General features: G+C 43.6%; 3 protein-coding genes and 1 long non-coding RNA gene across 5 annotated transcripts; 2 read left to right on the top strand and 2 right to left on the bottom strand.

The window, feature by feature from the left end:
* Positions 1-6,055: 6,055 nt before the first annotated feature.
* SLC41A2 (solute carrier family 41 member 2) lies at positions 6,056-139,112 on the bottom strand. Of its 2 annotated transcripts, none has more exons than XM_077265668.1 (11): positions 138,895-139,112; positions 107,955-108,523; positions 105,127-105,234; positions 102,064-102,135; positions 91,027-91,171; positions 84,877-85,023; positions 65,788-65,935; positions 57,886-57,965; positions 35,658-35,789; positions 34,710-34,858; positions 6,056-8,941 (listed from the first exon to the last, which is right to left on the bottom strand). In XM_077265668.1, exons 2-11 carry the CDS (start codon positions 108,483-108,485, stop codon positions 8,756-8,758), a joined length of 1,698 nt encoding a protein of 565 aa, XP_077121783.1. In that variant the 5' UTR covers positions 108,486-108,523; positions 138,895-139,112; the 3' UTR covers positions 6,056-8,755. The 2 variants fall into 2 exon arrangements, with proteins under 2 accessions (XP_077121783.1, XP_077121782.1); XM_077265667.1 differs by lacking the exon at positions 138,895-139,112 and adding an exon at positions 111,131-111,247 and having other exon boundaries at positions 6,428-8,941.
* Positions 139,113-139,382: 270 nt separating this feature from the next.
* On the top strand, positions 139,383-159,940 carry NOPCHAP1 (NOP protein chaperone 1). Its single transcript, XM_077265669.1, has 4 exons — positions 139,383-139,581; positions 154,256-154,342; positions 158,792-158,925; positions 159,140-159,940. The coding sequence occupies exons 1-4, from the start codon at positions 139,398-139,400 to the stop codon at positions 159,335-159,337; spliced, it is 603 nt and encodes a 200-aa protein (XP_077121784.1). The 5' UTR covers positions 139,383-139,397; the 3' UTR covers positions 159,338-159,940.
* Positions 159,941-184,304: 24,364 nt separating this feature from the next.
* On the bottom strand, positions 184,305-277,853 carry ALDH1L2 (aldehyde dehydrogenase 1 family member L2). The gene is made up of 23 exons (XM_077265670.1): positions 277,685-277,853; positions 258,815-258,959; positions 234,823-235,057; positions 234,341-234,506; positions 233,093-233,194; positions 231,551-231,640; positions 231,324-231,458; positions 229,968-230,093; positions 229,706-229,797; positions 211,430-211,574; positions 210,878-210,997; positions 210,605-210,732; positions 209,939-210,089; positions 204,573-204,643; positions 200,003-200,108; positions 199,817-199,904; positions 198,426-198,519; positions 198,210-198,309; positions 192,803-192,901; positions 189,227-189,392; positions 188,899-189,004; positions 187,837-188,036; positions 184,305-185,162 (listed from the first exon to the last, which is right to left on the bottom strand). The coding sequence occupies exons 1-23, from the start codon at positions 277,730-277,732 to the stop codon at positions 185,107-185,109; spliced, it is 2,769 nt and encodes a 922-aa protein (XP_077121785.1). The 5' UTR covers positions 277,733-277,853; the 3' UTR covers positions 184,305-185,106.
* On the top strand, positions 198,250-229,558 carry LOC143776361 (uncharacterized). Its single transcript, XR_013215810.1, has 3 exons — positions 198,250-198,357; positions 203,959-204,036; positions 229,479-229,558. It is a non-coding gene; the product is annotated as an uncharacterized LOC143776361 (long non-coding RNA).
* Positions 277,854-288,358: the final 10,505 nt, after the last annotated feature.

A 288,358-nucleotide genomic window follows, 5' to 3' on the forward strand; every position in this document is an offset into this window, starting at 1 on the left:
ACCATTAATGCAGCGGTACTTGGGCCTACGAAATTATGCAGAAAGTAAACATTGCACAGAGTCCACAACAGAACCATGTAGCAGAGTAACCCCACATAAGCTGATTAAAAATGTTACTCACCCCCATGACAATGGGGCACAGTACCCCACAGAGGCTGATTAAAAATTTCACCCACAGAACATGGGACACAGTACCCCAACAGAAGCCGTTTCCAATTTTACCCACAGAGCATGGGGCAGAGTAACCCCACAGAAGCTGATTCCAATTTCACCCACAAAGCATGGGGCAGAGTACCCCCACAGAATTTCATGCACTCAGTGAGTGACTGTTTGGCTGCCCTGTGGAATCTGGATCATGCTGAGTCATCAGTCTTTTGATTGACAACTCGGCCATCCAGTCTTGTCATGGGTGTGCTGAGTTGTCAGTACTTTGATTGGCTGTCACATTTTACAGTTACCCCACAGAAATTGTTACCTTCAGTAGCATACAATAGAGCAGCTGCAGATAAAAAGCTCATGGTTTATTTCTGCATAAAGCTGGCGGTCCACAGTGAAGCTTGCTTCCGGCAGACCCAGCCTCTTTGCCTTGGGATGCCTCCTCAATGCTGTTGCCTAAGAGTCTCAGATGCCTGAAGTGTTTACCTTGAAAAATAAAAAAATTATAGTTGAAAGCAGGAAACCATGTCTTAGTGCTCCAGCTAGGAATAATGGAATCATCCTCTGCTTTGTCGGAACTGAGACCATGATTAAGAGGGGACCCGATGTAACACAAAGCGAAGGAACTGGAGGTACTCTCTGCCGACCAATCTCAAACTGTCTCTACTTATTCTGCCCCTCACCATTAGTGCAGCAGTACTTGGCCCTACGAAATTACGCAAAACGTAAACATTTCACATTGTACACATGATTTTGGCCACATTACCATGGGGCAGCATAACCCCACAGAAGCTGATTAAAAATTTCACCCCCGGACATGAGGGTACATTACCCCCAAAGGCAGGGAAACAGAGCACTCACAGTGACTTAAAGGCACAGTACTCCCACAGGCGAGGGTGCAGAGTACACACAGCGGCTTTTGGTACAGTACTCTCACAGGTGGAGGGTGCAGAGTACACACATCGGCTTTTGGCACAGTACACCCACAGGAAGGGTTGCAGAGTACACAGAGTGGCTTTTGGGCATAGTACTCCAACAAATATGGGTGCAGAGTACACCCAGTGGATTTTTGGTACAGTGCTATAACAGACATGGGTGCATAAGCTTAGAAAAATTGGCTTGCACACACAGTACTATCAGATAGTGATGAGCGAGCATGCTCGAATATCGTGTTATCCAAGTATTTTGGGAGTGCTCGAATAATATGTTCGAGTATCGGCGCCTGCATGTTTCGTGGCTGTTAGACAGCCACAGCACACACGGAGATTGCCTAACACACAGCCATGGGGACTTGAACATTGTATTCAAGCACACCTGACCATGCTCGGACACATGATATCCGAGCATGCTCGCTAATCACTACTATCAGTGACAAGGGTACATAAGAGTACAAAAAGATTGTTTTTACCCACAGTACTATTTGATAAAAGTGCATAAGAGTATAGGAAACTGTTTGTACGAACAGTACTATTACAGACATGGGTGCATAATAGTAGACAAATTTGTTTGGACACACCGTACTATCAGAGACATTGATGCATAAGAATAGAAAAAATACTTTTGACATACATGAGTCGCACCAAAACAGTTGCAGTTTAGAAAAACTTTTGGGTACGCACAGTACTATTACAGACACGGGTGCAAAGTACACAAAGAGAGTGGTTTTGGAAAACTGCGCACGCAATATCTAATACTGTCCCTCACTACAGCTGCGTCCTATCCCTATGCTAAGCAGAGCAAAAATAAAGAATAATAATCTTGAACCAGGAGGAACAGTTCCAAGTGGAGGAGGACGACGATGTGGTGGTATGGTTGGAAGTGGCAAGGAAGGAGTAGTCCAACACTGTTTTTTTTTTCGTTTGGAATTTTTTTTTAATGGAATGGACTTAAAACAACAACAAAAACAATTTAGAACAGGTAGGTTTATGTTCAATTGGTGGAACAGGAGGACATGGAAATATGGGTGAAAAGGCAAAGGAAGTGTAATCCAACACTGTATTTTTTTTGCCGAGGTTGGGGGAGTTGTGAGGGGGCTTTTGGGCAACTGACTCAAAAATACATAGAATGAACCCAAAGTAAACAAATAAGCTACAATCAGGGGCAGTGGTCCAACTAGAGGAGGAGAGGAAGGAGGTGGATGTGGTGGTGTAGGTGGAAGACGTGGTGGGGGAGGTATCCAGAACAGTTTTTTTTTTAGTTTGGAGAGGAGGCACTCAAATGAAATAATTGGCAAATAGAGTTGAATATTGGTTGGGTGCGGCTGGTATAGTTTATCTTGTCATCTAAAGTTATGGACAAATCCTGTGGGGTCCACGCCTGGTACATTTTAAGGAATGTTAGCTTTCCCGTGTTGGATGTGGTCAGGCAGATGCGACTGTGATCACACCCTCTGCCGGGCTTCGACTGTACACTTGCCACATGGCAGGCCAGCACTTCCAAGGCATAAAGAACAAGCTCAGGCATATGTCCAATTTGAAGACCCAGAAGATAAGTGGGGCAGACCCATTAGTTAGTACATGGAGACGTGTGGACAGGTACTCTTCCACTATATTGTTGTAATTCTGGCTCCTGCTATTATGGATGGTGCTGGATGTTGTGGCGTGCTCATAAAGTTTTGCCACATTTCGGCCATGTTAACCAAGCCTTCCAAGGTGCTGGCGGTGGCCCAGCTGTGTTGCTGACTTCCTTCTCTACCTTGTTCTTCCACTGAGCCCCCTGTAAAGAGGGAAAGCCATCAGTAGTTTCTCTACTAACATGTGCTTGTGTTGAGGCATTTTGCACTCCTGCTCCAGTGACGTAATGATGGTACATTGTTCTTGCAGCGAGGATCTAACAGCATGTCCTCCAGTAATCTGCACTGGTGACAATATGGGCAACTTGCTGATCAATGCTTAGGCACAACAGCATGTATTGGCTCATGTGTGCTAGGCTGCCTGGAGGCAAGGACAATCTGTAGTCAGCGGGAGGTGTGTCATCTGGATTCTCTATTCCCCCCAGCAATGCACAAGTGATTCCCTTGAGCTGATCTGAGTGGCACCCTGCTGTGGACACAGTTGTTCCTCATCCTTTTCCTCATCATCATTCTCCCAAACAGTCATCTGGCTGTACAGTTGGTTACTGTCCCAACAGCGGCCAGGTACCCCACCCTCCGAGCCAGGGGCGGACACTCCTTTTCTGGTGACAAAGCTACACACACACACACATATATATGTATATTTACACACTCACAGTTGTGCTCAAAAGTTTACTGTATTTTTCGGACTATAAGATGCACCGGACTATAAGGCGCACCCAGGTTTTAGAGGTGGAAAATAGGAAAAAAAATATTTGAAGCAAAAAAATGTGGTAAAATATTTAATAACATAAATAACATACTATTATATGTGGTGTTATTATATATAATAGTATGTTATTATGTTGGAAGCTGCGGGACCAGTGTGGTGTCTGTGAAGTACTATATGAAGATGCTGGAGGGTGAGTATAAGAATGGGGGCACAGGGCTTATATTGAAAGCACCACTGCAGCACTGCAAAATAACACTGGAGTGCTGCTTTAAAATCCCATGGGAGAACTATAACTCCCAGCATGTCCGGCAGATCCTATGACATGCTGGGAGTTATAGTTCACTAAAGGAGTTGCAGAGTGCTTTATTGTGTTTTGGAAAGACTAACCTCTTAATTGTGGCAGCCAGCCAGCTGTGGTGAGGTGAAAAGCATCCCATGACTGCACACACAGAGCCCTCCCTCTTGTTGCCTTTCCACAGCACAGGTAATGGAAGCCAGCAGATTCTAGTGTTGGAGTCTGAAGGACCTGTGATGATGTCAAGAAGAGGGAGGGCTCTGTGCTGCCATGTGATGCTCCAGCCCGCCCACTTCTGACATCATCACAGGTCCTCCTTGTGCACACTGCACAGCACTCAGCTCCAGCCCAGGAAGGTACCAGCGATCTCCTCTCCCCCGGACCCTGCTGCTGCTGCCTCCTCCTCCCCCGGACACACAGATCTCCCCAGCTGCTGCAGGAATCAGCGCTGAGGAAACCATGTGTGTCCCTGCTTAAGAGCAGTATTCATTTGCTGCTCCTGGCTCACCGCTCAGCTGATAGGTGGGCAGGGAGTAGCTAATGAATATTCACTGCACTTAATCATCGGGACCACATGGTTTCCCCAGCAGCTGATTCCCGGCAGTGGGGACATTTTTCTGCCTCCTGAAGTGGGATAACATTGCGATCCCACTCGCTGCTGCTTCCCCCCTCCCCACATGCTACATCCCTACCATAAGACGCACCCACACTTTCCTCCCAAATTTGGAGGAAAAAAAGTGCGTCTTATGGTCAGAAAAATACGGTACATCTGCTGCACTCTCTTCTTTGGTATACACAGAGCTGAAGAACCCATTTAGCATTTCTACATTTTCTTGATCCTCACTGATCAGCTCCACATATTTGACCGATACTCCAGTCACATCCAGAGCTGCAGCACCCATTCTGCTGTCACATCAGGTTTTATACTTCAGTTACCTCCAGACTCTTAAGCTATTTATTCCTTAAAGTTGGTTATTTTTCTGATTCTTTGGCATTATGTTAAGGGTATGACATGGAAGTGTGTTTTATTTAGGTGACTGGTTCATCTCTGTTAAAATTGTGGTCTCCTAGAGGGCAGGTAGTGAGAGACCCTTACTATATACGGAGTGCAGGTAGAAAGCCACACGCCCTACATTGCATAAAGAGAAGAGACCCCGCACTACATATGGAGGACAAGTAGAGAGTGGCAGACTCCACTCTAGAAATTGAGGCCAGGTAGAGAGAGATAGACCCTGCAATACACATAGAGAGCATATAGAAAGTGACAGACACCGTATTTCACTACGTGGGCATGTAGAGAGTGACAGAGACAGAGAGTGATTATCTCATACTACATAAAGATGACAGGTAGTGAGTATCCTGCCAATTTATTCTGTAACAGGATAATAACCTCAAACATACAGCCTGTGATCAAGAACTATCTTCAGTGCAAAGAAGAACAATGAGTCTTGGAAGTACTGATGATTTGGCTTCTATAAGACAATGATCTCCGCATCAAGTCTTTCTGGGATTACATGAAGAGACAGAAGGATTTGCACAAGACTACATCCACAGAAGACCTGTGGTTAGTTCTCCAAGATGTTTGGAACAATCTCTTTAACGAGTGTTTTCAAAAACTGAGAGCAAGTGCATCTTGAAGAATTGATGAATGTAAGGGTCGGTCACATCAAATATTGATGGGATTTCAATTTTTAATTTGTTCATTCTCTTTTCACTTTTCAACACTTCGATTTTTGAAAGCATTCTTATTTTGAAGCATTTTTTCCAGGACAGGAAAAAGGGGACAGGATGGCTGCATCACATTGAATGGAGGATGGATAGGGTCATGTATTGTGAGATTTCGGCTAACAACCTCCTTCCCTTAGTAAGAGCATTGAAGATGGGTCGTGGCTGGGTCTTTGAGCATGACAATGACCCGAAACACACAGCTAGGGCAACTAAGAAGTGGTTCCTGGAGTGGCCTAGCCATTTGCATTATAGGGGTAAATGCATCTATTTGCAGATAGGGATAAATAGAAAGTATTAGACTTGCAAATCTTTTATATGAAGTGCTGTTTTCCACTTGAAAGTTTTATTTTCCATGTACATAAAATTTCTTTGAGTAAGTAACCACCTAGGACAGAAATTCTCCACTCTCCTACCAGAACAAAATAGAAGCATACTGGGCAGGGAGCCTTCTCCTTGCGTATTAATAGAAAGTCTACATGTTATTTTAACCTATTGACACTTTGCCAATTTTAAAGTGCTGCAAGGTATGTTAGCGATAAATATTAACATTACAATAATTATTGGGTATTAAAAAAAAAAGAAATACAGAAAAGAAAATTAAATCACATTTTATTGAAAAAAAAAAACCCCTCTGGAATCTGTAGCTAGTCCCCCTTATGGTAAAGGAATGGAGAAAAGTGAAAAACGAGAAGTGCAATTGCATCAGGAAATTACATACAAGTAGGTTTAAAATTGTTTTATCCCTCTTCTCCTAAATATTGTAATCCATTATCCCCTTCAATTACACACTCTATGAAAAAAGGAACACTCAAGTTTGCCTACAAGCCTTTGACAAGTATTGCTTTAAATATACGGAAAGAAAATATTACATAACATATTTAAAATGCTACAATGAAGGAGATAAGCGCAGAACTGTGCGACTATGTATAAATCTAAAGAAATAACCCAACATTCAGACAAAATATTCAACATGTCTCACACTTTAATGGCAGACTCGGGCTTTGCGTTGTGTAATAACAAATATATGCTCAACTTTTCTGGTCGCACCAAACCTTTTGATAAACTGTATAGTGAGCAGATTACTTGGCGAACAATGAGCACAATGTTGTACATTGATACATTTGACACATTACATGTCTTCATGAATCCATATAAAATAAGAACATTAAAGTCAATTAAAAAATAAAATAAATGAGGTAACAAGAAAAATGCACAATGGCCCCCTAATACATTTTATTCTAAAATACGCTCTTGCCATGTAGGTTCCATATGCAAAATACAGCACAAGGATCCATATTAAAAATGTAATCACCATCTTCAAAGTGACATATTTTCTTAAGAGAGGGATGGGCATATGAGGCGGACGTGGTAAGTACGCATTGTACACAGAACAAGATAGGATGAGCTTAAACATATACTATATATCTTAAAACAGATTAATGGGACCAATTCTGGGAATGTAAATAGTAGAAAAGGCAAACCTGCTAACGTATTTAGGAATTAGTTTATTACCCTGTTATTTTTAGGATAGATTCTGAACACAGATAAGCCAGCGTGCTCATGTGCTAAAAGAGGATCTTCAGCGTGCTTGATTACTATGTTCGAGTCCGCGGCTGCATGTCTCACAGCTGTTCAACAACCGCAACACATGCAGGAATTGCCTAATAAACAGGCAGTTCCTGGAAGGCAGCGGGTTGTGGCTGTTGAACAGCTGCGAGACATGCAGGTGTGGGGACTTGAACATAGTATTCGAGCACACCAAAAGCACTCGGTTAGCACCCCGAGCATGGTCGGATAACACTTTATCCAATAACTCTCACTCATCACTAATTAGGAACCATTTAGAATCAATGTGCCTTTCCACACTACCTTTTTTGCCATAAACAAGGTAAGATAAGGAGCTTGGTGGAATATAAAGTCACTCTGAGGTCTATTGAAATAGCCATAGACTAATCACCAGCTACAGCGGGAAAAAAAATTTGAGAAGAAAAAAGAGGCTAAAAAATAGAGAAATAAAAAAATGACTTTATTAGGTCATATATCTATACATACATACATACATATATATCACCTTGTTTTGTCTTAGTTTTTGATTCCTATATTTTTAAGCCATTTTTTCCTCTGAAATAACTTTTTTGTCATATCCTACTTTGATCTATGTTTTGGATCAAACTTGCCAATGTAAGTCAACAGCTCTGTGAAAAAAACGAATGTCATCTGGGCACAGTCCGTATTTCTCAGTATATTAGGTAGAAGTTAAGAATTTTTTCATGAGAAAAACAGATGCTACAGGGATTGTAAAAACTGACATATGGACCAAAAATGGGTCCAGCACACTGAAATAAAATGCAGACCATTTATCAGGTATGGGAGATATAATGGAGGCATGAAGCCGGCCTACAGTAAATCTTTGAAAAATCTAAATTAAAGGAGTACCTTAACAAAATATTGTGCTGACTACTATCCCTTTTTGACATGGCACATGTATTTTACTCCAATGTAAAGCCTATTATTTTACAGTGACATCATGGCACAGTGACAAATTAGTCAATAAAATTCTCCTTGGCCTTTGAGGCACTTCTGTAGGAAATATACAACTAAACACTTCACTGGCAAATGCACCAATAATGGAATAATTATGCATACTATACATACATATGACCTTTAAATATATTATCCTTTGCTTTTTATGTAGGAAGTAGTGTCATTTAACGACAATTTGGCAACCTTTGTACAGATGCAACAATGCCAGCCTTTACTCTCAATAGGTGGCATCTTCAACCTTAGAATAGTGAATATGGTAGATTATTTCCATATGACACATGAGTAATACAATAAATTACGTAAAAATATAAAACTCAAGAGTTAGCAATAAGAAAAACATTGGTACCATTGTTATGATTAACGCTACTAAGATCAGTCAAAATGTTACATCAAAGAAAGAGAAAATAAGTACCGCAATAAAACCCAGATGGAGCCACAGTATAGTCCAAGCACATAACTAGTCTCTGGAAATTAATAACAACGCCAGGAAACGTGCATAAGTCAAAAGGTAAAGTGCATTTAGCAAAATACGTAACCCCCTCCTCCATTCCTCTTGAGCCTTAATATTAAAGTTACAGATTGGAAATGTGTAAAAATTCAAGAACTGTCATCAATAATAAAACCTCATCAAAACAAGATTCTCCACTCTAGTTGGTTTTGTATGGAATTGTATATTTCATGGAGGTTCCAGTCTCTAAGGGATAATTATGTAGGCACACAACGAGGCTGAAAGTCCAGGATTTATGTGCTAGTCGCCAACATCGCTGTCTCTGTCCCCAATAAGCCAAAGGATATGGAAACTGATGGCAAGTAACGCAGTTCCTAAAAGATCTCCCAATGCAGTGAGATAGGGGATCGAAAAACTGTCTGGATCCTTTCCTTTCCTCCAAATGTGATGCACCATCCAATCCGCGATCCACAGCAGAGCAAACACCTGAAAGAAATAAGGCATTGAATGAGGAGGCCGTGACTGTGCTCAGTGCCATCACAGCGAGAGACACTGCCCAAACTCACACATTACTACTAAGGGGGAGCCACGCAGGCGGCATACTTTAGGCACATGACTGGCCGTTTTGTCTGCACTTATAGAAACACTAGAAGAATGTAAAAATCTAAATAAATTAATAGAAACCATATACTAAAATACGTCCTTGCTGGACCTCAAAAGAAAAGTCAAGTTTTCATGTAACACACAAGTTTCACATTATTTCAATATAAAATACTTTGGAATAGGTTTTGGAAAGTTTTTTTTCACAATAATTTGAAGAAAAAACTTCACAGAACTAGTTTATTTTTCATGATTAAAGATGTTTTATTCAGATTTTTTTTAATGCATAAAGCACTCCCCAAAAAATTAAAGTGCTAATAAGAGCGTGACCTCCCTTTTACTTGAGTTGGACATTACGTTTATATAGCTTCCAAAGGCTGGTTTGTCCATCAGTCAGCGCCTCTGTCCTGCTCATCTCTTACTCACATTTATGTCACTTGGCATATTGTAAGCTTTTAATACTAGAGTTTAGGACTGTCCCGAACAGGGTCCTCGTGATGAGGTGGGATGGCTTTTATGTTTTTTTTTTATCAAAATAATGTTAACTAAGTACCGTAAATTATCTTTATGTATTTATTTACTACAGGGTATTTGCCCATTTAGTTTTAATCTCAGGTTTTGTCTGTTTAGTGGCCAGTGTGAACATGCGCCTACACGTTTAAACCTATAGTGCTACAGTCCAATTTTATGAAGAAAAAAACAGTCGCATATTTATATATCTAGGACTATATACAGTTATATGAAAAAGTTTGGGCACCCCTATTAATCTTAAGCTTAATGTTTTATAAAAATTGTTTTTTTGCAACAGCTATTTCAGTTTCATATATCTAATAACTGTTGGACACAGTAATGTTTCTGTCTTGAAATGAGGTTTATTGTACTAACAGAAAATGTGCAATCTGCATTCAAACAAAATTTGACAGGTGCATAAGTATGGGCACCCTTATCATTTTCTTGTTTTAAATACTCCTACCTACTTTTTACTGACTTACTAAAGCACTTTTTTTTGGGTTTTGTAACCTCATTGAGCTTTGAACTTCATAGCCAGGTGTATGCAATCATGAGAAAAGCTACTTAAAGTGGCCACTTGCAAGTTGTTCTCCTGTTTGAATCTCCTCTGAAGAGTGGCATCATGGGCTCCTCAAAACAACTGTCAAATGATCTGAAAACAAAGATTATTCAACATAGTTGTTCAGGGGAAGGATACAAAAAGCTGTCTCAGAGATTTAACCTGTCAATTTCCACTGTGAGGAACATAGTAAGGAAACGGAAGAACACAGGTACAGTTCTTGTTAAGGCCAGAAGTGGCAGGCCAAGAAAAACATCAGAAAGGCAGAGAAGAATGGTGAGATCAGTCAAGGACAATCCTAAGACCACCTCCAGAGAGCTGCAGCATCAACTTGCTGCAGATGGTGTCACTGTGCATTGGTCAACTATACAACGCACTTTGCACAAGGAGAAGCTGTATGGGAGAGTGATGCGAAAGAAGGCATTTCTGCAAGCACGCCACAAACAGAGTTGGCGGAGGTATGCAAAAGCACATTTGGAGAAGCCAATATCTTTTTGGAAGAAGGTCCTGTGGACTGATGAAACCAAGATTGAGTTGTTTGGTCATACAAAAAGGCGTTATGCATGGCGGCAAAAAAACACAGCATTCCAAGAAAAACACTTGCTACCCACAGTAAAATTTGGTGGAGGTTCCATCATGCTTTGGGGCTGTGTGGCCAATGCCGGCACCGGGAATCTTGTTAAAGTTGAGGGACGCATGGATCCCTCTCAGTATCAGCAGATTCTTGACAATAATGTTCATGAATCAGTGACAAAGTTGAAGTTACGCAGGGGATGGATCTTTCAGCAAGACAATGATCCAAAACACTGCTCCAAATCTACTCAGGTATTCATGCAGAGGAACAATTACACTGTTCTGGAATGGCCATCCCAGTCCCCAGACCTGAATATCATTGAACATCTGTGGGATCATTTGAAGAGGGCTGTCCATGCTCGGCGACCATCAAACTTAACTGAACTGGAATTGTTTTGTAAAGAGGAATGGTCAAAAATACCTTCATCCAGGTTCCAGGAACTCATTAAAAGCTACAGGAAGCGAATAGAGGCTGTTATTTTTGCAAAAGGAGGATCTACTAAATATTAATGTCACTTTTCTGGTGAGGTGCCCATACTTATGCACCTGTCAAATTTTCTTTGAATGCAGATTGCACATTTTCTGTTAGTACAATAAACCTCATTTCAAGGAAGAAACATTACTGTGTCCAACAGTTATTAGATATATGAAACTGAAATAGCTGTTGCAAAAAACCCAATTTTTATAAAACATTAAGCTTAAGATTAATAGGGGTGCCCAAACTTTTTCATATAACTGTAGCATGACAGAAGCAACAAAGATTGAAAAAGTAACAAACTTTATTTATATATAACATTAAACAAGTGTCATATTTCCAATAAATAGGTGAGATTCACAAAGGATAAACAGAGACAAAAAAGACCAAAGCAGCAAAACTGCACAGCGATAACCACACCACACTAGGTCCTATGAAACAACAGGTCTACGGGGCCTCAATATGAGAATCCATAAGTATGAACAGACACAGCCATGGCTTTAAGTCATTTAAAGTATAAGGCGAGATATGAATGAACCAGGAATATATAATATATATTTATTAGCAAAGTGTTATAGAAAAAACTATTTAATCTTTAAAAGAATAAATGTCCTAGCTCAGTCTCTAGCCTAAAGAGGATAATAGATTTTAATTTTCAAATATAATCACGCTATACCTGAGGCTATGGTTGATCTATGGAGGGTGGGTATCTCCTGCTGCCAGGCACCTCGACGCGCGTTTCGCCCGATTGCCTTCATCAGGAGACTCCTGTAGCACTATAGGTTTAAATGTTTATTGCTGTTCATGAAGCTATAACTTAATTTGGAAGAACAAATTATAGGTTGTGTGTGCCTGCACGTTGCATGTATACCAACTTATATTCCAGTTCATTTCTTTCAGTTTTTCTAAAAAAAATAAATAAAATAGAATTATAAAAAAAAAAAAGTATTCAACCTGATCCCTGTCATTACTCTTAAAATGCAACCCGATTATTCATTTGTCCCCGTGGGTCCACTTCTGGTCAGGATGGATATGTGACCAACAGTGGCCAATTACTGAATATATAGAGAGACCAACTCCTGCACCAGTTGTATAGAAATTTGACAGCTGCAGCCAATCACATACCTGTCTCAGGGGAGAGGAGGATTAATAAGGTCATTGTTTTGTTTTTTAAATAAATAAAGTCAGGTGTGGAAAATCACATTTCATTTAACCACCTGGAAAATCCACTCTGTATTACAGTTAACAAAATTGTGGACGAGTTTTTACGAAATTTCACGCACACACTGAGGACAACCAGCTGCGGCCCAATAGTCACTAGAAGTTGCATTATTTTAATAACAATAATAATCTTTATTTTTATATAGCGCTAACATATTCCGCAGCGCTTTACAGTTTGCACACATTATCATCACTGTCCCCGATGGGGCTCACAATCTAAATTCCCTATCAGTATGTCTTTGGAATTTTACAAAAATTGCAAAAATCTACTCCAACTCATAACAGATGAAAGCTTGTAGCACAAACACAGCCTAAAGGTGCATCCGATTTTTTAAGAGGTGTACTTCTAAATTTGATGCATCTTGTAGTGGGATTTTGATCAAGACTGACATACAAATTGCCAGTCTTGACGATTTCTGCCCTATATTTTTCCCACATACTCTTTATCCCTGAGCAAAAAGATTGATCAATAATTAATGGATTTTAATTTCCCATCTTCTTTTCAAAGGGAAAGAAAATCCAAATAAAGCAGCTGTTGTGTTCTAGCAATCGATTGCGGTCTCATTATGATGTGTTGTTATCAGTGGGGTCCGTGTGCCAAGTCTCACCGTAATATCAGAAAGTCATTGGAACTACAGGAAACGGTAGGCAAAATCAATTTATTAGGAGACTTTAAACCTAATTCAGTCTGTACTAACATGTGCCAAAAACTGGTTACAAAAATAATGCCGTGGTTACTTGTCATTACGGAGTTCCTGATGTTTCATTTGGCCAATGCTAAGTGAACAGCTAGTCGGGGATTGTGCAGCTGTCTGGTTAAGGCGATGGCAGTCTATGGGAGACTATTCTCTTTGGATACTGTGTTGGCAGTGAAATTGTGCCGACTGTCCTAATTGGCATCCGCTCCTAGGCCTGGCTCCTGGTGGCAGCTTTGCAATGGGAAAAAATATGTTTTTCTTTAATGCTGCATTAGATGGAAGTGTTGATTAAAAACGGCCCTGTAAATAGCTATTTAAAGAGTTTTTCTGGGACCTACAGTAAGTATTGAGGACCTGACGGTAGGATAGGTGATTAAAGGGAACCTGTCACCCCCAAAATCGATGGTGAGGTAATCTCACCGTCATCAAGGGCTTATCTACAGCATTCACCGCCCCTGGGTGAGTATAATCTAACCTCTTTTTCTCCTCTTTTAGGTAACATCGGGGGCTTATCTACAGCATTACAGAATGCTGTAGATAAGCCCCTGATGACGGTGAGCTTACCTCACCATCGATTTTGGGGGTGACAGGTTCCATTTACCATCAGTTTGGTGAGAATCCCAAGTGTTGCAGTACCAGGCACAGCCAATGCAAACTACAAAGCTTATACCCGGTCGTCCCAGCACTGTACAGAACACTGTGATCTTCTCAAATAGCAAATTATGGAGGCACCAGGAGTTAGACCTCCACCAACCTAACCCAGATTACCCATCATGAGGTCATGAATACTAAAGTTCCCGAAAATAGTTTTACCTGCTGTAAGAATAGAGAATAGTGATGAGCGAATGTACTCGTTACTCGAGATTTCTCGAGCACGCTCGGGTGTCCTCTGAGTATTTTTTAGTGCTCGGAAATTTAGTTTTTCTTGCCGCAGTTGAATGTTTTACATCTGTTAGCCAGCATAAGTGCATGTGGGGAATCCCTAGCAACCAGGCAACCCCCACATGTACTTATGCTGGCTAACAGATGTAAATCATTCAGCTGCGGCAAGAAAAACTAAATTTCCGAGCACTAAAAAATACTCAGAGGACACCCGAGCATGCTCGAGAAATCTCGAGTTACGAGTATATTCGCTCATCACTAATAGAGAAGTCCTTTTTCTCTGACCAAAGTCTGATTGACAGTTTTTCACGCCTTTTTTATAACTCTCCTTATATACAATTGATAGAAGAGGCCTTTGTGTCATGACGTTCCCTAAACGTAAACAGCTGTTTATGAAAGTACTGAATCCCACCATAGAAAGCTATAAATCTTCTGCTCCAACCTTGCGTTTCACATAGGATAATATATGAGATTTCACAGGAGCACTTTAAAAACGGTTTGTGAGAAGGAAAGTTTAGCATATTCTTGTTACAGATGAATGGATTAGCAGAATACACTACTGATCCGTCTTTCAATCAATCAATCAATCAATAAGCTGTCAAAACCCGGTTCCAAGTATTCTGCGATATTGTTATCCCATTGTCCTTTTGTGTTGAGGCTCCACTACAGAAACTGTCCCAAAAACGCACACATCTCACGTCCCTAAATCTACGTTCCTCTCTCAGTTTTTAGGATACTTTCCATCTTGTAACTTAAATTCTGCCTATTCACAATGTGATATTTTACCTGTATAAGCATACACTGCTTGGACACATCAGCCCCTTCATTGCTTGAGCCCAATTCATTATGCAACCGCTAGGTGTGCTGACCTAAATCCAAAAACAGTGTGTTTACCTTGGAGAACCTTCCCCATAACGCTGACTTCAATCTGTCTTCTCCCTATGTCTATGACACTGCAATATGTCATGATCACAGACCAAGACTGTATGTGGCATGCCTGTCTGGGGACTATATTACAGCATCTGTCATGAGACAAATGCTCTTGAAGAAACAGAAAAATATTTAGAATTGAGAGTCCTCAGTAGTTGATACCTTTTAACAGCTAACTGAAAAGATGGTAACAAATTGCAAGCTTTCGAGACTACTCAGGTCTCTTCATCAGGCAAAGACTAATGAAGAGACCTAAGTAGTCTTGAAAGCTTGCAATTTGTTACCATCTTTTCAGTTAGCTGTTAAAAGGTATCAACTACTGAGGACTCTCAATTCTAAATATTATTCTATCTACTGGCTAACACGGTACAAAGATATATATATATCTTTCTTGTATCTTAAAGAAATATCGATGGCGCCCACTGTGTCAACCCTTTGTGACAGGTGGAAGACATCAACATTTAAAGTGAAGGCAATTGGGTCGTGAAGTTAAGTTGAAGTTAGGTCAATCAAACAAATTACACACAAAAAAGTACTTAAACAAGAGATTAAAGAGAACAATAAACTTCATTTTTCATAGCCCCCGTTTCTCCATGCTTAATATCGGTATTTATACTTAGGACTATATCATTTTTTTTAGCCATTCTGCTCATTGTATAAAGGATTACATAGGAGGCAAATGAATAATGATCAGTAGTGAAGGCTGATCAGCTGCAGACTTCACTATTCACGGCTGTTCTAACGGAAGACTGAAAGGCTAACACCAATCAGCAGCCACTGATTGGCAGCAGTGGTCACCTGCCGGAAGACAGTGCCGAAATCACTGGAAAGGCGCTGGTTTGGTATGTGTTTTTTTCACGTGGATCACAATTAAGAAAGGATTGTCCAGTAGTAAAAAGATGCTCATCTAATATGTGCATGTCCCTTCATGAATCATGCTACAAATCTCTAACTACATGGTATTTTTTTATCCGATAAGATAAGCAAAAGCAATGCCAAACACTATGTCTCAATGTTGGAGGAATTGTGGACAGGATAGCGACATTTTGCACATCTTTTGGAAAATGTCCTAAATTAACAAAATGTTGAAAAGAAGCGTATTCTCTCATTAACCAGCTTCTAAAGGAAGATATAACTACAACTCCCTAGTTTTAAACCTATATTAATCCACTTATTTTTGGTTCTCATTAGCAACTTTATGGAAGAAACCAAATGTCCATAAAATATCGGACATTATTCAGAAGTTGTCACTTCATAAATCCTATGAATATTCCAGTGCCTTAGCAAATAATGCTCTTGAAAAATTAAAGAAAAAATGGGAACTGTGAGAAATTACCTATCCATAGTATGACTAGTAAATAATTCTGTATAATATAAAGCAGAACTAATAGCATTAAGATACCGTTAAATGTTTTAGAAATGTTAAAATATTACCTGTTTCATTATTTTAATGTTCACTTATGTAATTATATATGATTGTTAAATAATGTCAATGCTTGTTGTTATAGCTACGGAAATAAGTTCTCCCTTTCCCCTTATTTCCCTTCCCTTTCATACCTCAACTCACTTTATTAAATTACTTTTTACCATTTCCCTCCCCCGTTCATATATCCTTGTTAATATTTAAAACTAATACAAACTGACAGAAACAAAAAAGATAGTTTTAACAGCTAGCCCCCAATCTCCTGTACTGTATCTCCAATTGTGGAAGGTGAAATGTAATGCTTCATCAAATAATACTTCTTGTTACACAAACTGCTAACAGCAACAAGCACAATCCTCAAGGTAAAAGGGTTAATATCCCAAGAAAGAATAAGTCTCGGTGCACCAGTGGGCTCTGAGCTCCAAGATCTTCTGCAGTCAATGCTGAGATCCAAGATGTTGGCATATAAAGTGCATTAGAACAAGGAATAATGATGGATCGGTTCTATTCTAGAGAACCCTGTAAATCAGCTCTGGAACGCAAACTGCCTTAGCAACAAAATACCTATCAATAAAATCAATGCCGCACACTCTGCAGCTTCGATAATCTGTGAGGGCGATTAAACCCACGATTCCAAGTGCGCCCTGCTCTTTATTGATGTCACTTTGTAAAATGTGGAATCTAATATTGATTGATGTGGCCTGACAAGAGTTCAGCAGCCATCTGTAACAACACAGAGCCGTCCAGGAGATAAACGCCCTGCCTACCTAAGGATAATGATGGGATAGATAAAGAAATTGAGGGATTCTACTGCTAGACAATTCTTTGGTGATCCTTATAGCTTGCCTAGCATACAGATTTTTTTTCTACAGCAAAGAGCTGTTGCTGATTTTTGAAGGAAAAATTTGTACAGTAAAAATATTTATCTTCAGTTAAAGGGAATCTGTCAGTAGGTTTTTGCTATTTAGTCTGAGAGCAGCATAATGTGGGGGGCAGAAGCACTGATTCCAGGGATGTCTTTCTTATTAGGCTGTGTGCTGTACTTTCAACACAATCAGTGTTTTATCTGTAAGAGATTATCACTGCAGGACTTAGGGTACTGTCACACAGTACCATTTTGATCGCTACGACGGTACGATTCGTGACGTTCCAGCGATATCGTTACGATATCGCAGTGTCTGACACGCAGCAGCGATCAGGGATCCTGCTGAGAATCGTACGTCGTAGCAGATCGTGTGGAACTTTCTTTCGTCGCTTGATCACCCGCTGACATCGCTGGATCGTTGTGTGTGACAGCGATCCAGCGATGTGTTCGCTTGTAACCAGGGTAAACATCGGGTAACTAAGCGCAGGGCCGCGCTTAGTAACCCGATGTTTACCGTGGTTACCAGCGTAAACGTAAAAAAAACAAACAGTACATACTTACATTCCGGTGTCTGTCCTCCGGCGTCTCAGCTTCTCTCCACTGTGTGAGCGTCTGCCAGCCGGAAAGCGAGCACAGCGGTGACGTCTGACGTCACCGCTGTGCTTGCCGGCTATGGCGCTTACACAGTGGAGAGAAGCAGAACGCCAGGGACAGACACCGGAATGTAAGTATGTACTGTTTGTTTTTTTTACGTTTACGCTGGTAACCACGGTAAACATCGGGTTACTAAGCGCGGCCCTGCGCTTAGTTACCCGATGTTTACCCTGGTTACCGGGGACTTCGGCATCGCTCCAGCGCCGTGATTGCAACGTGTGACCGCAGTCTACGACGCTGGAGCGATATTCATACGATCGCTGCGACGTCACGGATCGTGCCGTCGTAGCGATCAAAATGGTACTGTGTGACAGTACCCTAAGTCTCATGTGCTGGCCAGTCCAGCTTATCTGTGCAACCCTGCCTACACCACTGATTGGCAGCTTGCACAGTGGACATAGGAAGCTGCCAATCAGGTGGGTGGGCGGGGTTATAAACAACTCAGCATTCTGACCACTGCTACATCTACAAGGATTAACCCCTTAACGACTGCAGAAACATCTTTTAACAGCAGCAGTTAAGGGGCCTTATTCTCCAGAGAACATGATTCGAGTCGGTTTCTACCATCCCCAGTCTTATGATCGCCGTTATTCACCAAAAAGTAACAAAAAGTCAGATTTTCCATTTATTTCTCTTTCCTCTGATATGATGTAGCAGAGGAGAGAGAAATGGAGTCCCTCGAGCCACCCCCTGATACCTCCGGCCCCGTCCGCAGAAATCTGCTGGCCGAAACCCGGCAACAATAGGAGATTTTCCCTATTGGTTCATTTTGATCACTGTGATAGACCCTACCACAGTGATCAAAAAAAAAAAAAAAGTAAATCAAAACCCCCTTTGTCACCCCCTTAGTTACCGTAGGTAAAAATAGTAAAATATTTTTTTTATTTTTTCCATTCTTTGCAGTTAGGGTTACATCTGGGATTAGAGCTAGCATTGGGGTTAGGGCTGGGGGTAGTATTGTGTTGGGGTTAGGGTTGTGTTGGGATTACGGTTGGGGTGATGGGGTTAGGGTGGTGTTGGGATTACGGTTGGGGTGTTGGGGTTAGGGTTAGAGGTGTGTTTGGGTTGAACTTAGGGTGGGATTGGGGTTACGGTGGTGTTGGGGTTATGGTTGTGGTTAGGACTAGGGTTAGAGGTGTGTTTGGGTTAGGGCTGTGTTAGGGTTGGAGTCAGAATTGGGGGGTCCCCTGTTTGGGTGCATCAGCAGGTCTCCAAATGCAACATTGTGCCCGCCATTGATTCCAGCCAATTTTGTGTTAATAAAATCAAATAGTGCTCCCTCCCTTCTGAGCCCTGCCGTGCGCCCAAACAGTGGCTTTCCCCCACATACGAGGTATCGGCGTACTCAGGAGAAATTGCACAAGAAATTTTGTGGTCCTTTTTCTCCTGTGAAAATAAAAAAGTTTGGCTCCAAAGTAAATTTTTTTGTGAAAAAAGTAAAATGTTCATTTTTTCTTTCCACATTGCTTTAGTTCTCGTGAAGCACCTGAAAGGTTAATAAACTTCTTGAATGTGGTTTTGCGCACCTTGAGGAGTGCAGTTTTTAGAATGGTGTCACTTTGGATAATTTTCTGTTATATTGACCCCCCAAACTTACAGGTGTGGTGGTCTCTAAAAAAATGGTTTTGTAAATTTTGTTGGAAAAATGAGAAATCGTTGGTCAACTTTTAACCCTTATAACGTCCTAAAAAAAAAAATTAAGTTTCCAAAATTGTGCTGATGTAAAGTAGACATGTGGGAAATGTTATTTATTAACTATTTTGTGTGACACCGCTGTCTGATTTAAGAGTTTGAAAATTGCTAAATTTTCAAAATTTTTGCCAAATTTCCATTTTTTTAATAAATAAACACAAGTCATATCGAAGAAATGTTACCACTATCATGAAGTACAATATATCACAAAAAAACAGTCTCAGAATCAGTGGGATCCGCTGAAGCGTTCCAGAGTTATAACCTCATAAAATGACAGTGGTCAGAATTGGAAAAATTGGCCCGGTCATTAAGGTTAAAATTGGCTCAGCTACTAAGGGGTTACACCAGGGAAGCTACAGGAAGGAGTCCAGTAAGTGATACATTAATGAAATCGGTGTCTCAGTCCCTACACTATGCTGCTCTCAGATTGCATAACAAAAACCTGCTGACAGATTCACTTTAAAAGTTGCTGATTGATAAAACAGGACTTATAGTATCAGGCTATTAAAAAGATCAATAAAGTGTATCGTATCGTATATTTGTATAATTTTTTTATTAATGATTTTCTAAAAATACAATATGCAGCTGTTCATGGTTTATTGTGAATGAACAGAAAGTGAAACATCAGTCATAAAATAAACACTAAAATGGGTAACAACGTTGGAAAACAAATAACAGAATGTGTAGATTAGGCTAAGTTCACACTTGTGTACCGGGGCTTTGCGGACGGCTGTGTACTTCCCTCCCTGAAGCTCCACCCACTTTCACACTTCTTCCGTTTAGGTCCGCCTACTTCTGCATGCGTCCTGTGCACCTATCTTTAACATTGGGTACGCAGGACATGCAGATGTATGCGGATGCGTCATTTTGGCGTGCCCACTGACCACACGGGAACACAACTTGTTGCGTACATAATACAGAAAGAACAAAAGAGAGAAAATCAGGAGAAGGGTAAGAGGGCAGGCCAAATGGCAGAGACCCACATATTGGTTGCTCAGTATAAGTACACTACATATATAAATGGGTTTTCCAGTCATATGGCAGGTCCCTGGGATAGGCCACCAATATGAGATCGGTGGGGGTCTATCACCAAGAACCCCTACCCATCAGCCGGCATGAAAACATTGTATGGAGCTGCCCTGCACAGCGCCATTCAACATGTACTGGCCATAGCTGGGTACTGCAGATCAGATCCAATTTTCTTGAGCAGGGAATAAATCCCCATGGAATAAGTACAGAATAGAAAAAATAATCTTTTGGAGCAAAATAACCCTAGTAAAAGACATAGGACCTGGATCAACTGTTGGGATAAACTGAGAGGTAATCAATAGGAGTATTTTTTTCCCCACACACAATGTAAAGGGGTTTCTCATAAACACCACCACAACAGGGCATCGTCTACATCAAGAAGAAAGAAGGCATAATCATCATCACAGACCATGATCTTTACTGTAAGAGCAGTGAGATTACGGATCTCTCTGCCACATTATGTAATGGTTGATTCAATAGAAGGAGGGCCTGGATGCCTTTCTTGAAAAATATAATATTACAAACTAGGTTTTGTGATGGGACGGAAATCCAAGGAACTTGTCCGATTGTCGTATGTGGAGGACATAAGGAATATTTCCTCTTAGGCTTGGGTCACAGCAGCGTATAATCTCTCATCCCACATTAAATCACACACTGATCAGAGCTTGGTCAGAGTGTGATCATAGTGTCAGTTGATCTTCTAGGATGAGGAGATGGTAACAAAAAAATTCTTTATTCTGTCAGTCTGTGAAAATCAGACTCCTCTCAGATATCTCTCGAGCACAGTCCTATGTTTTCCACAGACTCATTAACTTGCATGGCCGAGTGCGATTCGATAATCGGATACAACTTGGGTATGCTGTGATTATTTCCTTGTACCGGCTCGGTCCAAGGAAAAAGACTTGTAATTCACCCCATAGAATAACATTGGTCCGAGTGCAATCCAATGTTGTGGTGGATCACACTCGGATTGAAAATAAAGACATGTGCACGATCTCTAATATGGGGCAATTAGCATTGGATAACATGGTAGGCTATGGGTTGAACTTGATGGACTAGTGTCTTATCTCAACCTTAAAATTATGAAACTATGAATAAAAAAATATATAATGACTTTATCAATTTAGTGGGCCTACACAAGACAAAAGGGCAAAGCGACCACATGGTATATCTAATGGTGTATCTAAGCCACAGAATCAAACTTTGGCCCATGGGCCAAATCTGGCCCACATGGTGAGTATATTTGGCCTGTGACACTAAGTGGGTCCCAAGCCCGGCATCACACTTTCAACTGTATAGGCATCCTAGCATTATGTGCAGCCCATGATACTGTATGGAGGGTCCATTATACTGCCTGGATGACTATGTGGGGCCCATTTTACTGTATGGAACACTATGTGGTGCCTATTATACTGTATGGGGTGCTGTGTGGGGATTACAGTTGGGGAAGCATACTGTGATGTCATTGTCGGGTGGATTGAGGGGGTACAGTAGGATCCATCATACCTTGTGTGTGCAGGGTACAGTGGAGGAATTTATAGTGGGGTTATCTTGCTGTGTTTGAGGGACACTTTTGTTGGCATCATACTTTATTATCTGTATTATTCAAGGTTTTTTATATCCTTTATTATTACATATTTAAATTAGGCCATTGGGCACATACTTTTCACTGCTCTTATATACCATATTATATTATTCTAGTTTTTTATTTTAAGATTAGTTAAAATGCACTTTGTTCATGGGACAACCCTTTAAATTTGTTTCTATATAAAGAGTTTTTATAAATATCAAGGTTGACTTGCAATTCTCCAAGCTTTTAATTTTGCCACTCAGTGTAGTTGAGTGTGACATCCGTAATCTAAGCAAAGCAGTTCAAGTGTTCTAACTTTATGGACTTGGCTGCTAGACCTGGGAAGACTTATCTATTTATACAGGGTTGGACTGGCCCACCAGAGAACCGGAAAATCCTCCAGTGGGCCCTGACCTGTTCTTCAGGAGAGTTCATAGTGCAAACCTTGCAGTTGCTATGGGGCTCTTCAGTGGGGGAGAAAGGTGGGCCCTCAGAATCAAATCCTCTGGTGGGCCCAATGTTCTTCAGTCTGACACTGTCCTTAACCTCTTAACGACTTATGACGTACTGTCTGTCATAAGTCGCCTCCCTGCCTTTGATGTGGGCTCACACTTTCTGCATCATTATCTGCCTCTAACAGCGGCGGGTGGAGCAGCGCTCCCGTGATGTGATCGCGGGACGCTGATGTGTTGTCATGACAGCCCCTGCAGCAACAGGAAAAAATGTATTAATAGGCGACTAAAGCATCGTATCTACCCCAAAATGATCTGATGAGCGGATGAGCGGATCTACAGCTGCGGGTCTGCAGCAGCTTTACATGCGTTTACAGTACAATGTAAACCTATGGAAAACGCAATCCGCAGTGCACATGCTGCGGAAAAAAACGCACGGAAACGTTGCGGGTTACATTCCGCAGCATGTCAATTCTTTGTGCGGATTCCGCTGCGGTTTACATCTGCTCCATAATAGGAATCCGCAGGTGTAAAACCGCAGGTGGAATCCGCACAAATTCCGCATAAAAACCGCTGTAAATCTGCAGGTAAAACGCAGTGCTTTTTACCTGCAGATTTGTGAAATCTGCTGTGGAAAAATCCACAGCCCTCAAAAATACGTGTGCACATACCCTAAGGGTGGAAACATGCCAGAAACATGTCAGAATGGGGCCAAAATGGGGCAAACGTGTCAGCGTGGGGCAAATGTGTCAGAGTGGGGCAAACCACGAGTCGGAGTGGGGCAAACCACGAGTCGGAGTGGGGCAAACCACGAGTCGGAGTGGGGCAAACCACGAGTCGGAGTGGGGCAAACCACGAGTCGGAGTGGGGCAAACCACGAGTCGGAGTGGGGCAAACCACGAGTCGGAGTGGGGCAAACCACGAGTCGGAGTGGGGCAAACCACGAGTCGGAGTGGGGCAAACCACGAGTCGGAGTGGGGCAAACCACGAGCCGGAGTGGGGCAAACCACGAGCCGGAGTGGGGCAAACCACGAGCCGGAGTGGGGCAAACCACGAGTCGGAGTGGGGCAAACCACGAGTCGGAGTGGGGCAAACCACGAGTCGGAGTGGGGCAAACCACGAGTCGGAGTGGGGCAAACCACGTGTCGGAGTGGGGCAAACCACGTGTCGGAGTGGGGCAAACCACGTGTCGGAGTGGGGCAAACCACGTGTCGGAGTGGGGCAAACCACGTGTCAGAGTGGGGCAAACCACGTGTCAGAGTGGGGCAAACCACGTGTCAGAGTGGGGCAAACCACGTGTCAGAGTGGGGCAAACCACGTGTCAGAGTGGGGCAAACCACGTGTCAGAGTGGGGCAAACCACGAGTCAGAGAGGGGCAAACCACAAGTCAGAGTGGGGCAAACCACGAGTCAGAGTGGGGCAAAGCACGTGTCAGAGTGGGGCAAAACACGTGTCAGGGTGGGGCAAATCACGTGTCAGAGTGGGGCAAACGAGTCCAAGTGGGGCAAACGAGTTCGAGCAGGACAAATGAGTCCGAATGGGACAAACCACGTGTCAGAGTGGGGCAAACGAGTCAGAGTGGGACAAACCACACATCAGAGTGGGGCAAAGCACTCATCAGAGTGGGGCAAACCAGGCAAAGTGGGCAAATGTGGCAAAGTGGGGCAAACCCGTCAGACTGGGGCAAACGCGTCACAGTAAGGCACACTCTAGGAAACTAGAGATTATTGCATACAAGATATGCCCTGACATTGCCTTCTCTGTCTTTTCCAGTTCAGGTTCACTAGTTACCGGCCTTATATTTACATTATTCTTGTTTATTAATCACCACTGACATATCTGCTATATAATTATGGTTTATCCAAATATCTAAACAATAATAAATACAAATGTAAAAAGGATAATAAATAATAATAATACAGAGAAAGTGTCTTTCTTCTGCAAGATAATTTGTGGAGCTGCAGCCCATGCATATTGAACAGACAGCTAAACAAGCGCTGTCAGATTCATACACTGTGAGGTTACTTTCCCAGAGAAAAGGGAAATAAAATATTGAATGATAAACAAGATAGAGGGTGAAGCAGTCCAGGTGCGTCTCATGAATAATAAAGCTTACACGTCTCTGCAGACCAATGTAAGTGCTACAGTACTTAGTGTGCCCAAGTGAAACATCTCCAGCCTCTAGATCATGGAAATACTCCTTTTCCTAGCAGAAAACCATGGGAGAATTTAATGCTTCTAGCTGCTGACATGAACGGGCTCACTGCCTTTTATATCTCCTCCAGCCGAACGCCTCTCTAGCGATAATTTGGCTGTTTTCATCTAATGTAAAAAATGTAAAATATGTCTAGATCTGAGGTATGAATGCAAATTTTATCAGTGCCACACTCAGATTCTTTTTATCAATATATTCTTAAAGAGTTAAAGGGGTAGTCCCATCTCCAAGATCCTATCCCAATATGTAGTAAGTGAAATAATAATAATATTAGCAAATACCTCCAATTAGAAATGTAGTATAGTTCTTCTCATTTGCTAAGTCCCTAATCTTTGTGCAGGGCATTGAAGTAGCTTAAGCATCCGTGGTTTCGACTGTAGAAGGATGGGCACATTGCCCATGCCCCTTGAGAAGCCTTCATGTAATGTTGTACAGTGTAATGTGTACTGTGTGATTCATAATGTTTGGTGATGTGAAGTATAATGGCCACAAGATGGCAATAACATTGTTATAGTCTGCCCAGCAACAGACAGTGAGTGGGTCAAAATAGGTCCAGAGAGTTGGGAGCTGTGCAGCAGGACCAGAAAGGACTTCCTGGTAGTTAGTCAGAAAGAGCCCAGAGTGTGCAGAGTAAAGACCTTCGGTCCAGTGTGCACACTGCTACATGCAGTGGGTGTCCCTGTGGCAAGAGAGGAACTACCAGATCAAATAGTAAGAGCCTATAATAGAAGAGATAGCAAAGAGAAGCAAGTAGCAGTCCGGAATTGGGACAGAGAAAGTAAGAGAAAGAATATTGGGGCCTGGGGCAGGAAGCCTAGCAGGATGGTATGGAGTCTTCGTTAGAGCAGTAACGGAAGGCAAAAGTAAAAGGAAGTAAAAGGAACAAAAGGAAAAGAATATTTACCATATATACTCGAGTATAAGCCGAGATTTCCAGCCCATTTTTTAAGGATGAAAGTGCCCCTATCGGCTTATACTCGAGTCATTGTCCCAGGGGGTCGGCAGGGAAGGGGAAGCGGCAGAAGTGGCAGCTGTCACATCATACTCACCCTCTCCTGACGTGGTCTCTGCACTTCCCTGCTTCTCCGATGGTGTCCGGCACCAGCAGCTCTTCCTGTGTTCAGCGGTCACGTGGTACTGCTCATTAAAGTAATGAATATGTACGCGAGTCCATTCCCATAGGCGTGGAGCACATATTCATTACTTTAATGAGCGATACCACGTGACCGCTGAACACAGGAGGAGATGCATGCGCCAGAGACCATCTGAAAACCAGAGACCGCACCAGGATGGGGTGAGAATGACGGGGGAGGGTGAGCCATGCGATATTCACCTGTCCCCATTCCACCGCCGGGCTGTGTCTTCCGCATCCTATGGCTGTGACGCTCAGGTCAGAGGGCGTGATGACCTGTTTAGTGTGCGCCCTCTGCTTGAACAGTCACTGCAGAGACCCAGAAGACACAGCGGTGCGCGGCGGGGGAACGGGGACAGGTGAATATCGCAAGTGCCGGGGGCCTGAGACAGTGGCGTCTCCGGGACCTGGCCCCCATAGTGCGCTGGTGTCCCCGCCTGCTCACGACACCGGCACCTCTCCCTCAGCGACGAGAGGTGAGTATGTCTTTTTTTATTTTTATTTTTTAATCGCAGCAGCATATTATTCTATGGAGAATCTTATGGGGCCATCATTAACCTTTTATGCAGCATTATATGGGGCATATTATTCTATGGAGCATATTATGGGACCATCAACCTTTATGGAGCATTAAATGGAGCATTATATTCTATGGAGCATCTTATGGGGCCATCTACCTTTGTGCAGCATTATATGGGGAATATTTTTCTATGGAGCATCTTATGGGGCCATCATTAACCTTTTATGCAGCATTATATGGGGCATATTTTAATATGGAGCATTTTATAGGGTCGTTATTAACCTTTATGCAGCATTATATGGGGCATATATTTTTGTATGGAGAATCTTATGGAGCCCATCAAACTTTATGGAGCATTATATGGGGCGTATTTTGTATGGAGCATCCTATGGGACCCATCATAAACTGTATGGAGCATTATATGGGGCTCCTGATTCAATATTGATATTCAAAAACATTTAACCTACTGATGTCTCAATTAATTTTACTTTTATTGGTATCTATTTTTATTTTTGAAATTTACCAGTAGCTGCTGCATTTCCTACCCTAGGCTTATACTCGAGTCAATAAGTTTTTCCATTTTTTTGTGGCAAAATTAGGGGTCTCGGCTTATACTCGGGTCGGCTTATACTTGAGTATATACGGTATATAATTGTAGCTACTAAGCGTCTACAGTAAAGACTACAGTCGTGTGTCACCATATCAAGACACATCCTCTCCTATGGAGAAATCATAGGACGCGTTGCTACAGGATGGAGTCTATGACTGTGCGGGGCCATAGCGCAACACCTCCACCTGTGCAGTCTCCACAGAGGAAAGGGGTCCGCAGCGTTACACCTTGGCCCATGCGGTTCCCACAGAGGAAAACGGAAGCTCCCAATATAGTGTGCTGGGCTGCGCAAAGAGTAGAGGAAGTAAACAGAGAAGACAGAATGTTTTCAGAGAAGAAGGAGATGTGTGTTCATGCCACTTGTGGTTAAAGACACATCCTTGAAGATAAATGCCTACAATCTACTGTATGTAGTTCATATCAGGTTATTCTTCATTAAAAAGAAGTTTAAATTTAAATGGTGGTCACTTTTCATGAACTGGTTAACATCTGGTCCTGCAATCCTGTGTCATTGGTTACATAGGGCCTGCATGGGCGTACTGCACCTACGACAAGTCGACACACCCAGCCAGGACCCCCACTTTCATGTAATGTGCCGACGCAAAGGAGAGGAGTACCTAGCCCACGGCTACAGTCCCGCGTCACTTTACATGACTATAGTGACAGTTAGTTAGGGGTAGTAATCATGGATACCTAAGCTGCTGCAATGCCAGTTAGTTAGCGGTAGTAATCATGGATACCTAAGCTGCTGCAATGCCAGTTAGTTAGGGGTAGTAATCATGGATACCCAAGCTGCTGCAATGCCAGTTAGTTAGCGGTAGTAATCATGGATACCTAAGCTGCTGCAATGCCAGTTAGTTAGCGGTAGTAATCATGGATACCCAAGCTGCTGCAATGCCAGTTAGTTAGCGGTAGTAATCATGGATACCCAAGCTGCTGCAATGCCCTGCACTGACACCAGAGAGTTCTCACAGCATGCGCAAGGATTCACACGTCTGCAGTCACATAGAGCGACTACAGACTTGTCGTTTTAGACCAGACAACCCCTTTAACAATACAAAATCAATGGCTTAGCTGTGTCTGCAGTGATATCTTTCTAGTTTGTTAAAGAATGGCTACATGTGTATATTCAGATCTAGTAGCTGTCTCTGCAATTAAATTCAGCGCTATTCTGTAGATGCATTACCCGATGACAGCTGGGTAAGTGGGCAGTAATCTCTGCATCTCCTGTCATGGATGTCATTAATATTACTAGTAATCACCATGCAAATATCAAATGTCAGAATCCGGCGACGGAATCCGTTTTTTTTTTAACTGAGCATGCTTTGATTTTTTTAGGATCCAAATAGCTGGATCAGCTAGTCGGATCCGGCGAAAAAACAAATCCATCGCATTAGTTTTTCACAATCTGCGACGGATCCGTTTTTTTTCAAAAAAGATTGTGACTGATGGCCAAAAACTGATGTGTGAAAGCAGCCTTACAGAGGGAAATGCAAAGAAATCTGCAAAATCTACTCCAGAAGCAAGATTACCAGTTGTGCTTTTATCAAACTGACACTGTACTAATAGTATAGGTGAATCTAAGAAACTTTAATATATATTATTAGAGAAACATGCTTCATTATCCACTTATGAGCCATTTCTTGCCCTCCACTCTGTTTCCTGAACTTATCATTCACTTAAAACCTTTTTGGTTAAGGCAAGACAGATTACCAGCAAAGTGAGGTGTCATGACGCAGCACAGAAACACATCATGCTGCAGCTATCTACCAAGTATGTTAGCTTATGCTGGATTAACAGCTACACTGCTCAGTGCTATATAATATAATCTATGCTTTTGCTCCTTCTGTCTACTGCTATTGAGAAATAAGAACAGGAATTCCTCTTTCTGTTTGTGAACAGTATATAGTAGACCAGTTTTGACGATAACACGATATTGAAAACCAATTCTTTCCCTTGAAATAGACGCTAGTCCAGCATTGAAATGCGTTGTGGAAATAAAAACCGTTTAACTCATCTTGATCCCAAGGATTTTTATTACAGCAGCAGAACCTTCTTTTTACTTTCCTTTGTAGCTAAAAGGGTATCACCTGATGGTCTTATGCGCGAAGGGAATGAGGATGTCGAGTCCATATGGGTCGAAATTCATGGAGGGAAAAATGGTAACAAAATTCTCATTGGGGTCTGTTACAAACCCCCAAATATAACAGAAATCATGGAAAGTCTACTTCTAAAGCAGATAGATGAAGCTGCAACCCATAATGAGGTCCTGGTTATGGGGGACTTTAACTACCCGGATATTAACTGGGAAACAGAAACCTGTGAAACCCATAAAGGCAGCAGGTTTCTGCTAATAACCAAGAAAAATTACCTTTCACAATTGGTGCAGAATCCAACCAGAGGAGCAGCACTTTTAGACCTAATACTATCTAATAGACCTGACAGAATAACAAATCTGCAGGTGGTCGGGCATCTAGGAAATAGCGACCACAATATTGTACAGTTTCACCTGTCTTTCACTAGGGGGACTTGTCAGGGAGTCACAAAAACACTGAACTTTAGGAAGGCAAAGTTTGACCAGCTTAGAGATGCCCTTAATCTGGTAGACTGGGACAATATCCTCAGAAATAAGAATACAGATAATAAATGGAAAATGTTTAAGAACATCCTAAATAGGCACTGTAAGCGGTTTATACCTTGTGGGAATAAAAGGACAAGAAATAGGAAAAACCCAATGTGGCTAAACAAAGAAGTAAGACAGGCAATTAACAGTAAAAAGAAAGCATTTGCACTACTAAAGCAGGATGGCACCATTGAAGCTCTAAAAAACTATAGGGAGAAAAATACTTTATCTAAAAAACTAACTAAAGCTGCCAAAAAGGAAACAGAGAAGCACATTGCTAAGGAGAGTAAAACTAATCCCAAACTGTTCTTCAACTATATCAATAGTAAAAGAATAAAAACTGAAAATGTAGGCCCCTTAAAAAATAGTGAGGAAAGAATGGTTGTAGATGACGAGGAAAAAGCTAACATATCAAACACCTTCTTCTCCACGGTATTCACGGTGGAAAATGAAATGCTAGGTGAAATCCCAAGAAACAATGAAAACCCTATATTAAGGGTCACCAATCTAACCCAAGAAGAGGTGCGAAACCGGCTAAATAAGATTAAAATAGATAAATCTCCGGGTCCGGATGGCATACACCCACGAGTACTAAGAGAACTAAGTAATGTAATAGATAAACCATTATTTCTTATTTTTAGGGACTCTATAGCGACGGGGTCTGTTCCGCAGGACTGGCGCATAGCAAATGTGGTGCCAATATTCAAAACGGGCTCTAAAAGTGAACCTGGAAATTATAGGCCAGTAAGTCTAACCTCTACTGTTGGTAAAATATTTGAAGGGTTTCTGAAGGATGTTATTCTGGATTATCTCAATGAGAATAACTGTTTAACTCCATATCAGCATGGGTTTATGAGAAATCGCTCCTGTCAAACCAATCTAATCTGTTTTTATGAAGAGGTAAGCTATAGGCTAGACCACGGTGAGTCATTGGACGTGGTATATCTCGATTTTTCCAAAGCATTTGATACCGTGCCACACAAGAGGTTGGTACACAAAATGAGAATGCTTGGTCTGGGGGAAAATGTGTGTAAATGGGTTAGTAACTGGCTTAGTGATAGAAAGCAGAGGGTGGTTATAAATGGTATAGTCTCTAACTGGGTCGATGTGACCAGTGGGGTACCGCAGGGGTCGGTATTGGGACCTGTTCTCTTCAACATATTCATTAATGATCTGGTAGAAGGTTTACACAGTAAAATATTGATATTTGCAGATGATACAAAACTACGTAAAGCAGTTAATACAAGAGAAGATAGTATTCTGCTACAGATGGATCTGGATAAGTTGGAAACTTGGGCTGAAAGGTGGCAGATGAGGTTTAACAATGATAAATGTAAGGTTATACACATGGGAAGAAGGAATCAATGTCACCATTACACACTGAATGGGAAACCACTGGGTAAATCTGACATGGAGAAGGACTTGGGGATCCTAGTTAATGATAAACTTACCTGGAGCAGCCAGTGCCAGGCAGCAGCTGCCAAGGCAAACAGGATCATGGGGTGCATTAAAAGAGGTCTGGATACACATGATGAGAGCATTATACTGCCTCTGTACAAATCCCTAGTTAGACCGCACATGGAGTACTGTGTCCAGTTTTGGGCACCGGTGCTCAAGAAGGATATAATGGAACTAGAGAGAGTACAAAGGAGGGCAACAAAATTAATAAAGGGGATGGGAGAACTACAATACCCAGATAGATTAGCGAAATTAGGATTATTTAGTCTAGAAAAAAGACGACTGAGGGGCGATCTAATAACCATGTATAAGTATATAAGGGGACAATACAAATATCTCGCTGAGGATCTATTTATACCAAGGAAGGTGACGGGCACAAGGGGGCATTCTTTGCGTCTGGAGGAGAGAAGGTTTTTCCACCAAAATAGAAGAGGATTCTTTACTGTTAGGGCAGTGAGAAGCTGGAATTGCTTGCCTGAGGAGGTGGTGATGGCGAACTCAGTCGAGGGGTTCAAGAGAGGCCTGGATGTCTTCCTGGAGCAGAACAATATTGTATCATACAATTATTAGGTTCTGTAGAAGGATGTAGATCTGGGGATTTATTATGATGGAATATAGGCTGAACTGGATGGACAAATGTCTTTTTTCGGCCTTACTATGTAACTATGTAGCTTTTTGTTCACCCACAGCTTTTATACTACAGTATATACTAGACATACAGTCATGCCCGAAAGTTTTGACACCCTTGAAATTGTTCCAGAAAATTAAGCATTTCTCCCAGACAATTATTCCAATTACACGTTTTGTTTTCCCCTTTTATTTCCTTTGCGTGTATTAAAACAACATAAAAAGAAAAAAGGCAAATTGGAAATAATTTCACATACTGTAAATCCCCCAAAATGGGCTGTACAAAATTGTTGGCTACCTCAACTTAATATATGGTTGCACACCCTTTGGAATAGATAACTGCAGTCAAACGCTTTCTATAACCATCAACAAGCTTCTTACACCTCTTAACTGGAATTTTGGACCACTCTTCTTTTGCAAACTGCTCTAGGTCTCTCATATTTGAGGGGTGCCTTCTCCCAACAGCAACTTTAAGATCTCTCCACAGGTGTTCAATGGGATTTAGATCAGGACTCATTGCTGGCCACTTCAGAACCTCTAGTGTTTTGTTTTCATCTATCTTTGGGTGCTTCTTGTAGGGTGTCTGGAGTCATTGTCCTGCTTGAAGACCCATGATCTAGGACACAAACCCAGCTTCTTGACACTGGGCGTTACATTGCGACCCAAAATCCTTTGGTAATCTTCAGATTTCATGATGCTTGCACACAGTCAAGACACCCAGTACCAGAGGCAGCCAAACAACCCCAAAACATCTTTGAACCTCCACCATATTTAACTGTAGGTACTGTGTTCTTTTCAGCCTCATTACATTTTCAGTAAACAGTAGAATTATGTACTTTACCAAAAACATCTATCTTGGTCTCATCTGTCCACAAGACGCTGTCCTAGAAGGATTTTGGCTTACTACCGTACATTTTGGCAGACTGCAGTGTAGCTTTATTATATCTCTGTAACAGCAGTGGGGTCCTCCTCAGTCTCCTGCCATAGCGTTTCATTTCATTCAGATATCGATGGATAGTTTGCGCTGACACTGATGCACTCTGAGCCTGCAGGACAGCTTGACTTTCTTTGGAACCTGATTGGGGCTGCTTATCCACTATCTGGACTATCCTGTGCTGCTACCTTTCATCAATTTCTCTCTGCTGTTCATGTCCAGAGAGATTAGCTACAGTGCGATGGGTTGTAAACTTCTTGATTGTGTTGTACACCGTGGACAAAGGAACATCAAGAGCTCTGGAAATGGACTTGTAACTTTGAGATTGTTGATCTTTTTGAACAATGCTGGTTCTCAATTCCTCAGACAGTTCTCTTCTCCTCTTTCTGTTCTCCATGCTCAGTGTGGCACACACAGACACACAATGCAAAGATTGAGCAAACGTCTCCCCTTTTTATCTGGTTTCAGGTGTGATTTTAATATTGCCCAAACCTTGCCACAGGTGAGCTTGAACGAGCATCACAAGCTAGAAAAAAAGTTGTTTACCTACAATTTTGGAAAGGTGCCAACAATTTTGTCTGGCTCATTTTTGGGGTTGTGTGAAATGATGTCCAATTTTTCTTTTTTTCTCAGTTTTTTGTGTTGTTTCAAAACACACAAAGGATATAAACACGTGTATAACAAAATATGCATAAAAGCAATAATTTTCTGGGAGAAATAATTTTCTGGAACAATTCAAAGGATGCCAACACTTTCGGCCATGACTGTAACAGCAGCTAGTCTCCATCAAATAGCTCAGAATCAACTGCAAACTAGACAGAGCTTGGAGATGGAAAACTGGGGAACAATGTGGTAAACAAGGCACATAGTGGATAGATACTGTTTAAAGGGAATTTGTCAATGCAAAGAAGACCCAAGTATGAAATTTATGTGAACAAGCTTTGAAGCACAGAACAGTACAGGTAGTGCGGCAGAATAGGACAGGTAGAGCGGCAGAATAGGACAGGCAGTGGGGCAGAATAGGACAGGCAGTGGGGCAGAATAGGACAGGCAGTGGGGCAGAATAGGACAGGCAGTGGGGCAGAATAGGACAGGCAGTGGGGCAGAATAGGACAGGCAGTGGGGCAGAATAGGACAGGCAGTGGGGCAGAATAGGACAGGCAGTGGGGCAGAATAGGAGAGGCAGTGAGACAGCATAGGACAGCAGTGCGACAGAATAGGACAGGCAGTGGGGCAGAATAGGAGAGGCAGTGAGACAGCATAGGACAGCAGTGCGACAGAATAGGACAGGCAGTGCGGCAGAATAGGACAGGCAGTGAGGCAGAATAGGACAGACAGTGCGACAGAATAGGACAGGCAGTGCGGCAGAAAAGGACAGGCAGTGCGGCAGAATGGGACAGGCAGTGCGGCAGAATGGGACAGGCAGAATAGGACAGGCAGTGCGGCAGAACAGGACAGGCAGTGCGGCAGAACAGGACAGGCAGTGCGGCAGAACAGGACAGGCAGTGCGGCAGAATAGGACAGGCAGTGCGGCAGAACAGGACAGGCAGTGCGGCAGAACAGGACAGGCAGTGCGGCAGAATAGGACAGGCAGTGCGGCAGAATAGGACAGGCAGTGCGGCAGAATAGAACAGGTAGTGCGGCAGGCAGCCCCCAATAAACATCCAGGCTCATATGCATAAACTTTCTAACCGGGTTTTCTTGGCACTGCCATGTTGGTTTGGGGTCATTCTGCTGTTCATGAACTTTTATTGCCATGACATATACAGCAATGTATTCAGTTTAGTTACAATTAATGTCCTCACAGTTTCACTTAGACCACCTGTATCTGTTATAGCAACTTATGGGGTCACTTGGTAAAACCTTCAATGAATGAAATGAAGGCTTTGTGATATAGTGCTAAGGTGGTAATCACAGACGCATATATGATTTGTGCAGGAATGAAGCAAACAGAAGATTTTAGACACTTACTGTCAAATCACTACAATGTCACATTTCCTACCTGTAGAAGGGCTGCCAACAAATAAACCATTATAAAGATAGGCGTCAGAGACGTGTGGCCGCTTTTCATTAAATAGATGGTGTATAAAAAAATTAAGTGTCCGGGGATAACAAGGGAAAGAAGAACTTGAGCCGATTTCTTATTCACCCCTGTAGAAGAAAACAAAGTGCATTTATGGATCTGGGGGTCATGAAGTCATTAGCGTAATGAAATCCTGTTCAATAATTTATTGTTAGCATTCACGTCATCAATCATTATGCCTGATAAAACAGCATTTTGGAGTGTCTAATGTCAGTAATTGCCAACCTCTGGTAATCCATCACTCATGGCACTACTCTATTCCTTACAGGTACTTTACCCCATTTGATCCGAGGGTCAGCCTAGTGTCATCTGATTGTCTTGGACGAGAGAATTGTAGAACAGGTGAGGAGATGTACACAAATACATAACCAATCTCCAATTTACAGAGGACCAAGTGGGGCCAGTTTTTCATCTTTGCTTATTCATGCTGCTCCATCGAAATACTCCATTTGTTGTCCTTTTTTAAATCTGCCATACAGTAACAGAGATAAGGGCCTTTTCATTTAGTGCAATATTTATTGTCTTTTTCAATTGGGTGCTGCTCACAAGATAATAATGCAGAGCAGCCTAAAGACATGACCCTGAGAATCCGGTGAGCTTCGCCCCTTGGTAAAAGTCATAAAAATTTGAACTAAACAGAAATGGATCACATCTCCGAAACCATGTGGTGGATTAAACAAAAAAAATGAATACTCGAGGAAGCAGCAGGAATAAAATAAGAGCAAAAATTGTCCCCTTTTGACTTGGCGATAGGTACGCTTTAAAACAGATCTCAAAAAAAGAGATCACTAATGGGCCACTTGATTGATTCCAAATTGTCAAACTTGCAAGCAGTTGTCTGGTCTAGAAGACATATTGTCAGTTTACCTGTACCACAGAACGTCCGGCAGGGGTGGAAACAGCCCGTGGCCTCATCCGGTAGCTCTCCAGGAATGTTGTGTAAATGCAAATAAGTGGAAATTCTGCTGGCCTGTATGGCTACCAAATTTCCTCCAATACCTACATGGATTAAAGAAAGAAAATATCATCATACTGAACAGAATTAAAGTACTAATCACATTTTCTAAAGATTGATATTTAAAAAAAACTGATGCTAAACTATAACAATAGTGCATGATCACTACTGTACAATTATATTACTATAAGATTTTTGCAAGAAAAAGTGTGTACAGGCTCTTAGGCAAAAGGTGAACGTTTCACAAAATTAATCAAAAAGTCCAAGTGACAGGATCAATACCCCACCTAAGTGTTGAATATACGGAACATAGCGCTGAGGGGGGCTGAGTCGTTGACAAGTACCTGGGTTAAAGGGAATCAGCAGGTCTTTGCTGTGTAATCTGAATTCAGGTATGTGTGACTTATCAAGCTGTGTGATGTTTCCATAATATTAATGTTTTATCACCAGGAGATCATCCCTGCCCAGACTAGTTCTCGTGCCAAGTAGTCTGACCATGCCCCTCCTGTGATAAGCAGCTCACTGTCAATAGACAATGGACACAGAAAGCTGTGATGTGGGTGGTGCTAGCTTTCTCAGCTCTGCTTCAAGCTTAATCTAAAAGCTCTGATTGTGTCACAACTGCTGCACCCAGTAATCTATGTGATACATTGTTGAATTCAGGGTCTCTTTGCCTACATTACGCTACTCTCAGGTAGCAAAAACCTGATGACAGATTCCCTTTAAGCGGATGAGTCTCAGTGAGTTTCAACTTCTGAGAAATTATTTTTAGGGTGAATCCAGGACAAGATATAAAGAAAGCATTAAGCAAACAAAACATCCTGAGCACCTATATCACTTGTGCCTCTCATGTAGTGATCTACATGTGCATCTCACAAAATTAGAATATCATCAAAAAGTTAATTTGTTTCAGTTCTTCAATACAAAAAGTGAAACTCATATATCATATAGAATCATTACAAAGTGATATATTCCAAGTGATTATTTCTGTTAATGTTGATGATCATGGCTTGCAGACAATACAAACGCAAAAGTCATTATCCCAGTAAATTAGAATACTTTATAACAACAGCTTGAAAAAATGATTTTAACCCCTTTCTGTCATTGGACGTACTATTCCGTCCATGTGGGGTGTGCCCTACTTCCCAAGGATGGAATAGTACGTCCAGTGCGATCGGCCGCGCTCATGGGGGGAGCACGGCCGATCGCGGCTGGGTGTCAGCTATTGCAGCTGACATCCGGCACTATGTGCCAGGAGCGGTCACGAACCGCCCCCGGCACATTAACCCCCGGCACACTGCGATCAAACATGATCGCAGTATTCAGGCGGTACAGGGAAGCATCGCGCAGGGAGGGGGCTCCCTGCATGCTTCCCTGAGACGATCGGTACAAGGCGATGTGCTCACCTTGTACCGAGCGTCTCCTCCCTGCAAGCCCCGGATCCAAAATGGCCGCAGGGATGCATCCGGGTCCTGCAGGGAGGTGGCTTCACTGCGCCTGCTCAGAGCAGGTGCCGGGAAGCCTCCCTTCTGTGCACGTCAGATCGCCGATCTGACACAGTGCACAGCAAAGTGTCAGATCGGCGATCTGTCACTTTACTGTGATGCCCCCCCCCCGGGGCAAAGTAAAAAAAAAAAATAAAAAAAATCCTAAATAAATAATAATAAAAAAATATATATATTGTTCCAATAAATATTTTCCTTTAGATAAATAAAAAAAACAAAACAATAAAAGTACACATATTGAGTATCGCCGCGTCTATAACGACCCGACCTATAAAACTGTCCCACTAGTTAACCCCTTCAGTGAACACCGTAAAAAAAAAAAAAAGAGACCAAAAACAACGCTTTATTATTATACCGCCGAACAAAAAGTGGAATAACACGCGATCAAACAGATGGAAATAAATAACCATGGTACCGCTGAAAACGTCATCTTGTCCCGCAAAAAACGAGCCGCCATACAGCATCATCAGCAAAAAAATAAAAAAGTTATAGTCCTCAGAATAAAGCGATGCAAAATAATTATTTTTTCTATAAAATAGTTTTTATCGTATAGCGCCAAAGCATAAAAAATGATATAAATGAGGTATCGCTGTAATCGTACTGACCCGAAGAATAAAACTGTTTTATCCATTTTACCAAATGCGGAACGGTATAAATGCCCCCACCCCCAAAAGAAATTCATGAATAGCTGGTTTTTGGTCATTCTGCCTCATAAAAATCGGAATAAAAAGCGATCAAAAATGTCACGTGCCCGAAAATGTTAACAATAAAAGCGTCAACTCGTCCCGCAAAAAACAAGACCTCACATGACTCTGTGGACCAAAATATGGAAAAATTATAGCACTCAAAATGTGGTAACGCAAAAAACATTTTTTGAAATAAAAAGCGTCTTTTAGTGTGTGACGGCTGGCAATCAAAAATCCGCTAGAAAACACGCTATAAATAGTAAATCAAACCCCCCTTCATCACCCCCTTAGTTACGAAAAATAAAAAAAAATGTATTTATTTCCATTTTCCCATTAGGGTTAGGGCTAGGGTTAGGGCTACAGTTAGGGTTAGGGTTGGGGCTAAAGTTAGGGTTAGGATTACATTTACGGTTGGGAATAGGGTTGGGATTAGGGTTAGGGGTGTGTCAGGGTTAGGGGTGTGGTTAGGGTTACAGTTGAGATTAGGGGTAGGGGTGTGTTTGGATTAGGGTTTCAGTTATAATTGGGGGGTTTCCACTGTTTAGGCACATCAGGGGCTCTCCAAATGCGTCATTGCGTCCGATCTCAATTCCAGCCAATTCTGCGTTGAAAAAGTAAAACAGTGCTCCTTCCCTTCCGAGCTCTCCCGTGCGCACAAACAGGGGTTTACCCCAACATATGGGGTATCAGCGTATTCAGGACAAATTGGACAACAACTTTTGGATATCAATTTCTTCTCTTACCCTTGGGAAAATAAAAAATTGGTGGCGAAAAGATCATTTTTGTGAAAAAATATGATTTTTTATTTTTACGGCTCAGCATTATAAATATAATAGGTCAAAGTGCTCACCACACATCTAGATAAGTTCCTTAGGGGGTCTACTTTCCAAAATGGTGTCACTTGTGGGGGGTTTCAATGTTTAGGCACATCAGGGGCTCTCCAAACGCAACATGGCGTCCCATCTGAATTCCAGTCAATTTTGCATTGAAAAGTCAAATGGCGCTCCTTCGCTTCCGAGCTCTGCCATGCGCCCAAACAGTGGTTTACCCCCAAATATGGGGTATCAGCGTACTCAGGACAAATTGTACAACAACTTTTGGGGTCCATTTTCTCCTGTTACCCTTGGTAAAATAAAACAAATTGGAGCTGAAGTAAATTTTTTGTGTATAAAAGTTAAATGTTCATTTTTATTTAAACATTCCAAAAATTCCTGTGAAACACCTGAAGGGTTAATAAACTTCTTGAATGTGGTTTTGAGCACCTTGAGGGGTGCAGTTTTTAGAATGGTGTCACACTTGGGTATTTTCCATCATATAGACCCCTCAAAATGACTTCAAATGAGATGTGGTCCCTAAAAAAAAATGGTGTTGTAAAAATGAGAAATTGCTGGTCAACTTTTAACCCTTATAACTCCCTAACAAAAAAAAAAGTTGGTTCCAAAATTGTGCTGATGTAAAGTAGACATGTGGGAAATGTTACTTATTAAGTATTTTGTGTGACATGTCTCTGTGATTTAATTGTATAAAAATTCAAAGTTGGAAAATTGCGAAATTTTAAAAATTTTCGCCAAATTTCCGTTTTTTTCACAAATAAACACAGGTAATATCAAAGAAATGTTACCACTATCATGAAGTATAATATGTCACGAGAAAACAATGTCAGAATCACCGGGATCCGTTGAAGCGTTCCAGAGTTATAACCACATAAAGGGACAGTGGTCAGAATTGTAAAAAGTGGCCCGGTCATTAACGTGCAAACCACCCTTGGGGGTAAAGGGGTTAAAATCCAAAATGTTGGCCTACGGAAATGTATGTTCAGTAGATGCACTAAATAATTGGTTGGGGCTCCTTTGGCATCAATTACTGCATCAATGCAGCGTGGCATGGAGGCGATCAGCCTGTGGCACTGCTGAGGTGTTATGAAAGCCCAGATTGCTTTGATAGCAGCCTTCAGCTCGTCTGCATTGTTGGGTCTGGGGTCTCATCTTCTTGACAATACCTCACAAAATCTCTATGGGGTTAAGGTCAGATGAGTTTGCTGGCCAGTCAAGCACAGTGATACTGTTGTTTTTAAACCAGGAATTGGTACTTTTGGCAGTGTGGACAGATGCCAAGTCCTGCTGGAGAATGAAATTTCCATCTCCAATAAGCTTGTCGGCAGAGGAAAGCATGAAGTGCTCTAAAATTTCCTTGTAGATGGCTGTGCTGACTTTGGTCTTCATAAAACACAGTGGACCTACACCAGCAGTTGACATGGCTCCCGAAACCATCATTGGTTGTGGATACTTCACCAAAATCCCACAATGACTGTCTGCTATTTCAGCTTTCTTTTCTGCTCGCTTTCTAAAACTGAACATGGACAAAACAGAATTCATCATCTTTCCCCATCTCACTCTGCCCCTCCACGAGACCTATCCATCAATGTCAATGGCTGCTCACTTTCCCCAGTCCCGCATGCTCGGTGCCTCAGGGTGATCCTCGACTCTGCCATCTATTTCAAGCCTCATATCCAAGCCCTTGCCTCCTCCTGCCAACTCAAACTCAAAAATATTTCCCAGATCCATGCATTCATGACCGTGACGACTCTCGCCTACCACGGAAACCTTCAAAGAGAACCTGAAGACCCACCTCTTCCGACAAGCCTACAACCTGCAGTGATCCTTAGTCTGCTGAACCGCCGCACAACCAGCTTTACCCTCTCCTAGTGTATCCTCACCCATCCCCTGTAGACTGTGAGCCCTCGCAGGCAGTGACCGCTCTCCTTCTGTACTTGTGTGTGCCTTGTTTTGCTCATGCTTATTGTGCTTGTCTATATCTGCCACTTTCACATGTAAAGCGCCATGGAATAAATGGCGCTATAAAAATGTATAATAATAATAAAAATAATAATAATTGATGCAGCAATTGATATCAAAGGAGCCCTGACCAAGTATTGAGTGCATTTACTGAATATACATTTCAGTAGGTCAACATTTCGGATTTTAAAATAATTTTTTCAAGCTGGTGTTATAAAGTATTCTAATTTACTGAGATAATGACGTTTGAGTTTTCATTGGCTGTAAGCATCATATAATCCTCAACATTAACAGAAATAGACACTTGAAATACATCACTGTTTTTAATAACTTTATATAATATAGGAGTTTCACTTTTTGTATTTAAGAACTGAAATAAATTAACTTTTTGATGATATTCTAATTGTGTGAGAGATAAACCTGTATTTCAAATGTTTATTTCTGTTAATGTTTCTGATTATGGCTTACAGCCAATGAAAACCCAAACGTCATTATCTCAGTATATTAGAATACTTTATAACACCAGCTTGAAATATGATTTTAAAATCCGAAATGTTGGCATACTGAAATGTATATTCAGTAAATGCACTCAATACTTGGTCAGGGCTCCTTTGACATCAATTGCTGCATCAATGCAACTTGATGTGGAGGCGAACAGTCTGTGGCACTGCTGAGGTGTTATGGAAGCCCAGGTTGCTTTGATAGCAGCCTTCAGCTCGTCTGCATTGTTGGGTCTGGGATCTCTCATCTTCCTCTTGACAATACCTCATAGATTCTCTATGGGGTTAAGGTCAGGCAAGTTTTCTGGCCAATGAAGCACAGTGATACTGTTGTTTTGAAACCAGGTATTTGTAGTTTTGGCAGTGTGGACAGATGCCAAGTCCTGCTGTAGAATGAAATTTCCATCTCCAAAAAGCTTGTCGGCAGAGGGAAGCATGAAGTGCTGTAAAATTTCCTGGTAGATGGCTGCGCTGACTTTGGTCTTGATAAAACACAGTGGACCTACACCAGTAGATGACATGGCTCCCCAAACCATTACTGATTGTGGAAACTTCACATTAGATCTCAAGCAGCTTGGATTGTGTGCCTCTCCACTCTTCCTCCAGACTCTGGGATCTTGATTTCCAAATGAAATGCAAAATTTACTTTCAAATGAAAACAATACCTTGGACCACTGAGCAACAGTCCAGTTCTTTTTCTGCTTGGCCCAGGTAAGATGCTTCTGGCGTTGTCTATTGGTCATGAATGGCTTAACACAAGAAATGCGACACGGGTAGCCCTTGTCCTGGATACATCTGTGTGTGGCAGCTCTTGAAGCAATGCCTCCAGCAGCAGTCCAAAACTTGTGAATCTTCCCCAAATTTTTGAATGGCCTTTTCTTAATCCTTCAACGCTGCAGTTATCCTGGATGCTTGTGCACCTTTTTCTATCACACGCTTTCCTTCCACTCAACTTTCCATTAATATGCTTGGATACAGCACTCTGTGAACAGCTAGCTTTTTTAGCAATCACTTTTTGTGGCTTACCCTCCTTGTGGAGTGTGTCAATGACTGGATATCTGTCAAGTCAGCAGTCTTCACCATGATTGTGGAGCCTACTGAAACAGACTAAGGGACCTTTTAAAACACTTACGAAGCATTTGCAGGTGTTTTTTTGTTAATTACTCTAATTTACTGAGATGACTTTTGGGTTTTCATTGGCTGTAAGCCATAATCATCAAAATTAACAGAAATAAACACTTGAAATAGATCACTCTGTTTGTAATGACTATATAATATATGAGTTTCACTTTTTGTATTGAAGAACTGAAATAAATGAACTTTTTGATGATTTTCTAATTTTGTGAGAAGCACCGGTATTACTAGCACATAAAAACCAGTAAGTTATCTACGTGTAGCAGTTCTATGTTGGAACTTGCATTAAAAAAAACCAAACATCTGTTTTTATGTTTTTTAATGCAGCATTATACATCAGACGCTCTAATATAGAGAACAGATTCAATCCACTGTAGCTTGCAGCATGAGCTGTGTGGAAAAGCGTGGCATTATATAAACCACAGCCTGGCACACTATTCTTTTGAGCACAGACACAATTACATTGAAAGATTCTGCCGCAGCTCATGATATTACGGCATTAAAGGGGCATTAGCCTGTTGTGCTTTTCCCATTGTGGTCAGCACAAATTAATGAACAACTGTTTCTTTGCTCGTTTCTGCCCACATCTTGTGCGTTTTATTGGAAATACCAGTGGTAGGTTATGAAAGAACCCTGCGGGCTTCAAACAATATTGCAAATATCTTCCCTTTAATCCTCCGTGCACAGCATCCTGTTATGTGTGTACAGATGAGAGCGGGTGCCGTCCTTTTGATGCTAAAAGCATCCTTTTTCTCGGCTGTTGTCATCCTAAGCTTTTTATCCTTTTTCATATAGGTCATCTGCCAACCCTGGGTCTAGATCATGAGTAGCCTAAATAAGAAGGCTGGCAGTCTGCCACGGATCCAGGAAACAGGAGGCTGCAGACATGGAATAATGTGTACTGTCTGGCGGATTGCCTCATTGTGTCAGTGGCAGCATGTTACACCTGTAGAGCCAGTGGTTTATTGTACTAAGAAATCTAACATTAATGCACGGCTCATCCAAGAGGCACCTTTTACTATAAGAACGTAGTTACTTTTAATATTTTATTGCGGAAGATGAGAAAAATTCTTTCTTCTGCCAATGCTACGTTATGCCATGTTCACAGCTGTGCCAGAGACTCTGTCAGGACCTCCATTGCACATCGCATTGCTTTTGATGGGGAAAAAAAAGCTATTTTATCTGTGAATATTACAGACACCTTTGCAGAACCCAACAAACCCAATTTATAAATCAACAAAAGGACAAGGAATCATTTCTGATGACCGAGAGGTGCCGAGCGCCATCTCCCATCTATGTAAATATGTAGAGTGCATACATAATTTTAACCTTTAAAGAGCGAATTGGGTGTAGTTTAATGGATGCAATGGCAACTAGTTCCGTATTTAGGACAATGAAGCTAGCGCCTCAATTTTTTAATGACTTTTAATGATGCTAAGGCCCCAATTAATCCATTCTGTTGTCTTGATGAGCAGTGTGCTTCAGTCAGATGTGCCAAATTCATAGTGCATGTGGCCCATCTTTTAGCTGCCATACATCACAAGAAGTGTACTCCATTCTCTTGATAAAGCGTGTGGCGAAACTCAAGCTGGATGCGATCGGCACCTGGGCTCACTATGTATATGCATCATGGTATTACTTTTTGCATTAATTTTGGGAGGTTTGTGATCTGTGCGATTCACACTTAGGTCATTTGGGGTCTGTGCTCGGCCTGGTGGTATGGCTTTTACTCTTTTTTGGATCAAACACAGTGTTGACGAAGTACCCTTTCTTATTTTTATGCACTATTGCTTTTTACTTACAGCAGGGTATATGTTAGTTTTGTTTCTATCTTCCATTTTATCTGTTTAATGGCCAGTGTGAACATGCTCCTACACGTCGCATGTATACCAACTTATACGCCAGTTCACTTCTTTCGGTTTTACTTCAGGTTCTTGCACTGAGTGCACACAAGAGTGTGACCTCTCTTTCTTTGATCTGGGCATTACATTTATATACAGGGTTGGACTGGCCTGGCAGGCCATTGCAGTGGACCTGAGAGAGATGGTGGTGGGAAGAAGAAGGAGTAGAAAAAAAAAGGTCTGCGGTTTATAGGGGCCCGGGCCCTTTAAAAGCGCAGGCAGAGTATGTGCAGGGGAATGCGCACACAGCGTTCATTAATAATAATAATAATAATAATAATTTTATTTATATAGCGCCAACATATTCCGCAGCGCTTTACAACTTATAGAGGGGACTTATACAGACAACAGACATTACAGCATAACAGAAATCACAGTTCAAAACAGATACCAGGAGGAATGAGGGCCCTGCTGCTCGCAAGCTTACAATCTATGAGGAAAAGGGGAGACACAAGAGGTGGATGGTAACAATTGCTTTAGTTATTTGGACCAGCCATAGTGTAAGGCTCGGGTGTTCATGTAAAGCTGCATGAACCAGTTAACTGCCTAAGTATGTAGCAGCACAGACACAGAGGCTATTAACTGCATAAAGTGTATGAGAACATGATGGAGGAACGTGATTATGTTGTTGTTTTTTATTAATAGGCCACACAGGGATAATTAGGTTAATGCGTTGAGGCGGTAGGCCAATCTGAACAAATGAGTTTTTAGTGCACGCTTAAAACTGTGGGGATTGGGGATTAATTGTATTAACCTAGGTAGTGCATTCCAAAGAATCGGCGCCGCACGTGTAAAGTCTTGGAGACGGGAGTGGGAGGTTCTGATTATTGAGGATGCTAACCTGAGGTCATTAGCAGAGCGGAGGGCACGGGTAGGTTGGTAGACTGAGACCAGAGAGGAGATGTAGGGTGGTGGTGGTGGTTCATTACCTGAACCGACGCGTCGCACGTTCCGATGAACACTGATGTGTGCGCCTGACGTCGCCAGCGTATGACATCAGTGTCATGCACCACATGTGACGGGCGTACACAAGTCAGCTGCCAGCCTATGCTAAGTCGGCGGCCATTTTAATATGAGCGCGCCAAATCTGCAGAGGAGGACGCCGCCCAGAGCGCAGGCAGACAACGGGAATATGTTTTTTCCTTCTGGGCGGGGAAAAGGATTGTTATACAGGGGAGGGGCAGGATGGATATATGGGGAGGTATGATGGGGGAGTAGAGCGCCTGTGTATAATATCACTGGTGATCACTGTATTACTTGTACACGGACATGATATACAAAGCTCTTGTATATATTGTCACTGGTGATCACTGTATTACCTTACATTATACACTATATACCGAGCTCCTGTGTATAACATCACTGGTAATCACTGTATTACCTATACACTGACACTATATACAGAGCTCCTGTGTATAATGTCACTGGGGATCACTGTATTACCTGTACACTATACACTATATACAGAGCTTCTGTGTATAATGTCACTGGTGATCACTGTATTACCTACACACTAACACTATATACATAGCTCCTGTGTATAATGTCACTTGGGGTCACTGTATTACCTGTACAATATACACAGAGCTCCTGTGTATAATGTCACTGGTGATCACTATTACCTGTACAAAGACACTATATACAGAGCTCCTATGTATAATATCACTGGTGATCACTGTATTACCTGAACACTTACACTATACACTGTATACTACAGTATATACAGAGCTTTTGTGTATAATGTCACTGGTGGTAATAGTGTTATTAGTACTGTAGTTTGTATTCATGATCAGTATTGTAGTATTCGGTCACTTTGTGGTGGTAATTTGTGATCTGGTCACGGTGCGGCGGTATTTATCCCCTGTATGTGGTATTATTCGTTCACTATGTAGTGGTAATTTGTGGTCTGGTCACAGTGTGGTGGCATTTGTCCTTTGTATGTGGTATTATTCGGTCACTATGTAGTGGTAATTTGTGGTTTGGTCATGGTGTGGTGGTATTTGTTTGTTGTATGTGCTATTATTCGGCCACTATGTGGTGGAATATGTAGTCTAGTTATGGTGTGGCGGTATTTCTCACTGCACATGGTATTATTTGGTAACTATGTGCTCTTTTTATGGTTTGGAATGTTTGTTCCTTGTATGTGATATTATTCGGTCACTATGTGGTCTGGCCATGATGTGGTGATATTTCTTCCCTGTATGTGATAAGCATATTACCCAAGCCCATTTTCCTCACAAAAGGAGTGGGCAACTCTCTAAATTAATTAGAACCATATTGATCCACGGCAGTTAAGCAGCACGAAGATCAGAAAGTGTTTGCACAGTAGTAGTAAAATAAAATACTTTATTTCAACAAGAATTAAACAATTATTTCACAACACATTATAAAAAGGTGCCTCAAAACCATATCACACTAAGTGGGAAGGACCGTTACAGCAATTATAATCAGAATGTTGGTAAATGTATATATTGCAAACGAAATATGCCCTTTCATAAAGCAAGTCTCTTTTTTAGAGACCATATGGCCATATAATGCCGGAACTCATAGAATTGGGTTTGCTATATTATACATTATATTGCATCCCCATGTCTAAGGAAAATACATTTAAAACAATACCCATGTTGGTGTATGGGGGTGCCAATTTGCAATCACCCCAAAACTCAAATCCTTTCCAAAAATGTAAGTTGAATCATGCAGAAAAAGGCTACAAAAGTCTTTAGTGCCTGCAAACATGGGTTAAACTAATCAGATGTAAACATGCTTAAATAAAGTGAATATATGGATAAATTCCACCAGTGAAAAAGAAAAACCCCTGTATGTGGTAGTATTGGTCTTGGTATAGTGGATTATGTTGTGTTGGCGGTCATTTGTTCTTTCGGCTATTAATTAGAAGATTCTTTATTTCCATTAGAAATTAAATACTTGAAACACAGCGACAGAGATGCACTTACAGGGGTTCTCCGGTGAAAACAATAATCGCCTCTCCACAGGATAAGTGATAACTTATTGATTTGTGGGGGTCTCTTTGCTGTGACCTGCATCAATCGGAAGAATGTGGAGCTTTTATTCCTATTAGACTGGAGCGGTATATTTGACTTGATCACTGATCTGTTCATTCTCTCAGTGGCTGCGAGCGCTGCTCTTGTTTTTTTTCTGGAAACCCCAAAGAGAATGAATGGAGCTGTGGTCAGACATTCCACCTGCTGCTCCATTTTAAAATAGGGATAAGTGTCCTGCAAGGCATAAAACTTCCCCATTCTTCTAGTGCAGTTTCTAATGGTTGGACCTCAGCGATCACTTATCCTGTGGAGAACCATGGAACGGTGATATCTTGTTTTAGCCAAAGATCCACTTATAATAATAATAACAATCTTTATTTTTATATAGCGCTAACATATTCCGCAGCGCTGTCCCCGATGGGGCTCCCAATCTAGATTCCCTATCAGTATGTCTTTGGAATGTGGGAGGGACCCGGAGAGCCCGGAGGAAACCTGCGCAAACACAGGGAGAACATACAAACTCCTTGCAGATGTTGTCCTTGGTGGGATTTGATGTTGTCCTTGATGGGACTCCAGCGCTGCAAGGCTGCAGTGCTATCCACTGAGCCACCGCGCTGCCCCACTTTAATGTAAACTAAAAAAATAAAAAATAAATCAAAAAACGTGTTTACTAATTACTCAATGTTAATTATATGATCTATTTTACTTACTTATTGTAGGGTATCCCATATGTCTATTTTGTTTCTATCTTAGGTTTTGACGATTCATTATTTTGCTCAACAACAAGTTTACCTTATTGGCACATATGCTATGAATCTGCCATTTTATTTTTTGATGCAGTAAGTGGGTTTTAGATAAATTGTGACATGCAGTGTGCACGGGGATGTCTACTATTTATATGCAGTAACACTGATTGTGCATTTGGTATTGTGAGGTTCAGGGTTTCTGCAATTCATTCCGCAGGCAGGTGTACTTTGACTCCACCGAGTATTACATTTATACTGAGCACACAGCCATCCATCCACTACAATGAAGTGAAATCCTGGTTATGTGAAATATGCATTTCTATGTATGTTTACTCACCACTACTGATCCCATTTTCTGCTGCTTTTTTCTGCACTTGAATTTTAATCATGCCACAATTAACAATAAAGTATTTTATTAATTTAAATGGAATCAATCACCAGGTTTTTGCTACTTCATGTGAAAGCAACATAAAACGGGCAAATTCCTGATTCCAGCAATGTATCGCTTAGTTTACTGGGTGCATCAGTTGTGAAATAAAATCACAGTTTTCTTTGCTGCCGATCTAGCAGTGTTCTGAATGCGGAGCCCTTTATAACCCCACTCGCATCACTGATCGGTAGCTTTCTGTATACAATGTGCATTGACAGAAAGCTGCTAATCAGTGGTGGTGGGTGGAGAGGTTACAGAGCAGTTGACCAGATGGCACCTAGTTCTTCAGCGATCATCTCCTGGTGATAGTTCACTGGTTTTATTGAAACAACACACAGCCCAGTAAGTAAACCATTGCTGGAATCAGGGTCTCTGACCCTACACCATGCTGCTCTCCTATTACATAGCAAAAACCTGCTTGCAAATTCTTTTGAAAGGGCTTATCAGGACCATTTTATATTTTTTTTCCTAAGAGTTAACAGGCAGGTAGTTGCTAACTACCCGCCTTACATAGCAAAAAGCTGTTGGCGGATTCCTTTTTTGAAGGGGTTATCCAGGACCATATTTATTTTTTTCTAAGGACTAACAGGCAGGTAGTTAGCAACTACCTTCCTTTTCATCCTGCCGCTCCTGTGGCTTTTGATGACATCACGTCAACAGAGTAGCCGCTTCTCTTCCACTCTGCTCTGATGACATGCCAAGACTGCCAATGCGTTACTGTTCGACAGCTGGCTCCCCACTGCATAACTGCAGGAAGCCGACTGTCAATCAGAATGATGCAGGCAGTCAAGCTGGGGCTGGTGTAAAAACACCATAAGTCACTTTATTTTTGTACAGCTGCAAATTGTACCAACAATTTGCAAAAAAGCAAGACAGTTTTACACAGGTGGTACTATAGAGTTTAAGTCCTCTTTTTCTCAGAAGAGGCAATTTGCATACCAGAATTCTGGTGATTGCTGTTTGATTAATCAGTCCTTAAGTATTATTTACTTGACATTGCAACTTTCTATGTCTCAAAGTAGTTGTCCCAACTGTTTCTCATATTGAAGCCACCTCATTGATGAGTGGATTACCATAAGGATTGCTGCTCTAACTTTCAGCTAATATTGCACACACAGTATGGACAGTGATTGAGCCAAATTAGACTAACCCTATAAAGGGGTTCTTCATAACTTTAACATTCATGGTCTATCGTTCACATAGGTAACCAATGCTCGATTTGTGTAAGTCCAAAATCAAAGACTCCTGCCAATTGAGAAAAAAGAAGCTATGTACACAATATCTACTTTATTGTTAATACAGGCACATCAGCGCATCCTTCTGAGCCTTCATAGAATTCACTTGAAAACTAGTGTTGCAGCTCCATCACTGTAACAATCATCGGTGGTGATCATAGTATCAACTGTGTAAAATAATTTACATGAAAAAGGCAACAAATGGCAACATAGAAAAGTGGAAATTAATGGAGTTTTCACGTAGCAACACTGAGCAAGTAAGAAGCATTTATAGGGAAAATGCAACTTTACTCCATCTGTATATGGACAGATGGCCGACAGCTGTCTATGCTCCTGATCTTCTAAACTGTCCTTGACATCTGGCAAACTAGTGAAGTATCTTTTTGCTGCGCCAAACTTTAAAACATTACTTCCCATATTTAGATAAGAGATGTCAAGTAGATCGGACCTAATACCCCACCACTAAAAAAAGGGTCATCTTTCTCTATAGAAAAGCCAAGGATGAAGAAGACCCTGTATTTAATACCATAAGCATTTGATAGGGTCGTCTCAGGAACAACTCAAGAGGTTTGTTGAAAGTCAAACATTTCAGTTTGACATAAGGGACCAGAACAGATGCAAATCCGCTTTGATGCCATGACATTTGCTCCACGTGTCACAGATTTACTTTCAAATATTTACTTGAAGATCAAATGTGGATGACCCGAGAATTGCTCCAGACAGATACAATGGCATATTACGGAATGACACTTGGTAAGTGTATCTATTTAAAGAGAAACTATTTGTAGACTTTTGAAGTCACATTAAATTGAGGGAACCTGTCACTTGGCTTACGTACACTAAATCACCACATTATTCAGTTTGATTACAACTTTCCAGGCATGTCTTTACTTAAACTGTCTGGACAAGGCCGTACTGTGAAGAGTTAAGCAGTCTGGGCTGTAATCATAGTGTTACATGATTGACTTCCTAAAGAGGGTAGATTGTCCACAGAATTGTTCATGATACCCTGCTCTTTCTCCGAGTCCCTGCTTCGGATATATGTGTGAAATGTGTTGGAAGCTGGGGATCAAGTGCAAGTACATCAAGAGTCACCATGTGTGTGCTAGAAGAACACAACAGAGAATGCACGGGATTTTGAGACCATCTCTGGTTACTTTAGACCTTTTTTTTACATTAATCATACCACAATAGGTGGCCTGAACTACATAACTCTTGATGGTAATGGTCCCATCAGAATGACTATTGGGGGGGGGCAATTTGTATAAAGAAACCAACAGATTATACAGTTTTTTACTATATGCCTTTACATGCAAAACATTCTCTTGTAAAGCTACTAAAGAGCATAATAATGTGGTGAGGCGGCTAAGTGAAAGTAAACCAAGTAACAATTTCCCCTTGAAAAACTATTTAACTGGTCAGTGTGTCATTTCAACACACTTTGCGTAAACCAATAGTACAATCTAATATAAGAAACTTTGTAATATATCTGATCAGAGAAATTGGTTTTCTGTGTATACTGTGTACAGAAGTGAACATGTAATACCTTAACAGACTTTTATTAATTCCAATATTCTGGAATTGGTCCTTGCAGCGTCTCTTACTTTGAGAAGTCACGTGACCACCGATGTCACGCAGGTCCTGTCTGTCTCCAGACACCGCGAGCACCTAGGACTCTATTGCGGTGCACACACGCCCGCGCACCATCAGAAAGAGCCGCACGGAGCGCTTGTCACCAGCCGAGACAACGCTCCGGCCTTATCTAACCAACTAGCTGCCGCTAGCCACCCATACGGACTCCAAGGATACTCACAGAAGACTTCACATCCCCTGCTTGCAGACTACTGAGCCGAATATAAGCAATGTATTCACCCAGAAGATCTACTCTGAATGTCTCGGACTAAATATCAAACAATTAACAGCAAAGTCAGCCCTTTAAATCCTAGTAAAACTTAGCATTTATTAATACACCTAAAAATAAAAACATAATTCAAAATTGTATACATAAAGTGCTCATGATTAACAGTGCACTAGATAAAAAATGGCACAATCTCACCCAAATTGTTAGCTGGCCCTCAGATACTGCTCCATATACCAAGAGACCAGATGATGGGGAGAAAGGACATCAAGACCAAATAAACGACATAGGGGGGGAGTGGGGAACACGGGGGCCTCTTTTACCCTGTCGTGCCCTCTGCAATCAGCTCCCGCCCTTACAAGGGCAGTACCCAAGTGTGAGCCTATTTTTCAGTGCCCCTGGTCAGATATAGCCTCCCTGAACAAAAGTGTGTATCTTCCCTACGCGTTTCCCCACCCGTTTGGGGGGTTCATCAGGGGAAGTTTAACCGGGCTAAAGAAAACCGAACGAAGTCACCTGCAGTGGCAGGGTATGACCTCTCTGTATGCCGAGATACTGTGTATAAGAAAAAATGGGGAGACCATTTTTTCTTATACACAGTATCTCGGCATACAGAGAGGTCATACCCTGCCACTGCAGGTGACTTCGTTCGGTTTTCTTTAGCCCGGTTAAACTTCCCCTGATGAACCCCCCAAACGGGTGGGGAAACGCGTAGGGAAGATACACACTTTTGTTCAGGGAGGCTATATCTGACCAGGGGCACTGAAAAATAGGCTCACACTTGGGTACTGCCCTTGTAAGGGCGGGAGCTGATTGCAGAGGGCACGACAGGGTAAAAGAGGCCCCCGTGTTCCCCACTCCCCCCCTATGTCGTTTATTTGGTCTTGATGTCCTTTCTCCCCATCATCTGGTCTCTTGGTATATGGAGCAGTATCTGAGGGCCAGCTAACAATTTGGGTGAGATTGTGCCATTTTTTATCTAGTGCACTGTTAATCATGAGCACTTTATGTATACAATTTTGAATTACAGACTACTGAGCCGCAACCTAGTCAACCAGGGGAAAGGTAACATCCCTTCAGTGCCACTAGCACCTAGAGTCTTGTTTAGAATTTTTTACTGTGATTTCCACATTCTATAACACGCAAATAGCTTTAAAGTATTAACCTAAACACTAGTTGGTCTTAACTACTCCTTTGACCATAATTGCAGATGACAGCAGGTCCTGCTGAGAACTTACACCACTGCATTGATTAATCCAGTGACTAGCTCACGCTGTACGCTGTACTATGTTTTCCTCTAACCCCTTAAGTCTTTTTAGTGACACAGTCACATCACCTAGCCATCGGACTTTCCTCACTTCTAGCTTTGCTTGCTGTACCCTACTTCTAATTCTCTCTAAGGCATTCATAGCGCAAATTTATTGGTATTTCTAATAGTGATTCCTTACTTTTTGACATCCTTGTAGTGTTGTCCTATTTGCAGCGTATTCCTTCCCCATTATACTAGCGCCTCTAACCACTTGTTTTGATATGTTTTATAATCTGATTAAAAAAAACTTTAATTGATGTAAGTTGTGGTGTCTAAGGCTACTTTCACACTGGCGTTTTTTGTCCTCCATCGCAATGCGTCGTTTTGGTCAAAAAACGCATCCTGCAAAAGTGCTTGCAGGATGCGTTTTTTGTCCATAGACTAACATTAACGACGCATTGCGACGAATTGACACACAACACACGACGGTTGCGCCGTGTTGTGGCGGACCATCGGCTGCAAAAAACACTACATGTAACGTTTTTTGCTGCCGACGGTCCGCTTTTTGCAACACCACCAGGTGAGCAGATCCATGTTGGTTTATGTGTTGTTTTAACATTTAAAGCCCTATTGTGCGCTCTTCCTTTTCCCAGTTTGCCTCACTACTTAACACAATTGAGCACCTCTGGAGAGACCTGAAAATGGCTGTCCACCAACGTTCACCATCCAACCTGACAGAACTGGAGAGTATCTGCAGGGAAGTATGGCAGAGGATCCCCAAATCCAGGTGTGAAAAACTTGTTGCATCATTCCCAAGACGACTCATGGCTGTATTAGCTCAAAAGGTGCTTCTACTCAATACTAAGCAAAGGGTCTGAATACTTATGACCTTGTGATATTTCAGTTTTTCTTTTTTTAATAGATTAGCAAAAATAACTACATTTCTGTTTTTTTTCAGTCAAGATGGGGTGCAGAGTGTACATTAATGAGAAAAAATGAACTTTTTTGAATTTACCAAAAGGCTGCAATGAAACAAAAAGTGAAAAATTTACAGGGGTCTGAATACTTTCCGTACCCACTGTAGATGTTTGCCTAATAAGCAACTGCAAAATACAAACCACAGCAAACAAGGTTTAATGTGACATTTGAGCAAACAGACATGTTCCTATCTAAAACCCAATAAAGGAAAAAGAAAACACTTCTATTATCTTCTAGAAAGGATCTTGAGCCAAAAAAAACAAATATAGACAGGACATTTACTCTGAAGGGTAGGTTCATACAGAGCAGATACTGTCAGCTCACAAGGCTGAGATGGGTTAGGGTACTGTCACACAGTACCATTTTGATCGCTACGACGGTACGATTCGTGACGTTCTAGCGATATCGTTACGATATCGCAGTGTCTGACACGCAGCAGCGATCAGGGATCCTGCTGAGAATCGTACGTCGTAGCAGATCGTGTGGAACTTTCTTTCGTCGCTTGATCACCCGCTGACATCGCTGGATCGTTGTGTGTGACAGCGATCCAGCGATGTCTTCGCTTGTAACCAGGGTAAACATCGGGTAACTAAGCGCAGGGCCGCGCTTAGTAACCCGATGTTTACCGTGGTTACCAGCGTAAACGTAAAAAAACAAACAGTACATACTTACATTCCGGTGTCTGTCCTCCAGCATCTCAGCTTCTCTCCACTGTGTGAGCGTCTGCCAGCCGGAAAGCGAGCACAGCGGTGACGTCTGACATCACCGCTGTGCTTGCCGGCTATGGCGCTTACACAGTGGAGAGAAGCAGAACGCCGGGGACAGACACCGGAATGTAAGTATGTACTGTTTGTTTTTTTTACGTTTACGCTGGTAACCACGGTAAACATCGGGTTACTAAGCGCGGCCCTGCGCTTAGTTACCCGATGTTTACCCTGGTTACCGGGGACTTCGGCATCGCTCCAGCGCCGTGATTGCAACGTGTGACCGCAGTCTACGACGCTGGAGCGATAATCATACGATCGCTGCGACGTCACGGATCGTGCCGTCGTAGCGATCAAAATGGTACTGTGTGACAGTACCCTTACTCACACCTTACCCTGCAGGATAATGGGTATGAAGGAAGCCATTTATCAACTGGGCAATGACGGCTTGTAAATCTCACTGTCTAACGCAGAACATTTTAAAAGATTAACAAGAGAAATGCTAAATGTCATCTTATGATATAATATACCCATTTATATAAAGGCATTAGATAAGCACTTTAAAGTCTGTCACCCACACAACACAATTTAAAGAAAGCACATAGTCACATAGGGGACTTGGCCCTATAAAAGCCATACCTGTACTGTACAAATCTATCCTTCTGTTGTGCAAATATGGCTCTTAACCCCCATAAGCTAATTAGGATGCTTTGTGTACCCTTGGTGTGGCCAAGCATTTCAGTGCACTGCTGTGCCCCTTGAATACGAATATCCCTGCCTCCCTTTCTGGTGATGGACAGGGCTGGTTTGCTCAGAGCCAACGTTTTGAATACTGGTGCCTGAGCTCGCCCCCTGGCAGAGTTCCTAGATCAAAGCATGCACGGAGCTCTCTCCTCTCTGCTGTGGCTGCACGCTACAGTATAGTGCAGCGCTGCAGCAGAGAGTAAAGAGCGGTGTGCACACATGCTCTGATCTAGGAAAGCGGACAGTGAGCGAGCTCAGACAGCAGTTTTCACAGCTCTGGCTCTGGGTAAACCAGCAATGTCCATCACCATAGGGGGAGGTGAGGATGTCCAAATTCAGGGGGTGCAGAACAGCTAGCTGAAGTTGCCCGGCCGAGTGTACTCATAAGCAAACGGGAACAGAGAGCGGTTTTTTTCACAACAAAGGAATATGAGAATCCTCATATGAGTATGGGTTCAGTTTAAATTGTATTTTGGGGGTGACAGACCCCCTTTAAGCATTTTTGCTACATTAACAAAAAATCCCCTATAAACAGAATTATTTTCTTTGTTCTCTTTTGTCATTGTGTTACAAAGCCGACCCACTTTGAGCAGTTTTTTTAGCGCCTAGTTATGCAGCGATACATCTCTGGCTCCTGTATCAATACATAATTATTTATTAGTTATTTTACATAACTAGAACATGTCAGACTAAAGGAGAGCCCAGTGGCAATTCCCAAAAGACATGTTTTATGGTCTACATTAACAAGAACTAGCATGTTGTGTTTTATACTTTGAAGGTAAAGAAAAATAATTTATACATTGAAAATTTAATTTTTTTGTTCATAACTTATAATATTTATTGTCTTGGTTCTATTGGGGCAAAACATACAAGTTATCAATTAAACGCATTTGTATAATACACTGAAAGATAATCAAGTTACAACTACTGGTAGTTTCCAGTTTTGCTTCATTAAATTATGGCGGTGTTTTTTAGGCATTATTAGGCAGTGGTAATTTTAGTTAGACACAGAGCTCGTCTGCATCTACATGAAACAACAGCTCCGACATGCCAAGGAGCACACAAAGCCACAGGCTCTATTAAATGGTCTCATGTGGTCTTCTGGAGCACACAGCTCCCCAGCCTCCTGGCTTCTTGCTTGCTGGGGGTGGTGCACTCCTGATGACAGGCAGTTCACACCAGTGGCACGGTTGCTCTGCTGATCTGAATTGTGCTCTCTCTGGTGCTGCAAGTAGAGGCAGCTTTGGAGGACTGCAGTGATACTGAGGCTGGTTGGACAACCTCCTATCAGCGCTTACAAACTGTAATATAAAGAGCTTGGAAGCATTGTGCTCCTTGCTTAGAAGATCAGTCAACACTGACAGACCGCTCAGAGGGCCGGTAATGTAGGCAACAAGTCAAACAATAAAACTAAACAGGAATGATTTTAATAAAAGGTACATTTCACAGTTGCTGGGTTTTTTTTTTAGAAGTACTTTGCAATTTTACCAACTCAATGAAGCACTCTAATCAAAGTTTTTATCGGGACCCTTAAAATATTGCAATCATCATATTATATAGCACTGTGTACTTACAATTGCTCATTTTACCTTTCTACCCAGTTAATTCTTCTCTTTTTTTCTGCTCTATATAGAAACAGGAAGTCTCTTTTTCTCTGATTTTATTATTCCCCTCTTCAACTCCTGACCCAGCTCCTCTTCTCCTCCCCCTGCCAGGGACTTTCCCCTATAGACAACTGACCTCCTGCTTCTACATAGAGCTTAGAAGGATTCAGCTAGTCAGTATTTAATCACATGATGCCATATCCCAAATGGAAAAGAGAAGAATTAGCTGGGTAGAAAGGCAAAATGAGCAATTGTAAGTACACAGTGCTGTATAATATGATGATTGCAATATATTAAAGAGGATAAAAACTTTGACGAAAGTCCTTTTTTAAGAGGATAAAGTTACCCTTTAGCTACAAAGGGCAAATTAACTGTCTCCTTTTCAGAATATCTCTGGCAACTGGGCTTTAAGCTCACCCTGTACATTCACACATCATGCACAATTTGTGTGTTGAGAGCTTAGTATACTGTTACACAACCTAGATTTCCGGAAAGAAAATCATACAAATATACATTTATTAGACAGAATAAAACATGAGTATGTGCTTGCAAAATATTGGTCTCAATTCTAAAAAATATAAATGATGGCAACTTAACTGAATAACTTTTTTGTGAAATTACAGTTTCATCCCATTTTTTTGCAATATAAATTTTCTTAATGGACAGATTGAGGCTTGAGAGTTTAGGATCCAGTTAGCCAGCCCTTTAGAAAACACTGTGCAGACTGTATGTTTTTTTTTCCAGTTTTTTTATGGCACAATAATCACAGTGCGATACATGAAGCTGATGGTTATGAAAATCCCCTCACCAGCTGTGACATAAATGTTATCTTTATGCGTGCGGGAGAGAGGCTTGTAAATCATTTGTGGTAGCTCTTGGAGACATTGAGTTCTTTCACAGGCATATACTGGATTATTTCTCCTTAAATAAACACATAATTGGTAAGCGGGGACACTTCATATACCTACATGCAATTTATAAAACGCAGCAACATATTATGTTAGCAATCATACTGGTGGAATGTCGGAACACTATATTGGCAATAAAGTGGAGTAAATTGCAATCGTACCGTTTATTACTGGCGTGTAGACAACAATCCCAGCCAAATTTGGGTCGGATACAGTTGTGTCTAGTATAAGGCCACCAACACTGAAAAACAAGTTTGATTCGTTTAATGAAGAAGGTTCTTAATCATTTATTTAAACATCTTGATTCTATTTTAAAATGCTAGAAGTTCAAATGAGATGGTAGCTCTTCTGGGATTCTCCGAGCCTTTGTGACAAGCTATGCTACCAGATGTGAGACTTCCTTTGTAGTCCTTCTCGGGGATGTGCCAGTGGCTGCCGGCCTCTTCTTAATTAACGGCTGAGCAAAGCCTTGTAAATTACAAGATAAGGCAGGGAAATGGAAAGCTTAGAAAAAAATGTTTCTTGCAGCTACTATTAAACAATGTTGTTTTAAGAGCAAAATCATGTGGGTGGTCTGGGCAAAAGATGGCAAAAAAATTAAAGCTAGGCATTAAGGGATGGCACAGAAAATCCACAGAATATGTAATAAATAATCTAAATTATGACGTAATGTGATATTTGAAGGTTCCAATTCTATTGCCCAATGAAATGCGCACTAGTCTTTTTTTTGGGGGGGGTTCAATATACGCAACCGATGAAAAAATGGTCAGTTCTTCAAATTCAATATTCTTTATTAAGATCCAATTTTAACACAGTAACATAGCTTAACATTAATAGCCAACATGTTTTAAATGTATTAAATGTTCATATTCCTGGTGTGAATATGTTGGAAAGTGTATACTCATACTCCATACATGTTCTTCTGGCTTTCCTAATTACTTTGTTTTTATTCTGTTAGATAGCAGAAGAATTTTACTATATTGCTTTTTTTTTGCTAGAAGTCGCCCTCTAAGACCCCCGTGGTACACTTTCATTCTTTTCATTTTTGCCTGACCTATAGCTAGAATAATCATAAAACGAATTTCCGAACAGAAAAGCGTACCTTATTATGATAGGTTGCCTGTGCAGTTGTGGAACTGGGTATTTAGGTGTGACTTTCCAACATATTCACACATGCCAGGAATATGATTGTTTTATAAGTTGGTTATTAAAGCACCACTCCATGTTAGTATTCTACTTAAAAGCCGATGCCTCCATGTGTTATCAGCTCAGCTCCGGTCACGCGCCACCATCTTGTGGCCTCAACTTCTGAATGACCAGAAGTCAGAGGTAATGGTCACAAGCCCTCAGTGGAAGGGTATGTGCACACGCTGCGGAAAGGTGTGCGGATTTTTCTGCACTGATTTTGGTAAATCCACAGGAAATCTGCACTGCGGATTTACTACGGAATTACCGCGGATTTACAGCGGTTTTTGTACGGCTTCCACCTGCGGATTCCTATTGAGGAGCAGGTGTAAACCGCTGAGGAATCCGCACAAAGAATTGACATGCTGCGGAATAAACAATGCTACGTTTCCGCGCGTTTTTTTCCACAGCATGTGCACTGCGGATTTTGGTTTCCATAGGTTTCAATGGTACTGTAAACTCATGGAAAACTGCTGCGAATCCGCTGCGGATCCGCAGCAAAATCCGCAGTGTGTGCACACACCTTGTGAGGGCCTCGTTCTGGCTCTCATAGACACAGGTACGATCCAGCAAGTCAAAACCTGTAGAAGTAAAATGCTAGGTACAGGGAACTTAGATTACTTGCACTCCAGTGCTGAAATGAAAAAAAAAACCCACTGGAGTAGTGCATTAATGTTGAACTGTGAACTATTGTGTTTTGATTGGACCTAAAACTATTGCACTTTAACTTCAAGAATTGACCCGGAAGCGGGACCATTTTTTTTATATGTAGCCTATGAGGACATGCTAAGGTGTGCCGGGGTTTTGTATTTCCAAATAATCTCAGATGTTATGGAACAGGTGATCAAGTTCTTCCTCTGGATTTTTCAATATACAGCTCTGGCAAAAATAAAGAGACCACTGCAAATTGTTCAGTTTGTCTGATTTTGCTCTTTATAGGTACCGTATATACTCGAGTATAAGCCGAGATTTTCAGCCCAAATTTTTGGGCTGAAAGTGCCCCTCTCGGCTTATACTCGAGTCACGGTCGGCGGCAGGGTCGGCGGGTGAGGGGGAGAGGGCGCTGAGGCATACTTACCTGCTTCCGGGGCTCCTGGCGTTGTCCCTGCAGACCCACGGTCTCCGGGTGCAGCAGCTCTTCCCCTGTTCAGCGGTCACATGGGACCGCTCATTAGAGAAATGAATATGGACTCCACTCCCATAGGGGTGGAGCCGCATATTCATTTCTCTAATGAGCGGTAACGGTGACCGCTGATAGAGGAAGAGGCTGCGGCACCGAAGACCAGCTGTCCGGGGGAAGGAGCCAGGGACGCCTGGAGCAGGTAAGTATTACATATTCACCTGTCCACGTTCCACACGCCGGGCGCCGCTCCATCTTCCCGGCGTCTCTCCGCACTGACTGTGCAGGTCAGAGGGCGCGATGACGCATATAGTGTGCGCGCCGCCCTCTGCCTGATCAGTCAGTGCGGAGAGACGCCGAGACGGGACGCTGAGGAGCTGCAAGCAAGAGAGGTGAGTGTGTCATTTTTTTTTATTGCAGCAGCAATGGCACAGCTTTCTATGGTACATCTATGGGGCAATAATGAACGGTGCAGAGCACTATATGGCACAGCTATGGGGCAATAATGAACGGTGCAGAGCACTATATGGCACAGCTATGGGGCAATAATGAACGGTGCAGAGCACTATATGGCACAGCTATGGGGCAATAATGAACGGTGCAGAGCACTATATGGCACAGCTATGGGGCAATAATGAACGGTGCAGAGCACTATATGGCACAGCTATGGGGCAATAATGAACGGTGCAGAGCACTATATGGCACAGCTTTCTATGGTACAGCTATGGGGCAATAATGAACGGTGCAGAGCACTATATGACACAGCTTTCTATGGTACAGCTATGGGGCAATAATGAATGGTGCAGAGCACTATATGGCACAGCTATGGGGCCATAATGAACGGTATGGAGCATCTATTTTTATTTTTGAAATTCACCGGTAGCTGCTGCATTTTCCACCCTAGGCTTATACTCGAGTCAATAAGTTTTCCCAGTTTTTTGTGGCAAAATTAGGGGGGTCGGCTTATATTCGGGTCGGGAGTATATACGGTATATTTTTGAGTAAAATGTAAATTGTTCCTTTAGTCTATAAACTTCTGACAACATGTCTCCGAATTTCCAAGCAATAAATTTTGTATTTTTTTCTGACTAAAAAAATGGTCAAAAACAAAACAAAACAGTGCTTTCAGACCTCAAATCATGCAAATAAAACGAGTTCATAATCATTTAGAAACAACAAATCTAATGTGTTAACTCAGGAAGAGTTCAGAAATCAATATTTTGTGGAATAACCATGATTTTTAATCACAGCTTTCATGCGTCTTGGCATGCTTTCCACCAGTCTTTCACACTGCTTCGGGCGCAAAAATGTAAGCAGTTCTTAGTTTGATGGGTTGTGACTATCTATCATCCTCATTGATTACATTCCAGAGGTTTTCAATGGGGTTCAGGCCTGGTTATTGGGCTGCCCATGACAGGGTTTTGATGTGGTGGTCTCTTCATTTTTGCCAGAGCTGTATATCATTACTATTGCATATATTTTTCACATACCGTATTTTTCGGACTACAAGACGCACGTTTTTCCCCAAAAATGTTAGGGGAAAATGGAGGTGCGTCTTGGAGTCGCAATACACTTACAAATCATGGCTCAGCGGCGGCGGTCCCAATGCAGCCTCCCTTCCCATGCTGGTGCTGGTGCGGCTGTGCTGCGGGCAGGGGCTGTGCTGCGGGGCTGTGGCAGCAGCTCTCTGGGCTCAGTGGGGGCTCCGACGGCATTTCGTCAAAGCCCGGAGGCCCCCCCGCTCATAATGGCATGTTGCGGTGGCCTCCGAGAACATGGGCGCCGGGAAAATGGCCGCCGGGCTGGCACACGCTCAGATTCAAATCTCGTCAACGAGATCTCGTCTCCCGAGATCTCGGGGCGAGATCTCGGCAACAAGATCTGTATCTGAGCGTGTGCCAGCCCGGCGGCCATTTTCCCGGCGCCCATGTTCTCGGAGGCCACCGCAACATGCCATTAACGGATGAGAGGGGGGCCTCCGGGCTTTGACTAAATGCTGTCGGAGCCCCCTCTGAGCACAGAGAGCTGCTACAGCCCCGCAGCACAGCCCCTGCCCGGTAGCACAGCCCCTGCCCCGTAGCACAGCCCCTGCCCCGTAGCACAGCCACTGCCCGCAGCACAGTCACTGCCTACAGCACAGCCACTGCCCGCAGCACAGCCCCTGCCCCGCAGCACAGCCACTGCCCACAGCACAGCCCCTGCCCCGGAGCCCAACCACTGCCCCGGAGCACATAGCCTCCACCCCTGCCCAAGCACAGAGCACCAGCCTGGGATGGGATTTCCTGGAGGCCAACGCACCAGCCTGGACCACCGAAAGACCCCTGTGACCACTTCTCCACCTGTGCCGATCCCTTCACTGGTAAGCTGAATTCGGACTGTAAGACGTACCCCCATTTTAAACATTTTTTTTTTTCCTTATTTTTATTCTGAAAATTTGGGGTGCGTCTTATGGTCCGGTGCGTCTTATGGTCCGAAAAATACGGTACCTGCACAGACTTCTCTTATTTTAGGTTTATATTTTGAGGTTTCGTTTACAAAGTTTTGTGGACAGATTTGAAGCCTACCGTAATTCGGCACTGTGGTACCCTGCATTTTATTTTTGCCATATGTATCCTAAGTATACTGTTAACAAACAATTCTTGTTTTGTTGTGTTATTCTGTCTAGGTTTTGATTTTCTGGATAGTGTTCTGTATTACCTATGGGAAGAGTTCATTTTATTTTGATGAACCTGAAACCATGTATGTTTTCAATTGAGAGGTGTTGTTCTTCAGTAACTATTTTCTAGACAATTGTCATTTGTGAGGTTACATTGCATTACAATACCATCTTTTTTCTTTACGTTTTTTTTTCTCACTAATGTTTTAGGGAATTGGTGATCTACATCCTTGTTGGGTCACATAACTGATGGTGCCTATTCTTTCTTATGCATACAGAAGTATTTTCTAACAGGTTTTATAATTAATTTTTTTTTGTAAACATTTTAGCTGTTGCAATGTTACAATACAAGTTTTTTCAACTTTATATAGCAGAGAGCATTGGTGCACGTTGAAAGGGAACCTGTCAGCAAGATTGGATCACGGGTGGAGGAGACAAGAGTGACCTGTCAGTCAGTGACCAGAGGCTGTCGGGTAAAAAAGGAGAGAGGCTGAAGAGCTGACGTGCAGCCCCAGCCTCGCTACACTTGTGTACCATTTGCAAAAACCTGCTGTTGGGCTCCTTTTTAAGTGATCAATCTTAAAACACAATGACCTGAAAATTGCAAAACTGTAACTGCAGCAGAAAACATTTTACAATCCATTCCCCTTCATAGTTGTGTGAAGTAAGGAGAATGACAATCTCTCTAAAACACATCAGAGACTATTAATAGAGGTTGTCACTTTTATGGCCTTCTGGGATGGGAACATGTGCACACTTTAAAATTAAACAGATAACTCTGTTACTGGAAATTCTGTAAGACCCAATGGCTGTGGTTAAGGAAAGGTGGGAGAGAGATGTGTGTAGGAGTGGTGGGTCTGATGGTTTGCTCCCTGACACTCTAAAGGGTTCAAAGTATTTGACGTTCATGTATGTTGTAAAAGGATAACATTCACTGGTGCTGCAGTTAGGTTAGACAGGATTAAATGTAATGGCTGGCCCAGTTTGGGAGGGGGAACTGAATTGGTGTCATAGACAGGAAGTGACAGAGACAGTGAGTGCTGAGCAGGGAAAAGTGACAGGCTCAGGACAGGGGCTGCTAGGGACAGCGTGAGCCCAGAACCTCAGAGCCGTGGATTGCCATGGAACCCCTCCGCAGGAGTCCCTTTGGCCATCCTGCGAACCTCGAGATAGACGTCGGGGCCCAGGGGCACACTCCTTCTGCGAAGCTGCAGGAGAAATTGGACTTAGACCTGAAGAGGCTGAGTGAGATGGAATCCAGGCATGCTACTAGAAAAGGAGAAGATCCCGTAGAGCAAGGGAAGATACTAAAATGGATGTTCTACCTATACCGAGAACCAGGGCTGAAGTTGTGTCAGGTACCAGTGGGAAAGATGGCAACCCATTAGGCCTTATCCTTTATAGCCGCCTGTAAAAACGGCCATTCACCAAGTAAAAGTTTGGTTGTTTTTATGAACCTGGGGCCCCAGGATTGATTGTTGCCCTAGTTCCAGAAGAGGGATTCCTGGAAACACAAGAGACCTGCAGCCCTGAAGTAAATGAGATGCACCTCACACACAGCAGCACACCAGGACTGGGACACGTGTTGTCAGTAGAATGCCAAAACGAGTGGGAACAGAAGCTCATCTACGATTACCTCGCTTGGGCATCTTACACATGGGACATATATCATCTGAGGAGTGGGATTATGTTCTGTAATCAATTGGAAAGGTATCGATTAATACAGACCAGAGACGTTCTCAATTGTTTCTAGTGCACAGGGTCTATTGAAACCCAAAAGCTTTATGTAAAATGAACGTCAGAGTAGACGATCGCTGTCCTAGATGTGGGGAGGAATGAGCTGACTTGATTCATATCTTTTGGGCATGTCCTCAATTGGGTAAGTTATGGGAGAGTGTTGTTAGACTAGTTATGGAGGTCTTTAGCATTTAAATCCCACTTAGTCTTAAATCTGGTGCTTGGCGAATGTTCTTCCCTCTATGGATGAAATAATTTGAAGTCTGAACAACACAATTTTGAAGTGAAATAAAATATATACCAAAAGGGGAGCAATTGCTAAATTTGGGAAACTATTGTGTGATTGGATTAGATGTCCTGCAGTAGGGTCTTACATTTTGGCAAGAGATGCGATTTTCAATTTATTAATACTTTGACAGTTCTAAATTATTCTATTGCCAGGAATACGAGATAGATAGTATTGAATCTTAATGTACTGCTTTTTCCTTTTAATTAGTCCTGACCTATGTTGTGTGCAGCAAATAAAAGGGAGGGGGGTGTTCAGTGGGGAGGGGTGGTTAGAAGCGGAAAATGAATATGGTTCAAATATGTAAGCAAATACTGGGTATACTATACACACTTGCAGTTCATTTGTATGTATTGTACAAAGAAATACTGTTATTACAAAATATTCTGCTGTTAATTCTGTTAATTGTTTTAACAAAAGCTACTTGATTAAAAAAAAATTAAATTGATAAATAAATCAGGGAACAAATTTGGCAAACTTATTTTAGATTCTTATCATTGTATCTGCAATAAACAGTGTTTGCGCTCATCATTCTAAAGAAATACATAAATCTAAATTTTTCTGCTTTCTTACCCTTTATGTATAGTGCATAAACAGTCCCCGTCAATCTGTCACATCATATGACAAATGTACATGACTGTGTGTTTGGAAAAACATCATGGAGAGATTTCATTTGCCTCCTGCTGATAGTTTAACCATATGTTGGGAAATGTAGGATAATATCTCTCTATATATTTATTGACATTCGTCATCTTCCCGAAACGGCGTGAATTGGAGGCATCCTGCTGGGCTGAGCAGAGTTTTACAAAATTGCATGTACTGGTACAGTAAGATATCTAGTAGATAAAAAATATACAAGAAAGCTCCACAAAAATGTTTTCGAGCAACTAAAATGGGCATCAGCCTTTACAGCAATAGTTGGCATATTTTGGATGCTGTAGGGATCACAGCACAGTTTTATAATTGCACCAAATACATCTTCTGTCATTTCACATAAATGAATTAACAAATAAAACGTTACATGTTTGTCTGAAAACAAGAACAGAAAAGTAAAAACAGCAAAAAAGAAAAGCACCAACCTGCTAATAAGCATTGCAGTAATGACTGGCTCCCAGCCAGAGTGCAGAACAGTTTTTGTCGCCGGATGTTTTGATGCCACTACAATCCATATTGGGGTTAGTGCCAAGAAGAAAGAACCAACCAAAGGTGAAACAAATGAGTACGAATCTGGAACAAAGAACAAATATTACCCGTGAGAATTTCCCGCGCCAACGTTCAGCACTATGCAATCAATCACCTAATAGATGTGCGGATGCAGAACAAAGGCGCAAATCTTCAAAGAGACAGTTCAGTTTCACTGAAGAAGTTTGCTCTGCAAATGTGGAGTATATGATAGGGGGCCATTGCAGGTCTAGTATCTCCCTGATTAAGCCTCTCAAGGCTAAGGCCCGCAGATCTCGGAATGCCCACAGCATAATTACAACATTTTTTGGGAATGACACCATCAAGGTTTTTTTTTTATTATTTAATTTATTAATTTCGCAATAAATATTTTTTTCCTTCTTTGCAGCATATAGGAAGCTTTAAGGTAGTGGAAAGGCAAAATCTGCATCTACTTTTTTGTTTGTTTTACAAAAGGGGACAACAATAACAATAAGATTAAAAAAAGAATGAAAAAACAAAACATCACTTTTTCCCATTATAATTTATATACATCCTCCTGGCATGCTTCTCAACTACATGTCATTGAGTGGTCTCAGTTTTCCAAAATGGAGTAAGGAGGTTTTCTACATTCAGATCCCAGTGTTGCACACAATGCTCATTTTTAGGCCGGGATCACACATACACGAGATACGGCCGAGTCTCGCAGGTGAAAACCCAACTCTGGCGCCGGCACTCCGGAGCGTGCAGCCGCACAGCAATACATGGAGCTGCACGCTCCGCTCCGGAGTGCCGGCGCCAGAGCTGGGTTTTCACCTGCGAGACTCGGCCGTATCTCGTGTATGTGTGATCCCGGCCTTAGCGCCGTGTTTAGCGTTTTATGTGAAATGGAGCTCAACATTTCAGGTCCATCTCATCTCAGGGGAGCCGGGTTGAGTCTGTGTCAGCAGAGAGCTGTGCTAGGTGATCTGCCATTAAAAAGAGAATTATACTTACACGTTTTGACTGCACGGGGGCACGACAGCCCTGTAAATCAGGAAGGGGTTAAACTGAAATCCAACTACGTGAACGCTCACATTGGATGTCACTGCCTTTTCTTCTAGGTTTCTAACGAATAAAAGATCAGGCAAATTGTGTAGCAAATACTCCTGAATGTACTAGGTGACAACAGCAAGTCTTATTAGCACTGCTGTCACTCCATCACCACCATGTATTCTGAATTAGGTAATTCCCGTACAGTCCTATATGTACAATGGGCTAGAATTGGCACACGGTTTGTGACATGCGGCCTTTCTTGTGTCACAGCACATCTGTGTATTTCAACAGCAAAGAGATAAAATATCCTAGGTGAATGTTGAGTAATAATTTACCATATCTTCCGGATGATAGGAAGCACCATATATGACGGACCCAAAGAATAAGTAGAAGATGGACCCAAAGTTTAGAAAACATTTAAAAAAAATATTTTACTTCACAATGCAACAGAAGTAGGATGTTATATTACCATATATTACGGAGGTTAAACTCCCAAAAGGTGCCAACACATTTTACTTTGAAAATCTTATACCACAGGGGGAAAAGTACCATTATTTAGGATAAATATATGGTTGGCCAGTTAAATTGGTAATGGCTTTTTACTTCATGATACTTGTAGGCTATGTGCACACATTGCGGATTTTCTTGTGTAAAATTCTGTGCGGTTTCTGCCTCTCTTGGCAGAAAACGCAGTTGAAAATCCGCACGGTTTTTATGCAGGTTTGATGCGGATTTTAATGCGTTTTTGTAAATCCATAGAGCTAAATAAAGATATATTATTAAAAGAAAAGAAAGAAAAAGAATTGGGATGTCATTTCCTTGTTCAAACTCTTCAGCCAGACACCCTCATTAATATTAGGCCGGGGTCACACTTGCGTTTGCAATGTGAGAAACTCGCGTGAGTCTCTCGCATAAATACCCGGCACTGCCGCTGGCACTCGGACCGGAGTGTTCAGCTGCATAGAAATACATACAGCTGAATGCTCCGGTCCCGAGTGCCGGCGGCACTGCCGGGTATTGACGCGAGAGACTCGCGCGAGTTTCTCACATTGCAAACGCAAGTGTGACCCGGGCCTTAAATAAATAAAGACACACACCAGCCAATGTAGGAGCATTAAGGGTATGTCTCCACGGTTAGTAATCGGCAGCGCTTTGGACGCAGCACGTCTGCTCTGTTCAAAGCGCTGCAGGCTTTTGAACGTAGGTTATTCCGCATGTGTTCATTGAACCGTGCAGAATCACCCCGTCCAATACATTGGACTGATGATATTTATAAATATACAGTGGGGCAAAAAAGTATTTAGTCAGTCAGCAATAGTGCAAGTTCCACCACTTAAAAAGATGAGAGGCGTCTGTAATTTACATCATAGGTAGACCTCAACTATGGGAGACAAACTGAGACAAAAAAAATACAGAAAATCACATTGTCTGTTTTTTTATCATTTTATTTGCATATTATGGTGGAAAATAAGTATTTGGTCAGAAACAAACAATCAAGATTTCTGGCTCTCACAGACCTGTAACTTCTTCTTTAAGAGTCTCCTCTTTCCTCCACTCATTACCTGTAGTAATGGCACCTGTTTAAACTTGTTATCAGTATAAAAAGACACCTGTGCACACTCTCAAACAGTCTGACTCCAAACTCCACTATGGTGAAGACCAAAGAGCTGTCAGAGGACACCAGAAACAAAATTGTAGCCCTGCACAAGGCTGGGAAGACTGAATCTGCAATAGCCAACCAGCTTAGAGTGAAGAAATCAACAGTGGGAGCAATAAATAGAAAATGGAAGACATTCAAGACCACTGATAATCTCCCTCGATCTGGGGCTCCACGCAAAATCCCACCCCGTGGGGTCAGAATGATCACAAGAACGGTGAGCAAAAATCCCAGAACCACGTGGGGGGACCTAGTGAATGAACTGCAGAGAGCTGGGACCAATGTAACAAGGCCTACCATAAGTAACACACTACGCCACCATGGACTCAGATCCTGCAGTGCCAGACGTGTCCCACTGCTTAAGCCAGTACATGTCCGGGCCCGTCTGAAGTTTGCTGGAGAGCATTTGGATGATCCAGAGGAGTTTTGGGAGAATGTCCTATGGTCTGATGAAACCAAACTGGAACTGTTTGGTAGAAACACAACTTGTCGTGTTTGGAGGAAAAAGAATACTGAGTTGCATCCATCAAACACCATACCTACTGTAAAGGGTGGTGGTTGAAACATCATCCTTTGGTTCTGTTTCTCTGCAAAGGGGCCAGGACGACTGATCCGGGTACATGAAAGAATGAATGGGGCCATGTATCGTGAGATTTTGAGTGCAAACCTCCTTCCATCAGCAAGGGCATTGAAGATGAAACGTGGCTGGGTCTTTCAACATGACAATGATCCAAAGCACACCGTCAGGGCAACGAAGGAGTGGCTTCGTAAGAAGCATTTCAAGGTCCTGGAGTGGCCTAGCCAGTCTCCAGATCTCAACCCTATAGAAAACCTTTGGAGGGAGTTGAAAGTCCGTGTTGCCAAGCGAAAAGCCAAAAACATCACTGCTCTAGAGGAGATCTGCATGGAGGAATGGGCCAACATACCAACAACAGTGTGTGGCAACCCTTGTGAAGACTTACAGAAAACGTTTGACCTCTGTCATTGCCAACAAAGGATATATTACAAAGTATTGAGATGAAATTTTGTTTCTGACCAAATACTTATTTTCCACCATAATATGCAAATAAAATGATAAAAAAACAGACAATGTGATTTTCTGGATTTTTTTTTCTCAGTTTGTCTCCCATAGTTGAGGTCTACCTATGATGTAAATTACAGACACCTCTCATCTTTTTAAGTGGTGGAACTTGCACTATTGCTGAATGACTAAATACTTTTTTGCCCCACTGTACATGCTGCGGTCTGGAAAGACACGCTGAATGTCCGTCTCCGCTAGGAAGCCGTAGGCGTCTGAGCAAACATAGTGGAGATGGGTTTTCTTGAAATCCCATCCACTATGCTGTAATATCTAGCCGCTGCGGGCTGAACGCTGCGGATGTATGCAGCATCTAACCAGCAGCGTTTACTGACTGTGGGAACATACCCCCACATAATTAACCTATATATGCTGTAACAAAAAAGCAACTGTCAGAAATCTGCGTGAAATGCAGTATGTTTATTTAAAAAAAAATGTAAAAAAAAATTGCGTGGGCTCCCGCATAATTTTAATAACCAGCAGAGGGAAAGCCAACGGCTGAGGGTAGATGTTAATATTCTGGGAAGGAGCCAACCGCCATAAAGGTTCTCAGGCTATTAATATCAGCTCACAGCTGTTTGCTTAGCCTTTACTGGCTAGTTTACTGGGGAACCCCAGAAAAAAATTGACATGGGGTCCCCCTATAAAATCAAACCAGCAAAGGCTAGTCAGACCGCTGCAGGCTGATGTTAATAGCCTGGGAAGAGGCTATGGATACTGGTACCCCCCCAGGCTAAAAACATCAGCTCTCAGCCATCCCAGAAATGGCGCATCTTATAGATGCGCCAATTCTGAAACTTAGCCTCGCTCTTCCCACTTGCCCTGTAGCGGTGGCAAGTGGGGTTCATATTTGTGGGGTTGATGTCACCTTTGTATTGTCAGGTGACATCAAGCCCACAGGTTAGTAATGGAGAGGCGTCTATAAGACACCTATACATTACTAATCCTATAGTTACATGGTAAATAAAGACACGGCCAGAATAAAGTCCTTTATTTGAAATAATCACATAGACTCCTTTATTGAATCTTAATTTACTATACTTACTGAACACTTAATTCCTGACACCCACGTCTCCTGCAACAAAAATAAAATAATAAACCAACATATACTCCCTGTCCGACGTAGTCCATTACCGAGTGTCCCACGACGATCTCACATGTAGAACAGTCGCATCGGGAGATGTGACGACTCTACATGGCCTCCGGCGATACACTGACAGGAGGTAATCTCTCCTGCAGTGTATCACTGAGAGTTCACTGGAGTTCATCAGCTCCGGTGCTCTCATTTACGGAACCGCTGTGTGAGAATTTTCTCATGCAGCGGTGCCGCAAGTGAGTGCACCGGAACTGATCAACTGATGAACTCCGGTGAACTCGTGTCAACTCAGTGATTCACTGAAGGAATGATCATCTCCCGATGCAACACGTGAGATCATCGTGGGACACTCATTATTAAATCGACTACGGCGGACAGAGAGTATATGTTGTAAAAACAAAAAAGAGAAGCCAGCACTGCTTATGGTCAGGACACAATACATGAGGTGCACATGCGCATACTAAATTCTATCTGTATTTCAAATATGAAACATTTAGCAAACAATTGATCAATTCTTTGAGCTACCCCGCCACTTCACGGCATTCTCATAATGGGGCAGTCCTACTCTACGTATTTTATTTACATTGTGCCATTACGGCCTCCTAAATGTATTAAGAGTGAGAAAAAAAAAAAAAAAGGAAAGACCACATATTTACATTGTGCCATTACGGCCTCCTAAATGTATTAAGAGTAAAAAAAAAAAAAGGAAAGACCACATATATAACATTACCATAACATGCAAGCTGTACCTGGAGCATTTCAGAATCACTCCCTTGGTGCCGGGAAATGCAAGCGCAGGTAAAAGCCGATCAGGTCCTGTGTGGACATTTCAGATCTGGCCTGCGCTTGCCCTTCCCGGCACCAAGGGAGTGATTCTGAAATGCTCCAGGTACAGTCTGCATATAGTGGTAATGTTATTTAATGTGGTCTTTCCTTTTTTTTTACTCTTAATACATTTAGGAGGCCGTAATGGCACAATGTAAATAAAATACGTAGAGTAGGACTGCCCCATTATGAGAATGCCGTGAAGTCGCGGGGCAGCTCAAAGAATTGATCAATTGTTTGCTAAATGTCTCATATTTGAAATACAGATAGAATTCAGTATGTGCATGTGCACTTTATGTATTGTGTCCTGACCATAAGCAGTGCTGGCTTCTCCCCTTTTTTGCTTTTAGAGAGTATATGTTGGTTTATTATTTTTGATTGCTTGCAGGAGACACGGGCGTCGGGGATTAGGTGTTCGGTGAATATCTATTGTGTATGTAATTATGTAAATATATATACATTTTTTAAATTGAACACAGGTGCCAGATGATGGGACTACTCTCCCATCATCGGCTCATGCTGTCACTGTTATATCTGACAGCAGACATAGCCGGATGGGAGTAATAGTCACATCAGATGACACCTGGGTACACACACAGACACCCGCAGACAGCCGCAAACAGACACACACACACACCCACAGACAGATGCATAAAGAGACCCGCAGACAGACACAGGGACCCACAGACAGACATGCACATTTTCTCTGCTCACACATATTCTCCGCCCACACACTCTTCCTCCTTCTGACATCATTTCCTTTCTGCAGGGTTTTGGCATGCAAATCCGCAAACTTTTTTACACCTGCGGTTTGGCTGCGGATTTGACTGACTCAATGTAAGTCAATGGGTGCAGAAACGCTGCAGATCCGCAGAAAGAATTGACATGCTGCGGAAAATAAAATGCTGCGAATCAGGACGGAATTTGACAGACCCGCACGTGGATATGCTAGAGACCTGCTTCCAAAGACTATAGCTGAGCCTCCTGCTAAGTGTCAATCAGCTTGTGCATGTGTTACCATTATTACAGCATGATCCGAGCGCAGACATCAGCTGTCCAAACCAGTAAGCATTTCCAGATTATCCCCTTTTCCCCCTGCATGGGGTGCAACGTTAGTCCGCCTCCACGTGGTGCACCCTGGGTAACGCTAAAGGACTAACAATTTTGACGACCAAACAATTAAATTACATCTAGATCTCTTGGTCAATATATTTTACATCATTTCGACTCGGATTTCTGTTCCTTTGTCCCCTTTCAAATCACTGTTTATTGTTTGTTATTTATTCTTATATGATGTTAAAATATATGTTCATACGATTAAATAAATAAATCCCCCTGAACAGACCAGACAGTGCTGAGCTGGGACATAGGGAACAGTTCTCCCACCAGGCAAGTGCTAAAAATGTTTTTAATTGTCCAAAATAGTGGCAATTAATGTAAAACTAAAATCATGTCGAAGAGGGCTAGAAATGTTTTTTGCCACATTTCATTTCTATGGCACAGAAGCCAACTATAACAGTATGCTCGTATGTCACATTTTTGCACTGCTTTTTTTGGGGGGGGTTTCTGCACCAAAAATCAAAGTGGTGGCCAACATATTTTTGATTTTTACTTCCATTTGAAAGCTGAAAGTATTGGAGAGTTGGAAAAATGCTTTGATGGTTATATCTGCAAAGAAAACAAAAAGAAGCATGTGCACGTGACTTCAGAAACCTCATTCACCTTGCTGGGACCAGGTAACGATCATAAGACTGGGGTCCCAAGTCCCAAGCGGTGGAACCAACAACAATCAGCAACTTGTTACCAATCCCGTGCAAAAGATAACAAATTGTGATTGGGGCACAACCCCTGGCTATGAGCACGTATTCGGTGTTTAATTATTTCAGGTGCTTTTAATTACTTGCTACTAATAGATTAGTAAAAAAATATAAAAAAACAAGAAAAAAGGTAAGTTGGAATTGATGTTTTGTATTTTCTTACTTGCTTCCTGTTTAATTACAACACTTAATTATTCTAGTAACACTGCTCTCATTGCTATTGCTGCACTACAATCACACATGTGCGGGTCCCATGGACTGCAGGGACCTCCAGTGGTAGAGAGAGATTTCTACTTCCAGGCATTTTGCCTACATGGAATTCTCTACAAGTGTAATGAAAAAGCACACCTTCATAAAATAAAAAAGATGACCAGCAGCTACAAAAGAGTGAAATAAATGGGCATCCTTTATTTCACTTTGTTTTACTCTTAAACTCTGCAACGTTTCAAAGTAGAAGACAGGTGTTTGTAGTCAGGTCTCCGATTCATGTTACCTGAAGGTCAGGAGGATTAATTTGACAATAAAAAAAACAAACACACATGTTTGTATATTGGCCGCAGTGTTGTATTTGAGCGTATTTAATACTTAGGCTGTGTGCACATGTAGCAGATTTTTCACGTTTTTTTTCGCGGTTTTTCGCTATAAAAATGCTATAAAATCACGAAAAAAAACGCGCACATTAAGCATCCTATTTAATAGAATGCAATCCGCATTTTTTGTGCACATGCTGCGTTGTTTTCCTGAGCGGAATCGCATTGCAGAAAAAAACGCAGCATGTTCATTAAATTTGCGGAATTGCGGGGATTCCACACACCTAGGAATGCATTGATCTGCTTACTTTCCGCATGTGGCTGTGCACACCATGTGGGAAGTAAGCAGATCATGTGCGGTTGGTACCCAGGGTGGAGGAGAGGAGACTCTCCTCCACAGACTGGGCACCATATAATTGTTAAAAAAAAAAGAATTAAAATAAAAAATCGTGATATACTCACCCTCTGATGGCCCCGAAGTCCTCCCGCCTCTCAGCGGTGCACGTGGCCGCTTCCGTTCCTATAGATGGTGTGTGTGAAGGACCTGCGATGACGTGACCGCGACGTCATCGAAGGTCCTGCACACAGCATCTATAGGAACTGGAAGCCGCTGAGGAGATCGGCTGTTTGCGGAAGGTGAGTATACCAATTTTTAAATTATTTTTAACATTCTATCTTTTACTATTGATGCGGTATAGGCTGCATCAATAGTAATAAGTTGGTCACAGTTGTCAAACACTATGTTTGACAAGTGTGACCAACCTGTCAATCAGTTTTCCAAGCGATGCTACAGATCGCTTGGAAAACGCTAGCATTCTGCAAGCTAATTATGCTTGCAAAACGCTAGTTTTCTGCGGGAATATGCATGCCAATTCCGCATGCGATATACCCGCGGCAGGAGCTGCAGAATTGCCGCGGAAATTTCCGCGGCAATTCTGCAACGTGTGCACTTAGCCTTAGGGAGTGCATGAACTTTTTTTTAATGTTTATATTGGGGGTAGGCCCCCCTCCAGGCTCCAGGGCTGTGCACCCTTTATCCACCCATCTATCCCAAAATATTTCATTACAAGCTTAGCCTGGTTCCTATCTTTTTCCCCATTTCACTTCATTTGAGGCGTATCTGGGAACATGTTAAGATGAGGTATTAGAGCTAGGGACCATTCATGGGAGGTCACCGTGTCACGATTGGATGGCTTTTACGCTTTTTGATCAGAAAATGGTAACTAAATACCCCACATTGTTTACATATAGAGCGATACTGGAATTCATGTATTTGTTAATTGCAGAGTGTTGATGCACAGTGAGATATATACGGTATATGCTCTGGCAAAAATTAAGAGACCACTGCAAAATGTTCAGTTTGTCTGATTTTTCTCTTTATAGGTATATTTTTGAGTAAAATGTAAATTGTTCTTTTATTCTATAAACTTCTGACAACATGTCTCCGAATTTCCAAGCAATAAATTTTGTATTTATTTTCTGAAAATGAGAAATGGTCAAAATAACAAAAAAATGCATTGCTTGCAGACCTCAAATAATGCAAAAAAAAAAAAAAAAAGTTCATAATCATTTAGAAACAACAATACTAATGTTTTAACTCCGGAAGAATTCAAAAATCAATATTTTGTGGAATAACCATGATTTTTAATCACAGCTTTCATGCGTCTTGGCATGCTTTCCATCAGTCTTTCACACTGCTTTTGGGTGACCTTATGCCAGTCCGGGTACAAAAATGTAAGCAGTTCTTCTTTGTTTGATGGCTTGTGACTATCCATCTTCCTCCTGATTACATTCCAGAGGTTTTCAATGGGGTTCAGGTCTGGAGATTGGGCTGGCCATGACAGGGATTTGATGTGGTGGTCCTTCTTCCACACCTTGATTGACCTAGCTGTGTGGCATGGCGCATTGTCCTGCTGGAAAAGCATTAAGCTACTTACGGTAGCGGCATTTCTCGGAGGCCCATGACAGCACGACGAGAGGGGATCCGCCCATTAGGAACAGGAAACCTACAGATACAAAAGGGCGGCACCTCTCCCCTGCATCAGTTGTATTTCAGAGCCTTGAGAGGACTACCGCGGTTAGTGGCACACAAAAATATACATTATATACAGTTTATATACAATATTATAACCCATATATTGGAACTGGGTATCATACGTGAGATATATACATTATAGGAGGTGCAACCCCCACGTGAATAGGGAGGGAACTAAGGGTGCTGTCATGGGCCTCCGAGAAATGCCGCTACCGTAAGTAGCTTAATGCTTTACTCGGACTCCCATGACAGCACGACGAGAGAATTACAGAGATGTAACACTACCTTAGGGAGGGACTATAGCTTGCAGCACCCTTAACCCGAAGGTGAGATCAGAGGAGGCCCCTAAATCCAACCTATAGTGTTTAAAGAAGGTGGACGGGGATGACCATGTGGCCGCCTTACATATCTGGTCGATTGATACTCCAGATCTTTCCGCCCAGGATGTAGCCATGGCTCTGGTGGAATGCGCCCTCAGATTCTGCGGAGTCGGACCCCCACCTGCAGTATAAGCCAAAGAGATAGCCTCCCTAATCCACTTCGCTAGTGTGTACTTTGATACTCTGAGTCCCTTTCTAGGGTTTTGGAAAGATAAAAATAACGCATTATCTTTTTTCCATGTATCAGTAACAGAGATGTATTCTAACAGGCATCTCCTAACGTCTAGTGTATGGAGTAGCTCTTCTTTAGGGTTGGAGGGATTGGGAAGAAAGGATGGTAAAACTATCTCCTGTGACCTGTGAAACCGTGATGACACTTTTGGTAAATAGGCTGGGTCCGGTCTGAGGACTACCCTATCTGGCAGAAACTCTGTGTAAGGGGAAATTCTGGAGAGAGCTTGTATGTCCCCTACCCTACGGGCAGATGTTATCGCTACCAGAAATGCTGTTTTAAGGGATAGGGCCTTGATTGAAGCTGATTGTAATGGTTCAAACGGCTCTCTAGTCAATGCTGACAGGACTAGATTAAGATCCCACGGCATAGATCTATCCTTATGTATGGGTCTAGCCCTGCTAGAAGCTTTAATGAACCTTGAGATCCAATAATTATTGGCGATGTTACAGGAAAACAAGGCCCCTAGGGCCGAGACTTGTACCCTTAGGGTACTAGTGGATAGATCTAGCTCTAAGCCCCTTTGCAGGAATTCTAAGATCTGTTTTATAGGAATTCCCTCTTCTAAATTAAAGTCAGAAGAGGCTAGGAATTTCCGCCAGGTTCTAGCATAGATTGTTGTTGTAATCTGCTTTCTACTTTTCATAAGGGTTTCAATCAAATTTGGGGAGAACCCTTTGTCCCTCAGTAACGCCCTCTCAAACTCCATGCCGTTAAATGGAGATTCTTTACTTGAGGATGGCTGATCGGACCCTGGTGGAGCAAATCTGGGATGTCCGGAAGCACCCAGGGGTCCTCCACTGACATGATCCTGAGCCAGGTGAACCAGGCCCTTCTGGGCCAAAATGGGGCAATCAAAATAACTCTTGCCCGATCCTCTCTTATCTTCCTGATTACCAGAGGTATCAAGGCCAGCGGGGGGAACGCATAAGCCAGCCGAAAGTTCCAACTGATCAGAAAGGCATCTACCGCTAGAGGATTCTCCCTGGGATTTAGGGAACAGAATTTTACTGTCTTTCGATTGTCCCTGGTGGCAAATAAATCCACCTCTGGATGTCCCCATTTGTGGACAATCTGGTCGAACACAAGACTGTTTAGAGACCACTCCCCTTGTCTCAGGGTGTTGCGGCTTAGAAAGTCCGCTTTTACATTTTCTTTTCCTCTTATGTGCAGTGCGGTTAAAGATAGAAAATGGTCTTCCGCAGTCTGGAATAGACGATCTGTCACCCTCATCAATGATTCGGAATGAGTTCCACCCTGGTGATTTATGTACGCGACCGCCACCTGGTTGTCCGAGAGGATCTTGACGTGGTGACCCTGCAGATATGAGAGTAATTTTTTAACTGACAGTTCAACCGCCATTAATTCTTTTTGGTTGGAGGAGGCTGATGTTAAGGGGTCCCATAGACCCTGAACTATCATGTCGTCCATGTGTGCTCCCCAACCTGAAGGGCTAGCGTCTGTCGTTACAATACGTGTCGCCTGTGTCACCCAGGGAACTCCTGCCGATAAATTGTCAGTGACTAGCCACCATCTAAGAGATGTCAGTGCTTCTGGACCCAAAGTAATCTGACTTTGCAATGAGCCTTGCAAGATTCTGTCATTAACCAGTACCTCGGATTGTAAGGGTCTGGTGTGAAATTGGGCCCACCGGACAGCAGGAATGCACGAGGTTAGAGATCCTAACAGTGACATAGCCTGTCTAAGTGTCATGGATGGATTATCAGTTGCTCTAGACACCTGTTGTTGGATGTGTAATAACTTGTCGGGCGGAAGACAACACTGTTGGGTCTCTGAATTTAACAACAGTCCTAAGAATCTCTGTATTTTCTGGGGCTGTAATCGGGATTTTTCATAATTCACAATCCACCCCAGATGCTCAAGTTTGGTTGTGGTTGTCTGTAGCTGAGAGAGGCAATGGTCTGCTGAATTCCCAACTATAAGGAAATCATCCAAATAGGGGACAATTAAGATGTCAGACTCTCGTAAGTGCGCCATGACTTCGGCCACTATCTTGGTAAACACCCTAGGAGCCGCTGATAAGCCAAAGGGAAGAGCTCTAAACTGGAAATGACGAATTTGTCCCCCCATTGACACAGCTACCCTCAGGAATCTCTGGAAGTCTTCATGTATTGGGACATGATAGTACGCGTCCTTTAGATCTACAACTACCATGAAGCAGTGTTTAAACAACATTTTTATTGCTGAACCAATTGATTCCATCTTGAACGATTCATTGGTCAGAAAATTATTAAGGCCTTTAAGATTTATGATCGTTCTAAATGATCCGTCTGGCTTCTTGATCAGAAAGAGAGGAGAGTAAAATCCTCTCCCTCTTTCTGATACTGGAATTTCAACCAAAACATTCTTGAAGCATAAGTTTGTGACCTCTGCTTCCAAGGCTGCTTGCTCAAGGGGGGAGGAACGTAAAGGGGTTAAATAAAATTTATCTCGAGGCCAGTGATCAAAGTCCAGTCTTAGACCTTTCGCTATGATGCCTCGGACCCATTTACTGTTTGTAATGTCAAACCAAGCTGATGAGAAAGCTGACAGTCTACCCCCCACGGGGACCGCTAGTCATTGGTCCGGTTTTTTCTGTTCTTTCGAGGAACGGCGAAACATATAGCCCGTACCTCTTCCGCGTCTGTCCTCCCATCTAAAACTCTCTCTAGAGGGTGAGGATCCGCGTTTTTTCCCGCGACCAAATCTCCTTTTAATGAAGGGTCTGCGGTAGGATGCTGAAGATGGATTGGGAAATTTCTTCTTATCATCCCCCGCTTTCTCTAGCAACTCATCCAGAGTTGGTCCAATGAGATATTCTCCTTTACACGGAATGGCGCAGAGTTTAGTTCTGGATTGAATGTCGCCAGACCAGCACTTCAACCATAAAGCTCTACGAGCCACGTTGGAGAGTCCTGCCGCTCTAGCCGCCATCCTGACTGAGTCCACAGATGCGTCTGACAGAAAGGCCGCAGCATTCTGCATTGTTGGTAAAGCCTTCAGAATGGAATCTCTGGAAGCGCCGTCCTTGAGCTGGGACTCTAACTGATCCAGCCAGACCATTAAAGACCTGGCTGTACAAGTCGCGGCAACTGCTGGTCTTAGAGATCCTGCCGCCGTCTCCCAGGTTCCTTTAAGAAAAGCATCTGCCTTTCTGTCAAGGGGGTCTTTGAGGGTCCCCATATCCTCAAATGGCAATGAGGCCTTCTTCGACGCTTTTGCCACCGCCGCATCCAGCTAAGGGGCTTTATCCCATGTTTCCACAACCGGATCGTCGAAAGGGTACCTGCGTTTCAACGCTGGCGGTAAGGAACCCTTTTTCTCGGGTTTCTTCCATTCTCGGAGAATCAGGTCTTGGATTTTTTCGTTCACCGGGAAAGATCTATGTTTCTTACGATCCAATCCGCTGAACATCATATCCTGCTTTGAGGGCTGCGGTTTGGGCTCTTCTATCCCCATTGTGCCTCTAACAGACTTGACGACTTTGTCAATTCTATCCAGGGGTAGACAGAATCGTCCAGACTCCTCATCTGATGAAGAGGAGGAAGGACTTGAGTGATAGGCACCCTCTTCTCTTTCTTCCTCCGAAGAATTAGAGTCCAGAGGGGTCCTATGTTTGGAACCTCCCGCTTGGGACAGGGACCGTAAGGATTCCCTTACTTCCAAACGGATCATTTCTTTCAGGTTAGCCGCACTCACAGATTCTTCCGCTACCTAGGGGAGGACAATATAGGTGATAAATACTATCTGACCTAATGTCACTTCCACCCAACCACTCCTGTAGACCTCACCGTCTGTTGTATACAGGGGGCACATAATTTTTTGGGGCAAGAATCAGGTAAGGGGACCCCACAGAGGGCACATTCCTTATGCCTTGACTTGTCCGTGTTTTTCTTCCCCTAGAATGATAAAGTATAGGGGGCCTGCGTCACAGAGTGAACTTTCACGTAGATCACTTACCCGTGCGCCAAAGTAAATACCGGAATACGAGGGGGTTCTTTCCTAGCCGAAGCTCTGGATCCTTTTGCGGACGAGCTTCTTCGACTGGACTGGTCGCTTCTGTCTTTGGGCTTCTGACGCACCTCATCTAGCTGCTGCTGCTGCTGCTGCTGCTGCTGCTCACCACCACTCTCCATGATGATTTGCGACCAAAAGCAGGGCTCTGTAGTTGTCACCTGCTTAAATCCCCCTTGGATCCGGTCAGCAGATAGGTCAGACGCTGCCCCATTGGCTCAGGATACCGCAGGGAGGCAGGAACCATGTGGGAGAAAACCGGCATCAGGATGCTATGGGCGCCGCCATCTTGGATCGACTGCGCATGCGCAGACACCCGGCGACCCGGAAGCAGCTGCTAACTCCGCCCCCTCACGTCACTGCACCCGGAAACGCTCCAGCACACGCTGAGAGCGGTGCAGGACGCCGGGAACGGACCGCAGCGCTCCGGGAGTTCACCCAGACAGCCCTGACGCCGGCACCCCACATTCACCACACCGCTGCACCACCAATGGGTATACTTACCGGCGCCGACGCTGATGGAGGCAGGAAATCCTCCGGACTCCGCTCCCTGCTGCGAACGCCACCGCGTGCAGTCCAGCCAGGACCACCGTGGCGTCTCCAGGGTTCTCCGCACCGGCCGAGGTAGGAGACCCCCTCGCTACCAGATTCGGTCCGGCCGGCCTGGGCTCCTTTAGTTAATCTGTAGGCACCCGTCCCTTTAGGAACAGGAAACCAACTGATGCAGGGGAGAGGTGCCGCCCTTTTGTATCTGTAGGTTTCCTGTTCCTAATGGGCGGATCCCCTCTCGTCGTGCTGTCATGGGAGTCCGAGTAAAAACAGTCCAGAGAGTTGGGGAACATTGCCTGAGCAGAAGGAATCAACTGTTTATTCAGGATAACCTTGAATGCGGCTTGATTCATATGTCCTTCACAAAAAACAACCTGCCCAATTCTAGCCATGCTGAAGCATCCCCAGATCAACATCTGGTCATCTAATGGTTAGACAGAGACTTGGAGAGGCGTACAAGCCACAGTGTCTTGCACCCACTGTGAAATTTGGTGGAAGATCTGTGATTATCTGGGGATGCTTCCAATACCCAAATAGTATACCCAAAAGTGACACCATTATAAAAACTGCACCCCTCAAGGTGCTCAAAACCACATTCAATAGTTTATTAACCCCTTTTGGAATGTGAAAAAAGAGGAACATTTAACTTTTTTTCACAAAAAATTTACTTCAGATCCAATTTTTTTTGTGACAAGGGTAACAGAAAAAAATTGGACCCCAAAATATGAAGGAGAAATCCACGGTTTGGGTGAACGGCAAAGCTCGGAAGGGAAGGAGAGCCATTTGACTTTCTGAATGCACAATTTGATGGAATAATTAGAGGATGCCATATCTGAGATAATTAGAGACACACCTGTGGATGTATTTTAATGTACACCTGAAATACACTGGTTCTTTTTGTCGCATCATGGGAAAGTCTAAAGAAATTAACCAAGATATTAGGAATAGAATTGTGGACTTGCACAAGTCTGGCTCTTCCTTGGGTACAATTTCAAGATACCTGACGGTGAGTGATGAGCGAATGTACTAGTTGCTCGGGTTTTCCCAAGCACGCTCAGGTGGTCTCTGAGTATTTGTAACTGCTCGGAGGTTTAGTTTTTGTTGACACAGCTGAATGATTTACAGCTGCTAGCCAGCCTGAGTACATGTGGGGGTTGCTTGGTTGCTAAGTAATCTCCACATGTATTCAAGCTGGCTATCAGCTGAAAATAATGCAGTTGAGGCAAGGAAAACTAAATCTCCGAGCACTTACAAATACTCGGAGACCACCCGAGCAATGAATATACTCGCTCATCACTACTGAAGGTGCCTCGTTCATCTATACAAACAATTATACGCAAGTACAAAGAAGATGGGAGTGTCCAGCCATCATACCACTCAGGAAGGAGACGGGTTCTGTGTCCCAAAGATGAATGTGCATTGGTTTGACATGTGTATACCAACCCAAGGACAAAAGCAAAAGACCTTGTGAAGATGATAGCGGAAGCTGGTCAGATTGTGTCAATGTCCACAGTGAAACAAGTACTGTATCAACATGGGCTGAAAGACCACTCTGACAGGGAGAAGCCATTACTCCAAAAGAAACATAATAAGCCAGATTAATGTTGGCAAATTCACACAGGAACAGAGACCTTAATCTTTGGAGACATGTCCTGTGGTCTGATGAAACTAAAATTGAACTTTTTGGGCATAATGACCATCGTTATGTTTGGAGGAAAAAGGGAGAAGCTTGGAAGCCTAAGAACACCATCCCAACTGTGAAACACGGGGGTAGCAGCGTCATGTTGTGGTGTTGTTTTGCTGCAGGAGGGACTAGTACACTTCAAAAAATGGCATCATGAGAAAAGAAGATCACGTGGCAACACTGAAACAACATCTCAAGACATCATCCAGGAATTTAAAGTCTTGGATGGAAATGGGTCTTCCAAATGGACAGTGATCCGAAGCATACTGCCAAAATGGTAACAAAGTGGCTTAAAGGGAACCTGTCACCCCCAAAATGGCTGGTGAGGTAAGCTCACCGGCATCAGGGGCTTATCTACAGCATTCTGTAATGCTGTAGATAAGCCGCCGATGTTACCTGAAAGAGGAGAAAAAGAAGTTAGATTATACTCACCCAGGGGCGGTCCTGCTGCGGTCCGGTCGGATGGGTGTCTCCGGTCCGCTCCGGCGCCTCCCATCTTCATTCCATGACGTCCTATTCGGGTCTTTACGCTGCGGCCTCTCTGACCTTTCCGGCGGCTGCGCACTGCAGTACTTTGCTCTGCCCTCAACAGGGCAGACAAAGTCCGCCTGCGCCGGAGCCGCGGCGTAAAGACCCGAAGAGGACGTCATGGAACGAAGATGGGAGGCGCCGGAGCGGACCGGAGACACCCATCCGACCGGACCGCAGCTGGACCGCCCCTGGGTGAGTATAATCTAACGTCTTTTTCTCCTCTTTCAGGTAACATCGGCGGCTTATCTACAGCATTTTACAGGTGACAGGTTCCCTTTAAGGATAACAAAGTCAATGTTTTGGAGTGGCCATCACACAGCCCTGATCTCAATCCTATTGAACATTTATGGGCAAAGCTGAAAAAGCAGGTGAGAGCAAGGCGACCTACAAACCTGGATCAGTTACACCAGTTTTTTCAGGAATCCAACCAACTATTGTGAGAAGCTTTTGGAAGGATATCACAAACGTTTGACCTAAGTCATTCAGCTTAAAGGCAATGGTACCAAATACTTTTAGTTTTGTAGTAAGTAATAAAAATGCCTTCAAACATTCACTGCCTCTCATTGTTCTGCATTTGGCAAATATTAATAACTAGACTGTGGCCCGATTCTAATGCATCGGGTATTCTAGAATATGCATGTCCCCGTAGTATATGGACAATGATGATTCCAGAATTTGCGGCAGACTGTGCCCGTCGCTGATTGGTCAAGGCAGCCTTTATGACATCATCGTCGCCATGGCAACCATTATGACATCTACGTCGATACTGTGCCCGTCGCTGGCGGCCTCGACCAATCAGAGACGCGGGATTTCCATTATGACATCTACGTCAATACTGTGCCCGTTGCTGATTGGTCGAGGCCTTGAGGCCTCGACCAATCAGAGACGCGGGATTTCCAGGACAGACAGACAGAAAACCCCTTAGACAATTCAATTATATATATAGATTATGGTAATCATAATTGACCTAAAATGGAAAAGATTTATTCTAATTTTGTGTCAGATATTGAGAAAAACATGCATATGTGTCTTTTGATATAGTGATGGAAAACTTCTGGTTTCAACTGTATATATATGCCATGTATGTGTGTATATATATATATATATATATATATATATATATATATATATATATATATATATATATATATATATATATATATATATATACACACACACACATATAGAGTCAAGCTGCCATGTGCTAAGGAAGGTGCTATGCCACTTCATCTTGGCTTCATTGAGAGGGTGCATGGTTAGTCCATCGTTGTCTATGGCCGATCAAGCAGCTGCCTGAAAAGTGCCAGGAAGAGTTTTCAGGTAAAAAATGGGCACAGTAGTTTTCTAGCCACAACACTACTGATTTGCAGTAATGATCGCTGGGCTGGGCAAGATCAGTGGCATGACCAAGTAATGTCTCTCAATGTGTATCCTAATACACCAATGGAAAGAATCTGTCAGATGTCAGTAAAAGGGTCATTTTACAAAGGTCAAAAAAATAAAGTACATGGGTGCTCAAAAACCTGTTTCTTAATTAATCTTACCAATGCAGCTGTAAAGCCCTTGGCTAATCCATGCCAATATGGCAAGCGTGATAAGATCGCCAAAGCTGGCAGCAATAGGTGTGGCGACATTGTCTGGGTTTATTCCAGTTTTCTTTGACCCAACAATCACACCTACCATGATTATACCTAATGTGAGAAAAATAAAGTTATTATATAATGCAAACATAAGTGATCATACAAAGATTTTAATTAACCTCATTTACCAAACCACTTAGGTTAATGGCTACAGTACTTCCTTACTTTAACCAATGCATAAAAGGGATGATTTTTATTCAAAGTTTAATGTTTAGCATCAGATTTATAGTAATATCCATTAAATGCAAAGTTTTTTTCACTTTGCACAATTCTGTTTGTTTCCTTACAGATGAAGTGACCTTGTAAGGTCCCATCGCTGTGACCTCCAGCCACAATCGGGTGGCAAGTGTTCACTTTCCCATCCAGAAATGGCGTGTAGAAATCACTAGGCTATCTGTATCATGCATTGACAAGCTGGGCCCTACAGATCAATGTTATTCTCCCCTCTAGCAAATGAAAGAAGTGCGTGATCATCAAACATACTTGCCCCTACTATTAACTCACAAAGTCCTAATGCTGTAATGGAGAATGTATTTCCTGAAATTGAGAACCCATTAGAGTTAGTGAGATGGATCTTGTATTTCCATTACCCAATGCTGACTTTCTGATCAGCGAATGAGATTGCTAGTTGTGGGAGAGGGTCTCCATAAAATCGGTAAATTAACCCTTTTACCCCGAAGGTGGATTGCATGTTGATGACCAGGCAAATTTTTACTATTCTGACCACGGTCATTTTATGTGATTATAACTCTGGAACGCTTTAATAGATTCCGGTAATTCTGAGAATGATTTTTCGTGACATATTGTACTTCATGACAGTGGTAAAATTTCTTCGGCATGACTTGTGTTTATTTTCTCTAAAAAGTGTACATTTGGCAAAAATTTCGCAATTTTCCAACTTTGAATTTTCATGCCTTAAAAACACAGAGATATGTCACACAAGATAGTTACTAAATAACTTTTCCCACATGTCTACTTTACATCAGCACAATTTTGGAACCACTATTTTTTTTAGTTAGGATGTTATAAGGGATAAAAGTTGAACAGCGATTTTTCATTTTTCCAACAAAATTTACAAAACCATTTTTTAGGCACCACATCGCATTTGAAGGCACTTTGAGTAGTCTATATGATAGAAGATACCCAAAAGTGACACCATTCTAAAAATTGCACCCCACAAGGTGCTCAAAACTACATTAAAGAAGTTTATTAATCCTTCGGGATTCCTTTTGGAATGTGGCAAAAAAAAACAAACGAACATTTAACTTTTTTTTTCTTTTTCAAAATTTTTTTATTTCAGATACCCTTGTTAAAATAAAAAAATTGTAACAGAAAAAAATGGACCCCAAAATTTGTTGTATAATTTCTTCTGAGCATGCTCATGATACCCCATATTAGCGAGAAAACAACTGTTAGGGCGCACGGCAGAGCTTGGAAGGGAAGGAGCGCCATTTGACTTTTTGAATGCAAAATTTGCTGGAACAATTGGCGGATGTTATGTTGTGTTTGAAAAGCCTCTGGTGTACCTAAACAGTGAAAATCCCTCACAAGTAACACCATTTTGGAAACTAGACGGCTCAGGGAACTGATCTAGATGTGTGGTGAGCACACTGAACCCACAGGTGCTTCACATAAGTTTAGAATGTTGAGCCGCCAAAATAATTAAAAAAAAATTGTTTCCACACAAATGTTTTTAGCCCAAAATATTGCATTTTCATAAGTGTAACAGAAGAAATTGCACCATACAATTTCTTGTGCAATTTCTCCTCAGTACGCTGATACCCCATATGAGGGCGCACGGCAGGGCTCGGAAGGGAAGGTGCACCATTTGACTTTTTGAATGTAAAATTTCCTGGAATCAATAGCGGACATGATGTCCCATATGCAGAGCCCCTGATGTGCCTAAAAAGTGGAAACCCCCGCAAGTGACCCCATTTTGGAAACTAGACCCTTCAAGGAATGTGTTTAGATGCATGGTGAGCACCTTGAACCCCCAGGTGCTTCACAGAAGTTTATATTGTTGAGCTGTGAAAATAATAAAATCACATTTTCCTCACAAAAATGTTGTTTTAGCCCCAAGTTTTTATTTTTTATAAGGGCTAATAGGAATTTTTTTTTTTTTTTTACAACAAACCGAGGTCCATTTTTTACTGAGTGTGCCAATACCCTACATGTAACCAGGAAATATTTTTCAGGCACTGAAGACAAGGAGAGCCAGATTTTACTATTATGGATTGCAGGTGCCATAACCAACTGGGAGAGCCCATGAGGTGCCAGAACAGCAAAACCCCCCATAAGTGACCCCATTTTACAAACTAAACCTTTCAATGAATACACTTAGGGGTGCAGTGATCATATTGGCACCACGGGTGAGTGACAGAATTTTATACCATTGGGCATTGAAGAAAAAATAACTACCTTTTTACCATCAAAATTTTGTTTCAGCCCCAGATTTTACATTTTCACACAAGACGTGGGTAAAAATGGCACCACAATTTGTCACACAATTTCTACTGAATGTGGCAATACTCCGTATGTGGCTGAACAGTACCACTTAGCCATACAAAGACTCGGTACGGAACGCTATTTGGCTCCTGGAGTGCAGATTTTCTTAGAAGAGTTTGCAGACTCCATATACAGAGCCCCTAATTGCTAGAAAAGCAGAATCCCCCCTCAAGTGACCCCATTTTGGAAATTATACCCCTTTGGAAATGTATCTACAGGTGTAGTACCGATTTTAACTCCATGGGTGTTTTCCAGAAACAAGCAGAAGTGAATGCTGCCGAGTGAAAATTGCAAACTGCCATTGTAGTGACCAGTACGTTGTAGTGACCAGTACGTTGCAGTCATCGATACGTTATGTCCAGCTCATGCTTCTGGAGACATGCACCCGTAAGTTAAGCTAGCTCATCTCTTCAGAAATGCCAAACATATGGATGCTATATGTGGTTTAGGTACACTGTGGGGCACAGAAGGGAGGGCGCATTTGGTATTTGGAGCACAGAATTTGCAGAATTTCTGTTGAAGACTTATGGAGCCATTTCGCTTTTCTAGAGTCTTTGAACTACCAGTGACGTGGAAGCCCTCTATATTTCCGTTAACAGATGACAGACCTGAGTGGGGACTGGATTTTTTTGTGGATTGAGTTAAAACTTTTATTGGGAACATTTTATACAACGTTTGGGATCACATTTATCCGGCGTTCTACGCTGAGCACTTATATTGGGGTTTCCATCTAAATCTCTTGAGTGACGTGATTCACATGAAACCCCCAAGGGATAATGAGGCAGTAGAGTTATTGTGGACTCTGTCTGGCCTCTGTTCAGTTGGGTCCTTCTTTTGAAAAGTGCACAAAACTGTGGCCGACGGCACTTTTATGAAATCCTAAAAAGACAGACACCATCGGATCATAGGTCAGACAGCATCCACAGTGCCTCCATCTGCCTCATTATAGGGAATCTTCCACCAGAGTTTCTGTATGAATCAGGCATTTCAAAGATTTACACAGAAATCCTGGTGTAAGAGCTCAACGCAGCGAGCAGGATAAATGTGAGTCGAGCCTTACTGCGATCTTTCGGAGACAGAATGAAAATATCAACAGAAGGTGAAGAATTGGTTTTAGTTATTTTTTATGCCGTTCCTCGTGCGGTTTAAGTGATTAAGCGACTTTATTCTTTGAGACAGAGCGATTACAGGATACCAGATTTATATTGGGTTTTCATGTTTGGCTGCTGTCACACAGTAAAAGACTTTTGTTGTTGCAAAAAATTGTCTTTGCATCACCATATATCAGATTTTTGGGAGTCAGAATGAACAAAAACCAGCAATTCAGGATTTTTTTCTTTCTTTTGGGGTGGGGAGGGGGGGGGCTGGGGGGTGTTATGCCATTCAGTGTGTGGTAAAATAGATAAGGCCGTATTACTCTTCGGGACGATACGATTGCAGCGCTACCTCTTTTATATATTTTTTTATATTTTGGCGCTTTTACACAAAAACTATTTTATAGAAAAAAACAATTATTTTTGCATCGTTTTATTCTGAGAGTTATAACTTTTTTTTCAATTTCTGCTGATGCAGGTGTATCGCGTCTTTTTTTTTGCGGGACAAGATGACGTTTTCAGCGGTAACATGTTTATTTATCTTTTTGATCGCGTTTTATTCCACTTTTTGTTCGGTGGTATGATGATAAAGCATTGTTTTTTATTCATTTTCTTTATGGTGTTCACTAAATGAGTTAACTAGTGGGACAAATATTTATTTATGGATACAATATCTTTAGTTTTTTTATTATTATTTTTATATATTTTTACAATTACTTAAAAAGTTAAACTTAAAAGTGCCGCGAGCGGTGCGCGACAGCTCCTAGCACTTAAGTGTCAGGTGTCGGCTGTCAGAATCAGCTGACCCCCTGGCTGCAATTGCGTGTGTGCGCGGGCGATTGCGCGGACATAATAATCCTTCCCTGCTCAGATAGGCCCAGGGCACATGGATGGATTATTACGTTCGGTGTTTATTGGTCTTATTTTACTTTTGCTGCTTCTGAGTATGGCGTTTTGTTTTTTGGGTCTGGTTTTCTGTTTTTTTTTTTAAATACACCATAGAATTCCAGAAATATGGAACTATTTATTTAGTCTTATGTTTTCTGGGCTTTACCAAGGGGTTAGTAAGTGGGGGTAATAATGCAGAACAGCCTAAAGACACATTCCCCAGAGATTCCTATGAGCAACACATCAGAGGTAATGACCTACAAAATTATCACTAAATGAAAAGGCTCTCTGGAGGTGCATGATTAATTTACATAGATAAAAAAAAAAAACATAACAAAAAAACAAACACAGAATATGTAGGAGAGCAGCGGCAATACAATAAGTGTAAAAAATAGCAACATTTGACCTGGTGACTGTCACAGGGTTACCACAGCGGAGCAGAGCCAGAATACAGCAGAGTCTTGATGCTCTTACTCCGGTGCTGAGGCGAAGCACTTCTACGGTTTATTAAATGAATTTATTTCTTCCAGCAGAACAGTGGTTAATCGGCCATGGTGGAAATTCCTGTGTTCAGCTGTGCTCGGCTAGCCACTCCTTTCCCCTATAAAATCTGGGCTCTATTACCTAGTCCTTGTCAGAGTTAGCACTTGCTTCATGACAATAGGAGGGAGAGAAGTTGGTATAAGATTGCTGGAGGAGTTATAAGCGACTGTTTGGTTTGTACATTTGGTAATTCCTTATTCCCTGTTTTGCTTCCTTCCCCTTCCTACACACCCTGGTGGATTATCTGTTATATGCTAGTGAATATTTTGTGTGTGTGAAGTTTTCAGCTTACCCTTGTCTTTGTTACCCTGTTTGTCGGGTTGGTGTACTGCGGTGCACAGTGGCAACCCCTCTTCCCTGGTGGGGGAAGGGGACAGACAAAGGGCTAACTCAGGAGGTAAGGCAAAGGTGGGGGTCCTGGCATCTTCGCCATCTGAATTATCCCGGGAAACAAGGTGAGCTAGGGCGCCCCCTAGTGTTAGCCTGGAAAGGAGCCCCTGGTCCTACGTCACTCGACATTTGTGTCGTAATAGTGACAAGTCTTCTTTAAAGGAACACTCTGGGTAACTGTTTACATGTGCTACCATGGACTGAGATGGCGGTGCATGACTTGGATAGGTCCCCATATTAGGTTTGCCTAGCGAGTTCCCTGAACATGTTCCCAGACTGTAAATATCTGCTATGCAAAGGTACAAAACTTCTACATGTTCAACTTTAAAATTACCAACACTTTTATTCAGTGGCATAACATGAAGCTCATGAGCCCCAATGCAAAAGCTCCAATGGGGCCCCCAATTACTGCAAGTCTTTAATAACACTGATCTTTTTATTTAGGCCAAAGGGACTTTTTGGGCCCCCTAGACTCCGTGGTTTGGTTGCGATTGCAACCCCTGCACCTACTGTAGTTACGCCCCGGCCTCTAGTGCTTTTCTTTTTATGATAAGTGTAGGATGGCGTATTGGACATCATTACATAGTCTTCTGCTGGTATACAGTAAGCATATTAAGTTTGGCTGTATACTTGCCTTGCAGTAGTGAGGCTATGAAGGCAGTGGCTACACTGCTGGAGCAGAGAAGTATGGCGTGGTCCAGGCGGTATTTGCCCTCTGGAATCCAGCCCAATATAACTGCTGCAACGGCCGCCAAAAAGCCAACTACCGTTGCCTGTACCTGCGAAAAGAGAAAACAGCTGTTCATGCCCTGTAGGTAGCAGACAGTTCCTGATAAAGCTACTTGTCTGGTTTACACATAATCAAACAGGTCGTCTTTCTCATTTCTACAGTTTCCAGCAGATCACGTAATACTAGGTGGTGTTACGGATGTAAAGAACTTACAGTGCCTAAAAGTAGTATTCAACCCCCTGCAGATTTAGCAGGTTTAATAAGATGCAAATAAGTTAGAGCCTTCAAACTTCAAACAAGAGCTGGATTTATTAACAGATGCATAAATCTTACAAACCAAAAAGTTTTGTTGCTCAGTTAAATTTTTATAAATTTTAAACATAAAAGTGTGGGTCAATTATTCTTCAACCCCTAGGTTTAATATTTTGTGGAATAACCTTTGTTTGCAATTACAGCTAATAATCGTCTTTTATAAGACCTGATCAGGCCGGCACAGGTCTCTGGAGTTATCTTGGCCCACCCCTCCATGCAGATCTTCTCCAAGTTATCTAGGTTCTTTGGGTGTCTCATGTGGACTTTAATCTTGAGCTCCTTCCACAAGTTTTCAATTGGGTTAAGGTCTGGAGACTGACTAGGCCACTGCAACACCTTGATTTTTTGCCTCTTGAACCAGGCCTTGGTTTTCTTGGCTGTGTGCTTTGGGTCGCTGTCTTGTTGGAAGATGAAATGACGACCCATCTTAAGATCCTTGATGGAGGAGCGGAGGTTCTTGGCCAAAATCTCCAGGTAGGCCGTGCTATCCATCTTCCCATGGATGCAGACCAGATGGCCAGGCCCCTTGACTGAGAAACAGCCCCACAGCATGATGCTGCCACCACCATGCTTGACTGTAGGGATGGTATTCTTGGGGTCGTACGCAGTGCCATCCAGTCTCCAAACGTCACGTGTGTGGTGGCACCAAAGATCTCGATCTTGGTCTCATCAGACCAGAGAATCTTGAACCAGTCAGTCTCAGAGTCCTCCAAGTGATCATGAGCAAACTGTAGACGAGCCTTGACATGACGCTTTGAAAGTAAAGGTACCTTACGGGCTCGTCTGGAACGGAGACCATTGCGGTGGAGTACGTTACTTATGGTATTGACTGAAACCAATGTCCCCACTGCCATGAGATCTTCCCGGAGCTCCTTTCTTGTTGTCCTTGGGTTAGCCTTGACTCTTCGGACAAGCCTGGCCTCGGCACGGGAGGAAACTTTCAAAGGCTGTCCAGGCCGTGGAAGGCTAACAGTAGTTCCATAAGCCTTCCACTTCCGGATGATGCTCCCAACAGTGGAGACAGGTAGGCCCAACTCCTTGGAAAGGGTTTTGTACCCCTTGCCAGCCTTGTGACCCTCCACGATCTTGTCTCTGATGGCCTTGGAATGCTCCTTTGTCTTTCCCATGTTGACCATGTTTGAGTGCTGTTCACAAGTTTGGGGAGGGTGTTAAATAGTCAGAAAAGGCTGGAAAAAGAGATAATTAATCCAAACATGTGAAGCTCATTGTTCTTTGTTCCTGAACTACTTCTTAATACTTTAGGGGAACCAAACAGAATTCTGGTGGGTTGAGGGGTTGAATAATAAATGACCCTCTGAAAAGACTTTTCACAATTTAAAAAAAAAAAATAAACAAAGAAATAACATTCTTTTTTGCTGCAGTGCATTTCACACTTCCAGGCTGATCTACAGTCCAAATGTCACAATGCCAAGTTAATTCCAAATGTGTAAACCTGCTAAATCTGCAGGGGGTTGAATAATACTTGTAGGCACTGTATCCCCTAATATTAATCATCTGAACTTGAGCTTGTTCAGTAAGTTTTCTAATACAGAAAACACTGATAACTTAGCCTAAAGCCGAGTTTTCACCAGCTCACTGGTGGCGTTAGACGACCAACAATTAGAAATAATCAGTAATACATCTTTCTATGTGGACAGATTGCCATTATTCCCGGCAGAACAGGATCTGTTTATACAGGACAATGTGCTACTGAGAGTGATGATCTTTTAACCAAGCAAAAAGATCACTTCCTCCAATAAAAGATCGTTTCGCTAGTTCATCAATGATCGTGAATCAGGAAATCAGGAAATGAGCATTTGCAGGTGGTGTAACTGCACCTTTAAAGGGACACTGTCACCTGAATTTGGAGGGAACAATTTTCAGCCATAGGGGCGGGGTTTTCGGGTGTTTGATTCACCCTTTCCTTACCCGCTGGCTGCATGCTGGCTGCAATATTGGATTGAAGTTCATTCTCTGTCCTCCATAGTACACACCTGCACAAGGCAATCTCGCCTTACGCAGGCGTGTACTATGGAGAACAGAGAATGAACTTCGATCCAATATTGCAGCCAGCATGCAGCCAGCGGGTAAGGAAAGGGTGAATCAAACACCCGAAAACCCCGCCCCTATGGCTGAAAATTGTTCCCTCCAAATTCAGGTGACAGTGTCCCTTCAAGATTGGCCACGATTGTTTAGTTGGTGGGAAGCCGAGCTCCGGCAAGAAGCACAATGAAGGGTCAGGATGCTCACAGTCTTGGGACTAAGACTGTGCAGCACTGGTTGATCGACAAAGGTTGTGTAAAAATTAAAGGTTACCCCAGTGATAAAACACGCTAAGGATTTTACGTACTGGAAACTCCTTTAAATGCAAAGGTGTACTGCCATCTTGTAAAGTGGCAGCATATCACTAGAATACTTACATTTATGATTGGTGAGAGCATTACGTCTGGGAATCCCACCGATGCGAATAATGAAGGGGATACACAGTAACAGTTACTGTAGTAATGCATCTCCTTCACTCTTTTTTGGACAGCGGCATCCAAGCCATCTAATACATAAGGAATGCAGCTTAGTCCCTTACTAAGTAAATGGGGCTGTTTCTCAGTTGCCCAGCTAGATGGAAAGGGAGTACTGGTGTGCAGAAAAAAAACAAACTATAAATGGATGCAGCACTAATATTACATTATTATCAGGATTGGTGTGAATCTGGGATCACTCAAGAATTTGTCTACAAGATGGCCTGGCCGCGCCTGGGCAGTAGCATCTAGCGGTGATCTTGGTGGAGACAATTTTTTTTCCTCTAGCAAAATGGCAGTGGCGCCTGCGTAGTAGCATCTATCGCGTTCCGAATTAAGCTACTTTCACACTTCCGTCTTTTAGAATCAGTCACAATCCGTTAAAGTGTTAAAAAGACGGATCCTGTGCAGATTGTAAAAAACGGATGCACTGGATCCTGTTTTTTGATGGATCCGTCGATGCAGCAGCTGCAGGAAAAATGGGTTAAATTAAAGGAATAGAAATCCTTCCATTTGATTCATTTGAAAAAACTGACCGTCACATCCAAACATAGACTAAGTGTGAACAGGTGCTGAACCTAGAGTCACCAACTCTTATACAGTCAAGCAAATAAGGTAGCACACTGCAGCGCTGAAACATGCAAACATGAAACACGAAAATTAAACTGCATTACTGCACTAGAAATATCAAAAATGAGAGCGTTTAGCGCATAAAAATGGCCAATTTTATGTGTACCTGGTAGCCACTTTACGGCATCTCTCTTATACCAGTTCCTACGCTTTCCTTCCTCGCTGAGAATAAACGTCTCCATCTGAATGGGTACCTATGAAAACCTCTTCTTAAGGCCCCGTCACACATAGCGATTTACCAACGATCACGACCAGCGATACGACCTGGCCGTGATCGTTGGTAAGTCGCTGTGTGGTCGCTGGGGAGCTGTCACACAGACAGCTCTCTCCAGCGACCAACGATCAGGGGAACGACTTCGGCATCGTTGAAACTGTCTTCAACGATGCCGAAGTCCCCCTGCAGCACCCGGGTAACCAGGGTAAACATCAGGTTACTAAGCGCAGGGCCGCGCTTAGTAACCCGATGTTTACCCTGGTTACCAAAAAAAACAAACCGTACATACTCACCATCTGATGTCCGTCAGGTCCCTTGCCGTCTGCTTCCTGCTCTGACTGAGTGCCGCCGTACAGTGAGAGCAGAGCGCAGCGGTGACGTCACCGCTGTGCTGTACTTTCACTTTCACTTTGCGGCGCTCAGTCAGTGTGGGAAGCAGACGGCAAGGGACCTGACGGACATCAGGTGGTGAGTATGTACAGTTTGTTTTTTTTTACATTTACGCTGGTAACCAGGGTAAACATCGGGTTACTAAGCGCGGCCCTGCGCTTAGTAACCCGATGTTTACCCTGGTTACCAGTGAAGACAACGCTGGATCGGTGTCACACACACCGATTCAGCGATGTCAGCGGGACCTCAACGACCAAAAAACGGCCCAGGCCATTCCGACACGACCAGCGATCTCGCAGCAGGGGCCGGGTCGCTGGTACGTGTCACACATAGCGAGATCGCTACTGAGGTCGCTGTTGCGTCACAAAACTTGTGACTCAGCAGCGATCTCGCTAGCGATCTCGCTATGTGTGACGGGGCCTTTAGACTAACATTCTCTCTCTCTGTGGAGGGGTAATGGACCTATTGCAATTAAAACACCTGTGGCTAGGAGGCGGAGTGCTCGGTCAGAAGGCTAAATAATACATTTGAAAAAACTGACCGTCACATCCAAACATAGACTAAGTGTGAACAGGTGCTGAACCTAGAGTCACCAACTCTTATACAGTCAAGCAAATAAGGCAGCACACTGCAGCGCTGAAACATGCAAACATGAAACACGAAAATTAAACTGCATTACTGCACTAGAAATATGAAAAATGAGAGCGAATGTTAGAGAGAATGTTAGTCTAAGAAGAGGTTTTCATAGGTACCCATTCAGATGGAGACGTTTATTCTCAGCGAGGAAGGAAAGCGTAGGACCTGGTATAAGAGAGATGCCGTAAAGTGGCTACCAGGTACACATAAAATTGGCCATTTTTATGCGCTAAACGCTCTCATTTTTCATATTTCTAGTGCAGTAATGCAGTTTAATTTTCGTGCTTCATGTTTGCATGTTTTAGCGCTGCAGTGTGCTGCCTTATTTGCTTGACTGTATAAGAGTTGGTGACTCTAGGTTCAGCACCTGTTCACACTTAGTCTATGTTTGGATGTGACGGTCAGTTTTTTCAAATGTATTATTTAGCCTTCTGACCGAGCACTCTGCCTCCTAGCCACAGGTGTTTTAATTGCAATAGAAATCCTTCCAGGCATGCTCAGTGTAAAAAAACGGAATCTGTTGCTGGATTCCGTCATTTGACGGACAGCAACGGATCCTGCGCCCATAGGCTTCCATTCTAGCCAACGACGGACGCCGCAGGATCCGTCGCTGTACGTTTTTTCGACGCAGACAAAAAACGTTACATTGAACGTTTTTTCCAGACGACGGTCCGCTAAAACATGACGGATCCGTTGCACGACGTGGCCATCCGTCGCGATCCGTCGCTAATACAAGTCTATGGGAAAAAAACGGATCCTGCGGGCACATTTGCAGGATCCGTTTTTTTCCCAAAACGACGCATTGCAACGGATCTGAAAAGACGGAAGTGTGAAAGTAGCCTTATACTGCGCAGACGCGGTCGGCACCATTTTGAGGAATACATTTTTTTTTCCAAAAGAGTGCAAATTTCACAGTTCTACTTTGCGGGCACCATGGCCCACTGGGAAAGCCCCTGAGTTGCCAGACCAGCAGAACACCCCATAAGAGACACCATTTTATAAACTAAACCTCTCAATGAATTCATCTAGGAGTGCAGTGATCATATTAACACCACCGATGTGTCACAGAATTTTTTACCACTGGGCAGTGAAGAAAAAAGAATAACATTTTTACCACCAAAATTTGGTCTTAGCCCCAGATTTTACATTTTCACACAAGAAGTGGGTAAAAATGGCACCAAAATTTGTCCCACAATTTCTTCTAAACATAGCAATACCCGACAATACCCCATATGTGGCCGTACGATACTGCTTATCCATACGAAGAGACTCGGGAGGGACAGAGCGCTATTTGCCTCATGGAGCACAGATTGTCCTTGAATAGTTTGCGGACTCCATATATAGAGCCCCTAATTGCTAGAACAGCGGATTCCTCACTCAAGTGACCCCATTTTGGAAATTATACCGCTGTAAGAATTTATCTACAGATGTAGTGACGATTTTGACTGCATGAGTGTTTTACAGAAACAAGCAGCAATGAATGTTGCCAAGTGAAAATTGCAAACTGCCTTTGTAGTGGCCAGTACGTTGTAGTGACCAGTATGTTATGGCCAGCTCATGCTTCTGGAGACACGCACCCGTAAATTAGCTGGGCTCTCATCACTACAGAAATGCCAAACATGTGGATGCTGTATGTGGTTTAGGTACACTGTGGAGCTCAGAAGGGAGGGGGCATTTGGATTTGGGAGCGCAGAATTTGCTGAACTTCTTTTGAGGATCGAGGAGCCATTTTGTACTACCAGAAACATGGAAGCACCCTATATTTCTGTTAACAGATAACAGACCAGAGCGGTTTTACAACAAAATGAGGTCAATTTCTTTCTGAGTGCGCCAATACCCTACACGTAATCAGGAAATATTTTTCAGGCACAGTGCAAAGCTCAGAAGGCAAGGAGCAAAAGACCCACTGGGAGAGCCCATGAGGTGCCAGAACAGCAAAAAAACCTATAAGTGACCCCATTTTACAAACTCCAACTCTCAGTGAATCTAGGGGTGCAGTGATCATATTGACACCACAGGTGTGTCACAGAATTTTATGTGAAAAAAAATAAGTAAAATTTCAGCTCACCCAAGTTAGGCGGGCTCATCTCTTCAGATATGCCAAACATATGGACTCTATATGTGGTTTAGGTACACTGTGGGGCTCAGAAGGGAGGGAGCATGATCTAGCAATTTGCTAGTTCTGGTGACCCGGATGTGATGACATCAGGTCACCATGGCAATGCCCCGCAACGTTGATCCAACAGGCAGAAGGGCTGTCTTCCCTCTACCTGCTCTCGGAATGCTGTGATCGAGTTCGATCACAGCATTTAGGGGTTAAAGTGTCGGGAGCAGTGCAGATTTGAATGCCGGATGTCAGCTGTCAAAATCAGCTGACACCTGGCAGCGATCACATGCACACAGACCCAGGTCACAGGGACATATGGATATGTCTCAGGTGAGAAAGGGGTTAAACAACAACCACAAGATGGATTTTATCAACCAAGGTATCATTGTAATCAGTATAATAGGGCTAACCTGACACTGTTTGTAGGTTACGCAGCACAATCCTGCTGACAGGTTCCCTTTAAATATACTCCTTTAAACTTCATTCAGACATCCATGTTGCACGTACGTGTTGTATCCGTTTTACTTTACGAATACAATACATACACATTATAATCTATGATGCTACTCACATATCCATGTTTTTTCATAGTCTTTTTTGTCTCTTCAAAATTCATGGAGACATGTCATTTCCGTTTATTTCTGGGATCACGGAAGAAAAGTGCCAATAAAAGTCTATGGGTCTGAGAAAAACAAGTACAGAACACAGATGGCATCCATATACCATCCTTGTGCTGTCCTTATTTAACATTGGAAAGGATAGGAGAAGATTCGTTAGGCCACATTTACACGTTGAGTATTTGGTCAGTATTTTACCTCAGGATCTGTAAGCCAAATTGTTTTTCTTTTTTAATAACTTTGCAAAAATTACTACATTTCTGCTTTTTTTTCAGTCAAGATGGGGTGCAGAGTGTACATTAATGAGAAAAAAATGAACTTTTTTGAATTTACCAAATGGCTGCAATGAAACAAAGAGTGAAAAATTTAAAGGGGTCTGAATACTTTCCGTACCCACTGTATGTCCCTATATTGTAGTTATGTTCCCATCCAGGTCCCCATATTGTAGATATGTCCCCATATTGTATATATGTCCTCATAATGTATTTATGTCCCCATATTGTAGTTATGACCCCATCCAGGTCCCCATATTGTAGTCATGTCCCCATATCCAGTTCCTCATATTGTAGTTATGTCCCCATAATAATAATAATAATAATCTTTATTTTTATATAGCGCTAACATATTACGCAGCGCTTTACAGTTTGCACACATTATTATCGCTGTCCCCAATGGGGCTCACAATCTAAATTCCCTATCAGTATGTCCCCATCCAGGTCCCCATATTGTAGTCATGTCCCCATATCCAGTTCCTCATATTGTAGTTATGTCCCCATCCAGGTGCCCATATTGTAGTCATGTGCCCATATCCAGGTCCTGATATTGTACTTATGTCCCCATACTGTAGTTATGTCCCTATCCAGGTTCTCATATTGTAGAAATGTCCCCATATCCATGTCCCCATATTCAGATCCCCATATTGTAGTCATGTCACCATACCCAGATCCCCATATTGTAGTCATGTCACCATATCCAGATCCCCATATTGTAGTCATGTCACCATATCCAGATCCCCATATTGTAGTCATGTCACCATATCCAGGTCCCCATATTGTAGTCATGTCACCATATCCAGGTCCCCATATTGTAGTCATGTCACCATATCCAGGTCCCCACATTGTAGTCATGTCACCATATCCAGATGCCCATATTGTAGTCATGTCACCATATCCAGATCCCCATATTGTAGTCATGTCACCATACCCAGATCCCCATATTGTAGTCATGTCACCATATCCAGATCCCCATATTGTAGTCATGTCACCATATCCAGATCCCCATATTGTAGTCATGTCACCATATCCAGATCCCCATATTGTAGTCATGTCACCATATCCAGGTCCCCATATTGTAGTCATGTCACCATATCCAGGTCCCCATATTGTAGTCATGTCACCATATCCAGGTCCCCATATTGTAGTCATGTCACCATATCCAGGTCCCCATATTGTAGTCATGTCACCATATCCAGGTCCCCACATTGTAGTCATGTCACCATATCCAGATGCCCATATTGTAGTCATGTCACCATATCCAGATGCCCATATTGTAGTCATGTCACCATATCCAGATCCCCATATTGTAGTCATGTCACCATATCCAGGTCCCCATATTGTAGTCATGTCACCATATCCAGGTCCCCACATTGTAGTCATGTCACCATATCCAGGTCCCCACATTGTAGTCATGTCACCATATCCAGATGCCCATATTGTAGTCATGTCACCATATCCAGATCCCCATATTGTAGTCATGTCACCATATCCAGATCCCCATATTGTAGTCATGTCACCATATCCAGGTCCCCATATTGTAGTCATGTCACCATATCCAGGTCCCCACATTGTAGTCATGTCACCATATCCAGATGCCCATATTGTAGTCATGTCACCATATCCAGATCCCCATATTGTAGTCATGTCACCATATCCAGATCCCCATATTGTAGTCATGTCACCATATCCTGGTCCCCATATTGTAGTCATGTCACCATATCCTGGTCCCCACATTGTAGTCATGTCACCATATCCAAGTCCTCACATTGTAGTTATGTCCCTAGGTTTTAGAGGAGGAAAAAAAAAAGTGAAGCAAAAAAATGTGGTCAATTCTATACTAATATCCCCCATCCTGGTATATATATATGTCCCCAATCCAGGTATACATGGCCTCCTCCCCTTCCGGGTATGCAAGGCCACCTCATCCCCATCATGGTATGCATGGCCCTCTCATCCCTATCCTGGTATGCATGGCCCCCTCATCCCTATCCTGGTATGCACATCACTCTCATCCCTATGGTATGCATGGCGCCCATCCCCATCCTGGTATGCATGGCGCCCATCCCCATCCTGGTATGCATGGTCCCCTCATCCCCATCCTGAAATGCTTGGCCCCCTCATCCCTATACTGGTATGCATGGCTGCTGAACCCCCACCTCCCCACCACAGCAGGTACATCATTTCAATTGAGCATGCGTCTAAGGACGCACATTCAGCTGAAATAAAATGCTGCCGTCGGTGGCTCCCTGAACCGGGCTGGAATGCCAAGGGGTCTACAGTGCCTGCGGGCCGCATGAAGCAGCCTCAGGGGCCACATGCATCCCGCAAGCCTAAAATCTAAATGTGAACAAACACCAATTAGAAAAATACAATAAAAACATACCCCTCCTGCCTGATGTTATCAGTTATACAGCCTGAGACTCCTGAAAAATCTGGTGACTTCTCACCATTTGTAATCGAATGTACTGACTGGAAGAGAATATTCAATCCTGCTCGACCTTTTAACAGTGCGTGATGGTGGTGGGTAGGGGGCTGTAGGACTGTTTAGCAGAGTATGTATATAGTTTCATACTATACAATCACTTTAAGAGCAGAAGAGATTCAATTATATGTTGGTGGACCCTGAAAACAGAAATAAAGTAAGATCTACCTGTATTCTAATTCTGAAAGACTGAGCAATGAAATTGCCATCTGAAGTAATGAGATGAAAAACTATAAGGCTACTTTTCACACATCAGATTTCTTGCATCAGGCACAATCCGGCGAATGTTGGAAAAAACGGATCCGGCGCAGATTGTGAAAAACTGATGCGACGGATCTGTTTTTTCGACGGATCCGATTAGCATGTCCAGATGATTGGATAACAAAAAATTTGGAGCATGCGCAGTTTAAAAAAAAACGGAATCCGGTGCCGGAATCCATCATTTTCCGGGTCCGGCACCTTCCAGCTCCCATTCTAGCAAACAGCTGGAAGCGCCGGATCCGCCGGAGACAAAAAACTTTGCAATGGACGTTTTTTCCAGAAACCGGAAACGGCAGATTTGCCGGATCTGGCGAAAACTGGACAAAACGCAATGTCAACTGGCGCAATGCGGCACTAATACAAGTCTATGGGGAAAAAAACGGATCCGCCGGATACGTTTTTTTTAAAATTTAGCTTGATTGAGCCGGACAGCGACAACCTGATGTGTGAAAGTAGCCTAAGGGTATCAGCAAACACATGGACTAATAAATGATTTATTACCTGTTTTAAAGCCAGATTACCAATTATAAGGTTCCACTTCTCTATAGGAGAATCCATCTTCCCAACATTAACCTAAAATAAAACACAGACAAGTCATCGACTTCATCAATACACGGATGCATCCACAGATTTGTTACTATCCTATTCATCTAAATGGGGCTTACAGAAATTGGGGCAATTACGGCTATGAACTAAACAAATCTGAAGAAACAAGAACAGTGGACACTAAGGAGACGTATTTTAGGCCACATTTACTAAGAAAGGGAATTGCACAGATTTATCTAAATTTACACCGGTTTATAGCTGTGGTGTGTTTTAATACATCTGTCATACATCTACCTCTCATATACAGGATATCTGTATATATTTCAGTGTTTTCCAACAAAACAATCCCAAAATAACTTGGTGTTCTCAGGCTTGTTCACATTGAGTTCATGGAGCAAATCAGCTCCTAATTCCTCCTCTAAAACTGCCTGAAAACACTTAAACTTTTCATATTCATTTAGATGGGAAATCTAAATGTTTTCCTAAAGGGGTTTGCAGCAGATACTGATAGAATCAGTTCCAAACTAAGCAGTATCCAAAAGGTGGCAAAAAAGACATACGCTTCAGGTAAAAACTTTTCAAAACTGCTTTTAGGGTATGCACACAGCGAGACTTGTAGCTGACTTTTTGAAGAATTATGAGTTTGGGGGGAAAATTTGTAGAGTTTATACTGAGTTTCTGCTCCAAAACTCCTCAAAAAACCTTAGTGTGCACATACCGCATAGAAACGGAAAAACTAGTCAAAAAGAGAGGAGTTTCTGAAGCGGTTTCTGCTTGAAAAATTTGTCTGGCTCTAAAACTGTGTGATCATAGCCTAAGAAATCTAACAGTAGACAACAATAGCGAGACCTCTCATTTTTGTTCCAAGGCGGTCACTAGACAGTTACCAAATAATTATGAGCCAGAACTTAGCACTGGATCACTTTGGCCCTTCGAAGTAGGTTCTTTGAGTAAGAGGTGAGGACAAAGAGGAGTTCGGAGTAGGAAAATATTTAGCAAAACATACTAGGTTTTAGAATTCTACACAGATTCACTTGAAAGCAATTGGATGAGAACAGAGGAGTAAATATAAAATTATCTAATTAAATAGGCATAAAAAAAGAATTTCTCCCCAAAAAAAAAAGTGTCGTCCTTAAAGAAGCACTCACATGTATATGTTTCTTCAATAAAGGTGCATACATGCATGTAATGTAGTGCGAGTGTATACTCACCTACCGCCTCCATCTCTGTGATCCAGTTCTGCTTCCCTTCTCTGTGACGTCACCGGTTTGCAGACTCTGGGTCGCATGACCCGGAAGTGTCTTCTACAGCGTAAGCCTATGGAGCGTCAGAACTTCCAGCTCACACGGAGCGTAGAGTGAGCCGACAAGTCTGAATTGCGGTGGCATCACTGAGAAGTGGAGTAGAACAGCACGGAATCACGGAGAAGGCAGCAGTAGGTGTGTTAAAGAGATTGTCCACTACACGGACAACACCTTCTCAATCCCTATGTCTCCCCCTTTAAGATAATAACACTTGTACTCATCTCCAGTGTTGGCGCTGTTACAGCAGTGTCGGCACTGTCTCACACAGCTAGTGCGTACCCGTGTGACGTCGTGCAAACCCTGTGGTCAATCAGCGCTGGCTTCACTCTTGACTTTAGATGTATCACATACATCAAGAGGGAGACACAGCAGCGCTCACTTTCTCCGGATGTAGGCGTTTTGTTGGAAGGTCGGAAAACTGAAGCATCTGTCAACTAGCTGCAAGGTTCGCATGACGTCACACTGTTATGCGTTCTCTGGGAGACACCGTGTCGACACCACTGGAGAGGCGCCGACTCCGGAGGAGTAGAAGTGTTGTTATTTTTAAAGGGGGAAACATGAGGATTGAGAAGGGGTTGTGGAAGTAGTGGAAAACCCCTTTTATACACTAGAACTACACTCCTTTACATGCATTTCATGAAGAAAATTATTCATAGAGTGTTTCTTTACCATTTACTGAATGACTTTCCCAAGAACCTTTCCACCGAACCCCACCAGCAGAGCACAGCAACCCTGAAGAGCGCGATACATAAAATCTGATGTTCCATTCTATACCATAACTGCATTCCTGGGTAATTACTGGATGTCCTTACACCACTTTTACAGGAAGCCTATGGATTATGTAGCGCTGAGCCCTTTGTATAACAGGGTATGCTTTCATCTACCAAACATAAGCCATTACCTCGAGCCTCCACATCCCAAAGTACAGCTTTGTCGTTAAGATAGGGTGCACAGACATTAAGGAAAGAAATGAGCTGGCCAGCATTTGTTACCTAAAAGCAATTAATTTTAGCATTGATTTTCTGGATGATATTTTTTCACTACATAAAAAAAGCTGCACAAATAACATTTTGCCGGGATCAGGTTAGACATGAATAACATTGTGTTAGCATTGAGCAATTTCAAAAGCGTTCTGATTAAATTGCCGGCTTCTGGATTTCCATCCACTATGCCTGCCTTTGTCAGTGTGACCTTGCACAAATCAGTTTTCTGGGATGGCTGCAATGACACTTCATCTCTGCTCAGACTTCAAATAAAAGGGATTTCCAGATGTATACTGCTCTCGTATGCCACTGTATAGGCACACAGCCACATATGTTGTCAAAGACATCTAGGATTAAAAAGTACATTGCGCTGTATAGGCTTTTATTATACTGGGAGCCTAAGCATAAAAAGTGCATTGTACTGTATAGGCTTTTATTATACTGGGTGCCTATGCATAAAAAGTACATTACGCTGTATAGGCTTTTATTATACTGGGAGCCTATTCATAAAAAGTACATCTATGTGACTTGTACTCTAAGGCCAGGCAACCCCTTTAAGAGGACCATGAGTGCAGGTATTTCAACCCATCAGACTGCATCTAAAAAGTTAGAAGATAACTACTACCTATAGGCACTGTAAAATAAGAGCAAAGACTGGCCACTTTTAGCCAGGTCACAGGTCCTCTTACACGTCATAGGTTTAACAGCAGGTTTGAAAAAAAGTCACTCACTGCAGTGGAGAGTCTGGAGGCTAATGTCATTTCCAGGTTTCCTTTAAGGCCCAGCAATGCAGGAACCAAGATGAACACTTCTGTAAGATTTTTAAACACCTCCCAATGCTATTGGAAGGAAAAAAAATGAAGAAGAGGTTATCATCTAAGATTTATTTATTATAAATAAGCATTCTAAGAAAATAAGAAAACAAACAGAAGTATCGAATCTACAGAGTCACCCAAGCCTATGTGCAGAAGTTATCGGATAAGCATTTGTTATACTATCATCTGATGGGACCGGGAGACTGAAGAAGCAGAGCTGCACTTTACAACACGGAGGGGAGGAAAGACGGATTATGAAGTTTGCACATAATAACAATCAGGTTACGGTAAGCCTAGGATAAGTCGCAGGCGTGACAGTAATTCTGTAAAGCGGCCAACAAAAGTAATCATTTTTTGATAAGGAACTAAGACTTGGATTAAAAGGAACTGCCGTTTCCCAGAAACAGCATCATGTCCGTCCACAGGTTGTGTTTGGTGTTGTTACTCACCCAGTTAAAGGGAAACCACAGGCAGCACGGAGCAGAACTTGGGTGAACGATCGCTGCTGCCACTGACGGCCTCATTCACAAGTCACTATTTTTGCATCAGCGTTTGTATGCCAAACCCAGGAGTGGAACTTACAGGGAAAAACCATAACCGAAAGAGTGATACCTGTTCTGGAGACACTCCTGGTTTTGGCATACAAATACCGATACTGATGCAAAAATACTGAAGTGTTAATGAAGCCTTAAAGATCTGGCTGGGGACCAAAGGCAGACATGACACTAGTCCAGCTACCTTCCCCCTACACCGGTCTAGCTGTTTGATAGGTATCTCCCATATGTGAGACCTGTATATCAACTGGAATGGTGCAGGATCTTTAAACTAGGTTTTCTTTAAAACGCCAGAACATTTCAGAGAAAAACATACCACAATCAGTTCTGAATGATGCTGCCCGTGGTTTGGCAGCATGAATTGACTGACAGCTTCCCTTTAAGTGTATGGAGATGATCTCTAAACGTAACCTGTTTATGGTAAAATAAGAATAGTCCCTTATATTCTAGGCCTGGAAAACCCCTTTAACTTTTTACCATTGATCTTTACATACACTAACACTGGAAATAATTACTACAAACAAACTGAAACAATATTGGCCCAGTTTAAAGAATCCTTAGGAATCTATGAGATGGATCAATCCACATAAGCCGTCCATATGGGCGTGTAGGTCATAGGAAGTGGAATAAACTAATACCTTGGTATATGTGAGCCGATGTTTTATTCCAGTGAAATATGTGTTTTAATATGTATATGAGCTGTTAAAGGGAACCTGTCATGTGAAAAAACACTATTAACCGGCAGATATGGGGTTAATCTGCAGGTTAATAGTGTTCTCAACCAGCCTGGAGTCTGCAATTTGAGCCCTGCTGCTGGAAGGAAATTAACTTAATTCCCCCAAGCAAGATTTGGCGTTCAATCACAGGGGCGGTGCTGACATGGGATCAGTCACTGCTCTGTGTATAGAGATCAGCGGTGGTAACGCAGTAACTGACAGCCAACTAATGCTGACCTGCTGTCAGTCAGTATCAGGGGCGCTTTTACAGCCACCTCTCTCTATACACTTAGCAGTGACTGATCTCGTGCCGGCAACGATCCAGTGACTGAATGCCTAAGGCTGCTTTCACACTAGCGTCGGTACGGGCCCGTCACAGTGCCTCGGGCCGATGTACCGACGCATGCTGTGAAATAAATGCCAGACGTGGGCAGCGGAAGCAGTCTTACGACGCTTCCGCTGCCCCATTGCAAGGTCTGGGGAGGAGGGGGCGGAGTTTTGGTCGAAAATGGCGGACTCGACGCACAAAAAACCGTTACATGTAACTTTTTTTTGTGCCGATGGTCTGCCAAAACACGACGCAACCGTCGCACGACGGTTCCGACGTGTGGCAATACATCGCAATGCGTCGGTAATGTTAGTCTATGGGGAAAAAACGCATCCTGCAGACAACTTTGCAGGATGCGTTTTTTTCTCCTGAACGACGCATTGCGACGTATTGCAAACGACTCTAGTGTGAAAGTAGCCTAACGCTGGCGGGAGGCATGAAGTTAATTTCCACCCGGCACTGGGGCAGGTTGAGAACACTATTAACCTGCATATTAACCCCATAATCTGCAGGTTAATAGCGTTTTTTTCACCTGACAGGTTCCCTTTAAGGTCTATGGGCTGAACAAACATTTCCCTGAGAAGCTGCCTCCAGGGCTTATTTTCAATGAAAGGAGGCATTACCAGTGTGAGACATGTAGATCAGGAAAGCAGAGTCAGTTATTAGCTCACACTGGTAATGGTCACTTTTATTTTTCATTATCTCTAGAGGTAGAGTCTTGTTTACATCAGTGTCTGGCCCATATATCTTAACAGTTCATTTACATATTATCTCGGGAGTAAGCCATTGGATCGGGGTATTCAGACTTTCCATTTTCCATTAAGCCCATACCTCACACTGACCAGCGAGCTCAAGAGCAGCTTTCTGAGTGATCGGTGGGGGTCTTAGGACCTGGTCTACAACCAATCTACTACAAGTTAGGTAGCACATAGCTGGAATACCCTTTAACAAAAATGTCAAACATTACTAACCGGAAAAATTATTGAAAATAAAAGAAATAATCCTATAGAAGTCTCATTCTATTGATTCTTGGCATATTATAGTCAATTCATTAAAATGTAGTAAACATTTTTAAGGAGAAACATTCCAGTATATGTTCTGGTAAATTCTTCCTACTTTTAAATATTCCTATATTTCTATACAAACCTGTACAATGTCTAGAACCATTCCAGCTGACACCGTCCCAAACCCTGCTAGCAGGAACGGCACAAGTATTTGGAGGGCCATCGTAAAGCTAGATTCTTTTGGCAGTTTTTTGCTCCCCTCAAGAAGGGCATCAGTGTCCCCATCTCCAGGATTCCTACCATCCTGCAACATTGTATCCGATTCCGAGGCATCCCTCCCTTCACAGTAATCATAAGAGTCATAGTCATAGCTTGTACTGCAAATATTCGAGCAGTGTGGGGCATTTCCAAGATAGCTCGGCTCAGAGAAGTGATGATACTCCAGATGCTGGTCAGCTCGGAGGTTAAAGCCATGTCCTGATGGTGACAAGCCATTGATTTTCTTCAGTCGGTCTTCCTGGCCTTTGTGGCACATTAGAGGAACCATGCTCAGGAGAAGAGATAAGAACTTGTCAGACTGAATTGGTTTCAAGTTAACATTCCAGGCTACTGGATCCGTATTTGTGAATATGGAATAAGGACGGCCATGGCTGTCACTCATCCTGCTGCACATGTTCTTTCAGGAACACAGAAATCCTCTTGGACTGGTTCCTAGAAAAAAAACACAAAAAGATCCTTTTACGTGTGCAAAGTTACACAATAGGTCCATATGCCGGCATTCTGCAGAGGCGTCATCAGTGCAGCATGTGCTATAACCTGAGGCAGCTAATCAAATATTGGTTTTCACCATTTGACTAGATGAACATAAGGAGACAAATAAATGTTTGGTTTTTTTTTACAATCATTCCCAGGATACTGCAGCCTATATGCCTATAGATATGAGGCTGCTACATTAATAGTCCAGACACACTATTGCAGTATTTCCAGTAGATTCCAATATTCTATAGATATGTCTCTCATTAACACTTCTCAGATCTATTGACAAAATTTGACTATTTACATCAGAAGAGTAAAAACTATGGGGTTTATATAAACAGTCAATTTGCTATAACTGCTATCTCCAGAAATGCGCACACCGGCACAAGGGTTGCGTCTTGTATTTCAGCTCAGCTCCACTGACATGAATGGGGATGAGGAGTAATACAAAACGCATGGACATTTGTTTCTGTGACAAAGCAGACATGCAGTGGTAACATAATTTCTACAGCACGTGACCGCTGCAGCCAATCACTGGACTCGGCAGTGATGCCAGAGAAGACAGAAGAAGGCCACTGAGCCCTAAAAGGATCTCTCAGATAGTGTCCTTTCTATGTATGGATGACTTTCTTATTCTATATAGAATAAACATATACTCCATACATACATATGCTCAATTTACACTTGCCAATAATGATTATTATCAGTAACAAGCATTACTAGGATTCTCCGCCCGTCTAAACACGCTGCCAATCAGTGGTTAAACAAGCAAAACCATGGTCAGCTATAATAGGTTTATACTTTCTTATAGATGATCATTTTCGGTAGCACATTGTCCTTTGTAAACAGGTCATGTGCTGCCGAGAACAATTATATTTCATCAGCACAGAACCATCCATATTAACAATTATTCTATGTGCATGGAATTGCAGTCAGCCTATCTAAAACAGGCAACTAAACAACTGCCGCCTACATTTGGCTGGTCAACGAGATGTTTTTGAAGCCATTTTTTTCTGCAGAAAAAAAGTTACTTTTTACTATCCTTAATTGTTTAGTTTTTTTCTCCTGACAGAATTTTAGCGCCGCTGCATTTTCAATATCTGCAGTAAGTCTCTTCTTTCAGCTTTTTTGCAGCGTTCTTCCACCCACAGAAAACAATGACAAAGTGCAAAAAGGCAGCAAACTGGTTTTGCTGTCTTTTTGCTGCATTTTTCGCTGTTATTGATGAATAAAACTGACTTTATTAAACGTTGTAGACAAAATACACATGCAATGGCCGGGGGGGGGGGAAAAGCAGCACAAATGCGCCAAAAAATAATATTTCCAAAAATTGTATTTTGAACACGATATTTTACTGCTAAAAGGGCAGCTTTTGGTTGTAAAAAAACAAATGCTGCAAAAACGCTGTGCGTGAACGTAGCCTAAATATATAGTTATTATCTTTTATACAAACTCCTCATGCTTTCGAAAACCAGTAGTGAAAGACCAAATATTATGTAATTAAAGTTTAAAAATAATACAGGTAAATTTTGTACTAAATTTTGGTAAATCTTTTTCTGCCTTGATAATGCTTTATTGTACATTCTCATTTTGCTGATATATTCTAAGATGTCTATGGGAATATGCTACATGCAATGTAAGAACATCAAGGATGATTGATTACTAGTGATGAGCGAGTTTACTCATTGCTCGGGTTTTCCCGAGCACGCTCGGGTGGTCTCCGAGTATTTGAAAGTGTTTGGAAATTTAGTTTTTTCACCTCAGCAGAATGATTTACAGCTACTAGACAGGCTGAACACATGTGGGGGTTCCCTAGCAACCAGGCGTGCTCAGGAAAACCCGAGCAACGAGTAAACTCGCTCATCACTATTGATTACATCTAAAGTTTACAGTAAGACTAAAAATTACACTGGATCTGACAAATAAGATCAAGGTGAACACAAATAACAAGGGTAGTTTCCAATAAAAGCAAACAGATCTGAACATGGCATAGCTTGCAGATGGAAAATATAAAAAAAAAATTATATTTATGCTCTCTTTTTACGTTTGAGCAGATCTGACATATCTATGTATCACGGTCCGTGTACAGACCAGCCGAGGATCTCCTGACCCCCAACTCAACAGCATCCTATATGCTCAAAAGGTCAGGAGAAAAGTATACTGCTTTTGTTTTTTATTTCCATTATTAAAATTTCCGTGATCACCGATAACTATGCTTGTTGTAAAGATGTACGAAAAATATAAAAACAGTAGGACGGGTATAGACCAATCATTTCAGCTTTCAAACAAGCTTTAAAATACAAACAAAGATCTATAAATCTATATTTAATTAGTGAACACTACGAGAATAAAAAAAGTGTAAAAATATGTAGCAAGGGAATTAGGAGGAGAGGATATAAGGAGGTGTCAGGTGGTAATTGCGGAAGGTGTATGTCGCTCAGGTATGGTATAAATGTACAGCTAGTAACCACAATATAGGAATAATAGGAATTGCAAACAGAAAACCACTGACAAAGTAAACAGAAACATGAACACAAGAAGATCATCTCAAAAGGCACCTACCTAGGTGTAAATGCCACCATGTACCAGAAGCATTGCCAAAAACGTTAAAGTACTCCAGTAGAGAGAATGCATATGCTACATGTACAGCGAGGAGTACAGTGAAACCTTGTACTCTATGCATCCACATAAGCAATTTCCCCATGACCTGTAATCACAATCAGTCTATAAGGAACTGATGTCAATGACAGGAATCATTTTCCAAAGTCCAAGTTATGTTACAACACAGTGCTGCGCCTCTCCCTGAAAACTTCTGATGAACCAGAAAGAGGGGCAGGCCCAACAAATGCCAACTGATGAAAACCAAAGCTCAGAATCAAACCAACTATGGAATTTTAAGAGGACTATCAGCTCTTGAGCCCTCACCATCCCTGAGGCGTAACGGTGCAGTTCCTGTCAAGACCCACTTGTCTCTGTTGAACATCTAGGCTGGGGCTGCATAGGGACTTTGGCTGCAACATAGGTTGTGCAGTCAAAGATCGCTGTATGCTGCTACATAATGCAAGTGGATGGAATCTCATTATGACCCATCAGGTACTGTGACCATGACAATCATACAGCAATCTGAAGCTTGACGTGGCCAAAGTTACCGATAGTCCCGATCTTTTGGCATAGTACAAGAAATTGGTTAACTAATCTTATTCTGTACCAAACTTTCTCAAGAGCAGTAAGTAGATTTTCCTATAGAAACTAGCACATGGGCACATGCCCTGGCTGCCCTACATAGGAACACTTGCTGCAGCTTTACCATGTTTATAGCCTCTTGGGTGATCGATCTCACACTTTGAGCCAGCCAGCTCAGAGCAGGACAGGAGCTTGCTTGTAGAGTCACTCTGAAGCTACCAAAGAACATCCTAGACACGATTCCATAAGGAGTTATGGAGATACTAAACATCCTAGCCGTACATCGTGTATATTTCCGAGATCTCAAATATGGCAAACGCCCCCGGGGTGCTTAGTCCATTCTGGCACCACAGGGAGGAGAGATAAGTAGAATGGATAATGGGAACCTGATAGCCAAGATCTGTTTAGTCTCAAAGAATAGCAGGGGCCCGGCTGGATGAGATGGCGGCAAAATCACTTCCCTAGGACCGTCCATTAAAGAGTTATGACTCATCCTAGGTTTTTTTAGCTGCTAGAGGTAATGGGACGGGATATGGGTTCAGCCCAGAGGGCAGTGACCCAAAGGGTATAAAGGCTAATGTAAAGCCATGTGATCCCTCTCTGTTATGCATGCGTTCCACTTCGGAAGGGGGATCACGTAGAGTAATATGCTGTGAAGGATCTAGGAGCCAGCTAGCAGCCCATGCCCCCTGCGGCTAAGTGCACAAATGGTCGAACATCAATCCAGTAATTGACATGATCCATCTGCTTAGATCTTTTGTCCTATAAGTATTGTATTTGCAACATCTGACCATTGTATATGTATAATCATCGTGTATATAGTGTATTGTCTAGTGTGCCCTTAAGGCGATTAAATATATAATTTAACCATGGGCTGCTCCTTTATCTTGATCCACAAATCCACACATCCGTTTCTCAGCTTAACTTTCCATGCTACCGGGGCTGGTTTCTGGCCCGATATAATTCCGCGCCAGGATTATACCCAACAAGGAGCTGGTGGCAGTCCTACTGGGCTGGTAGTGCTCTGTTTCACTGGTGCTAGTGAGAGGGGCCTGTCAGTTTTGTGCGCGAGTGTGGTAATACGTCAGTGACTGTGTGGGCCACATCCTCTCACGCCCTGTGCCTCCCTGGACCCGTGTGGCCAAGGGGCATCTGTGTAAAACTGTACCAAGCAGACATTGCGTGTACCTAGGCGATGTTGGTGAAAGTGGGGAGACCACATTATGTGATCCGTCTGAAGTAATAGTGACGTCAGGTGGGGTGGCGAGATGCAGGTTCATCACAATAACATATGCCAAGATTGGCCCAAGAAATATCTGAAGACAGATTTTTCCAAGGTTTTATGGACTGATGAGTGACTCTTGACGGACAAGATGGATCAGTAATGAGCACAGACCTCTCCTGCGACAGACGCTAGCAAGGTGGAGGTGGGGTACTGCTATGAGCTGTATTACTAAAGATGAGCTAATTGGACCTTTTTTGGGTTGAATATGGACAGAAAAATCAACTTCTAAACCTACTGCCACATTTTAGAAGACACTTTCATCAAGCAGTGGTAGAGGAAAATTTTTGCATGTTCTAAGAAAACCATGATGTTTATGTAGGACAATGCTCCATCGCATGCAACAAAGTTCTCCACTGCATGACTAGCCAGTATAAGCCTTAAAGATTAAAGAATAATGACAAGGCAATTTTCCTCATCTGACCTAAACCCTATTGAGAACTTGTGGAGATTTCTTTAACAGTATATTTATGGTGAAGGAAAACAGTATACCTTTGAACAATGTCTGGGAGGCTTTGGTTGGTGCTGCCCAAAAAGTTGATTTTCATCAGTTTAAGCATATTACGAAACAGATAGACTCTATGGATGGACTGGCTGCACTCAATTGTGCTAAAGCAAGGAAATGTGTGATACATGAAATGTGAATAGCATAATGGCTTGTGAAATCTATGAAAAAACACATGAGATGCTTAGCACAAACTTTGGCCCAAAAATGTGAGCCCATCCACCAAACGTCAAGGTAATCTCAGATCGGATGGGTCCCTGACCTGACTGCCTAGTGTGAACACTTACCTATGGCTAATAACATGGTAAAGCCTGCATTTATAGGAAGGTCGGAACCAACTGTGTTTGGATGTAATTACAATCACAGCATGGTGAAGGGCGGGGCGTTCAAGTCAGAAGAAAATAGTGTTTTTTCATAGATTTCACGAGCCATTATGCTATTCACATTTCACGTATCGCACATTTCCTTTCTTTAGTACAATTGAGTGCAGCCAGTCATCTCTTTGCTATGTAAGTTGTTTTTTGGTTATGCACCAGTTCAGACTAGTTCGCTGTTCAGTCAGTTTACCATTACTTGCTATGGAGCTTATGACTGTTATTAAAAAGAAGGGTGACTGTATTGGTCACTGACATATTTTTGAAGTGTCAGAAATGTATTTTTGTACTCTCTGAGTTGTTTGGTTATTCTCACTTTCACAGATGAAAATACACAATTGAGATAGGAAAATGTACATTTATCATTTAGTTGCATAATAATTATGTACACTAATGGTTGCTCGATAATTATACACACAGGAATTCTCCTAAGACAAAATCTCACTATTTTACTTTCTTAAACATTCAGCGTTCAGGTTTGTTAATTTTTTGCATTGTAGATGTTCGATAATAAAATGATTAATAAAAAATACAAATTTCCTAACAATTGTGCACACGTTGTAGATGGCCTCATACATAATACCTACTGCAGGCACTGGAATACATCATTTCTTTGATAGACATAGGCAGGAATCTGGTTACTGTTCCTACTTGTCCACTTCGTCGCCTTACTAGTATTTAAATGGGGCCCATTAACAGTTCACAGCATATAATGGTATGCAGGACACAATCTGCAACTATATTATCAGAAAAATGGCACGTAGATGAATAATGTAAAATGTATTTGTGCAGCTATACTGTGGGCTGTCCAATGACTATTTGAGCAATGATTATTTGGAATGCATGGTATTTACTCTGTGTATATGACGTGCAGAAGGCGTTGGTGTCGAGCCTCCTTAAAACGTAGCAGTTTGTGAGTGAATTTACCCTCTATATTTAACAGGTCAAGCGACAAAGGACAAATCATCATTTGTGTTGTGTGTTAATGTCAATAAGGCGGTTATTGAAATACGCATTAATATTTGCAATACCATGCCTTTACCAACAATTGCACCTACAGCACACAGAGTACGGACATACCCGTATCATGACATAATCAGTCACTGGGTTTATTTGTCTGCTACCTGCCAAAAAAAAAGAAACTAAAAATATATACAGTGGGGCAAAAAAGTATTTAGTCAGTCAGCAATAGTGCAAGTTCCACCACTTAAAAAGATGAGAGGCGTCTGTAATTTACATCATAGGTAGACCTCAACTATGGGAGACAAACTGAGAAAAAAAAATCCAGAAAATCACATTGTCTGTTTTTTTATCATTTTATTTGCATATTATGGTGGAAAATAAGTATTTGGTCAGAAACAAACAATCAAGATTTCTGGCTCTCACAGACCTGTAACTTCTTCTTTAAGAGTCTCCTCTTTCCTCCACTCATTACCTGTAGTAATGGCACCTGTTTAAACTTGTTATCAGTATAAAAAGACACCTGTGCACACCCTCAAACAGTCTGACTCCAAACTCCACTATGGTGAAGACCAAAGAGCTGTCAAAGGACACCAGAAACAAAATTGTAGCCCTGCACCAGGCTGGGAAGACTGAATCTGCAATAGCCAACCAGCTTGGAGTGAAGAAATCAACAGTGAGAGCAATAATCAGAAAATGGAAGACATTCAAGACCACTGATAATCTCCCTCGATCTGGGGCTCCACGCAAAATCCCACCCCGTGGGGTCAGAATGATCACAAGAGCGGTGAGCAAAAATCCCAGAACCACGCGGGGGGACCTAGTGAATGAACTGCAGAGAGCTGGGACCAATGTAACAAGGCCTACCATTAGTAACACACTACGCCACCATGGACTCAGATCCTGCAGTGCCAGACGTGTCCCACTGCTTAAGCCAGTACATGTCCGGGCCCGTCTGAAGTTTGCTAGAGAGCATTTGGATGATCCAGAGGAGTTTTGGGAGAATGTCCTATGGTCTGATGAAACCAAACTGGAACTGTTTGGTAGAAACACAACTTGTCGTGTTTGGAGGAAAAAGAATACGGAGTTGCATCCATCAAACACCATACCTACTGTAAAGCATGGTGGTGGAAACATCATGCTTTGGGGCTGTTTCTCTGCAAAGGGGCCAGGACGACTGATCCGGGTACATGAAAGAATGAATGGGGCCATGTATCGTGAGATTTTGAGTGCAAACCTCCTTCCATCAGCAAGGGCATTGAAGATGAAACGTGGCTGGGTCTTTCAACATGACAATGATCCAAAGCACACCGCCAGGGCAAAGAAGGAGTGGCTTCGTAAGAAGCATTTCAAGGTCCTGGAGTGGCCTAGCCAGTCTCCAGATCTCAACCCTATAGAAAACCTTGGGAGGGAGTTGAAAGTCCGTGTTGCCAAGCGAAAAGCCAAAAACATCACTGCTCTAGAGGAGATCTGCATGGAGGAATGGGCCAACATACCAACAACAGTGTGTGGCAACCTTGTGAAGACTTACAGAAAACGTTTGACCTCTGTCATTGCCAACAAAGGATATTTTACAAAGTATTGAGATGAAATTTTGTTTCTGACCAAATACTTATTTTCCACCATAATATGCAAATAAAATGATAAAAAAACAGACAATGTGATTTTCTGGATTTTTTTTTCTCAGTTTGTCTCCCATAGTTGAGGTCTACCTATGATGTAAATTACAGACGCCTCTCATCTTTTTAAGTGGTGGAACTTGCACTATTGCTGAATGACTAAATACTTTTTTGCCCCACTGTATAAACATGCTAAACATGTACAGCTGTGCTTAAAAATTTACACACCCTGGCAGAATTTTTTCTTGGCCTTTTTTCAGAGAATATGAATGATAACACCAAACCTTTTTCTCCACTCATGGTTAGTGGTTGGGTGAAGCCATTTATTGTCAAACTACTGTGTTTTCTCTTTTTAAATCATAATGACAACCCAAAACATCCAAATTACCCTGATCAAAAGTTCACATACCCCATTTCTTAATACCGTGTATTGCCCCCTTTAACATCAATGACAGCTGGAAATCTTTTGTGGTAGTTGTGGATGAGGTTCTTTACGTTTCTCATATGGAAAAGCTGCCCACTCTTCCTGGCAAAAAGCCTCCAGTTCCTGTACATTTCTGGGCTGTCCAGCTTGAACTGCGCGCTTAATATCTCCCCAGTGTGGCTCAATGATATTGAAATCAGGAGACTGAGATGGCCACTCCAGAACCTTCTCTTTGTTCTGCTGTACATAATGACATGTCAACTTGGCCTTGTGTTTTGGATAGTTGACATGCTGGAACGTCCAAGTACATCCCATGCGCAGCTTCCAGGATGATGAGTTCAAATTTGCCTTCAGTATATGCTAATAATGTGCTGCATTCATCTTTCCTTCAATTTTGACCAAGTTTCCTGTTTGTAGCTCGCATACCCCCAAAACACAAGCAATCCACCTCCGCGCTTTACAGGAGAAATGGTGTACCGTTCATCATAGGCCTTGTTGACCTTGCTCCAAATGTAACTTTTATGATTGTGGACAAAAAGTTCAATTTTGGTCTCATCACTCCAAATTACCTTGGTCCAGAAGTTTTTAGGCTTGTCTCTGTGCTGTTTTGCGTATTATAGGTGAGATATTTTGTAGCATTTGCACAGTAATGGCTTTCTTCTGGCGAGATGACCATGCAGCCCATTTTTTTTCAAGTGCCTCCTTATTGTGTATCTTGAAACAGCGACACCGCTAGTTTTCAGAGAGTCCTGTATTTCAGCTGATGTTATTTGTGGGTTTTTCTTTGCACCCCGAACAATTTTCCTTGCAGTTGTGGACGACATTTCTGTTGGTCTTCCTGACCGTAAATTTGCTTTTACAGAGCCCCTGATTTTCTATTTGTTAATCACAGTTTGAACGCTGCTGACTGGCATTATCAATTCCTTGGATATCTTTTTGTATCCCTTTCCTGTTTTATACAGTTCAACTACCTTTTCCCATAGATCCGTTGACAATTCTTTGCTTTCCCAAGACTCACAATCCAGAAAAGTGGCTGGATGACAGATGCAAGAGTCTGTCTGGATCCCAGAAACTCACTCAGCTTTTATGCACACACTGATTACAAGCAAACAGGTCACAGGTGAGGATGTTACCTTTAGTAGCCATTCAAACCCATTTGTGTCAACTTCTGTGCATGTTATCAGGCCAAAATCACCAGGGTATGTGAACTTTTGATCAGGGTCATTTGGATGTTTTGGGAGATCATTATGATTTAAAAAGAGAAAACAGTAGTTTGAAAATAAATGGCTTCACCCAACCACTGACCATGAGTGGAGAAAAATTTTTTGTGTTATCATTCACATTCTCTGAAAAAGGCCAAGAAAGCAAAAACTCTGCGGGGGTATGTAAACTTTTGAGCACAACTGTATATCAAAATAGGCAGAGGTGGACATACTACATTTGCAGCCTGTTAAACTGCACATGGACCAAGAGAGGACAGGGGCCCATTCACTTAACAGGGCTATCCTCTACTAATAAAAATAGGCTTCAGGAAGTTATTTTTTTATTTTTTAACAAATCTCATTCACTTTGACAAGACCATAAAATGTTGCATTCTTTAGCGATTAACACAAGGAAAAAATTGGGGAAAACACAGCAAACAAGCAACATGTCAATATACCTTTTGGGTTCTGGGTCTAGGTTTGGGGCAACTTTCTTATTATAAGAATATTTTAATGAACCCATAAAATGATGCCTGTATTCTGATAAAGTCACAAAAGGAAGGTAACATATACAGTCACGAAACAAATTAAGTACATCCTCTTTGGATTCTATGGTTTTACACATCAGGACATAAGGAAAAACACTAGAATTTGGGTGTTAAAATTCCTTAAATATAACTCAGATGAATAGGTCAAAATGCAGACCCAGTGTGTGAAACTTAAGTTCACCACATGAATTCACAGCTCATAGAACCACCTTCAGCAGCAATAACTTGAAGTATCACTTTCATTATGAGTATATCAGTTTCTCTTTTCAGGGACAAATTTAGGCCATGTTTCATTATTTGCTTAAAAGGACTGTTCAGTGAAGATACGTTACTTATCACCTATCCACACCATTATTTTCTGTTTCATTCTGATGTAGATTTGCTGTTGTGCTTGAGACCATTGTTCTGTTGCATGACCCAATTTCAGCCAAGCTTAGGGTACTGTCACACAGTGCCATTTTCATCGCTACGACGGCACGATTCGTGACGTTGCAGCGTCGTATGATTATCGCTCCAGCGTCGTAGACTGCGATCACACGTTGCAATACACGGCGCTGGAGCGATAATTTCATGACGTATTTGCGATGTAGAAGCCGTTGGTTACTGTGCGCACATCGTATACAACCTGTGTCACACGATGCAATCATGCCGCCACAGCGGGACACTAGACGACGAAAGAAAGTTCCAAACGATCTGCTACGACGTACGATTCTCAGCGGGGATCCGGATCGCAGTAGCGTGTCAGACACAGCGATATCGTAACGATATCGCTACAACGTCACGAATCGTGCCGTCGTAGCGATGAAAATGGCACTGTGTGACGGTACCCTTAGGCTTTTGGATAGATGACCTCACATTTTCTCCAGAATACTTTAGTATAGAGAGGAGTACATACATGGTCAACTCAATGACTGCAAGATGCCCAAGTCCTGTGGCTGCAAAGTAAGCCCAATCAATTCCTCTTCCACCTCCTTGCTTGACAGTCAATGTGAGGCGTTTGTGCTGTTATGTCGTGCAGAGCATTATGACCAAACATCTCCACTTTGGTCTCATCTGTTCAAAGAATATTATTCCACAAGTCTTGTGGTTTGATTAGGTGCAACTTTACAAACTTTAACCATGCTGTCATGTTCTTTTTAGAATTAAGTGGCTCTTTATTAGCAACCATGAATGTTTACCACTGGTGAATAATTTTTCCTACTGAAGAATCATAGACTCTAAATTGTTTTAAAATGGCTTTAGAACTCTTCCCAGAATTATGGTCAGCAATAACTGTTTCTCTAAAGGTACCGTCACACTCAGCAACTTTGCAAAGAGAACGACAACAATCCGTGACGTTGCAGCGCCCTGGATAGCGATCTCATTGTGTTTGACACGCAGCAGCGATCTGGATCCCGCTGTGCCATCGCTGGTTGGAGCTAGAAGTCCAGAACTTTATTTCGTCGCCAGGTCGGCGTGTATCGTCATGCTTGACATCAAAAGCAACGACGCCAGCAATGCCAGACATGGAGCGATCAACCAGCGAGAAGGAGAAGTGAGTCGCCGTTACGTCACTGGATCGCTCCTGCATCGTTCTGGAGTTGCTGTGTTTGACGTCTCTACAGCGACCTAAACAGCGACGCTGCAGCAATCTAGTTTAGGTCGGCTCGTTGTCTATATCGCCGCAGCGTCGCTGAGTGTGACGGTACCTTAAGATCATTCCTGAGGTCTTTACTTCTTGTCACTGTGTTAACACGTCTGAATGCTTAAGACCAGCAAAATTCTAAAACTTCCGCTTTTATGAAGGTAGTTACACTTTCTGATGAAAATTTAAAGGGGTTGTATACTACAACTACCCCTTGTCAATCACCATTTTCCCCCCTTTATAAAATAATAACAGTAATACTCATCTCCAGAATAAGCGCCGTTCCAGTGGTGGTGGCACTGACTCTGATGTTGTGTCACTTGAGCCCTGCAGCCAATCAGCAGCCCCACTTCTCTCTCCCCTCCTTCGGACATAACTGACATCCGGAGGGAATAAGAGCTGCGGTTGCTCTCTCACGTCCTCCGGATATTCAATTTGTCTGAGGAAGTGGAGAGAGAACTGAGCACTGATTGGCTACAGGGCTCACGTGACAATGTCATGCCAGCCCCGCTTTTATTTTATAAGGGTGGAAGATGGTGACTGAAAAGGGGTTGTCCGAAGAGTAGACAACCCCTTTAATAAAAGTACCATTATGTACCGGAAGATGTATTTACCTAATTTTGTGACCTACCATCAAAGGACCAGATAATTATTTTATTATGTACGGATACATAAAATCATGGAATTAAAAGAGGTTGTACCTACCTTTTCTCTTGACTGTACACATAAAAATATGCATGTGAATATGTGTATACACGCACACATACATTAAATATATATACATATATATAATATATACACACACACACACAAATGGACACATCCATGCATCTAAAAGAATTCATACAACTTTAAAAAAATGTAAACCTGCATGATTCATTCTTACCTAATCTTCAGAATTGAGAGTCCTCAGTGGTTGATACCTTTTTAATGGCTAACTGAAAAGATGGTAACAAATTGCAAGCTTTCGAGACTACATACGTCTCTTCATCAGGCATAGACTAAAAGAGAAAGAATCACATATTTATGCACAACATAGCACAGAAAAGAAAAAAAAAAAAAAAACATGGATAAGACAGGTGACATGAGGCAGAATTACCATGAGTGATAAACAGTTATGAAAATGACTGTTTGAAGTCATGAAGTTATGAAGAGACCTGTGTAGTCTCGAAAGCTTGCAATTTGTTACCATCTTTTCAGTTAGCCATTAAAAGGTATCAACCACTGAGGACTCTCAATTCTAAATATTTTTCTACTGGCTAACACGGTACCAAGATATATATATCTTTCCTGTACCTAATCTTCAGCACTTTTCCTCCAGACATGGCCAAACCCCAAAACTCCTGAAGTATTGCATCTTGCAACATATTTCAGCTAAACAAGGAAAGAAAAGGCTTGACGGTTCCAACAATCCTAAAGTCCGGCGCACTAGTAAGCTCAAGACATGTCCTTCTCCAGCTAATCTCAAATCAGATGCAATGTTCCTGACTGACAGGTTATTCATGTTCCGGTTTTTGCTGGTTACTCAGGTAAATAGCATACGTTTTTTGTTTTATAGATAATGAATTTGCATTAAGGCTCAAGTATTATAGTATAGGTATACATATATTTATAAGGATGCCGCTACTTTAAGCAATTCATTCAGAATATATGGGGCTCATGTATTAAAAAGGTGGTGGTAACTTCCTGCCTGTTTGACGACTCTACGGCTTCCATGACGTCACATCGACAGAACAGCTGCTTTTCTTCTACTCTGCTAACATGGCGCGACTGCAGATGTCATGCTGATTGACAGCAGGCTCACCTCTGTGTAACTGCGGGGAGCTGGCCGTCAATCAACATCGACGGTCAACGTCGGCAGTGATGACCCTTCAGACGAGCAGCCCAGAAGAGGAGCAGTTGCTCTGATGTGAGGCAGCAGAGTTGTCGGTAAGAGATAATTGCAGGCTTAATAGTGAAGTAAGCTGCATGTACGTCTTTGTATGTCGGCATATGGGCCTACTGCACGTCCATAAGTATGTTGGCCTACAGGCGTACAACAAGTATAGAAATATGTTGGCCTATATTCAAAAACAGGAAAAAGCCGTAAAGCCAGAATTCCTTACCACATAACTATATATTTGTCGGGTAAATTGTTCAAGGAACAAACAGCAGCTTTCTCCGAGGTTTGTCAGTATTGATTTACTTAAAGGGGTTGTCTGTTTTAAGAAAGGGTCATGCCGAAATAAATGGCAAAAGACCACAGAGGCCAATTATTGGCTGCAATACCACAGCTGCAGCTCGTCAGCAAAGAACTCTGGGGGCAGCCGAGAGTCCAGATTTCTCGTAGATGTGATTTTGCAGTATGCAATAAAATTAAAGAGCTTTTCTTACTAAATAGGGTAAGTGATAAATGTATAATCTCTGGGGTCTCATTACTGGAACCTAAACCATCCACAGAGCAGAAGTCCCAATGTCCTAGTGTGAATGAAGAGGTAGTGCGAATGATTGACTGCTGCACTATTCACTTATCTGGAACTGTCCGATTGACCACGGTAGCTCCATCAGACCTACAAAAGTGAAAGGAGAAGTCAGTCTGACACTCCTACAGAAGTGAATGGAGTGGTCTGTTCACATTTGCAGACTCAGGAAGACAAGACTCTTGGGATAGGTAGGACTCCTAACAGACCCCCAATTATTAAACATCACCTAACCAGTGGAGAAATGATAAATGTAATTAGAGGGGAAAACCCTTTAATGACCTACCGTAATGACCCAATCATGTAATGGAGCTGATCTGCAGTACTCGGCAGAAGCTGCTACATGCTAATTTCAATGTTTCTATATGACCTGAGCTGCTGACTAATGCTTTTGTTTTCCTTTTTATTAATATTATTTCCCATGTGATAAAATTGATAAGACAGCCTTGTTCTTCAAATCAGTATGATTACAGCTATACAACATTTGAGTATTTTTTATGTTTTGCTATATTTGCATACTAATTACAATTTTATAAAAAAAAAGTTTTTGTATCGCTATATTCTGAAAGCTATTACCGTAAATTAAATCAAATATTTTTGCAAATGACTGAGAGTGCGGCTGATTTAACTCTTATACAGTGGGGAAAAAAGTACTTAGTCAGCCACCAATTGTGCAAGTTCTCCCACTTAAAAAGGTGAGAGAGGCCTGTAATTGACATCATAGGTAGACCACAACTGAGAGTCAAAATGAGAAAACAAATCCAGAAAATCACCTTGTCTGAGTTGGCAAGAATTATTTAGCAAATTATGGTGGAAAATAAGTATTTGGTCATTAACGAAAGTTCATCTGAATATTTTGTTATATATCCTTTGTTGCAAATGACAGAGGTCAAACGTTTTCTGTAAGTCTTCAAAAGGTTGGCACACACTGTTGGTGGTATGCTGGCCCATTCCTCCATGCAGATCTCCTCTAGAGCAGTGATGTTTTGAGCCTGTGGCCGGGCAACATGGACTTTCAACTCCCTCCAAAGATTTTCTATGGGGTTGAGATTTGGAGACTGGCTAGGCCATTCCAGGACCTTCATATGCTTCTTACGAAGCCACTCCTTCGTTACCCTGGTCTTTATTATTAATGGAAAAAGAAATCTAAACCTACAAGTCCCTGTGTGAAAAAAGTTATTGCCCTGCCCCCTTAAAACATAACTGGTTTATCATTTCTTTGGGAAACCGAGTTCAAATTCTCTACCACAGCCAGGCCTGATTACTGCCACACCTGTTCTCAATCAAGAAATCACTTAAATAGGATCTGCCTGACAAAGTGAAATAGACCAAAAGATCCTCAAAACCTAAACATCATGTTGTGATCCGAAATTCTGGAAAAAATAAGAAACAAAGTAATTGAGATGTATCAGTCTGGAAAAGGTTATACAGGTCCTTCTCAAAAAATTAGCATATAGTGTTAAATTTCATTATTTACCATAATGTAATGATTACAATTAAACTTTCATATATTATAGATTCATTATCCACCAACTGAAATTTGTCAGGTCTTTTATTGTTTTAATACTGATGATTTTGGCCTACAACTCCTGATAACCCAAAAAACCTGTCTCAATAAATTAGCATATTTCAACCGTCCAATCAAATAAAAGTGTTTTTTAATAACAAACAAAAAAACCATCAAATAATAATGTTCAGTTATGCACTCAATACTTGGTCGGGAATCCTTTGGCAGAAATGACTGCTTCAATGCGGCGTGGCATGGAGGCAATCAGCCTGTGACACTGCTGAGATGTTATGGAGGCCCAGGATGCTTCAATAGCGGCCTTAAGCTCATCCAGAGTGTTGGGTCTTGCGTCTCTCAACTTTCTCTTCACAATATCCCACAGATTCTCTATGGGGTTCAGGTCAGGAGAGTTGGCAGGCCAATTGAGCACAGTAATACCATGGTCAGTAAACCATTTACCAGTGGTTTTGGCACTGTGAGCAGGTGCCAGGTCGTGCTGAAAAATGAAATCTTCATCTCCATAAAGCATTTCAGCCGATGGAAGCATGAAGTGCTCCAAAATCTCCTGATAGCTAGCTGCATTGACCCTGCCCTTGATGAAACACAGTGGACCAACACCAGCAGCTGACATGGCACCCCACACCATCACTGACTGTGGGTACTTGACACTGGACTTCAGGCATTTTGGCATTTCCTTCTCCCCAGTCTTCCTCCAGACTCTGGCACCTTGATTTCCGAATGACATGCAAAATTTGCTTTCATCAGAAAAAAGTACTTGGGACCACTTAGCAACAGTCCAGTGCTGCTTCTCTGTAGCCCAGGTCAGGCGCTTCTGCCGCTGTTTATGGTTCAAAAGTGGCTTTACCTGGGGAATGCGGCACCTGTAGCCCATTTCCTGCACACGCCTGTGCACGGTGGCTCTGGATGTTTCCACACCAGACTCAGTCCACTGCTTCCTCAGGTTCCCCAAGGTCTGGAATCGGTCCTTCTCCACAATCTTCCTCAGGGTCCGGTCACCTCTTCTCGTTGTACAGCGTTTTTTGCCACATTGTTTCCTTCCAACAGACTTACCATTGAGGTGCCTTGATACAGCACTCTGGGAACAGCCTATTTGTTGAGAAATTTCTTTCTGGGTCTTACCCTCTTGCTTGAGGGTGTCAATGATGGCCTTCTTGACATCTGTCAGGTCGCTAGTCTTACCCATGATGGGGGTTTTGAGTAATGAACCAGGCAGGGAGTTTTTAAAAGCCTCAGGTATCTTTTGCATGTGTTTAGAGTTAATTAGTTGATTCAGAAGATTAGGGTAATAGGTCGTTTAGAGAACCTTTTCTTGATATGCTAATTTATTGAGACAGGTTTTTTGGGTTATCAGGAGTTGTAGGCCAAAATCATCAGTATTAAAACAATAAAAGACCTGACAAATTTCAGATGGTGGATAATGAATCTATAATATATGAAAGTTTAATTGTAATCATTACATTATGGTAAATAATGAAATTTAACACTATATGCTAATTTTTTGAGAAGGACCTGTAATGCCTTTTCTAAAGCATTGGGACTCCAGTGAACCACAGTGAGGGCCATTATCAACAAATGGCAAAAACATGAAAACAGTGGTGAACCTGCCCAGGAGTGGACAGCCAACCAAAATTACCCCAAGAGGGCAGCAACGACTCATCCAAGAGGTCACAAAAGACCCAACATCCAAAAAACTGCAGGCGTCACTTGCCTCAGTTATGGTTAGTGTTCATGACTCCACCATAAGAAAGAGACTTGGCAAAATGGCCTGCATGGCAGAGTTTCAAGATAAAAACCACTGCTGAGCAATAACGGTTATCTCAGTTTTGGGGGAAAACATCTCGATGATCCGCAAGACTTTTGGGAGTATACTCTGTGGATAAACGAGACAAAGGTTGAACTTTTTGGAAGGTGTATGTTCCATTACATCTGGCGCAGAAGTAACACAGCATTTAAGAAAAGGAACATCATACCAACAGTAAAATATGGCGGTGGTAAACAGTCTGGGGCCTGTTGGAAGACCTGCTGTGGTAAATGGAACCATGAATTCTGCTGTCTACCAAAAAATCCTGAAGGAGAATGTCTGGCCATCTGTTTGTGACAACTCAAAGTTGTGACCGTAATCCGATTGACATGCTGTGGCATGAGCTTAAAAAGGCGGTTTATGGTTAGAAACCCTCCAATGTGAGTGAATTACAACAGTTCTGCAAAGATGAATGGGCCAAATTTCCTCCAGATCACTGTAAAAGACTCATTGCCAGCTATTGCAAATGCTTGACTGCAGTTGTTGCTATGGGTGGACTAACCAGTTATTAGGTTTATAAGGCAATAACTTTTCACACAGGGCTCCGTAGGTTTGGATTTCTTTTTCCCTTAATAATAAAGACCTTCATTTAAAAACTGCATTTTGTGATTACTCGTGTTTTCTTTGTCTAATATTTAAATTTGTTGGTTGATCTGAAACATATGAGTGTGGCAAACAAGGAAAAGAATATGAAATCAAGAAGGGTGCAAACACTTTTTCACACAACTGTATATACAAGGATGAGGGACATATATACCAGGATGGAAGATGCATACAATATATTTAGAATGGAGGGGTTCCAAATCTTGTATTAGAATATAGTTAAGCCACTGACTGCCATTACTACCTATTGTGGTTGGCATTCCACAGTCTGACTGCTCTAACTGTAAATAACTCTTTCCTATTTAGCTGTCGGAATCGCCTTTCTTCCACCAGTAATGGGTGCCCCCTTGTCCTAAGTATGGTCCTTGGAAGGAATAAGTCATGTGCCAGTCCTTTGTACTGAACACACATGTATTTAAACATGAAAATGAGATCCCCCTCCAAGACTTCTTTTTTCTAAGCTAAACAAGCCCTTCGGGGTCACTCTCCCCATGCCCCTTGGACTAGACCTAACTCTACATCTTTTATATCTAGTAGCAAAAACTTTAAAACCTAAGATGAGTGATAACTCCTTAATGGACTGTCCTATGGAGGCGGTTTTGGCACCATTGTATCTGGCCGGGCCCCTGCTATATGTTAAAATCAAATATTGGCTATGCTACCTGGCTCCTACTAGCCATTCTATGTATCCCCCCTGAGGTGCTAGAATGGATCAAGGACCCTGAAAGGCGTTCATCCCATTCCAGAGATTACAAAAATGTAACTGGTGTGTAGCTAGAACGTATGATAAATCCATATTCGCAGTATGAAACTCTAGCTGACTGAATAAAACAGCTACACTGCATGCACTCAACAGAAGGTCTTCCAGTATAAGCTTGGAAACTAGCTAGTGTGGCTGGAACACCTGCTGAGCCTGGTGTCCTGTTACAGCTATACATGCATTCAGGAGGATTGTAAGCTGCCATTAAATCTCCCCATCCTTCACAGAGACGCTCAGGTCCCGGAAGCATCCTCTGCTGCCCAGCACCAATCACATAGATCAGTGTTGGGTAGGAGCAGGCATAGCAATTCTCTTGGTGATTGGGAAGAACACAGACTATAGGATGCACACACATTTTAGCAAGATTTTTTCATAATATAAATTGTCATTTTTACATACGTTTTTATAGTATTAGATGCTTCAGTTTTTGTTTCTTTTTGATATGTTATGTGTAGGGAAGCAGAACAGGATGACAGGTATGAGTCACTGAAGTGGTTGGCTTTGGTGATACAAGTCCAGGAAAAGAAGGCTCCAGCAACGATAGGTTGCTGAGGAGGTGTTTAATGGGATCAGATTTTCGGCCCAGGGATTTAGGAGTGGCCAAAGAGACGGGTGGGAATGGTTGCTGCCATACCTCCAATCCAGCCTTTGCAACTCCAATAAAAGGCAGGTGTATTGCCTCAGGTGTGTGGTGGGAGCTGGTAACCCCCAGTAAGTGTGAAGCATGCTGAGGCTAAACAAGGATCTGTGCTGCCGTCTGGGTGAGACCAGATTTGCTTCACCCTCTTTGAAAAAAAGACTGTTTTGTTAGCATGTGTGTTCCAGAAAAAAGGCAAGTGTTTACTTTAAAGAACTGTGGAAGTTTATGAAGTCAATAAACCTCACTGTTTGGACACAGGAACCCTGTGCCTGCTTTGTTTCTTATACTTCCAGGTATTTATCTTTAACAAACCATTATTGATACAGTTATGTGCGGATTACATGCGTTTCCACAGTGGAAACTTATAAAAAACCCACATGAGTTTTTTTTCCTCCAAGTCTAATTCTAAAAGAAAAATCTGCACATAAAACTCACAAGAATTTGACACGCAGCGTAAAAAAATAGCATAGTGGACATGAAATTTCTACAAATCCCATCCACTTGGCTGGAACCATAAGAAGTGAAAATAAGCAGCGTCAAAAACTCATTGTGGGAATTTAACTTTACAGCACAAGAAATAGAATAATTAGGAACAAAGCTAATAAAAGATAAATATAGGTGAAATATTTCACAATTATTCGTACCAACTTGTAGCAGAGAGTAAATTGTGCTCTGCAGTACACCCACAAGGTACACAGTACAATAACCCGAGTCTGGTGCAAATAAAGACACGCCAGATAACAAACCATCTGGTGCACAGCCAGCGCTGACACAGAACGCTCAGCCACTCCGAGAGGCATTCCCCACGTCATCTCCATTACTTACCATTGTTACCTCTCATACCTATACCTCATACAGAGGGCATGGGACCCCCTTTGCAATCTGTCAACTAATAGGGGTTTCAGTAGTCGAACGTAGTAGTTATCACCTATCCTGTGAAGAAGTGACAAACTTCAGAACTAGAACAGTAATCGATCTGCTCCCATAAAGCGGATGTCCCCCCCTCCATGTCTGGTGCACATCAAGGGCAGAAGCTAGCGGACAATCATGCCATGAAAGATGCCATGCGCTTTACACTACCACCTGTCTTTTTAGGACATCTGGAGGTGGCACGGGGCAGCAGTTTAACCCCAGTCTGTCTGTGGAAAATAGTGGCGAAACTTGATGAAGGTGCAAAAAGATATTATAGCAGTTATTACACTGTATATCGCTGGATATTATAATTGCTTTATCTCCCCTGACAACAGTCTGTCTTCTGTAAATAGAGATCACATCAATTAATGATGGCCTCCCATTGTATGTGTATGGCATATGGAAACAAGACTGCGTAGATCAGCACCCCGAGAATGGTTTGTGACCAGAGAAAGATATCCCAGCTCTTTTCTTAGGGAGACATCTACAGGGGCACAAGACAAGGATGGGCACTGTATAACACGGCAGGAGCCAAGGTGTGGGCATTCTGCCATGCAGCAAAGCCATGTCTAACAATATTCCCATTATCAGTGGGCACCGGTGACAGCGTCCATTACTACAATAGTTGCATCTTCTGCGGGCACCGGTGACAGCGACCATTACTACAATATTCCCATCATCGGTGGGCGCCGGTGACAGCGCCCATTACTACACTACCACTATCAGCGGGCACCGGTGACAGCGCCCATTACTACAATATTTCCATCATCAGTGGGCACCGGTGACAGCGCCCATTACTACAATAGTTGCATCTTCTGCGGGCACCGGTGACAGCGACCATTACTACAATATTCCCATCATCGGTGGGCGCCGGTGACAGCGCCCATTACTACACTACCACCAGGGCCGGACTGGGACTAAAATTCAGCCCTGGCATTTAAAGTCACACAGGCCCACTTGTCGCATGGTGACTGTATAATATCTTTGTACACTTGTAGGCTACAAGAAGTGAGGGGAGTGTAACACGACTATATAACATATAATTACAGCTGTATCCAGCATTACAGCTCAGTCCCCATAGAATGTAATACAGCACAGCCCCCATAGACTATAATACAGCACAGCCCCCATAGACTATAATACAGCACAGCCCCCATAGACTGTAATACAGCACAGCCCCCATAGACTGTAATACAGCACAGCCCCCATAGACTGTAATACAGCATAGCCCCCATAGAATGTAATACAGCACAGCCCCCATAGAATGTAATACAGCACAGCCCCCATAGAATGTAATACAGCACAGCCCCCATAGAATGTAATGCAGCCAGCCCCATAGAATGTAATACAGCACAGCCCCCATAGAATGTAATACAGCACAGCCCCCATAGAATGTAATGCAGCCAGCCCCATAGAATGTAATACAGAACAGCCCCATAGAATTTAATGCAGCACAGTCCCCATAGAATGTAATGCAGCACAGCCCCCATAGAATGTAATACAGCACAGCCCCCATAGAATGTAATGCAGCACAGCCCCCATAGAATGTAATACAGCACAGCCCCCATAGAATGTAATACAGCACAGCCCCCATAGAATGTAATACAGCACAGCCCCCATAGAATGTAATGCAGCCAGCCCCATAGAATGTAATACAGAACAGCCCCATAGAATTTAATGCAGCACAGTCCCCATAGAATGTAATGCAGCACAGCCCCCATAGAATGTAATGCAGCCAGCCCCATATAATGTAATGCAGCACAGCCCCCATAGAATGTAATGCAGCCAGCCCCATAGAATATAATGCAGCACAGCCCCATACAATATAATGCAGCACAGCCACCATACAATGTAATGCAGCCAGCCCCATAGAATATAATGCAGCACAGGCCCATAGAATGGAATGCAGCCAGCCCCATAGAATATAATGCAGCACAGGCCCATGGAATGGAATGCAGCCAGCCCAATAGAATATAATGCAGCACAGGCCCATGGAATGGAATGCAGCCAGCCCCCATAGAATGTAATGCAGGCAGCCACCATACAATATAATGCAGCACAGCCCCCATAGAATGTAATGCAGGCAGCCCCCATAGAATGTAATGCAGGCAGCCCCCATAGAATGTAATGCAGCACAGCCCCATAGAATGTAATACAGCACAGCCCCCATAGAATGTAATGCAGCCAGCCCCATAGAATGTAACACAGAACAGCCCCATAGAATTTAATGCAGCACAGTCCCCATAGAATGTAATGCAGCACAGCCCCCATAGAATGTAATGCAGCCAGCCCCATATAATGTAATGCAGCACAGCCCCCATAGAATGTAATGCAGCCAGCCCCATAGAATATAATGCAGCACAGCCCCATACAATATAATGCAGCACAGCCACCATACAATGTAATGCAGCCAGCCCCATAGAATATAATGCAGCACAGGCCCATAGAATGGAATGCAGCCAGCCCCATAGAATATAATGCAGCACAGGCCCATGGAATGGAATGCAGCCAGCCCAATAGAATATAATGCAGCACAGGCCCATGGAATGGAATGCAGCCAGCCCCCATAGAATGTAATGCAGGCAGCCACCATACAATATAATGCAGCACAGCCCCCATAGAATGTAATGCAGGCAGCCCCCATAGAATGTAATGCAGGCAGCCCCCATAGAATGTAATGCAGCACAGCCCCATAGAATGTAATGCAGCACAGCCCCATAGAATGTAATGCAGCACAGCCCCATAGAATATAATGCAGCACAGGCCCATAGAATGGAATGCAGCCAGCCCCATAGAATATAATGCAGCACAGGCCCATGTAATGGAATGCAGCCAGCCCCATAGAATATAATGCAGCACAGGCCCATATAATGGAATGCAGCCAGCCCCATAGAATATAATGCAGCACAGGCCCATGGAATGGAATGCAGCCAGCCCCCATAGAATGTCATGCAGGCAGACACCATACAATATAATACAGCACAGCCCCCATAGAATGTAATGCAGGCAGGCAGCCCCAAAGAATGTAATGCAGGCAGGCAGCCCCCATAGAAAGTAATGCAGGCAGGCAGCCCCCATAGAATGTAATGCAGGCAGGCAGCCCCCATAGAATTTAATGCAGGCAGCCCCCATAGAATGTAATGCAGGCAGGCAGCCCCCATAGAATGTAATGCAGGCAGGCAGCCCCCATAGAATGTAATGCAGGCAGGCAGCCCCCCATAGAATGTAATGCAGGCAGGCAGCCCCCCATAGAAGGTAATGCAGGCAGGCAGCCCCCATAGAATGTAATGCAGGCAGGCAGCCCCCATGGAATGTAATGCAGGCAGGCAGCCCCCATAGAATGTAATGCAGGCAGGCAGCCCCCATAGAAAGTAATGCAGGCAGGCAGCCCCCATAGAAAGTAATGCAGGCAGGCAGCCCCCATAGAATGTAATGCAGGCAGGCAGCCCCCATAGAATGTAATGCAGGCAGGCAGCCCCCATAGAATGTAATGCAGGCAGGCAGCCCCCATAGAATGTAATGCAGGCAGGCAGCCCCCCATAGAATGTAATGCAGGCAGGCAGCCCCCCATAGAATGTAATGCAGGCAGGCAGCCCCCATAGAATGTAATGCAGGCAGGCAGCCCCCATAGAATGTAATGCAGGCAGGCAGCCCCCATAGAATGTAATGCAGGCAGGCAGCCCCCATAGAAAGTAATGCAGGCAGGCAGCCCCCATAGAAAGTAATGCAGGCAGGCAGCCCCCACAGAATGTAATGCAGGCAGGCAGCCCCCATAGAATGTAATGCAGGCAGGCAGCCCCCATAGAATGTAATGCAGGCAGGCAGCCCCCATAGAAAGTAATGCAGGCAGGCAGCCCCCATAGAAAGTAATGCAGGCAGGCAGCCCCCATAGAATGTAATGCAGGCAGGCAGCCCCCATAGAATGTAATGCAGGCAGGCAGCCCCCATAGAAAGTAATGCAGGCAGGCAGCCCCCATAGAAAGTAATGCAGGCAGGCAGCCCCCATAGAAAGTAATGCAGGCAGGCAGCCCCCATAGAAAGTAATGCAGGCAGGCAGCCCCCCCCCAATAGCTCCACAATCCAGTCATCACTCATTGATGAAAAAAAACAAACTCTCTACTCACCTCTCTCCTCGTGTCCCGCGCTGCTCTGGCTCTGGTCTCAGCAGTCGCAGTCTGCCCTCCCGGTCACACAGCAGGTGCGCGATGATATGACGTCATCGCACACCCGCAGTGTCAGCGGCAGGCAGAGCGGGGAATGATGGGAGAGGGGGCGTCAGCAGACGCTCTCTCCTCCATCATTGCATTCAACTGTACCGGCGTCTATGACGCCGGTATAGTTGAATGCGGGGCCGGGAGTGTGCCGCGACAGCGTGGGGAGTGTGCCGACAGCGGCACAATCGAGCGGCCCACTACTGCCACCGGCCCTTCTGGCATTTGCCAGAACTGCCCTATGGCCAGTCCGGCCCTGACTACCACTATCAGCGGGCACCGGTGACAGCGCCCATTACTACAATATTTCCATCATCAGTGGGCACCGGTGACAGCGTCCATTACTACAATAGTCGCATCATCTGCGGGCACCGGTGACAGCGACCATTACTACAATATTTCCATCATCGGTGGGCACCGGTGACAGCGCCCATTACTACACTATCACTATCAGCGGGCACCGGTGACAGCGCCCATTACTACAATATTTCCATCATCAGTGGGCACCGGTGACAGCGTCCATTACTACAATAGTTGCATCATCTGCGGGCACCGGTGACAGCGACCATTACTACAATATTCCCATCATTAGTGGGCACCGCTGACAGCGACCATTACTACAATATTCCCATCATCTGCGGGCAACGGTGACAGCGCCCATTACTACAATATTCCCATTATCAGCGGGCACCGGTGACAGCGCCCATTACTACAATAGTCGCATCATCTGCGGGCACTGGTGACAGCGTCCATTACTACAATAGTCCCATCATCTGCGGGCACCGGTGACAGCGCCCATTACTACAATATTCCCATCATCAGCAGGCACCAGTGACAGCGCCCATTACTACACTATCACCATCAGCGGGCACCGGTGACAGCGCCCATTACTACAATATTTCCATCATCAGTGGGCACCGGTGACAGCGCCCATTACTACAATATTTCCATCATCAGTGGGCACCGGTGACAGCGTCCATTACTACAATAGTTGCATCATCTGCGGGCACCGGTGACAGCGACCATTACTACAATATTCCCATCATTAGTGGGCACCGCTGACAGCGACCATTACTACAATATTCCCATCATCTGCGGGCAACGGTGACAGCGCCCATTACTACAATATTCCCATTATCAGCGGGCACCGGTGACAGCGCCCATTACTACAATAGTCGCATCATCTGCGGGCACCGGTGACAGCGTCCATTACTACAATAGTCCCATCATCTGCGGGCACCGGTGACAGCGCCCATTACTACAATATTCCCATCATCAGCGGGCACCGGTGACAGCACCCATTACTACAATATTCCCATCATCAGCAGGCACCAGTGACAGCGCCCATTACTACACTATCACCATCAGCGGGCACCGGTGACAGCGCCCATTACTACAATATTTCCATCATCAGTGGGCACCGGTGACAGCGCCCATTACTACAATATTTCCATCATCGGTGGGCACCGGTGACAGCGCCCATTACTACACTATCAGCGGGCACCGGTGACAGCGCCCATTACTACAATATTTCCATCATCAGTGGGCACCGGTGACAGCGCCCATTACTACAATATTTCCATCATCAGTGGGCACCGGTGACAGCGCCCATTACTACAATATTTCCATCATCAGTGGGCACCGGTGACAGCGTCCATTACTACAATATTCCCATCATCAGCAGGCACCAGTGACAGCGCCCATTACTACACTATCACCATCAGCGGGCACCGGTGACAGCGCCCATTACTACAATATTTCCATCATCAGTGGGCACCGGTGACAGCGCCCATTACTACAATATTTCCATCATCGGTGGGCACCGGTGACAGCGCCCATTACTACACTATCACTATCAGCGGGCACTGGTGACAGCGCCCATTACTACAATATTTCCATCATCAGTGGGCACCGGTGACAGCGCCCATTACTACAATATTTCCATCATCAGTGGGCACCGGTGACAGCGCCCATTACTACAATATTCCCATCATCAGCAGGCACCAGTGACAGCGCCCATTACTACACTATCACCATCTGCGGGCACCGCTGACAGCGCCCATTACTACAATATTTCCATCATCAGTGGGCACCGGTGACAGCGCCCATTACTACAATATTCCCATCATCAGCAGGCACCAGTGACAGCGCCCATTACTACACTATCACCATCAGCGGGCACCGGTGACAGCGCCCATTACTACAATATTTCCATCATCAGTGGGCACCGGTGACAGCGCCCATTACTACAATATTTCCATCATCGGTGGGCACCGGTGACAGCGCCCATTACTACACTATCACTATCAGCGGGCACTGGTGACAGCGCCCATTACTACAATATTTCCATCATCAGTGGGCACCGGTGACAGCGCCCATTACTACAATATTTCCATCATCAGTGGGCACCGGTGACAGCGCCCATTACTACAATATTTCCATCATCAGTGGGCATCGGTGACAGCGCCCATTACTACAATATTCCCATTATCAGCGGGCACCGGTGACAGCGCCCATTACTACAATAGTCGCATCATCTGCGGGCACCGGTGACAGCGCCCATTACTACAATATTCCCATCATCAGCAGGCACCGGTGACAGCGCCCATTACTACAATATTCCCATTATCAGCGGGCACCGGTGACAGCGCCCATTACTACAATAGTCGCATCATCTGCGGGCACCGGTGACAGCGCCCATTACTACAATATTCCCATCATCAGCGGGCACCGGTGACAGCGCCCATTACTACAATAGTCGCATCATCTGCGGGCACCACTGACAGTGCCCATTACTACAATAGTCCCATCATCAGTGGGCACCGGTGACAGCGCCCATTACTACACTATCACCATCAGCGGGCACCGGTGACAGCGCCCATTACTACAATATTTCCATCATCAGTGGGCACCGGTGACAGCGTCCATTACTACAATAGTCGCATCATCTGCAGGCACCGCTGACAGCGCCCATTACTACAATATTTCCATCATCGGTGGGCACCGGTGACAGCGCCCATTACTACACTATCACTATCAGCGGGCACCGGTGACAGCGCCCATTACTACAATATTTCCATCATCAGTGGGCACCGGTGACAGCGCCCATTACTACAATATTTCCATCATCAGTGGGCACCGGTGACAGCGCCCATTACTACAATATTTCCATCATCAGTGGGCACCGGTGACAGCGTCCATTACTACAATAGTTGCATCATCTGCGGGCACCGGTGACAGCGACCATTACTACAATATTCCCATCATTAGTGGGCACCGCTGACAGCGACCATTACTACAATATTCCCATCATCTGCGGGCAACGGTGACAGCGCCCATTACTACAATATTCCCATTATCAGCGGGCACCGGTGACAGCGCCCATTACTACAATAGTCGCATCATCTGCGGGCACCGGTGACAGCGTCCATTACTACAATAGTCCCATCATCTGCGGGCACCGGTGACAGCGCCCATTACTACAATATTCCCATCATCAGCGGGCACCGGTGACAGCGCCCATTACTACAATATTCCCATCATCAGCAGGCACCAGTGACAGCGCCCATTACTACACTATCACCATCAGCGGGCACCGGTGACAGCGCCCATTACTACAATATTTCCATCATCAGTGGGCACCGGTGACAGCGCCCATTACTACAATATTTCCATCATCGGTGGGCACCGGTGACAGCGCCCATTACTACACTATCAGCGGGCACCGGTGACAGCGCCCATTACTACAATATTTCCATCATCAGTGGGCACCGGTGACAGCGCCCATTACTACAATATTTCCATCATCAGTGGGCACCGGTGACAGCGCCCATTACTACAATATTTCCATCATCAGTGGGCACCGGTGACAGCGTCCATTACTACAATATTCCCATCATCAGCAGGCACCAGTGACAGCGCCCATTACTACACTATCACCATCAGCGGGCACCGGTGACAGCGCCCATTACTACAATATTTCCATCATCAGTGGGCACCGGTGACAGCGCCCATTACTACAATATTTCCATCATCGGTGGGCACCGGTGACAGCGCCCATTACTACACTATCACTATCAGCGGGCACTGGTGACAGCGCCCATTACTACAATATTTCCATCATCAGTGGGCACCGGTGACAGCGCCCATTACTACAATATTTCCATCATCAGTGGGCACCGGTGACAGCGCCCATTACTACAATATTTCCATCATCAGTGGGCACCGGTGACAGCGCCCATTACTACAATATTCCCATCATCAGCAGGCACCAGTGACAGCGCCCATTACTACACTATCACCATCTGCGGGCACCGCTGACAGCGCCCATTACTACAATATTTCCATCATCAGTGGGCACCGGTGACAGCGCCCATTACTACAATATTCCCATCATCAGCAGGCACCAGTGACAGCGCCCATTACTACACTATCACCATCAGCGGGCACCGGTGACAGCGCCCATTACTACAATATTTCCATCATCAGTGGGCACCGGTGACAGCGCCCATTACTACAATATTTCCATCATCGGTGGGCACCGGTGACAGCGCCCATTACTACACTATCACTATCAGCGGGCACCGGTGACAGCGCCCATTACTACAATATTTCCATCATCAGTGGGCACCGGTGACAGCGCCCATTACTACAATATTTCCATCATCGGTGGGCACCGGTGACAGCGCCCATTACTACACTATCACTATCAGCGGGCACCGGTGACAGCGCCCATTACTACAATATTTCCATCATCAGCGGGCACCGGTGACAGCGCCCATTACTACAATATTTCCATCATCAGTGGGCACCGGTGACAGCGCCCATTACTACAATATTTCCATCATCAGTGGGCATCGGTGACAGCGCCCATTACTACAATATTCCCATTATCAGCGGGCACCGGTGACAGCGCCCATTACTACAATAGTCGCATCATCTGCGGGCACCGGTGACAGCGCCCATTACTACAATATTCCCATCATCAGCAGGCACCGGTGACAGCGCCCATTACTACAATATTCCCATTATCAGCGGGCACCGGTGACAGCGCCCATTACTACAATAGTCGCATCATCTGCGGGCACCGGTGACAGCGCCCATTACTACAATATTCCCATCATCAGCGGGCACCGGTGACAGCGCCCATTACTACAATAGTCGCATCATCTGCGGGCACCGGTGACAGCGCCCATTACTACAATATTCCCATCATCAGCGGGCACCGGTGACAGCGCCCATTACTACAATAGTCGCATCATCTGCGGGCACCACTGACAGTGCCCATTACTACAATAGTCCCATCATCTGCGGGCACCGGTGACAGCGCCCATTACTACAATAGTCGCATCATCTGCGGGCACCACTGACAGTGCCCATTACTACAATAGTCCCATCATCTGCGGGCACCGGTGACAGCGCCAATTACTACAATATTCCCATCATCTGCGGGCACCGGTGACAGCGCCCATTACTACACTATCACCATCAGCGGGCACTGTACTGTCACCATCAGTGGGCACCGGTGACAGCGCCCATATCACCATCTTCAGCAGCACTAATGATATCACAACTGACATAATACTGCACATGTGATTGGCACTGACAGCCCGCTGGCACGCAGAAGGCAGCACACCACGGACACAGGAGACAGCTGTAGGACACAGCACGGAGCCCGGACACCCGCCTCACCTCCATGGCACTGTGTGATCCTCCGGGTCATGCGGCTCCTTGGTGACCAGACAGCAGAACTGACTGCTGACCCCAACGTAGACGTACGGGAACAGGGCGGAGCGCAGAGCAGTGACGTCAGGGGCACGCGTATGGGCGGGGCTTGGGTATCCTGGTAACCAGTGACACGTCACCCTTAGCGACTATTGATGCACGCTGCTGAGCTCGTGGTGACCTGTTATTGGCGCCCTGAGACTGCGGACATTACGAACCCTACTGTCCCCGTCCCAGCCAATCAGAATGGACGGTTATAGTATCACACGGCTGACTACAATGTCACTGCCTAGTGCCTCCACAGGACTGCAGCTCTGTCCTGACAGTGCAGTACATACAATTGGCCAGCAGAGGCCCTCGCTGCCGGCTGTGTTAGAATTATACAATCCTCACATGGTGATGATAGAGCTAGATGCTACACACCTCTAGGAATGACACTAAGGGGCGTTTACATTTTGCCCATAAGCATCATGGCGGCTGAGAGCAGCGGTCCTGTGACGTCATCAGTGTGCTGCCTGCTTCCTGGCCTGGCGCTCCTTCACATGCTTCTCACTCAGCAGGCGGCTGGAATGATGGACCTGGAGGCAGATGAGGGGCGCACCGTGAAGCCTGTGCGCTCCGGGGAGCTGCTGGGTTTCGGCTGTTCAGGAGGGGGTGAGTGGTACTCAGGATGGTGGAGATGCCTGACCCCGATATACATGAGTGCCGTCACCCTGCAGACATGTGACTGTGAAGCATTGGAGCTGCTAAATAAGTGGTGTTCTGCACCTTGTACTTCTCCTGACTGCGGCCTATAGTATACTCCTGTGTTCTGCACCTTGTCCTTCTCCTGACTGCGGCCTATAGTATACTCCTGTGTTCTGCACCTTGTACTTCTCCTGACTGCGGCCTATAGTATACTCCTGTGTTCTGCACCTTGTCCTTCTCCTGACTGCGGCCTATAGTATACTCCTGTGTTCTGCACCTTGTCCTTCTCCTGACTGCGGCCTATAGTATACTCCTGTGTTCTGCACCTTGTCCTTCTCCTGACTGCGGCCTATAGTATACTCCTGTGTTCTGCACCTTGTACTTCTCCTGACTGCGGCCTATAGTATACTCCTGTGTTCTGCACCTTGTACTTCTCCTGACTGCGGCCTATAGTATACTCCTGTGTTCTGCACCTTGTCCTTCTCCTGACTGCGGCCTATAGTATACTCCTGTGTTCTGCACCTTGTCCTTCTCCTGACTGCGGCCTATAGTATACTCCTGTGTTCTGCACCTTGTCCTTCTCCTGACTGCGGCCTATAGTATACTCCTGTGTTCTGCACCTTGTACTTCTCCTGACTGCGGCCTATAGTATACTCCTGTGTTCTGCACCTTGTACTTCTCCTGACTGCGGCCTATAGTATACTCCTGTGTTCTGCACCTTGTCCTTCTCCTGACTGCGGCCTATAGTATACTCCTGTGTTCTGCACCTTGTACTTCTCCTGACTGCGGCCTATAGTATACTCCTGTGTTCTGCACCTTGTCCTTCTCCTGACTGCGGCCTATAGTATACTCCTGTGTTCTGCACCTTGTACTTCTCCTGACTGCGGCCTATAGTATACTCCTGTGTTCTGCACCTTGTCCTTCTCCTGACTGCGGCCTATAGTATACTCCTGTGTTCTGCACCTTGTCCTTCTCCTGACTGCGGCCTATAGTATACTCCTGTGTTCTGCACCTTGTCCTTCTCCTGACTGCGGCCTATAGTATACTCCTGTGTTCTGCACCTTGTACTTCTCCTGACTGCGGCCTATAGTATACTCCTGTGTTCTGCACCTTGTCCTTCTCCTGACTGCGGCCTATAGTATACTCCTGTGTTCTGCACCTTGTACTTCTCCTGACTGCGGCCTATAGTATACTCCTGTGTTCTGCACCTTGTACTTCTCCTGACTGCGGCCTATAGTATACTCCTGTGTTCTGCACCTTGTACTTCTCCTGACTGCGGCCTATAGTATACTCCTGTGTTCTGCACCTTGTCCTTCTCCTGACTGCGGCCTATAGTATACTCCTGTGTTCTGCACCTTGTACTTCTCCTGACTGCGGCCTATAGTATACTCCTGTGTTCTGCACCTTGTCCTTCTCCTGACTGCGGCCTATAGTATACTCCTGTGTTCTGCACCTTGTACTTCTCCTGACTGCGGCCTATAGTATACTCCTGTGTTCTGCACCTTGTCCTTCTCCTGACTGCGGCCTATAGTATACTCCTGTGTTCTGCACCTTGTACTTCTCCTGACTGCGGCCTATAGTATACTCCTGTGTTCTGCACCTTGTACTTCTCCTGACTGCGGCCTATAGTATACTCCTGTGTTCTGCACCTTGTACTTCTCCTGACTGCGGCCTATAGTATACTCCTGTGTTCTGCACCTTGTACTTCTCCTGACTGCGGCCTATAGTATACTCCTGTGTTCTGCACCTTGTCCTTCTCCTGACTGCGGCCTATAGTATACTCCTGTGTTCTGCATTTTGTCCTTCTCCTGACTGCGGCCTATAGTATACTCCTGTGTTCTGCACCTTGTCCTTCTCCTGACTGCGGCCTATAGTATACTCCTGTGTTCTGCACCTTGTCCTTCTCCTGACTGCGGCCTATAGTATACTCCTGTGTTCTGCACCTTGTACTTCTCCTGACTGCGGCCTATAGTATACTCCTGTGTTCTGCACCTTGTACTTCTCCTGACTGCGGCCTATAGTATACTCCTGTGTTCTGCACCTTGTCCTTCTCCTGACTGCGGCCTATAGTATACTCCTGTGTTCTGCACCTTGTACTTCTCCTGACTGCGGCCTATAGTATACTCCTGTGTTCTGCACCTTGTCCTTCTCCTGACTGCGGCCTATAGTATACTCCTGTGTTCTGCACCTTGTCCTTCTCCTGACTGCGGCCTATAGTATACTCCTGTGTTCTGCACCTTGTACTTCTCCTGACTGCGGCCTATAGTATACTCCTGTGTTCTGCACCTTGTACTTCTCCTGACTGCGGCCTATAGTATACTCCTGTGTTCTGCACCTTGTACTTCTCCTGACTGCGGCCTATAGTATACTCCTGTGTTCTGCACCTTGTACTTCTCCTGACTGCGGCCTATAGTATACTCCTGTGTTCTGCACCTTGTACTTCTCCTGACTGCGGCCTATAGTATACTCCTGTGTTCTGCACCTTGTCCTTCTCCTGACTGCGGCCTATAGTATACTCCTGTGTTCTGCACCTTGTACTTCTCCTGACTGCGGCCTATAGTATACTCCTGTGTTCTGCACCTTGTCCTTCTCCTGACTGCGGCCTATAGTATACTCCTGTGTTCTGCACCTTGTACTTCTCCTGACTGCGGCCTATAGTATACTCCTGTGTTCTGCACCTTGTACTTCTCCTGACTGCGGCCTATAGTATACTCCTGTGTTCTGCACCTTGTACTTCTCCTGACTGCGGCCTATAGTATACTCCTGTGTTCTGCACCTTGTACTTCTCCTGACTGCGGCCTATAGTATACTCCTGTGTTCTGCACCTTGTACTTCTCCTGACTGCGGCCTATAGTATACTCCTGTGTTCTGCACCTTGTACTTCTCCTGACTGCGGCCTATAGTATACTCCTGTGTTCTGCACCTTGTCCTTCTCCTGACTGCGGCCTATAGTATACTCCTGTGTTCTGCACCTTGTACTTCTCCTGACTGCGGCCTATAGTATACTCCTGTGTTCTGCACCTTGTACTTCTCCTGACTGCGGCCTATAGTATACTCCTGTGTTCTGCACCTTGTCCTTCTCCTGACTGCGGCCTATAGTATACTCCTGTGTTCTGCACCTTGTACTTCTCCTGACTGCGGCCTATAGTATACTCCTGTGTTCTGCACCTTGTACTTCTCCTGACTGCGGCCTATAGTATACTCCTGTGTTCTGCACCTTGTACTTCTCCTGACTGCGGCCTATAGTATACTCCAGCCTCTCCTGCTTGTCCCTGGACATGTTGCCAGGTACTACACTGAGCCCCTTCCTGCAGAGTGTGCACAGCACTGACAGCTTATCCTCATATTAGAAAGTCTCACTCATAGGAGAGGGGATAACTGCAGATCGGTGGGGTCTGGGGTCCTGACATTCGGGTTTTGGCCTGGTATCGCATGCCCACCACCACACTATTGATACTACTGTATTCAGAAAGGCATTTCAGAGCCTCATGCTCAGAAATGCTGTGGATCCCAATGGCTGGCCACCTCCACTAATCCGTAGATTGCCTCTAGCCTATGTATATGCGATGGCTTGTTGAGAATATCGCTTTAGGCTCACCCACTGGATATAGAGAAGTGCTACAGCACGCTGAGTGGGTCAGCTGTGGAGGCAAGCGCAGTAATACGACCCACACAGACTATAAGACACACCCCAAGTTTTCAGAAGGAAAATAGGGGGGAAAACGTGTCAAATGTGGATCCGTCTTACAGTCCGAATTCAGCTGGGGGGGGGGGGATCAGCACAGGTGGAGGAGTGGTCACAGGGGAGCGTGGTCACGGGTTGTTCGGTGGCCTCCGGTAAATCCCATTCCAGACTGGTGTGGTGGTGGTGGTGCTCTGGGGTTCCCAGTGGTTCCGACGGTATTTTGCGACAGGTTTGGCGGGGTTCCACCTGCATTTTGCGACAGGCGCGGCGGTGATGCTCTGTGCTGCAGCGGGGCTCCGCTGGCATTTTGTGAAAGCCCGGAGGCCCCCCAAATCCACTGCTGCAATGTAGTGGCCTCCAGGAAAATGGCCGCAGGGGGCAGTGCATGCTCAAATTGAGATCTCGATGACGAGATCTCAATCTGAGCATGCTGCGCAGCCCCCAGCGGCAATTTTCCCAGAGGCCACAGCATCGCAGCAGTGTATCTACGAGGGTCTCCGGGCTTTCAGAAAATGCCGGTGGAGCCCCTCCCCACCATCACAGAACACCACTGCCAAACCAGCCTGGGAAGGGAGGCTGCATCGCCCCCTGCAGCGTCCGTCCGGGACCGCCACTACAGTATTTTGTAAGTATATTCCGACAATAAGAAGCACCCCTATTTTCCCCCAAAAAAATGTGCATCTTATAGTCCAAAAAATACGGTAGCAATGCCTCTTGCAGAGTGATGCACCACAATCATGTTACTCTCCCTGGATGGTTGGTCAGTGGAGTTCTCTGTACTAATAGACATATGGAGAAAGACAAACCACAGGGAAGCCAAAATGAATCAATAGTTAAATGGGTTATCCAGTATTTTTATTTATTATTTTTTTTCATATGGAACTAAGAACTAACACAGGTAGTTGCTAACTATCAACCTGTTCTGACCAGTGATGATCTCTGCCTGATTAGAGCAGTCACGGATGGCTCCTGCCAGCGTTTCTCCTGCTTGCGGTGACGTCTCAATGACAGAGCAGCATCCTTTCTTCGGCTCTGCTCTGTTGACAGGGCGTCTCGATTGATGTCATGCTGAATGACAGCTGGCTCTCTGCTGCCTAACTGCAGAGCAGACTGAAAGAGAAGGTGCTGCTGTGTTGAAGAGAGGTGAAATGAATCTTGGGAATCGCCAGTTGAGATAATCCCCTTTGTGAACAGGCAGATAGTTGCCAAGCTACCAAACCTGCCTGTTAGTGCTTAGCCCAATACACAAAAAACTAAAGTTAAGAATCTTAGAATGTTAGAGTTGGAAGGGACCTCCAGGGTCATTGTGTCCAACCCCCTGCTCAATGCAGGATTCACTAAACCATCTCAGACCGATATCTGTCCAGCCTTTGTTTGAAGACTTCCATTGAAGGAGAACTTGCCACCTCTCCTGGCAGCCTGTTCCACTCATTGATCACCCTCACTGTCAAAAAGTTTTTTTGTAATATCTAATCTGTATCTTCTCCCTTTCAGTTTCATTCCATTGCTTCTCGTGTTTCCATGTGCAAATGAGAATAAAGATGATCCTTCTACACTGTTACAGCCCTTCAGATATTTGTAGACAACTATTAAAGGGAACCTGTCACCCCCAGAATGGAAGGTGAGCTAAGCCCACCGGCATCGGGCTTATCTACAGCATTCTGTAATGCTGTAGATAAGCCCCCAATGTATCCTAAAAGATGAGAAAAAGAGGTTAGATTATACTCACCTCGGCGGGTGATCTGATTTGATGGGCATCACGGTCCGGTCTGGGGCCTCCCATCTTCTTACAATGACATCCTCTTCTTGTCTTCACGCTGCTGCTCCGGCGCAGGCGTACTTTGTCTGTCCTGTTGAGGGCAGAGCAAAGTACTGCAGTGCGCAGGCGCTGGGCCTCTCTGACCTGTCCCGGCTCTGCCCTGCCCTCAACAGGGCAGACAAAGTACACCTGCGCCGGAGCCGCAGCGTGAAGACAAGAAGAGGACGTCATCGTAAGAAGATGGGAGGCCCCGGACCGCGACACCCATCGGACCAGAACCAGACCGGGACCGCCTCTGGGTGAGTATAATCTAACCTCTTTTTCTCATCTTTCAGGATACATCGGGGGGCGTATCTACAGCATTACAGAATGCTGTAGATAAGCCCCTGATGATGGTGGGCTTAGCTCACCATTGATTTGGGGGGTAACAGGTTCCCTTTAAGTCTCCTCTTAGCCTTCTTTCTTGCAAGCTAAACATTCCCAGATCATTTAACAGTTCCCTGTAGGACATACTTTACAGTCCGCTCACCATCCTGGTAGGTCTTCTCTGAATTTGCTCCAGTTTTGTAATGTCTTTTATAAAATGTGGTGCCCAGAATTGGACTCAGTATTCCAGATGAGGTCTGACTAAGGAGGAGTAGAGGGGGATAATTACTTCACATGATCTTCACATGCTTATTTTAATACATCCTAGAACTATGTTTGCCTTTTTTGCTGCTGCATCAAACTGTTGACTCATGTGTAGTCTGTCATCTATTAGTATACCCAAGTCTTTTTCACACGTGCTGTTGCTTAGTTTTATTCTTCCCATTCTGTAGATGTAATTTTCGGGGTGTTTTTGCCTAGATGTAGAATTTTGCATTTCTCCCTGTTAACCCTTTTCTGACATCCAACGTACTATCCCGTCCTTGTGGGCTGGGCCCATGGATGGGATAGTACGTCGAAGCCGATCGGCCACGCACACGGGTGGTGTGGAGCCGGGAGTCACCTGATTCTCACAGCTGACACCCGGCTCTAAGTGCCAGGAGCGGCCACAGACTGCTCCCGGCACTTTAACCACCGGAACACTGCGATCAAACAAAATCCCCCGAAGAAGCAGGGCGGCGAAACGTGCGCGTCGGAGCGGGAGGTTGAGGCGTTTAAAGCGGCTGAACTAGCGAACATTGTGACATCCAGGTAATAATGAACTGCAGTGTTCTTATTTTTATGTGATGGTTCCCTAAATTATTTAATTTGTACCTGCCATTTTTTTATTTTTTTTGGGCTATTGAATACTGAGATCTATATACGTTCGGGTGATTGATCTTCTTTAAGTATATCTGGCTAGATTATTTATTTGGCACATGAATAAAGATAGGGATTTACACTAATTTAACTGGTTTTAATGGCAGAGAATAAAATATATTAATGATATATAAATATAGAGGTGCTTGACTCCTAGTGAGCAATACTACCCTCTAGTGGCAATCTGAAATATTGAATTGTTTAATTAGTGAAACCACTTTATTATATTAAATGTATAACAATGATTTTTTTTTTTGCACAATGCACTTTATCATATATAAATATTGTTGTAGTTTTTTTGCTGCGTAACATTGCTATATTTAGGAAAACTGCCAATTTTATGTCTGCTGTAATTTCCTTTTTGTAATCTCCATTCTTTCCAGTTATCTCGTGTTCCTGAATATATTTTTATTTAATTGAATAAAAACTAATATAGTTTTAAAAATTGATCTGTTGTCACTTCAAATTTTTCTTTGGCACCTATCTCTGTGAACCTGGTGTACAAAGAATATAGTTGTGTGATCAATAGTGTTGAGAGATACCGTCCAATATTTGAAAGTATCGGTATCGGATTGGATCGGCCGATATCCAAAAAATATCGGATATCGCCGATACCGATACCCGATACCAATACAAGTCAATGGGACACAAATATCGGAAGTGATTCTGGATGGTTCCCAGGGTCTGAAGGAGAGGAGACTCTCCTTCAGGCCCTGGGATCCATATTCATGTAAAAAATAAAGAATAAAAACAAAAAATATGGATATACTCACCCCTCCGGCGGACACTGGACCTTAGCGGTGTAACCGGCAGCCTCCGTTCCTAAGAATGCAGTGAGTGAAGGACCTTCGATGACGTCGCGGTCACATGACCAATCACAAGACCGCGACGTCATCGCAGGTCCTGTACACTCACTGCATTCTTAGGAACGGAGGCTGCCGGTTACACCGCTAAGGTCCAGGATTCGTCGGAGGGGTGAGTATATCCATATTTTTTATTCTTTATTTTTTACATGAATATGGATCCCAGGGCCTGAAGGAGAGTCTCCTCTCCTCCAGACACTGGGAACTTCCGATTCTGATATCACAAAAATATCGGAACTCTGTATCGGAATTCCGATACAGCGAATATCGGCCGATACCCGATATTTGCAGTATCGGAATGCTCAACACTAGTGATCAAACAAGATCGCAGCGTACCGGTGGCATAGAGAAACATCGCGCAGGGAGCCCCCTCCCTGCGCACTTCCCTCAGAACAACGCAATGTTATCGCGTTGTCCTGAGGGTCTCCATGGAAACTCCCAGCACCAAGACGGCCTCGGGTTCCTTCCGGGTCCTGCAGGAAGGTGGCTTAGTGCCTGCTAAGAGCAGTTGCCGGCAAGCCTCCTTCACTGCCTGTCAGATCGCTGATCTGAGACAGTGCTGTGCAAAGTGTCAGATCAGCGATCTGACTTTATACAGTGAGGTCCCACCCTGGAACAATGTAAAAAATATATATATTGACATGTGTAAAAATATATATTTTTTTAAATTCCTAAATAAAAAAAAATAAAATATTTTCCAATAAATACATTTCTATATGTAAATAAAAAGAAACAATAAAAGTACACATATAAGTATCGCTGCGTCTGTAACGACCCGACCTATAAAATTGTTCCACTAGTTAACCCCTTTATTGAACCCCATAAAAAGAACCAGGCAAAAAAACAATGCTTTATCATACCGCCGAACAAAGTGGAATAACACGCTATCAAAAAGACGGATATAAATAAACATGAAAACGTCATCTTGTCCCGCAAAAAACGAGCTGCCAACCATCGTCATCAGCGAAAAAAATAAAAAAAAGTTACAGCTGTCAGAATAAAGCGATGCAAAAATAATTTTTTATATAAAATAGTTTTTATTGTATAAAAGCGCCAAAACATAAAAAAATGATATAAATGATGTATCGCTGTAATCGTACTAAGGGCTTGTTTCCATTTGCGAGAAACACGTCCGTGTCTCGCATGTGGAAGCCAAGCTCTGGTGCCGGCACTTGGGAGTGGAGCGTGCGGCCGCATAGCAACACATGGAGCCGCACGCTCCGCTCTGGAGTGCCGACGCCAGAGCTTGGTTTCCACATGCGAGACACGGACGTGTTTCTCGCAAATGGAAACAAGCCCTAACCCGAAGAATAAAGCTATTTTATCAATTGTACCACACGTGGAACTGTATTAACGCTCACCCCCCCCCCCCCCCCCCCTAAAAGTAATTCATAAATTGCTGGTTTTTGTTCCTTCTGCCTCCCGCAAATTGTAATAAAAAGCGATCAAAAAATGTCATGTGCCCAAATATGGTACTAATAAAAATGTCAGCTCGTCCCACAAAAAAACAAGACCTCACATGACTCTGTGGGCCAAAATATGGAAAAATTATAGCTCTCAAAATGTGGTGATGCAAGAACTATTTTTTGCAATAAAAAGCATCTTTTAGCGTGTGACAGCTGTCAAACATAAAAACCCGCTATAAATAGTAAATCAAACCCCCATTTATCACCACCTTAGAGTAAAATAATATAATAAAAAAATGTATTTATTTCAATTTTCCCGTCAGGGGTTGGGGCTAAAGTTAGGGTTGGGATTAGGATTAGGGGTGTGTTCGGGATAGGGGTGTGGTTAGGGTTATGGTTAGGGTTGGGATTAGGATTAGGGGTGTGTTCGGGATAGGGGTGTGGTTAGGGTTATGGTTAGGGTTGGGATTAGGATTAGGGGTGTGTTCGGGATAGGGGTGTGGTTAGGGTTATGGTTAGGGTTGGGATTAGGGTTAGGGGTGTGTTGGGGTTAGGGTTGGAGTTAGAATTGGGGGGTTTCCTTTGTTTAGGCACATCAGGGGCTCTTCGAACACGACATGGCGTTCCATCTCAATTCCAGCCAATTCTGCATTGAAAAAGTCAAACATTGCTCCTTCCCTTCCGAGATCTGCCATGCACCCAAACAGTGGTTTACCCCCACATATGGGGTATCATTGTAGTCAGGTCAAACTGCACAACAACTTTTGGGGTCCAATTTCTCCTGTTACCCTTGGGAAAAGAAAAAATTGGGGGCGAAAAGATCATTTTTGTGAAGAAAAAAAAAAAGATTTTTTAATTTTTACAGCTCTACATTACATACTTCTGTGAAACACTTGGGGGTTCAAAGTGCTCACCAGACATCTAGATAAGTTCCTTAGGGGGTCTGCTTTCCAAAGTGGTGTCAGTTGTGGGGGGTTTCCATTGTTTAGGCACATCAGGAGCTCTGCGAACGCGACATGGCGTTCGATCTCAATTCCAGCCAATTTTCATTGAAAAGTCAAACGGCACTCCTTCCGAGCTCTGCCATGCAACCAAACAGTGGTTTACTCCCACATATGGGGTATCAGTGTACTCAGGGCAAACTGCACAACAACTTTTGGGTTCCAATTTCTCTTGTTACCCTTGGTAAAATAAAACAAATTGGATCTGAAGGTTTTTTTTTGTGTGAAAAAAGTTAAATGTTCATTTAAAAAAAAAAATATCCTGTGAAGCACCTGAAGGGTTAATAAACTTCTTGAGGGTGGTTTTGAGCACCTTGAGGGGTGCAGTTTCTAGAATGGTGTCACTTTTTGGTATTTTCCATCATATAGACAACTCAAAGTGACTTCAAATGTGATGTGGTCCTTTAAAAAAAAAAAAAATGTTAAAGTGAGAAATCGCTGGTCAACTTTTATCCCTTATAACTCCCTAACAAAAAAAAAATTGGTTCCAAAATTGTGCTGATGTAAAGTAGACTTGTGGGAAATGTTACTTATTAAGTATTTTGTGTGACATACTCTGAATTAAGGGCATAAAAATTCAAAGTTGGAAAATTGTGAAATTTTTGCCAAATTTCCGTCTTTTTCACAAATAAACGCAAGTCATATCAAATGAATTTTACCATGATCATGAAGTACAATATGTCACGAGAAAACAGTGTCAGAATCACCGGGATCCGTTGAAGCGTTCCAGAGTTATAACCTCATAAAGGGACAGTGGTCAGAATTGTAAAAATTGGCCCGGTCATTAACGTGAAAACCACCCTTGGGGGTTATGGGGTTAAGTGCCATTCTATTAAGGCTGAGTCACACATAACGATATCGTTGCAACGTCACGCTTTTGGTGACGTAGCAACGATCCCGCTAATGATCTCGTTATGTGTGACAGCGACCAACGATCAGGCCACTGCTGGGAGATCGTTGGTAGTTGGGGAATGATCAGGACCATTTTTTGGTCGCTGATCACACGCTGTCATCGCTGGATCGGCTGGATGTGTTCGCTGGATGTGTTCACTTGTAACCAGGGTAAATACGGGTTACTAAGCGCAGGGCTGCGCTTAGTAACCCGATATTTACCCTGGTTACCATTGTAAAAGTAAAAAAAGAAAACCGTACATACTCACATTCTGATGTTTGTCACGTCCCCCCGTGTCCACAGGGTTAAAACTGCTTTCGGCAGGAGCGCTGCTAATGCACGTGCTGCTGCCGAGAGCTTCCCTGCACTGACTGTGTCAGCGCCGGCCGTAAAGCAGAGCACAGCGGTGACGTCACCGCTGTTACTGCCGGCTCTGACACAGTCAGTGCAGGGAAGCTCTCGGCAGCAGCACGTGCATTAGCAGCGCTCTTGCCGAAAGCAGTTTTAACCCTGTGGACGCCGGCGGGGGACGTGACAGACGTCAGAATGTGAGTATGTAGTTTTTTTTGTTTTTTTTTTACTTTTACAATGGTAACCAGGGTAAATATCGGGTTACTAAGCGCGGCCCTGCACTTAGTAACCCGATGTTTACCCGGGTGCTGCAGGGAGACTTCGGCATCGTTGAAGACAGTTTCAACGATGCCGAAGTCGTTCCCCTGATCGTTGGTCGCTGGGGAGAGCGGTCTGTGTGACAGCTCCCCAGCGACCACACAACGACTTACCAACGATCACGGCCAGGTCGTATCGCTGGTCGTGATCGTTGGTAAGTCGTTTAGTGTGACTCCAGCTTTAGTCTCTGCCCATTATTCAAGTTTATCTAGATCCTTCTGAATCCTTTGTCTTCTCTAGTGTTAGCTATCCCTCCTAGCTTTGCATTGTCTGCAAATTTGATTAGTTTACCTTCAGTTCCCTTATCTATATCATTTATAAAAATGTTGGACAACACTGGGGCCAGGACAGAGCCTTGTGGTACCCCACTTGAGACACTCTTCCAATTGGATGTGCAAGTATTACCACTCTTTGAGTACAATCACTGAGCCAGTTATGAATCCACTTAACCGTAGCCTTGTCATTTTTTTTCAATACGTATAGTATGAGATACTTTATCAAATGCTTTGCTGATATACTATATCTTCCGCGTTTTTTCTCTGATTCACCCATTCAGTGATTCCCTCATTACATCATAGAAGGAAATTAGATTAGTCTGGCATGACTTGTTGCTACGAACCCATGCTGGATCTAGTTAATTGCTGTTTTCTTTATCCAAGTACTTGCATATGTGCTGTTTAATAACTTGTTCAAAGATATTTCCTGGTATAGAAGTAAAGGTACCTTCACACTGAGCAACTTTACAACGAGAACGACAACGATCCGTGACGTTGCAGCGTCCTGGATAGCGATCTCGTTGTGTTTGACACGCAGCAGCGATCTGGATCCCGCTGTGATATCGCTGGTCGGAGCTAGAAGTCCAGAACTTTATTTGGTCGTCAGATCGGCGTGTATCATCGTGTTTGACAGCAAAAGCAACGATGTCAGCAATGTTTTACATGGAGCTAACGACCTGTGAGAACAATAAGTGAGTCACCGTTACGTCACAGGTTCGCTCCTGCATCGTTCTGGAGCTGCTGTGTTTAACATCTCTACAGCGACCTAAACAGCGACGCTGCAGCGATCGGCTCGTTATAGTATATTGCTGCAGCGTCGCTGAGTGTGACGGTACCTTAAGTCTCACTGGCCTGTAACTTCCTGGCTCCATCTTCTTTCCTTTTTTGAAGATAGGGACAACATTTGCCCTTCTCCAATTTTCTGGGAATTCTATTTTCCAGGTACTTTTAGTATCCTAAGATGTAATTCATCGGGACCAGGAGATTTAAATTGGTTTAAATTAGCCAAGTGTTTCCTCACCATCTCTCTGTTTATAGATAGTACGGATTCTTTTATTCACCATGAAGACCAGTTGATGCTACATTTGCTTTCTTAGAATACACAGATACAAAATAGGAACTTAAAAGTTCGGCCTTCTCAAGATCATTTTTGACCACTTCACCCTTTCCATCCTGTTAACAACCTATGACATCTTTGACTTTTCGACATCCCCCCCTTCCCCCAAAAAAAAAAAAAAAGCCTTTTCTATTGCTTTTGGTGTCCCTTGCAAGCCTCACTTCATTACTGGATTTAGCTCTTCTAATGCTTGCCCTGCATTCCCTGCAGATGGCATTATATTCTTTAGATATGATGCACCCATTCCATTTAATATACATTTCTTTTTTTTCCTTTTTAACAAGAGATTACGTTCTGTGCTCATCCACCTTGGTCTCTTTAAATGCTTCAAATTCTTCCTCTTTTCTGAATTGTTACCGATATTGCTAAATTAAATATTCACTGCACATTCTCCCATCCTTCTTGGACACTTATGTCCTTTTAGAACATCCAGCCATTGGACATTCCTACCCTCTTTCTGAGTCAGTTAAAATCTGCCATTCTGAAGTCCAACCTTAAAGTCTGAGACCTCACTGGTCTTCCTCCTCATGTAATCCAAAATTAGAGGATAGCATGATCGCTGCCTCCTAAATTTCCAGCCACCTTTACTTCCTCAACCATTTCCTCCCCGTTAGAAAGAATTGAGTCCAAGATTGCCGTTCTCTCTTCTACCTTTTGAATGATAAAGTTCTGGGTAATCCCTTTAATTAACGAGGATCTTGTCAGCTCTCATTATAGTGTCCTTTCTTAGAATTCTGCATGGTACTTTTTCCTCCTTGAAATGTATGAAATAATTGACAACTGTGTATTGCCTTGTTAAAGGGAACCTGTCACCCCCAAAATTGAAGGTGAGCTAAGCCCACCAGCATCAGGGGCTTATCTACAGCATTCTGTAATGCTGTAGATAAGCCCCCGATGTATCCTGAAAGATGAGAAAAAGAGGTTAGATTAGACTCACCCAGGGGCGGTCCGGTTCTGGTCCGATGGACATTGCGGTCCGGTCTGGGGCCTCCCATCTTCTTACGATGATGTCCTCTTCTTGTATTCACGCTCCTGCGCAGGCGTACTTTGCCCTGTTGAGGGCAAAGCAAAGTACTGCAGTGCGCAGGTGTCGGGCCTCTCTGACCTTTCCCGGCACCTGGACACTGCAGTACTTTGCTCTGCCCTCAACAGGGCAGACAGAGTACACCTGCGCCGGAGCCACAGCGTGAATACAAGAAGAGGACGTCATCCTATGAAGATGGGAGGCCCCGGACCGCGACGCCCATCGGACCCGAACAGAACCGGGCTGGGACTGAGCCTGGTTGAGTATAATCTAACCTCTTTTTCTCATCTTTTAGGATACATCGTGGGCTTATCTACAGCATTACAGAATGCTGTAGATAAGCCCCTGATGATGGTGGGCTTAGCTCACCTTCGATTTTGGGGGTGACAGGTTCCCTTTAATTATGTGCATCCCTGCACGATCTTTCGTTGCCAGGTTGTAGAGGTACATTCGGGAACTAATATAAAATGGACCCGTAAAACAGCATTAATAGAAAATGTTTTTAGTAGAATGTTTATACTTAGAAGATTTTTGTCATTGTAATCTTTGCTCACTCTTTTACTCCTTTCAGAAGTGAAAGCGGATTAGCTGTATTTCTGTACTATTTGGTGCCTAATTAATTAGCATTGCATTGTAATGTCTATGCGTATTCTGCCTCTCCTTTAGGTCTGTATAACAAATTACTTATAAATTCGAAGCGAAACCAGAAAACCGGATCTTGCCCTCCTACTGTTAGAATGCCAAGAAGCAGCAGTAAGTACATTTTTACTTTGTGCTATGCTTGTATTGGTGGATGTTCTCCAAATCCATGTTGTACACTGCCACCATATGATGCTGTGTACTGCACACCTATACGCTGTAGACTACAATGACAAAACTAGTGACTATACTGGCCGATGGTTCCGACAACATGATCAAGTATATAAAATGATATAAAAGGATTGCATCTACTTGTACACTGTGCTGCATGACTTGTGTGTTATAAACCCATGCTGGCTCTGGTTAATTACTGTATTCTTATCCAGATACTTACATACATGCTGTTAATTTGTTCAAAGATCTTTCCTGGTATAGAAGTAAGGCTCACTGTCCTGTAGTTTCCTGGCTTGCTCCTCTTTCCAGTTTTGAAGATGGGGACAGCATTTGCCCTTCTCCAATCTTCTGGGAATTCTCCTGTTCTCCAGGTACTTTCCCCTAGGACAGAGGTCTCAAACTGCATTCCTCAAGGGCCTATAACAGGTCGTTTTCAGGATGCCCTTGTACTGCACAAGTGATAATTTAATCACCTACACACATAATGATTACAGCACCTTGGGCAATGCTAAGGAAATCTTGAAAACAAGCATGGTTTGAGGCCCTCGAGGAATGCAGTTTGAGACCCCTGCCCTAGGAAGTATTTCATCTAACATAACTTTCAAACCTTGCACTGCCAGGGGTCTCAGGATGAATTAAACTCTCAATTCAAACCTGACTCCCTGGTACTTTGTACACATGGCAGCCAACACTTTTGCACTCATTTCAGTGCAAATCTTCATCAAAGCTTAATGTTTGTGTTTAACCGAAAGTTAAGACTAAGGTGCAGAGCGCCTCTTAAAATATAAGATTTGGTTGTGCTCAGTTTAATACTATTTGTCTACTAAAAAAGATATTTATTGGCCAGTAAACACACGTGTCACAAAGTAGTAGATGTGCCTTCTGGGGTCATAGAAGTATGTACAGGGAATGGGATCACATGATAGACTCCCTCCCCTTCCACCTTTTACACAGAACCTGACAAGTGCTTGTTTGGGCTTTTATCTTGGTGACATTTGAAAACCAAGACCTCGTTGTTTTTTTCTCTCCTCATACTTGTTCAGTCTGTGGTTCTCATGGCTAAATTATGTATCCATTATAAACTATGGGTCTGCTAATATATCCATTTTTTTGTTTGTTTGTTTTGTGCACCATGTGTCAACATGAAAAAAAACTCCTTGTCATGTCCATTTTTTTGATGGGAGTCACATATAAACAAATCAAAATTACCCATACAAGTCAATGGGTCCATAAAAATCACTGAATGCACAAGGTTGACATCAGTGTACAGTCTTTGATTAAAAGAAGCCCTCCTCCCATTAAATTTTTGTCCTCTTAATTTATTGCAGCCATCATATTATGAAACCACCACAAACAAATTGCAGTTGGAAGGTCCAAGAAGATATATATACACATATATTGCAAAATGTATTTATTTATATCAAAAAGGTCAGAGAACAGATATACAGGTTAAAAAGTGACAGGCAATATCGCACAAAACCCAGGCAAGGGAAAACGGCATGGAAATCCTAAGAACAGATCAAAAGAATCAATACATACATGGAACCCTACATAGATATATAGTAGGATAGGGATCCATCCAAAGCGTGTATACAAATAATCAATATAACATACCACAACTACAGTGAGAGATTCCACGCTGTTTATTGCAGCCATCATATTATATAGCGCTGTGTACTTACAATTGCTCATTTTGCCCTTCTACCAGCTAATTATTCTCTTTGCTCTATGCATTTATAGTTTCCCTCTTGAATTCCTGACTCAGCTGCTGCTCCCTCCTGTCAGGGACTTTTGCAGTTACTCATACAGGGAAACTTGACCTCCTCATTCTACGTACAGCTTAGCAGGATTCAGTTAGTCCGCATTTAATCATGTGATGTCATACTTAGCCTGTTCTCTCTTTTTCACCCTCCTAGCAATGCTTGCCACACTTCACAACTGTGAAGCGCTCTCCAAGATGACTTTATTCTTTAGGTCTGAGCGATTACAGCGATACCAGATTTACAGTTGTGCTCAAAAGTTTACATACCCTGGCAAAATTTTTGCTTTCTTGACCTTCTTTTCAGAGAATGAGTGATAGCACCAAAACTTTTTCTCCACTCATGGTTAGTGGTTGAGTGAAGCCATTTATTGTCAAACTACTGTGTTTTCTCTTTTTAAATCATAATGACAACCCACAACATCCAAATGGCCCTGATCAAAAGTTCACATACCCTGGTGATTTTGACCTGATATCATGCACAGAAGTTGACACACAAGGTTTTGAATGGCTACTAAAGGTGACATCCTCACCTGTGACCTGTTTGCTTGTAATCAGTGTGAGCATAAAAGCTGAGTGAGTTTCTGGGACCCAGACAGACTCTAACATCTTTCATCTAGCCACTGACGTTTCTGGATTGTGAAAGCAAAAGAATTGTCAACGGATCTATGGGAAAAGATAGTTGAACTGTATAAAACAGGAAAGGGATACAAAAAGATATCCAAGGAATTGATAATGCCAGTCAGCAGCGTTCAAACTGTGATTAACAAATGGAAAATCAGGGGCTCTGTGAAAACAAATCCACAGCCAGGTAGACCAACAAAAATGTTGTCCACAACTGCCAGGAAAATTGTTCGGGATGCAAAGAAAAACCCACAAATAACATCAGCTGAAATACTGGACTCTCAGAAAACTAGCGGTGTGGCTTTTTCAAGATACACAATAAGGAGGCACTTGAAGAAAAATGGGCTGCATGGTCGAGTCGCCAGAAGAAAGCCATTGCTGCGCAAATGCCACAAAGTATCTCGCCTACAATACGCAAAACAGCACAGAGACGAACCTCAAAACTTCTGGAACAAGGTAATTTGGAGTGATGAGACCACAATTGAACTCTTTGACCACAACCATAAACGTTACATTTGGAAAGAGGTCAACAAGGCCTATGATGAAAGGAACACCATTCCTACTATCAGCGATCCAGTGCTTTATGTTTTGGGGATGTGTGAGCTACAAAGGCACAGGAAAGTTGGTCATAGTTGAAGAAAAGATGAATGCAGCACATTATTGGCAAATACTCGAAGCAAATATGCACTCATCGGCCCTGAAGCTGCGCATGGGACGTACTTGACAACGATCCAAAACACAAGGCCAAGTCGACCTGTCATTGGCTACAGCAGAAAAAAGTGAAGGTTCTGGAGTGGTCATCCCAGTCTCCTGACCTCAATATCATTGAGCCACTCTGGGGAGATCTCAAGCACGCAGTTCATGCTAGACAGCCCAGGAATTTACAGAAACTGGAGGCTTTTTGCCAAGAAGAGTGGGCAGCTTTAGCATCTGAGAAAATAAAGAACCTTATCCACAACTACCACAAAAAACTTCAAGCTGTCATTGATGTTGTAGGGGCATTACACGGTATTAAAAAATGGGGTATGTGAACGTTTGATCAGGGTCATTTGGATGTTTTGGGTTGTCATTATGATTTAAAAAGAGAAAACACAGTAGTTTGACAATAAATGGCTTCACACAACCACTAATTATGAGTGTAAAAAAGTTTTGGTGTTATGATTCATGTTCTCTGAAAAAAGGCCAAGAAAGCAAAAATTCTGCCAGGGAATGTAAACTTTTGAGCACAACTGTGTGTGTGAAATATATATTATTTTTTTTTTTATTATTATTGTAGGTCCAAATCGATAATTTCTCTACCTTGATTGTGAAAGTTTTGGATATTACTCAATCTTTCTTCCTGGAGCACTATCCATGGAACTAGGATAATCTTGGAATCTTTGTTTAGGTTTACGATCTTACAGGGGTACTCCCTCCCTATGAGAGGATTCCTTGGTCATAGTCTCTCTGGTGCTGTGATGGGTGAGGGGAAAAATAATTACTTACTGACAATTTGATTTTCCTGAAACTCCATGACCTCTATTTTTCTTTCCCTTCCTTGTAAGTATGGTTGTTGGTGGTTCTCAATCTTCTCCTTTCACAATGAAGAATGGGCTTGAGTGAATGTATAGATAATAATAAGAATGCTTATAATTTTGTTGACTCCTATTTGACTTCTTGGAAACCACATTGAATTAGGAAGCAGCAGTGACCTTTATATTTTGTGCTCCTGTCTTCCTGTTTAGTGATCGGGGTACATCCCGCTCTCTCAGGTTCTGTTATTGGTTTCAGGAAAATTTACATTACCGGTCAGTCATTTTCATCAGGGAAAAAGTCAGTAATGGTGAAAATTGACACACTAATTAAAAATGAGATCCAAAAAAATTAACAGTGTTCCATGCTTTTTATATTAGAATTATTACAGATGTCTGAGGCCGAAGCTTGTGGTGACCTGTATGTCTTTTTTGTAATAAAAGGGCTAAATCTACCAGTGTTGTACTGTATCCTTTTACTTTTTGTCATTCCAGTACTGGATAGAGTACAGAACTTCTTGCCACAGATGGCACAAGCCAATGAGGACCTCAACAAGGAACTTCAGACTTGTTCAGATGGTAAATTTGACATAGAAAACATTGAGCAGGAGGAAAACATAATAGAAATGGTAAGTAGTGATATACGTTCACTGACAGACAATTCTTCATTTATTATGTTAGTATTTTCTAATAGTTCATCTATTTGTAAACCAAAATACGGAGTTGCCCTTAAAGGCTCATTCACTGTCATGTGTTTGAGGTTTTGGTAAAACTGCTACAATCTGACTTGAATGCTCTCTTTAGAGTGCTGCATATAAATCTAATAATTTGCTTTTCTTGTAGAATGTAGCGTTAGTTGAACTCAACAGCTCTGATTCGAGCGAAGGGGAGTCTGATAGTTCGGAAGAAAGCTCAGCCTCCGATTCAGATGGAGAAGTGACAGAACATAACATCAGACTGCGACAAAAAGGAAAAAAAAGCAAGATAGAAGAACTTGTTCCAAAGAATGAAAGCCAAGCACATAAAGCTTCACATCCTTGAGTTGTGCAATGGCTTTGAGAGACCCTTGTGTGCAGGAGATGACTTAAGACAATCCCAGATAAACCATACCGTCTTTTGTGATGTTCTGAAGCTGACTCCTACATACAGTTGTGTGGGTTTATATAATTTTCAGGAGAGTGTATACCATAATTTCACTAGGAATCATGCGAAAAGACTTGATGAGCAAGCCTTGTCTTAGTATTTTGCTGAGATTCTATTAAACTGATCAACCGATGCGGAATAGGTCAGTTATTCTACAATGCCTGCCTCAAACATATCTGCATGAAATGCATATTTTCCTGTGGAAGTTCATGGTTTGGCGAGGGCAAGATACAGAACATATCGGCAAAATTTAACACCGAAAATGGAGAACAATCTGCCAAGTTTAGAAAGACCAGTAGATTTCACTGTAAGATGCCTACTAAAAACGCTATCTAACAAATCTACCATCTCATTAGTGAAATGACTTTGATTTTTATAAAATCGCTGCTTTCTAATTTACACTTGCAGAATATATTTTCTTTAGCGCTCATATTTGCCTTTTCTTCTTCATTTTAACTATCATTTTACTTTTAATAAATATGTTTTTTTCTTTGCACCTTCCTGTGTTTACCTGTAGAACCTTATTTAATTCTGTTTCCTTAGGCTGCCGTCACACTTATTTAATTCTGTTTCCTTAGGCTGCCGTCACACTATCAGTATTTGGTCAGTATTTTACATCAGTATTTGTAAGCCAAAACCAGGAGTGGGTGATAAATACAGAAGTGGTGCATATGTTTCTATTATACCTTTCCTGTATTTGTTCCACTCCTGGTTTTGGCTTCCAAATACTGATGTAAAATACTGACCAAATACTGCTAGTGCGACTGCAGCCTTAGGCTATGTGCACACGTAGGAAATGTGGTGCAGAATTTTCTTCACTAAATCTGCATCTCCTGGCAGAAAACGCAGGTGCAGATTTGATGCAGTTTTTGTGCAGATTTTACCACTGCAGATTTTTATCTTGGAGGAGTGCAGAAACGCTGCAGAACTGCACAAAAGAAGTGACATGCACTTCTTTGAAATCTGCAGCAATTCCGCACTGATTTTTCCACACCATCTGCACAGCTATTTTTTTTTTGCCATTGAATAACATTATACTGTACATCACAGTGCGGATCTGCAGCGTTTCTGAGCGGAAAAATCCGCTGCGAATCCGCAGCAAATCCGCATCCTGTGCACATAGCCTTAAGGTAAAAGTCAGTTTTTTTTCTGCGCGGATTTTTCTGCACCATGTGCACAGCTTTTTTTTTTTTCACATTGATTTACATTGTACTGTAAATCACAGTGCAGATCTGCAGCAGAAAAAAACGCTGCAGATCTGCACTAATTCTGCATCCTGTGCACACAGCCTTAAACTGGTTTTCCACCTGAATTAAAAAGCCCTTTTTGCATTACTCACAAGATAATCAGAAGTATCGGAAATAAAAATTAATCCATATGGGAATGTTTGCTCTCTCCTTTTGGATCCTTCTATTGATATAAACAATAGGGGGAAGCGCAGGGCGGGAAGTGTTCCTATCGTAGGAAAACATTCTGCATGTAAGTAGCCAAATCTTTCCAGCATCCCAATAAAAAGTATAAAAAATAGATGCAATATAGTCTTTTATTAATGAATAATAAAACATGATTACACAATAATTGGATAAATAAAACATAATTATACAAAAAAATGGGGTTTAAGAAACGAAGTATAAAACAATATGTGCAAGGGGCAGGATATGTCACCTAAATTGGCAATTAATAATTCAAAACAAATGAATTAAATTATAGAAGCGACAGCGAAAAGGGCATTGGAGTGGTGTGAGGGGGCAGTGGTGTGTCACTTTGGTTGGTATCAAGTTATGATTATGTATTGTCTTTATTGAAATTGTTCCTATGTACTTTCCATTATTGTGGAGTGCTGCTCATTCAGCTCAAATGGCTATTATCTCCTTATGCACTTTTTTAATCCCATCAAGACCCAGCCTGTTTTCACCTTTCTCACCCGGCTAATTTTTACAATTCTGACCACTGTCCCTTTATGAGATAATAACTCTGGAACGCTTCAACGGATCCCACTGATTCTGAGTTTGTTTTCTCGTGACATATTGTACTTTATGATAGCAGTAAAATGTCCTTGATATGACTTGCGTTTTTTTTGTGTGAAAAAAGCAAAAATTTTGAAAATTTCACAATTTTCCAACTTTTAATTTTTATGCCCTTAAATCAGAGTTATAGCACACAAAATAGTTAATAAATAACATTTCCCAAATGTCTAATTTACATCAGCACAATTTTGGAACCAAAATTATTTTTTGTTAGGAAGTTATAACGGTTAAAAGTTGACCAGCAATTTCTCATTCTTTTTCAACAAATTTTACAAAACCATTTTTTTTAGGGACCACATCACATTTGAAGTCACTTTGATGGGTCTATAGAATAGAAAATACCCAAAAGTGACACCATTCTAAAAACTGCACCCCTCAAGGTGCTCAAAACCACATTCAAGAAATTTATTAACCCTTCAGGTGCTTCACAGGAATTTTTGGAATGTTTTAAAAAAATAAAAATGAACATTTAACTTTCTTTTCACACAAAATTTAACCCCTTCATGACCTTGGGATTTTCCATTTTTCCGTGTTCGTTTTTCGCTCCCCCTCCTTCCCAGAGCCATAACTTTTTTATTTTTCCATCAATTTGGCCATGTGAGGGCTTATTTTTTGCGGGACGAGTTGTACTTTTGAACGACATCATTGATTTTACTATGTCATGTACTAGAAAACGGGAAAAAAAATTCCAAGTGCGGTGAAATTGCAAAAAAAAGTGCAGTCCCACACTTTGTTTTTTGTTTGGCTTTTTTGCTAGGTTCACTAAATGCTAAAACTGACCGGCCATTATGATTCTCCAGGTCAGTACGAGTTCATAGACACCTAACATGACTGAGTTATTTTTTATCTAAGTGGTGAAGAAAATTCCAAACTTTGCTAAAAAAATAAAAAAAAATTGCGCCATTTTCCGATACTCGTAGTGTCTTCATTTTTCATGATTGGGGTCGGTTGAGGGCTTATTTTTTGCGTGCCGAGCTGGCGTTTTTAATCATACCATTTCAGTGCAGGTAAGTTCTTTTGATCGCCCGTTATTGCATTTTAATGCAATGTCGCGGCTACCAAAAAAACGTAATTCTGGCGTTTCGATTTTTTTTCTCTCGCTACGCCGTTTATCAATCAGGTTAATGCTTTTTTTTTATTGATCGGGCGATTCTGAACGCGGCGATACCAAATGTGTAGGTTTGATTTCTTTTTTTTTTTTTTATTATTGATTTATTTTGATTGGGGCGAAAGGGGGGTGATTTAAACTTTTTATATATTTTTTTTTTTTTTTCACATTTTTTTAACTTTTTTTTTTTTACTTTTGCCATGCTTCAATAGCCTGGCACACAACGCGATTGACTCTGCTACATAGCAGCGATCATCAGATCGCTGCTATGCAGCAGAAATGCAGGTGTGCTGTGAGCGCCGACCACAGGGTGGCTCTCACAGCTGCCGGTGATCAGTAACCATAGCGGTCTCAAGGACCTCTATGGTTACAATGCAGAAGCATCGCTGACCCTCGATCATGTGACGGGGGTCAGCGATGCACTCATTTCCAGCCGGAAGCGCCAGTTAAATGCCGCAGCCTGCGTTTGACAGCGGCATTTAACTAGTTAATAGCGGCGGGTGAATCGCGATTTCACCCGCCGCTATTGCGGGCACATGTCAGCTGTTCAAAACAGCTGACATGTCCCGGGTTTGATGCGGGCTCACCGCCGGAGCCCTGCATAAAAGCGCGGTATCTGACCTCGGACGTACTATCCCGTCCGAGGTCAGAAAGAGGTTAATTCAGATCCAATTTGTTTTATTTTACCAAGGGTAATAGGAGAAATTGGACCCCAAAAGATGTTGTACAATTTGCCATGGTGTATGCTGATACATCATATATGCAGGTAAACCACTGTTTGGGCACATGGCAAATTGGAAATTAGACCCCCTGAGGAACTTATCTAGATGTGTGGGGAGCACTTTGAACCCCCAAGTGCTTCACAGAAGTTTGTAATGTAGAGCCATAAAATTAAAAAATCAAATTTTTTCCCCATAAAAATGATTTTTTTTAGCCCCCAATTTTTTTTATTTTCCCAAGGGTAACAGGAGAAATTGGACCACAAAATATGTTGTACAATTTGTCCTGAGTAAGCTGATACCCCATATGTGGGGGGGAACCACCGTTTGGGCACATGACTATATTGCTTATATTTGTCTGTGAATAATTTTCTTGTGGTTTATACTTTTTATTGGGATGCTGGAAAAATTTGGTTAGTTTTCATAGTATAATTGATTTTCATTTATTCGAACATCCATGACAGCACCACCTGCGAGAGGGGATCCGCCCTTCAGGAACAGGAAACCTACAGATACAAAAGGACAGCACCTCTCCCACGCATCAGTTGGTTTCCTGTTCCTAGAGGACAGGATGCCCTACAGATCGCCCGTCTTTCGATCATCAGGATTTCCAGGCTGGCTGTCCGACTCAGGTAGTGAGGGGGGTCTCCTACCTCGGTCAGTGCGGGGTCCCTGGAAGCGCCACGGTGAGTCAGGGTAGGGCTCCATGACAGTGTGCGGAGTAGGTGGAGCGGGGTCCGGAGGATTGCCGTCTCTAGAGCCAGCGCCGGATGTAAGTACCGTATATCCCTGGGTCCATCCTGGTCCTCCTTATGTGCGGTTCAGGCCGCCTGCTGGTGCTGGCCGGCGTGGCGCATGTGGAGGCTGTGCCAGACCTGGCTGGGCCTTGGCGCCTTGCCGCTGACCTCCTGCGTGTCCCCGTGCTTTTATTTGAGCCCTGGAAGTGATGCGGCGGGTGGGCGGGGCCAAGGGGACAGAAGTCGGATGCCGGCTGGCTTTTTTCCATATGGGCATCCCTGGGTCGCGGCGGTACGGTGCCGCAGTTTGGGCGGCGGAGCACGTTGGGATGGGCTACTGAATGAGGGGGGGGGGGCGAATCCCCTGGCTACACACACACACACACACACACACACACACACACACACACACACACACACACACACACACACACACACACACACACACACACACACGCACGCACACACACGCTGACCCGGATTCGGGGGAGGGCTATAAAAAAAACCTAAGACATGCTGCAAGGCTGCTTTTGACCCATTACAACAATGGATGAGCCAGAGGCTTCCGTGGAGCAGGAGCGTGCCTCAGAGAGGTCCCATGCAAACCCCCAGCTGAAAAACAGGACGTAGCGAGCAGTTCAGCCGCAAAGGCTCTTCCAGGCTGAAGGATTCAGCTCACTCCCCTCGTGATCTGGTACTTACCGCTACTGCTTGGGTAAGAGATCTTCGTGAATGAACCCTGATGCAGTATTTCCCTTATTTATTTCTCTAGGGGAAGAAATGCTCTGATAAAACAAAAAACAGGGAATGTGCCCTTTGCAGTTGTCCCTTTCCAGATACCTGTCCTAAAAGGTTGTCAGCCATGTTTGCGACAGATGGTAGGGGGTTAACCCCTTAAGCCCTGAGGGTGGTTTGCACGTTAATGACCGGGCCAATTTTTACAATTCTGACCACTGTCCCTTTATGAGGTTATAACTCCGGAACGCTTCAACGGATCTTGGCGATTCTGACATTGTTTTCTCATGACATATTGTACTTCATGTTAGTGGTAAAATTTATTCGATATAACTTGCGTTTATTTGAGAAAAAAAACGAAATTTGGCGAAAATTTTGAAAATTTTGCAATTTTCCAACTTTAAATTTTATGCCCTTAAATCACAGAAATATGTCACCCAAAATACTTAATAAGTAACATTTCCCACATGTCTACTTTACATCAGCACAATTTTGGAACCAAAATTTTTTTTTGTTAGGGAGTTATAAGGGTTAAAAGTTGACCAGCAATTTCTCATTTTTACAACACCATTTTTTTTTTAGGGACCACATCTCATTTGAAGTCATTTTGAGGGGTCTATATGATAGAAAATACCCAAGTGTGACACCATTCTAAAAACTGCACCCCTCAAGGTGCTCAAAACCACATTCAAGAAGTTTATTAACCCTTCAGGTGTTTCACAGGAATTTTTGGAATGTTTAAATAAAAATGAACATTTAACTTTTTTTCACACAAAATTAATTTCAGCTCCAATTTGTTTTATTTTACCAATGGTAACAGGAGAAAATGGACCCCCAAAGTTGTACAATTTGTCCTGAGTACGCCGATACCCCATATGTGGGGGTAAAGCACTGTTTGGGCGCATGGCAGAGCTCGGAAGGAAAGGAGTGCCATTTGACTTTTAAATGCAAAATTGACTGGAATTGAGATGGGACGCCATGTTGCGTTTGGAGAGCCCCTGATGTGCCTAAACATTGAAACCCCCCACAAGTGACACCATTTTGTAAAGTAAACCCCTTAAGGAACTTATCTAGATGTGTGGTGAGCACTTTGACCCAACAAGTGCTTCACAGAAGTTTATAGTGCAGAGCCGTAAAAATAAAAAATCATATTTTTTCACAAAAATGATATTTTCGCCCCCAATTTTTTATTTTCCCAAGGGTAAGAGAAGAAATTAGACCACAAAAGTTGTTGTGCAATTTGTCCTGAGTACGATGATACCCCATATGTGGGGGTAAACCACTGTTTGGGCGCATAGCAGAGCTCGGAAGTGAAGGAGCGCCATTTGACTTTTCAATGCAAAATTGACTGGAATTAAGATGGGACGTCATGTTGCGTTTGGAGAGCCCCTGATGTGCCAAAACATTAAAAACCCCCACAAGTGACACCATTTTGTAAAGTAGACCCCCTAAGGAACTTATCTAGATGTGTTTTGAGAGCTTTGAACCCCCAAGTGTTTCACTACAGTTTATAACGCAGAACCGTGAAAATAAAAATTATATTTTTTTCACAAAAATGATTTTTTAGCCCCCAGTTTTGTATTTTCACAAGGGTAACAGGATAAATTGGACCCCAAAAGTTGTTGTCCAATTTGTCCTGAGTACGCTGATACCCCATATGTGGGGGGGAACCACTGTTTGGGCGCATGGCAGAGCTCGGAAGGGAAGGAGCGCCATTTGGAAAGCAGACTTAGATGGATTGGTCTGCAGGCGTCACATTGCATTTGCAGAGCCCCTGATGTACCCAAACAGTAGAAACCCCCACAAGTGACCACATATTGGAAACTAGACCTCCCAAGGAACTTATCTAGATGTGTTTTGAGAACTTTGAACCCCCAAGTCTTTCACTACAGTTTACAACGCAGAGCCGTGAAAATAAAAAAATCTTATTTTTCCCACAAAAATGATTTTTAGCCCCCCAAATTTTTATTTTCCCAAGGATAAAAAGAGAACTTGGACCCCAAAAGATGTTGTCCAATTTGTCCCGAGTACGCTGATACCCCATATGTTGGGGTAAACCCCTGTTTGGGCGCACGGGAGAGCTCGGAAGGGAAGGAGCACTGTTTTACTTTTTCAACGCAGAATTGGCTGGAATTGAGATCGGACGCCATGTCGCGTTTGGAGAGCCCCTGATGTGCCTGAACAGTGGAAACTCCCCAATTCTACCTGAAACCCTAATCCAACAACACCCCTAACCCTAATCCCAACGGTAACCCTAACCACACCCCTAACCCTGACACACCCCTAATTCTAATCCCAACCCTAATCCCAACCGTAAATGTAATCCTAACCCTAACTTTAGCCCCAACCTTAACCCTAACTTTAGCCCCAACCCTAACCCTAACTTTAGCCCCAACCCTATACGTAATATATATATATATATATATTTCTCTTACGGTGTTCACTGAAGGGGTTAACTAGTGGAACAGTTTTATAGGTTGGGTCGTTACGGACGCGGCGATACTAAACGTGTACTTTTATTGTTTGTTGTTTTTTTTTATTTAGATAAAGAAATGTATTTATGGGAATAATATATATATTTTTTTCTTTATTCAGGAAATTTTTATTTTTATTTATTTTAACACATGTGGAAAAATTTTTTTTTACTTTCTCCCAGGGGGGGACATCACAGATCGGTGATCTGACAGTTTGCACAGCACTCTGTCAGATCACCGATCTGACTTAGAGCACTGCAGGCTTATCAAGCGCCTGCTCTGAGCAGGCACTCGGTAAGCCACCTCCCTCCCTGCAGGACCCGGATGCCGCAGCCATCTTGGATCCGGGACCTGCAGCGAGGAAGGAGGTAGGAGACCCTCAGAGCAACGCGATCACATCGCGTTGCTCCGGGGGTCTCAGGGAAGCTCGCAGGGAGCCCCCTCCCTGCGCGATGCTTCCCTGTACCGCCGGCACACCGCAATCATGTTTGATCGCGGTGTGCCGGGGGTTATTGTGCCGGGGGCGGACCGTGATCGCTCCTGGCACATAGTGCCGGATGTCAGCTGCGATAGTCAGCTGACACCCGGCCGCGCTCCCCCGTGAGCGCGGCCGATCGCTATGACGTACTATCCCGTCGGTGGGAATTAAGGCCCACCTCACCTCGACGGGATAGTACGTCATATGGGATTAAGGGGTTAAATAAAGGGGGAGTGGTAGTCCCTAGTTAAGACGTAGTCCTTTTACTCTTTCCCCCTACTTCACAGGTGGTGGAAGAAACCCCTGACTTCACCGCAAACCTAAGGGAAATTATTAGAATGGAAGTAAAAGATTCCCTAAAGTCCCTATCTCAAGGGGAAACTTCTAAGAAGAAAAGTGGAGCAAGTTTCTCAGGGTCAGTCCTCAGCTGCCCCTAGGAAAGGCAATTATTCCTCAGAGGCCCTCTGCCTCCTCTTCTGCATCTTCAGAAGAGGATTCCAACCGTTTCTGCATCCCCCTAGATCAGATGGACAAATTGGTCAAGTCAGTAAGGTCCACTATGGGGGTAACTGACACAAAACTGGATCTTTCAGCGCAAGATCTGATGTTCGGCGGCCTTGACCCTAGGAAACACAAATCCTTTCCGTTAAATGACAAAGTTCAGGGCTTGATAACTAGAGAGTGGAAAAACCCAGAGAAGAAGGGCTCTCTACCACCAGCCTTCAAACGAAGATATCCCTTCGAGTGAACAGATAAGGCCCCAAAGATGCATGCAGCTGTAGCTAAATCCTCCAAAAAATCCTCCATTCAGTTTGATGATATGGCCTCCTTTAAAAGATCCGCTAGATAAGAAAGCAGACTCATTTCTGAAAGGGACATGGGAAATGTCAGCCAGTGTCCTAAGACCAGCGGTGGCTGCTACATGCACAGCCAGATCCATGATGGTCTGGCTGGACCAGCTTGAATCCCAGTTAGAAAATGGAGCCTCGAGAGAATCCATCCTTAACTCCCTGCCAATAATTCTGAATGCCGCAGCCTTTTTAGCTGATGCTTCGGCAGACTCGGCAAGGTTGGTGGCCAGGGCTGTAGGACTATCAAATGCTGCACGAAGGGCTCTGTGGCTAAAGTGTTAACCAGGAGACATCCAGGCCAGATCCCATCTCTGCTCCATTCCATGTGAAGGAGAATATCTGTTCGGTCCTGTTCTGGACGAACTTTTGGAAAAGGCTGGAGATGATAAAAAGAAATTCCCCAGTCTGCCGACCCATTCTTATAGACGCCCCTTCACCAGGAAAGTATTTTTTCACAGAAGGGCCAGAGATCAAAGCAGATGGGATGAAAAAAGGAGAGATATCGGATTTATGTTAGGAGGTGGGGGGCGACAGAAAGGAGCATCCCGTGAGCCTAAGAAACCACCCCAATGACTAGCGGCTCCTGTGTGAGGTAGGCTAACTGCCTTCTACCCGGTCTGGTCCCTGATTTCTAATAGCAACTGGATTCTGGGGTTAATAGCCACGGGTCTACGATTAGAATTTCCCTGTATTTCCCGAAACAGGTTTTTGATTACCCCACTCAGATGTTCCCCTTTGGAGCAGGCGGCCCTGGAAGGCGAAATTCATGACCTTTGCTGCAAAAAAGTCCTGACAGAAGTGCCGGAGGAAGATTAGGGGCAGAGGTTTCTACTCTCCTCTGTTCCTGGTCCGTAAGCCAGACTGCACCTTTAGGACCATAATAAATCTGAAAGCCCTCAATTAATTTCTGGTCATTCGGCCGTTTAAAATGGAATCAATCAATTCCACAATAAAATTGTTGTTTGAAAACTGCTTTATGGTGGTGTTTGATCTAAAACACGCCTACTACCACATACCCATTCATGCAGCCCACCAGCGTTTCCTTAGAGTTGGCGGTTCATTTAGGGGGTCAATCTGACATTTCCAATATGTTGCCCTTCCCTTTGGTATTTCAGTCGCCCCCCGAGTGTTCACTAAGGTTATAGCTGAGGTTATGGCCCATCTGTGTGAGTCAGACATTCTAGTGATCCCCTACCTTGATGACTTATTTATTATAGGCAAAACAGCGGAAATTGTTTGGAGCAATTACAAAAAGCAATGTCTGCCCTGGAGTGGTTAGGGTGGCTACTAGTGATGAGCGAATATACTCGTTACTCGAGATTTCCCGAGCACGCTCGGATGTCCTCTGAGTATTTTTTAGTGCTTGGAAATTTAGTTTTTATTGCCGCAGCTGAATGATTTACATCTGTTAGCCAGCATAAGTACATGTGGGGGTTGCCTGGTTGCTAGTGAATCCCCACATGTACTTATGCTGGCTAACAGATGTAAATCATTCAGCTGCGGCAATAAAAACTAAATCTCCGAGCACTAAAAAATACTCGGAGGACACCCGAGCGTGCTCGGGAAATCTCGAGTAACGAGTATATTCGCTCATCACTAGTAGCTACTAAACATAAAAAAATCCCGACTGCAGCCCATGAAAGTTCAACAATTCTTAGGGCTAATCTTAGATTCCCAGAATCAGGAATGCCGTCTGCCTCCCAAAAAGTTAGTCCGCCTACACTATCAGGTCCCGAACGCCTCTAATAACCCCACCATGTCTCTGAGAAAAGCCATGTCTCTTTTGGGCTCTCTCTCGTCCTGTATTCCCGCGGTCCTGTGGGCTCCGTTCCATACAAGGAAACCACAGGGCGAGGTTTTGTTACACCAGAAAATTTGGGGGGGTTACCTAGAAGGCCAGCTAACTTTGTTCCGAAATGCTATAAGATCCCTCAATTGGTGGCTTGACGGAAACAATCTATCCAGAGGGGTGCCCTGGGAATATAACCTAACCCGAATAGTCACCAGGGATGCCAGCCCTTCCGCTTGGAGGGCTCATATGTGTGAGGTTTTAGTCCAGGGACTATGGGAGCATCATCAGGTAGAGATGTTTTCTAACCTGAAAGAATTAACAGCAGTGGAACAGGCAGCTAAAATACTCCTTGTGTATCTACAGGGTCATCATGTACGAGTTTTCTCCGACAATTAGGTCACAATGGCGTAAATAAATCACCAAAGTGGGACTCGTTCCACACCCCTGATGAATGTAGCAGAGCAGCATTTTCTGTCTTTAATTGCTCTGCACATAAAAGGAAAAGAAAACACCACAGCAGATTACTCAAGCCACAATCTTCTAAAACAAGGGGAATGGTCCATAAAAACCGCAATCTTCGACCTGATTGTGCAAATGTGGGGTCAGCCAGAGGTGGATCTCTTTGCCACCATCAGGGCACTAGGAAGGGCCTTAAAGCATCAAAAATCACGCTAGCTAGGTGGATCAAGGGAGGCTATTTAACTAGCATATATCTCAAAGGGCAGGTCGGCACCTGGATGACTGAGGGCGCATTCCACTAGAGCCATGGCAACATTGTGGGCGGCGAGATCGGAGGTTTCGATTGACCAAATGTGTAAGGCTGCTACTTGGTCCTCTCCAAGCACGTTTTTTTAATCATTACAGACTGGATCTGGGAGCTTCCTCAGACCTCTCCTTTGGTGTAAGGGTGCTGCAGGTTGTAGTCCCTCCTTAAATTAGTTATTACTCTCTAATTCTCTCAGGTGGTGCTGTCATGGACGTTTGAATAAAGTCTTAGTTACTGGTTAACGGTGTTTTTCGAAAGTCCATGACAGCACCCGTATATTCCCTCCCTTTTTGTTTAGTTCTGGGTGTGCACTTCTTCCTCTTATCCACATTTTGGTGGATTAGTTTGTAGTTATAGTATTGTACATAAATCATGTCATTAACCTTGGTGGTCCTCTTGTGCTCTGTAATCTAACTGATGTGTGGGAGAGGTGCCGCCCTTTTGTATCTGTAGGTTTCCTGCTCCTGAAGGGCGGATCCCCTCTCGCAGGTGGTGCTGTCATGGACTTTCGACAAACACCGTTAACCGGTGAGTAACTAAGACTTTATGGTATTTTCTATATAGATTTTTGTTTTTTTCTCAATAGAAAGTCTCTAGTGTATTTGACACTTTCAAGATAAGAGATTTTTTTTTTTTCTTTAGAGATACATTTTATAAAGAAATGATACTTTTCCCTTCACCATGACACTATGTACAGAGACAGAGTATCCTACTCCAGGAACCTGGAGGAGCGCAAACATCGGGTGTTACCAGTCTATAAGAATTTACATTCCCTGGTCCAAAAAGAATGGAAGAGGACAGTTAAGAAGGTTCCGATTCTTAGTACTCTTAAAAGGAAATGCCCACTTGAGGAAGAACAGTAAAATTTTGGAAAAATCCCTAAAAATTGATGTTGCCTTTGCCAGGGTTTCTAAAACTGTGCCTTTCCCTTTGGTGATTTCAGAACTCTAAAAGATCCATTAGAAAGGAAAGCTGACACATTCCTCACGGGAACATGGGAGGTGGACGCCGATTCCTTTAAGCCAAGTATAAGGGCCACTTGTACTGCCCAATCTCTGGTTAAATGGCTTCAAAAGCTGGAGTACCAGATAAGGACAAATGTCCTAAAGAACAACTTTTAGGAGCATTACCCACTATTCAAAAAGTAGTGGACGCATGAGTGGATACTGTTAGATTTGCTGCCTGCAAAACTCCGCACGCAAAGCCCTCTCATTTAATAATTTTATCAGCAGACCTCCAGTCAAAAATAAAACTGCCATTCCTTGCCAGGGTGACATTTTCTTTTGGCGGTCCTTGATGAGATTCTAGAGCAGGCAGGAGATAAAGGAATTTTCCCTCTCCCCTTCAGAGAGATCGAAAGTCCTTTCTGGGTTCAGCAACCAGAGGAAGAAGCCAGAGAAAAGATAGTGGAAGGGGTGGATGAGCCCAGGGAAGAGAGAAAAGTCCATCCTAAGGAATACCTATTTAATAAGACCAGCACCTATAGAGGAGGACTCAAACAACAATGATGCCAGACTTTCAGTAGGGGGAAGATACTTTTTCCAGGGGCCTCAGACTGAATTTTTCTTTTCCCCTACTCGGATGATAGAGACTCGGGTGTAAAAAAACAAAACAAACAAATTGTATTAGAAAAAGAGGTCTTATAATTTAATGAAGAAATGTGTGATAGTAAGAGTGCCAGAGCCAGAAGAAAGAAAATAGTTTTACAGCAGTTTATTTCAAATAAGAAAACCAGATGGTTACTACAGAATCATAATCAATTTAAAAGCCTTGAATTGTTAAATAAAAGCGGAAAAATTAAAAACGGAAACCCCAAGATCTACAATTAAACTTCTATACCCCTTTTGTTTCAAGGCAGAAATAGACTTAAAAGAGGAAAATTCAAAAGATCAGAATAAAAATCCTAAAAGATCAGATAGAACATGTTATCTCAGTAAGAGAAGCCATGTCCTTTTTAGGATTCCTAACTGCCACTGTTCCAGCGGTTCAGTGGGCTCAGTTGCAAACAAGAAGTCTACTCTGGGAATACAGGCTATGAGAGATAAGTTAGAATACAAATTTTGACTGTCTACAAGGTATCTAAACTCTCTAAGATGGTGGATGGATACTGAAAACCTCTTAAAAGGGGTTCCATGGACTGTCAAAGAACCAGTGGTAATTACCACGGAATCATGTCCAGTAGGTTGGCGTTCCCACCTAGTTTGTTTTCAAGGACAGTGGGATTCCAGAATAAAAAAAAAAAAAACTTCCTTCAACCTAAAAGATCTGACCGCAGTCAGGAAGGCCTTACAGGCAGACTTGTAATGGAGTACAGGAAAGAACGTGGTAATTCTATGTGACAACAATACCACAATGGCCTATTTAAATCACCAAGGGGGAACAAGGTCACATCCATTAATGTCAGAGGTAGAAATAATTTTTTCCATAGCTGAGCAACATTTTTTTTTATCCCTATCAGGCTGACACTTAAGGGGATCAGAAAATATCATTGCGGACTACCTTAGTCGCTATTTGCTCAGTCAAGGGTAATTGGCCCTAGACAAGAGCATTTTCAGACAAATTTGTTTGGCATGGGGTTTTCCAGAAGTATATTTATTTGCTACTCTAGAAAAAATCACCTGGTAGAACTTTTTTTTTCTCTAAACCCAAAGGAGTTTCGAAATGGGGTAGATGCAATTCTGCAGAAATGGGATTTTCAGTTGGTCTATGCCTTTCCACTTTTTTCCCTAATTCCGATGGTATTGAAAATAAATAAGTCAGGATAATATTAATTGCCCCCTTCTGGCCGAAAAGGGCCTGGTTTACTTTACTAAGGGTCATGGCAGTCTCAGAACCCTGGATTTTATCTGACAATTCAAACCTGTCCCAATGTCCAGTGATGCACCCTCAGGTTCCCAATCTACACCTGACAGCCTGAAACTTTAAATGGGATTGTTATTAGCCAGGGGGTTCTCGCAGAATTTAATTTCCACTCTCCTGTTGAGTAGAAAGGAAGTTGCCTCCCTTAAATACACAAAAATATAGAATACGTTTTTAGAATTATCCGTTTAGGTCATGACCACCCAAAATCGGCTAGGTCCCATTTCGGCAGTAATAGAATTCCTCCAGAAAGGGCTGAAGAGGCTCCTCTCCACAAGCACTTTAAAAGTTCAAGTATCAGCCTTGGGGCGGGGTCACACCACCGTAGAATACGGACGAGTGCTATGCAAGAAAACATCTATGTTAATCTATGGGGCAGCTCACATCACCGTATTTTTTCTCAGGTGTATTCGGCGTCCGTGCAAAATCGCAGCATGCTGCGATTGTATGCGTATATCGTCCGAGTCTCGCCAATGCAAGCCTATGGATGTGAGAAAAAATCTGACACCGCACGGACCATCTGTGTGACTTGTGAGAAATACGCACACATTTTGCTCATTTCAGCCCATTGGGCCTTTATATTCAATGGGGGAAATCAGTGAGAAATGTAAAGCCATACATATGTCATACTGATGTCATACCTAGTGATGAGCGAGTATACTCGTTGCTCGGGTTTTCCAGAGCTCGCTCGGGTGATCTCCGAGTATTTGTGACTGCTCGGAGATTTAGTTTTTGTTGACATTTTACAGCTTCTAGCCAGCCTGAGTACATGTGGGGGTTGCCTGGTTGCTAGGGAATCCCCACATGTAATCAAGCTGTCTAGTAGCCGCAAATCGTTCAGCTGCGTCAAGGAAAACTAAATCTCTGAGCAGTCGTAAATACTTGGAGACCACCCGAGCGTGCTCGGGAAAACCCAAACAACGAGTGTACTTGCTCATCACTAGTCATATGGATACATAGGTGCGAGAAAAATTGCATCATCCCATTGCAAACACATTACACACGGATGACCATACGGAGAACACTCTTTCAACTCTCGGCAGGGAGACTCGGACCTATTTTCCATATGTTAAGTGTGACTCCAGCCTTAGAAGCATTATTTGATCGCAAGATTGCTGATCACCCATGGGTACATAGGTCTAGTAAACCCTTTACTCCTCAAGGTGGTTTGCACAGTAATGACTAGGCCAATTTTTACAATTCTGACCAGTGTCACTTTGAGGTAATAACTCGGGAATGCTTTGACAGAGCCCAATAATTTTGAGACATAATGTACTTCAAGATAGTGGTAATATTTGTTCAATATGACTTGAGTTTATTTGTGAAAAAAAAATGGAAATTTGGAGAAAATTTGAAACATTATGCAATTTTCAAACTTTGAATTCTTATGCCCTTAAATAAGAGAGAGAGGTCACACAAAATTGTTAATAAATAACATTTCCCATATGTCTACTTTACATTAGCACAATTTTTGCAATTTTTTTTGTTAGAAAGTTACAAGGATTAAAAGTTGACCAGCGATTTCTCATTTTTCCAACAAAATTTGCAAAACCATTTTTTCAGGGACCACATTACATTTGAAGTGATTTTGGAGGGGTCTATATGACACAAAATACCGAAGAGTGACACCATTCTAAAAACTGCACCCCTCAAAGTGCTCAATACCACATTCGTTTATAAACCCTTCAGGTGCTTCACAGGAGTTTTTGCAACAGAAAAAAAATGAATATTTAACTTTTTTTTTTCACAAAAATTTTACTTTAGACCCAATTTTTTTTTTATTTTTGCAAGGGCAACAGGAAAAAATTGACTCCAAAATTTGTTGTGTAATTTCTTCTGAGCATGCCAATACCCCATATGTGTGGGAAAACTACTCTTTGGGCACATAGCAGAGCTCGGAAGGGAAGGAGCGCCATTTTACTTTTTTTAATGCAATATTTGCTGGAACAATTCGCAAACACCATGTCCCATTTGGTGAGTGCCTCCTGTGCCTAAACAGTGGAACCCCCCCACAAGTGACCCCATTTTGGAAACTTGACACCTTAAGGATTGTATTTAGATGTGGATAGCACCTTGAACCCCCAGGTGCTTCACAGAAGTTTAATAATGTTGAGCCGTGAAAATAAAATCACATTTTCCTCATAAAAATGTTGTTATAACCCCAATTTTTTATTTTCACAAGGTTAACAGGAGAAATTGCACCATTTGTTGTGCAATTTCTCCTGATTACGCTCATATGTGAGGGAAAACTACTTTTGAGGCACAGTAAAAAGCTCAGAAGAGAAGAAGCGACACATTAGAGTTCATATTTTGCTGGAATGGTTTGAGGGTGCCATGTCACATTAGCAGAGCCCCTGAGGTGCCAGAACAACAGAACTCCCCCATATGTGAACTCATTTTACAAACTTCACCCCCCCAGTGAATTCATCTAGGGGTGCAGTGATCATATTGAAACCACACGTGTCTCACAGAATTTTATACTATTGAGTGGTTAAGAAAGAATAAATTACATTTTTACTACTAAAATGTGTTTAGCCCCAAGTTTTTAATTTTTCTAAGGGCTAATAGGAGATATTTTTATGACAAATTGAGGTCCATTTTTTTTACCAAGGTGACAATACCCTACATGTAATCAGGAAATACTTTTCAGGCACAGTGCAAAGCTCAGAAGGGAAGGAGTGCATATTATAGTGCAGATATTAGTATTATGGTTTGTGAGTGCCATGACCCACTGGGAATGCCCTGAGGTGCCAGCACAGCAGAACCCCCTATGTGACCCCATTTTACAGACCTCTTAAGGAAATCATCTAGGGGTGCAGTGATCATATTGACACCATGGGTGTATCACAGAATTTTGTACCATTGGGCAGGGAAGAAAAAATAATTACATTTTTACCACCAAAATTTTGTATAATCCCCAGATTTTCGATTTGCTCACAAGAAGTGGTTAAAAATGGCACCATAATTTATCCCACAATTTCTACTGAATGTGGCAATACCACATATTTGTCACACTAGGTGGGGGAAAAGTAAGGTGCACAATAATGGTGAAAGGGAGGGAATGCCGAAGCACTAGAGAAGGAGGAGTAGAGACCCCTAGGCAGATCTAACAACAGCCTGTCTGCCCTAAACATCCCTAAATAGGTTTTGCGCCTATCGCCGAGCAGGAACTCTGGCTTGTCAAGGTAGGGAGGCTTATTTGGTATGTCACTCTCCACAAGGAGAAGCCTTACCCCTTAGACCCCAGTCCAGAGCTTCTCACTTAGCCAAATCAGATCTCATACTTTGCACTGATGAGAGCAAATAGCCCGAAACACCGTGTCTGCAAATTGAGATTCTGATTTGGCTTTTATCCTAAGCCATATTGCAAGACTCGTTAAAGGGTTGATGGTGACTTGTAGGATCGCTACTTCCAACAGGTGGCGCTATATAGAGTACAAGTCCTCTTTCTCTCTGAAGAGGCAATTTGCATATAAAATTTCCCAGAGGAACATTGCACGGCGAATAAAGCCTCCTTGCCATATATTTCCGTTAGCTGATGACGACCTAAGTGGGTAATTGCTTTTTGTGTGGATTGAGTAGAAACTTTTGTTAGGAACATTTTACATAATGTAACATTTGGGATCACATTTATCCAGCGCTCTATGCTGAGTACTTACATTGGGGTTTCCATCTAAATCTTTGAGTGATGTAATTTAGATGAAACCCCCGAGGGATCCCTTCACGAGAATGAGACTGCAGAGTTCTGGACTCAGTCTGGCCTCTGTTCAGTGGTGTCGGTCTTTTCAGAAGTGCTCAAAACTGTGGCGGACGGCTCTTTTATGCTCCCCTCAAAAGACACCGCCGGATCATACGCCAGATGGCGTCCGCAGTGCCTCCATCTGTCTCATTATAGGGAATCTTCTGCCAGCATTTCTGTAACAATCACATATTTCAGAGCTTTACATGGAAACCCCGTGGTAAGCACTCAGCGCAGTGCGCAGGATAAATGTGCGCTGAGCCTTACTGTCTTTGAGAGGCAGAATAAAATCAACATCAGGTGAAGAATTATTTTTATTCTATGCCATTCCTCGTGTGGTAAAAGTGATTAGGCGACTTAATTCTTTGGGTTGGTGCTATTACAGCAATACCATATTTATAACAGTTTTTTATGTTGGCTGCTGTCACACACTAAGACACTTTTTTTGCTAAAACTAGTTTTTGTATCTGCGTATTTTGGGGACTATAATTTTTTCATGTTTCGGCTGACAGAGTCACATTAGAGCTTGTTTTTTGCGGGAAGAGTTGACGTTTTTATTGGTACCATTTTCGGGTATATGACAAGTTTTGATCGCTTTCGATTCCGATTTTTGGGAGGCAGAATTAACAAAAAACAGCAATTATTATTATTTTATTAATACTATTCATTTTTATAGCACCATTTATTCCATGGCGCTTTACACGTGGAAGGGGAAATTATAGACAGGTGCAATAAACATGAGCAAAACAAGGCACACACAAGTACAGAGGGAGAGAGGACCCTGCTCGTGAGGGCTCACAGTTTACAGGGGATGGGTGAGGATACACTAGGAGACGGTAGAGCTAGTTGTGCGGCGGTTCAGCAGACTAAGGATCAGTGTAGGTTGTAGGCTTGTCGGAAGAGGTGGGTCTTCAGGTACTTTTTGAAGGTTTCCATGGTAGGTGAGAGTCTGATGTGTTGGGATAGAGTGCTCCTGTGCTTCCCCCATACTCTGGAACTGTCTTGTATGTGGTTGTGGGAAGAAGAGATAAGAGGGGAGTAGAGACGGAGATCTTGAGAGGATCGAAGGTTGCGTGTGGGTAAGTACCGGGAGACAATGTCACAGATGTATGGAGGAGACAGGTTGTGGATGGCTTTGTATGTCATAGTTAGGGTTTTGAACTGGAGCCTCTGGACAATAGGAAGCCAGTGAAGGGCTTGGCAGAGAGGAAAGGCTGGGGAATAATGTGGAGACAGGTGGATTAATCGGGCAGCAGAGTGTAGGATGGATTAGAGAGGTGCCAGAGTGCTAGAGGGGAGGCCAGAGAGTAGGTGGTTGCAGTAATCGAGGCAGGAGATAAGGGCGTGCACTAGTGTTTTTGTGGTTTCATGGTCAAGGAATGCACGGATCAAGGAAATATTTTTGAGTTTGAGTCGGCAGGAGGAGGCAAGGGCTTGGATATGTGGCTTGAAAGAGAGGGCAGAGTCGAAGATCACCCCGAGGCACCGAGCGTGTGGGACTGGGGAAAGTGAGCAGCCATTGACATTGATGGATAGGTCTCATGGAGGGGCAGAGTGAGATGGGGGAAAGATGATGAATTCTGTTTTGTCCATTTTCAATTTTAGAAAGCGAGCAGAAAAGAAAGCTGAAATAGCAGACATTGTGGGATTTTGGTCAGTAAGGAAGTGAGGTCAGGTCCAGAGAGGTAGATACTGTAAACCGTGGGATTCTATGAGCTTTCCCAGGCCGAAGGTGATGGAGAAGAGCAGGGGCCCTAGGACTGAGCCTTGGGGAACACAGACAGATGGGGCGAGGTGAGAAGGTGGTGTAGGAGAGGGAGACACTGGATGTTCAGTCTGTTAGATATGATGAGATCCAGGATAGGCCCAAGACTGTGATGCCAAGAGATGAGAGAATTTGTAGCAGGAGGGAATGGTCGACAGTGTCGAAAGTAGAAGACCGGTCCAGGAGAAGGAGGACACAGTAGTTTTGCTTGCTCTTGGTGGTTAGTAGGTCATTGGTGACTTTAGTTAGGGCAGCTTCAGTTGAGTGATGCGGTCAGAAGCCAGATTGTAAGCAGTCAAAGAGGGAGCAGGAAGAGAGGTGGGGGGACAGTTCAAGATGAACATGCTGTTCCAGTAGTTTTGAGACATAAGGGAGAAAAGTTATCTGGCGATAACTAGATACAGAGGATGGGTCGACGGAGGGCTTTTTGAGGATGGGTGTGATCGAGGCATGCTTGAAGGATGAGGGGAAGGCACCATTTATAAGTGAGATGTGTAAGGGTTGGGATGAAGACTGGCGAGGTTAGGGATGAGGTGGGTCAAGCGTGCAAGTGGTAAGATGTGATCTTGACAGGAGGGTGGAGAGCTGATCTTCTGTCATGGTGGAGAAGCTGGTTTTGGAGGAACAGGGCTGAGAAGTGAAGAGGGGCTTTGGGGTCTGCGGGCCGAAGCTTTCTCTGATCATATCGATCTTCTGCTTAAAGAAGGAGGCAAAGTCTTTGGCAGAAATGAGAGGAGAGGGAGGAGGTGCTGGGGGATGGAGTAGAGAATTGAAATTGTTGAAAAGCTGTTTAGGGTTGTGAGACAGGGAGAATATGAGAAATGAGAAGTTTGTTTTGCGGCAGTGAGTGTGGACTTGAAGCTGGCGAGGGACTGCTTGCATGCGATGAAGTGCTCGGCAGAGTGGGATCTCTTCCATTTCTGCTCAGCGACCCTGGAAGCCTGTCTCAGTTCTTTAGTCAGGCTGGACAGCCAGGGCTTCCTGTTGATTGTACAAATTTTGCTATGCGTGAGGGGGGCAGCCGAATCAATTGTTGCTGTTATTGTGGTGGTATAAATTGGCAGCAGCATCTGTGTCATGAAGGGAAGCTATGTCTATAAGAGGGAAAAAAGACTCAGAGAGTGATTGTAAATTGAGGTGTTTGAGATTTCTGTGAGGGTGAGTTTGTGGAGTGGGGATTGCACACTAGGAGAGGAGAGGGAAGAGAAAGTCAGTAGGTTGTGGTCAGAGAGGAGGAGGGGTGAGTTAGTGAGATTAGTAAGGGAACAGAGGTGGGGGAAGATAAGGTCCAGGGTGTTACCATCTTTGTGAGTGGCCGCAGAGGACCATTGAGTGAGGCTAAAGGAGGCAGTGAGCGATAATAGTTTAGAGGCAGCTGAGGTGGAAGTGTCAATGGGGATGTTGAAGTCACCCATGATGATAGTGGGGGATGTCAGCAGAGAGGAAATGAAATAGCCAGGTCTAGAAAGGTGGAGATGGCTAGTTCTGGGGGGTGGTAGATGACAGCCAGCTGGAGGTTGGAGGGGGAGTAGATGCGAACGGAGTGCAACTCAAACGAGGGGAGAGTAGCAGAGGGGGTAGTGGAATTGGGATTCAGGAATTGTTTTTTTTGGGGGGAGGGGTGTTTGTCGTTACGCGTGTGGTAAAATTAATAAGGCAGCTTTATTCTTCAGGTCAGTACGATTACAGCGATACCACATTTATATATTTTTTAAAGGTTTTGGCACTTTTGTACAATAAAAACTATTTTATAGAAAAAAAAATTGCATCACTTTATTCTGAGAGCCATACCTTTTTTTATTTTTCCGCTGATGGGGCTTTATGATTGCTTGTTTTTTGGAGGACAAGATGACATTTTCAGCGGTACCATGTTTATATTCATCTTTTTGATCAGGTTTTATTCCACTTTTTGTTTGGCGGTGTGATGATAAAGCATTGTTTTTTGCCTTTTTTTTTTTTTTTTTTTTTTTTTTTACTAGTCACACAGTTTTATAGGTTGGTTCGTTCCAAACGCGGCAATACCAAATATGGATACTTTTATTGTTTATATTTTTTCCTTTTCATAAAAATATTTATGGGTACAACATATTTTTATTTTTTTATTATTAGTTTGTTTGTTTTTTCACATTTTTACTGTCCCACCATAAACTTTCATTTTTTGCAGACTGATTGCTTGTATAGCATAGGTATGCAGAAGCATCGCTATGCTATGCAAGCTGTCAGCGCTGCACTGACAGGCAAACTTGCCTCTTCATGCTCTGAGCATGATCAAGCAACTTTGCTAGCTCTGGTGGACCTGGATGTCATCAAGACGACATCGGGTTACCATGGCAATGATCGGGACGCCACTATGACATTAAAGCATCTTTTTCATAGAGACCAGTAGCAGCCCTCGGCTAGCTCCCTGTGATCTGAATTTAGTTTTGAATGCTCTTACAAAGGCTCCTTTCGAACCTATGGCATCTTCTACTATTAGTATGCTTGCACTAAAAACAGTACTTCTGGTTGCACTAACCTCAGGTGGGTGAGCAAGTTACAAACTATTTTGGTCAACCTCTGTTTTACAAACATCTTGGAATATAGGCATAACATTGTAGCCGGATCCGGAACTCTTCCCAAAAGTAAGTTGTAGGTTTCACAGAAGTCAGGAAATGGTTCTTCCTTCATTTTGTGATAAACCAGAAACCCAAGGAAAAGCACCGTTTCACTCCCTGGATATTAAGTGTATCCTGAGATACCTTGACAAGGCACTGGATGAAGTCCTCGGCCATGTTTATTATTTTCTCAGGTGCCAAGTAAGGATTAAGGTTAGCCTATTCTGCTTCTGACCGTAATCCCCATCAAGAAATTAGAGAACACTCTACAAGAACCATAGCTACCTCTTAGGAGAAAAGAGCGGATGTCTTTATTGATCAAATCTGCAAGGCAGTAGTCTGGTCATCTCCTTCCGCCTTCGTTAAGCACTGCAGGATGAATCTAGGACTCTGTGATCTTTCCTTTGGGAGAAAGGTTCTTTCAGTGGTGGTCCCTCCCTAGGGATTTCTTCTATTTTACTCTCTCTGTATGGTGCTGTCATGGAGAAAAGAAAAGATAATTGCTTACTTGTAATTTGATTTTCCAGAACCATGACCGCACTGTCCTACTTCCATCCCTTATATTTCTGGTGATAAAAGGCTTTCCTCTTTTTCACAAAAAAAAATTATATATAATAGTATATGGTGAAGAATAATTGATAGTTTGTATGTATACAGTATATGTCAGTTAACTCTTGTGCTCTGTAAACACACAGGGGAAGTAGAGAGGTACCGCCCCTTTTATTTCGATAGGTTTCCTGTTCCTGGTTGCGGATACTCTCTATGTATGGTGCTTTCATAGTTCTGGAAAATCAAATTATTGATAAGCAATTATCAGCTTTTTTTTTTCATTTTATTATAAAATATTGAAGTCTTAATAGGGATTGAGAACAGTTTTGACCTGCTAATACTTTCAATTTATGAACCGCTCTCCTTTTCCTACCTTGTGTCAATCATCATGATATTTTGTCCTTCTAGCTTATAAATACTTTGGAGACACACAACCTCAGTACCTTTAAGTCTTTGTTCAGACATCCCTGATTTCTCTCGAATGTATGTTTGTTCATCAGTGTTTTGGATCCTATTTTATCAGTGTTTGGTCGATGTCAAGTATTACCAACAGTTATTTTCTTTTTTCCACTGGTGGAAAAAAACTACAAAGCTTCTCCTGTTCATTGCAAGGTTAATCATGGACAGCACATGAACCAATAGACATATATGGGTCATATTGATCAAGGATTTAGATTAAAAATTGACGTGTCACCGTGATATTTTCTGGATCACTCGGTTCACAAAAAACACAGACATGTCAAAAGCCCCATAGATTATAATGGTTTATGTTCTATTCATGGTTATGAGACTCATGGATGTGTGAATAAGGCCTTATTCTGATAGTTATTGCTGGTTGTCAATGTTCTATTTTAATCCACGTGTTCCAAATAAAGTTACTTTGTAACAGAAATGCTTTTGGTGTTCTATGAATTCGACACAATTTGCTTTGTGATGTGTTATTGTGACATGGTTTTACATATGCATAATGCAACATAAATCTAAGATGGGGGAGGGGAATAACTGCACAAACCAGTTTGATAGGTTTAGTATTCGGACAGTTAATCTGCCATAGGCATCAACTTATATACAAGCAGAAAAGTTCTAACCCGGTGGGATTAATTGTTGGATTTATGTACAAGTGTCGGACACAATCAGTATGTTTTTCTTAGGTCGGGGTCACACTTGCAGGTTCAATGCGAGGACCGGAGTGTGTGGCTGCATGTATTTCTATGCAGCCGCACGCTCTGGTCCCCAGTGCTGGCGGCAGTGCCAGGACTTGATGCGAGAGACTTGCATTGAACTCGGCAAGTGTGACACCGGCCTTGAAAGGGTGGTGCAGAATTAGAAAAAAATTACCTATCCATTAGTTGGCTTAGGCCGGGATCACACATGCGAGAAATACGTCCGAGTCTCGCATGGTAGGAGCTCCTGAGTGACGGCGGCAATGCGGGGTATTACCATGCGAGACTCAGACGTATTTCTCGCATGTGTGATCCCGGCCTTATAGTAGCTTCGCTCACCTGCAGTAAATGAGACTGTGTACCCTATGCATAGGATGTTAGATGTTTGTTCATGTAACAAATGTACTATTTTTGCTGCAGATAACTGATGGTTATTACTTTTTAACAGATCAAAATTAATGTTAATGTAGTTTCACCAAAAACAATTCCTAAAAAAAAAAGACTTCAGATGTAGGAAAGCACTTATTTATTCTTTGTTCAGTGCCCATACAATGTAATGCTGGTTTCAGTTGATGCTTGTGGATTATAACTGTGCTTTCAGGAAGTTTGTTTCCTCTTTGTAAACCTTGGCGTGAACATTTGCATGATCTGCGCTCTTCTCCCTGCAGAAGATCAGCTTCTACTTGCACAAAGATTGTCAGAAAGCAGAAGCCAACAAATATGTAGCGTCTGCTGTCAGAGAGGCAATGTGACGACCACAGGACCATGCACTGGGAGATAAAAGGGGTCAGAAAAGAGAGTCCAGAGGGCACACAACTATCCTTGGCCACGCAACATTTGGTCAACTAATATAAGAGGTAGGAAAACCTAAAGATATGTCAAGTGGTGACTATCAAATGCTGATAAGAAGTCAGTCCAGTTTAATGACAAGACTCTGTTTAAACATTGTGGTGGCAGAATATGGCATGACCTTAGATATTTGCTACAAGTGGCAGCAGCACTATGAATGCTGTTGTAACCTGAAGGACACATTGCGGCACATAGACCACATGTTTGTCTAATATGGCACAATCGAGATGTCTGTAAAGTAACCCTACTACTGAATTAGCAGCAATTCACTTCCCCGCTATGACTGAAGGATTGCATATATCGTGTTTATGTGAAAAGTCTTGGCGCCGCATGAAAATGACGGTATAGGCACATGGTTTCCATTGTTCCCTCATTTCAAATATACAGTTCTTGATATGGTGAAGATGAATCGCACTAGGAAAATAAGTCCGGGATGATTTTACTGTAGCCTTCTAAAATCTGTTAATACTCTACAGTGACGGCTTTCGTTCTGAGGTATTCATGAAGAGCTTCCTCCCCTGCAGTAAAGAAATACAAGTTTTGATCAGCCATTGTTATATTTTTCAAATTGCTGAAAATCTGAACTTTTACATGTTTAAAAAAAGCTTCCAACAAGGCTTAAAAAATCCACAATGCACAATACTTAAAATTCATTTACCATTTCATCACCAGAGCAACCTCTTGACGCTAAAGGGGTATTCTTATCTGAACCACAATCCCATTTTTTTGAGAAAGGGGCACAGACCCGCAAAGTTGTAAGTGTAAAGTTGGTTAGAATTTCCATTGATTGGTAAGAGAATTTCATCCACCTATCCACTGACATAAGGACCACCCATTGTGACAATAGATGTAGGGCACATTGGTGGGTTCCACCTCTACTATACAATTATATCAAATCCTGTGGATATACTATAAACGTTTGAGGTAGGAGCACCCATTCAAGGATATCCGTCACCAGATTTCACAGTACAAACCGCATACCTGAATAAACACATCTTTTAGACCTGATAGGACTTGTGTACTTGCTGTAATAATCCATGTCAGACTGGCCATGTAATTCTTTTTCAAAATTCACTGCTTAATATGAAAATACAACCCCAATTCCCAAAAAGTTGTGATGCTCTGTAAAATTCAAAGAAAGGAACAATGCGACGATTTGGAAATCTCTTAGGCTACGTTCACATTTGCGTTGTGCGCCGCAGCGTCGGCGCCGCAGCGCACAACGCAAACAAAAACGCAGCAAAACGCATGCACAACGCTGCGTTTTGCACCGCATGCGTCGTTTTTTTCATTGAATTTGGACGCAGCAAAAATGCAACTTGCTGCGTCCTCTGCGCCCCGACGCGGGCGCCGCAGCGACGCATGCGGCGCAAAACGCAAGTGCGCCGCATGTCCATGCGCCCCCATGTTAAATATAGGGGCGCATGACGCATGCGGCGCCGCTGCGGCGCCCGACGCTGCGGCGCTGGCCGCAAATGTGAACGTAGCCTAATAGATACATTTTATGAAGAACAGAACATAGATCAAAGATCAGTAGGTGAGAATTAGACATTTTTACATTTCATTTGAAAAAATGAATTAATTTGGAAAATGACGGCAGCAACACATTTAAAAAAAAGTCAAGTTTACCAATCTGTATTATCCCCTTTTCTTTTTACAACAGTCTGTGAATGTTCCTCTTTGCAATATGGAGCTTTAACCTGCATTTGTCGGTTGCATGGCGAACTGTGTTCACAGACCATGATTTCTGGAAGCATTTCTGACCGAATCATGCCTGTTTTTGCATGACCAAATCATGATTTTTGCATGACCGAATCATGCCTGTTTTTAATGCAGTGCACCAAGCATCCAATATTGATCTTTGGCTTTCTTCCTTGCACACATGGATTTCTCCAGAAACTCTGACTCTTTTCATGATATGGGCTGTAGCTGGTGGGATTCCTGAAATTGTTCCACAATTTTTAGACGCAGTTTACAGATGATTGAAGCTCTGACCATCTTTGCTTCTGAGAGACTCTGCCTCTGTAATATTCTCTTGTCATACACAGCCATGTGAGTTTATCAGTACCGCTTACTGTTCCAGCCTTTTGCTAACCCTAACCCCAACTTTTTTGAGACGTGTTGCTGCCATCAATTTCTAAATGAGTTAATTTTTTTCAAATGAAATGGAAAAATTACTAATTTTCAACTTCTCATCTGTATTTAAGTTCTGTTGTGAAGAAAATTACTGTAAAACATTTCCCAATCATTGTGTTTTTGCTTTCTTTACATTTTACACAGCATCTCAACTTTTTTAGAATTGTGGCTGTAGAGCTAGCTAGTCTCATGACATGCTAATTTCAATATAAGGTTTATACAGACTTTTTTTTTTTTTTTTTTTAAAGAAACAGATTTTAAGAGCATAATAAAAGGAAAGGTACATATCTTTGAAGGTGCAGCATAAACATACCTCTCCCACTACCCTCACAACCTTCCCCAACCTTACCCTCTTCCCTAACTTCTCCGCACTCATTTAGTAAGTCAAGGTTTCAGGGTATAGGAGTGGATCTGCTGACTGTCTGAAGAAGGTACCACTGAGTGTTTATACAGACATTCTTATGTGAATTTTCAAAGGAAGTACACTGGCCTCATCAGGTCTAAGTGATTTATTTAATCATATTTGCAGTTTCTATTATGAAATTGGGAGATTGTAGCTCGACTCTACATACTAGTCTATATTATAATATAAAGTGAGTAATGCAATACCATTACAAGATACTTATCTGATATATTTCTGCATATAAACAAGCAAAGATTTGAGTAACATATATGAATATAATAGGGCACCTGCATATGTTACTGCCATAGAGCAATCATTATAATCACAACCAACTGCAGGGGTTCTGTATATCATGGTGATCATAGTCTGAGAGGGGCCATTCAGCAATTGACATAACATTATGACCCTATATTAAAAACATCATTGATGATTGGTCTTTATAATGGCGTTGTCTTGCAACACTTCAAGCTCCAGACAACTCCATGTTATATATGGAGGATTTGTCACTTCTGTTATCAGATTTGATAAATGTCACAAGCCAACACATGGTGCCACATTAAAATCAGCCCACGTACTGAAAACTGATCACTGTGTACATATATCCATATTGCCGTCGCAATTTAAAATGATCTTTTAGTTCATTAAATATTTACCCAAGTCCTTGCCAAATCCAGACTGTTTAAATCCTCCGAATGGTGCCGCAACGTCAGTTTTGTTGTAGGTGTTGATAAAAACAGTTCCTGCTTCCAGCTTCTCGCTCACATACATGGCCTTACTAATGTCTCTTGTGAAAACTCCGGATGCTAGCCCATATTCTGTGTTATTGGCTCGTGCTAGTACTCCATCAATGTCGCTGTATAAGACAAAAATAAAAATGGTCATATCAAAGCAGTCTGCATCTAAGGCCTGTTTAGCAGGTTATAGGATGTGGATTTAGGACACTTTTGGAGCAATTTTTTTTTTACTTAGTTGTATTTATAAATTTACTTAATCTCATTTAAAAATAATTATTGCAATTGGGTTTTTAGAAAAAAAAAATTATCATCTATAGTCTCAGGACTGCACTGTCTATTGCGGAGTGCAGAATGAGTTCACTAAGCATCTGGTCCATCCCTAGGCTTGTTCTGGCTTGGAGTTTGTAATTGTTTTATTTGTCTTTTCTGAGCCGTTTTTAACTAATTCATGGCCACATCAAGGGTCTGTAATCATAAATCAACACAAAAGCTCTTCAGTACAAGACGGATAAAAAAAAGTTGCAAACTACATGTGGAATATGCTCACTGATGGATTTATATTTAACTCATTCTGCAGCCGGCAATATAGCGTTCAAACAAACTATAAAGGGCAATTATTTTTATGAGATCCGATTGGAAAAAATGATTTTCACCCCAAAACAAATGTCCCCAAAGTTATCCATATCTTCTAACAGTGAGTATGTAACAGCCTCAATGCTGCATAAAACTTTGCCAGCATGCGGTTTGCGGATGATTTTGTTTAAGTGCTCCAGAAATATAGGCCACGCAAGAGTAAAGTTTATGGGGAAGTTGGGTATATAACATCTGGTTGCTTTGCTCACGGTTATGCCATGTGTATGGCCAGCTCTAACTACCCTGTGCAATTTCCTTTTTAAGGTGATCATTAACTCTGTAGAACACAATAATATTTTCCAATATATCTGGAAAATGATTTTATGTCAACCAAATAAGAAGACATACCCATCTTTAAATTTGGAGATGACCATTACTGGTCCAAAGGATTCTTCTTCTGCTATGTACATATAGTCTTCCACATTTGTGAATACAGTGGGTTCCATGAAGAAACCTAAAATGTTTGAGAATCAAGGTGTTTATGATCAGATAAAACCAGTATTCCATTTTCGTATACTTTATTTTCTAAATGATTCAGTCACCAATAGAAATGATGTAATTACAATTTTCCCAACAGTTCATAAAACACAATAAGAGTTGATTCGCTCATTTTTTTTCCAAATCTAAAACTTAACATACCAATTCCCTAACGTATCCTAGAAACCATGTTTTTCACCTGGCCGAGGCACTTGTCTGGCTCCATAAACCAAAGTTGCTCCTTCCTTGACTCCAGTTTCGCAGTATTCCAGCAGCTTGTCTAAGTGTGCTTTGTGGTTCTGAGGTCCATGGTCGGTAGACCTGTCCAGAGGGTCTCCTATCTTCATCTTCTTAATTTCTTCCACCTGAAGAATTGACAGAATGCTTTGTAATACATTTTATTCAATATTCAAAAGCAAGCACGGGGAAACTGGAGAAGCCCTCACCATAAGGCAGTGTTCCCCAACTTCGGTCCTCAAGAGCCACCAACAGGTCATGTTTTCAGGATTTCCTTAGTATTGCAAAGGTGATAATTGCATCACCTGGACAGCAAAAGCACAAAAAGAGGATTCAAAGATCCTCCAGAAATAGAAAATACAGCAAAACAAGGCAGAGATGCTTACCTGCCTAGGCCACCAAACAAATGCACTCTCAGGATGCAGTGGACCCATGTGGTAGAAAAAACACAGGTGCAGCATAACCGATGAAGCAGCCACTCACAACCTACCAAATTAATGGAGGGGGTGGCTGCTTGGCACATTGCTGCACATAAAAGACTTGTATGCGGCGCTGTTCACACAATGGAGATGCACAGCATCCAGGCAAGCCTAGTAGTGACACCCTTCTATTAGATCAGGCGGGCCTGCCCAGCGCTATCCAAATGCACCCCATGTGAACAGACACCACAGTTTACAAGACAAAAATGGGCCCAACTGCACCCTGGAAAAAAAGTGCAAAAAACACGTAAAAAAAAAATAAATTCTATGTAAGGTATTGGTTAATATTTTGGCCAAAATACGGAAGCTCATGACCCGCGTCAAGGGTCCCCATGCTCATGAGTTCTAACTCTAAACAGCAAAAGCACAAAAAGAGGATTCAAAGATCCTCCAAAAAACAGCGCCGCATACAAGTCTTTTATGTGCAGCAATGTGCCAAGCAGCCACCCCCTCCATTAATTTGGTAGGTTGTGAGTGGCTGCTTCATCGGTTATGCTGCACCTGTGTTTTTTCTACAACATGGGTCCACTGCATCCTGAGAGTGCATTTGTTTGGTGGCCTAGGCAGGTAAGCATCTCTGCCTTGTTTTGCTGTATTTTCTATTTTTGGAGGATCTTTGAATCCTCTTTTTGTGCTTTTGCTGTTTAGAGTTAGGACTCATGAGCATGGGGACCCCTGACGCGGGTCATGAGCTTCCGTATTTTGGCCAAAATATTAACCAATACCTCACATAGAATTTTTTTTTTTTTATGTGTTTTTTGCACTTTTTTTTCAGGGTGCAGTTGGGCCCATTTTTGTCTTGTAAACTGTGGTGTCTGTTCACATGGGGTGCATTTGGATAGCGCTGGGCAGGCCCGCCTGATCTAATAGAAGGGTGTCACTACTAGGCTTGCCTGGATGCTGTGCATCTCCAGTGAACAGCGCCGCATACAAGTCTTTTATGTGCAGCAATGTGCCAAGCAGCCACCCCCTCCATTTAATTTGGTAGGTTGTGAGTGGCTGCTTCATCGGTTATGCTGCACCTGTGTTTTTTCTACCACATGGGTCCACTGCATCCTGAGAGTGCATTTGTTTGGTGGCCTAGGCAGGTAAGCATCTCTGCCTTGTTTTGCTGTATTTTCCATCACCTGGACAGGCAAGCATTCAGTCACCTGTGCAATGCTAAGGAAATCCTAAAAACATGACCTGTTGGTGGCTCTTGAGGACCGAAGTTAGGGAACACTGCCATAAGGGGATGAAGTTTATTCTAATGTATTCATAGTTTATTTTCAGAAAGTTAACACAATACAAAGTGAATAATAATGAACAAAAGAAAATGATTGCAAACTAACCACAGATCTTATGTGGATGTAGGCCTGTGCAAATCCTTCTGTCTCTTCATGTAATTCCAGACATGCTCTATGATATTGAAATCAGAGCTCTGTGGGACCATATCATCACTTCCAGGACTTCTTGTTTATTCTGCAGTAGGACAACAACCCCAAACACACAGGGAATGCCATTAAGGACTATCTTCCACGTAAAGGGAAAAAAAGGAGTCCTGGAAGTGATGATATGGCCCACACATCACCATGATCTCAACATCATTGTGTCAGTGTCAATTTTCATCAGCGATGGGGAACCTTTTTTCTGCCAAGGACCATTTGGATATTTCTACCATCCTTCGAGGACCATACAAAATTATCACCTTAAAAATTACCTTGCTACATTTGGTCAAACATTTAATTAACTCACCCCTAAGGTGATGGCTGTGGCAGCTTCTCTTTGGTACAGCTGTACTGTTAGGTGGTATGGACGATTTTGCTACTCGTAACTACTTTTCCAGGTTTCCGTCAATATGGAGTGCAGGTGACTCCTCTCATGATAAGTTTTGTAAATAATTTGCAGCAGTGAGTCGTACCGAACACAGATGTATGTTGCACTGTATGTCTAGTTACAGTGGGAAATCCATCACTGCTCACATTATATTTATAAACCTCAAACAGTGGGAACTTTGCAGTATCCATCACACAAGAGACACAGACTGCTGTAAATACATCACAAAGGATACACCGAAACTGCTGTATATACATCACATAGGATACACAGACTTCTGTATATACATCACATAGGAGACACCAATGCTGCTGTTGCTGTATATACATCACACAGGAGACAATGAGGCTGCCATACATATATCACATAGGAGACACTGCGGCTGGGCATACACATGACAGGGGACACAGTGGCTGGGGCATACACATGACAGGAAACACCTGGCGTTTACGGCCCACGGACGAGAGGTTCTCCACCCCTGGTTTACCTGAAGAGATAGAAGGATTTGCACAAGTCTACATCCAAAGAAGATCAGTGTTTCCCCCCATGTATTATACAACCTTGGGTGCCATTATCTTGGACACCATTCCTATTGATAGTTGGTATTGCATAGATATTGTATATTCCCATAGCTGCAGCTCCACATTATGTTTATGACATAGGGTTTCTTTATTTGAATGTGTGGTTTCCTATTACATGTTCTTTTTCCACTTAACCTACCTCATACCTAATCTTTAGATATTGTTGTGACATTTTTATATGATGTTTGTCATTTTTGGGGCATTGTTTAAACAATTTGTTATTGGAAATTTTGTCTATGTATCTGATTGATGTCAGTTTGTTTCCCTTGCAGAGCTGCAGTGATATCTGTATACAACTAACACTGCTGTTATGTGCGGTTCACATTATATATAAGGTACAGTGTACTATACAAAACTAGGCTCATAAAGGCAAGATATTATCTAGTTTGATTTCTTATGTGTAGTTTCAAAATTCAAGGTTGTTTTAATGTTATTTAGTGCTATTCAAAATGTTTCCAGTGAAACTCAATTGGTTCTGCTCACGTTCATTCAAAAGTGTTCTGACTACTGACTGATAGCTACTTTTGTGATCCACTTAGAAGTATATGCACCACCTAAATATCATTTAAAATAGCATCTAAACTTTATAGTAGACATTTTAAAAATGATGATCAAGGGAAAATGCACACAAACTGCTTAGATAACATTATAGTGTACACTTACCACTCTTCTAACAAATTCATCATGTATAGATTCTTCAACAAAAAGCCTACCAGCTGCAATGCAGTTTTCCCCTTTGTTGAAGTATACTGCTCCCATACCCTGTAATAAAAAAAAAAAAAAGAGAGAACATAATCAATGGGCATTTGGATACTAAAATAGTCAACCTCTTCTGCTGTCTTTTCCATAAAATGTTCTGCAAAAAAACATATACCGGTACATTAAAAAGGTATTCCCATCGCATACTTTTATGGCACATCTGCAGGATATGTTTAATAACAGTGGGACTCGTCAAAAGGACCTGCATCTGTCTCAAAAAGATGGCCCCGTTGGGCATTGTTAGTAAAGAAGCGGTTGGAATTTCTCACACAAATGCCCGTTAAAAGTTTAGATTATTCACATAACTTTTCACAAAATGAAACATTGTGTTTACATGACTTGTATTATGCATTTTTCACATTCATGTTTCATCGCTAGTTTTCATTTGTTTTTGAGCTACTGGATGGAGACATTGGCCACAAATCAACAAGATAAATGTTAAGTCAAAGACTGCAATAGGATTTCTGGTGAAGGAATGTCACAGCTCATTATCAATTAGATAAGCTGCGGTATCAAGCCTCAGCTTTGCCAGTTTTAGTGGAGCTGAGCAAACCTGGCAAGAAAATAATAATAATAATTTTATTTATATAGCGCCAACATATTCCGCAGCGCTTTACAAATTATAGAGGGGACTTGTACAGACAATTTTAGCACAACTCCTCGTTTCGCAAAAATGTTGACATTTTCAAAGCTCTTTTTTTTTCTTTTAAACTATCTCTATTTGATGAGACAAAACAGATATACAAATTATTGTCATCGAATCTCCATAACATGAACCAACCAGTACAGTAGTCCACATCATCATAACTGTCGAATGCTTCCCATTACTGTTTTTTTTAACGACAATTAATTCAACAGATTCTATTTTTAACTCAACATGCAAAAAAATACAAAACACTGTGCATAAATCCATATATGAATAGATGTAAATGTGTGAATCCATTAGACATTTGTAGTAATCTTGTTGTCCCCTTAAGTTGCTCCATATTATACCATGAAGTATGTCAAAATACTTTCATCATAGAGTGCTACAGTTGGAAGGGACCTCCAGGGTCATCGTGTCCAACTCACTGCTTAATGCAGGATTCACTACAGTTGTGCTCAAAACTTTAAATGCCCCGGCAGAATTTTTGCTTTCTTGGCCTTTTTTCAGAGCATATGAATGATAACAATCAAAACTTTTTCTCCACTCATGGTTAGTGGTTGGGTAAAGCCATTTATTGTCAAACTACTGTGTTTTCTCTTTATAAATCATATTAACAACCCAAAACATCCAAATGACCCTGATCAAAAGTTTACATACCCCATTTCTTAATACCGTGTATTGCCCCCTTTAACATCAATGACAGCTTGAAGTCTTTTGTGGTAATTGTGGATGAGGTTCTTTATTTTCACAGATGGTTAAGCTGCCCACTCTTCTTGGCAAAAAGCCTCCAGTTCCTGTAAATTCCTGGGCTGTCTAGCATGAACTGTGCGCTTGAGATCTCCCCAGAGTGGCTCAATGATATTGAGGGGAAGAAACTGAGATGGCCACTCCAGGACCTTCACTTTATTCTGCTGTAGCCAATGACAGGTCGACTTGGCCTTGTGTTTTCGATCATTGTCATGTTGGAACGTCCAAATATGTCCCATGCACAGCTTTTGGGCTGATGAGTGCAAACTTGCCTCCAGTATTTGCTGATAACGTGCTGCATTTATCTTTCCTTAAACTTTGACCAAGTTTCCTGTGCCTTTGTAGATGACACATCCCCAAACCATCGGCGATCCAGTAGGAATGCTGTTCCTTTCATCATAGGCCTTGTTGACCTCTCTACAAATGTAATGTTTATGGTTGTGAATAAAAAGTTCAATTTTGGTCTCACTACTCCAAATTACCTTGTTCCAGAAGTTTTGAGGTTTGTCTCTGTGCTGTTTTGGTATTGTAGGCGAAATACTATGTGGCACTTGCGCAGTAATGGCTTTCTTCTCTCGACTCGACCATACAGCCCATTTTACTTCAAGTGCCTCCTTATTGTGCATCTTGAAAACAGCGACACCGCTAGTTTTCAGAGAGTCCTGTATTTCAGCTGATGTTATTTGTGGATTTTTCTTTGAATTACGAACAATTTTCCTGGCAGTTGTGGATGACATTTTTGTTGGTCTACCTGACCGGGGTTTTTTGTTTTTACAGAGAGCCCCTGATTTTCCATTTGTTAATCACAGTTTGAATGCTGCTGACTGGCATTATCAGTTCCTTGGATATCTTTTTGTATCCCTTTCCTTTTTTATACAGTTCAACTACCTTTTCTCGTAGATCCATTGACAATTCTTTTGCTTTCCCCATGACTCATCCAGCCACTGACAATTCTGGATTGTGAAAAATGCAAGAATCTGTCTGGATCCTAGAAACTCACTCAGCCTTTATGCACACACACTGATTACAAGCAAACAGGTCACAGGTGAGGATGTTACCTTTAGTAGCCATTCAAACCCATTTGTATCAACTTCTGTGCATGTTATCAGGTCAAAATCACCAGGGTATGTGAACTTTTGATCAGGGTCATTTGGATGTTTTTGGGTGTCATGATTTAAAATGAGAAAACACAGTAGTTTGACAATAAATGGCTTCACCCAACCACTAACCATGAGTGGAGAAAAAGATTTGGTGTTATGATTCATATTCTCTGAAAAAAGGCCAAGAAAGCAAAAATTCTGCCAGGGAATGTAAACTTTTGAGCACAACTGTAGACCATCTGAAACAGATTTCTGTCCAGCCTCTGTTTGAAGACTTCCATTGAAAGAGAACTCACCACCTCTCGTGCCAGCCTGTTCCTCTCATTGATCATCTGTACAGTTAAACTTTTTTTTTAATATCTAATCTGTATCTTCTCCCTTTCTGTTTCATTCCATTGCTTCTCATGTTTCCATGTGCAAATGAGAATAAGGGTGATCCCTCTACAGCAGCGTTCCCCAAGTCCGGTCCTCAAGAGCCACCAACAGGTCATGTTTTCAGGATTTCTTTAGTATTGCACAGGTGATGGAATTATTGCCTGTCCAGGTGATGCAATTATCACCTGTGCAATACTAAGGAAATCCTGAAAACATGACCTATTGGTGGCTCTTGAGGACCGACTTGGGGAACACTGCTCTACAGTGACATCCCTTCAAATATTTGTAGACAGCTATTAAGTCTCCTCTTAAGGCCCCGTCTCACATAGCGATTTACCAACGATCACGACCAGCGATACGACCTGGCCGTGATCGTTGGTAAGTCGTTGTGTGGTCGCTGGGGAGCTGTCACACAGACAGCTCTCTCCAGCGACCAACGATCAGGGGAACGACTTCGGCATCGTTGAAACTGTCTTCAACGATGCTGAAGTCCCCCTGCAGCACCCGGGTAACCAGGGTAAACATCGGGTTACTAAGCGCAGGGCCGCGCTTAGTAACCCGATGTTTACCCTGGTTACCAAAAAAAACAAACAGTACATACTCACCATCTGATGTCCGTCAGGTCCCTTGCCGTCTGCTTCCTGCTCTGACTGAGTGCCGCCGTACAGTGAGAGCAGAGCGCAGTGGTGACGTCACCGCTGTGCTGTGCTCTCACTGTACGGCGGCACTCAGTCAGAGCAGGAAGCAGACGGCAAGGGACCTGACGGACATCAGATGGTGAGTATGTACTGTTTGGTTTTTTTTACATTTACGCTGGTAACCAGGGTAAACATCGGGTTACTAAGCGCGGCCCTGCGCTTAGTAACCCGATGTTTACCCTGGTTACCAGTGAAGACATCGCTGGATCGGTGTCACACACACCGATTCAGCGATATCAGCGGGACCTCAACGACCAAAAAAAGGTCCAGGCCATTCCAACACGACCAGCGATCTCGCAGCAGGGGCCTGGTCGCTGGTACATGTCACACATAGCGAGATCGCTACTGAGGTCGCTGTTGCGTCACAAAACTTGTGACTCAGCAGCGATCTCGCTAGCGATCTCGCTATGTGAGACGGGGCCTTTAGCCTTCTATTTTGCAAGCTAAACACTCCCAGATCTTTTAACCGTTCCTCATAGGACATAGTTTCCAGTCAGCTCACCATCCTGGTAGCTCTTCTCTGAACAGCAACATTCTCTACTGGCAGGCGATACAAAATCTGAAGCACTACTGTCTGAGCCATGTAATATAATGGTAAATGCTTAGTATCAGTGGCAAAGGAATGGGGCTGAGCAGCAGTACCATGCACAGGCACTTGTACAGAACAGCTGCTATGCCTATAGGATTTCAGGGATCAGACGTCACATTCTCATGACCTTCCCCAAGAAACATCACTTTATTACACAATGTGATTTGTGTTGTGAACTCTATTTTTGGGCTCCCTCTAGTGGTCACAAGCGGTACTGTGTAGTGTTGTCTTTCTGCAGGTTGGCAGCATCTGCTGGTTCGTTATCCTTGGCTGGTTTCCTATTTAGCTCACCTGGATACTCAGTTCCTTGCCTGCTATCAATGTATTCAGTGCTCTTCAGATTCCTTGTGACTACCTTGCTCCCAGTCTCTCCAAGACAAGCTAAGTTTTTGTTTGTTCATTTTTTGATTATCAGCATTCATCATGTTTCTTGTCCAGCTTGCTAAAATGTGATTTCCTCGCTTGCTGGTTGCTCTAGGGGACTGAGTTTCTCCCCCCACACCGTTAGTTGGTGCGGGGGTTCTGGAAATCTCAGTGTGGATATTTTGTAAGGGTTTTTTACTGACCGCACAGACCCCTTTTCTATTTTCTGCTATCTAGTATTAGTGGGCCTCATTTGCTGAATCTGCTTTCACCCCTGTGTATGTGCCTTCCTCTTACCTCACCGTTATTATTTGTTGGGGGCTTCTATATCTTTGGGGATTATTTCTCTGGAGGCAAGTGAGGTCTTTCTCTCTCTCTAGGGGTAGTTAGTTCCTCAGGCTGGCTCGAGACGTCTAAGATTTTAGGTACGTTCACCGGCTACTTCTAGTGTGTTTGGATAGGTTCAGATTTGCGGTCAGTCCAGTTTGCCACCTCCCTAGAGCTTGTCCTATGTTTGTTACTTAGCTGGAGTAATTTGTGATCCTCAACCACTAAGGATCATAACAGATTTGGTACTATTACTGTATCTAGAATAGATAATGTTTTATGTGCGTCTGTATGTGAATAATTTACTACTGTGAGGGTCACACCGCTATGTGAAGATGCATTGGCACAATTGTGACTATGTTTTCTTTGCATAACTGACTCAAAGCTATATTTTAACATTTAACTGTATGCTCTTCTAAATTATTTTAGCTGCTCTAATATTAAATTAATGGGTGAATATGCTCACCATTCTCACAGCTTTGTCAAGATCACAGTCATTGAAGATGATCAGAGGAGATTTACCACCAAGTTCCAGTGACACCTTTTTCAGATTGCTGAGAGCACAACTATAAAACACAGAAGAACAAATGTACAGTATACAGCAAGGGATAATGGTAAATATACAGTATATGTATATGAACGAAGACTTCCTATAAACAAAGAAGGCTGAATATAAACATACCTTTTCATGATCTGCTTTCCTATTGGGGTGGATCCAGTAAAACCCAGCTTACGTACATCTGGATGTTCAGATAACCTCTGGCCCACTAGACCACCTATAGAAGCCAATAAAAATGATGGAGAATACCATGGTGAAGGCTTATCAGTTTACATGCACTTATTCCAGTAATGTGGTAGAAGTATAGCATTCACTCTTATGGCCTTTTCGCACTTATCATGTGTTAGCAGCTGTATAGGGGCACAAGTACTTGTCACAAGGACCCTGTGCACCATGGTATGGTGTTACACAGTAGTGAGCACAGACAGAAGATGGTCCCTGTGTAAGAACAATATATAGCCTATTTGCAGTCCAATTATTCACAAAACCACCTTCTTTAGAGGTAGAAGTGGGCCACATTACCTCTTGGGACCTGTCCGGCTGCTTAGGCTGTACCTATGGCATGTGTACACCTGGTGTTACGTGCAGCACCATATTTCACAGATATATTATTATTTCTTTATATTATTTTTTTATTTAGAATGGTATCTCTATAGGTAAGAAACACCCTATAAAGCAAGATAGATAAATAGACCCTGTTGTTCACGCTGGTCTTGATGAGGGGGTGTGTTGGAGTCAGACGCTCCTGATTAATTAAGGGGCACACACATGTTAATGAATCAGGGGCGTTAGACAAGTGTTGTGCACTGTGCTATAAATCTTACTCCACTCTGAGACTGGAATAAGATTTCTGGAGTAGAGAACACCACAGCTGGTGATGAATTAGATGAGCTACGTATCACGCTCCCAAAGCACCCTCATCCTCTTCCAGCTCTACCCATTTTGCTGGAGCTGAGAGAAACTGGCCTGAAAACAGCAACATTTGCTAAATTTTTGCACAACTCTGCAGTGCACAAAAATGTTCTGCTTTTTCAAAGCAGTTTATAGGTGAATTCTAGCAAAATCACTTTGATGAATCGGGGCCATAGTATTTTATGCATGTAGATTATGTGGGTTTGTATGTGACTCTTACCCACCATACAGAACATCTATTGAAATTGTGTTGTCATGTAAAATAAATAAATAAAATGTAAAATCAAATTGGTGATTTTTAGTGATGAGCGAGTGTGCTCGTTACTCGAGTTTTCCGAGCATGTTCAGGTGTTCTCCGAGTATCTTGGGAACCCCCACATGTGTTCAGGCTGTCTGGCAGCCACAAGTCATGCAGCTGCGGGGACTGAAACATAATCACCGAGCACGCCCAAGATACACGGAGAACAGCCGAGCGTGCTCGGAAAACTCGAGTAACGAGCACACTCGCTCATCACTAGGGATTTTACAGATTAAGATTCACTAATTATCCCTAGAGAATCATGATGTTTGTAAATCATCACAGCTAATTTAGTATAAATTACCTGATCCAGGCAGGATATTGATGACACCCTTGGGTATACCTGCTTTGGCTGCAAGTTCTGCAAATTTTAATGCTGTTAATGGAGTCACCTGAAATAAGTAAGAATTATTATATTATGACAACAGTATCAAACAGTACATACATACTGGAAATGGTTTCAGACTCCTATAATACATTGATAAAGTACCTGTGCAGGTTTCAAAACCAGAGTATTCCCTGCAGCCAGACATGCTGCACTTTTCCAGGCAAGCATCATCAATGGATAATTCCATGGGATAACTATGGCACAGACACTGTGGGCAGAACACACAGTTCACATACAATCAGATCATTTTACCGCTGGATATATTGTGGGTACTGGGTTAAATTTGAGAAAAAAATAAGTTTATAATAAAGCATAGACAATTTGATCATTTTCTTCAAACTGACAATCAATGCCACTTTCAACAAAGGTTGCATAAATCTATAATACAGGCAAATAACAGAAAGTACGGTATGTAATACATCTTATTATAGAAATATGCTTTTTCCACTTATGAGCCACATCATCCCGTGCCTCTGCCTCTTGGAGTTATCATCTATTCTGAAAAATAGCTCATCTTCTGGTCAAAGAAAGACAGGCTGACAGCACAGTGAGGTGACAGGTTATATCTCCTATTATAATCTATGGAGAGGGGAGATAGGCATAGTTTGGAGCGTAGTGAGAAAAAGTAAAGGTGATGGTAATCTCCAAAAGATTAAAAACACGACTTTCGGTGACCGCTCATCAGTCCGGGACTTGTGCTGCCCTCGTGAGAACCGGCCGCTGTGAAATGAAGGTAACCTTACTGAAGTCACCTCAGTTCACAGTGGCTGGGTCTCACTCTGCACTCCGCGAAACTCGGCAGAGGCTGCTGCTCCAGTCTATGGAGCTGCGTTCTCTGAATAAAGCTCCATAGACTGGATAAGGCTTCTTTCACACTAGCGTCGGGCTCGGTCCGTCGCAATGCGTCGGGCCGAGGTCCCCGACGCTAGCGTTGTCTCCGCCGCACAACGGGTGCAGCGGATGCATTTTTCCAGCGCATCCGCTGCCCCATTGTGAGGTGCGGGGAAGTGCGGGGAGGTGGGGGCGGAGTTCCGGCCGCGCATGCGCGGTCGGAAAAAGCGGACCGTCGGGAGCAAAAAACGTTACATGTAGCGTTTTTTGCTCCCGACGGTCCGCCACTGCACGACGCATCCATCGCACGACGGGTGCGACGTGTGGCAATCCGTCACAATGCGTCGCTTAATGTTAATGGTGAAAAAACGCATCCTGCAAACACTTTTGCAGGATGCGTTTTTTCGGCAAAACGACGCATTGTGATGGAATGCAGTTAACGCTAGTGTGAAAGTAGCCTAAACGATCGTCTTGGGACCTCCATTTGTATTACGGCGGAATCTGTGGATTATTATTATTATTATTATTTTAATAAATGGGGTAAAGAAGGAAATTGTTGGGGAATTTTTTTCCAATAAAGATTTTTTCAGTTTTTTTGTTTCAAATAATGATTTTGTGTGTGTTTACTTCTTTTTTCTTACTGGGTTAGTAATGGGAGTGTCTGATAGACACCTCTCCATTACTAACCTGTGGGCTTTATGTCAGTGGACATTACACAGCTGACATCAACCTCACAATCCCATTACCCAGATTGTCACCACACCAGGGCAATCGGGATGAGCCGAGGCTATGTGCCAGAATTGGTGCTTCTAATGGATGTGCCATTTCTTGGATGGGTGAGGGATGGTCTTATTAGGCTCGGACGGGGCCAAAATCTATGGCCCTTCTCAGCCTATTACTATCAGTCCCCAGCTGTCTGCTTTTCCTTAGCTGGTTATTAAAATTAGCGGGACCCCACTTCCTTTTTTAAGGCTCCCCCATTTTTAATAACCAGCAAAGGCAAAGCAGACACCTTGGAACTGATATTAATAGACTGAGAAGGTCTTTGGATATTGGCCCCTTCCCTGCATAATCAGACCAGCATACAGCTGTTTGCTTTCCTACGGCTGGTTATAAAAATAGGGGGGACCCCAAGTCATTTTTTTATTTAGTATTTTTCATTTATTTATTTGGGGTCCACCCTATTTTCAATAATCAGCCAAGGTAAGGTAGACAGCTGGAGCTGGTATTCTCAGGCTGCGAAGGTCCATGGATATTTTTCCCTCCCCAGCCTAAAAATAGCAGCCTGCAGCCACCGCAGAAAAGGTGCATCCATTAGATGCGCCAGTTATGGCGTTTTGTCTGGCTCTTGCCTCTTGCCCTGGTGCGTTAGCAAATGGGGTAATATTTTGGTGTCGATGTCAGTTGTGTAATGTTTGCTGACATCAAGCCCAGAGGTTAGTAATGGAGCAGCATCTATCAGACACCCCCATTATTAACCTGGTAAATAAATAGTTTAAAAAAAATACAGACATACAAGAAAAAATACTTTATTTGAAGAAAAACTTCCCCACGCTCCCTCGTTTACCCATTTATTAAATAAAAATAAATCCAGGAAGTTCCGACGGTAAGAGTGCATTTAATACTATGGAGCCTTGTTCTGAGAATGTTCATAGTTCACTCCCGTTCAGCGGCAGGCACAGAAATTCTCATGCCTGCCTTTGATTGTGATTAACCCTCTTGAGCCTCATTCTAAGAAAGTTATTACCCCATTTGCTAACACACTAAGGGTATGTTTCCACGGTAAGTAAACGCTGCTTGTTTGACGCTGCGTCCCCGCAAGGCATATCACAGGGCCCTATGGCGAGGGGTGCGATGATCCCGGATGTGTACTGTACACATCCGGCATGATCGCGTCCCAGAAAGGGGGCGGGGCTTAGCGCCGAGCGGCTTCGCTGCTGCAGCGATACCGCCGCCCCTCCGGACCGTGGAGCCATACCCTTAGGCAGAGGTCTCAAACTGCATTCCTCAAGGGCAGCGAACAGGTCATGTTTTCAGGATTTCCTTGTTCTGCACAGGTGATAATTTAATCACTTACACACATAATGATTACAGCATCTTGTGCAATGCTAAGGAAACATTGAAATCACGCATGGTTTGCGGCCCTCGAGGAATGCAGTTTGAGACCCCTGCACTATGGCAAGGTAGAAGAGCCAAGCAAAGCATCAGAATTGGCACACCTAATGGATGTGCCTTTTCTGCGGCAGGTGCGGGCTGCTATTTTTAGGCTGGGGAGGGCCAAATATCCATGGCCCTTTCCAGCCTGAGAATACCAGCCCACATTGGTCTACTTTACCTTGGCTGGATATCAAAAATAGGTGGGATCCCATACAGTTTTTTTAAAATGATTTATTTAAATCATATAAAAAACAGCGTGGGTACCCCTGTATTTTTGATAACCAGCCAAGATAAACCAGACAGGTGAGGGCTGCAGCTCGCAGCTGACTGCTTTACATGTGCTTGTTATCAAAAATAGGAGGGACGAAACATCTTTTTTTTTAGTATTTTTTTTCCACATGCTGGGCCGGCCAATCATAGCCATGCTAATACTTGGCATGGCTGTGGTGGGGCCTGAAATTGGCTGTGCTGAAGTATTTCAAAAAGATTTTTTCGGGCTACCAAATCCAAAAAGTTTCAAGGACTTCCGTGAGTCCATCTACGGACACTAAGTGTCCGGTACAGATCCGGAACTTTAGCATTTGGGTTTGACCATCAGCCATTAGCGATTTATTCCTAAGTCAAGGCATAATTACCCAGAATGGCTACCACAGCATTCAACATCATATCATCCCATCTGGACTGCACTTCGTGAGACCATCATTTGTATTGTAACAATACCATGATTCAAAACACATCCAGGCTATATAAAGGCTATGTGACCAAGGAGAAGGGGGATTGAGTACTGTGTCAGATGACATGGCCTCCACAATTAACCAATCTCAATCTGATGGAGATGGTTTCAGATAAGTTGGACAACATAAGTATTCAGCACCTCTGGAAATTCATAATAATACCATTAGAAAGCCATTCCAAGTGACGATCTGATGAAAATGCTAGAGAGCCAAGAGTGTTTAAGACTATTCAGAGTTAAAGGGGAGAACTTTGAGGAAAGTAAGGTTTTACGCATAACCTGGTTTGTTTCACATGTTTCTTTACTACATGTTTCTTTGTGGTTTTACTATTTTCAGTCTGAATCTATAATATGCACATTCCAATAAGAACAAGGAAAAGCGCTGCATGAACAGTTGTGTCCAACCTTCTGACTGGTACTGTATGACTTAAATAAAAATTAGATTAAGTAAATTCAGCTGAATATGAAAGACAGGAGGATGCAATGGTTTAGGAAGAGAAGCAAAAGCGACATATTTGACCCTTATCATAATCCGGCTGCATTGACTCGCGGACAACCTGCATGTCCATCAGTCTGGATGCAGCCATCAGCAGCCCTTTTTCCTTTTTGATTGGCCAGACTCTTGTGGATGTTCAATAAATATCTAAGGGACAGAATAATTTTAATTTCTTGTTCTTTATACAGGAAAGAGATATATCTTTCTACAGTGTTAGCCAGTAGAGAGAAAAATATTTCGAATTGAGAGTCCTCAGTGGTTGATACATTTTAATGGCTTACTGAAAAGATGGTAACAGATTGTGTTATTCTATGCCTGATAAAGAGACCTGAGTACTCTCGAAAGCTTGCAATTTGTTACCATCTTTTCAGTTAGCCATTAAAAGGTATCAACCACTGAGGACTCTCAATTCAAAATATTTTTTTTTTGTTCTTTATAGTAACTCATGTACTTACCCTAATGGCTCTTTCTTTGTAAATGTTAAGTTACGATTTGGACGAGCTTGATTTATTGGAATAGTAGAGCCCTAAAAAATAAATGTTATTGTGTTTAATACATTTAATGTTTACCAACATTCTTATGTGTAACTTTAGCAACCACTGCTAGGCAGCCACTGTCAATACAAATCAAATGTTTGAAACAAAGATGACTTAAGGTCAATGTAATTACCATTTACTGTAAATGCTTAGATCTGTTTAAAAGCCCACGACATTAGATGGTCGGACAGTCATGCCAAATTAGTGGGTCCAGACAAATTTGATCTACTATTTATGAAGGCTTCACAAATCTCCCTTGACAGATGATGTTGGGGGAGGGAGATTGGGCAGTTTGAAATCAAACACATAAACCATTTATCGTCCAGGTATACAGGTCACCACCAGAGATGTCTGCCAGCGGTTCACTCCGCTCTCCCCTTAAAGAGCATATGAATACTTGCCCAAGCCAAGTGGACCAAGTATATTTTGGAAGTCTGGAAAGTTAGCTGTTGTTCAAATGACAGCTGTCTGTGGAGTATGGGATTTATTTTATTTATATCTAGGTCAGTAACCAGAAAGGTACGTTCACTCGTTGCTTTTTTGCAGCTTTTTTTCCTGCAGCCAAAATCTGATCTCTTGACAGTAAAAAAAAGCTGTAGGTTTTGCTGCAATTTTTTGCTTTGCTGCATTTTTCAGGATACCAAAGTTCACCTTACAACAATGAACAATACAAAGTGTTAGGCCACCATTGCAAGACATACCTTATGTGAAACCATAAAACATTTTTTTTTTATGTAAAAACAGCAGGGAGAAGTTGAATTGGTAGGGCATTATTTTCTTAACACCTTGGTAGGGATTCAGTTGGTAGGCCATTGTTCACTTTCACACACTGGTAGGGCTTTGTTTGCTTTCTCACCTTGGTAGGTTATTGAGTTGGTAGATCATAGTTTACTTTTAGAATTAAATGCCAGGAATGGAAGTTATTCTGGGCTCTCTGGAGTCACAACAAAGCAGTAGTAAAGTAAAAATGTAGGTTTATTGTCTACACGTTTTATAGTTCACCAACACCTTCCTCAGGACAACCATACATAACACGAGATAATCACACATACATGGTATAAATAATTTAAAATAATCCAGAGAGCACAGAATAACTTCCATTCCCAGCATCTAATCCTGACATATCCATAGAAAGCGGTAGCATCTGAATTTCGAGCTTTTTAGGTGCTGTGTCACACGCAAACCTATTAGGTGAGCAGTTCTGTTACTTCTTAATCTTTACCAATCATTTATTTTGGCTAAGAACCTATTGCGCTCTTGCATTTCTTTATAGTTTACTTTTACACATTCCACAGCAAACTCTGAGCCCCGGCCGCTTCTGTCATGAGGCAGATATCAGGGAGAGCGTAGCAAAATGCCTGCTCCCTATCTGACAGATGCTGCTCACTAGCTAACACAGTAGCGAAGTCTCAGTGCATTGTACTGTGCAGAGGAGCTGACCTGATAGTTTCTGACAGGCTCCACTGTCAGTGCTACACTCAGCTCCCTCCATGCTGCTCTAGTGGCCTAGTCCCACCCTAGATTTCTTTCTTAACACCTTATTGACAGAGCCAAATTTTTGAAATCTGACCACTGTCAGTTTATGTGGTAATAGCTCTGAAATTCTTTAATAAATCCCAGTGATTTTGAGACTGTTTTTTCATGGCACACTATAATTTATGATAATGTTAAATTTAGGTCAATATATTTTGTGTTTATTTATAAAAAATATCAAAATTTGACAAAAATGTAACAAAAAAAATTGCAATTTTCAAACTTTGAACGATTAGCCCTTTAATCCAGATAGTCATACCACAATAAATAACATTTCCAACATGTCTGCTTTACATCAGCACCATTTGTAAAATGTTATTTTATTTTGTTAGCATTTTAGGAGGTTTAAAAATGTAGTTGTAATTTTTCATTTTTTCAAGGAAATTTACAAAAACATTTTTAGTGACCTATCCAGGTTTGAAGTGACTTTGAGGGAAACCCCCCCCAAAGTGATACCATTTTAAAAACAGCACCCCTGAACATATTGAAAACTGCTGTCTGGCAGTTTGTTAACCCTTCAGGTAATTTTCAGGAATTAATGTAAAGTGGCATGACAGAAATGAAAAATTGTATTTTTACCACCTAAATGTCGCTAACGTCTAAACAGTCTGCTGTAGCCGGGAGACTCTAAGGCCGTTATATGGTTGTGAATTGCCATGGCAAACATCAGGACCACACAATCATGATCTCTGGGTGCCGATGGGGTTAAATAGGAAGCCCCCACACACAATAACCATTTATATGATGTAATCACTTTTGACAGCAGTATCTAAGGGGTTAAACAGATATGGACAGTGTCTACGCTGATCGTGGCTGATGCAGCAAGTTGTCAGCTACAGAGTACAGCAGACAAGTGCTGGATTGTCACCTGTATGGGGATGCTATTCTCTTACATCTCAGGTCCCCAGGTTCTCTTACATCTCTCAGGGCTGAGATCTCATCTCCCGAGATCTTGGTGCCAAGATCTCCATCTGCGCATGCACCACCCCGGCCGGCAGACATTTTTCCGGAGTCCAGTCCACCGTATAGGAAACCATGTCACTTGGTGGGCTCTCGGCTTTCACAAGATGTCCGCAGAACCCCCGCAGCATCGGACACCAGCAGCGGCGCTCCACACTGCACATCCAAACACCCCCTCATCCCAGCCTGTGGCCGGTAAGGTATATCCGCATGATATATAAACATTTTTTGGGGAAAAAAGTGCGGCTTAGGCTATGTTCACATTTGCGTTGTTGTGTGTTGCGTTGGCAACGCATCGGCGACGCAACGCACAACGCATGCAAAATGCATGCAAAACGCATTGTTTTGTGACGCATGCATCCTTTTTTTGCTTGATTTTGGACGCACAAAAAATGCAACTTGCTGCGTCCTCTTCGCCCTGACGCGTGCGCTGCAGTGACGCAAGCGTCACAAAACGCAAGTGCAACACATGTCCATGCGCCCCCATGTTAAATATAGGGGCGCATGACGCATGGGTCGCCGCAGCGGCGCCTGACGCTGCGTCGCACAACGCTAATGTGAATGTAGCCTTATAATCCGAAAAATACGGTACCTTACATGAACACTATATCCTTCTGCCTGTAGAATACAATAGTCAGGTTAATAACACCTGCACATTAACTGCTAGCTGCACTTTATGGATTTGGCCCCATCGTACATGACTATATATGGTTATTTACACTCTTAGATTGGAAACCTATATAATATGTTAATAATATTCAATGAATTGGGTACTACCTTTACTTACAACACCCATACATTGTTTCAGCTTCTATTTCTAAGCCATACTAAGCAGTATATGCCTCCGCTATTAAAAGTATGTTTTTCTCTGAAACGCCACAGCTTTACAGAGACAAACATACCTTGCTGAGATGGTACAGCTGGGGCCTGATACATGCTGGACATGGTTTGGGCAGCATGTATCACCTGTCAGGCTCCCTTTAAAAGGGTTGTCCAGGCTTGGGATAGAAGTCTGCATTCAATCACATAACTGTAGACTGCCAAATCATGACTGCCAAATCATGACAATGTTCAGTGTGTCTGTTGTCATGAGTACGATCACATGCGACCATATATTTGCAATTTGCAAGTGCCGACTAGATAAGATCAGCATCTTTCAATAGAAGAGAACTGAGAGAAGCTGGCATTTAATTCGCACTTACAGGAAACGAGTCACTAATCCTGCCCATCGGTGATAACATCACATGATCACCAATGGGTCAGCATGACAACCAGAGGTCTGCAGCAGACCTCTATGGTTGTCATTGCCAGATTGCTATGAGTTCCGCCCGGTGGTCGGCATTCATAGCAAGTGAGCATTTCTGCTACACACAGGCGATCTGATCATCACCTGTGTGAAGCAGAGGCGATGAAAGTACTGCAGCTTCTAGTCTCCCATGGAGACAATTGAAGCATGCAAAAAGTAAAAAAAAAAAGGTTTCTAAAAATATTAAAAAAGAAAAAATATATAAAAGTAGAATTCACCCCCTTTCGCCCTATTCAAAATACAACAATATACTGTGCATAGTGGACCTGTGGGTGCCTCATACTGTATATGGGAGGTGTGGGAGCAATATACTGTGTATAATGGAGCTGTGGTCCCTCATACTGTATAGCGGAGCTGTGGGAGCAATATACTGTCCATAGAGGAGCTGTGGGTGCCTCATACTGTATAGGAGAGCTGTGGGAGCAATATACTGTGTATAGTGGAGCTGTGGGTCCCTTATACTGTATATAATAAAACTGTACTAATTACTGCTAAGCTCAGGTGAGGATACCAAGATATTATGGTTTAAACTTGGGAAAATCACAAAAAGAAAATTGGTTTCACATCTTGCTGTACCTGTGTTTTTTCACCAAAAACACTGCAAAAACGGTTTAGCAGCATTTTTGCACTTACTCTTTGCTTTTTATGGGTGAAAGAATGCTGCAAAATTTTAAAAAGTAGCATTTTTCCAATTCAGTCAGGAGAAAAAATCAATTGTGTGCACACGATTTTTTGAAATCACGTAGCTTTTGCTGGTACTTTAAAAATCAGCTTTTAATTTACATAAAAAGTAGCAAAATGCAATGTGTGAACATAGCCTAAGAAGGGCATTAATCTTGTTTCAAAATCATCGCAGAAGGGGATTCTTTACTGTTAGAGCAGAATGATTTACAAACTCCGTCACACAATATTAAGATGTCTGATTCATTGAACAGGAAAAAGAACGACCTGAATGCCTTTCTTGAAAAACATAATTTAACACATTATAGGTAGTAGATCTTCACGTTGTACAATAAATCAATTCAGTAAATCAACTATTTCACCTACAAAACTAATAAGCAAACTCTTGATGACAGGTTTGACTTACAGTGTCCACATAAGAAATATGCAACTTTCATATTGTGTTATATGGACGCCACAACGAGAACAACCCTGTTTGAATGCAGGAACAGTGACGCCAGCGCTGATTGGGTGCAGGGCTGACGGGACAAAACAATCTCCCGTGAGCCTCGGGAACGCAAGTGGTGACACTGCTGGAACAGCACAGACACCGGAGATGACTATAGGTGTTTTTATTTTAATGGGGGGGTTAAACATTCAGAGTGAGAAGTGGTTGTCCTAGTATTGAACAACTCCTTTAAGTATTCCTGTGTTCCTTTTTGATGTACGGTACATGTTTTGTTACGTTTTGGAAAATGGAAAATCTAATGATGTGGTTTTTCAATAAAAATTAACAGATTTTTTAAAAAAATAAGCAAACTCTTGCCTGAATTTTGTCGCACCATCCAGCGAAGTACCTGAAGGTCTGCACAGACATCCCAACATGGGTCTTCAGAGCCAGTGTGTACACTGCTCCCGAATCTAAAGCTTCAATGGTGGCTAATTCTTCTTGATGCTCTTCCATAAGATCTGCAAGTCTAGTGTTCCAATAAAATGTGCAGTTACTAAGAACCATAGTCAGAAAATGACACATGCATTGGTAAAGTAGCTGTTTCTAATATGAGCACGTCTTCTGCACATCTGGACTAAGACCAGTGTGGGCAGATCATGAGTAATCAGACAAAAAAAAAAGATTTTTAATTATGCAATTTTTCTTTATCTGATCACAAAAAAATATGGAGAATAATGTGTCTGCAAATGAAATGGGCAGGGGAGACTGCTGTGGTTTGTGGAAAAGGCAGGATAGTACAGGCCAACATTTTTACTTTCAGAGACAGTGAATACTATGAATATTGGGTCTCATCTAACTCCTTTAGAGGAGGACAAAAGCCTCAAGCAATATATCAGGCCTGTCTTCCATCTCTAGTTGAGCCAAAGAGCAATCTTTAACACTGTGTATTTTGGAGCTGCTCCTAGACTATGAGTTGTCCTTTCATGTACTAATAAATTAATCGCGATATACAGAACCAAAGGTTGTGACGCACGCACTCACCTGTACAGTAATCTCCCCCTATCTCGAGCATTCATTTTTCCCCATTCCCCATTCTCAAAGGCTTCTTTTGCTGCTGCCACAGCCTTGTCTACATCTGCTACAGAGCAATAAGAGACTTTACATAACACCTGGAACCAAACAAATGTACATATATTCATAAATCAAGTTTACCCACATCTGCACACAACGTTTACCTAATTACACAGTGTGGATTTAGATTTCTTTTTTTTACTAATATATGTATTATATAAATAAGAAAACAAGCATACTTACAGATCCATCTGTCGGATTAATAGTGTCATATGTTTTCCCACTGTCAGAATCCGCAAACTGCCCATTAATAAAACACTGGTATGGCATTTTCACAGTCATATTGTTCACATTTAATGTAGACTGTAGATAAAACGAATAAACAGACAAGACAAGGCAGTTTATTAATATACACCTATGTGTTAAAGAGACAGATTTACTTGCCGTGGAGATTAGCAAAGTGATTTTATTTGCTTTAAATGGATATTCCCATCTCCAAGAGCTTATCTCAATAAGTAGTAGGTGTAATAATATTAGCAAATACCTCCAATTAGAAAAGTAGTATAGTTCTTCTGATTCGCCATGTGGCTTACCTCATGTGCAGGACCTTAGGTATCCATGGTTATGACCACTAACAAGGAACTGTCACTATATGAGTGGTCATAACCACGGATACCTAATCTAGCTCTTCATTTGGGTTTTTAAAACCATTCATATGTCCTGTAAGCACTCATATGGCCCTTTTTTTACATTTCCATTCTATAGTTGAATACTTATATATAGTTGAGTACTTACATAATCTATGACAATTTCTTCTTTATCTTCTCCCCGGAATTTCCTTACTGCCATCTGTATAAAGTCTTGGAAAGTGGTGGCCATGTAGACATCTTCATTCTGTAACTCTAAGCCAGCACATTTCTCTTTGATCTCTTCCACTAATCTGTACATAAAAGAAAACATATCACTTTAATATTACAATGATCGATATAATCCCACTCTCGTCTGTTCCTCCTGCTTTCTTGCAGCCATTGTGTTATCATTGTTTTAGTGCTGTGTTTTGTAAAGAATTGCTGCCATATGTTTGTTACAATCAAGTTTATTGATTTTTTTGTTTAAATGAGAGAAACGCCTATAACAAAGGCAACATAGAAGTTTAACAGGCTGATAGCTTACAAGCAAATATAGAACATATCCCAAATTCACAATCTTAAAGGGGTACTCTGGGGAGAAAAATGCACATTTTGTCATTTACTACTACTGACATTATGGATGCTGCTCCCGAGTGCTCCACCTCATTTTTGGGACACTTAATCACACATAAGGGGGGCATGGCTTGCTTCTTTTACCTTAAAAAAGCCAGCCCCCAGGCCAACTTCATATTTGTATATCCCCCATTCCTATCTCTATATTGTTGTGACTCATATGTCACATAAAAGCTGTAACGAGCACAGAACAAGTACTGTATGTGTATTGTTATGGCTAATTTTGCACTCTCTTCCCTTTTTTCCCTCTAGATCTTACGTGGCACCTCATGGCGCTCTCCCTGCTTACACTGTGCGTCCTCCGTGCTCTTTGGCATGTCACATACAATCTGTGAGTGTGCGTTGGCGATTTACCAGGGCAAGCAGACAGGGAGCCATGAGGTAAGACAAATAAAGAATCAGGGAGATAGCATAGAAAGAGTCATATCCGCACACACACTCGATTTGTGCTTCTTTGTAGCCCTACTTTGACATATGAGCCACAATACAAGACAGCAGAGAAAGGGTGAAGAAACATCATACATGCGCACAGATGATGCTTGGTCAGGGGTGGAGCAATTTTTGGTGTGATCCCCCTTATCTGTCAGAACGGCATCATTTCTTTTATGAACACTTGAACAAAGTAACACTTGAACATTAATTTAAGCAGTAACAACTGTGTAGGAGGCTTAAGCTGGGTGAAGAACAGCCAAACTCTGCTACAAAGGAGAGGCTGTGGAATATAGAACATACACCATGGCAAGACTGAGCACAACAATAAGGCCAGAGTCACACTTGGGAGAAACTCGCACAAGTCTCACGTCTCAATACCCGGCACTGCCGCCGGCATTCATAGAAATACATGCAGCTGAGCGCTCCGGTCCCGTGTGTCGGGGACAGTGCTGGGTATTGAGACGCGAGACTCGTGCGAGTTTCTCGCAAGTGTGACCCCGGCCTAAGACACAAAGTTGGTATACTGCAATTGCAGCACCCCAGAGTCCTGGTTGTTGCAGTACTGTGGCTCCGCCACTATGGGGAGCTATGGTACGTCTGATTACACTAAGGAGTTTCTCTGACCAGGTACACTGACACCACACTTCACACTCCGGCCACCAGGGGGGGTGGTCCTATCTAGTAGGCCACTCCTCACAACTCTGGTAAAACTGGGGGTTGGACAGGAAGACAGAGAGAAGTAGCTGGGAAGAGCTAGTGAGAGGACCTGTCAGGGATGGGATCCTGGCAGACTCCTCAGAGCAGAACTAACCAGTAAACAACGGGAATACAGAAAAGGAGAAATACCAGAAGGGGTCCTGCTGTTAGACCGAGGCAACATCCTTCTGAGGCGCAAATAGTCGGTGGCCGGAACGCCGAGCAAGTAAGAGACTTTAAGTACATTGCAAACCACGGCCGGACAGCTAATTACAGGTTGGCTGTCTCACTTAACACCTAAGCAGACAACGGAGGCAGCTGTGGGAGAGGGGCGACTCTAGGGTCCCGGAAGAACTCCAGGCCTACCCCGTCATACGGGTGCGTCCTACCATATCATCTGGAGGACGGAGAAAGAACAGTAGAGACAGAAAGAAACAGTTGTGAGGACTATCCCGGGAGCTCAGCAGGGAAGAACTACAACACACAGCGCTAGAAGGTAGATACTGATTCCCACCTGTAAGGAGGAACTCCTGATGTGTCGTTGGACCGGCCGGTCTCTGAAAACCCAGTTAACAGCGCTCTGGACTGAGGTCTCCAACATCTTCAGTAAAGAGGTAAAGAGACTGCAACCTGGTGTCCTCATTATTTACCGCGACCTGCACCGTTACAACACCACTTATTGCACCGGACGTCCCCCACTGACAGACAGGGCCACGGACCGGGTCTAGCCACCGTGACATCCCCAGGACTGAGATCTCAGAGGCCCGGCTCCGGGTACCCCTCGGCCCTGCGGCGGTGTGGGGGCGCTCCAAACTTGGCGTCACGAACAGGATCTACTTAAGCCTGAAGAATCAGGTCATGTGTGCCTTGGAACTGTGATTTATCGTGCTTGGACTGTACTTTATTGAGAGAACTGTGTGCTACTGCTTGCCACGGAGAGTTACCGCCAAAATTCGCCATTGCCGCGCGCGGAGGGAGGCGCCTTAGCTACGTGGGCGGGATCAGCCAAAAGAAGCGCGGAACGGAAAGCGCGGTAAGGCGCCAATCCCGGAAGAGGAACTCCGACCCCCAGCAGGTTAGTGGGAGGAAGGGACAGCCATGTCTGAGTCGGGAGGAGAGGAGGTGGCGGTCGCAGCCGTGGACGCAGGGGCAGCTCCGGTCCCCGCAGCGGGCGAAGCCGCAGCCCTAATACCGCCACTGGCTGCCGCAGAGCCCGCTGCCCCCATCAGCCAGTCGGACACCGCCGCTAACGCAAAAGCCATAATGCCCTTCTCCATGCCCTACCTGCCCGGAGCGACCTGGCTCCCACGATACTCTGGGGAGGCGCATACATTCACTGACTTTAAAGAAGGGCTCTGCAGCCTGCTCGAGTTCTATCCCCTAACCGAGCCCCAGAAAGTCCATATGATAACCGGCCAACTCTTTGGGGCGGCTCTTAGAGAATTGAAATCCTGGCCCGCTGAGGATAAAGGAACTGCACAACAGATTTTTGCCAAGCTTAAAGCCACCTTTGATACTCGCACTGCTACAGAAATTAAACTGATTTTTTATGGATGCAAACAAAGGTCACAGGATAGCTTGCGGGACTATGCCCTTAATCTCCAGGAAGCGATGCGGGCCATTAAGCAGAGTGACCCCGGCAGCATGCAGGATGAAGATAAAATCCTGAAGGAGCGGTTCATTGAGGGGCTCCTGTGCAGTCACCAGCGGGGCCAATTGCACTTCCTGGCTATGCAAAATCCAGACTTGACTTTTGTGCAGTTTAAAGATAAAGCTATCCAGGCATTGCAGGAGCGACAGCCCAGCCGCGCAGTAACACCCAGGCGCCCCGCTCTCACCTACCACCAGGAGGTGGCATCGGATACCCCAGTTGCCGCAGAGGCCGACGCCCAGAGCTTCGAGGACGACTCCCCCGCAGGACTTCGGCTCCAGATGCAAGAGCTAACTAAGAGCGTCGCTGCCCTGGCCCGGACGGTGCAGTCCCTACAGGAGGCCCCCAAAGAGAAGATCCAGTTGGCTTCCAGCCCGGAGGATGTCCCTTGGATGCGACAGAGGAGGACTCCGCCGACCAGGAGCCGGCCCGACGACCGCTTCCACCAGGATGGACGACCCATCTGCCGCCGCTGTCACCAGGTGGGCCATCTTGCAAGGTACTGTCCTTTAAACGAGCAACCCCTGGGGCAAAGGGCCAACCCCCAGGAGTAGGACGGTCAGGCCCGCAGCATTGGAGAACCAAGTATATTGGAGGACGACCAGTTCTCCCTGTAGTGATTGATGGAATCCCCTTGAATGCTTTGCTGGACACCGGTTCTCAGGTGACGACTATACCTTACGTGCTCTACAAACGGTATTGGGAGGACGCTGATATTACTCGTGGCCCTGACGATGATTTCACCATAATCGCCAGTAATGGTCAGCCGTTGCCACAAGTGGGGTATAAGGAGGTCACCATCAAAGTGGGGCGGGTGGAATTGAAAGCCCAAGGGATTGTGATTGTAGATATTGATCGTCGAGAATGTAATCCCATGATGACTCTTGGTACTAATGTTATAGAAAATTGTCTTGCAGAAGTGATTGTTTTGTTGCAACAGGTGGCAGAAAACGCTGGCCACAGTGAGCAACGTGCCCTGCAGAAGGAAATCAGAGCTCTGATGCAGAGACAGCAGGTAGAGCTGACTGGTGGTGAGATTGGTCGTGTCACTGTAAGTGATTCAAACCCCATCGCGATACCTCCCAAGAGTGAAATGTTAATATGGTGTCGAGCAGCCATAGGCCTCAGGGGTAGGGACTACCAGGCCTTGGTAGAACCTGTATATTCAGACAATAGGCCTACTGTTCTGACAGCCCGGGGGGTGGTCGACGTCCGACAGGGGAGAGTGCCCGTACGTGTCCTCAATTGTGGGGAGGAAGAGGTCCACCTAACCAAGTATACCACGCTCGCCAAACTGTTCACTGTCAATAATAGTGTAATACAGACACCTGAACCCTTGGTCCCGTCAAACGTGGCGGAGAACAAAGGTTCTGCAGAGCACTCGAAAGACTGGTGTCGGGAATTGCATGTGGGCACTGACTCTACCCCATCTCATCAAATACAGGGGGCTTACAGGGTAGTACACGAGTACGAGCAGGTATTCAGCAAACACCCCTCAGATTTTGGACAGGTGAAAGGGATCCAACATCACATCCCCACGGGAGATCACCGACCCATAAAAGAGAGATATCGCCCTGTACCCCCAGCTCATTACCAGTGTGCCAAGGACATGTTGCGGGAAATGAAGGAGGCTGGGGTGGTGAGAGACAGCTGTAGCCCCTGGGCAGCTCCGTTAGTCCTCGTTAAAAAGAAAGATGGTACAATGAGGATGTGTGTTGATTACAGGCAGTTGAATCGCATTACACATAAGGACGCATACCCACTGCCCAGGATAGAGGAATCTCTGGCTGCTTTAAAATCTGCTAACTACTTCTCTACCTTAGATCTCACCAGTGGGTACTGGCAGGTTCCTGTAGCGGAGGCAGACAAGGAGAAGACGGCCTTCACGACACCAATGGGTCTCTGCGAGTTCAACTACATGCCCTTCGGACTGTGCAATGCTCCAGGAACGTTCCAGAGGATGATGGAGTGCTGCCTGGGACACATGAACTTTGAAACTGTGCTGCTGTATTTGGATGATGTCATTGTCTTCTCTAAGACCTACGAAGACCATCTGAAGCACCTGGCCGAGGTGTTCGAAGCCCTGTCCAAATTCGGCTTAAAGGTGAAACCGTCCAAGTGTCATCTGCTCAAACCTAAAGTGCAGTACCTGGGCCATGTGGTGAGCGCTGAAGGAGTGGCCCCAGACCCCGATAAGGTCACAGTGATCAAGGACTGGCCAAAGCCTAGTGACCTCCACGAAGTCCGGCAGTTCCTCGGGTTGGTAGGTTACTATCGGAGATTCATTAAGGATTTCACCAAGAAGGCCGCACCCTTGCAAAATCTGCTGGTGGGCCAACCAAAGAAGACCAAGGGGAGGAAAACCCCCTTTGATTGGAACGAAGAGCTGGAGGAATCCTTCACCTGTTTGAAGTCGGCACTGACGGGAGAAGAGATACTGGCTTACCCCGAATACGATCAACCGTTTGTGCTGTACACAGATGCCAGTAATGTGGGATTAGGAGCCGTGCTGTCCCAGGTTCAGAACGGCAAAGAAAGGGTGATCGCTTACGCCAGCAGGAAACTCCGTCCCACGGAAAGGAACCCTGACAACTATAGTTCCTTTAAGCTGGAATTCCTGGCCCTCGTCTGGGCAGTGACAGAGAGGTTTAAGCACTACCTGGCCTCCGCGAAATTCACCGTCTTCACGGACAACAATCCGCTAACGCATCTGGGTACTGCCAAACTCGGGGCTTTGGAACAGCGGTGGATGGCCCGGCTGTCCAACTATGATTTCACCATCAAATATCGGGCAGGACACCAGAATGCCAATGCCGATGCTCTGTCCCGAATGCCCAATCTACCAGAAGTGGGAGAAGACCCGGAGGCACTTGAAGAGGTGGAGCTGCCTGCCTTCCATCGCCCCAAAGCCACTCAGAACTCTCACCATGTGAAGAACAGGCACAAGAACCAACCGGATGCCACGTTGAATCCCCTGCCCCACCACGGATGGGCAGAAACCCAGGACAGTGACCCCGCCGTCCGTCAGGTGAAGGAACTCTTGACGCAGGCTGGGTTGCACCCTGGCCCAGATGATCCACAAGAAACTCAACAGCTGTGGAAGGGGAGAAGCAAACTGTTTATCCATGATGGCAAGTTGTGCAGGAGGAGCATCGACCCACGTACTCATGAATTGGTGTGGCAGATAGTGGTGCCAAGGCGAGATGCGCCCATGGTTCTGGGAGCCTACCATGATGGAGCCGGACACTTCGGATGGAGGAAGCTGGAGAAGCTGCTCCGAGGGAGGTTCTATTGGATTGGCATGAAGAGGACCATTGAGAAGTGGTGTCGAGAGTGTGGTCCGTGTAGTCTGCGAAGGAAGGACCGTGACAGTCAACGGGCTCCCCTGCGGCCTATCATCACCAAACGGCCGCTCGAACTGGTCGCGCTGGATCATGTGAAGCTGACGCCTAGCCGGTCGGGCTATATCTACGCCCTTACCATCGTGGACCACTACTCCAGGTTTTTGGTGGTTGTGCCTGTCAAGGATCTAACAGCTAGGACTGCCGCCAGGGCCTTCCAGCAGCACTTTTGTAGACCCCATGGCTACCCAGAGAAAGTACTGACCGATCAGGGGCCTGCATTCGAAGCGGAAGTGTTCCAAGAATTCTGCCAGTTGTACGGGTGTAAGAAGATCAGAACTACACCGTACCACCCCCAAACCAACGGGATGTGCGAGAAGATGAACCAAGTAGTAATCGATTTATTGAAGACCTTGCCTGTGGAGGAACGGAACCTGTGGCCGACAAAGTTGCCTGACTTGGTGGATATGTACAACCACATCCCAGTAAGTTCCACCAACTGTACTCCAGCGTACCTGATGCGAGGAAGGTCTAGTCGGTTACCCGTTGATCTGGACATGGGGGTCCTAGTACCCGAAGATACCTCGCCGGAGGCAGATTGGGATACAGAAAGGCAGCGAAGATACCGCGAAGTACAGGAGTGTGTGGAGAGAAGTCTCGCCCAGGCTAGGCAGAAACAAGAAAGGGACTACAATCAACACGCTCCTGCGATTCCCCTGTCACCTGGTGAGCAAGTGCTTAAACGAAAGAGGAGGTTACACAAGCTTGATGACCAATGGGAAGCGGAACCGTATACCATCTTGCCATCCGACTTCGACAACACTAAGGTCTGTCTCATCAGCAAGGACAGAGGGGAGACCTCGACAGCGGTATCCAGGGATCACCTTAAGGTCTGCCCCGATAAGTTAAAAGAGAGGGGCACGGCCCCAGAAATCTCCCCGCCGGTGGAAAAGGAGAAGATGTTCCATACTGTCCTTGGTGACTTTCCCCAGTCCTGGACTCAGATAAATCAGGCCATCGCGGTACCTGTTCTAACGTTTCCACAGCCGGACCCACCAGAAACAACGGTGGTACCAGATCATCCGGTCCCGCAACCTCAACAAGCCTTGCCTGAAGAAGCCATGCCAACCGTTGAACCGGCAAATCCTCCCTCTGCTATCAGTGAGCCTGCCGTACCCACTGTTGATAGCAGCAGCTCTGAGAGCCCCAACCTGCCAGTGCTACCCAGACTCACTAGAAGTGTAGTTAGAAGACAGCGCACTACACCAGCGGTAGCAAGCATAGCGGGCCCTGTTAGGCCAATAGCAACCCCTGCGCTGCGAAGGTCCACACGCAGCACTCAAAATCAAACTCCCCTCCGCTACAAAACTTGGAGGTATTGATAGAGCTGCTATGTAATTGAAAATGTTTGTATGCATATCCTTTTGTTACAGGTTTTTAAATGGACACTAGAGTAATGGACGGTGAATTGCTCAAAAACTTCCACAAGGGGGGCCCCTTTGTTTACCCGGGGTCCCCGCTGTTTCAATCACTGAACTGAGAGTCATAAACTGTGCATGACCAAACTTTCGCAACGTTCAAGAATCCTCACCTCCCGTAAAGGGAAGCTCTGTTATGTTCAATTGTTATGCTATTTCAAAAATCTGTGTGTTTTCTGTTAACATGTATTATTGTTCTTGTTTTCCCAGTCCCGGAGTACTGGATTTAACCGGGGGGGAGTGCAGCACCCCAGAGTCCTGGTTGTTGCAGTACTGTGGCTCCGCCACTATGGGGAGCTATGGTACGTCTGATTACACTAAGGAGTTTCTCTGACCAGGTACACTGACACCACACTTCACACTCCGGCCACCAGGGGGGGTGGTCCTATCTAGTAGGCCACTCCTCACAACTCTGGTAAAACTGGGGGTTGGACAGGAAGACAGAGAGAAGTAGCTGGGAAGAGCTAGTGAGAGGACCTGTCAGGGATGGGATCCTGGCAGACTCCTCAGAGCAGAACTAACCAGTAAACAACGGGAATACAGAAAAGGAGAAATACCAGAAGGGGTCCTGCTGTTAGACCGAGGCAACATCCTTCTGAGGCGCAAATAGTCGGTGGCCGGAACGCCGAGCAAGTAAGAGACTTTAAGTACATTGCAAACCACGGCCGGACAGCTAATTACAGGTTGGCTGTCTCACTTAACACCTAAGCAGACAACGGAGGCAGCTGTGGGAGAGGGGCGACTCTAGGGTCCCGGAAGAACTCCAGGCCTACCCCGTCATACGGGTGCGTCCTACCATATCATCTGGAGGACGGAGAAAGAACAGTAGAGACAGAAAGAAACAGTTGTGAGGACTATCCCGGGAGCTCAGCAGGGAAGAACTACAACACACAGCGCTAGAAGGTAGATACTGATTCCCACCTGTAAGGAGGAACTCCTGATGTGTCGTTGGACCGGCCGGTCTCTGAAAACCCAGTTAACAGCGCTCTGGACTGAGGTCTCCAACATCTTCAGTAAAGAGGTAAAGAGACTGCAACCTGGTGTCCTCATTATTTACCGCGACCTGCACCGTTACAACACCACTTATTGCACCGGACGTCCCCCACTGACAGACAGGGCCACGGACCGGGTCTAGCCACCGTGACAACCCCAGGACTGAGATCTCAGAGGCCCGGCTCCGGGTACCCCTCGGCCCTGCGGCGGTGTGGGGGCGCTCCACAATAGCATGGCCTCTCCTAGGCAAACATTTTTAAAGCAGACTGGGGATTCAAAATGTGCTATTTAAGCTCTTTTGAAGAAGCACCAAGAATTAGCAGTGTTGAGGACTCTAAGTGCGGTGGTCGGGCAGTGAAACCGTTTAACAGATGAAAGACACATCATGCTTACTTTCAATTGAAATAGGCAGATGTTCAGCAGTGCCATCAGCTCAGAACTGGCAGCAATCATTGAAGACTTAAACTAAACCCATCTACTGTTTGGATAAATCTGGCCAGAAGTAATCTTCATATAAGAATTTTGGCCGACAAGCAATACCTTTGACATGGAAAAAAAAAAGCCACCCAACTCAACTATGCACAAAATATGTGTAACAACTCTGCTGGCATCACTGCATGGCCTCCCATCCCCCATCTGCATCACACTAAAACTCACTTACTTCTCTGGGCCTTGTTGTGACTTCTCTCTGCTGCCAGCTCCATGCTGTGTGCCTCATGTCTGCTGTGTTGTGAATTTGGATTCTGGGCTCCCCCGGTGGCCGCTTGTGGAATTGGACTTGTCATCCTCTTTCCTGTTTCACCTGATTCCATCAGTAGTGGGTGTCGCTATTTAAGCTCATTTCTCTGGTGGTTTCTTGCCGGTCAACAATGTTATCTGATGCCTCTCAGTGCTTGTTCCTGCTTCTAGACAACTACTGATAAGTTGGACTTTTGTCCATGTTTTGTTTTGCCTATTTGTTCCAGTTCGCAGCTGAAGTTTTGTTACTGTGTCTGGAAAGCTCTCGTCGATCAGGGATTGCTACTCTGGCGTTATGTGTTAATGCCAGAGTTTAAGGTAATCTCTGGATGGTGTTTTGTTAGTATTTTTCTGCTGACCATGAAAGTATACTATCTGTCTTCTGCTATCTAGTAAGCGGACCTCAAATTTGCTAAGACTATTTTCCTGCTGCGTTTGTTGTTTCATCTGAACTCACCGTCATTATATGTGGGGGGCTACTGTCTTCTTTGGAATATTTCTCTAGAGGTGAGCCAGGTCTTATATTTCCCTCTGCTAGCTATTTAGGTCTTAGGCCAGAGCTGGGCATCTAGCTATAAATAGGAAATGCTACCTGGCTATTTCTAGTTGCGCGGCAGGCTTAGTTCATGGTCAGTATAGTTCCATCTTCCGAGAGCTTGTCCCTCTATAGGCTTGCTATGATCTCTGCCTGCAGAGATCATGACAGTTTGACCGGCCCACTAAAGTGTTAAAGACCCAGGTTGAGAAAGGAGAGTTATAAGAAGTCTGCTGGAATTTTTTTTTTTTTTTTTTCCTCCAGTCTGCCTTGCTGCAGTCTTTTTTCTCTCTCTCCTCCTAATCTCTGTATGCTCTGTGTGCACCTGACAATAATGGATCTCCAGAGTGTAACTGCGGGTTTGAATAATCTCATCACGAAAGTACAAAATTTACAAGATTTTGTAGTACATGCTCCGGTATCTGAGCCGAGAATTCCTTTGCCGGAGTTCTTCACAGGGAATAGAGCTAGCTTCCAGAATTTCCGAAATAATTGTAAGCTTTATTTGTCCCTGAAGTCTCGTTCAGCTGGAGACCCTGCTCAGCAGGTTAGGATTGTGATTTCCTTGCTCAGGGGTGACCCTCAAGATTGGGCCTTCTCATTGCCAGCAGGGGATCCTGCGTTACGCGATGTGGATGCGTTTTTTCTGGCCTTGGGCTTGCTTTATGAGGAACCTCATTTGGAACTTCAGGCAGAAAAAACTTTGATGGCACTATCTCAGGGGCAAGACGAAGCTGAAGTTTTCTGCCAAAAATTCCGTAAATGGTCTGTGCTTACTCAGTGGAATGAGTGCGCCTTGGCGGCAACTTTCAGAGAAGGTCTCTCTGATGCCGTTAAGGATGTTATGGTGGGGTTCCCTTTGCCTGCAGGTCTGAATGAGTCCATGACAATGGCTATTCAGATTGATAGGCGTCTGCGGGAGCGCAAACCGATGCACCATCTGGCGGTGTCTATGGAAAAGACGCCAGAAAGTATGCAGTGTGATAGAATTCTGTCCAGGAGTGAGCGACAGAATTTTAGACGGAAGAATGGATTGTGTTTCTATTGTGGGGATTCTACTCATGTTATATCGGCATGCTCTAGGCGTACAAAGAAGCTTGATAAGTCTGTTTCCATTGGCACCATTCAGTCTAAGTTTATTTTGTCTGTAACCCTGATTTGCTCTTTGTCATCCATTGCCACGGACGCCTATGTTGACTCTGGCGCCGCTCTGAGTCTTATGGATTGGTCCTTTGCCAATCGTTGTGGTTTTGATTTAGAGCCTTTGGAGACTCTTATTCCTCTGAAGGGGATTGACTCCACCCCATTGGCTAATAATAAACCACAATACTGGACACAAGTAACCATGCGTATCAATCCGGATCACCAGGAGATTATTCGTTTCCTGGTGCTGTATAATTTACATGACGATTTGGTACTGGGATTGCCATGGTTGCAGTCTCACAACCCAGTCTTGGACTGGAGAGCTATGTCTGTGTTGAGCTGGGGATGTAAGGGTATTCATGGGGACGTACCTTTGGTTTCTATTTCGTCGTCCATTCCCTCTGAAGTCCCTGAGTTCCTCTCTGATTATCAAGATGTCTTTGACGAACCCAAGCTTGGGTCGTTACCTCCGCACCGTGAGTGCGATTGTGCCATAGATTTGATACCGGGTTGTAAATATCTAAAGGAGTCTTTGGAAAAGGGACATATTCGTCCATCTTCTTCTCCCTTGGGAGCTGGGTTTTTCTTTGTCTCAAAAAAAGACGGCTCTTTGAGACCATGTATTGATTATCGGCTTCTGAATAAGATCACTGTTAAGTATCAATACCCATTGCCATTGCTTACTGATTTGTTTGCTCGTATAGAGGGTGCTAAGTGGTTCTCTAAAATTGATCTTCGTGGGGCGTATAATTTGGTGCGGATCAGGCAGGGGGATGAGTGGAAGACCGCATTTAATACGCCCGAGGGCCACTTTGAGTATTTGGTCATGCCTTTTGGTCTTTCTAATGCCCCTTCAGTTTTCCAGTCTTTTATGCATGATATTTTCCGCGATTTTCTGGATAAATTTATGATAATATATCTGGATGATATTCTGATTTTTTCTGATGACTGGGACTCTCATGTCCAGCAGGTCAGGAGAGTTTTTCAGGTTCTGCGGTCTAATTCTTTATGTGTGAAGGGGTCTAAGTGCGTTTTTGGGGTCCAGAAAATTTCCTTTTTGGGGTATATTTTTTCTCCCTCTTCCATTGAGATGGATCCCGTCAAGGTGCAAGCTATTTGTGACTGGACTCAGCCCTCCTCTCTTAAGGGTCTTCAGAGATTTTTGGGCTTTGCCAACTTTTACCGCCGATTTATTGCTGGTTTTTCGGATGTCGTTAAACCACTGACTGATTTGACCAGACAAGGCGCTGATGTTGCTAATTGGTCCCCTCATGCTGTAGAGGCCTTTCAGGAGCTTAAGCGCCGTTTTGCCTCTGCCCCTGTGTTGCGTCAGCCTGATGTGAATCTGCCTTTTCAGGTTGAGGTTGACGCTTCGGAGATCGGAGCTGGGGCAGTGTTGTCGCAGAAAGGTTCCGACTGCTCCGTCATTAGGCCTTGTGCCTTCTTTTCTCGCAAATTTTCGCCCGCAGAGCGGAATTATGATGTTGGGAATCGGGAGCTTTTGGCCATGAAGTGGGCGTTTGAGGAGTGGCGCCATTGGCTCGAGGGGGCTAGGCATCAGGTGGTGGTATTGACTGACCACAAAAATTTGATTTATCTTGAGACTGCCAGACGCCTGAATCCTAGACAGGCGCGCTGGTCTTTATTTTTTTCTCGCTTTAATTTTGTGGTGTCATACCTACCGGGTTCTAAGAATGTTAAGGCAGATGCCCTTTCTAGGAGTTTTGACCCGGACTCTCCTGGTAATTCTGAACCCACAGGTATCCTTAGGGAGGGAGTAATTTTGTCGGCCGTTTCTCCTGATCTGCGGCGGTCCTTGCAAGAGTTTCAGGCGGATAGACCGGATCGTTGTCCGCCTGATAGACTGTTTGTTCCGGATGATTGGACCAGCAGAGTCATCTCTGAGGTACATTCTTCTGCATTGGCAGGTCATCCCGGAATTTTTGGTACCAGGGATTTGGTGGCAAGATCCTTCTGGTGGCCTTCTCTGTCACGAGATGTGCGAGTCTTTGTGCAGTCATGTGACGTTTGTGCTCGGGCCAAGTCTTGTAGTTCTCGGGCTAGCGGACTGCTGTTGCCCTTGCCTATTCCTAAGAGGCCTTGGACACACATCTCGATGGATTTTATTTCAGATCTGCCTGTTTCCCAGAAGATGTCTGTCATCTGGGTGGTCTGTGACCGTTTCTCTAAAATGGTCCATTTGGTTCCTCTGCCCAAGTTGCCTTCTTCTTCTGAGTTGGTTCCTCTGTTTTTTCAGAATGTTGTCCGATTGCACGGTATTCCTGAGAATATTGTTTCTGACAGAGGTACCCAATTTGTGTCTAGATTTTGGCGGGCATTCTGTGCTAGGATGGGCATAGATTTGTCTTTTTCATCTGCTTTTCACCCTCAGACTAATGGCCAGACCGAGCGGACTAATCAGACCCTTGAGACATATCTGAGGTGTTTTGTCTCTGCTGACCAGGATGATTGGGTTGCTTTTTTGCCATTGGCAGAGTTCGCCCTCAATAATCGGGCCAGTTCTTCCACCTTGGTGTCCCCGTTTTTCTGTAATTCGGGGTTTCACCCTCGATTTTCCTCCGGTCAGGTGGAATCCTCGGATTGTCCTGGAGTGGATGCGGTGGTGGAGAGATTGCATCACATCTGGGGGCAGGTTATGGACAATTTGAAGTTGTCACAGGAGAAGACTCAGCGTTTTGCCAACCGTCATCGTCGTGTTGGTTCTCGGCTTTGTGTTGGAGATTTAGTGTGGTTGTCTTCTCGTTTTGTCCCTATGAGGGTCTCTTCTCCTAAGTTTAAACCTCGGTTCATCGGCCCTTATAGAATATTGGAGATTCTTAATCCTGTTTCTTTCCGTTTGGACCTCCCTGCGTCCTTTTCCATTCATAACGTTTTTCATCGGTCGTTATTGCGCAGGTATGAGGTACCTGTTGTACCTTCTCTTGAGCCTCCTGCTCCGGTGTTGGTTGAGGGTGAGTTGGAGTACGTTGTGGAGAAAATTTTGGACTCTCGTGTTTCCAGACGGAAACTCCAGTATCTGGTCAACTGGAAGGGTTACGGCCAGGAGGATAATTCTTGGGTCAATGCATCTGATGTTCATGCTTCTGATCTTGTTCGTGCCTTCCATAGGGCTCATCCTGGTCGCCCTGGTGGATCTGGTGAGGGTTCGGTGCCCCCTCCTTGAGGGGGGGGTACTGTTGTGAATTTGGATTCTGGGCTCCCCCGGTGGCCGCTTGTGGAATTGGACTTGTCATCCTCTTTCCTGTTTCACCTGATTCCATCAGTAGTGGGTGTCGCTATTTAAGCTCATTTCTCTGGTGGTTTCTTGCCGGTCAACAATGTTATCTGATGCCTCTCAGTGCTTGTTCCTGCTTCTAGACAACTACTGATAAGTTGGACTTTTGTCCATGTTTTGTTTTGCCTATTTGTTCCAGTTCGCAGCTGAAGTTTTGTTACTGTGTCTGGAAAGCTCTCGTCGATCAGGGATTGCTACTCTGGCGTTATGTGTTAATGCCAGAGTTTAAGGTAATCTCTGGATGGTGTTTTGTTAGTATTTTTCTGCTGACCATGAAAGTATACTATCTGTCTTCTGCTATCTAGTAAGCGGACCTCAAATTTGCTAAGACTATTTTCCTGCTGCGTTTGTTGTTTCATCTGAACTCACCGTCATTATATGTGGGGGGCTACTGTCTTCTTTGGAATATTTCTCTAGAGGTGAGCCAGGTCTTATATTTCCCTCTGCTAGCTATTTAGGTCTTAGGCCAGAGCTGGGCATCTAGCTATAAATAGGAAATGCTACCTGGCTATTTCTAGTTGCGCGGCAGGCTTAGTTCATGGTCAGTATAGTTCCATCTTCCGAGAGCTTGTCCCTCTATAGGCTTGCTATGATCTCTGCCTGCAGAGATCATGACACTGCTGTTTGCTCTGTGCATGCTCTGTCTGTGTGCATAGGGGGGCGGCGCCGGCAACTCCTGTTTCTTATAGAGACTGTGTGCACCTTGCTAAGGTGTCTCTGGCCAATCGCCATGAGGCTTCCTGTATTTAAGACATCCCCACCCATTGGTGGGGGCCTGTGCAACTTACTCCCTCAGTCAGTTCTTAGCTGCTGAGGTGCCAGGCCCTGTCTCGCTTACTCCTATGTCTGCCACCCAGGAGGGCGTTGCACCCTGGTCTGTTTTCTGTGTAGCCACCCAGAGGGGCTTCGTACCCTGGCCTATGTCCGCCACCCAGAGAGGCGTCGAACCCTGGCTTGTGTCCATGTCTCTATGTCTCTGTGCCTAGTCTCGTTCCTGACTCTGTCTTAGTCTAGTCCCGTTCCTGTGTCTGTTTATATCCCTGTCTTGGTTTCCTTTCTCTGCTGTGCGTACTCTGTGTCTTGCTTTGCCCTGCTCTGCCCTCTGTGTCTTGCTTTACCCTGCTTTCCGCTCTCTGCAACCTTGCTTTGCTCCTTGCTCTGCATTCTGTGACCTTGCTCTGCACTCTGTGGTTTTGCTCTCGGCTCTGCACTCTGAGTCTTGCTCTGCACTCTGACTTTGCTCTGCGCTCAGCTCTGCACTCTGTGGCTTTGCTCTCAGCTCTGCTCTCTGTAGCTTTGCTCTGTACTCTGACTTTGCTCTGCACTCTGTGGCCCTGCTCTGCGGCTCCACTCAGCTCTCGCTCTGCAGCTCCGCTTCTTGTGGTTCTACCTTGCTCCGCTCCTTGCGGTTCTACCTGGCTCCTCTCCTTGCGGTTCTACTTCTCCCTCTTGGCTCCGCCTCCTGCATTTCTGCTCTTGGCTCCGCCTCCAGCTCTTAGCTCCGCCTCCTGTGTTTCTGTGCTTGGCTCCGCCTCCTGCTCTTGGCTCCGCCTCCTGCGTTTCTGTTTTTGGCTCTAGCTCCTGTGCTTTCGCTCTGCATTCGCTCTTGTGGTCTTTCTCTACCTATTCTTAAGTCCTCCTGTCTGAACAGGTTCTTACCTGTTCTACATACCTGCCTGCTGACCGGTCCCTACCGCTACTTCCAGTGTACCTGCCTGCCTACCAGAGAGCCAGTCGTGCCCGCCTGCCTGCCAGTGTCTCTGTTGTACCCGTCTGCCTGCCTGTGTCCCAGCCGTGCCCGCCTGTCTGCCAGAGTGCCAGCTGTGCCCGCTTGCCTGTTTATGTTCCATTCCCCGGTGGGATCAGCAGCCACAGCCAGACACCACCCTGAAGTGGTACCTGGTAGCTTCCTATTGCACAAGTCTGACCTCACCATCAGAGGCTCCAGCCACAGGCCAGTTTGGTCTGTGGTCCAGTGGGGCCACGCCCACGCCAACCAGTCTGGGCGCGAGCGTGACAATATGGGAAATAGGGATGCAGAAAAATGGACTGAGTCAAAATATGAAATATTTGGCTTTAACATGAGGCAGTTTATTTACTGAAGGACCAAAGAGCAGAACAATAATGACGGCAGGAAACAGTGAAGCATAATAGAGGTTCTTTGGAAGCTTGGGCCTGCATTTCAGTAAATGGAGTTGGGGATATAGTCAGGATTAATGGTGTCTTCAATACTGAGAAATACAGGCAGGTACTTATCCATGACCATTAGGGAGGCATCTGATCAGGATTTAATCCGCAGCAGGACAACGACTCCAAACATATAGCGAATGTCATTAAGAACTATGTTCAGCATAAAGAAAAACAAGGAGTACAGGAAGTGATGATATGACCCCTATAGAGCCCTGATCTCAGAATTAATGAGCATGTGTGGTATTACATGAAGAGACAAAAGAATTTGTACAGGCCTACATCCACAGAAGATCTGAGATTAGTTCTCCAAGATGTTTGGCGCAACCTTGCTGGAAAAACTGTGTGTGAGCATACCTACTGTAGAAAAATTGGTGCTGTTTAGAAGACAAGTGTGGTGACACCAAAAATTGTTACAGATTTCTCTTTTGTTCATTCACCTTGCATTTTATTAATTGATAAAAATAATCTATCAAAACTTCTAATTTTAAAAGCATACTTACTTTGCAGCATTTTTCCCACACCTGCCTAGAACTTTTGCGCAGTACTTAGGTAATTATAATTCAGAGTTCAAAACTCAGAGTTATATATAAATAGCTGTAGCATGTTTGGAGAGGTTATTCCCATGAATTATTGAGTTTGCCACACCTGTGTTGGCTACACGTGATAATGTGTCCATATACCGTATATAGTTGGTATTGATTTCCCTGATGATAGATCGTAAAGTACAAATTTCAGAGGATTTACATACTGTATTTGTGCAAGGATGTAGTAGTAGAGTAGAGGTTAGGAAGTAGCAAAGTGTTTTGACAGACAAGTACCCTAAATTGAGATTAGTTATAACTGGTACCAGCAGTCGTATCAGTAGTTTGCAGTAGTGTACCATACCAGCAGTCATTTTAGTGGTGAATTAGAATATGGGTAGGTTATGGGTATGCACATGTAGATTTGATACCACTATTCTCACATGTAAATTTTGAAGGTAACCTGTTAGTGTTAATATAACATCAGAATATTTTTTCATTTATTAAATAATAATACTATCCTTATTTCAAGCACAATCAATTACATATAATATTTTCTTAATTTCCAGAAGAATCTTGATTGTAGTATGAAGAACAGGATAAGAGCCAAGCAGGCATCTCTAGCATCATTTATCTCCTTGATTCCCGGACAGCCAGTAAGTAATTAAGGATAGTCAAGCTATTCGGATTGTGGGCTAAATCAATGATTTTCGCTGACAGTTAATCATTTTCTATGTTATGCATAAAATATCAAAGTAAGACATGTGACATACTGTATTTTTTTTATATCACTAACCTGACTACATCCATCGAGGCAGCTCCAGATTTAAAAAAGTCTGTGGTATCTTCAATTATAGCAACATTGCTTAGAATCCCCTTCCAAATATCCTAAGTAAAAGATACATCTTAGGTGTTAATAATGGATACAGCAGCCAATAAGATGTTGTAGATTTACAAGCTCAGACATTCTTTCATCATTTATTTCAAGTTGCGTTCCTATTATTAATCATTTACAGATTAATTTATATTCCTGCATTAAAAGTTACATTATTGCTTACCCTTATATGGGACTCCATGACCTTTTCCTCCTCTGTTAATTCCAAAATGGAGACATCGCCCATTGAAAAGTAATTGGATGCAGGAATCATTTTTCCATCTTCAAATTGAAGATTTCTCACTATTAACTGTGACACATAAAATATATTGAAACGATTACACAGTGATTACCTAAAAGAGATCAATAACCACATTTAGCAACAAAATGCACATATGACCGCACCAGTCTCCGCAAGATCATAAAGATCCTTGTGGTAACCTCTGACAGCTGGGTCCTGGTGCGTCCCACACTGACTAGTAGGTTTTGCCCATGTTTCTCATTGGAGAGTATGAAAGAGAATTTGTTGTCGCTCTTATTTTAGTAAATACTTGTATTCTTCATGAAGTAACAATTCTGGAACATTGTCCCCAATGTGCTCTGCATAGCACAAAAAAGAGATTTATTATACTCCCCTACAGTGCGGTCCTATGGTCATCGCTGGTCTTGATCCGATTCCTCCTCTTTGCGATTGCTGTCCTCCTTCATGCTTCGTTTGGATAACGCGTCCTACATCCTACACACAGTGTCCTCCAGTACAAAATACTGTAATGCACATGTGCATTGAAAAGCCAAAGAGCATCAATGCTTGCACACTACAGCTCTTTGTTCTGCCTTCGGAAGGGCAGAGAGAAGAACGCCTGAGCAGGAGGACACTGTGTGAATGACATAGGATGCAATCGCAAGAAGAGAGGAGTCACCGGATCAAGAACAGAGACGCCCATCGGACCGGACCACCAAGTAGGTGAGTACAAAAAAGCTCTTTTTCATGTTATGTAGAGCGGATTGGAGACATATATACGGCACACTAGAATGCTATATATGCGGGCTTACAGGTGCTGGCCCTACTTTATATTGGAAAAACCTGGTGACAAGTTCCCTTTAAGTCTCCTAATGTAATACAATTTAGTGCAGTATTATGAAATGGTAGACAATTTTGTTACTTACTTTCCATATTATTCATTATTATCAATATCCCCACTTGCAATGAGTGGATATAAAAATCTACTTAAAACCAGAGAACCAACTGAATAAGGATAAAGGGTAACTTTTTTTTTCTGGATTTTCCTTTTTAATTTCCATGCCTCATATAAATTTACCTACTTTTATGTTATATTACTCACATTTGCATGGACCAGTCTCATAGGGGGCACCGTGACTTGTACCCATAACAGAACACACTAAGCTTGAGATCTAGCGTTTGGAGACCACTGCTCTACCATATAATATACATTTTATCATGACTATTTCAATTTCACAATAAACATTTTAACTATATTATAATTTAACCCCACGCCTACAGCAGGATATAATAACTCACCATTTTCCCATCTTTGCCAAATAGAACTAGTCCATTTTTTGTTACAAACCCTGGCTTTGAAGCTCCTTCAATATGCAGTGGTTCACCGATGGGCACTGTACCCTCCAGTAAAGAAGATCCATATAGTGTTACTACCTGGTGAACATTTTGAAAAAGAATTAACATTTAGATGAATTTGATCCTAAATAATAATATAATAATTGCAGAGACTTTTTTACATTACATACATGATCATCAATGACTGTCCACGCTCCAGGTACTTTATCATGTCCTCGGATCCAATTATGGATTGCCTCCGCAGAGTTGTCCCAACAGATCTAGCCAATTTGGTGAATTAGAAAGTATTACTAATACAAAAGTCTTTAGTAATGGTTATTTTAGTAGTTGAATGTATTAAGATGCTTGGTGTCCAATGGTAAGCCTCCAAAGTGTCTGAGCTGTCAAGTGAAATGGTTCTTAAAAGGAGCAAGGGCAAATGTGTTCTCAAATGGACGCTGTTGGGATTTTATGGGTATTTTTGAGCTGAATGGGAGTGACATTTAAATGCCCCCTTAATGGGGATTTAATATTGGATTCTTTGCCCAAATGTCATATGTTGTTGTTTAAGAGCAACTATATTACACTTATGTACAATTAATAGGCATTAGATCAGGTGGGGGTCTCTTCTTCAATGTACTGTTCAATTCCAGTTTATGACCTTTGGTTGGATATAAACCATGTTAAGTCTGTAATAGTCATATCTATGAACATACTGACTGTAAAGTTATTAAACTATACTTAGTCACGAAGTGTTTGTTATTTTAAAAAAGAACTTTATTCACATATAAAAAAGTACACACAATTAAAACCAGTGCCTCAAAATCAGAACAAAATAACATTATAGAGGCCAGCATTAGGAGCAGCAGGTATCCAGACAAAAAACAGCTACTTTGTTTTAAAGTGACAGTGCAGAATAGTTGCTACTGGGGGGAGGAGGAAGCAGATGCGAAACGCGCGTCGGGGTAGCTGAGGTCTAGCGTGCCACAAGGCAGGAGAACGGCGGTTGTATTCAGGTAATATGTACAGAGCAGATTATACGTGACATTCATGCAAAACCTAGTTACATGTCATATGTGATGTTTATGAGGCCGACGGGAGGTGTAATAACCTGGTGTTGGCATGCTTTCCTTTTGCTCAGGTGATTCTGCCTTTGTTAATGATACCTACTAGGTTGGTGGTAGTCCGAGGCATATTGGTCACAGGGCAGCTATAAGACACACAGGTTTATGTTGCCTGGTGGTTCTGTTTTGAACATCTAGTGGTGGGGAATTGTCCCCTATAGTAGAGAAACACGTATTCTTTCTGGATATCGGTTGTACCACAATAATGATTGTTTAAAGAATATTATGCACTTGCACCTTTATGTGGTATGGTCCGGTAGCAACTACTCTGCACTGTCACTTTAAAACAAGGTAGCTGTTTTTTGTCTGGATACCTGCCGCTCCTAATGCTGGCCTCTATAATGTTATTTTGTTCTGATTTTGAGGCACTGTTTTTAATTGTGTGTACTGTTTATATGTGAATAAAGTTCTGTTTTAAAATAACAAACACTTCGTGACTAAGTATAGTTTAATAACTTTACAGTCAGTATGTTCATATTAAGTTTGCAGTGTTACCCATCCTCAGTTTAAAGGAAATGGGTTGGTGCATTATGCTTATCATATTATTATAATAGTCATATCTATTAGACTAAATACTAGCATGCAACAGACCAGAGCACGGCCAATTACCTTAGCATTCTCCTTCTTTTGAATGCCTTCGTAAGTAGCTCCATCTTCCGGCTGGTCTATACGAGGTGCTCTCCCATCAGCAATTAATTGTACAGCTTCCACCTAACCAGTCCAAAAAACATTTTTCACATAGCAGATGCCTTAACTGAGGTCTTATTAAAGTTAGCCTGCTGTCTCTTACATATCTAGGAGCACTCTATAATACAGGGCTAATGAAGATATTCTTCCTGGCAGTGTGGATCACTTGCACTAAATATAATGTGCATAATAACAATAAGTAGCATATTTCATATACATTAAAATGGCGAGGACAAGGGTTAAAGGGGTGCATTGTGCAGTGCCGCTGCCGTCTAATGGAGGGCATATGACACAGCCAATACAATGACACACAGGTGTACTCACTCAGAGGACAGAATGCCATCTCTCAATGGTGACCAAACTTGTTGTTTTACTCATCCTAGAGATTAAGGGCTTGCTCGCATTTTTGCTGCCTTTTTTCCCCATGAAGAACAAATGCAGCGTTTTACAGTATTAGCAACAAAAATTTGATTTCTAAAATCTCATTCATTCACACAGTGCTTTTTTTCATGCATTTTTGAGCTGCTGTGAGTTTTTTTAAACCGCATCATATCAATTCTTTAACTGTTTTGTTTATTTATTTTTTTTATCCGTTCAACTGGATGCATAAAAAACACATGCAATATATTGAATGGTTTTACTCCCAAAACGCTGTATTTTTAACGAGGGGGAAAAAAAAAATGTTGCAAAAGAGCACTTGTGTGAACATTCCATTAACCAGGAACATGACGATACATATTAGTGAGTATATTACTATTAGGGTAGGTTCACACAATCGTACAAAAAAACTGTTCAGAATTTCATCCAGAAAGCGGGACAATTTTATTCTGTTTTCTCTTTTACAGCAGCTGCTATTAATCATTTCAAGAATTGCAATGTATCCGTAAAAATTGCATGCTATATGGAGGAAAATTGTGCATGCTGTGATTATATTCAGTCGCCAAATTGGTCAGTGAAAAACTGATTATCTGCACTCATCCATTGAATAACACTGGTCCAAGTGCAATCCGTTTTTTTAATGGATAGTACCGAAAATACGGTCACGTGCACGAGCCCTAACAGAATCTCACCAGGGCAGTCATAGCAGAATAAGCAGTGTTAAAAAAAGCACCAAAGTTTGAGCTAATAGATAATAAGGATGCAGCATAAATAATAGTGATTGGTACTTACCATGGATTTTACTCCTTCTGGAAATAGGAAACGGTTGTATAGAGAATCTACAGTATCACTGGGCTCAACATCACAAACCCTCTGGAGCAGAATTGGTCCTGTATCCAGACCATCATCGGCCCAGAAAACAGAAAAGCCCGCCTTTTTATCTCCATGAATTAGGGTCCTGTGAATTATATCACAATTGTGTGAAATATTAGTCCCTGTGGAATAATTTCTAAACTATCCTCTATAGTGATTTTCTCATGCTGATGACAAAAAAAAACATGCATGCCCACAGATAAAAAATATTGGCAAGTGAATCAACATTAGTTATACGTACAAGAACAAAGAAATAAAAGCAAAGCATGTCAGAGATATTATTACTGGAATTAATTAAATTTGATTTATTGGGGGATAGCTTGTTTGGTGTATTTTGTGGGTTTTTCACTTTGCTTTTTAGAGTTTTTGCTTATTATAAAGTTTATCAAAAGGGGGCTCACCAATTAATAGCTGAGGCTCCTCTGTGACGAGGTAAGATAGAGGGGTGATAAATGATCGATCCATGTTTGGGGTTATCAATGACATCCATAGGTATAAATTGGGAGCAGAAAGGTAGAACATTGAGCTCTGCTCCAACAGACTTATAGGCCTCTACTACTTCAGGAATCGATTTCCCCTTCAGTCTCCATCGCGGGAACTTAAATACTGGTGTGCCATCCTTTTCTGCGGCTACAGCTAGAACAGAGATGACATACTTAACAGTCAATCATTATGGCCAAGTGTCAGGAACAAACAAGAAAAAATACTGAGTTAGAATATTCATGGCAATAACACATGGTAAAGTTACTTGTTATATTAAAAAAGTTATAGCAGATGCCATAAAAGATAAACATTGTAGGGTTCACTCTCACTGATCGGCATTAGGCAGCATTCACACAGGCAATGCAGTTTTGGCCCAAATGTGCAGTTGTTATTGCTTTGTACAGATTGTGCAGCACCAAAATAAACTCATAACTTATAAATATAATTCCTTAGGCTTCTCCAGGCGCTAGCTAAACCGAACAGACCCTAGTTACTCATACACGGCTCAGCCCCAGCTCGGTCACAAAAAACAGCTACAGTCCATAACAAGTGATACTTGCGGTTCTCTGCACACGACCTGGTGCAGACTCTTCTCAGAGAGGGGTTCTTTCTGGCCTCTCTTTAGCTCCAAGACACATCCAGTCTGGTGCCTGTCCATGGTCTGTGCATTCCCAAGCTAACACATTTGCCTCTGCTTCATCCAGCAGACTAAGGCTACTTTCACACTAGCGTCGTACGACGCACGACGCAATGCGTTGTGCTGACGTACCGACGCATGCTGTGAAAAAAAAGCACAACGGAGGCAGCGGATGCAGTTTTTCAACGCATCTGCTGCCCCATTGTGATGTCCGGGGAGGAGGGGGTGGAGTTCCGGCCACGCATGTGCGGTCGGAAATGGCGGACACGACGCACAAAAAAAGTTACATGTAACTTTTTTTGTGCCCAAGGTCCGCCAAAACACGACGCATCTGTCGCACGACGGATGCGACGTGTGGCAATGCGTCGCTAATGCAACCCTATGGAGAAAAACGCATCCTGCGGGCAACTTTGCAGGATGCGTTTTTTCTCCAAAACGATGCATTGCGACGTGCGTCGTACGACGCTAGTGTGAAAGCACCCTAACTGACTCCTCAGTCACTCCATTCAGAAAGAGACCCCTGCACGTCTCTCTCTCAGCTACAGATCACATCTTGGCTGGTCAGCTTTCCTGAACCTACTTCATTATTCTTAGAAAAACCTTGTATGTGAATCTAATCAAGACCTTGCAGAGCTGGGATTTAACCGTGTCCTTCCCAGCTATGCTACATACCCCACTTCCACTTCTGCCCAAAGTCGAGGGCTAGGCAACACCTGCCAACTTACAGTGCCAACAGGGGGTCACTCTACCAAAACCGATTGTCTCCCATCTTCTGGGAAACACCATTCACACAGAGCTCTGCTATCTATAGCGTACATATAGCGCCCTACTATCTACAGACGACATGCAATGCTCTGCCATCTACAGATTACATCACGCTCACAGGCCCTACCACTTGCACATTACCAAACTCATTGCACAGAATCCTACACACTGCACACAGTTTTACTGATGGTCCTACACACTGCACTGACGGTGGTCTGCACTTACACTACATTCTCTTATCGCTCCAGTACATCAAGAAAAAATTCACCCTTCATATCATGTGTACATCACCACACATCTAATGACCTTGTCACTACACATCATGTGTACATCACACATCATGTGACCTTGTCACCACAGCCAACTCCTGGGGGAATATTGGGCTACTGAGTGCTATCACCTATCACTTCAGCCCACAAGTCCCATAGCATGCAACAAGTTCTTGACCATTCCCACTTTGTGGGGCACAGAACCACAATCTGTGTGTATGTATACCTAGGCCATGGGATAGTTCTTGGCATCAACATTGATACACCTTACACCCCCCTGAGGAACTATCACATGAAGAATTTTGGCTCTTTCCAGAGTCACCAAACTCCCTGAGTCCAGAAGTCCCATCAATTAGACACCATTCACAGTCACCTTGCACACCAGAGGTCCCCCGCCAGGAAGAGGAACAACACTGCAGGCAGGGTAGGCGAAGTATTAGTTGCACCAGCCAATGCTGCAGTCCACCAGCCCCCGACATTGCGGACCCCAGTTCTCCCAGCTCTCAGCAGTCCTTTGAGCTGCACCAACGATACCATGACCCTGCAGAAATGTCTCCTTCTGGCCAGTGATGCCATGCTTTCAGACCGCATCTGCAACATTGTAATCTTAATCCAGGACATCCAATCCTTACACTGCAGTCGCCTGTGCTCTATGAGATTTTATGCCCACATTCTCCACCAATTGTAGGGGTTCACTCTATCTGGTAGGCGTTAGGCATTGGGCCTTAAGTAGCTTTCACACAGGCAATGCAGTATTGGTACGAACAGGTGCAGATTTTATTGACCTCTCTTTAGCTCCAAGACTCATCCAGTCTGGTGCCCATAGTCTGTGCATTCATGAGCTAACACATATGCCTATGATACATCCAGCAGACTGACTAAGGCAGGGGTCTCAAACTCGGCAGGGTATATGGGCCGCACACGGAAAAACATTTCGTTTCGGGGGCCACATTATTTGCATGACAAAATGACATTTTTAGTGATACCATATTTTTCTCTATACACCTTTTGAACTGGTCCCTATCTTGTAGTAATGTGCCCCATGCTTGTCCCTATCTTGTAGTAATGTGTCCCATGCTGGTCACTATCTTGCAGAAATGTGCCCCATGCTGGTCACTATCTTGTAGTAATGTGCCCCATGCTGGTCCCTGCCTTGTAGTAATGTGTCCCATGCTGATCAATATCTTGTAGTAATGTGCCCCATGCTGGTCACTATCTTGCAGAAATGTGCCCCATGCTGGTCACTATCTTGTAGTAATGTGCCCCATGCTGGTCCCTGCCTTGTAGTAATGTGTCCCATGCTGATCACTACCTTGTAGTAATGTGCCCCATGCTGGTCACTATCTTGTAGTAATGTGCCCCATGCTGGTCCCTACCTTGTAGTAATGTGTCCCATGCTGATCAATATCTTGTAGTAATGTGCCCCATGCTGGTTCCTACCTTGTAGTAATGTGTCCCTTGCTGATCACTATCTTGTAGTAATGTGCCCCATGCTGGTCCCTACCATGTAGTAATGTGCCCCATGCTGGTTCCTATCTTATAGTAATGTGTCCCATGCTGGTCACTATCATGTAGAAATGTGCCCCATGCTGGTCACTATCTTGTAGTAATGTGCCCCATGCTGGTCCCTACCTTGTAATAATGTGTCCCATGCTGATCACTATCTTGTAGTAATGTGCCCCATGCTGGTCCCCACCATGTAGTAATGTGCCACATGCTGGTCACTATCTTGTAGTAATGTGCCCCATGCTGGTCCCTACCATGTAGTAATGTGCCACATGCTGATCACTATCTTGTAGTAATGTGCCCCATGCTGGTCCCTACCCTGTAGTAATGTGCCCCATGCTGGTCCCTATCTTGTAGTAATGTGTCCCATGCTGGTCACTATCTTGTAGAAATGTGTCCCGTGCTGGTCACTATCTTGTAGTAATGTGCCCCATGCTGGTCCCTATCTTGTAGTAATGTGCCCCATGGTGATCACTATCTTGTAGTAATGTGCCCCATGCTGGTCCCTATCTTGTAGTAATGTGCCCCATGCTGGTCCCTATCTTGTAGTAATGCCCCATGCTGGTCCCCATCTTGCAGAAATGCCCCATGCTAGTCCCTATGTTGTAGTAATGTGTCCCATGCTGGTCCCCATCTTGTAGTAATGCCCCATGCTGGTCCCCATCTTGCAGTAATGACCCATGCTAGTCCCTATCTTATAGTAATGCCCCAGGCTGGTCCCTATCTTGTAGTAATGTGCCCCATCCAGGTTCCCATCTTGTAGATATGGCCCCATCCTGGTCCTCATCTGGTAGTAACGTCCCCATCCTGGTCCCATTCTTGTCGTTATGTCCCCCATCCACGTACCCATATCGCAGACATGTGCCCCATTCAGGTTCCCCCATATATTGCAGACATGTGCCCCATCCAGGTTCCCCCATATATTGCAGACATATGCCCCATCCAGGTACCCCCCATATAATAATAATAATAATAATAATAATCTTTATTTATATAGCACCAACATATTCCGCAGCGCTTTACAGTTTAACAGTTTCAAACAACAATCATAGGTAACAATGTTAACAATACAGCAATAAAGCAAAATAAGACGACCCTGCTCGTGAGAGATTACAATCTACAATGAGGTGGGGAGATACAAAGTACAGGTGTGTATTTACAATGATGGTCCAGCCATCTTCAGGGGGTGGGGGGTATATGAGATAGTGAATGGGCTACACACACACACACACACACACAAACATAAAATGACTGATTAGGGAACGTGATAGGCCGCTCTGAACAAATGAGTTTTGAGTGAGCGCCTAAAGCTATGCAAGTTGTGGATGGTCCTAATATCTTGGGGTAGAGCATTCCAGAGGATTGGCACAGCACGGGAGAAGTCTTGGAGTCGGGAGTGGGAGGTACGGATTAGTGCAGAGGTTAGTCGAAAGTCGTTTGCAGAGCGCAGCGGTCGACTAGGCCGATAGACAGAAATGAGGGAGGAGATGTAAGGGGGTGCCGCACTGTGGAGAGCTTTGTGGGTGAGAACAAGTACTTTGAATTGTATCCTGTAATGAATGGGCAGCCAGTGTAATGACTGGCGAAGAGCGGACACGTCCGAGTAACGATTAGCCAGATGGACGACCCTGGCTGCTGCATTAAGGATAGACTGGAGAGGGGAAAGTCGCGTGAGGGGGAGGCCAATTAAAAGAGAGTTGCAGTAGTCCAGGCGGGAGTGGATTAGGGCGACAGTGAGAGTTTTTGTTGTCTCCATGGTGAGAAAAGGGCGGATTCTAGAGATGTTCTTTAGGTGTAAGCGGCACGAGCGGGCAAGAGATTGTATGTGGGAGGTGAAGGAGAGATCGGAGTCAAACATGACACCCAGACAGCGTGCCTGCTGCCTAGGTGTTATTATGGTGCCACCCACGGAGAGGGAAATGTCAGATTTAGGGAGGTTAGTAGAAGGCGGGAGCAGAAGAAGTTCAGTTTTGGAGAGGTTGAGCTTCAGATAGAGAGCGGACATGATGTTAGAGACTGCAGACAGACAGTCAGTGGCGTTCTGTAGTACAGCGGGGGTAAGGTCAGGGGCTGACGTGTATAGTTGTGTGTCATCAGCGTAAAGATAGTACTGAAAGCCAAATCTGCTGATGGTCTGTCCAATTGGGGCCGTGTAGAGGGAGAAGAGAAGGGGGCCAAGGACTGAGCCCTGAGGTACCCCGACAGTGAGAGGAAGAGGAGATGAAGTGAAGCCGGAGAACAGAACACTGAAGGAGCGGTCAGAAAGATAGGAAGAGAACCAGGAGAGAGCAGTGTCCTTAATGCCTAGTGACTGGAGCCTAGAGAGTAGGAGAGGGTGGTCAACAGTGTCGAAAGCTGCAGAAAGATCGAGGAGAATGAGCAGAGAGTGGTCACCGTTACATTTTGCTGTCAGAAGGTCATTGGTCACCTTGATGAGTGCAGTTTCTGTTGAATGTAGGGGGCGGAACCCGGACTGTGAAGGGTCTAGGAGGGAATGAGTGGAGAGGTAACGGGTAAGGCGGGAGTAGACTAGGCGCTCCAGGAGTTTTGAGATGAAGGGTAGATTGGAGACCGATCTGTAGTTGTTTGCGCATGATGGGTCAAGGGTGGGTTTTTTTAGTAATGGAGTAATGATAGAGTGTTTGAAGGAGGAGGGGAAAATGCCAGAGGAGAGGGAGAGATTAAAGATTGTAGTTAGGTGAGTTGTGACGACTGGAGAGAGAGACTGGAGGAGGTGTGAGGGAATGGGGTCGGTGGTGCATGTAGTCGGACGAGAAGAGGAGAGGAGCTTGGAGACTTCTTCTTCTGTGATGGGATCGAATGTGGAGAGTGAGCCAGGGGAGATGCAGGGAGGAATGTGAGTCATTGCACTTGGTGTCTGGGAGCGGATTTCCTGACGGATATTGTCTATTTTCTCTATAAAGTGGGAGGCCAGGTCATCAGCACAAATGTCTGTGATAGGGTCTTGTGCTTTTGGCCTGAGGAGGGAGTGAAATGTGTCAAAAAGTTTCTTGGGGTTGTTGGATAGTGATGAGATCAGAGTGGTGAAGTAGGTCTGTTTGGCAAGGTGAAGGGCAGAGTTATAGGTCCTTAACATAAATTTGAAGTGTAAGAAGTCTTCTGGGGTGCGAGTTTTCCTCCATAAGCGTTCAGCACACCTGGAGCATCGCTGGAGAAATCGGGTTTGCGATGTGAGCCAGGGCTGTTTCACTCTGTGTTTGGAGGTTCTGAGGGTGAGGGGAGCTACTTGGTCTAGAGTGCTTCTAAGAGTGTCATTGTAGTGATGTACTGCCAGATCAGGACAGGAACAAGAGGAGACTGGGGACAGTGATGAGTGTAAGGAGTCTGAAAGTGTGTGAGGATTAATAGCATGTAGATTTCTGAATGTGTGGTAGGTAGGAGAGTGCTGGGGTGGGCGAGGAATTGTGAGTGTGAAGGAGAGAATGTTGTGGTCAGAGAGGGGAAGTGGTGAGTTATCTAGGTGGGGAATATTGCAGACAGGTCCCCCATCCAGGTCCCCTCCCGATATATTGCAGACAGGTCTGTCATGGTTCCCAATGGCAAGGGAACGTAAGAAACATATAAATAACGAACGAGCTCTCGGGTGATGGAAACTCGAGTTGACCGTGAGCTAAATCTACCACACAACTAATAGTAGCCAGGGAGCATACCTACGGCTTCCTATATGCCACGCGCCAGCCGGAGGACTAACTACGCCTGGTAGAGGAAGAAACAGACCTGGCTTACCTCTAGGGAAATACCCCAAAAGATGATAGCAGCCCCCCACATGTAATAACGGTGAATTAAGAGGAAAAGACATACACAGTATGAAAGTAGATTTAGCAAAGAGAGGTCCACTTACTAGATAGCAGAAAGATACAAAAGAGGACTTCACGGTCAACTGAAAACCCTTTCAAAAACCATCCTGAAATTACTTTAAGACTCCTGTGTCAACTCATGACACAGGAGTGGCAATTTCAGCCCGCAAGAGCTTCCAGCTACAGAGAATTACAAAAACTGCAAACTGGACAAAAGATACAAAACAAAAGGACAAAGTCCACTTAGCTGATCAGCAGACTAGTTGCAGGAACATGCAACCGAAGGCTCTGGTTACAATGATGACCGGCAAGGAAATGACTGGAGAGCAAGGCTAAATAGGAAACTCCCAAACGCTGATGGAAGCAGGTGAACAGAAGCAGCAAAGTGCAAACAAGTCACCAATACCACCAGCAACCACCAGGGGAGCCCAAAAAGCGGATACACAACAGTACCCTCCCCTTAAGGAGGGGGCACCGAACCCTCACAAGAACCGCCAGGGCGATCTGGATGAGCCCTATGAAAGGCACGAACCAAATCCGAGGCATGAACATCAGAGGCAGTTACCCAAGAATTATCTTCCTGACCATAGCCCTTCCATTTAACCAGATATTGAAGTCTCCGTCTGGAAATACGGGAGTCCAAGATCTTTTCTACCACGTACTCCAATTCACCCTCCACCAGCACAGGAGCAGGAGGTTCAGTAGAAGGAACCACCGGTACCTCATATCTCCGCAACAGCGACCGATGGAACACATTATGGATAGCGAAAGATGCCGGGAGGTCCAAACGAAAGGAGACAGGGTTAAGAATCTCCAAAATCCTATAAGGACCGATGAACCGAGGCTTAAATTTAGGAGAAGAAACCCTCATAGGGACAAAACGGGAAGACAACCACACCAAGTCCCCAACACGAAGGTGGGGGCCAACACGACGACGGCGGTTAGCAAACTGCTGAGTCCTCTCCTGGGACAATTCCAAATTATCCACCACTTGTCCCCAAATCTGATGCAACCGATCCACTACCGCATCCACTCCAGGACAATCCGAAGATTCAACCTGACCAGATGAAAAACGCGGATGAAACCCTGAATTGCAAAAGAAAGGAGAAACCAAAGTGGCAGAACTAGCCCGATTATTAAGAGCAAACTCCGCCAACAGCAGAAAGGCAACCCAATCATCCTGATCCGCAGACACAAAACACCTCAAATAAGTCTCCAAAGTTTGATTAGTTCGTTCCGTCTGGCCATTGGTTTGAGGATGGAATGCAGACGAAAAAGACAAATCAATGCCCAACCTGGCACAGACTGCCCGCCAAAATCTAGACACGAACTGGGTACCCCTGTCAGAAACGATGTTTTCCGGAATACCATGCAAGCGAACCACATTTTGAAAAAACAGAGGGACCAACTCAGATGAGGAAGGCAACTTAGGCAATGGCACCAAATGAACCATTTTAGAAAAACGGTCACACACCACCCAGATGACAGACATCTTCTGAGAAACAGGGAGGTCCGAGATAAAGTCCATAGAGATGTGCGTCCAAGGCCTCTTCGGAATAGGCAAGGGCAACAACAACCCACTAGCCCTAGAACAACAAGGCTTGGCCCGAGCACACACATCGCAAGACTGCACAAAAACACGCACATCTCGAGACAGGGAAGGCCACCAGAAGGATCTAGCCACCAAATCTCTGGTGCCAAAAATTCCCGGATGACCTGCCAGAGTAGAAGAATGAACTTCCGAGATGACTCTAGTGGTCCACTCGTCAGGAACAAACAGTCTACCAGACGGACAACGATCAGGTCTATCCTCCTGAAATTCTTGCAAAGCACGTCGCAAATCTGGAGAGACAGCAGACAAAACCACTCCATCCTTAAGGACACCAGCAGGTTCAGAATTCCCAGGAGAGTCAGGCTCAAAACTCCTAGAAAGAGCATCTGCCTTCACATTCCTAGAACCCGGTAAGTACGAGACCACAAAATTAAACCGGGAAAAGAACAACGACCAACGTGCCTGTCTAGGATTCAGGCGCCTGGCAGACTCCAAATAAATTAAATTCTTGTGATCAGTCAAAACTACCACCTGATGTTTGGCACCCTCAAGCCAATGACGCCACTCCTCAAATGCCCACTTCATGGCCAAAAGCTCCTGATTACAAACATCATAGTTTCGCTCGGCGGCCGAAAATTTTCGCGAAAAGAACGCACAAGGTCTCATCACTGAGCAGTCGGAACTTTTCTGCGACAAAACCGCCCCCGCTCCGATCTCGGAAGCATCAACCTCAACCTGAAAGGGAAGAGAAACATCAGGCTGGCGCAACACAGGTGCAGACAAAAAGCGGCGCTTAAGCTCCCGAAAGGCCTCCACGGCAGCAGGGGACCAATTGGCAACATCAGCACCCTTTTTAGTCAAATCCGTCAGAGGTTTAGCAACGCCAGAAAAACCAGCTATAAATCGACGATAAGAATTAGCAAAGCCCAAGAATTTCTGGAGACTCTTCAGAGAAGTAGGCTGCGTCCAGTCGTAAATAGCCCGAACCTTGACAGGGTCCATCTCAATAGAAGAAGGGGAAAAAATGTACCCCAAAAAGGAAATTTTTTGAACCCCAAAAACACACTTTGAACCCTTTACACACAAAGAATTCTCCCGCAAAACCTGAAAAACCCTCCTGACCTGCTGAACATGAGACTCCCAGTCATCAGAAAAAATCAAAATATCATCCAAGTACACTATCATAAATTTATCCAAATATTCACGGAAAATATCATGCATTAAGGACTGAAAGACAGAAGGTGCATTAGAAAGGCCGAAAGGCATTACCAAATACTCAAAATGGCCCTCAGGCGTATTAAATGCGGTTTTCCACTCATCCCCCTGCTTAATTCGCACCAAATTATACGCCCCACGAAGATCAATCTTAGAGAACCACTTAGCCCCCCTTATGCGAGCAAACAAATCAGTCAGCAAAGGCAACGGATACTGATATTTGACTGTAATTTTATTCAGGAGTCGATAATCAATACAAGGCCTCAGAGAGCCATCCTTTTTAGAGACAAAGAAAAAACCGGCTCCTAAAGGTGATGAAGAAGGACGAATATGTCCCTTTTCCAGGGACTCCTTAATATACTCGCGCATAGCAGCATGTTCAGGTACAGATAGGTTAAACAAACGACCCTTTGGAAATTTACTGCCAGGAATCAGATCTATGGCGCAATCACAATCCCTGTGAGGAGGGAGTGAACCAATTTTAGGCTCTTCAAAAATATCACGATAATCAGACAAAAATGCCGGAATCTCAGATGGAATAGATGACGAAATGGACACCAAAGGAGTGTCCCCATGAGCCCCCCGACATCCCCAGCTTAACACAGACATAGCTTTCCAGTCAAGGACTGGGTTATGAGACTGTAACCATGGTAATCCAAGCACCAAAACATCATGTAAATTGTACAACACAAGGAAGCGAATCACCTCCTGATGGTCTGGAGTCATACGCATAGTCACTTGCGTCCAGAACTGTGGTTTATTACAAGCCAAAGGTGTAGAATCAATACCCTTCAGAGGTATAGGGACTTCCAGAGGCTCTAAATCAAACCCACAGCGCCTGGCAAAGGACCAGTCCATAAGACTCAGAGCGGCGCCAGAGTCCACATAGGCATCCACGGTAATAACTGATAATGAACAAATCAAGGTTACAGACAAAATAAATTTGGACTGTAAAGTGCCAATTGAAATAGACTTGTCAACCTTCCTAGTACGTTTAGAGCATGCCGATATAACATGAGCAGAATCACCACAATAGAAGCATAACCCATTTTTACGCCTATAATTCTGCCGCTCGCTTCTGGACATAATTCTGTCACATTGCATTTTCTCTGGCGTCTCTTCAGAAGATACCGCCAAATGGTACACGGGTTTGCGCTCCCGCAAACGCCGATCAATCTGAATTGCCAATGTCATGGACTCATTCAGACCTGTAGGCGCAGGGAACCCGACCATAACATCTTTAACGGCATCAGAAAGGCCCTCTCTGAAATTTGCCGCTAAGGCGCACTCATTCCACTGAGTAAGCACAGACCATTTACGAAATTTTTGGCAGTATATTTCAGCTTCATCTTGCCCTTGAGATAGGGCTATCAAAGCTTTTTCAGCTTGAATCTCCAAATTAGGTTCCTCATAAAGCAACCCTAAAGCCAGGAAAAACGCATCCACATTGAGCAACGCAGGATCCCCTGGTGCCAATGAAAATGCCCAATTTTGAGGGTCACCTCGCAGCAAAGAAATTACAATCTTAACCTGCTGGACAGGATCTCCTGAGGAGTGAGGTCTGAGAGAAAGGAACAATTTACAATTATATTTGAAATTCAGAAACCGAGATCTATCTCCGGAAAACACCTCTGGTGTAGGGATTTTAGGTTCAGAAATAGGAGTATGCATAACAAAATCTTGTAAATTTTGAACCTTCGTAGCAAGATTATTTAAACCTGCAGCCAAACTCTGAGGATCCATCTTTAAACAGGTGAGCTCAGAGCCATTCAAGGATTATAAGGAGAGAAAGGCAAAGGCAGTAATTAGAGCTGAAATACAACTGATCCAACTATGGAGCAAGCATAGGGAAAAAGAAGAAAAAAAAAAAAAATTTTACAGACTTCTTTCTTTCTCTCCTTTCTTCTGCCAATAAGTTTTAACTCGGGCCGGTCATACTGTCATGGTTCCCAATGGCAAGGGAACGTAAGAAACATATAAATAACGAACGAGCTCTCGGGTGATGGAAACTCGAGTTGACCGTGAGCTAAATCTACCACACAACTAATAGTAGCCAGGGAGCATACCTATGGCTTCCTATATGCCACGCGTCAGCCGGAGGACTAACTACGCCTGGTAGAGGAAGAAACAGACCTGGCTTACCTCTAGGGAAATACCCCAAAAGATGATAGCAGCCCCCCACATGTAATAACGGTGAATTAAGAGGAAAAGACATACACAGTATGAAAGTAGATTTAGCAAAGAGAGGTCCACTTACTAGATAGCAGAAAGATACAAAAGAGGACTTCACGGTCAACTGAAAACCCTTTCAAAAACCATCCTGAAATTACTTTAAGACTCCTGTGTCAACTCATGACACAGGAGTGGCAATTTCAGCCCGCAAGAGCTTCCAGCTACAGAGAATTACAAAAACTGCAAACTGGACAAAAGATACAAAACAAAAGGACAAAGTCCACTTAGCTGATCAGCAGACTAGTAGCAGGAACATGCAACCGAAGGCTCTGGTTACAATGATGACCGGCAAGGAAATGACTGGAGAGCAAGGCTAAATAGGAAACTCCCAAACGCTGATGGAAGCAGGTGAACAGAAGCAGCAAAGTGCAAACAAGTCACCAATACCACCAGCAACCACCAGGGGAGCCCAAAAAGCGGATACACAACACAGGTCCCCCATCCAGGCCCCCCCCCCATATTGCAGACAGGTCCCCCATCCAGGTACCCCCATTTTCACATAGACATAACAGAGAAGAAAAAAAAGATTCTTCTCACCTGTCCTCCGTTCCCTCGGCGTCCTTTCTGCTCCTGTGGCCCGCAGGCACAAAGACCCCTTGATGATCGCAGCCCGATCCAGGAGCCACTGACATCCGCTCTATAGTGCAGTGTATTGCCACGCAGAGACCGGTTCTCGTCTATCAGAGGCCAGCAGCTGACATCTGCGTCCCGGCGCAGCGGCGTATGATGTCACTGCCATGCGCAGATGTCAGCTGTAGGCCCCTGATAGGCCGGCGGCTGACACTAGTATTGCTGTGCCAAGAGCCGGTCTCTGCCTGGCAATACACTGCACTACAGCGCGGATATCGGCGGCTGCTGGAGCGAGCACGATCGTTGCATGAAGCAGCCAGAGGGGCTGCATGCGGCCCACGGGCCGTGTGTTTGAGACCCCTGGACTAAGGCCTCTTTCACACTTCAGTCTTTTTGTTTCAGTCAAAATCTGTCGTTTTGTGAAAAAAACGGATCCAGCGAATTTACCCGGAAACGGATCTGTTGAAAAAATGGAAGAAACGGAGCAAAAAACTAATGCGATGGATGCAACGGATACGGCTTTCTGACTGATCTGCTATACGGCTCCATCGAAAAACCAGATCTGTTGTTTCCGTTTTTCACTATTTTTGACGGATCCGTCGCTCCGTTGTGACGACGGATTTTGACTGACACCAGCAGACTGAAATGTGAAGAGGCCTTACTCCTCAGTCACTCCATTCAGAGAGAGAACCCAGCATGTCTCTCTCTCAGCTACAGTGACATGTAAAAGTTTGGGCACCCCTGGTCAAAATTACTGCTATTGTGAACATTTAAGCAAATTGAAGATGAAATGATCTCTAAGAGGCCTAAAGTTAACCCTTTTACGCCCGAAGGTGGTTTGCACTTTAATGACCAGACCAATTTTTACAATTCTGACTCACTTAATTTGGTTATAACTCTGGAATGGTTTAACAGATCCCAGTGATTCTGAGACTGTTTTTTGTGACATATTGTACTTCATGATAGTGGTAAAATTTTTGCAATATGACTTGCGTTTATTTGTGAAAAAAACTGAAAATTGGCGAAATTTTCACAATTTTTAAACTTTGAATTTTCATGCCCTTAAATCACAGAGATATGTCACACAAAATAGTTAATAAATAACATTTCCCACATGTCTACGTCACATCAGCACAATTTTGGAACCAGTTTTTTTTGTTAGGAAGTTATAAGGGTTAAAAGTTGACCAGCTATTTTCATTTTTCCAACAAAATTTACAAAATCATTTTTTTTAGGGACGTCACTTTGAGGGGTCTATATGACAGAAAATATCAAAAATTGACACCATTCTAAAAAACTGCACTGCTCAATCTGGTCAAAACCGCATTCAAGAAGTTTGTTAACCCTTCAAGTGCTTCACAGGAATTTTTTGAATATGGAAGAATTTAATTCAGATCCATTTTTTTTTTATTTTGACAAGACTAACAGGAAAAAATGGACCCCAACATTTATTGTTTAAGTATCGTTTCTCCTTGCGGAGATCGACATGCTAAGCATGCATTTGACTTGTAGGATTGCTACCTTCCAATAGGTGGCACTGGAGTTCTAGATCTCTTCCTCTCTGAAGAGACAATTTGCATAATTAGCATATTACCCAGAGGAGCATTGCGGCTTTAAGTCTCCTCATCTCGGCATGCTTAGCATGTCGATCTCCGCAAGGAGAAACAATACTTTTTGGATAACGGTCTGACCCCTCTCACACAGCCAAACCAGATCTCCGCTTTGCACTGATGAGGGGCAGTACCCCGGAACACAGTGTCTGCAAATTGAGATTCTGGTTTGGCTATTATCCTAAGTCATGTGACAAGGCTCGTTAAAGGGTCAACATTGACTTGTAGGATTGCTACCTTCCAATAGGTGACACTAGAGTTCTAGCTCTCTTCCTTTCTAAAGAGACAATTTGCATAATTAGCATATTACCCAGAGGAGCATTGCGGCCTTAAGTCTCCTCATCTCGGCATGCTTAGCATGTCGATCTCCGCAAAGAGAAACAATACTTATTTATTAAATACACAGTTACATGTATGAAAAATTGCACAAGGATGAAAAATATTTAGAATTGAGGGTCCTCAGTGCTTGATACCTTTTAATGGCTAACTGAAAAGATAGTAACAAATTGCAAGCTTTCGAGACTACTCAGGTCCCTTCACCAGGAATAGACTAATACAAATTCTGAAGAAACACATATTTATGCACAACACAGCCCAGAAATAATGGCATAGATGACAGGTGACATGAAGCCGATCTACCAGAATGTGAGAGTGATAAACAGTTGTGTCTATAAATATTGAAACAGTTCATAGATAAGGAGTGTAAATGTTTTATTGTCCTCTGATTGGGGTCTGGTTCTGGGTTATGATGTCCCCACACGGTCTGAGTAGCAAATTCCTTAATTGATGTAAAAAGACATAAATCCATGCTACACATTCATTCCTGCACTGAGTGTGTCAAAGGTCATCATCAGTTTATATTCCCAGATTCTTCGGTCTCTCTGATATTTGAAATGACCCTTTAATACAAGGATGAAAAAAGCGCCCAAAAAATCCTCAGGTGATCAATGAACAAAGTGCAATAGTGTATATGCATAGTTGTAATTGATGCCATAGGGTGAAAGGAGATGGACACAGTGCCTAAAGACAATCAAGAGAAAATCCCCTTGGTATTAACAAAAGAGTATATATAACTACCACAGTAGACAAGAAAGGAGCCTATCAACTGCTATGCCAGCAGTAAAGAATGGTGGATAAACACATGACTGCCGCAGCAGTGGGCATGAAAACACATAGTGGATGTACCAACCGCTGACTGATAGCAAGTAAATGTTAAGGCATATTAAGAGAGTCCTTACCCATGGTGAAAGTAGCCACACAGGGAATAAATAGCTCCAAGAAGCGCCAGATTTTACTGTAATAGTTTGTAGGTGCGATGACCCACTGACACCATTACAGAATTACAGCATTACAGAATACTGTAGATAAGCCCCTGATGACGGTGAGCTTACCTCACCATCGATTTTGGGGGTGACAGGTTCCCTTTAACGAGTCTTGCAATATTACAGGTGGCGCTATACCGAGTTCAAGTCCTCTTTCTCTCTGAAGAGGCAATGTGCATATAAAATTTCCCAGAGGAGCATTGCACAGCGAATAAGCCTCCTTACCTTGACAAGCCACAGCTGGTATGTCACTCTCCTCAAGGAGAAGCCTTACCCCTTTGTAAGAGGAAATAATTATTTAATATATCCAAGACCCATAACCGAGAGGGGTTTCTGACACCTGACTTTTGGTGACGCAAGATTTTTTTCTCACAGAATAATTAATGAGTATCTGTAGAAAAGATACGCATACACAATGTGTCAACACACTGCGACTAATGAATATTTGAATTCCAATATTGCAATGTTTAAAATGTAAGGTACGTAGCCACATCAAAGTGTTTATTGTGGGGCTATGTAACAGGAGCGAGAGGACGCACCCGGAGAGAGCTCCTGCTATCCTGACTAAATCCTGGCACCTAAACCCCTTCCAGTGTGGGCTACTCACAGTTTGGAGACCCTCTTGGACCCCAGAGGGTGAGCGGCTGCTGCGGGGAGTGTTCCGGAGCTGGAAGAGGAGCGGAGATCCTGGGAGGCCTGTGGGAGCGGTGAGGCACACACGAGGCGGCGGCCATTTTCCATGCGAGCGCGCTCAGGAAGCACAGAGCGGCGCCGGCCTCCATTACCGCTGAGACCCTTCTGAGCCCGGGAGGCTTTGCGGAGCGCGGCTGGACCTGGGTGCGCCGGAGGTTGGAGGGAGCTGGTCGGTGGTGCCGGCGGGAGGTGGCGGTCACTCCATAAGCGTGCGCCTTATCAGGAAGAGACGCGGCGCTGGACGCCATCCTTCCGGCGCTGTCTGGGAGGTGTGCACATATCCTGACTCACATTACGGGGACAGTCAGAGTGTGCCCTGAGAAATTGGGCCCCGTGCTCCCCCTATTCGGCAGTCACCTATCCCTATCAGTGCTAGAGACTTGGAGGGTTTGGCTCCCCTCCTTGCTGCTCTCTCTGCGGGGGCTGCGGGCTCTCCCCTCCTCACCCTGGTGCACAAAGTCTGACCTGGACTGGGCACTGCTGCGTTTAGTGAACTCTATTGCTACTATAAATATCTTGCTCATTTTGCGCTGCCTGCTGGGCTCTGTATACGAGATTCGTATTACTCTATCATCTTTGTGAGTGGAGCTGTCTCCTTTATTATTCTGGGCATCTGGTTGTCCTTCACCTCTGTCAGTCATGCAGCATTCAAAGAGTTCAGGAGCTGCTGACAAACTGAAGAAATTTGCTAGAGAGGACCATTCGGATGGTGGGCGAACTCTTAGAAATAATCCTGCACAGGCTCCATGGAAGGGCCGCCTGTCGGATAGTATTGAAAAGGGTGAACAGGAAGAACTGACCCTCAAGCAGGCCTCTGAACAACTAATGCAGGCCATCTCTTTGACCAGATCTTCTCTTACTGAAAAAATAGAGAACGTGCACACTGAGGTTGGCCGTCTGAGACATGATATGCAAACTATGGGTGGACGTATCACAGAGGTGGAGACAAGAATGTCACAAGTGGAGGACACCATCCCTCCCATGGAAGCTAAATTGACAAAGGTGTCTGGCTCCATAAATGATTGGAAACAAAAAGCGGATGACCTGGAGAATAGACTACGTCGGAATAATATCCGAATTATTGGTCTGCCGGAGCGCTCTGAGGGTCAACGTCCTGAAGAATTTCTGGAGGAATGGCTCAAGACCTCTCTGGGAGGTGAATTTTCCTCAACTTTCTCCGTGGAGAGAGCCCATAGAGTTCCTACGAGACCCCTCCTTCCTGGAGCTCCGCCGAGACCCTTCTTGGCACGTCTTCCCAACTGCAAAGACAGAGACACTATCCTGCGCCTGGCAAGGCAGAAGAGCCCTATTAAATTCCACAATGCTACTATTTCAATCTTCCCGGATTTCTCAATGGAACTCCAGAAACAGCGGGCACGGTTTATGGATATAAAGAAGCAACTCAGAGACCAAAATGTTATTTACTCCATGATTTATCCAGCTCGTCTGCGCATTGTTCATGATGGCACCTCTGTATTTTTCACTGATCCGGAAGAGGCGGCTGAGTGGCTGCGAACCCACGGGGTGTCCAACGCAAAAAATCCTAATGTAGTTGTGCTGATCATTGCATATTGGAGCTCTCTATGTGGGCGTCCCACTTAACAACAATACCGGACGCTGAATCTAGCAAGGGTATCCCCGTTTTTTCTTGTCAATAGGAGCACAGGACTTCACTCCTATACTGTTTGGTTTTTGCTCTATTTCTGTTTTTTTTATGTTGATTTTACTTGTTTTGTAGGTAGAAATCGCCGCCAACAATTCTCCTGCCTTGTATGGGTTGTTCCCAGTCTCAAACCGGACGCCACTATTTATCATATTTTGAAATGTGGGTATGGGGTCTGAGGTAGTCTGCATAACCTGGAATGTACGGGGTATTAAATCACCTCGGAAGAAGATTAAGGTCTTTTCTCAGATCAAGCGTTATCACCCCCATATAGTGGCGCTGGTGGATACACACTTGACCAGAGAGTCGGTCCGCTGTGTACAGAAACCATGGGTGCAATGGTCCGTCCACGCATTTCACACTAGCTATTCTAGAGGGGTCTCACTGCTTATTCACAGGGATGTCAGATGGGAGGTCAGAGAGGCTAGAAGGGACACCGAAGGTCGTTTTGTCTTTGTACATGCTCTAATTAACTCTCGTGAATATGTTATACTGTGTGTTTACAACCCCCCTACGGCTAACGTCTCGGTCCTTCGGAGGGCACTGAGTTTTGCTCTAAGCTTCCCGGAAGCTAATGTTATTTGTATGGGGGACTTTAATCTAGTTACGGATAGTCGCCTGGATAGACTGAGACTGAGTGACGAGACGACTGGGGAGCCTCCATCACAGGCTCCTTCCCAATTGGCTTTGTTTATGGAGGGAAGTGGATGGCTGGATCTGTGGAGAGTGCGCCACCCCGGGATGAAGGGATATACCTGCCATTCATCTACCAGACGCACCCTCTCCCGCATAGACTACATATTTGGTTCCGAGAGGGTGGCAATATGGGTAGACAATATTGAACACGGTAATAGGGGAATATCTGACCATAGCCCAATTATCCTTAAACGTAAATTTGGACACTCCAATAATGGTATACTCTGGAAACTGAATCCGTTTTGGCTTAAATTACTGGATTCTAGTGATAGAACTGTTGATCAGCTAGAATGTTTTCTTGCATCTCACCCGGAGCCCCAGGACACTAATATATTTTGGGATGCTCTTAAGGCATATCTGCGGGGATGTCTGTCATCCACAATTTCCTATATAAAGAGGGTGACCTCAGGGGAGGATGACGAGGTGGAGCGGAAATTGAGAGACTCAGAATCTGCATATATTTCTGACCCTACTAATGGCAATAGACTTAAATGGTTATCTTCTCAGAGGCTATATGTCCAACATATGGACACTAAGTCCAAGCGTAAATTATTCTTTGCGCGTCAATCTTACTTTGAATTGGGCAACCAAGCTAGTAAATTTTTGGCCTTTTTGGTACGTCAACATAATATATCCAATACTATATTACAGATCCGAACATCTGACGGACTACTGGTGTCCTCAACCGAGGAGATACTCCATTGTTTTCATGAATATTATAAGTCACTATATTCATCCAAATGTGACTTTGATATCTCGGAAAACCTAAACTAAATATCGGATATAACGTTTCCCACACTAAGCCCAACACAGCGAGCCTATATGGACGCTAAGTTTACCTTGGAGGAGGTTGAATATGCTATGGCAGATATGGCTTCCGGAAAAGCTCCTGGTCCAGACGGGTTTCCCATTGAATTATATAAGAAATATCGGGGTACACTGGCGCCACTTTTGTTGAAAATATTTTGGGGGCTGTGGGAGGCAGGCTCTATGCCCGACACCTATTACGAGGCAAACATTATTGTACCTAAAAAAGAGGGAAAGGACCCTTTGGAATGTGGATCTTACCGTCCTATATCTTTGGTAAACGTGGACTATAAAATCTTTACTAAAATTCTAGCTACCAGACTAAACTCAATTGTACTAGACCTTATACATCCAGACCAAACAGGTTTCATGCCAGGTAAGAATACCTCTATTAATATTAGACGAGTTCAATCAGTAGTCCAATACAGTTCATTAGTATTAGATAACTCCTGGGCACTGGCATCGCTGGATGCGGCCAAGGCCTTTGATTCGCTCGAGTGGCCCTTCCTCTCAGCTTGTTTACAAAAATATGGCTTCGTAGAAAATTTTTTAAAATGGGTGGGTCTACTGTATATCAAACCTAGAGCCCGTCTAATTGTAAACGGCACAATCTCTGCACCCTTTTCACTACATCGAGGAACCCGCCAGGGGTGCCCCCTTTCCCCGACCCTCTTCGCTCTGGCGATAGAGGCATTGGCGATACGCGTGAGGTCCTCTCCAGATATTAAAGGTATAGACATAGCTGGCCGGGTGGATACCATCGGTCTGTATGCTGATGACATGGTGATCTTTATGGATAAAGCGGAAGAAACTCTGCAGCGGGTGATTGCCACATAGACGAATTTAGTAGATATTCAGGCCTGTACATAAATTGGGATAAATCAGCGTTGATGCCCCTCTCCCATACTCCAATGCTTCGCCTTGGGACCCTATCTCCCCTTCCCATTGTAACCAGTTTCAAATACCTAGGCATACATATTTCTCAACTTAGTAGGCTCGATTTACAACTCAATATATTTCCCCTGATAGAACTGGTTAAATCTAAATTTGCAGCTTGGTCTAAACTCCCTCTTTCGGTAGCTGGTCGTATTAATTTAATTAAAATGATACTACTCCCCAAACTCAGTTACTTCCTTCAGCACAGTGCGGTGCCGATTCTTAAATCCTTTTTTACCACTTTAAATTCTCAAACTACAACTTTCATATGGGGTGCTTCCAGACCCAAACTTAAACTGTCCACGCTGCAGAGGCCAAAACAGGGGGGTGGGGCGGCGTTGACGGATTTCTATTTCTATTATCTGGCAGGTCGGGCTAAGGCTCTCAATAAGTGGATGCCCGATAGGTCCCCTCCCAACTCTGAAAGTCACCTTTTTCAGTCGGCTCAAATTGCTTGTCCGTTACAATTTCTGGAAATGGAGAAAACTAATACCCCAAGTTTGCTACCTTTGCTTCGTTTGGCGCGATTGGTCTGGAGGCAAATTAAAAAAACTATTAAATTTACAGCCATTATAGAGGAGATGCCCCTGTGGAACAACGGATATTTTTCAGCATTATCTAATCACCCGTCCACTGACTTCTGGGTGGCGCATGGCATCTCCTCCATAGGTGATCTGTATAACGGGGGAATTTTTGTATCGTTTGAGCAATTGCAAGCTAAACACAGTATAACGAGGTCCCAATTTTTTAGATATTTACAATTGAGGTTCGCTATTCAATTGTATATGAGACACTCAGGTGCAGGTCGTGCTATTTCTTCTTTGCCCTTGATAGGAATCCTCAAATTTCAGGGCCATCAAGGTCTTATCTCCTCCCTCTACACTTATTTGCTATCTTCAGGAGCTACATCTACTCTTAATTTTATTAGGGGAAAATGGGAGGGACTCCTTTCTAATATACAGGAGGAGGACTGGGAGGACGTTCTTGAGTCTCCGATTAGGGTATCTCCATCGGTTAATAATAGGATGATCCAGTTATATATAATGCATCAAGCATATTTAACTCCGACACGGCTTTATAAAATGGGTCGATATCAAACGTCAGAGTGTCCGCGATGTCACTCATCGGATGCAGATTTTATCCACATGATATGGAGGTGCCCTATTACTTCTGACTATTGGAGGGAGGTGACATCCTTACTAACATCGCTGTTATCGCTTCCTGTTCCCCTTGATCCATTAATTTGTATATTTGGAGTGTGGGAGGAGGAGACCTGCAATCATTACACTGAGATCCTCTTGAAGGAAACCCTTTTTATGGCACGAAAGGCATTGGCACTGCGGTGGATGGGGAGCTCATGCCCCTCCCGGAGAACTTGGATCCACCTGGTAAATTCGATTATCCCATATGAGCGCACACTGTATCAGAATAGGGGGTGTCCGGAAAAGTTTGAAAAAATTTGGGGTAGATGGAATTCTTCTCATCTTACTCTGTAGTTACAACATGACTGGTTTTGGTGGTGGGTGGGGACATCGCATGGGCGACAGGCATGAGGTATTGCGGCGTATTAGTAGTTAGAATAGTGATAGGTACAATTTATGGCTTATATCTCTATATGTTACCAATAACTTAACGCCTTTACTTTAAAGTTTCAAAAGAGCGTTTGTCATAACTGAAACATTATCCTACTGTATGCTTGCCAATGGATGATTCAAATGTATTGTTTATTGTGTTCAAACTTTTGGAAACAAATGTATATGTAACATGATTCATTTTGTTATTAATAAACGAATTAAAAAAAAGTGTTTATTGCGCACTATGCCTGGCATCCTTTTCCCTCCCCATTCACATGAGGCTGTTTGGCATATAGAGAGGTAGAACATTCAGTGATAAGGATCATCCATATGCAGGTACAACTTGACATGGTTGGATGACTTTTGCCCAAACACGGGGGGACCTAGTGAATGACCTGCATAGAGCTGGGACCACCGTAACAAAGGCTACCATCAGTAACACACTAAGCAGCCAGGGACTCAGATCCTGCAGTGCCAGACATGTCCCCCTGCTTAAGCCAGTACATGTCCAGGCACGTCTGAAATTTGCTAGAGAGTATTTGGATTATCCAGAAGATTATTGGGATAATGTCGTATTGTCTGATGAAACCAAAGTAGAACTGTTTGGTAGAAACTCATTGTGTTTGGAGGAAGCAGAATGCTGAGTTGCATCCAAAGAACACTATACCTACTGTGAAGCATGGGGGTGGCAACATTATGCTTTGGGGCTGTTTCTCTGCAATGGGACCAGGATGACTGATCTGTGTACATGAAAGAATGAATGTGGTTATGTATTGTGAGATTTTGAGTACAAACCTCCTTCCATCAGCAAGGGCATTGAAGATTAAATGTGGATGGATTTTTCAGCATGATAATGATTCCAAGCACACCGCCAGGGCAACAAAGGAGTAAGAAGCATGTGGTTCTGGAGTGGCTTAGCCAGTCTCCAGATCTTAACACCATAGAAAACCTTTGGAGGGAGTTGAAAGTCCGTGTTGCCCAGCGACAGGCCCAACACATCACTGATCTAGAGGAGATCTGCATGGAGGAATAGGCCAACATACCACCAACCATGTGTGCCAACCATGTGAAGACTAAGGCTGCCATCACACTAGCAGTATTTGGTCAGTATTTTACATCAGTATTTGTAAGCCAAAACCAGGAGTGGGTGATAAATGCAGAAGTGGTGCATATGCTTCTGCTATACTTTTCCTGTATTTGTTCCACTCCTGGTTTTGGCTTACAAATACTGATGTAAAATACTGACTAAATACTGCTAGTGTGACGGCAGACTTACAGAAAACATTTGACCTCTGTCATTGCCAAAAAAGGATATATAACAAAATATTGAGATGAACTTTTGTTAATGACCAAATACTTATTTTCCACCATAATTTGCAAAATAAATCTTGCCAAATCAGTCAAGGTGATTTTCTGGATTTGTTTTCTCATTTTGACTATCTTAGTTGTGGTCTACCTATGATGTCATTGTCAATTACAGGCCTCTCTCATCTTTTTAAGTGGGAGAACTTGCACAATTGGTGGCTGAGAGACAGACATATCTTCTTTGCTTGGGGTACCAGAGGTGAAATTTAAATTTTTCTTCAGCCCTTCACTGCTCAGTGTAGGTATCAAAGTCATAAATACCTGCTTAAATCACCACTAAATTGAATAGATATGCGAGTGATAGAAAGATATTCTTTTAACAGGGAATGTGGTTGCTGCAGGCTCCCAATGTACCGGTAGCCCCAGGTTACTTGACTTTCATGCCCTACCTACATTTTTGCCTTGGCAACAAATTAGGTAACTGACAGCTAACAACAGCTATCTGATCTGATACGGATAATATTGACCACTAAATTTTATAATAGTTTTTATTCTTTTCTCCTGTGAGAAGTCAGACGAAAATAGATACGGTACTTCGTTTTACATTTATATGACGTAGGAAGGGTCTACTGAAAGAAAAGCTTGTGGTCAGTGATAAATAGGTCAGAAATTGATTTCTATAGAGTAATTTCACAATGTGATTACATGAGTGTCCAAGCATCTCTAAAAATAAGACTTACCAAGAGGATCTGCCTTCCCATCCTTGTCTGGGACAGTGAAGACTCCCACCACTTTATGCCCTTCTTTACGTAGATTACTGTACACTTCCTGGCCAAAGATGCTCTGACCAATAAGAGCTAATCGTAGTTTGTTCTTGTAGTATACCTGTAACACACAATGGCAATTGCAAGCAATTGTTTCTGTAATAAACAGCAATATACAAGAGCCACAGAAGAATGATTCAAAACTATACGACAATGAAAATTTCTGCATATACTCTACACTGGAGTGAGCCTGACGAAGACTTTGCACCAAGGTTAAAACACATTGCTCTGTGCTAAATAAACTATTATCATTATTACCACTATATATTCCACCACTCTGCTGATATGCAGCATAGCGTCAGCTACAGTGGTCTTCTCAGCATCCCCTACTGACAAGACTAAGGGTATGTTCCCACTGTCAGTAAAAACTGCGGGTTGGACGCTGCATACATACGCAGCGTCCAACCTGCAGCGACCAGATGTTAAAGCATAGTGGATGGGATTTCAAGAAATCCCATCTCCACTATGCATACATGGACGCCTCCGGCTTCCCTGTGGAGACGGACATGGGGAGCGTCTTTCCAGACCGCAACATGTCTATTTATTTTGCAGAGACGCTCAGTCTCCGCAAGATAAATGTCACCAGTCCAATGTATTGGACACGGTGATTCCGCACTGTTCAATGAATACATGCGGAATCACCTGCGTTCCAAAGCCGGCAGCGCTTTGGACGGAGCGGAATTGTGCTACATCCAAAGCGCTGCTGATTACTGACTGTGGGGATGTAGCCTAAGTGTTCTGATCCTCCTGGATATAGTGTCTATAGTGTCTATAGTTCTACTCTATTGTGGATGTCCCAGTATTTTGGAAGAGGCAGCAGTTTATGGAGAAGCTATACTCATTAACAAAAGAAAAAGAAAACAATGTAACGACCCTAAAAAAATAAGAACATTTAACACCGTGATGGACCAAATACTGTAGTTGGCTCCAGAATAACCAGAAACAAACTTAGTCTTTGTAGGTGTGCACTCACTGCAGTCAACGGTGAAGGAAATGATCAGTACTGACACTGTTGTAGGAAAGGGATTCAGAAAATTCTGATTTACGGACTTAGGCATTGATATTTTTCCTCTAGTGCACTAATGACTTATTGCTTTGTCCCAAGCGTTGACACTCAGTTTTCCACAAACCTTTATTGTACCGAGCCATAATATATAGAAATGCACAATTATACATCATCTATGGAAAATTGAATGACACCCATAGTACTTGATACTCATAAAGATAAATATGGTAGATCATTTTTAACCTTAGGGATTTAGGGCACACGCATGTATTACAATACAGTAAGAATATGGTGTTTTATCCAGATGCAAAACATACATCAACTGAGATCTGTATTACTGTATGTTTTCAGTTCTGCTCCATATGCATTCTGAAGGATGCTCTTACAGTATAAAATATATTGGTTTGTATCGATCAAAAGTTATTAAGTATTATTTTGGAGGTATTCATTTTTGATTTTAAGAAACGCTAATATTTCTTCCAATCTTTCTGCAATATGGTTACATACCTATGTTACCAAGTCATATCAACCTTTTACTATGTCACAAAATGTTATCACAGCTTATCCCAACCTGAAATGCCAAGTTTTAAAAACCAGTCTTCTGCTCTTCTGTTATGCCAACCTCAGCACAAAGAGCAACCTCCAGGTCTATAGAGCAAGCAATCACTATGTGCTAGATGGATCAAAACTTGCCTATCCTAACAATATACAGCATACGGATACCATCCCAGCCTAAGAAAACCTCTTAGAAAGAAAGTTGCTGGTAATCACAAGGTCACTCTTATTTACTTTAGATACTGGGAGTGGCTGTTTTACTGGCACGATACGATAGGGCACACCTGGGCATTCATATAACAGCAGTTTTTATTCCCGTAGGTAGCATATGTTATAAAGCGTAGTTGCACCTAAAAATAACAGGAAATAGAGATTGGTGTGTCATTAAATTGTGCAAATCCCCCATTTCAGGCAGCACCAAGGTGATAACAACAAGCAAAGTATAGCAAACAGAGCATTAAACTGTCATGGGGCACAACAAAGGAAATACAAAGAAACATACATTATCTTTGCATCCATTGTGTATATTAAATATCTATGAACTACCATAGAAAAAATGCGATCAAAGAACACCCAACAAGTTTCTATAATAAAAAATAGTATAAATACTTTATTAGAAATACATATAACACGATAACAGGGTGCACGCTGTGGACCAGGGTCGTTTTTTGTGCCTGCGCAGGTAATTATGCTTGAACTTTATAGCATTAACTGTTGGTTGGTTTTCTAAGATATGTTCCCTGATTGGGTATTCCTTCCTGCTATGGCCTTATCCAGGAGTCCTTTTGGACCATAGACACTAATGATCCCATTTTCCTGGTCCACATGCCTGTACCCCTGGCCGTTTCTTGGTGCACATTGTGACCTGAGTATTTCTTACCTCCCTCCCTGGCCTTGTTATCGTGTTATATGTATTTCTAATAAAGTATTTATACTATTTTTTATTATAGAAACTTGTTGGGTGTTCTTTGATCGCATTTTTTCTATGGTAGTTCATTGCTGAGTAGCGATTTTCCCACAGACATGTCTGTCATGGCCTTTTTCATATAATTTATAATTTATTATTATCTTTGTATGATCATTATATGGGCATGCTTCTCATGAAGTTGTGGTTCTTATATTAAATATCTAGTATACATATTTGCTTGTTTATAGTTAGAATATTTTTATGCTTTGGAAGACTACCTAGTTTTAGTATTTCACTTATGGCATCATAAGATTTCATGTCCCTTCCAGTTATATCTGTGGACGATACATTTAGTTTAAAAACATTCTTTACTGCTTAGACCCAAACCAGAAATGGTTGCAATGGTATTGACACAACAATGAGGGAAATTGAAGATAATTGGGCCAGAATACTGGCTTAATTTGTGCCAAAACTTGTCATATCTACCTGGCACCATAGTTATTAAATGGATAAGAATTTTTTTTCTGCCTCACTTGACAAGAGGGGTGGGGATTTAGGCGCCCAATTGTCCATATATTACAAGGGATTAGTACGATGTGAATAACTTTTATGCCCAATGATGACAAAAGTATTCTCAGAAGTGATACCTTTATTGGCTAACCAGAAAATAATACACGCTAGCAAACTTTCAGAGCACAGAGGCTCCTTCAGGCAGGATTACAAATGAATTAATAAGACAAGAGGACCAGTACTGGGGAATCTCCACTGAACTAAGCTGTGCCAGCAAATGACTGTTCTGCTTGGAACAGTGCATGTGTAAAACGCAGAACCAGAGCCATAGTCGTGGCTGAGATTAACTGATTACAAATGCTCTGGCCCCCAATTACATGTAAACAATGTCCCGTTTGCAGCATACCTTTTGCTTCACCCTCTGCACCATCTGGGTCCCATCGGGCTCGCTGTGGTTCCACTGCTTCCATTGAACAATAAGAGAGAGTCCTTTTCCAACTTACAATAAAACGAAGAACTTTACTATTAGATTGTCTCAGCACATTCCAGTCAGTTACAGCATTAGCATCAGGTTCCACGCAGTTCACGTTCTCCCCTTTCCCTACGCTTTCCTCTACTTCCTGCAGTACATTACAGGGACATACCGCCTCTTGCGATTATGCAGCATCCTCCCTGTGTGAGTTCAATACACCTGAGTGTTCCTCCGTCCGTTTCATCCCGGTATGAAAGGCGTCAGCCCAAGCCATGATCTGCTATGTGGCGAGCGACCTGTGTCCCTGTACTGGTTAAGGACCACTTCTTGACCCCTGTTCTGAACTGTGGTTGAAGTTATGGGGCTGTTCCTGTGCGGTCCCGGGCATTAAGCCCCACGGGACTATCTGGGCACAATGGCCCTCCTGAGCTGTTCAGCTCCCAGGCTCTAACTAACTCTAAAACAGGAAGACACTTTTACTTATCACAGACAGCCCCTCCTACATAACTATGTAAAATGTGGAGCCCCATCTAGTGTCCTATAACAGATTTTACACTTGCCCTATCCTACAATACACAACATTACATAGCAGCATAATAAATTTACACAATTAAAGGATTTACACATTTACAGTGCCTTGCAAAAGTATTCGGGCCCCTGGAACTTTTCAACCTTTTCCCACATATCCTGCTTCAAACATAAAGATACCAAATGTAAATTTTTGGTGAAGAATCAACAACAAGTGGAACACAATTGTGAAGTAGAATGAAATTTATTGGTTATTTTAAATTTTTGTGGAAATTCAAAAACTGAAAAGTGGGGCGTGCAATATTATTCGGCCCCTTTAACTTAATACTTTGTTGCGCCACCTTTTGCTGTGATTACAGATGCAAGTTGCTTGGGGTATGTCTCTATCAGTTTTGTACATCGAGAGACTAAAATTCTTGTCCATTCTTCCTTGGCAAACAGCTCGAGCTCAGTGAGGTTTGATGGAGATCATTTGTGAAGAGCAGTTTTCAGCTCTTTCCACAGATTCTCGATTGGATTGAAGTCTGGACTTTGACTTGGCCATTCTAACACCTGGATACGTTTATTTGTGAACCATTCCATTGTAGATTTTGCTTTATGTTTGGGATCATTGTCTTGTTGGAAGAAAAATCTCTGTCCCGGTCTCAGGTTTTTTGCAGACTTCAACAGGTTTTCTTCAAGAATGGTCCTGTATTTGGCTCCATCCATCTTCCCATCAATTTTACCCATCTTCCCTGTCCCTGCTGAAGAAAAGCAGGCCCAAACCATGATGCTGCCACCACCATGTTTGACAGTGGGCACGGTGTGTTCAGGGTGATGAGCTGTGTTGCCTTTATGCCAAACATATTGTTTAGCATTGTTGCCAAAACGTTCGAGTTTGGTTTCTTCTGACCAGAGCACATTCTTCCACATGTTTGGTGTGTCTCCCAGGTGGCTTGTTGCAAACTTTAAACGACACTTTTTATGGATATCTTTGAGAAATGGCTTTCTTCCTGCCACTCTTCCATAAAGGCCAGATTTGTGCAGTGTACTACTGATTGTTGTCCTATGGACAGACTGTCCCACGTCAGCTGTAGATCTTTGCAGTTCATCCAGAGTGTTCATGGGCCCCTTGGCTGCATCTCTGATCAATCTTCTCCTTGTTTGAGATGAAAGTTTAGAGGGACAGCTGGGTCTTGGTATATTTGCAGTGGTATGATACTCCTTCTATTTCAATATGATCGCTTGCACAGTACTCCTTGGGATGTTTAACGTTTTGGAAATCCTTTTGTATCCAAATCCGGCTTTAAATTTCTCCACAACAGTATCACGGACCTGCCTGTTGTGTTCCTTAGTCTCAGGGTTCTTTTTAAAGCACAGAGAGCATCACGAAGACCATCACAGAGCAGGTGCATTTATACGGAGACTTGATTACACACAGGTGGATTATATTTATCATCATTAGGCATTTAGGACAACATTGGATCATACAGAGATCCACAAAGAACTTCTGGAGTGAGTTTGCTGCACTGAAAGTAAAGGGGCCGAATAATATTGCACGCCCCACTTTTCAGTTTTTGAATTTCCACAAAAATTTAAAATAACTAATACATTTCATTCTACTTCACAATTGTGTTTCACTTGTTGATTCTTCACCCAAAATTTACATTTGGTATCTTTGTTTGAAGCATGATATGTGGGAAAAGGTTGAAAAGTTCCAGGGGGCCGAATACTTTCGCAAGGCACTGTAAAGGGGTAGGAATGCGACACCCCTTACACATGGCTCAGTGAATGCCCGGCCTGGAAGCTGTATGAGTAAAGCTGCTTTATCTTCTTAGCTGCAGGGAGGGCTGCCGTCAGGGCATTACTGCCCTGACTGGCGTATGGGGCCCGGTGGGCAGAGGGGGCCCGCATCGGGCCCCGTCTCATCTGCTCACTGGGCCCCTACCGGCAGGCTAAATCGGGCCCTTAGCAATGCTGCGGCAGTTTAACGCTATTGATGCGCGGGTGCCTGCACCCGCACGTCAATATATAACAGCCGCCAGCCAATCGGAGGCTGGCAGCTGATGTCAGCCGCAGCGCGCACGTTGCCGGTGTCTGATGTCAGTGTCAGTTGCCGGCAAGTGAGCGCTTCAGCTGAGTGGAGGGAGCTTCGCCTTAGCCACTGGAGCGTGGCCAGGTAAGAAGAATTTATTTTTTTATTATTGAGAGCGGCGATCCGAGGGGCCTGGGGCAGAATGCTGGAGCACACTGGGGGTAGAATGCTGGAGCACTGGGGGCAGAATGCTGGACAAACTGGGGGTAGAATGCTGGAGCACTGGGGGCAGAATGCTGGACACACTGGGGCAGAATGCTGGAGCACTATGGGCAGAATGCTGGACACACTGGGGGCAGAATGCTGGTGCACTGGGGGCAGAATGCTGGACACACTGGGGGCAGAATGCTGGACACACTGGGGGCAGAATGCTGGACACACTGGGGGCAGAATACTGGACACACTGGGGCAGAATACTGGACACACTGGTGGTAGAATGCTGGAGCACTTGGGGCAGAATGCTGGACACACTGGGGGCAGAATGCTGGACACACTGGGGCAGAATGCTGGACACACTGGGGGCAGAATGCTGGACACACTGGGGGCAGAATGCTGGACACACTGGGGGCAGAATGCTGGACACACTGGGGGCAGAATGCTGGACACACTGGGGGCAGGACTGGAGACATTGGGGGCAGAATGGAGATACGAGGCATGATTGGAGACACTGGGGCAGAATGAAAGACATGGGGGCAGGATTGGATCATGGGGCAGGATGGATATGATGGAGACAGATGGGGCAGGATGGGGAGATCATATGGGGCAGAATGGATACTCATGAGGGCAGGATGGGAGAACATATGGCTGAAGCCAGGAATGAGACACACTGGGGCTAGGATGGTGAATATCATTGCCATGGGGCTAATTAAGGAATATTATTACTGCAGTCATGTATTTATTTTATTTTTTGAGGATACTGTTTTAAATGGGGTGGTCCTGTTACTGTGTAGAGTGATACTATGTTGCCTTTTTTTCTTCATGTGGTGTAATGTAGAAGTTGGGAAAAATTAAGTAATGTGTTCTGCAAGAGGAGACGGAGATAACTGTGTTATTTCCTGTAGAGACGAGCCCTGGCTGGAAGAAGTGATGGCGGTCTGTGCTGGATGAAAGATGAAAAACAAAGATGAAGGACTTCACCTACAGACGTCACTGGTGAGTGTTACCTATACACTGACACTATACACTGTATACTATATACAGAGCTCCTGTGTATAATGTCACCAGTGATCACTGTATTACCTATACATTATATACAGAGCTCCTGTGTATAATATCACCAGGAATCACTGTATTACCTGTACACAAAACTGCATACTAAGTACAGATCTCCTGTGTATAATGGCACTTATAGTGATAGTATTGTGCTTTTTTTTATTACTGATCAGTATTTTAGTATTCAGTCACTATGTGGTGGTAATATGTGGTCTGGACATGGTGCTTCGGTATTTGTCCCTTGTATGTGCTATTTGGTCATGGTGTTGTATTTGTTCCCTGTATTTGATATTATTCGATCACTATCATTATGGTGGTAATATGGTGTCTGATCATGGTGTAGCGGGATTTGTTCTTTGTATGTGATATTATTGGTCATTTTAAAAATTGAAAAATAAATAAAAATATACCTAAATTGTATTGCATATTTTAACAAATATTTAATAGGTTACAGTAGAGTAGGGCCCGGCCAAAAGTGTCTACTGTGTTATGGCGGCTTAAAAAAATCTTTTGGCCGAATCAAAAGCTGCCGGCTATATGTGTGATCTGGTGATGGGAACTGTTAGGCTGAGTTCACATTGCGTTTACAGCAGCCCATTCAACACATACGGTAACGGGCTGCTGTAAATGCAAGTGCCGGTATGGCAGCACGCTAGCGCAGATAGAGCATCTGCTAGCTCTATCTGCGCTAGCAGTGATGGACCCGGAAATGCTGCAGCCCGCGTCTCAGGGTCCGTCACTCAATGACGGCACATCCCTAGGGATGCGTCCGACATAGGAATTAATGGCGGCCTTAACGGACTACGTTACACCGCGTTTATGCCGCGGTGTAACGTAGTCCGTCTAACGGACGCTCATAACGCAGTGTGAACCCAGCCTTAATGTGTGATAGGTGAGAAGTGGAGTTTTTCCAAGAGAGAGCGGTGGGACTGTGGACAGTTTGAGGGGTGGAGGCGGGGCTGGGGTGGAGCCTGGGCGGAGTCTCAAGGGGGCCCCAGAAATTTTGACAGTATGGGGCCCCGAAATTTCTAGTTGCAGCCCTGGCTGCAGGTGACAGAAAAGAGTGAACAGACATTACAGCATGAGAACACAAATTATTCTTTCTTTTAGGTAAAACATTGCTAAAAAAAGGAGGCAAAATGGTTTTTCCTCACAGAAAGAAACAGCTGTGATCCCTGGCTGTCCTGTCTGTATACTCTCTTTTGCTTCCTCCCCTGCCGAGGATATGTGCTATGATCAGACCATGTCCCTATACGGTCAGCAGTGGCACACTTATAAGATTATCTCAGCACAGGAACTTTAACACATCCCATTGTGTAACATTATTCCATGATCCAGTGATTAAATTTAAGGTTTGCTTGTGGGAAAATCCCTTTAACCCCTTTTCGACATTGGGCGTAATAGTACGCCAATGTTTGACTCCCTCTGTTTGATGTGGGCTGCGTCGCTGAGCCCGCACTTCTCTGAGCACATGACAGCTGATCTATACAGCTGACATGTACCTGCAGCAGCCGCGGGTGGAATCACTATCCACCCATGGCTGTTAACTAGTTAAATGCCGCTGTCAGTTTCTGCCAGCGGCATTTAACTCGCGCTTACCGGAAGCGTGCTGCTAATCCTGCCCATCGGTGACCCCGTCACATGATTGAGGGTCACCGATGGGTCGGCATTAGAGATGAGTGAACCCGAACAGTAAAGTTCAGCGTCCATACCGAACATCTACTGTTCGGGCACAGACACCGAACACGGACTTCATCAGGAAATCATTGCCGCCGGTCAGAGAGCCACAGTTCCCATGGTGCTAGCGGGGATCTCACCGAGGTCATGGCAGCTCAGCCCAGCTGGGAATGCAGCCTCAGTGATCGGAGGTAACCTCGATGACATCACCACCACATTTTTGCATATTTATTAGAAAAGAAAAACTGAAATATCACATGGTCATAAGTATATTCTGTCCCTTTGCTCAGACACTCATATTTAAGTCACATACTTTCATTTCCTTGTGATCCTCCTTGAGATGGTTCTACTCCTTCATTGGAGTCCAGCTGTGTTTAATTAAACTGATAGGACTTGATTTGGAAATGGAACACACCTGTCTATATAAGACCTCACAGCTCACAGTGCATGTCAGACCAAATGAGAATCTGAGAATCATGAGGTCAATGGAACTGGCCAAGGAGCTGAGAAACAGAATTGTGGCATGGCACAGATCTGGCCAAGGTTGCAAAATAATTTCTGCAGCACTCAAGGTTCTTAAGCGCACAGTGGCTGCCATAATCCTTACATGGAAGAAGTTTGGGACCACCACAAGTCTTCCTAAACCTGGCCATCTAGCCAAATTGAGCAATTGTGGGAGAAGAGCCTTGGTGAGACAGGTAAAGAAGAACCCCAAGATCACTGTGGCTGAGCTCCAGAGATGCAGTAGGGACGTGGGAGAAAGTTCCATAAAGTCAACTATCACTGCAGCCCTCCACCTGTCGGGCCTTTATAGCAGAGTGGCCCTACGGAGGCCTCTCCTCAGTGCAAGACATATAAAGGCACTGAGGCCTCTCCTCAGTGCATATGAAAGCCCGCATAGAGTTTGCCAAAAAAACACATGAAGAACTAAGATTCTCTTATCTGACGAGACAAAGATAGACCTTTTTGGTAATAATTCTAAGTGGTATGTGTCTGCCCAATACAATCCCAACAGTGAAACATGGTGGTGGCAGCATCATGCTATGGGGGTGTTTTTCAGCTGCAGGGACAGGACGACTGGTGGTTGAAGAAAACATGAATGCAGCCAAGTACAGAGATATTCTGGATGAAAACCTCTTCCAGAGTGCTCTGGACCTCAGACTTGGCTGAAGGTTTACCTTCCAACAAGACAATGACCAGAAGCACACAGCTAAAATAACAAATGAGTGGCTTCAGAACAACTCTGTGACCATTCTTGACTGGCCCAGCCAGAGCCCTGACCTAAACCAAATTGAGCATCTCTGGAGAGACCTGAAAATGGCTGTCCACCAACGTTCACCATCCAACCTGACGGAACTAGAGAGGATCTGCAAGGAAGGATGGCAGAGGATACCCAAATCCAGGTGTGAAAAACTTGTTGCATCATTCCCAAGAAGACTCATGGCTGTACTAGCTCAAAAGGGTGCTTCTACTCAATACTGAGCAAAGGGTCTGAATACTTATGATCATGTGATATTTCAGTTTTTCTTTTTTATAAATTTTGCAAAAATGTCTACATTTCTGCTTTTTTTCAGTCAAGATGGGGTGCAGAGTGTACATTAATGAGAAAAAATGAACTTTTTTGAATTTACCAAATGGCTGCAATGAAACAAAGAGTATAAAATTTAAAGGGGTCTGAATATTTTCCATACCCACTGTAACTATAGGATTAGAAATGGTTAGGTGTCTTATAGACACCTCTCCATTACTAAGCCGTGGACTTGATGTCACCTGACAATACAAAGGTGACATCAACCCCACAAATATGAGCTCCACTTGCCACAGCTACAGGGCAAGTAGAAAGCGCCAGAATTGGCGCATCTAATAGATGTGCCTTTTCTTGGCAGCTGCGGGCTGCTATTTTTAGGCTGTGGGGCATTTCCATGGCCCCTTACCAGCCTGAGAATACCAGCCCCCTGCTGCCTTCTTTAGCAAGGCTGGTTGTTAAAAATGGGGGGGAACCCATGCCGTTTTTTTTTTATTATTTATTTAAATAATTTAAAAATATGGCGTGGGGACCCCTCGATTCTTGATAAACAGCTTTACTGAAGCGGACAGCGAGGGTTACAGCCCCCAGCTGTGAGTTTTGCCTGGCTGGTTATCAAAAATACAGGGGAACCCATGCCATTTTTTTTTTAAATTATTTATTTACAGTGCAGGCGCCGGCTAATGAATACATCCATCAGGCACACCTGCTCTCGCTGTTATTAGCGGCAGCAAGTGTCAGATGATGGGAGCTGTAGTCCCATCCGCTGACACCAGTGACTAGAGGTAAATTTTATACCTCCGATCACAGCTGAGCGCTCACACTGTGATCATCACTTGTGTGTAGCAGAGGCGATTGAAGTACTGCAGCTTCTAGTCTCCCATTGAGACTATTGAAGCATTCAAAAAGTAAAAAAAAAATGTTTTTAAAAATATTAAAAAAATACTAATAATATAAAAGTTAAAATCACCCACCATTCAAAATGAAACAAACATAAATCAAATTCACACATATTTGGTATCATCGCGTTCAGAATCACCCGATCTATGAAAATTAAAATAGAATTTACACGATCGCTAAACGGTGTACTGATAAAAAAATTAAAAACATCAGAATTACCTTTTTTTGGTCGCCACTACATTGAAATAAAATGCAATAACATACAATCAAAACAACGTATCTGCACCAAAATGGTATCAATAAAAACGTCAGCTCGGAGCACAAAAACTAAGCCCTCACCCAGCCCAAGATGACGAAAAATGGAGACGCTACAGGTCTCGGAAAATGGTGTCTTTAATTTTTTTTTACCAAATGCTGAATATTTTTCCACGACTTATCTGTGGAATTGCACTTTTTTTGCAATTTCACTGCACTTGGAATTTGTTTCCCGTTTTCAAGTACGTAATATGTTAAAACCAATGGTGTCATTCAAATGTACAACTTGTCCAGCAAAAAACAAGCCCTACATAGCTATTTTGACACAAAAAAAAGTTATGGCTCCGGGAAAAATTGGAGCAGAAAACGAAAACGCAAAAGCTGAAATACCTTTGCTCATTAAGGGGTTAATGATGGGAAGGTACGGACTGGGACTGAAATTCAGCCCTGGCATTTGAAATTGCACAGGATGGGATATATTACTAACTAGCTATTGAACCCGTTCTACGCCCGGGTGGCGAGCATTTATATTGGTATATGGTTCCCATCCTGTCATGTGCTGCTCCCATCCTGCGCCCCCGTTTTAATCAGTGATGGCAACAGACACTGTGGCGGTATTGAGTCGAAAGTGGCTGCCTTGCTCCACAGACGTGTGTTATATATTCTTTAGAACGTTACTTGGTAGCTTTGCTGACGTAGTGTATAGTGTAGATATTCTTACACATGCTCCTGATATCTGTAACGAAATCATTAATGTGGGTGGAAATGCCACAACATCATGAGATGGCGGGATTGTGACGCAGTAATCGGCGCCTGCGCAGTCCGTCTCTTCAGATGTATGTAAGTAACGTCATGAGGGCGGGATCGTGTCCACCGTGTCCCCATGGCCCCCCTACTCCCTGAATCCGCGCCTGCGCAGTTCGCGCTTTCCGGCGCCATTTTCTTGAAGACACACTGCAGTATCCAAGAAAATGGCCCCAGAAAGCGCGGACTGCGCAGGCGCCGATTCCGGGAGCAGGGGGACATTCGTGCCCTGGAATCAGGGGGCCTAAGTAAGTACCGTAATTGCTGTGGCATGAACTGCCACAATGTCATGAGGGAGGGATCGTGTCCACTGTGTCCTCACGCCCCCTGATTCCGGCTCATAAATGTCCTCCTGCTCCTGGAGTCGGCGCATGCGCAGTCTGCGCTTTCCGGCGCCATATTCTTGAAGACACACTGTAGTATGTATTCAAGAAAATGGCGCTGGAAAGCGCGGATTGCGCAGGCGCTGATTCCGGGAGCAGGGGGACATTCATGCGCCGGAATCAGGGTAGCGTAAGTAATTGCTGTGGCATGGCCTGCTGCAACATCATGAAGGCGGGATCGTGTCCACCGTGTCCTCACGCCCCCTGATTCCGGGAGCAGGGGGACATTTATGGGCCGGAATCAGGGGGCGTAGGGACATTGTGGGGGTGGAAACTAAGTGGGCGGGATTGTGACACAGATTTCGGCACCAGCGCAGTCTGCGCTTTCCGGCGCCATTTTTTCTTGAATACGGACACTGTGTCTATAATCTAACGTTAGGAGCGTTGCGCTTGTGCAGTCTATAAAGGCTTGGGACAGAGTGACGCTCCTACCGTTATAGATATTACCCTTGATGGAGGAAAGCAAGATTTACTACAACACCAATATATCTAATGATACCCGTGGCCTGCTGGGGTGAGTGACGGAGTCAGCAACTTTATGCTTCGTCGCAACTCTTAACAGTAACTTGAGAACACTGATTCTGTCAACAATGTAGCAGACAAGGCAGCCCACAACCAGACAGGCCCTTCTGGCATTTGCCAAAATTGCCAAATGGCCAGTCCGGCCCTGATGATGGGCATACTGAAATAAGATGTGCCTAATTCATTAAAAGGTGCATTCACAATTATATGCAGATTACAACTGGTGTGCACCTCCACGAGGATTATTACTCCAGTCATGGACATAAAAAAGCACTGAGTTTTTTTTTATTCATAAAATGTGTGGATATGCATGTAGTGTGGTGTGAGTTTATAAATATACTCACCTACTGCTCTCTCCAGTGTCCAATCTCGTTCTCCTCTTATGAGTTGGGTCATTCCAATTACAACTAGTTGGCTCACTCTATGCTAAATGTTGAGCCAAAAGTCTCTTCTTCAATGTAAGCCTATGGATCCTCGGCCTGACGCTCCAAATAGTTACACTGTAAAAGTCACTTCTGGGTCACACAAAGCGCAGTGTGACCTTGAGAGGCTGATGAGCAGTGACGTCACCCCGAAGAGAAGAAGAACAACGCTGGATCCTGGAGAGAGCAGTGGTAGATGAGTATATTAATATACTCACACTACATTACATGAATGTACACACATTTAAGGAATAAAAAACTTAGTGCAAATGCTTTTTTAAGTAACATTTCTAGTGTGAGTTACACTACAATTTTTGTTGAATTGATCAGGTGAGCTTTGTCTGCATATTCAGGGTTGGATTGTATTACTACCTGTCCAGCTTTACCACACTCAGGTACTCCCCTGTCCGCTTCACTCCAGACAAAAGGGCATCTGACCACATACTAAGCTGCCAGATGATGAGCGACCTGTGTTGCTGTATTGCTGCTAGCTTTCTTGCTCAATCTGTGCTGTTATAATAAGCGCTGCTATAATCTGCGCTGCCATCTGTGGCCGTCAGGCCCTGAACGGAGGGCTCCTGTCTTAAAATGTTACGAGGCTGACTGCCCTGTCAGGGCTCTCTGGCCCAACTGACAATAATGCTGAATACTCCTCAGCTTAACCACAGTTAGCCCCTCCTACATTAACTATTTACACTCTGAGCATAACTATATCCCCATCTAGTGGGCCAAATTGGGTACTACGCTTTCCCTACATAAATACTATAAACAGTACATTTGTAGTATTTAGAAACATATAAAAATCAAACAGTAAACCTTAATCAACATTAAATATGCATAACATAGATTAAATGCACGTCTATTACAGTTTTAGACAACCCCTTACATTCCCCCTCTCCTTAACAGTGGTCATCCCCGACCATGCCGTGCAAAATTTTTATTAGATACAAACAATACTCCACGCAGGGAGAAATACGGTTCAACGCGAGCCAAGTCATTTCAAGCAAGAGTTCATGCTCTCGTCCTAGGTACCTGGTTCACAGTCCCCCAGGTCACACTCCTAGCCCATTAGACTCTGGTCCCATCCACTGGATTAAATCATATGTACAACCATCTGACCCATTCATTAGGTCAACAGTCCTTAGGGGAAGGCATCCCCTCCCTTTGAGTAGAGCACGGTCATGTGCGTGCTGCCTGGTCCTAGAACACAGTCTGTTGCTACAGCCACGGCCGGTCCATTAGTCCAAGGACCTGTCATTCAGAAAGGGCAAAGTCCTGCTATCCAGCAGAAAAGGCACAACTGGTGCAACAAAAAAAAATTAACATTCACTCCTAGCCGCCCGGTCATACTGTACCCAACTCCAGGGGTGCTCTAGGGCTCCTTTGCCCGTAGGGACGCGGAACAATCCTGAAGTTAATAAGGTGCAATGAGCACAATGTCCTTTAATCAGCAATAGTGACAGTTCATTGGCACGCATCCCGTGCTGCTTTATCGGTATCTGAATCCCATGCCCGGGTTCAGGTCGAGGGTAACTCTGCAGCCACAAGAGTTGTAGGTTGCCAAGATGTGGCAGAGGCAGGGTTAGGCCTAGCAGCGGCCCTTGTACAAGGTGCTGACTGAGTCGGCTCCGGATACGCATAAAGTCCGGGTTCATCCTCGCTGCATAAAGTGACCGCTACAGCGTAATAGCCCCGGGGGCAGTCCTCTTTGAAAAATGAAACCCGGTCCCGTTCTTTTAAGGGTTTCCCAAATTTCACAAACGCAACGTTGAGGTAAATTTTTGCTTCGGTACCTTCCTCACAGATAAAACCGTACCACGATCAATATCAGTATAGACAAGGTGCCCGCGGGTGTGTGGGCAGGCCATAGCGCCCCCTCCGAGTTGACGTAGTTTGGCCCACACTTCAATCTCCCACTGTCTTTTTTTCTTTTAATGACCTCGTCTATCAAAGCAACCTGCTCAGGAGTAGGGAAAGGGCCCTCCGCCGGGTGATGGAAATGGGAGGCGCCCAGGGACATGGCTTTGCTGGAGATAGGCCGGGCCTACAGGGTCCAGGGTTGAGACGCAGACCACCCTTCAGGAATGAGAGGCCATACAGCAGCTTCCAAAGCAATGGGTCAAGACAGGGACCATCCCTCTAAGGGCCGAGGTGCACTCACCCTTTTCTGCTCCAGAACGCTGTCCGCGCCCATCTCAGGACTGCTGGATTCTTCCGCGACTGTGGCGGTGCACTCCAACATTTGCTGATAAAGATCCGCCTCGGCCTTGACTTCCAGCACGGGTTCCTCCAGGGTGGTCAATGTTTACGGTCCGCCTGCCTCCAGCTCCTGATGGCTTGATTCTGGTTCCCAGCGAAGAGGTTCTATCTACGGACGTTGCGGCTCCCCGCAGTGATGTTCCAGCTACAAAGGACGTCGAAGTACTGGCTATGCATGAAGAGGCTCCGTCCACCGTGGATGTGATGACTCTGGCAGACGCTGATCTTGCTCCTGCGGAAGCTCTGGAAAGCGGCCAGTCCAAAACTCATCCTCCATTCCCGTTTGCTGTCCGGGTCGGGTTCTCTCTTCTTGCCACGATTTTAACCATGCGGCCTATGCCCCTGCAGTGTCGGGTGCACGAATGCTCCATCGCTGCCGGTCCTGGATCACATGATGGCATCGTCTAGCTGCACTCAGAGATCTCTTCTGGACCCCACCCGTTCCAGGGTGGGGACACTTCCGACCACTCCACCCATCTGCTTGAATTCTGTAGGGGAGAGTGAGGCTTATTTCTCTTCATCCGCACCCACCATGGGCAGACTGGGGAATGTAGATAGGTAGATTTTGGCGCCAACTGGGTATCAGAACACTGACAAAGGGCGTAGTCCAAGTCATCGTCTTCTTCTTTGGCGCCATTTATCATCTTTATGGCATCCATCATTGTCACATAAACGTTGTCAGACAAATCTGATATATCAGTCACATTCAAATCATCAGCATCTTTTTCCTTCGCGGTTTGTCCGCATTGCAAGGTAGCGGCATCCTGCCGACTATGCCAAGTGTGAGGGTTGACCAGGGCCGTAGTCATGGCTGAAGCAAATGGCTCCAACGTGCCCTGGTCTCCCATCATATGCATTTCACGGTTCTCAGTCAGCATACCTGTTGCTCCATTCTTCACACCATCAGGGTTTCCTCTAGGTTGGTGAGACTTCCCTCCAGACACTTGTTCAGAAACAGAGACACAGTGCAGCTCTAACTTTAAACGGGTAACCTTACTATTATCTGTTCTCAGTCCGTTCACATTAATTACAGCATACTCTTCGGGTTCCACACAGTTTGTCTCCTTCACTTTCCCTGTGCTTTCCGTCATCCATCAGCATGTACCCAGGTCATCCCGTCCAATCTGGCATCACAGCGTCCTCCCTGTCCAGCTTCACCACACTCAGATACTCCCCTGTCCGCTTCACCCCAGACAAAAGGGTGTCTGCCCACGTAGTAAGCAGCCAAATGATGTGCAACCTGCATTGCTGTACAGATGCTAGCTGTCTTGCTACAATCTGTGCTGTTATAATCTGAGCTACCATCTGTGGCCCCCAGGTCCTGAACGGCTGGGCTCCTGTCTTAAAACGTTACGGGGCTGACTGCCCTGTCAGGGCTCTCTGGGCTGACTGACAATAATGCCGGATGCTCCTTGGCTTAACCATAACTAACCCTCCTACATTAACTATTTACACTCTGAGCATAACTATATCCCCATCTAGTGGGCCAAATAGGGTAATACATTTTCCCTACATAAATACTATAAACAGTACATTTGTAGTATTTAGAAACATAAAAATCATACAGTAAACCTTAACATTAAATATACATAACACAGGTTAAAGGGACATATATCACGGTTTTAGACAATCCCTTACAATGTCACATAAAGCCTATTAATCAGGAGAAGCAATGGGGAATACCAGAAGGTAGGAGAAGGTTCGCTTTGGCCTTTGTCCGGTGGCCATGGACTGCCAACAAAGCCGATGACCAGGGTCTTGCAAATGTTTTTGCTAAATTCTACTATTTGACCTTATTCATGATTTGTACAATAGTAATGGGATTGACCAAAACAACAGCTTATACTTACCTAATAAATCCCTCTACTTCGATCTTTGCTAACTGACCTGCACTGATTTCTTGGGAACAACGCATACATGAATGCTGCAGCCAATCACTGCACTTATGCCATACATGCAGGCATCACAGCGGAGGCCTGTGATTGGCTACTTACCAGATGATGACTACAATGTTAGAAAATAAACACAAGTTCAAGCTCATTTTACTTTCTATTCCGCATATAGTTTAGTTGGATGTGACATTCTGGAGAGCCAAATAAACATTTCCGTATGTACCTTGGGCGTTTTTATGTCCCCACATGAAATATGACATTAGTAAAATTCCATTGATGTCAGTGAATTATTTGTCTACATTTTCTGTGAAAACATTACAACAGAGTAACAGTAGTGTAAATGGAGCAGCCAGCTCTGTATGAGCTTGTGCAGAAGAAACATTGTATTGTATATTGTTTGCATTGTATATTTCAAGATTGCATTCATACATTCAGCATGCACTGCTGTCTGCAAACATATGTAGCAACAACATCAGTGCGGTCCCCCCTGGTCATTGTATTATGGGTTCCATGCTAGTATATGTATGTATGTGCAGATAGGTGGATGGATAGAGGACAGATCTATGTATATACTGTATATATATATACCTATATGCATGTCTATGTGTATGTATGCTCAGATAGAAACAGAACATGTGTGTGTGTGTGTGTGTGTGTGTGTGTGTGTGTGTGTGTGTGTGTGTGTGTGTGTGTGTGTGTGTGTGTGTGTGTGTGTGTGTGTGTGTGTGTCCCCGTCCGCATAGCTGCATGCCATTCTAGTAGACCCTCAGAGTGTGTCATTCGTTGCCACATGGCAGGGAAGTCAGGGCAGATAGGATTACATACAACCCAGTGACTGGGTGCCAGCTGTATAATCGTGCCAGTTCAGTGCCAGGTTACTCACTGTTGCGGTGGAGAACTTCCTGAAGAACTGATTGGCAGCCCACAGCATTTTTAGAAGTGGTCACCCAATGCCACCTAGACAGCAGCAGAGAAGGAGCGATCACCAAATGCAGCCGTGAGCCCTGGCTGACTGGAGCCCCTGCAAACAACAAGGACCAAATCCAGCTAGGCCCCGCCTCCGCAATTAAACCCCACCCTCTTTCCTGTCCATCATGACAGCTGACGTGAACCCAGCTTACCGCAGCGCTGCTTCTCCTCCTCGTCAGGCCACGCCCCCTGTCATTAAGGGCACACCCATCTGTCATGCAGGACACGCCCACACAGCCGAGAACCCGTTCTGCTTGATCGCTGCTGGGGAGTTTCTGATGCAACCTCTGTGGAGGCGGGTACAGTGCTTGCTGAGGGCAGGCTCATCACGTACCGTCCGGGGGTCTCACTCTCTGCAGCTCGCAGGGTACAGTTACAGGGGCTTACAGCTATTGCTCGATGTGCTGCCTCTTATTTCCGAATTTAAAGGGCTGTAGGTTGTGCAAAATGTGCAGTACAGCCCCAGAAGTGGGCACTTGGGAGGAGATTAGCAATGTATGAATAGCACTGCCCTGAGATAAGACTGAGTTCACACTTGCGTTGTCAATTATGCTTTCCTATTTCAGCATAGGAGCAGAAAAGTAAGAAATCACTCTGTCAGTGTGAGTATGGCTGAAGGAGTTTACCTTAGGTTAGGCTACTTTCACACATCCGTCTTAGGCGCAATCCGGCGAATTGTGAACAAAAACGGATTCGGCGAATGATGCTGCCTGATCCGTTTTTTTTCCCATAGACTTGTATTAGCACCGGATTGCGCCAAATGGCCTTCCGTTTCGTCCGTTTTTTTCGCCAGCAATCATAGCTGATCCCGCGGCCGGACAAAACGTACAGATGAACCTTTTTTTGTGTTCGGCGAAAAACCGGACAGCGCATGATCCGGCGCCGTCCAGCTTTTCCTGTAATGGAAGCCTATGGTGGCGGAATCCGTTTTTTACATCTGGTCATGCCCAGAATTTGTTCTCTCTCTCTCTCTCTCCCCCGATTGGTCACACCAGCTCGACGGATCCAGAACAAAAACTGATCCGTCGCATCAGTTTTTACATTAATTTTGCCAGATCCAGCAATCGGTCCCACCGCCGGATTATGCCTGACGGCGAAGGACGGATATGTGAAAGTAGCCTTAGAGGGGCGCAGGCTCCGACTGGTTAGTGAGCCCTCACCTCCCTGGATGAACAGTAGATTCACTTCTTACAAAACCTCTTTGCAGTCATTGTGCTAACTAATATATATATATATATATATATATATATATATATATATATATATATATATATATATATCTAGATGGTTGCCCGATTTTAACGCATCTGGTATTCTAGACTATGTATGTCCACATAGTATATTGCACAGCCAAGTAGTATATTGCCCAGCCACGTAGTATATTGCCCAGCCACGTAGTATATTGCACAGTGACATAGTATATTGCCCAGTGACATAGTATATTGCCCAGCCACGTAGTATACAGCACAGAGCCACGTAGTATATTGCCCAGCCACATAGTATATTGCCCAGTGACGTAGTATATTGCCCAGTGACATAGTATATTGCCCAGCCACGTAGTATACAGCACAGAGCCACGTAGTATATTGCCCAGCCACGTAGTATATTGCCCAGCTATGTAGTATATTGCCCAGCGACGTAGTATATTGCCCAGTGACGTAGTATATTGCCCAGTGACGTAGTATATTGCCGAGTGATGTAGTATATTGCCCAGTGACGTAGTATACAGCACAGAGCCACGTAGTATATTGCACAGCCCATGTAGTATATTGCCCAGCTATGTAGTATATTGCGAAGCCACGTATGACACAGGTTAAAAAAATAAAAAATAAACATATACTCACCTTCCACAGGCCCGTTGTAGCACTGTCGCCTGTGTGGGGTGCAGGCGGCATCTTCCAGTCCCAGGGTGTGATGACGTCGCGGTCATGTGACCGTGTCGCGGTCACATGACCGTGACGTCACGGCAGGTCCTTGTCGTGCAGGACCTGTCATGACGTCGCGGTCACATGACCGTGTAGCGGTCACATGACCGTGACGTCACGGCACGTCCTTTCCGCGCAGGACTTGTGATGACGTCGCGGTCACATGACCGTGACGTCATGGCAGGTCCTTCTGCCAGTCCACCCGTGCGACCGGAACGTGCCGGTTGCATCACGAGGAGCGGGAAAGGTGGCGTAGGTGAGTATATAATTATTTTTTATTATTTTTAACATTAGATGTTTTTACTATTGGCGCTGCATAGGCTGCGTCAATAGTAAAAAACTTGGTCACACAGGGTTAATAGCAGCGGTAACGGAGTGCGTTACCCGCAGCATAACGCGGTCTGTTACCGCCGGCATTAACCCTGTGTGAGCGGTGAGCGGAGGGGTGTATGCGGGCGCCGGGCAGTGAGTGCGGGGAGTAAGGAGCGGCCATTTTCTTCCGGACTGTGCGCGTCGCTGATTGGTCGCGGCAGCCATAACAGGCAGCTGGCGAGACCAATCAGCGTACGAATAACCGTTACAGACAGAAGGACAGACGGAAGTGACCCATAGACAATTATATAGTAGATATATATATTTTTTTATAAATTTGGTTATTGATTTTAAAATAACAGTACAAATAAACAGTACAATTAGACAAATCGTATATGAACAGTACAAATATGCAAATAGCATTACCACTGCCCAAATACCCTTACCCACCCCAAACCCACCTCTACCCTTCTCTGCGTGCACCTATTATTCGATTTGTGCTATGGAATTGGTGTATGACCACCTATTCGCTGCATTAGATACCATTGAGCTCGTAGTTTTTCTTTAATCCCTAAAGGAAGAGATGGAATAAAAAGAGACCAAGTATTTACAAATTTCCCAGACAGCCTTTCCTTACTGGTCAGTGCATTCAACCAATCCATTTTAAAAAGGAACATAATCTTAGCATGTATAAGGGATTGTGGTGGTATACTCGGACTCAACCAGTGGTGCAATATGCTTTTCCTTGTTGCAGAGGCCCAAATCGTGAGGGTAGCTTTAGTATGTTTGGGTAATTTACGTTGGGTTTCTTCCAGGATATTAAAGATAGCGCACTGCGGTGTGAGTGAGAAGGTGATCCCACATAACTTCTGTAGCTCCGTATGTATGATGCCCACATCTCTTGTATTTTTGGACAACTCCATAAATGATGGTAAATATCAATGTTTCGTGTTTTGCATTTAGAGCATGAATAAAGAGTAGAAGGAGACATTTTAGATTGGATATATGGGGTAATATAGGCCCTGTGTAATATCAATAGATCCATATCCGTATAGCTACTGTATGCCAAGATCTTTCTCTGTGCTGTAGTGGCATCAAGGAAGTCACCCGTCTCAAAGCCTGGAATGTCCTTTGACCATTTAGCTAATCCAGTATCCCTTCCCTCCCATGACCACTTTTTACGTAGTAAAGCATAAATGATACTTGTGGATGTCGACTGTGATCTTGCATTTCTGAGAAAACTATCCATACCATTCCTCCCATCCCCCACATCTCCACCCGACAGGCATTTTTGTACCAAATTTCGCTCCTGAAAGAAGAGAAAAGGATTATTAGTTAACAGCGGAAAGCGTTGTGATGCTATATCAAAAGAGAACACAGAAAATCTAAAGTCCATTAAATCTATTGCTAGAGTGCATCCCTGATCTGCGAGAAGTCTATAGGACGATGGTGGAGTGCCTTTTAAGAAACCAGGATTACCTATAAATGATTGGAATGGGGATAGCCCTGTACGTAATTTGCAAAGCCGTGTACAACGCCTCGAAGTCAGGATTGTTTGCCACAGTGTCGGGTATTCCTGGACCACGGCAGGAAGTTCTTCAGCTCCCAAATGCAATACAGCAGACAATGAGATGTGTGAACATAATTGTTGTTCTAGGCTGATATTAGCGAAATGAGAGGCTCCCCGTATCCAGTCTATGGCATATCTTTAATTAGCTGCCAAATTATACCTGCCTATATCTGGGAAGTTAATTCCCCCCCCTGCCCTAGATGCCTGTGGAGCGCCCCCAGCCGCGGGGCTCTCGGTACCGGGCCTCTCAGTCTCGGTCCTGGGGTTGTCACGGTGGCTAGACCCGGTCCGTGATCCTGCTAAGGGGCGTCCAATGAAAGGTGTGATGATGGTGCGTGGTGCAGGTCGAGATGAATAACGAGGACACAGGGTTGCAGTTTCCTTACCTCTTTACTGAAGGCTTCAGGATCCGCAATCCAGAGTACTGCTAACAGGGCTGGCTGAGACCGGCCGGTCCGAAGGCACATCCAGAGTTCCCTCTACAGGTGGAAATCAGTGCCTACCTTCTAGCGCCTGTGTGTTGTAGTACCTCCCTGCTGAGCACCACGGGATAGTCCTCACAACTGTTGTGTCTGTTTCTGATGTTCTTCTCTCACAACTCGTATCTATTCTGATGTTCTTCTCCGTTCCCCAGATGATATGGATAGGACGCACCCGTATGACGGGTAGGCCTGGAGTTCTTCCGGGACCCTAGCGTCGCCCCGCTCCCACAATTGCCCCCTATGTCTGCTTAGGTGATTTAGGTGAGACAGCCAACCTAAAATTAACTGCCTGCCGCTGTTTGAAGTATTGCTTGGAGCCTAATACTTCCTCGGCGTTCCGGCCACCGGCTATGCGCCTCAGTAGGATGTTGCCTCGATCTTATGGCACGACTCCTACTGGCTTTATCTCCTTTTTGCTGCGATCTCATTTCTCACTTCTCCACAGTAAACCTCGCTTCTGTTCCTTTCTTAGGATGCCACCGCATTCAAGTGCAGGCGCGGCTCCGTAACGTTCTGTTCTGTTCGCTAGGCCACTGTCAGGATCCCACCCCTAACAGAGACCCCCTTGAATCTTCCCCCGCAACACCCTCTGCCACAGGATGTTGCCTGGATCCAACCCAGTCAGCTTCTGACTAACTTCCTATCCAGCTATCCATTCCTATCTAAGTATTTAATAGACTCTTGGCTCCATTGAAATGGGAATAAGGGATCATGCAATCTCCCTGATCGAAAGAGTGCTAAGGCCTCAGATTTGTTGTAGTTGATCTTGAAGCCTGAGTATTTGCCAAAATCCTTCAGAACCTCCATTATGGCTGAGACAGCCTGGGCTGGGTCAGCAATGAAGAAAAGTATGTCATCAGCAAAAGCTGAAAGTTTTATTGAGGTAGTTCCGACCTTTATGCCCTCGAATGTCATCCTATTCTGTAAAGTTCTCAAAAGTGGGTCCAATGTCAAATTAACCCCTTCGCGCCACGCACCGTACTAGTACTGCGCTGCCGGCACTGCATTTGTGCCAGCAGCAGTACTTGTACGGCGCCCCGATCACCGCGGTCTCACGCTGAGCGCCACGGTGATCGGGTGTGGGTGTCAGCTGTATATGACAGCTGACACCCCGCAGCAATGCCCACGATCGGCGCTATCGCCGATCGCGGGCATTTAAGCCCTCTGATGCCGCTGTCAATAGTGACAGTGGCATAGAGGGGGATCGCGCAGGGACGGGGGCTCCCTGCGCTCTCCCACCAGAGCAACACGATGAGATCGCGCTGCTCCGGTGACCTGGAAGGAGTCCCCGGATCCAAGATGGCCGCGGGACTCCTTCCGGGTCATTTACTGACCTGGCTTGCCGGCACCTGCTGAGAGCTGCTGAGAGCAGGCGCCGGCAAGCCTCTGTGACGTGCCTGTCAGATCGTTGATCTGACAGAATGCTATGCACACTGTCAGATCAACTATCTGATCTAAAACAGTGATGTCCCACCCTGGGACAATGGTAAAAAGTAAAAAAAAATAAAAAAATACAATGTATAAAAAAATAAAATAAAAAAATCCCCAAATAAAGAAAAAAAAAACATTTCCCAGTAATTCCATTTATTTTTGTAAATAAAAAAAAAACAATAAAAGTACACATATTTGGTATCGCCACATCGGTAACGACCCGCTCTATAAAACTGTCCCACTAGTTAACCCCTTCAGTGAACACCGCAAAATTTTTTTTAAAAAAACAAGGCAAAAAACAACGCTTTATTATCATACAGGCGAACAAAAAGTGGAATAACACGTGATCAAAAAGACAGATATAAATAACCATGGTACCTTTGAAAACGTCATCTTGTCCCGCAAAAAAAAAGCCACCATACAGCATCATCAACAGAAAAATAAAAAAGTTATAGCTCTCAGAATAAAGCGGTGCAAAAACAATTATTTTTTTATATAAAATAGTTTTTATTGTGTAAAAGCGCCAAAACATAAAAAAATTACATAAATGAGGTATCGCTGTAATCGTACTGACCTGAAGAATAAAGCTGCTTTATCAATTTTACCACACGTGGAACGGTATAAACGCCCCCCCCCTAAAAGAATTTCAGGAATTGCTGGTTTTTGTTCATTCCGCCTCCCAAAAATCGGAATAAAAAGCGATCAAAAAATGTCATGTGCCCGAAAATGATACCAATAAAAACGTCAACTCGTCCCGCAAAAAACAAGATCTCACATGACTCTGTGGGCCAAAATATGGATAAATTATAGCTCTCAAAATGTGGTGATGCAAAAACTATTTTTTGTAATAAAAAGCGTCTTTTAGTGTGTGATGGCTGCCAACCATAAAAATCCGCCAAAAAAACGATATAAAAGTAAATCAAACCCCCCTTCATCACCCCCTTAGTTAGGGAAAAATAATAAAATTTAAAAAAATTTATGTATTTCCATTTTCCCATTAGGGTTAGGGTTAGGGCTACGGTTAGGGCTAGAGTTAGGGCTAGGGTTAGGGTTAGGGTTAGGGTTGGGGTTAGGGCTAGGGTTAAGGTTGGGGTTAGGATTTCAGTTAGAATTGGGGGTTTCCACTGTTTAGGCACATCAGGGGCTCTCCAAACGCGACATGGCGTCCGATCTCAATTCCAGCCAATTCTGCTTTGAAAAACTAAAACAGTGCTCCTTCCCTTCCGAGTTCTCTTGTGCGCCCAAACAGTGGTCCCCCCCAACATGTAAGGTATCAGCGTTCTCAGGACAAGTTGGACAACAACTTTTGGGGTCCAATTTGTCCTGTTACCCTTGGGAAAATAAAAACGTGGGGGCTAAAATATCATTTTCGTGGAAAAAAAAATATTTTTTATTTTCACGGCTCTGCGTTATAAACTGTAGTGAAACACTTGTTGGTTCAAAGTTCTCACAACACATCTAGATAAGTTCCTTGGGGGGTCTAGTTTCCAATATAGGGTCACTTTTGGGGGGTTTCTACTGTTTAGGTACATCAGGGGCTCTGCAAATGCAACATGACGCCTGCAGACCAATCCATCTAAGTCTGCATTTCAAACGGCGCTCTTTCCCTTCCGAGCTCTGCCGTGTGCCCAAACGGTGGTTCCCCCCCATATATGGAGTATCAGCGTACTCAGGACAAATTGGACAACAACTTTTGTGGTCCAATTTGTCCTGTTACCCTTGGGAAAAAAAATGTGGGGGCTAAAATATAATTTTCGTGAAAAAAAAATATTATTTATTTTCACGGCTCCGCGTTATAAACTGTAGTGAAACACTTGTTGGTTCAAAGTTCTCACAACACATCTAGATAAGTTCCTTGGGGGGTCTAGTTTCCAATATGGGGTCACTTGTGGGGGTTCTACTGTTTAGGTACATCAGGGACGCTGCAAATACAACATGACGCCTGCAGACCAATCCATCTAAATCTGCATTTCAAACGGCGCTCCTTCCCTTCCGAGCTCTGCTGTGCGCCCAAACAGTGGTTTCCCCCCATGTATGGGGTATCAGCGTACTCAGGACAAATTGGACAATAACTTTTGTGGTCCAATTTCTCCTGTTACCCTTGGGAAAAAAAAATTGCGGGCTAAAACATCATTTTGTGGAAAGAAAAAATTATTTTTTAATTTCCACGGCGCTACATTCTAAACTTTAGTGAAACAATTGGGGGTTAAAAGTGCTCACCACACATCTAGATAAGTTCCTTAGGGGGTCTTATTTCCAAAATGGGGTCACTTGTGGGGGGTTTCTACTGTTTAGGCACGTCAAGGGCTCTCCAAACGCGACATGGGTTCCGATCTCAATTCCAGCCAATTTTGCATTGAAAAGTCAAATGGCGCTCCTTCCCTTCCGAGCTCTGCCATGTGCCCAAACATTGGTTTACCCCAACATGTGGGGTATCGGCGTACTCAGGACAAATTGCACAACAACGTTTGGGGTCCAATTTATCCTGTTACCCTTGGGAAAATAAAAAATTTGGGGCGAAAAGATCATTTTTTGTGAAAATTAATATGAAATTTTTTTTATGGCTCTACATTATAAACTTCTGTGAAGCACTTGGAGGTTAAAAGTGCTCACCACACATCTAGATAAGTTCCTTAGGGGGTCTACTTTCCAAAATTGTGTCACTTGTGGGGGTTTCCATTGTTTAGGCACGTCAGGGGCTCTCCAATCGCGACATGGGTTCCGATCTCAATTCCAGCAAATCTTGCATTGAAAAGTCAAATGGCGCTCCTTCCCTTCCGAGCTCTGCCATGTGCCCAAACATTGGTTTACCCCAACATGTGGGGTATCGGCATACTCAGGACAAATTGTACAACGACTTTCGTGGTCCAATTTCTCCTGTTACCCTTGGTAAGATAAAACAAATTGGATCTGAAGTAAAAATTTTGTTAAAAAAAAGTTAAATGTTCAATTTTTTTAAAAAATTCCAAAAATTCCTGTGAAGCACCTGAAGGGTTAATAAACTTTTTGAATGTGGTTTTGAGTACCTTGAGGGGTGCAGTTTTTAGAATGGTGTCACTTTTGGGCATTTTCTGTCATATAGACCCCTCAAAGTCACTTCAAGTGTGAGGTGGTCCCTAAAAAAAATGGTTTTGCTAATTTTGTTGCAAAAATGAGAAACCGCTGGTCAACTTTTAATCCTTATAACTCCCTAACAAAAAAAAATCATGTTTCTAAAATTGTGCTGATGTAAAGCAGACATGTGGGAAATGTTGTTTATTAACTATATTATGTGATATAACTCTCTAATTTAAGGGCATCAAAACTAAAAGTTTGAAAATTGCTAAATTTTCATAATTTTCGACAAATTTTTGTTTTTTCACAAATAAATGCAAGTCATATCGAAGAAGTTTTACCACTATCATGAAGTACAATATGTCACGAGAAAACAATGTCAGAATCACCAGGATCCGTTGAAGAGTTTCAGAGTTATGACCTCATAAAGTGACAGTGGTCAGAATTGTAAAAATTGGCCCTGTCACTTAGGTGAAAACAGGCTTCGGGGTGAAGGGGTTAAACAGTAGGGGAGACAATGGGCACCCTTGAAGTGTACCCCGTTGAATTTCAAAAGGCCTCGACTTGGTATTATTTATGGACAGTCTGGACACCGGATCTCTATAAATTGCTTTAACAGCATTGCAAAACCATGGGCCAAAATTTCTGAATATTAGTAAATCATGCAGACAGTCCCAGGCTACCCTATCAAATGCCTTATCGGCATCCAGGCTGACCACAATGGACTATGGCTCCCAGTGCTGTTGTAATATTATATGTCATAGATTTGCCATGCATAAATCCAGTCTGCTGGGGTGTAATCAAATTTGGAATTATTATTTGAATTCTATTGGCCAACATTTTTGTGAATATCTTGAAATCAGAATTAAGTAATGAAATTGGTCTGTATTAGTGATGAGCGAATATACTCGTTACTCGAAATTTCCCGAGCACGCTCGGATGTCCTCCGAGTATTTTTTAGTGCTTGGAAATTTAGTTTTTACTGCTGCAGCTGAATGATTTACATCTGTTAGCCAGCATAAGTACATGTGGGGGTTGCCTGGTTGCTAGGGAATCCCCACAGGTAATTAAGCTGGCTAACAGATGTAAATCATTCAGCTGTGGTGCAGAAAACTAAATCTCCGAGCACTTACAAATACTCGGAGGACACCTGAGCGTGCTCGGGAAATCTCGAGTACCGAGTATACTCGCTCATCACTAGTCTGTATCCCTCAACTAGCATATGGTCTTTACCCGGTTTTGGGAGGACAATGATGACAGCTTCGTTAAACCGATCAGGGAGACAACCACTATTAACTATATAATTATACAATTCACATAGATGGGATGCTGTAGAGGTTCCTAGAATTTTGTGATGTCCATTGCTGAACCCATCCGGGCCAGGGGCTTTGGTCCATTTAAGTGTGTTAATAGTCTGAAGGACTTCTGTGGGGGTAATAAGGGAGTTAATAGTCCTCCTTTCGTCCTCTGCAAGTGTCGGCGCTAAATTATTTTTGAGGAAATTCTTATTTTCTCCCTCATGCTTTGGCTCTGATTTATATAATTCACCAAAGAATGACCTAAATAAATTCACTATCTCTTCATCTTTTATTAAGATGGGACCGTTTTGTTGCTTTATTTTATGTATTCTCGTGGCCGTCCTATATGGTCGCGTGAGGGATGCAAGTTCCCTCCCTGGTTTATTACCCCACTTGAAGTATTTGTTTTTGGTAGTCCAAATTGTACATGGCCAATTCATGTGCTAATGTGTCTGCATTCTCTTTGGCCTTCAGAAATTTCTGTTTTGTTAGTGGTGTATTGTTTGATTTAAACTC

The sequence above is a fragment of the Ranitomeya variabilis genome, chromosome 5, assembly GCF_051348905.1.
Source record: "Ranitomeya variabilis isolate aRanVar5 chromosome 5, aRanVar5.hap1, whole genome shotgun sequence".
Lineage (NCBI taxonomy): Eukaryota > Metazoa > Chordata > Amphibia > Anura > Dendrobatidae > Ranitomeya > Ranitomeya variabilis.

What these genes read in the sequence shown, in the direction of transcription:
- SLC41A2 (XM_077265668.1), bottom strand. Translation starts at nt 108,485, where the DNA reads ATGTGCAGCAGGATGAGTGACAGCCATGGCCGTCCTTATTCCATATTC. An exon ending in CCGGACGTTCTGTGGTACAG is followed by an intron (nt 34,859 to 35,657) that starts GTAAACTGACAA and finishes TTTCTTCTACAG; the next exon opens with GGGTGAATAAGAAATCGGCT. An exon ending in TGTTGGCAGCCCTTCTACAG is followed by an intron (nt 8,942 to 34,709) that starts GTAGGAAATGTG and finishes TATTTCTTTCAG; the next exon opens with GTGTTTGCTCTGCTGTGGAT.
- NOPCHAP1 (XM_077265669.1), top strand. Translation starts at nt 139,398, where the DNA reads ATGGCGGCTGAGAGCAGCGGTCCTGTGACGTCATCAGTGTGCTGCCTG. An exon ending in TTTCGGCTGTTCAGGAGGGG is followed by an intron (nt 139,582 to 154,255) that starts GTGAGTGGTACT and finishes CCTCTCCTTTAG; the next exon opens with GTCTGTATAACAAATTACTT. An exon ending in TAGAATGCCAAGAAGCAGCA is followed by an intron (nt 154,343 to 158,791) that starts GTAAGTACATTT and finishes TTGTCATTCCAG; the next exon opens with TACTGGATAGAGTACAGAAC.
- ALDH1L2 (XM_077265670.1), bottom strand. Translation starts at nt 277,732, where the DNA reads ATGCTGTGGGCTGCCAATCAGTTCTTCAGGAAGTTCTCCACCGCAACA. An exon ending in GATGGTGCGACAAAATTCAG is followed by an intron (nt 204,644 to 209,938) that starts GCAAGAGTTTGC and finishes TTTATTTTTTAG; the next exon opens with GGCTCTACTATTCCAATAAA. An exon ending in TGGTTTTGAAACCTGCACAG is followed by an intron (nt 199,905 to 200,002) that starts GTACTTTATCAA and finishes TACTTATTTCAG; the next exon opens with GTGACTCCATTAACAGCATT.